General features: G+C 41.2%; 1 protein-coding gene across 10 annotated transcripts; it reads left to right on the plus strand.

Annotated features, from left to right (window-relative positions):
- Positions 1–7,057: 7,057 nt before the first annotated feature.
- Positions 7,058–222,567, plus strand: PIK3CB (phosphatidylinositol-4,5-bisphosphate 3-kinase catalytic subunit beta). 10 transcript variants are annotated; one of them, XM_043491820.1, is made up of 24 exons: positions 7,058–7,451; positions 69,686–69,803; positions 118,495–118,678; positions 131,013–131,238; positions 139,147–139,370; positions 145,570–145,749; positions 148,141–148,311; positions 149,238–149,327; positions 153,217–153,468; positions 154,354–154,450; positions 158,086–158,216; positions 164,149–164,202; positions 166,619–166,807; positions 185,440–185,561; positions 191,767–191,910; positions 193,064–193,163; positions 198,276–198,454; positions 199,121–199,230; positions 199,699–199,777; positions 211,563–211,730; positions 213,605–213,728; positions 215,277–215,422; positions 218,918–219,050; positions 221,052–222,567. In XM_043491820.1, exons 3-24 carry the CDS (start codon positions 118,526–118,528, stop codon positions 221,187–221,189), a joined length of 3,210 nt encoding a protein of 1,069 aa, XP_043347755.1. In that variant the 5' UTR covers positions 7,058–7,451; positions 69,686–69,803; positions 118,495–118,525; the 3' UTR covers positions 221,190–222,567. The 10 variants fall into 10 exon arrangements, with proteins under 10 accessions (XP_043347755.1, XP_038272205.1, XP_043347760.1 ...); XM_038416277.2 differs by lacking the exon at positions 7,058–7,451 and adding an exon at positions 44,504–44,738; XM_043491817.1 differs by lacking the exon at positions 7,058–7,451 and adding an exon at positions 63,634–63,907.
- Positions 222,568–226,715: the final 4,148 nt, after the last annotated feature.

Consider the following 226,715-nt stretch of genomic DNA (forward strand, 5'->3'; position numbering starts at 1 on the left):
AGACCTCAGAGCCCAACGACTAACAGAGGGAGTTTGCCTGGGAGTTCGCCTGGGGAGAGCCCACTGAGGCTTACATCTTGCAGACTTCTCTGTGTAGTTACTACAACTCCTGAGGAAGCTCATAGAAGGAAGGTAATATGGATGGGGAGCATTCAGCTGTTGTGACCTGCACTGGATGTGCCATGTTTGTCTTCCTTCCACAGGATAGAAGCGACTTTGTCTGTACAAAGTGCAAGCTGGTCTCCATATTGGAAGAGAAGGTTCAAGGTCTGGAGAAACAAGTATCGACCCTGCGTTGCATAAGAGAAACTGAAGATTTCCTGGACAGATGTCAGGATATGCTTCTACGGACACAACATTCTGAAGATTCAGAGCAGGCTGCACAATGGGGACAGAAGGACGGTGAAGAAATTTGGCAGCATGTGACCTCCAGAAGAAGAAAGGGGAGCATCCATGTACCAGCAATGCAGATACAGGTAAGCAACCCTTTTCAGGTTCTCTCCACAGGTACTACTGCGAAGAGTGGACTAGATACTTCTGAGGGAAGGGAACAGAAGGAGACTCTGCCGACTGGAAGGCATGAGATGCACTGTCCTAGAGATGGGGGTTCCACGACCACCGCTCCCAAGAGAAGGAGGCCGATGGTGGTGGTTGGGGACTCTCTCCTCAGGGGGATTGAGTCATCTATCTGCCACCCCGACCGGGAAAACCAAGAAGTCTGCTGCTTGCCAGGAGCTAGGATTCATGATGTGACGGAGAGATTGCCGAGACTCATCAAGCCCTTGGATCGCTACCCCTTCCTGCTTTTCCACGTGGGCACCAATGATCTTGAGTGGATCACTGCAGACTACGTGGCTCTGGGAAGAAGGATAAAGGAGTTTGAGATGCAAGTGGTGTTCTCATCCATCCTACCTGTGGAAGGAAAAGGCCCGGGTAGAGACCGTTAAATCATGGAAGTCAACAAATGGCTACGCAGGTGGTATCAGAGAGAAGGCTTTGGATTCTTTGACCATGGGATGGTGTTCCAAGAAGGAGGAGTGCTAGGCAGAGATGGGCTCCACCTAACGAAGAGAAGGAAGAGCATCTTCGCAAGCAGGCTGGCTAATCTAGTGAGGAGGGATTTAAACTAGGTTCATCGGGGGAAGGAGACCAAATCCCTGAGGTAAATGGGGACATGGGATACCAGGAGGAAACACAAGAAGGAGAATGTGAGAGGTGAGGGCTCCTGCCTCATACTGAGAAAAAGGGACGATCAGCGAGTTATTTCATGTGCCTATACACAAATGCAAGAAGCCTGGGAAACAAGCAGGGAGAACTGGAAGTCCTGGCACAGTCAAGGAATTATGATGTGATTGGAATAACAGAGACTTGGTGGGATAACTCATGTGACTGGAGTACTGTCATGGATGGATATAAACTGTTCAGGAAGGACAGGCAGGGCAGAAAAGTGGGGGGAGTTGCATTGTATGTAAGAGAGCAGTATGACTGCTCAGAGCTCTGGTATGAAACTGCAGAAAAGCCTGAGAGTCTCTGGATTAAGTTTAGAAGTGTGAGCAACAAGGATGATGTCGTAGTGGGTGTGTGCTATAGACCACTGGATCGGGGGATGAGGTGGACGAGGCTTTCTTCCGGCAACTAACGGAAGTTACTAGATTGCAGGCCCTGGTTTTCATGGGAGACTTCAATCACCCTAATATCTGCTGGGAGAGTAAAACAGTGGTGCACAGACAATCCAGGAAGTTTTTGGAAAGTGTAGGGGACAATTTCCTGGTGCACGTGCTGGAGGAACCAACTAGGGGCAGAGCTCTTCTTGATCTGCTGCTCACAAACGGGAAGAATTATTATGGGAAGCAAAAGTGGATGGGAACCTGGGAGGCAGTGACCATGAGAGGGTCAAGTTCAGGATCCTGACACAAGGAAGAAAGGAGAGCACCAGAATACGGACCCTGGACTTCAGAAAAGCAGACTCCCTCAGGGAACTGATGGGCAGGATCCCCTGGGAGAATAACATGAGGGGGGAAAAGAGTTCAGGAGAGCTGGCTGTATTTTAAAGAATCCTTATTGAGGTTACAGGGACAAACCATCCCGATGTGCAGAAAGAATAGTAAATATGGCAGGCGACCAGCTTGGCTTAACAGTGAAATTCTTGCTGATCTTAAACACAAAAAAGAAGATCCGGGGAACTAGAGGCCAGTCAGCCTCACCTTAGTACCTGGAAAAATCATGGAGCAGGTCCTCAAGGAATCAATTCTGAAGCACTTTGAGGAGAGGAAAGTGATCAGGAACAGTCAGCATGGATCACCAAGGGCAAGTCATGCCTGACTAATCTAATTGCCTTCTATGATGAGATAACTGGCTCTGTGGATGAGGGGAAAGCAGTGGATGTGTTATTCCTTGACTTTAGCAAAGCTTTTGATATGGTCTCCCACAGTATTCTTGCCAGTAAGTTAAAGAAGTAGGGACTGGATGAATGGACTATAAGGTGGATAGAAAGCTGGCTAGATTGTTGGGCTTAATGGGTAGTGATCAATGGCTCCATGTCTAGTTGGCAGCCGGTACCAAGTGGAGTGCCCCAAGGGTTGATCCTCGGGCCAGTTTTGTTCAATATCTTCATTAATGATCTGGAAGATGGCGTGGGTTTCACCCTCAGCAAGTTTGCAGATGATACTAAACTGGGAGGAGAGGTAAATTGCTGGAGGGTAGGGATAGGATACAGAGGGCCCTAGAGAAATTAGAGGATTGGGCCAAAAGAAATCTGATGAGGTTTAACAAGGACAAGTGCAGAGTCCTGCACTTAGGACGGAAGAATCCCATGCACTGCTACAGACTAGGGACCGAATGGCTAGGCAGCAGTTCTGCAGAAAAGGACCTAGGGGTTACAGTGGACGAGAGCTGGATATGAGTCAACAGTGTGCCCTTGTTGCCGAGAAGGCCAATGGCATTTTGGGCTGTATAAGTAGGGGCTTTGCCAGCAGATCGAGGGACGTGATCATTCCCCTCTATTAGACATTGGTGAGGCCTCATCTGGAATACTGTGTCCAGTTTTGGGTCCCACACTACAAGAAGGATGTGGAAAAATTGGAAGACGTTGAGCGGAGGGCAACAAAATGATTAGGGGACTGGAACACCTGACTTATGAGGAGAAGCGGAGGGAACTGGGATTGTTAATCTGTGGAAGAGAAGAATGAGGGGGGATTTGATAGCTGCTTTCAACTACCTGAAAGGGGGTTCCAAAGAGGATGGATCTAGATTGTTCTCAGTGGTAGCAGATGACAGATCAAGGAGTAATGGTCTCAAGTTGCAGTGGGGGAGGTTTAGGTTGAATATTAGGAAAAACTTTTTCACTAGGAGGATGGTGAAGCACTGGAATGCATTACCTAGGAAGGTGGTAGAATCTCCTTCCTTAGAAGTTTTTAAGGTCAGGCTTGAGAAAACCTTGGCAGGGATGATTTAGTGGGGGATTGGTCCTGCTTTGAGCAGGGGGTTGGACTAGATGACCTCCTGAGGTCCCTTCCAACCCTGATATGCTATGATTCTATGATCTTCAGACCAGAGTTAAACCGGTGGAGCAGAGTTATTTACAGTCAGCATACAGGAACATGGAAGAGCAGGTCCACCTTCGACCTGGCTGCCCTGAACCTCCATTTGAGGAAACTGGTCTCGTGATGGGAGAGGACCAATGTGAAACAGAGTGGGAATTCCCACTGATATAATAACCAGTTCACTGAAAACAGTGGGAACCTTAATGTAACACAAGACTCAAGCAGCTTCAGCATTGTCTTCATGCCCCTTGCATACTTATCCAATACTCTGCATCTATGTAAAGCGGTATCAGAATCTTGCCCTCAGATGTCATCAGAGGAAGTTTGCTTGAATATGACCTGGTAAAAATTGAGTCAGGAGCTTGGGATTTGGCCCATAGGCCGCTTCAGTTAATACAGCGACAGAAGTAGCAACTAATGAGATTGTCATGAACTTTCCTGAGAGTGAATAATAATTTCTTCGCTTTCCTGACAGCCATGTCATAATGTAGTCCTGGGATCTTCATACTTCCCAGCTGTAGATCAAAAAAAACCTCACAGTTCCTGGGTACTCATAAATACCAAGTCAGTTCACAAGAGAGTCAAAGGTTTGGAAATAATGTAGCATGCCTGCCTCTGTCGGCACTCGGGCATGTTTTATAGATGGAAGTAGCTGACTATCAGTATGGACTGTGACCTTAGAAAGCAGACATGGGCCCAGACTCTCTGCTGCTGTGGGAGTAGCAGTGGGGGCCATCAGATTACATGTCTCATTCTCTTCTTGTCCCTCTCCTCCCCTGTGCTCAGCTTAGGGCAGACTGGCTACACCTGCTGCTATGGTCCCCAATGGATATTATCTGATAATTGACCTGATACTTTATAGAACAGCCTGTTCTGGCTGCCATCTCAACCTCAATCAGTGGCCAAAGCTGTGATTAGGCACAGAGTGCAAACACCAGGTCCAGAGAAGTATGAACTCCCCACGGTGTTACCAACCCTTGCAATTTTATCCTGAGTCATGTGATAGTCGGTGCTTGTCCTAAAGCCTCAGCTCCTGAAGTCATGTGAATATGTGAGAGTCTCTGCTTTCATTTAAAAAATATCATTTCTAGCCCTCGCGGTTGCAGACAAGATCTTGAAAATGCATCTCAAGTATGGCCTAAAGGCTCAGAAACCAGGAAGAAAATTTTTATATACAAAAACGTTATGATTTTTAAGCCAGTTTTATGATTTTTGAAAGGGTGGGTTTGGTAACATCAACTCTGTAGTTACTATGTTCTATGTATGGTCTAACTTTTTTTAAAATTAGCATTATAACAATATTTAATATTTAATATTAATATCTTATATATATATATAATTAATATCTCTTTAATATCATTACATGATAACAGCCAGGCAAGTGTAGATAAGCACATATATGGAATTACAACATGAACACAATAAAGTATGGAATTCAGATATGACCCTGGGAACTCTGCTTTCCCCTTTCTTCCAGAAAATATGCATATAGTTTCTTCACTCTTTCAGGTAATGAGGCAAGACCCACCTCTTCACTAAGCCTTCCTCCAATGAAATCACCAGGGTCAGCCTTCAGAGGGGCTGGTGAAAGATAAAGAGAGGAAGAAGGAAAAAAGAGAAGAATTTAAAAAAGGCAATGTTAGGTACAAGGAAGGATACAAAAGAAACTTTGAAATGGTGAGAGACCAGAGTTAAGATTGTCAGGATTTTCTGAATGCCAAGTAAATTGATATGAATGATGCCAAAGTACAATGATAAAAATATGAAAGATATGACAGACAGCAGACAGGCTGTCTGTAGTCTGAAAAACAACATTGCCATTGGGTCACACTCAGAAGGTTTTCTTCACAAGCATAAAGACAAGAAGCTTAATAGATCTGATTCTCCTTTCCTTTACACCACTTTATTAATCGTAATTATTATTTGTATTACAACAATGGCACCTCTACTGGCCCCAGTCAGAATTGGGGCCCCATTATACGAGGTTCTGTACATGAAGATAAATAATATATTTGGTGTTCCTATTACTTGCTTTCTGGTTTCTGTGTCTTTAGGAATTATTAGGCATTTCTCCACAACCACAAGGAGTAGAAACTTACTTTTTAAAAAAGAAAAAGAAAGGCGAGAGTCTCGCGTGATCCCATGATTCCAGAAACTGGAGATTTACTGAAAATATTAAATATCACAAACTTACCAAAAAAATTGTGAGTTGACAATACTGGTTGCAGTTCATCGAGCTGGCCCGATAATGACAATATAAGGACAGTGGCGTAGGTTGGTTTTCAAATTACCGGAGATACTTTAGCAAATGCTATTCCAATAACTTCTTCATTCCTGGCAGGAAAACAAAATGTGTCATATCATGATGTAGTACTGTGGACACCACCAGCCTTGTAGAGCTCTTTGGGAATAAACCAATGGAATATAATGTAACCCTCTGCACTAGAGGATGTCCATATAGTGCTGTGCTATTCTAGTCCCTTTTGGGTATTTGGTAGCATGCTGTATGTATCATGAACTCTGCTGCAAGAGCTGGAATGACTCTTGTCCTTTTTCTCCCATGAAATATATACTTCTGCTAAGTACAGATTTGAGTGCTGGCAGAAAAAGAACAGTAACCTACCTTGACCTCCCCCTGTCCCCCACAGCAGCCAAGGAGAGGAGAGGTGAAAGGGACATGTTGCCCTGTGAGGCTTCCCAAGCTTGCAACTCAGGGGTTCCTTTAGTCCAGGGCTCTCTTAGGAGGCAATTCAGCATTTGCCTGTAGATCCCACTGACAGAGGTCATTCCCTTCATTGGTCTCGTTGAGGGGCAGCTCTCTGTTGTCCTCTTATCATCCAGCTTTAGAACTTGGGTGGTGTTTAATATAATTTTATGTTAAAAACTTTAATAATGGCGTATTACGATTGAAAATGTAATCACAATAAACTCAGGAAAGGTTATGATTTCCCATGGCAACTGTAACAGGCTCCTGGCAGGTATGCGGCAATTTGTACTATGGTATATGCTATTAAACTTCCTAAAGAGTTTACCTTTGTACTGTAAATAACTGTACGCACACAGCTAAAGACACACAATCAGACTGAGGGTAAAGTTCTGAAAAGCTGTAAGGGCCTGAAAATTAAAAGTTGAAATGAAAGGGCCTTGCCTCCTCAACCATAACTTTAGCACCACTACCAGGTTGCTTTGTCCACAGAAGCTCTGGAGTGAAGGAGAATCTTGTAATCACACAAACTGCAACTGTTATCCTATATGTTTTAATCAGATTTTAATTTGAAGCCCATAGTAGTTACTTAAGTGATTTAAAGAAAGTTTTTGTTCAAAATATCACTGCATTTTGGCTCTTGTGTACTTGGAGCAGCCTTTGTTTTAAGAGTCTGAGTATGTGCATGGTTGTTTGTTTACAACACTATTGAAAATATTAATTCAGCACAGCAGTTCCACCTTAGTATTCATCCAAGCAGGAAGTCAGTCTGTTCACAGTCACTCTATCTTTCCAACACCCTTCCCCAGCCAGCCAAGAGGAGGAGTTTATTCATTACATACCAGTCACTGGCAGATCCCATCTTTTATTTAGGCTTTCTGAAGGCTGACAAAAGCATTCTGTTTCAACAGGAGCTCAGACCTTTACCAGCTTTTATTTGTTCACTTGGCAGAAATCTGAGAGGGAAAAGGTTCAGCCTGTACCTTGGATTGATACACGGTGGGAGACTGAAGGACTAAAACTTCAAAGGAAATTGGGTGTGCTGCAGGAACATGACAGAAGAATGAAACGCCAGCTGTGCTGATAAGTGGAGCTTCTGTGTAATTTACGTGTGTGTTTGTGGAAACCTGGCCAAAGAACACACACAAACGAGGACAGCTACGTCCCACCTTCCTAGAGGATCTGATCCAGAAACCTGAACAAGGGTAGGAAAGCAGGTTCTTTCCCCCCCCCCTCCCTTCTTTACAAGAAAAACAGGCTTTCAGAGTGATTGTTCATCTATTTATAAAGTGTTACATCATCTAGCCGGGAAATTCTGTCTCCTCACCTCTTGTAGCCTTGTTTTCAAAAGTTACAGCCTGACCTGCTTTTCGCTGTGGTTTATATGCTTAAATTTACAGGAGATTCTCTGCTATGAGTTAAGTAGGTGGTGAGGAGCTAGGACTATAATAATCTGGCAATGAATTGATTTTTGCCAGCTGAGTTTGTGTGTACAGAAGTAAAATGTTTTAGATGAGGAGAGAGGAGATGAATGTTGTTAACACTTCTAGAAAGAAAATCATTGGTAGTGCACTGTTTTGCTGAATATTGATTGAAAAATACTTAAATTATTTGTTAAAGGCAGAAAGAATTCAATTTCTTTACTCTATCTGGATGGGGTATTAAGTACTTAATAGCTAAGAGATTTGAGAGTCTTTTATTTAAAAGACTTCCTGACCTTTTTCATTTTTTAAGGTCTGTTAATAATACGTTCTGGGAACCACCTTCTGGCCAAAAGTATGATTATTCTGACTAGTGCAGAAATGAAGGAGATGTCACTGACTTTCCATAGTTGTTTTAATTCATATGAAAGCCCTGGGATTTCCCACGCATTACAGGCACCACCCAAGGCAGAGTGCAGAAGCAGAACTGCCATATGGCCAGATCCTGTTCCCATATCATCAACAAGCTACCATTGATTTCAATGGGAGGAGAATTGGGCCCCCTCTTGTAGCCTGCCTCTCCTCCCACCCCCATGTGTGGTCTTCCTACTTGATAGCCCTACATCCACGGATGGCTTTTCTCATCTTGTTAGCAATCTGCTCACTCAGTTTCCATTCAGTGGATGTCAATTGTATGAGTTCCTGATTCACACCCTCGGGGATGTAAATCCACTGCATGCGCCTCTATGGTTCTTGGGCAGGTGGGGGGCACAAGTCCAAGGGGCCCCACCAGAGCTGTTGCCCCCACAAGGGAAGAGTCAACAGTTTCAAGAAATGTCCTGTAAGGCAGTGGTGGCGGAGAAACAAGACAAGAGAGGGGCAACCTGGGGGAAAGCTGCCAAATTGCCATATTTACAGCAGGAAGCCCCCTCCCTGTCTGGGCGTGTGGAACAGTGACTGGCAGCACCTTCAAAGTTCCACCCATCTATCAGCTTGCTGCTCCTCCAGTTCTTGTGTGAGGAGCCAATGTGGGTTAGGGCCTTTGGGGCAAGTATGGGGAGGGGAAGAATGTTCTGCTCACTCCCTTCGTCAGTTAAACTATGTCCTAATTTTCCCTAGTGTTATCTGTTTCCTTAAACATTTTCCATATTTATTGTCCAAAGCTATAATCCGTAGTTCTTTAGTAAGAGAAAGCATTTAATGTTGCTTGCTTGTCTTCTTTAGCATACCCAGGTTTTCTTTGGATACCATCAATTTCCATATTTCCTTCCCAGCTAAACTTTTCACGGGGCCTAGCCCAACTCTCACATTGTCTCAGGATGTGACTCCTCATGAAAGCATCCAATCAATAACCTGTGACTCAGTTTACCCAGCAGACCAGACTCCCTCTCAAATAGACCTCTGACTCCTAACAGGCCAGAAGAGGTTCTTGCTGTAATGCGTCCCTTTCAAACCACTACATTGTGTTGAGAGGTGTAGCATGCTGCAGATTATTTTAGTTGAAGAGCTGTTAAAGCATGAAGCAGATTGCTGCGAGTCTGCTATATATATATAGTTTACTTCTTGTCACCATTACATCCTGCAAGAGAGCTCATAAAACTTCAGTGGCACTACATTTTGGATATGCATTTCCATGTGATTGGGGCCTGTATTAAAATGATGCTTTGTAGGTGATATATCAGTAGCTGGGTTTATACCTAAACCTAAAAAACAATGTGCCAGTGTTTGGTGATGTCAGGAGAGTTTATCATGTTCCCTGTTAACTTTGGTCCCATGTGGAGAATAAGAGTAGGCAAGCTCTGAAACTAAGCTGTAAGACAGCAAGGGTCAGGTCCACAGGCTGAAGAAATGCCCAGGGAAAAAGAAGTTGAGGTGCAGCAACTAAGCTCCTTGCAATCCTTCATCTTACCTTCTCACAAGCACCAGTTTTTTGGGGGGAAGCTCACACTTAATATCCCCATTGCTGAGCCCCCTATCTCTTTCTAATGCAGTTGGCTTCAGAGTTGGCAGCAGTAGTCTCCGGGACTCCTTCAGAGGGCAGGAGTGGTCAGGAGTGGAGGTTGTTGTTGTTTTTTTTTAAATTTAGAAAATAAAACTTTTTTTGCCTGAATTTTTTATGAAAATTCAAACCCTTTGATTCATAATACTTCCAAAGTGCCTCCTGGGAATTGAGTTTGGGTGCATCATTGCCCCCATTCTCTTCTATGGGGCAGGCTCCCTAACCAGACTACATCTCCCAGGCTGTACTGTGGTCTCCCATCCTGGTAAATCACTCCAGTGTCTCATGGGAGTCCCTGACCATGGTGCATCATAGGAAGTGTAGTCCAAGTGGGGTTCTGACTCAGAGGAGCATGAGCACTCCCATGAGGAACCATAGCAGCATTTCCCAGAGTGAAACGTGTTGGTTTTCAGCATGATATTTTGGTTTTGGTTGAAAAAAGAAAATGTCTCAGTATTGGGTTGTTTGTTCTTCAACATAAAGTCAAAATTTTCTGCCATAAGTAGAAACTTTTCATGAAAAACATTGTTTTATCGTGCTCAATTTCCCATTCAAAAAACCATTTCAATGGATTTTTTTTTTTGGACTAGCCCTAGTAAAGAGCCATAGAGAAGCCAATGCTGTAGGGGGATAGAAAGACCCACCAGTGAAATACTCCTTGCCATAAGAAAAGGAGTACTTGTGGCACCTTAGAGACTAACAAATTTATTAGAGCATAAGCTTTCGTGAGCTACAGCTCACTTCATCGAAGTGAGCTGTAGCTCACGAAAGCTTATGTTCTAATAAATTTGTTAGTCTCTAAGGTGCCACAAGTACTCCTTTTCTTTTTGCGAATACAGACTAACACGGCTGCTACTCTGAAACTCCTTGCCATGTTATCCTAACACAGAACTTCCTTCCACAGGACTAGAAAGCTTCCATGGGCCTTAAGATTTCACCCTACAAGACTCTGCTATGAGAAAGTGGCCCCTTTCTTACACTGCTAGTATTAGCACCTGTGCAGTCCAGTTGACAAGCCAACAAGTTGATTTTGCACACTTATGACACAAGTTCAAATGAAACATTTTGAGAACCAGGAGAAAGATAAGCCGTGACATTGTACATTATATCAAGTTTCATCCTTGGCTCCATCTGTCACAAATAATTGTATGCTCTATCATTTCAGATTCCCTACTTCTAGTGTAGATTTTCCTTCTCTTTCATACAGTGCTGCTTTAACAAAAAGGAAAATTTGCGGTGGATAGTAGTAACACAAAGCTTTTTAGATTGGACCTAAGAGAATTTCAAGTTAGGCTTGCCAGATATTAATGTGGATGTCTCTAACATCTGGCACCGAGAGAGGTTAGAGATAGGATACTGGATAGATTACCTCAGATATACTCCAGTATGGTCATTCCTATCTTCCTGTGTGCTGAAAGGTTTGCTCTGCCACCTGTTTCTCCATAGGGTGGAACTTTATTTTAAAGATATTGTAAAAATATAAATAACCTTCTGACCCTCCTCACCTTTTCCTCTACCTTATTCGCCATTTCCTCTTCCTCCTGCTCATACTGCTTTGTTCATAAACACTGATTGAGATATGCTACCTACTGTCCACTATTTCCATACTAATGTATCTGAGAGGAGAAGAAAAGAATTTGCTGAACACTGCTGCTAGTTCTTCCCAACACCCTGTATCTTGCAGCCGTTAAGCCCTGATTTTTCACAGGTGCTGAGCTCCCACAGCTCCCATAGACATCATTGGAGTGATGGGTGCTCAGCATACTGAAAATCAGAACCATAATGTGGCTAAGGAGTCACCGTCAACCAGGAGCTTCAGTTATAAGCAGCTGACTTTAATTGTGTAGTCTTAGGCATCAAGAGAGTGATTTTCAAACTGCAGGTGTGGGCCACGAAGTACGTTGCATGTGTCAAGAGAGCCCTTAAGATAAAGGGATAAGATTTGTATTTAGGATCCACAAATAAATAGAGTGAGTCTGTATATTTTCTAAAAAAGAAAAGGAGTACTTGTGGCACTTTAGAGACTAACAAATTTATTAGAGCATAAGCTTTCGTGAGCTACAGCTCACTTCATTGGATGCATTTGGTGAAATCTCCCCTCTGTTTTTTCCACCAAATGCATCCGATGAAGTGAGCTGTAGCTCACGAAAGCTTATGTTCTAATAAATTTGTTAATCTCTAAGGTGCCACAAGTACTCCTTTTCTTTTTGCGAATACAGACTAACACGGCTGCTACTCTGAAACCTGTATATTTTCTGTATATGTGACCTCAGTTTTACTTCTTGGGGAATTTTTTTAAAAATGTATCTTTGTGTAATCAAGAGAAACACTGTGGGCATTGAAACAGCTCTGGGAAAGTTGTTTATGACTATTAATTATTTTCAGGTAGCTTGGAATATGTAGTATGCTCGGCATACATTGTATGATTACCATAACCAGCCTCCAGGGGATGATAAGACAAACAGCCATCGCTTCCTACTTTTGAAGTATTGTTGGGAGTTTTTTATTTTAATTTTTTCATGTGAAAGGCTTCCTCACTGAGATGAAAAGATTTCCCCTCCACAAAACAGTGACCTAAGGCTTACATTATTACATCATCATTTTGGGGGTGACTTTTGTCTTATATAATTCCATTTTTTTCCATTTTAAACTCAGCCACCAAGATCACTGCTCTCACCCTGCATTCTAGAAGGCAAGGTACCATAAAAAGACACTAGAAAGTTAGCATATGTTATCACTACCCCTTAAGACTGAGAGCACCACTTCTGTTAAACCACAGGAATTAAGAATTTTTTTTTGTCTTGTGCTTCACATAAACATCATCTTTCAGAGCTGTGACCAGGAGGAAAACTATTTCATCTTGGTTCTGTATTGTCTTTGAATATGTAGAGAAGCAGTTTGTAGCAAGGACGTATATTTCTGAGTGGTGGTAATCTTTTAAGGTCTGATCTGCATATTTATGAGCAGGTTGCCCCTCTGATCTGCCTACAACCTCCTCTGTTCAGTTATGCATGGCTGTGACACAACTTTGTTGGCAAGACCATGGTCAGCTGGCATATGTGTGTTTGTTACACAGATTTTGCAGCACTGATGGACACTTATTTGGGGAGAAATGATGCTGGGCTCTGGCCTGGAACCAGAATCTAGCCTAAAATGAAAGATCTAACAGATAACCTAACTCATCCCACTGCCTCCTTGGAGATTCAGCAGGTCACACCCAACTGTGAGCCGCCTTCTGCATAACACTGTGTAAAATTACCTACTTAGGGCATCCCAGTGGACTTACATTTTGTAAAAATGGACAAATAAATAGGAAAATAGCACAGAAAAGTAAACATCATGACAGTTCAACAATCTACAGCATCAGTTTAAAAAATCCAGGAGGAAAGGGATTCTTCTAAAAGAGTACAAGTAAAAGATTACTAGCTCTCACAAAACAAAAAATTCAGAGATTTGTGGAATTGTGACACCAGAAGACTGCTCTTCAGCATCTATCCCTCCTTTCCCATTTTTCTTCTTTTTTAGATGGCTTATTAGCATATGGGGGTGTTAAAATTGTGAGACCCTCTCTTTTTTTCCCCTCTCCTTTTTTCTCCATGAGAGAGTGGTGGTGGTGGCAATGGGATTGTGAGATCAAAGGAAATTAATGTCTCCTCAGTTACTTTACTGTCATCTCATTTGTTGACGTCAAGTAAGGCAGAGAGGCTAGACACAGACAAACGTACTGGCTTTGGCTGTTGAATATTAGGAATAGAAGTAACCTCTATAGAGCAGGGTGAAATGCACCTTCCTTTATAACACCATCTTTGCTCTTTTTCAGTCACTTAGAGCTCTCTCAGAACAAATTATTTGTGGGAGGGGACTAAAATTTTTTTACTTGGTCTCACTGTGGAGATGGATTTTATTTTTGGTTCCAGCAAACTCTATTCAGCCTTTTTAAAATTTGAGTAAAGATAGATTTGTTTAGCTTGATATATATTCAGATGAAAAACACAGCTTATCCCAAATCAAATTTAAACATAGCTTCAGTGCTTAAAATGGAGCAGGTCAGTAGCATGGCCTATGCAAAGTGATGATATAGTTCAGCTCCACGTGCTCCTGCTACCACCCCCCCCATCATTTTTTTAACCAGCTACACAGAAAAATGAGCTATGGAAATAACCACCTGTATTCACTTACTTTCATATGCACCCACCATTGGAATATTGCATAGATTTAAATATACAAAAGGTATCTTGGTCAGCTTGACTTTTTTAGTCTAAGGAAGACTTGATTTGCAAATAAATTTCTGAAACTTTAGTACCCGTTCATTGTGTACCCTCTTTGTGACCTCTGTAGTCTCAGCAAATAATACTGCATGTAGCTTTTAATTAAAAATACCAATTAAGCAGAATAAGGAGATTACAGAGGACAACTTGATGATGTCAGTCTATTACTGGCTTCCTCCTGGAGCATAACAAATGTGAGGAATCATAGAAACCTAGGGCTAGAAGGGACCTCATGAAGTCAAGTCCAGCCCCCTGTGCCGTGGCAGGATGAAGTAAGCCTAGGCCATCCCTGAGAGGGCTTTGTCCAACTTGTTTTTAAAAGCTTACCATGATGGGGACTCCACGACCTCCCTTGGAAGCCTAGGCTAGAGCTTAGCACCCTTATAGTTAGGTTAGATATTATAAAAAACTTTCTAACTTTCCCTTGCTGCAGATTGAACCCAATACTTCTTGTCTGACCTTCAGTGGACATGGAGAACAATTGATCACTGTTCTCTTTATAACAGCCCATAACATATGGAAGACAAATTATCAGGTTCCCCTTCAGTCTTCTTTTCTCAAGATTAAACATGCCCTGTTTTTTTAACATTTCCTCATAGATCAGCTTTTCTAAACCTTTTATCATTTTTGTTGCTCTCCCCTTGACTTTTTCCAATTTGTCCACATCCTTCCTAAATTGTGGTGCCCAGAATTGGACACAGTACTCAAGCTGACGCCTCACTAGTGCTGAATAGAGCGGGACAATTACTTCCTTTGTTTTACATACAACACTCCTGCTAATACACCCCAGAATCATATTAGCCTCTTTTGCAGCTGCTTCACATTGATGACTCGTATTCAGTTTGTGGTCCATTATAACCCCCAGATCCTTTTCAGCAGACCTGCCACCTAGCCAGTTATTCCCCATTTTGTAGTTGTGCATTTGATTTTTCCTTCCTAAGTAAAGAACTATGCACTTGTCTTTATTGAATTTCATCTTGTTGATTTCAGACCAATTCTCCAAGTTGTCGAGGTCATTTTGAATTTTAAACCTATCCTCCAAAGTGCTTGGAACCCCTCCCAGCTTGGTGTCATCTGCAAATTTTATAAGCGTACTCTGTACTCCATTATCCAAGTCATTAATGAAAATATCAAATAGTACCAGACCCAGGACTGACTCCTGCGGGATTTCACTAGAAAAACCCTCCCAGTCTGACAGCAAACCATTGATAACTACTCTTTGAGTGTGGTCTTTCAAGCAGTTGTGCACCCACCTTATAGTAAATTTATCTCAACCACATAGTTTGCTTATGAGAGTGCCATGCAGAAGTTTGCCAAAAGCCATACTAAAATCAACTTGTATCACATTACTGCTTTCCCCCACCCATCCGCTAGATCACTAATCTTATCAAAGAAGGACATTAAGTTGGTTTGGCATGATTTGTTCTTGACATAACCATGCTGACTATTCCTTATAACTCTATTATACGCCAGGTACTTACAAATTGATTGTTTAACAATTTGCTCCAGTATCTTTCCAGCTCCTGAAGTTAGGCTTACTGGTCTACAATTCCCTGTGTCCTTCTTGTTCCCCTTTTTAAAGATAGGTGCTATGTTTGCCCTTCTCCAATCTTCTGGAGCCTCTCCCATCCTCCAGGCATTCTCAAAGATCATTGCTAACCACTTTGAGATTGCTTTGGCTACTTCTTTAAGGACCCTAGGATGAATTTCATCAGGCCCAGCTAACTTAAATACATCTAACTTATGTAAATATTCTTCAACCTCTTCTTTCCCTATTTTGGCTTGCATTCCTTCTCCCGGTTGTCAGTATTAATTGCGTTGAGGATCTGGTCATCATTAACCTTTTTAGTGGAGACTGAAGCAAAATAGAAAAGGAGTACCTTGTGGCACCTTAGAGACTAATAAGTTTATTTGAGCATAAGCTTTTGTGAACTACAGCTCACTTCATTGGATGCACAATAGGCATTAAACATCTCTACATTCTTAATGTCATCAGTTATTAGCTCTCCTTCCCTGCTAAGTAAAGGACCTACACTTTTTTTCATCTTTTTCTTGCTTCTAATGTAATTAAAGAACCTCTTCTAATTGTGTTTTATGTCCCTTGCCAGGTGTAACTCATTTTGTGCCTTAGTTTTTCTGATTTTGTCCCTACATGCTTGTGCTGTTTTTCTCTAATCCTTCTTATCAGTTAATCCATTTTTCCACTTTTCGTAGGATTTCTTTTTGATTTTCAGGTCATTAAAGAGATCCTGATGGAGCCATATTGGTATCTTACTATTCTTCCTATCTTTCTTTTGGATCGGAATTGGTTGAATTCAGTTGTGAATTTAATATTGTCTACTTGAGGAACTGCCAGCTCTCCTGAATTCCTGTTTCCCTTAGATTTTTTTCTCATGGAACCTTACCTACCAGTTCTCTGTGTAAAAGTCTGCTTTTTTGAAGTCTATAGAAATGATCAAGATATCCTCTAAACTTTGTCTATTTTATAGAATACGTAAGGAATTGACAAAAAGAAAAGGAGTACCGGTGGCACCTTAGAGACTAACAAATTTATTAGAGCATAAGCTTTCGTGAGCTACAGCTCACTTCATCGGATGCATTTGGTGGAAAAAACAGAGGAGAGATTTATATACACACACACAGAGAACATGAAACAATGGGTTTATCATACACACTGTAAGGAGAGTGATCACTTAAGATAAGCCATCACCAGCAGCAGGGGGTGGAAAGGAGGAAAACCTTTCATGGTGACAAGCAAGGTAGGCTAATTCCAGCAGTTAACAAGAATATCAGAGGAACAGTGGGGGGTGGGGTGGGAGGGAGAAATACCATGGGGAAATAGTTTTACTTTGTGTAATGACTCATCCATTCCCAGTCTCTATTCAAGCCTAAGTTAATTGTATCCAGTTTGCAAATTAATTCCAATTCAGCAGTCTCTCGTTGGAGTCTGTTTTTGAAGCTTTTTTGTTGAAGTATAGCCACTCTAAGATCTGTGATCGAGTGACCAGAGAGATTGAAGTGTTCTCCAACTGGTTTTTGAATGTTATAATTCTTTACGTCTGATTTATGTCCATTCATTCTTTTACGTAGAGACTGTCCAGTTTGGCCAATGTACATGGCAGAGGGGCATTGCTGGCACATGATGGCATATATCACATTGGTAGATGCGCAGGTGAACGAGCCTCTGATAGTGTGGCTGATGTGATTAGGCCCTATGATGGTATCCCCTGAATAGATATGTGGACAGAGTTGGCAACGGGCTTTGTTGCAAGGATAGGTTCCTGGGTTAGTGGTTCTGTTGTGTGGTGTGTGGTTGCTGGTGAGTATTTGCTTCAGATTGGGGGGCTGTCTGTAAGCAAGGACTGGTCTGTCTCCCAAGATCTGTGAGAATGATGGCTCGTCCTTCAGGATAGGTTGTAGATCCTTGATGATGCGTTGGAGAGGTTTTAGTTGGGGGCTGAAGGTGATGGCTAGTGGCGTTCTGTTCTTTTCTTTGTTGGGCCTGTCCTGTAGTAGGTGACTTCTGGGTACTCTTCTGGCTCTGTCAATCTGTTTCTTCACTTCAGCAGGTGGGTATTGTAGTTGTAGGAATGCATGATAGAGATCTTGTAGGTGTTTGTCTCTGTCTGAGGGGTTGGAGCAAATGCGGTTATATCGTAGCACTTGGCTGTAGACAATGGATCGAGTGGTATGATCTGGATGAAAGCTAGAGGCATGTAGGTAGGAATAGCGGTCAGTAGGTTTCCGATATAGGGTGGTGTTTATGTGACCATCACTTATTAGCACCGTAGTGTCCAGGAAGTGGATCTCTTGTGTGGACTGGTCCAGGCTGAGGTTGATGGTGGGATGGAAATTGTTGAAATCATGGTGGAATTCCTCAAGAGCTTCTTTTCCATGGGTCCAGATGATGAAGATGTCATCAATGTAGCGCAAGTAGAGAAGGGGCATTAGGGGACGAGAGCTGAGGAAGCGTTGTTCTAAGTCAGCCATAAAAATGTTGGCATACTGTGGGGCCATGCGGGTACCCATCGCAGTGCCGCAGATTTGAAGGTATACATTGTCACCAAATGTGAAATAGTTATGGGTCAGGACAAAGTCACAAAGTTCAGCCACCAGGTTAGCCGTGACAGTATCGGGGATACTGTTCCTGACGGCTCGTAGTCCATCTTTGTGTGGAATGTTGGTGTAGAGGGCTTCTACATCCATAGTGGCTAGGATGGTGTTTTTAGGAAGATCACCAATGGACTGTAGTTTCCTCAGGAAATCGGTGGTGTCTCGAAGATAGCTGGGAGTGCTGGTAACGAAGGGCCTGAGGAGGGAGTCTACATAGCCAGACAATCCTGCTGTCAGGGTGCCAATGCCTGAGATGATGGGGCGTCCAGGATTTCCAGGTTTATGGATCTTGGGTATCAGATAGAATACCCCAGGTTGGGGCTCCAGGGGTGTGTCTGTGCGGATTTGTTCTTGTGCTTTTTCAGGGAGTTTCTTGAGCAAATGCTGTAGTAAGGAATTGAATTTCCTTCAAGCTGCTGCTCAAGTCTCAAAATGATAGAGACTTCCTACTGAGACTTTTGGGCTCTGATCCTTAGTTGATTCCATGATGAACATTTCTATACCTACCATAAGTGATGTTTACAGTGCTTCTTTTCTTTTAGTGTCAAATATCCAATTACCAGAAACCTTAATTAAAGCAACCACACAGAATAGGTCAGATGCTAACTTGGTATTAAACTCTAGTTCATAGTTCATTCTACTGTGCCAGTTTATATATACCAACTAAAGATCTGGACCATAGACTGCTCTTTAAAATGGTAAAGATCAATTTCATCCTGACAACACTTTGTATTTTCAAAGCACTGAATAAATATTAGGTCAACTGTTAGTTAATTATTGTAATATTCATTAAAGGAATTTGTACTTGTTTGTTTTTGTGATGGGAAAATAAGAGCCTCCTAAACATGCCATATATTTTCCTGTTAGAATTACTGGACAGTTATTCTAGTTTGTGTGAGGAATGTGTGAATTATGACCTAAACATTAACAGAACTTTTGAGGTTGGAATAACTTTTCCCTACGTGATCACAAGTTTTCATTTTGGTGCACCTCTGCACTTTCTGCTTCAAATAGATGCTGGGAACACCAAAAATCTCAGAGAGAGCTAGTTTTCATAAGATTTCTGGCATAATTATGCAGACTCTGAATGTGTTTCACTAAATATTCCCTTTTCTGTGTGCTTTCTTTGCTTATAGGAACCGAGCATCCAGATTTCTTAAGGTTCACTTGTCACCTGTTTGTGCCCATGTAGTGTGATCATTTTATAAACCAGAATGAAAGTTCCTTATTTTTTCTGACAATCAAAGGTACAGTACAGTAGATGTCATTTAAAAAAAGACTGCTTGGTCATAGCTACAAGTTGAAAACAACTATTTCAATTACAAACATGGGTTAGAGTCTTAGTTACACAATTTTAAAAATCCACCAAATTCCAGGGCTGCAATTGATGCAGTTTTGTGTACTGGGGTTGTAAAGGAGGTTTATAATATCTTCCCATTTTGTTATCATTCTGCAGCCAGTTCAGAACACAGCATGATTTAAAGCAGTCTAAGGACTGCAGTAAATTGTGCTGGTTGGTAATGACTCCTGGGGTGGAGGGTGGGAGACCTTTCACAGCTGGAAATTGCCAGAGCTCAATAGCACTTTGGCCACACCCCCTTGCTTGGCCATATCTCCTATGCCATGGCCTGCTTTTCTGCTTTTTATTCTTCCTTTTTATTGTGGGCATAAATAAATGGTAAAATTAAGATTACATAAAGTGCAAAAAAAGGAATGTAATTGGTGGCGGAAGCAGTCACATGGGTCACAGCTGGATAAAGAATACAGTGTAAGCAACATACAAAACAAATGGAATTGCAAGAGATCTTAATGAGAGAAGTTCTGGAGGGCATTTGATTTTTTAATGCAGTTCCCAATTTAAACATAAACTTTAAAAGGTAGCTATGGGCTCATATATCTGTCATCTGAATCGTTCATAAGACTAGTCATCTTTTTCCATGAGTAAGACTCTTTGTTCCTCTTCCTAGTCACAGCCAATATTTCTAAGTAATTATGATTTAGCAGCAACTGTAAGAAAGGCTTTGAACCAGTCTACTGATTCCATTGCAGTCTCCAGAACTCAGAGCTGGCTGTTCCAGAGGCAGCATACCACTCAGTGATTAATAAAAACTTGTGGGAACTGGACATAGCAATCACAGCCTCATGTGCTATTGGCGATATTGATTTACTACAACTGTTGGACCAGCAGAATGATACAGGATCATGCAGCACTTCTGGACAGCGCACCAGGTCCATAGCTAATGATGTAGCTTTCAGAAAATAATGTAATTAAGAAAGAAATTAGTACCTGACAAGTGGTCTGGAATGCTGGTCTGAGTATCTGCTCTTTTCCACAGCACCAGGGAGTAATGGCAGTTTGGCTGTTAACCAGAAACCCTAGTGTGGTTTTCAAATTTGTACTTAGTTCATCTAATATCTTTTTTGGGGGGGGGAATTAGTGGGGGCTTTTCTTTATACTAAAGAACTTCAGCTCAATGTAAGAGATTCTTTTTACTGATGTAACAAAAATCATTCGATACCAGTTTTAAAACTTACACCGACAAAAAAATGGAAAAATAACTTGACAAATGATGAACCTCTGCCAAAGACCTTTCAAAAGTTCATAGCTAGCTGGCCAGTATGGATAGAAGCACTGGAAAGAAATTAAGTTAGTACTTTAATAAAAGTCCTTTTAACATCATTACAATATATATCAGATAGGAAAAACGGGGTGTGGGGGGGGGAAGGGTGAACACGAAACCTTGGAAAAGTGTAACTGACCTAGATAGCAAAGTTAGTTTAAAAGATGGAATGAACTGGAACACAGTAAGATTCACAGTATCTGACATGAACAGAGCACATACTCTGGTTTGGAAAGACCATTAGAACCAGTGGGATTAATGTATGAAGTTATTCATGTGTTTGCAGTTCTGAGGCCTAAATGTTCAGAATTTGAGACATTTATCTGATATTTTTCTATGCTGTAATAATGCAGATTACTATTCAGGATACTCATTATACAGAAGGTTTATCCATCATAGAAAAATTCAATGAATCACACTATCTGGAATCTTTTTATTTGGACTATAAGGGCTTCGTAACTAAGAACAATAATGATAAAGTTGCCACAGAGGCATTCATTCTGATTTTAGTAGACTTAAATTATCAGCCTTATTGTAATTATGTAATGTGGTGTTAAAGTAGAGTTTTTTGCACTTAGCAAATATGAATTGGTCATTTGCTGCTGAATGATGCAATGAACCAGTAATGTTTATTCAGTTAGACAGGGTGCTGCTTCTGTCTGTAGTAAACATAAGTAGAAGAAAGAATTAGAAGTTCATCTTTGGGATAAAGGTTGGGAGGACAATGTTATGAACATTTTTATGAACAATGTTATGACAGCTGCTATATCTAACAGTCTGTAAGAAACTCCACAGGTGCAACTCAAAATGTCATAACACTTGTACACATACATGTATAATTGAATGTCAGTGCCATGAATTAACATTCTGGAAGTGGGATTTATTCATACTTTGTCCAGAAGAATTCCTTTCCAAAAGCTTTTATTTCAAACTAGATGTTTACAGTATGGCAGGAGTTTATTCTTTAGAACCACAAAATAAAAGTTTCTTTCCGGTGTATTTTATCAATGCCAAGAAAAATATATTACAATTATGAAAGTATCCTGATAGTTAAAATGCTGCAGAGGGATTGGCACACTGTAGAGAAATGCATACATGTCATAATGAAAAGCACAAAACATATTTTCTTGTGTTCTTCTGTATTACTATTGTAATTTAACTTTTTACACAGTATGATAGCCCTGCCTCTTTATTAGACAGTAAGTACTTTCCATATAGATTTTTTTGTTATCCTTTGAGGAAGGATCTCACCTGTTCTTTAGTGACAATAAGATCAGTGTGGCAAGCCTACTACAGAACCATGAACTGAGGAGGGGGAAAAACAGCACTGAAGGTTAATTTTGCAATCTATATTTATGGAAACTAAGAAAAGAGAGCATCAGAGCAACAGAGCATCCTTAGAGCCCTGCAAGTTTGCAGATATCTGCTTTATATCTGCAGATATCCATGGAATATGTTTGAGGATTGCGGATCAGATGTGGATAAAAATTTTGTATCCATGCAGGGCTCTAAGCATCATTTAGCACGGGGGACACACAAACAAGATGATTAACACAGCAATGGTATGGCAAGGAACAAGTAATGGTATGGCAAGTAATAGTATAGCAATATGTGTTGTAGCAGTGTTAACCCCTGAAGTGCTTTGGTATTTACTATGACATGAACTCTTACATTATCTGCCTTCAAGGTACACAGGATACAATTCACATGGAAGTCATTCACAGAATTGTGACTTATGGAATCTAAGTCCTGAATTGGGCCCAGTGGCTCTATTTATTTATTTGCTTATCTATGATGCGTCAGAACGAGTTCACTTTAAAAGGTTACCCTGACTGCTGTTGGGGAATAAGAAAGGGTCTTAATTTGGGATGTCAGAAAAATCCAGTTCAAGAACCAGTTAAGTTTTCATATTTGAGTAGATTTTGTTGGACCCTAAGTTACGGGAGCTATGTAGAATGCTTTTTGAGTCAGTCTGACAAAATCTAAAGCATTTTTCTTCTTTAGGGACTTATTTACAATGAAAAATTCTCTGAGAATTTGATAATTCAACTATCACTCCATCTCTTGCCTTCTAAACAAAGGTTAAGTAAGTTTGTGTGATATGTTTAAGTACAAACACACATACCCTTGAGTCCAAATACTAAATGGTTTAGCTTAAAAGCAGTTTTAGGGACCTATTCTAAGCAGGAAATGTCATGTTTATATTTTAAATTTGTATCCAGATCACATACATTTGAACTGATATGTTAACAGACCTTTTCGTGGCATCTCTCCCAAGCAGCTGATACCCAGGATGGACTACTCTATTCACACAGTCTGATTAAAACTCTGATATAGATTTAAGTTAATGAGGGAACATTTAAAGTGGAATAACCTTCCAAGTAACGTGGTAGAATCAAGTAAAACTATTGTATTTAAGCAAAAGCTGGAGGACTATGTGGAAATTGAGCTTAAAAGGTACCAGGTCTCAATGCAACTGCCACTGAAATATGAGTCTTTCCAGTGGCTTAAAAGAGAATTTGAACAGGCTAAGTTTTGTGTTTGCAAGTAGCCAAACTCCCATTCTAGGGTAAGCAGGGGCTCTCCCTGATTCTTGTTTTGTTTCTTCCTTCATCCTAGGCTGAGTGTTGGTTGGATAAGTCAAGTTGGTTGGGCAGCAGGGTGGTGTATGTGCATTATTTTTATTTGTTTAGTCTTCCAATTGCACAAACATGAATACAATTTTAAAGGTGAAAATGTACATTTGAAAGGTAAGTTCCAAAATTATATAGGATAGAAGGGACAGTGTTGTCATCAAGTCATCCAGACCTACTTCTGCTTCTGTACAAATACTCAATTATGAATACATGCTTAACCTGTCAGGCACAAATCTGACTCTCCCCTCCCTTACAGCGTTGGAGGAGACATACCAATGAGGTTACATCAATGGGACACTGGTATAAGAGACTTGGACTGCTACAACCTGCTCCTATGATTGAAGTAAATAATGAAATTTCCATTAACTTTCATGGTCTCAGGTCTGGGACTGAATTGCCTGAATAATTCAATATTTTTAAAACTCTGTGGAAAACAGACCTGTGTTTTGGTTTACCTTGACCTTTCCTAGAGTTTCTAACAGAGATCATGACATAACAAAGTTATCAATAGATGTGAAACTAGTGTAAAATGTTATAGATGGAATATGAAAGTGAGAAGTTCTTTCTCAGCTGAAATGCTGGTTTACTAGAAAATGGTATATACTTTTCATAGTAAAGCTGACCTACAGGAATGCCCTACTTTTTTGTTTAATCATAAATTTATATTTCTTTTGCAAGCACAAAAAGATTTGAATGGAAATATACATTGATATTTATCTGAAATTAAAATAGGTTTAATAATAAATATAATTTATATAATTTAATAAATATATATGCATAGATTCTTCTTATCTTTTAAAACCTATTTTAATTTTAAATAAAAAATACTGGAAATAAATTGAATACCTTTTGTTTGTTTTTTAAATTTCTGGAATAGTTTTCCACAAATATTTTTCTCCTAGTAATTTCACACAAGTCTAAAAATTTAAAGACTTCATGAGTGTGAGTTTTATTCAAGCTAAGTGCTATATGAAAACATTACTAACGTAGAATTAGAAGAGATATTGTTGTTCCCCTCTCTATAGCAGTGGTGAGGCCTCAGTTGGAGTACTGGGTCCAATTTTGGGCATCACACTTCAAGAAAGATATTAAAACATTGGAGATGGTTCAGAGGAGAGCAACAAAATTGACAAGAGGTTTAGAAAGCCTGACCTGTGAGGAAAGGTTGAAAGAATTGGATATGTTTAATCTAAAGAAAAGAAGGATGAGGGAGGACATAAGTCTTCAAATATGGGAAAAGATTGTTATAAAGAGGATGGTGATCGATGTTCTCCATGTCCACTGAGGGTAGGACAAGTAGTAATAGTCTCATAGGCTTAGTGTTTAGGCAGCAAAGGAGATTTAATTTAAATATTACTAAAAGCTTTCCAACTATAAGGATAATTGAGCACTAGAACAAGGGAGGTTGTGAAATCCCCATCATTGGAGGTTTATAAGAATAGGTTAGAAAACATCTGTCAGGGTTAGTCTAGGTAAATTAATCCTGCCTCAGCATATGGGGATGGACTAGATGACCCCTTGAAGTCCCTTCCAGCCTTGCATTTCTATGATTCCATGATTCTGAATAGGAATAATCTGATGATGATTTATATTGAAGTCTATAGGAAATATTTTGAAAACTGAAGTATGTTTTGCATTAGTGTAATTTTTTTTAATAAATCATGGCTGTTCTCTGTAAATGGTGCCAGCGGGTTAGAGTGTCATTTTCAGGTGTCTAACACCCTTTGCCACTTGAAAATATCACTCCTCTCCATATCCATATTAGAATTTCATTGACTGTTGTCTGAAAATTAGTTGTAGAGCTTTTTGATGTCATTAAAAGTGGTGTGAATGTCCTTTTTACTTGGTTCAAGGATAAAGTTAGTGTGTGTTAAAAATTAAAGTTTTAACTTAAAGTTAAAATATAACATATTTGTACCAATTGTCTGCTGGCATTAGTAAAAGTGTTATATTCCGATGGAGTAGTTAGAGGCAGTTTGTGTTCTGTTTTAATGGGATTACGTCAATGTTTTGCTTCAGCAACTCAGTGTAGCTTTATGGTGAGGACCACTGCAGTTGGAACAGGCTCAGCTGACAGCACTGTGATATATATACACACTATAGTATATTGATATAAAGCTATAGACAGCTATAGAACACCCCATATATTGGTTGGTATAAAAATAATCACCTCATGTCAGCCTTCTATGTTCTTCTTTCCCTAGCAGATGCTCTCAGAGAATACAAAATGCTAAGAGACTACATTGTTGTTTAGGGAATCCTGTGTGCCATTGTTGACAGGCAACTAAACCACCATGATAAAGTTATAATTGCCTTTGAAACTGAATTTGCTTCAGAAAGAAATGCAGGAAATAGCTGAATCAGAGGTATGACCCTGATCAAACCATCTATCTCTCTCTCTCACTCACACTAACCACCTGTAGGACGGCTTCCATAGCAGTGGTTTTCAACCTTTCCAGAGTACTGTATCCCTTTTGGGAGTCTGATTTGTATTCTGTACCCCAAGTTTCACCTCACTTAAAAACTACTTGCTTACAATATCAGACATAGAAATACAAACGTGTCACAAACTAGGCAAATATCGAGATGAGTTGATGTACTACCTGGAAGACCTTTGTGTACCCCTGGTTGAGAACCACTGTTCTATAGTACTGGGAATAAAGGGAGTTGCTGCAGAGGTAGCACTCCCTTCGTACGCACCGGGAGGGATTGGTTGAAGAAGCATGGGAAGGGGACATGAAGAAATTTCTGATTGGCAGACATGGAGGGGGTGCATGTGGACTAAACACTTTCTCTTACCATTATCACCTTCCTGTGTCCAAAGCCCACCTCCAAACTCAGATGAACAAAATACTGACTAACAGTATTGCTATTGCGTACAGCTTCCTAAATTAAAAAAATAAGATTGCTAGCTGAAGTAGAATTTCTCAACTAGCCTGGAAGCTGGTGAGTTTTTCTGCTACCCCAGTCAAGACTGACCTAGAGCCCTGGTATTTTAATTTAAAAAAATTGAAGGTTTAGTAACTCCTTAACCAGACAAGGAAAATTATGGGTGCAGTAACTTCCTCATTCCTGTGGAAAACTCCAGAAAACTCCACTCACCAAACCATAAAGCTCTGCACAGACAGCTGCAGCTAGCCAAAGGCACACCCAAAAGCTGCTTGTAGGCAGTTCACTCTGTCCCATAGGACGATATGTGCACTTTCCCCACCAGGAGGAACCAAGAGGCATCTGAAAAGTAGCACTCCTGCACATATCTTCATTGAAGCAATCTTTACAGCTCCAAACAGGGAGGAGGGGATTGATATTCTCATGACAATCCGAGTGCAAATGTCAAACTCCCACCCACCAGCTGCTGGAGAAGCACTGCCCTGAGCAGGGTAGGCTCATTCTGAAAAGGTGTTTACTTTGTTTCTATGTTGATGCCATTCACATATGAAGAGCCAGCATCTGTTACTGAAATAGGTACAATAACCACTGTGTGGTCTAGTTTTGCCCCCTCACCCTCATCATTGACTTTTGCTGAGTTTCTTTCTCTTCCCACTGCCAGCCACCAGCTCCCTTCCTGCCTTCCTCTGCTTTTTGTATTCTGGAGAAGACAATTAGCATCTCTTGAGCAAGTCCTGTCAGGGATGCCACAAACACCATCAAGATAGACACTTTAACACGCTCAAAACTGCCTTCACCAAACAAGGACATTCCACCAGAGAAGTAGATCGTATCATGGAATGGGCCACCCAGATATTCCAAGACAACCTGCTTCATTATAGAAATAACCCCCTCTGACCAGTTGTCACCTACCACCCCACACTGGAACCCATAAAGGGTATAATCAAACAACTATAACCTATATTCAATTGGGACCCCATTCTGAAGGAAATCTTTCCTGAACCTCCTCTTCTGGCTTTCAGACAACCCCCCAACCTCATCATCAGAAGAAAGCTCCTCACAGACCAGGACACCTACTGAAAGTGGCTCCAGACCCTGTTAGAACAACAGATGCAAAACCACAGACATATCTCCACAGCTACAATGATCAACACCCTTCACAACACACGTTTCAAGATCCAGGGATCCTCCAAATGCCTAACACAACATATGGTGTACCTCATTCAGTGCACCAAATGCCCCACTAGCAACTATGTGAGTGAAACCAGACAATCACTATGCTCTTGAATGAACTCACACAGGAAAATGATAAATGACAAAAACATATCACCTGTAAGTGAAAACTTTTCATAAAGTGATCACTCTCTCTCAGTCCTTATCCTCAAACGAAACCTGCACAATACTTTCAAAAGATGAGCCTGGGAACTTAAATTCATTACTTTGCTAGGCACTAAAATCATGGACTGAATAGAGACAGTGGATTTATGACATATTACAACAATCTGTAACTCACTAAGAACCTCACCGATGCACCCTCTTCCTTTCCTCCCTATGACTGGAGAAGTGTTAACAGGTCACTACACCTTGAATGGTCCCTTGAAATATTTGTTAACTACTTATGCTTAACAATCTGGTCAAATCTTTGTTGCCTCTGCAAGACTAGTGGGAATAAGTTGCTTTTGCCACTAAAAGGAACAGATACTACTCTAAACAGGTATGCTGAGTAGGACAGTATCATGTTTACATGCACTTCTCAGAGCAGAACTGTAGGTACAATCCAGTAGAAATTCATCAGGAAAGTTGGCACTACAGGAGAAATTCATGGGAGAGAACAAATTCCACTTGAAATCCCTGAGTTTTCTCTTGTAAAGTTTCCTCTGCATTCTCCCTTGAAGGTGATGGATTTTCGATCTTTAAGAAGGGGTGTGGCTTGAAAACCCAATGGAATTCAGGCTCTTTGGGGCACCCAATCTTCATCCCTGGGATTCTTCAAGGAAGGGGAATTAATGCTACATAGAGTACACACAATTAATTTGCATGCTTGACACAGCATTACTTCTCAAGGGGATTTCCACTAGGGCAGGCATCAATCTAAAGAGACTAGCTCTATGATTTCACATCCCAGAATAACCCCACTGGAAGTGCAGAGCCTTAGAATTCAAGAAGCAGCCTCTGGACAGTTCATGATGAGAAATTAAATTATTATGTGAAAAAGCCTCAGTAGTGTGAAAAGAAACCTTACGCTTTTCATGATGGGACTTAAATTGCCCCTGCCCTCTCTCTTGGCATCAAAATTGTAACACTGTGAGAATGGCAAAAAAAAAACCGAGGAGTACTTGTGGCACCTTAGAGACTAACAAATGTATTTGGGCATAAGCTTTCATTGGCTAAAACCCACTTCATCGGATGCATGCAGTGGAAAATACAGGAGGAAAATTTATATACACAGAGAACATGAAAAAATGGGTGTTGCCATACCAACTGTAACGAGACCAATTAATTAAGGTGGGCTATTATCAGCAGGAAAAAAAACCTTTTGTAGTGATAATCAGGATGGTCCATTTCAAACAGTTGACAAGAAGGTGTGAATAACAGTAGGGGAAAAAATTAGCATGGGGAAATAGTTTTTACTTTGCATAATGACCCATCCACTCCCAGCCTTTATTCAAGCCTAATTTAATGGTGTCTAGTTTGCAAATTAATTCCAATTCTGCAGTTTCTCGCTGGAGTCAGTTTTTGAAGCTTTTTTGTTGGAGAATTGCGACTTTTAGGTCTGAAATTGAGTGACCAGCGAGGCTGAAGTGTTCTCAGACTGATTTTTGAATGTTATAATTCTTGACGTCTGATTTGTGTTCATTTATTCTTTTGTGTAGAGATTGTCCGGTTTGGCCAATGTACATGGTAGAGGGGCATTGTTGGCACATGATGGCATATATCACATTGGTAGATATGCAGGTGAATGAGCCTCTTATGGTGTGGCTGATGTGATTAGTCCTATGATGGTGTGCCTGAATAGATATGTGGACAGAGTTGGCAATGGGCTTTGTTGCAAGGATAGGTTCTGGGTTAGTGTTTTTGTTGTGTGGTGTTGTTGCTGGTGAGTATTTGCTTCAAGTTGCGGGGATGTCTGGTAGCGAGGACTGGCCTATCTCACAAGATCTGTGAGAGTGAGGGATCATCCTTCAGGATAGGTTGTAGATCCTTGATGATGCGCTGGAGAGGTTTAAGTTGGGGGCTGAAGGTAACCCTCCAACATCCACAACAAAGCCCATCAGAGGTCTTAGAAAAGAGCATTTTTTTTGATATATTTGAGAGAGAGGTTTTAAAACTTGTGAAAACAAATACAGTATAGGGAAATATCGAGAAGGAGTTCAAGCAGTGATCGATAAAAATTACTTTCTTAGGTTAAACCTTATGTATCAGGGACTCATGTTCTTGAAGGGAGAGGAACTAGGGAATGTAGTTTTCCCATTTAACAAGAACTCTCTCATAACCAAGGAGAGAGGCAATGTGATTTTGCAAACAAGGCTTATTATATGTACTTACTGAATGTTTAGACATTGCTTAACATATTGACATATATAACGTCTTAGTCAACTTGTATAATTTCAGTTGGGGTGGAGTTGGGGGTGGAAGATTTCATATTCTCCACCAGGACCATTTTGAATGTTGAACATTCCTTTCATTTAATGCAATCTGGTTTATACCAAAAGCAGAAAAGTCATCCTTCCAAAGTATTGTTATGAGCCACAGTGATGGCATCTCTGGCAAAGGTGATTAACAATATCCAGAAAAGGTGTGAACTCCATCAGAGACAGGGAACCATCCCAACCTCGCCTCCAGCCTGTTGTAGAATTTTAACAAAAGGCTTCTATGAACTTCCTCCAATACATCCGTGTGTTCAAGCAGGAGGGAGATACATTGCAAATTTAAATTGATCCAGTTTTCTTTCTGTAATATAAGTAGGGTATTATTCTCAAAAGCTCTTTCAGCAAACCATCCCTATTCAGCAAAACACTTATGTGCTTAAAGCCCATTGATCTTAATGGGATTTAAGCACCTGCTTAATGTTTTGCTGAATTGAGACCAAAGTAAACAGCTATGTTGTAAGAAAGACAAATGCAACTCCACTGCTGGTGTGAAGGATGTCACAGCAATACATGAAAGATGTCAGGGGAATAGATTGAAAAGTGTGAAGCTAAAATGGCACTGATCCATTTGCATTCTGTATCCACTCTCAGAATCCAGACTGTAATTGTGTGATTCACCCATCATATGATTTGTTGAGCTGGCAAAGCCACTATAAAAATAGAACCAGCAGCATTTGTGTGGTTGGTCAATTTTAAAAGGGGGATGATTCACATAAATAAGACTTTCAAATTTGTTATGATAGATTGCTCGGGAGAGTGGGTGAGAGAAATAGTTTAATGAATAATTGGGAACACAGGAAGATCTAAAAGTAGATGCAACAGAAAGCTTGAAACAATTGAGACTGATGTATTTTTTTCCTGACAAAAACTTTTTTTCTCTTTAAACTGTTAAATTAATTTTTTTGATGTCCCTCAACCAGACTTCAAAATTAACAATGTTGGGAATTTAGCTCTAAAAGTCAAGATGATGCAGATATATTTCAAAGAGCCAGTTTAAAACAGAATTCTTGGAAGTAATGCATGTCTCTGTGATACAGTGTGACTAACAATGTCTAATGACAAATGACACATGTACCGACAATTTAGGAATAGGACCAGAACATCTATTGCATTGTTTACCATGAGCAGTGACTATAATTTTGTAGATGCTGCTCAAAAATGTATTTGAACACTATCTTTTTGACATTAGGGTTTGGAAGAAATGATGTTAATTCCAAATAACCCCATTATGTCCTGACCTGAAAGTAGTATTTTTTGGTGGTGTGCCAGAGTTATTGACAAATGAAATTTTAAGAAAAAATATTTAAACACTCAGTTTTATCTACAGGTGCCTTCTAATGCTGAGTGTACTCCCACTTCCACAGAAGTCAGTGCCGTGGACCAGGGGCTGGGGGGTTCGAGCACCCACCGGCTAGAGGGGAAGTTGGCGCCTTCAGTGGGACTTGGTTTGTTGGATCAGGTCCCATGGGCATGAGACCAATTCTGTTGTAAATGTTTCTATGATTAAGAATAGATACTCATAAGTCCTAAGAAGCTTGTGTACACCCTATACCTTTTCTGTCAAAAATATAAATACTTTTAAAACTGCCTAAATGCAAGTTTTATCACTTTCCATGATTTTTTCTTTAAAAAAAAACTCTCATTATAATTGTGACACTCACAAAAGCCAAGAAATTCAAAATTCAGATTCTAATGAACTAATAGCCCTTTTGTACTTAAGAATTAGTATTGTTAGTGAAATTATACAGTATATTTCCATTTGTTATACTTTTGTGTTTCTTGTTAACTACATAGATGAAGATTTCATGTAATTAAGGCCCCTTGTTTATGGTTTTTATTTCATTTAGAATTTCTTAAGTATTAATCAGTGTTTATTATAAAAATTGAAAAGCAGGTGAAAATTAGTGGAAAAAAAGTATCTAAGTTTTCCGGGTAATTATGCAGAATGTTGCAGGATGGGAGGACAGAAAAAAACAACAAATAGCCTTAGTTTTCTCTATGTCTACACTACGAAATTAGGTCAATTTTATAGAAGTTGATCTTTAGAAAACGATTTTATACAGTCGATTGTGTATGTCCTCACTAAGCATATTAAGTCGGTGGAGTGCATCCTCAATACCATGGCTAGCATCGACTCATGGAGCAGTGCACTGTGGGTAGTCTCCCGCAGTCTCCACTGCCCATTGGAATTCTGGGTTAAGCGCCGAATGCCTGATGGGGCAAAAACATTGTCGCGGGTGGTTTTGGGTTCATGTCATCAGTCTCCACTCCCTCCCTTCTTCCCTCCATGAAAGCAACTGCACACAATCGTTTAGCGCCTTTTTACTGGGATACCCATGCAGACGCCATAGCACGGCAAGCATTGAGCCCGCTCAGCTCAGCTCACCGCTGCTGTTGTGAGCATTGTAAACACCTCACGCATTATCCTGCAGTATGTGCAGAACCTGGCTAGGAGACGCCAGCACGAGGACGATTGTGAGGAGGACATGGACATAGACATTCCTGAAAGCATGGGATGTGGCAATTGGGACATCATGGTGGCATTGGGGCAGGCTGCTACAGTGGAATGCTGATTCTGGGCCCGGCAAACAAGCACAGACTGGGGGGACCGCATAGTGTTGCAGTTATGGGATGATTTCCAATGGCTGCAAAACTTTTGCAATGGGGTTCCCTATCTGTGGTGGGGTGATAGATGGAATGCATATCCCTATCTTGGCACCAGACCACCTTGGCAGTCAATGCATAAACCGCAAGGGGTACTTCTCAATGGTGCTGCAAGCACTGGTGGATCACAAAGGATATTTCACCGACATCAACGTGGGATGGCTGGGAAAGGTGCATGACACTCCCATCTTTAGGAACTCTGGGCTGTTTGAACAGCTGCAAGAAGGGACTTACTTCCCAGACCAGAAAATTACTGTTGGGGATGTTGAAATGCCAATAGTTATCCTTGGGGGCCCAGCCTACCCCTTGCTCCCATTGCTCATGAAGCTGTACACAGGCAGCCTGGACAGTAGTAAGGAGAAGTTCAACTAAAGGCTGAGCAAGTGCAGAATGGTGGTAGAATATGCCTTTGGATGTTTAAAGATCGCTGGCGCTGTTTGCTGACTAGGTTAGACCTCAGCGCGACCAATATTCCCATTGTTATTGCTGCTTGCTGTGTGCTCCATAATATCTGTGAGAGCAAGGGGGAGAAGTTTATGGTGGGATGGGAGGTTGAAGCAAATCGCCTGGCAGCTGATTTTGAGCAGCCAGACAACAGGGCGATTAGAAAACCACAGCTAGGTGCGCTGCGCATCAGAGGGGTTTTGAAAACCAGTTTCATGACTGGCTAGGCTATGGTGTGACAGTTGTATATGTTTCTCCTTGATGCAACCTCCCCCCCTTTGTTGATTTTAATTCCCTGTAAGCCAACCACCCTCCCCCCTTTGATCACAGCTGGCAAAGGAAATAAAGTCACTATTGTTTTGAAACCATGAATTCTTTCTTTATTAATTTAAAAAAAAAGTGAGATAACTGACAAGGTTGCCCAGGCAGGGTGGGGGAGGAAGGGATGGGAGGAGGGAAAGACAAGACCACATTGCTTATTGTAGCCATACTACAAATCAAAGCTGTTTGAATGACAGCCTTCTGTTGCTTAGGCCATCCTCTGGAGTGAAGTGGCTGAGTGCCTGGAGCCTCTCCCCCGACCTGCGTTCTTGGGCATCTGGGTGAGGAGGATATGGAACTTGGGGAGAAGGGCAGGCGGTTATACTGTGGATGCAGCGGCGGTCTGTGCTCTTGTTGCCTTTCCTGCAGCTCCACCAGACGGCTGAGCATGTCCGTTTGCTCCCCTATTAGCCTCAGCATCGCCACCTGCCGCTTCTCATCGCACTCACCTACTGCTTTCCTGGCCTCCGACACTGAATGCCTCCATGCTGTGCCCTATCAGTGTGGGAGGACTGCATAAGCTTGGAAAACATGTCATCGCAAGTGCGTTTTTTTCACCTTCTAATCTGCGATAACTTCACGGATGGAGATGATGCGGAGCACAGAAACATTTGCACCTGCGGGGGGATAAAAAGGGAGAGTAAAATTTAAGATGATACATTTCTGAGAACAAAAGGGAGACTCTTTCACAGTGAATCAAGCAATTCACAGCAAACAGCACATGTGCTTTAGGTACAAGGTCACATTTTGCCTTTTACATTGAGCGCCTTCCAGAATGGTGACACATCACACACGGCTGGGCAACAGAATTAGGTTTCCAAGCAGCCATGGTAAGTCAAAGGGTATGTATTGTCAAACTGAATGGTAACAGGAGTGGAGGATACTCGGCAACTTGCAGGATCAGGTCCTTAATTTGCTTATTTTACAAGTAAATATATATTATTTTTCTAACAACAAGCTTGGTTTCAGCTTGAGGTGAAATTGTGTTTTCTCTAGTTTGTGCATCATCACTTGTAGTAATAATTCTGCATCTTAGTTAGCAATTCCGTACATGGTGCTTGAATCCAAAAATAATCTAGTGCAATCTTTCTTGGCTGTATTGGCTCTGCAAGGCTAACCAAATAAATTAAAAAAAAAGGCAGTAAACACTTATTTTTATCATTAAAATAAATTTCAAATGTACCCAGGTAGCAAATCTTTTGAGGAAGTGTCACTTTTGTTTCTGACCATAAATAACCACACTGTAAGGCTGCTCAGTTGAAGTAACTGAAAGTCAGGAATGCAAGAATTTGGATTCCACTAGCAATGCTACCCCAGCTGTGTTGAACTTCTTGTATATATTATGATATACATTTACTGACATAAACAGTAACACATTAACATATACATTTAACAAAAACCGCAAACCGAAAATGCTCTATAGTATATACACAGTACATGTAACATAACTGAGTTAGCATAGTGATTGGCACCTTTAACTTTGCATTATCAAATTTTTGATTAGTTTAACTGTACAACCTTAACATTTCATACTTTTTTTTTGCATTTAATTCGCTAGGAGTTAAAAAATAATCTTTAAGTTGTCATAAACATTTAAATCACAGCATATACTGAAAATGACACCCTTAAAAGTGCTTTAAATATTTACAGCAACATAAAAATATTTACATGACTGGAAATCTTTCAGATGACAGCATATCTTTAAATTTTTGGGGCAGTTTAAGGGCTCATGCCCTATAAGATAAAATCTTTTTATCAATTTTGAGTTCTGCAATGGTGAAAAATATACACATTCTCCTTTAGAAGAAAAATTTCCACCACTTTCATTACACAGAGACTTAAGTTATAGCTAAACTTTGAAATATGGTAAGTCAAAAGCCACTGAAGTGTATGTTCACAACCAAGACTGAAAAAAGCGTGTGATAAAGTTATGAGCAATTGAAAGTTGGCTTCTGCACATGTGTGATAGTAAAGAACCCACAAAAAGAAAAGGAGTACTTGTGGCACCTTAGAGACTAACAAATTTATTAGAGCATAAGCTTTCGTGAGCTGTACAGCTCACGAAAGCTTATGCTCTAATAAATTTGTTAGTGAGCTGTACAGCTCACAAAAGCTTATGCTCTAATAAATTTGTTAGTCTCTAAGGTGCCACAAGTACTCCTTTTCTTTTTGCAAATACAGACTAACACGGCTGCTACTCTGAAACCTGTCATCAAAGAACCCACAGAAACTGAGATCAAGGTATATCTTATTATTTGTATTATTGAAGCCCCTAGGAGCCCTAATCATGGTCCAGGATCCCACTGCACTAGGTGCTGTACAAACACAGAACAGTATCTGTTCTCCCCTTCAAAATAGGGTGTCAATCAGCTCACTCTAACAGCTGCTATCAGTTGTTAGCAGGAGCTTTCAGCTTCCTGGCCTCTTACTGCACCTTGGTTGTGTCTGGTGTTTGGAGACCACCAAGTTTTAAAAGTAATCCCCAGGAGCTGAAATGGCTGGTGTGTAGATGGGACGGGATTTAACAGAGGAGCATTTGGAGTTGAAAAGAAACGTACAAAAAAGCTGTGACTGAGGCCAAAAAACATTACTTGTCCTCAGCCATTTGGAGTCTTTGTCCTTTGCACATTCTGATTATTCTGGTCTGCCTGTTTGTAATTTCTTCAAATGACTTCTGTGAGGAGATGTTTTAAGTAGATTACTAATTATTATTATTTGTAAATATTTATATTATGATGGCACCCAAAGGCTGTTCAGTTCTAGGGTGGTCTCTGGCATTTCTGTTTGAGAGACATTTGCTTTCATAATTAAACATAAATTTAGTTTCTGATGGAGGCATCTGTTGTCTTCTCGGTTTCTTGAGGGCCATCACTTGTGGTCCTGATCCCTATTCACATTGGTGTCTCAGAGCAAGTGTCATCCCCCGGTAGCCATGGTATCAGTATTGAGAGGCATTGCTAAGACCTCACTAAGCAAGGAGCGGGTGCTGACAATTCTTAAACACACTAAGGTCTAACCCCTCTTCAAGATACTTTCCTTTGATGTGGCAGTACTTACTATTCAATCCTGCATGATCTTAAACTTCACCACCTTTGGAGAGGTGGTTGAGAATGCAAAGCTTGTCAACTCCATGTGCATCTGGACACCACCACCCTGGCAGATTCCATTCTGGGTTCCAGCATTCCATTGGGATGACACTTGTCATGGCCATGAATTATCTTTTGTTAATTTGAGGTCAACTGGCATTTATTCTCATGCTGGACCTCTCAGCAGATTTTGATTCCATTGATCATGGGTTGCTGCTTCAGTTGACTAGTGATACTGATGTTTTGCCAGGAACTGCCCTGCAATTGTTCCTTTCATACCTAGAAAACTGACCTCAGTGTTCCCCTCCATCTTTCCTGTATTTCTCTCCCTTTTCCTCCCTTCCTTCCTTTTCCTACTATTTGTGTGCTTCTGTTACATCATCTCCTTTCCCCCTCACCCTATTCCCAAATTTATATTTTAAAAAACAAAAAAATACTGTTTTTAAAAAACATATATAGTTAACATCACATAGCCTCTTATCACTGACTACAGCTTGTGTGCTCGATTCCTTTTTCTTTTGCTCTTCATCTGATTTGTCTATTGTTTGTAAAATCTTCAGGGAAACCTCAATCTTTTAATATGCTTGTAGGGTGCCTACCCCTGATCTGATTGGGGCTACTGGAATATAAAAATAATAATAATCAGTGCTTGGCAATTGTTTGATTTCACCAAAAGATTTGAATTGGCATCTCTGTCAAATGATAGCTGTAGGCCTCAGTCCAGGATGGCAGCATTCAGGAGGAATCTACTCTCTGCCTTAATTGCAGATTAGAAATTTAGATGCTTTACGCTGTTTTAAAAGCTTTAGGAGCTATTGGTTGACAGTCTGATATTTCTGCTGGATTGCAGCTGGCATGAGAGGTCAAGGACTCAGGGGGAGAGGCAATCTCTCAAGTTGCTTGGGCTGATTCCACTGAGAGCTTGAATATGAAGCTGGAGACCTTAAAGTGGACTCTTTATGGCAAGCCAGCTGAGTGACTGGAGCACCAGAATGACGTACACATAGCGACCTGAGCTGCTGAGCATTTTGTTACAGGTAAAGCTGTAGTAGTTTGAATTTCCTGTCTCCTTTGCAGATACTGTAAATTCTCAACAATGATGTTGCATTAACAGTAAATATTTGCAGTGAATTTTGTAAATGTTAAATAACTTGATATTGCAAAGCACTATTGACAACTTCTTGCTGCAGGCTCTGGCTTCATTAGCCAAGCTGTATAACCATTTTGTCTGACATCTGCATTTTCAGTCTGTTGGCACTCAGCCCATTATTTGCCATTGCCCCCCCCCCATTGTATTAGCTGTGAGAAACAAAGAGAAGCTTATAATAGGGACACATGGTAGTGCAAGGATAAGACGAGACCAGCACATAACTGTACAGTATACTTTCTAAATTACATTTTGGTTTAAAAAAAAAATCTGTGTTCTATTGGTTGCCAAGTTTCCTTTTCCATATTCATTAGCATTTTAACTGTACACTCAAACTCATAATGGCCATGGCCAGTGCTGATATCATATTGTTTTAAAATTATCATACAGAGGGAAATAATCTGGTATGATCTCTTTTGTTTATAGGCTGTGTTTTGTATTGAATTTGGTGTTTTAGCCTCTTACCCATATCCAGCTGCTTCTTTATCACATCACTTACAAACTGTTGCAATATTTTGACCTCATACACAGAATTCTTCTGTAGTTTCATGAATATCCTCTCTTCACATACTGAAGTCACTAGGAGCTGAAGTACATATCACCACTTTTATTTTAGGAGCCTAAATATGGTTTTTGGCACCAAACTTCAGGTACCCATGTTTAGAAAACGTAGGCCAAGATTGAAATAACATTTAAACAAATAACAGGAAATATGTCTGATGACTGTTTAATTCTTTTTTGTTATTAACACCTTTTTAACTTGAATCACTAACAATATTCTTTCTCCAAAACAGTAAAGATTCACCGTCTTCCATCCATTAAGATAAGGTGTTAGAGTTAACAATGTACATTCTTTGAGATATCAAGTGGATCTTACAGCAAAAGTAGGGAAGAGTAGAGTTGACATTGCTGGCATTTAAGATAATGAGCAGAACAATCTTTAATAAAGGAAAAAGTTTTCTAAGTTCTTTATGTATCATAAGAAGTAAAAAAGGGAACAAGTTCAGTTAAAAAAAAAATCACTTGCAGAGCACCTTTGAAGGGGAAAACCTTTGTTTCAATCTCCTCTTTAATTAGTTCACCCCTTGTTTCCAGCAATGCCGTTTCTGCAGACTGATGTTTTCCTTTAGGTGTTTCCTTTATATGCTGTTGTCTTTTGCATTCTGTTCTGAGAGTGAGAAAGAAAGGATAGAAACAAATAAAAAGTAGCGCTGGCCACCACAGAACATATTTAACAAGGTGGGACATGAATGTATGACAGAAAGATGGCTAAAACCCTTACTCAAAAGGGGAAGTCATACCAGCCCTATGGGTAAAGTAGCCATTTCAAAGGCTGTAAAGTATACTCATCTGAAACCAATGCCCATACCTGTTCCAGCTCTCCTTAATGGATCAACCTGAAAGAACTCAAATCCTAAATTCTCTTTCCACCTACATTACTGTTAAGGATAGGTGAACTCATTTTATCTAACTTTGAACACACTCATACATAAAACTTATCTGTTTTCTGTTCTATGGAGTGGGACGGGTAGGAAGAGGGAAAGGGTTGAGAAAAAAATTAATGAAAATCTATGGGTAAAATAGAATTGAGGGGAAGCAGTGACAGACAGAAACTGAGAGGGGGAGGGAGTGAGGAGTACAGAGGGGAAAAGAGGCAAATTGAACAACACCACAAATAATAATACAGGATCTATATAATTGCATATACTTTAGGGCACAACTTGTCTCAGCTTAGCTTTTACAGATGGTTTTCCTTTTCTTTTCCAAATATCACGTAGGCTCACAATCTTTTCTTTAATACAGCTAAGGAAAAAAGTTTAAAATACAGGGAAAAGGGCTGCAAATTCAAACTAGTTTTGTACACCTCATTTTGACAGATTCCTAAAATCCAAAATTGTGCGGAATTGGGTAGCCCCTCACTACTATATTAGGAGTCTGTCACATTACTTTTCATACACAAGGAGTTCTAAAGCTCGTTACATGTATTACAGTAGATGCCATACTGATAAAGGAATGACTGTGTGGCAAACAGAATAGCCATTATACTCTCAAAATTGTACTCTCGCAGCTTTGGATAGAACATATTTTTTCAGGAGGAAAAAAAAATATTCACCGGAGCTCTGAAGTTATCTGATACTTTTCAAAAAAAAATGCCTGTGTATAAATTACCCCATGAAGATTGTTTTCTGTGATATGGCGGTAACAATAAAGTAAGATAATATCTTGTTTGCCACTCACAATTACATTTTAGTTTTGCTTGGCCCCAATTATTTTCCAAGGATTTCCATCCTACTATGTAGCTGTTGTTTTGAATACTTCTCTCAGGACATTAGGTTGATTTGCCCCCCCCCCCCATCTGTTTTTGCTTACTATCAACTGTCCTGCATCCTCTATTTTTTGTGTTTTTTCTTCTTTTCTTGTAGGTGTTTGCATCTATTCCTACAGTACTTTTGTACTATCTGCAAACTTACCTTGTGTGTTGTGCCTTTTCCTGGTAAAGCAGTTCCTTTTCCCTTCTCAGTTGTCTTGGTAAAGTAGTGGCTAAAGTAATGTGAGTACAAAGCATGTATTCTATCACCCATCACCTGAAAGTATGACATGTTCTCAGTGTCCAAAAATGTGCCCTAGGTGGACATTATTTTACATGGAGACATGATTCAGATACAAAATTCCCAGACAAAACTTTCAGGTTTCAGAGTAGCAGCCGTGTTAGTCTGTATTCGCAAAAAGAAAAGGAGTACTTGTGGCACCTTAGAGACTAACAAATTTATTATAAACTTTGTTACATTGTTGTTCTATGTAAGAATAGCTGGAGATGGGGGGAAACATTAATAGACTGAAAATTAAGAAATTGAAAGTTAAGGTTACATTTAAAACCTCCCCTTTTTCTCTCTCCCAAGTAGTGGAGAATATAAAAATGCAGATTTAAAATACTCCAAACAACTTTAATTCTGTCCCAGGCCCTTGCCACTCTGTGCACCATTTGTGATAGATAGGAATTTATGACAAGTATCACAATAGCACAGGAAGGTGACCTGTTATAACTCCAAGTATCTTCATGTCTTGATCAAAGGCCTAGTGATTGAGACCTCTTCAATACTCTTATTATTTATTTAAGAGCTGACACTGTGTTTGGAGCTGTATAGACATAAAATTAAAACAGGTTTCAGAGTAGCAGCCGAGTTAGTCTGTATTTGCAAAAAGAAAAGGAGTACTTGTGGCACCTTAGAGACTAACAAATTTATTAGAGCATAAGCTTTTGTGAGCTACTGCTTATGCTCAAATAAATTCGTTAGTCTCTAAAATTAAAACAGTCTTTACTCCAAAGAGCTTACCATCTAAAACCTCAATCATGGATGATCTCCATGGGGATGTAACCCCACTAAAGTTGATTCACATGTGTAAAATAAGTATAATGGTAACTGCCTCCCCAGTATTAGTTTTTTTGTAATGTACTTTGAGTTCTGTGGACAACAGATACTGTTCAACTCCAAAATATCATTATTAAAGTCAGAGGATGGCAGAGTGAAGACTACAGAGTTCAAGAATCCCAGCCCCCTTGGTCAGTCCACTAAAGATTCAGGAAAACCACAGCTGGGTTGCACCTTATAAAAACTGCATTGGTACATGCAGAACAGACTAAAATTTGCAAAAGCCAGAATAAATAAGTGTTTTCTAAATAATTTCCACCTAGCATTTCCAAAAACAGTCAAAGTACTACAAAGTATCACTAATGCCAACTAACAACCCAAACATTGAGTTTCTAAACCTAGATGTTTGAGATTTAATATTTCAAATAATAAAGTACAACAGTTCTCAAAGAGTCAAATATTGCTAACTTTTCACGCTTCTGGAAACAAATCTCCTTTGGTAGAGAAACACAAAAAAACTTAGATGGATTGGTTTGATTTGGATGAAATAGGGTGGTGAGCAAAAGTGCATGTGTTAGCTGTGACAACTTGACCCATGGAGAGACAAGTATCTGTATGATCAAAACTCTTACCTGATTATGAGATTTTTCATTTAAAATATATAGCAGATATATTTTTTTCTATACAGAAGCATCTATCATATTCCTACATATTCTTTAAGATCATGATATTCAGAAAGAATGGTTACATTTTATCCATGATAAAGGAACTGAAAATAAGCACTCACAGGAACTATTAATTCATACAAACAATGAAGAGTAAGGTTGTGCAAAAATCTGACACATGGTAGGCAAGCTCTATTATTGACTCATGTATAACTTGACATTTTGCCTAAATATTGCATCATCTGCTGATCTCCCATGCAATACCTAGGTTAACTGGAGAGAGTTGGGATTGAAGTTTCTCGTTCTTCCCAAAATCTTGGAGTGGGAAAACCATTCTGCTACAATTTTGCCAACCCTAACATTATGCGTTGTTAGTGCATGAGTATCTGAAAGTGAAATTGAATAGAAGCAAAGGTGAAATTGACTTTTTATTTTCAGAGCTGAAAAATGAAAAAAAATCATATAAAGTGTGATTACTACATTAAGGAAGTGTTTTTAATATGCTTACCATGACTGTATTCCATTTTAAATATGAAAAGTAATGTACTAAAGCTTCATTCTGCTTTTATTGAAGTCAATAGGAATTTTGGCATTGACCTCAGTGGGAACAGGCTCACTGTGTGCAAAATTCATTTTATTGGAGTTATAGGTACACAGGAACAGCATGTGTATTTCATGAGTTATAGGTACACAAAAACAACATTCAAATTTCCTTTTCTTTGATTGTCTTTAAAAAAGTTTGCATATTTTAAGTCCTTTCAGTGGCATTTATTCGTTTCAGCATAATTTTCTGTAACAGTTCCGTTATAAGAAAAGGAGTACTTGTGGCACCTTAGAGACTAACAAATTTATTAGAGCATAAGCTTTCGTGAGCTACAGCTCACTTCATTGGATGCATCTGTTTTTTCTACCAAATGCATCCGATGAAGTGAGCTGTAGCTCATGAAAGCTTATGCTCTAATAAATTTGTTAGTCTCTAAGGTGCCACAAGTACTCCTTTTCTTTTTGCGAATACAGACTAACACGGCTGCTACTCTGAGTTCCGTTATAAGATTCTTAAAATGAGAATTTAGTATGGAAATGATCAGCTGCTGAAGGGAAAGAAGCTACTGTAATAAAACCTTCCCTGCTATTTTCCAAAGCCATTTCAAAGTGCTCTTCTTTTAAGATCCTTTCCCAACTGTGTGTGAACATAGAAGATGACCTCTTTCAATCTTTTAAAATATGGCCCTAATTTGTAAGAATCCTCACTGCAAAGTTTCAAGCATGGGAGGCTGGCACCCTTTAAATAATATATTATGTAACTTGCAGTTTTCCAGAGATGCCCTCAGGGAGGATACTAACTTAAGATGAGTTGTACAGTAGTAGCAATAACAGAATGTATTTATAATGTGAAGTTTTGCTACAATGACTAAGTAATGGAAGCAGTCTCACTACATCAAAAAAACTGTCAGCACAAAAAACAATAATACTATTCTACAATCAAGGCTGCTCCTTAAGTAGAGCCACCCATAGCAGCTGATCTATTTTTGATAAGACTTGCCACCAGTATGTAACCAGGACTTTAGGACCCTGTGTTTCTATGGGCCTCTGCACCTGCGCTGTCCACAGGCCCGTGCTGCTTCTAGGGTCAGTTTTGAATTACCAAGATTGGGGGGTGAGGGAACATAGGGACACTGCAAGTCGGAGGGCCCCTGAGTACAGTTCCTCTTGTGGAAGAGAACTGGGGGCAACTCTTTAAGTTACTTCACAGAGGACCCTGCAAAACCTAGGGCCAACTTCACGCATAGTATGCTAAAAATAAGGAACAGTAAGATCTTTTTACTCTCTGGTTTTGTGTTCAGGAAACAAATTGCAGGTGTTAAGAGAATGGCTGTAAGCCTATTACTCAAAGTTGGACTGGGCACTTATTCAGCCATTTCCAGGAAAGCTGTTAAAATGAAAACAAACTCATTAGTTTTCTATCACGCAGCAAGCAAGCAGCTCAAATCCCAGTCCACTCCTCCATGGGTGCATGGCCAAGTCCTAGGCTGGGGGCTCGGGGAAGGAGTACTGTAACTGCTGGGTAGCTGCCCCTCGGTGCCTACCTTGGGGCATCCCTTGCCCTACACCTGCAGTGTACCCGCCGTCTAGCGCAGCCTGATCGGGGTACAAGCCTTCACAGGGGGGTGCCGAAGGGAGGCTGGCCCCTGGGCACCCATGCCCCTGCCCTAATGCTGGGGGGTGCCGAAGGGAGGCTGGCCCCTTGTGCCCCTGGGCACCCATGCCCCTGCCCTAATGCTGGGGGGTGCCGAAGGGAGGCTGGCCCCTTGTGCCCCTGGGCACCCATGCCCCTGCCCTAATGCTGGGGGGTGCCGAAGGGAGGCTGGCCCCTTGTGCCCCTGGGCACCCATGCCCCTGCCCTAATGCTGGGGGGTGCCGAAGGGAGGCTGGCCCCTTGTGCCCCTGGGCACCCATGCCCCTGCCCTAATGCTGGGGGGTGCCGAAGGGAGGCTGGCCCCTTGTGCCCCTGGGCACCCATGCCCCTGCCCTAATGCTGGGGTTTGCTGACGGGCGTGGCAGGCTGAAGCAGGACGAGCGCGTTACGGGTCGTTGCCATCTCCCCCCGTTTTCCAGCGACGCAGGTGCCCACATACTGGGCATCTGCCCGAATGGAGCCGTCCACATTGTGAGAGCCGAGCTCAGCAAGGGCTGTCATAGCCTCTCGCCCCTCCCTGCCCTCTGCCGCCCAGGGGCCACCTTCCCTGCCAGGGCTCCTTCGCCCAGCGCACCCTGCCCGGGCCCCTCGCCTCGGCCTCACACGCCCACCCATGGCGCGAGCCGCCTCCCTTCCCCCACTTTGCGTCGCCCTTCGGGGGCAACCTCCCCTCCGGGGCCTGCTCCCCCGCCCCTGCACCTCTAACCTGCGCGGCCAGCGTGAGCGAGCGGGAAGCCAAGCGAGGCTGATGTTGCAAGCCGCAATCGGATTGGCTGGGCTGGGGGGGGGCGTGGCGGAGTTAGGGGGCCGCTATTGCCTAGGAAACCGCCCGCCCTCTCACCTCAGCTCTCGGGGCGTACGTATCCCGAGGCCTGGCGGTTCCATGTGAGTTACTGGTAACGAGCTACTCCGTTGCTGCCGCGCTGGCTGGGGGGCGGCGGCGGCTCCGGCTCCGGCTCCGAGGCAGCCGCTGCTGCTGCCGCCGCCTCTGCCTGGGCAGGTGAGTGACTGCGTGAGGCGGGCGGAAAAGACCTTGCGCGTGTCCGTGTGAGAGCGGGAGCTGCGTGTGAGTGCAACGCCCCCCCCTCCCCCTCCCGCCCGGGACCGCGCTTGGGCTGCGGCTGGCGATGCCGGCCCGGAGGGGAGCGACCGCCGCGGCGCGGCGTGTGGACGGTTCCTACCCGAGCGGGGGCTTTGCCGAGGGCCGGGGCGCGGAGCTGGGGCGGTGTGAACGAGAGAAGCGGCTGCTGCAGTGTCTCGCTGCGATACGGAGACAAACAGGGGGGAGTGGGGCGAGGCCCCCCCTCCCTTCCCCGGGGGAGAGATCACAAGTGACACAATGAAGCCTCCCTCCTCTCGTCCCTGCCCCCCCCCCCCCTTTGGCAGATCTAGGGCTGGTTTTCAGTCCCTTCTCCAGCTGGTGCTCAGATCCTTTCTGCAGGGTAGTGGCTGCTCCCTTCCCTGTTTTCCCGGTGGTGGCAGCGAGCGAGTGTGCAGGGGCCGGGGAGAGGAAAAGGGCATTTTCAGCTTCTTTAAAAAAAAATTGCAACACTGGAGTTGCTCAACAGAAACGGTAGTCAGATATCTGCCCTCTTCCTGGCACTGGCGAATTTTAGTCACATCTTGGTCTTTATCAGGGGGAGAGGAGGTGGTGCATAGGACTAAACCTTCAGCTGGCTTTGAATTATTCATTAAAATAGGTGGGAGTAGTTTGATCTGTGAGAGAGAGGGGGAAGATAAGATTACTTAAGAGTTAACAGAAAAGGAGGACTTGTGGCACCTTAGAGACTAACAAATTTATTAGAGCATAAGCTTTCGTGAGCTACAGCTCACTTATGCTCTAATAAATTTGTTAGTCTCTAAGGTGCCACAAGTCCTCCTTTTCTTTTTGCGAATACAGACTAACGCGGCTGCTACTCTGAAACCTGTCATTAAGAGTTAACGTGATCTGAAAGGTCTTTTGTAGCGTGTCGATCTGTTTAAAACTTCACGAGTATCATTTACTTTTAAAGTTCAAAAATTAAGTGGACCCAAGTCCCCGTGAAGACTCTTGTAGATTGATGGAAAAGCTATCACCTCTTGGGGTGTGTGTATTTACTGTAGTGATCAGGGAAAAAACTCGTCCGTCACTGTGGCAACATCTACACTACAGCAGCATAGCTACAGCCCCACAGCTGTGCTGCTGTCACATTTGTAGTGTAGATGTACCCTTTGAAATGACAGGGGGAAATGGTGCTGTTCCTTCAAAACCTCTGAAACCTTAAAGGCAACTTCAACTGTGGGATGGCTATTTAAAAGGGCCCTTTTATGATTTGTTGTTATTTATAAGTACAGCCTAATATTATCTTTTATGCTTCAAAAAAAAATTCTATGATGTCGCTTCTGCACAGTCCTACTTCCTCCCTCTAGTGCTTCTGAACTTCAGGAACCTTCAAGAAAAACAGAGTCTGCTGGGACCACGTGAGTGACCCGTCCTCTGCAGCACCAGATGTTCTAAGCCAAATTTATAAGTGGTCATGCAGTCTCCAACTCCATGTTGCAGTTCTTTCTGTTTTATGGCCTTTTACAGGCATAGGGGTCTTTTCTTCATCCCCAGAGAATTTTTTTCCAATCAAGAATCTCTTGTTATGGCTTCCCTCCAGGCAGGCATATGGCTTTATGTGGTGTGGGGAACCATAGTTTTAGAAAGTTGGTAGGTAGTAGTTTCTGTGGCATTTAGATTCTTGGACTGTCTCTAGCTTGACTCCAGGACACCATGTCCTATCCAGATCCTAAGGATCTGAAGGAAGAGAAACAGGTTTAACAAAATGTTTATTTTATGCCCTTCTTTTTTCTGGAGTCAGATGCACATTGTGACGGAATGCACCCCGTGTTCACACCCTACACGCTATTGTAATAATCTTTGTACAAAGTATGCCTTGTGAGGTATCATTTGAAAACTCATAACTTGCTGATCAGTAGTATCATGGTTAGGGCCCTACCAAATTCACAGTCCATTTTTGTCAATTTCATGGTCAGAGGATTTTCAAAATCATAAATGTCATGATTTCAGCTATTTAAACTTTAAATTTCACAGTGTTGTAATTCTGGGTTCCTGACCCAAAAAAGAGTTGTCTGCCTTCAGTGCTGGGCAGTTGGAGAGTGGCGGCTGCTGGCTGGGAGCTGAGCTCTGAAGGAAGGGCCGCCACCAGCAGCAGCAGAGAAGTAAGGATGGCATGGTGTGGTATTGCCATCCTTACTTCTGTGCTGCTACCTGCAGAGCTGGGCCCTCAGTCAGCAGCCACCACTCTTCAGCCACCCAGCTGTGAAGGCAGCAATGCAGAAGTAAGGGTGGCATGATATGGTATTGCCACTTTTACTTCTGCGCTGTTGCTAGAAGGGTGCCACCTTCAGAGCTGGGCACCCGGCCAATAGCCGCGACTCTCCGGCCACCCAGCTCTGAAGGCAGCACAGTAGTGAGGATGGCAATACTGCAACCTCCCTAAAATAACCTTGCGACCCCCCCCAACCCCCGCAACTCCCTTTTGGGTCAGGACCCCCAATTTGAGAAACGCTGGTCTCCCCTGTGAAATCTATATAGCATAGGGTAAAAGCAGACAAAAAACCAGATTTCATGGTCTGTGACCCGTTTTTCATGGCCGTGAATTTGGTAGGCCCTAATCATGGTAAAATGTGCATAGCAGCTTTATGCGTAAAGTTGTAAATTTCCCTTAAAAATACATGTTCAGACTCACATAGCACCAAACTGGTCAAACAAACCTGTCTTGAACAAAGGAGTATATGCTTGTCTTAACTTGCATTTAAGTAGTAAACAGAGTAATCAAACAGAAAAGGGGAAGGGAGAAAACAGCTCATGCAGGTGAAAAAAACCCAGCAGGGAACATCCTTCTATACAAACTCTTTGTCTCCTGGTTCTCAGCTGGAAAAGTTTTTCAAGGAGCGGGAGGAGGGGGGGGGAACTAAAACTATAAAAAGGAGGGGCAAACACGTCAAGAAACCCCTGTCTCTCTGCCCATCTCGTTCTTTGCAGCTAAGTAGACAAAACAGCCAGTGGACTCTGGGGGAAGGGATCCTGACCTGAAGATTTTGGTCAGTAATGCTGTTGGAAGTATGTGGCGAGAAACTTTGCTTTGAATCTAATATAATTTAAGCTAGGTAGTGGAAATCATTTTTATTTTTATTTTCTTGCAGCAATTTCTGATTTTTATGCCCCATTGGTTGTACTCACTTAAAATCTGTCTCTGTGTAGTTTAATAAATTTGTTTAATCTAATCCACTATGTTTAAGTTAAAGTGTCTGGGTAACTTTTTTTTAAGGTAACAAGCTAGTGTATGTTATTCCCTTAAAGGAATAATAGACTGAATATATTTGAACTGTCCAGAAAAGTGCTGGGCAGTACATAACATACATTTCTGGGAGGACTGGGAGTCACCTTGCATAAGTAACCAAGGCTGGTAAAAGCCAGAATGTAACCCAAGGGTTACTGGCACTTACAGTTACACATATACTCTCAGGATGTAGCTTGCATGCTGGAAGGTTGTTTGAGCTGCTCAGAAGGAAGCTATTTCAGCAAGGCATTGTAAGGCACCCCAGGTTGCAGGGCAAGGGTGATAAAGCATCCCACTGGTCTGGACTGCACCCCAGGTGTCACACACAGTACCTGCTGTCTGTTACATCTCAGGGGGAGCCTATTCTCAGAAAAGTTCCTTGACATACTGTGCCTTTATGGCACCTTGGCACCAGGCATTCCTCTTGACTAGGGGTTTGCAAACTGGAGGTCGGGACCCCTCAGGAGGTCATGAGATTATTACATAGGGGATTGCAAGCTGTCAGCCTCCACCCCTGCTTTGCCTCCAGCATTTATAATGGTGTTAAATATATTAAAAAGTGTTTTTAATTTATAAGGGGGAGGGTCACACTCAGAGACTTGCTATGTGAAAGGAGTCACCAGTACAGAAGTTTGAGATCCACTGCTCTTGACTGCCCTGCGTTTCAGACCTTTGACTCCATCCTCAAGTTGGGATCCTGTTTCTGTGCAAGGATGGCAGGGACTGAACAATCCATTCAATGGGGAAGTAGAAACCCTTGGTTTCAATGTTCAGTGTTCAATGCCTGGATCAATGTTGTTATCTAGCTCTAACTCACCTGAGCACTTAGGTATGGTTCTAGGGTTGCTCCAGCACCAAAGAAGCTGGCTTCATTGCCAAAGTTAATCAGTGCTGGGAAGTCTTCATTGTTAGGGACTTCAGTGTTGTCTTTTCAGCTGACCAGTGTTGTTTACCTTAGAATAATGGACTCTCTGAGTTCTTGGCTAACTGGACTTTTGTTGGTGCTGAGCTCCCCTTACCTCCAGGGTTTCACTAGGGCCCAGTGTTTAAGGAAACTTTGCATCTACCTAAGGATAAAAAGAACTTGAGCTTAGAGGTGACTCTGTACCTCTAAGGGGTACAGGGGGGACCTGGTGCCATCACAGAAGTTGAAGAGACATTATTATAGATTCAAGGAGCACATGAGCAGATCAGTGTTGTCTGATTCAGTTTCCTCGGTTCTGAGGGCATCTCTGGTTCCTTTTCAGTATTTCCAATTGAGCTCCCCCTTCTTCTGGGGTTATTGCTGGATCTTCAGTGCCAGAATGCTTCCATCTTCTGCATGGTGCCATCCTAGGATGGAGGAGTCTATTCGAGATCTTTCTGGTCTGGAGGACATACTAGAGCCTCTGCTCTGAGTACTTCCTGGGTTGACTTTGCTATCATCCATGTTGGGCTTGGAGGTTCACGTATGTAGCTCCCAGCATAAAGGTACTTTGGCTTCCAGGAGTTCACTTTCTCTCTTGGTCTCCACTAGGAGTTGCTTCTCTAGAGCTTTTCATGTCTCTTGGTAACTTGATGCAGGCTTGGAGAATCTTGGTGCTCACTCCACCAGAACAGTGAAATTGATCAAAATGGACCCTGATCTTGGTATGGCCCTAGTTATGTTGAAGAAGAAAGGCAGGTTACTTACCAATAAATGTAGTTCTTTCAGAATTTTATCTCTACATATTCTTTCTGGAGTGCTACTCTCATAGGACTCTGGAGTTTAGCAGGGTGATCTAAGGTCAGTGGGAACCATGTGGCCTTTTGTAACTTAGCTCCAAAATTTTGTGTGGCGCTTGTGAACTCATGGAAGCCAAGGTACCTTTTTCAGAAGGATTCTAAAGCTCCGTGGTTCTGGTTAGTGCTTCTTACAAGTATGGCAATATAGAACATTCTTGAACTAAAATGACTCTTAAGTCTTATTTGTTCTACTTCTTTTTACCTAAGATATGTCAAGTCCTGTCTTCCTGTTTGCTGTGGGATGACTTTTTGGGACCTTTTTCACCCCATAATTGAAGAGGTGGAAGTGTATGAATTCTTTAAAAACAGAGTTTCCTTCCCCAAATACTTGGAACAGCAAACTGTGGCAACTGGGAGCTGCGGGCGGCCATGCAAATGTAAACAAACGGTCTGGCGGTCCGCCAGCGGATTACCCTGACAGGCTGCAGGTTGCCCACCCCTTGTGTAGACTGACTGACTTACTGTGGACTAACTGTGTAGACAAGCTAGATGATATTGCATGTTAGCGTTCAGTTGTTCCGCTACAAAACTTGGGTTTACATCATAGTTAGAAATGAATATGAGTTTAGTGATTGTTGTAGTCACTAGTGACACAACTAATGTGTTCATGACAAAATTTAACACTAGCAGCGACTTCATGCATCTCAGAAACAATTTTGTTGCTTTTTATAGAGGGTGTGTTTAAAGAGAATGGTTTTGTTTTTTTTTGTATGATTTTAACTCAAGTAAAAAAAGCACTACTTCAGAAACTAAAAAGTGATATAATTCGTAACTAAAAGGTACAGATTATATTTATTAATAAAGGGATGACAGTATTGGTGGTAGCGGAACATACCTGATAACAAATGTTTCTTGCATTTGTTTAAATGTATATTTGCAAAAAATCTTTGAGTATATTCCAATGCAAAGAACAATTTTCCTGTTGTATGACAAGACTATAATAAAGAGCAATCCATTCAATGGGGAAGTAGATTATAAAGATTATAATAAAACTTTATTTGGTATTGCATCTTTTGTTTAAACTGTGTTCTAAAATGCTGTGTATAGCTAAATAAATTACAGGGGAAAAACAGGTCAGTTAAGAGGGAAGTTTATCATCAGCAAAGTCTGGAAATAAAATGCAGAATTAACGAGGCAGAAAGATACAGAAAAGTGTTGGGTTCCCCCCTACAGTTTTGACTGACCATTTTCTCCCCTGTGCTGATTGGCTGTTTGCTTCAACACTCGCCCCCCCCCCCCAGTCTTTTCATCTCAGCCTCACTGCACACTCTGCATCAAACCCACCTATTCCCCCGCCCCTACACTTCTCCTGTAACTTATCCTTTTCTGACTTAACGCCCCCCAAAAACCCACAAACAAACTGTGGAACTTGCATGATGTTTACTGTTATTACATGGTTTGCTCTGCTTGTGTATTCTGCTACTTTCCCCTACCCTTTGTTTGTCCTGTCTGTTTAGACCAGGGGTCTCAAAGATGCGGCGACCCTTGAAGTTATTTGCTGTGTCCCGCCAAGCTCCCCTCACCCACCACCCCCTCTCCCTCCCAGAATGCTGTGTCCCTGCTCCTCTGCCTACCTCCAAGCGCTTCCTGCTGCCAAACAGCTGTTTGGCGGTGCTTAGCGCTTTCCAGGAGGGAGGAGGAGGATGGGGGAGCCATGTGCTAAAGGGAGGAGGCGGAGAAGCGGCGTGGCCAGGGCAGGGATTTGGGGAAGGGGTTGGAATAGGGGCAGGGAGGGGGCGGAGTTGAGATGGGGATTTTGGGGAAGGGGTTGGAATGGGGGTGGTGCAGGGACAGGGCTCATGGAAGGGGTGGAGTGGGGGTGGGTTGGGAGCGGGGGGGCTTTTGTATCTTTATATGAAAAGGTGTCAGTGATGCGGCCCTCAGGCCAATGTACTAGTTCTCATGTGGCCCTCATGATGATTTGAGTTTGAGATCCCTGAGTTAGACAGGAACCACGATGCCTAGCATGGTGGGGCTCAATTCTTGCTTGCTCCCTAGGCAGTACCATAATAAACGTGATTAATAATAGTCCTGTATTACAGCCTCTAAAGAGGAGAAGGAGGCTTCTGAGAAAGTCAGGGAGGAAACTAATATCAGATGGGGAGGGAGCAGAGACAGATGAGCTCCATGAAGTAGGCTGTAGCTAATCCCTAGAGGACTTTAAAGAACAGTGAGGGCAATTTGGAACTAAATCCTGAAATGAATGGGATTCAGTGGAATTGCTGGAAAATAGGAATGATATTATGTATCTGAGTGAAGCTTTATCAGCAGCATGCTGCGGAGGATGGGTGAGCTGGGCTGGGCATTAGTTGTAGGCTACGTCTACACAGCAAAAAAAAAAAAAAAAAAAGACCTGCAGCAGCAAGTCTCAGAGCCTGAGTCAACTGCTTGAGCTTGTGCTGAGGGGCTGAAAATAGCAGTGTAGATGTTGGCCTCAGATTGGAGACCAGTTCTGAAACCTAGTGAGGAGGATATCTGTGCCTGTTGATCCAGGTTCTGAGACTTGCTTCCAGGGGTGTGTGGTTGATGGTGTTTTTTTGTTGTTTGTGGTTTTTTGTCATTTGTTTACTGTGTAGATGTATCTATAAAGAAGGAAGTAAATATAACAAGATGGTAAGAAATAAAGGTTGTGATGGTGATTTCAGCAGAGGTGGAGTCAAACCAGTGGCATACATAGGGAAATATTGGAGAGGTGGTTTTAGTTTGAATCACTTCTGTCTTTGAGAGGAACTACAACTTTATTTAGTCAGAAAAGGCAAGAGTGGATAGGGAAGCTTTGTCATGGAAGCCAGAACTTCAAGAAAACATGCAGTAAATTTGTCTGCCTCAGCTTTTGGATGCTTGAGGCATCTTGTTTCTGATTTTCAGATAAGCTGAGGACCCACAGCTTGAGTTGATTAAAGTGTAAAATTGGCTGTGTAGGTTTTGAAAGTTTTTTGTTTTCAATTGGTAACCATTGGAATAAAGTGGTAATTCAGGCAAATAGTAAGGATAATACATTCAACAAGAAAAGGGGTAGGTAGTTTGGCTCCAGTGTTGGAACATAACCAAGGATTCCAAAGAGGAAGAGCGTAGAGGAAGACTACCATCTGAAAAAGAGTAGATAGGAAGCATCCAGAGATTCTTGCATATGTGTATAGAGCTGATCTAGGAGTCTGAAGTAGTCAGTTTCAAAGACTCAACAAACAGTATTAAAAAGAGATAAGGCTTTTACTTGTGGAGGTTTGAAATGTCTTTGCTGCTATCTTACTGGACTTCACTTTGTGGGATTAAGTAAATAACTTGGAGGGAGTGGTGTGTGTGCGCGTGTATGTGGGGGAAGGGGAAGAAGATAAGTAATGTGAGAGGTTGAAGTTTGATTCTCTTGGGCTGTGATCATCTTGAGTTCTGCACTGGTAGTACAATACATTACTATAAAATTTTGCTTTTTGTAATGACTGAGGGTATGGCGTGGAGGGAAAGGAGTGAAGAGAAGAGGGGCTATTTTGTTTTTTTGCATGTGAAGAAAGGGCTTATGACTCTAAACTGTTTATAGTGGGGTGATTAGTGTTCATTGTGTTCACATAAAGTAGTAAATAAATTCCATGAATTCCTAACCCTTTGAGCTAGGGAGAGGAATGGTCTGTGAGTTTTGAGAAGATTTTCAACTAGCAGCTGAAGCATAAATCTTTTGCCTAACACACGAACAAGCAAAAAGTTTTACCTGCCAACATTAGTAATTAAAATAGGAAAAATTTGATTTATCAACCTGTTGAGAGTTGGTCAGGAAGTACATAAAAGAAATAACCTCTTGACTACTTTTTGATGATCTCCCTCTTTTTAATAAAACTTCTGAAAATACTCCCTTATTAAAAAAGCTACAGTCTGTTTATTCCTACACAACTGTTTTTATCCTAATAATAATCCTTTGGATTCCTATAGTTCCCACAATTCATGGATTATAAAATACTTCAGATACTCAATGATTAAGCTTTGCCCTGGGAGGTAAGTGGTCATACCCATTTTATAGATCAAGAAAATGGGGTATTGAGAGGTTTATTTGATTTATGTAATGTCAACTAACTGTTATGATTCTCAGTCCTATGGGTTCAACAGAAGCAATGGTGCCTCCGAGGCACTACTGAAGCATTAATGTTTTTTTAATATTTAAATAATGTTTACGCTGGCCATAGTGGTGATAGTAGAATTGTGTGTTTTATGCAAAGTAGGTGATAGATACAATAATGAAAATGTGTTAGTTTAGATCTGGTTTCAGTAAAACACTTAAGCATGTGAGTAGTCTCATTGACCTCAAGAAAAGCACAAGCTTAAGTTCTTTGCTGAATTGGGGCTTTAATGCTTAAATCAAGGAAGAAAATGCTTTTACATGTAACTTTTAACCAAATTTTTGATCAAATTAAATATATCTAGGTGGTCAAGTCATGGAACTGTATCAGATCATATCTTTTTCATAGTTGATGTATGTAATGGTCTTTGTTTTTCAGTTTTCCATTAACTTTGTAATTGGCATAGTACATTACGTGTTTTTTATATCTTATTTATGAGCCAAGGTGCTGGGGAAGGATAACAGTAGGATATAATATTAAAAGGAAAAAAGTCAACAGTAAAAACTAATAAATCAGCAAGTGGTTCTTGGTGAGAACAAGCTGTTGGGTTTACACGAACAGGAAGAAAAATTAAATAATTCCAAGTTATATTAAGCAGAAAGGTAGTGAGACTTTTGTACTTGTCATTTAAGCCTAAGGAGAAAGTGCAGGCTAGAGAATATAGAAGAGAAAAAACAAAATATTTGTAAATTAATGGAACAAATAGAAAAGTAAATGAAGGATTAATTCAGCTGCTAAAGTTAAATGTTGCAATGAGAACTTCAAAGCAAGTAAGTATCATGGTACCTGCTTTACAGCAATAATTACCCATTTGCCTGATTTACTGTCTGATTCTACAAAGGATTAAGGAGGAGTCCCATTGGTTACAAATTTTTCTGCTCAATTGTATTGGTCTGGCCATGCAGATTCCTTTGCAGAGTTGGCACCTTACTATGTACCTGACTTATGGCTTGGTCCTTAGGTTTGCTGAGTACCTGGACTTCTCATTGGCTTCAACAAAAGTTTCAGGTGCTTTTCATCTTTTGGAATCAGTTCTGTAAAATGTGTTCTCCCAGGGCTTTTCCCACATCAAATTGGAATTCTTTATCTCTTCATATTCTATCTTCTTCTGTTTCCTCAAAATAATGTTTGTGATATGATGCAAGCCTTCATCTCTTCTCATTTTATAATTACAGATTTATATTTAAGATGCTTAGTAAGATTTTTCCAAGCTCTTTTAGATGAATTGAAACTCTCCTCTACTTCTACTTCTTTCAAAATTAATTTTATTGGTGGGAAAGTTTGTGGTAAGACACTGAGTTGGGACTCAGAATATCTGGATTCAATTCCCAGCTGTGCCACAGACCTCTTATATGATCCTGGGAAAGTAATTTCATTTCTCTGTGCCTTAGTTTACCATCTGTAATAATGGGAATAATAGTACTTTTAGTCTACTTATATCTTAAGATAGTCCGTCCAGGGGCTTTGGTTTATGTTTATGTGTAGTGCCTACCACAACAGGGTCCTAGTCTGAATTAGGACCTCTAGGTTCTACTATAATACAAATAATATTATTATTAATAATATATTAAATTATTTAGCTATGGAAACTTTCAGTTGCAGCAGCTGATATATCAGACATTAATAGCTGGTAAGTATTTGTATGCACTACAGTATTAGATTAGGAATATTGTTTCTCATCCTCATTTGAAATGTGAACTGTAAATTCTCAATTTAATGCATTTTTATATGGCACTTTTAAAAACACATCTGGTAAAATATGTAATAGCTGGAATGCTTTTGCTTTGACTAGGAGCTTTTACTGAGGAGATGTCCTTTTAGGGAATGAAAACCTACTCTTTTATGAAGCACTACAAATTAGCCATAAAAAGGAAGAGGAAAAAATCCTTTACCATTGCATTTAAAATGTTTGGATTTTTGAATGTTAGTGTATTAAATGGGATGTCTTTTTAGTGTAAATAGTTTAATTGGGAATACAAATATAAATGATTAACCCTCTCTATTTAGAATTATTTTCCATGAGTTGATCTTCCTGTTTTAGATAAGTTAGGTAAATTTTGTGAGAGGTTAGGGACATTCTTGTCTTAGTCTCTCCACTAGAACTGATAGTATCAAATATTTTAACATGTACTCTTTCTCAAGTGACATGTTTGTTTGTCGCATAAAGCAAATTAAAATGTAAGCAGATGTATCCTAACTTTATTTCTACTTTGATTGGAATGAACATTGGTTGTGATCAGTCACAAGATTCAAAGAGGTCTTTATTTCCAAGTGCCTTTGGTTTCCCACCGTCTGTTTGATCATTTGAAATATCAGTTTTAGTGTTTAAAACTGCTCTTTGGGGACTGACATGCTTGGGGGGATGGAACGGAACATGGTCTCTCAAATCTCTGGGTGACCAGTTCAAATCAACCCCAACCTGGTAATGACCAAAAGTCAGGGCCACTTTATTAACTGTGAGAATGAAAAATAGGTGCTGATCTTAAATCAGTTTGTAGTAGGTATGTATCTAATATCAAAATTCACACCTTTCTGTCAGGTCAGCAGAGTGGTCAAAGATTGAACGGCAAGGAGATGGATCTACCTGTGGAGGGCCTGGTCAGGAAACTTAGTTGTCTTAACAAATCAGAGCTCAGATTTTCTGGGTAATCTGCTGCAAATTGATATTAAAATAATCTAGTGTCCCTAAATGAAGAAAGGACATAAAACCTATTTCTTTTTTCCTTTGCAGATCATCTTTTAAAACACAGACTTTGGTTGAAATTTCTCAGAGAACAGCCTTGCAGAGTAAACTAATTGTATTCTGTATTTGTATGACTTTATAGACTTCCTTGAAAGATTAGAGGTGTGTAGGTATTTAGACACTTATTTAGAAAGGAATCTTCAGACCAGGCTGCATTTATGGAACACTTTCTATCCAAATTACTGGATTTCAGTAAAGGGATCTAATTGGCAGGGAGAAGTTACTAGATTCCTTTTGGGATGCAGAGTGCCAAAGGAAATAATAGTGGCACTATTATTGTTTCATTTCTGGTATGTTGAACTCAGACTGGGTTCTGGCAGCTGTCAGAAATAAAACATAGTTAAGTTTTGATGGGAGCAGAATTTGTTTGATCTTGGCCCTGTGACTTGCTGGTTAACCTTTAGTGAATAACTAAAGTTCTGTGTTCCAGTTTAACAGGTGCAAAATTCCTTGATACTTGCTACCGCATAGTGGTGTTGAGTGCTAATGTTTGACATGAACAGTCTGTCATATAATGTAAGACTATTATTAATTGAAGAATTATTGCAGAAGTGCACTTTGAGTTCATGCCTTTTAGGTTATATAATATCGGGAGGTCATTGAGATTTTGTGTCTTTGAGTAGGTTTAAAAGCAAATATATAAAGAACAATTGGATGATTAGGGCCTTGTTGGTTTTTTGCTTTTGTTGAGCTATTCTGTTTCTCCTTTTGATGTTTGTAATTTTTATTATTATTTTTCAAAGGGAAACTCATTCAAATTTTTAGTTTCCAAATATTGGGATTTAGTGAAAAAATACAGTGTCTTTTTAGGTTGATGGTGGAAATGATTTGTCTATAATTTTAACTCTGAGAAGGTTAAATATGTAATAGATTTCCAATCACATTCTGTTAACTGGAGCTCTTTTTTTATTTAGCTAACTGTCACAGAATGTTGACAGCTTTGGGAAAGAGACTTGATGTTGCTTTGTGTGTGTGAGAAATGGTGAACAGCGTATAGGTAGTCTATGGAAAAGGATCTGAGAAGAGCCTGACCTTGACCATGAGAGAGCAGAAGGTTCCTCCATAAGGAGTGCCCCTTCAGCTGCTATGGCTCTGAAGCCGGTTTTGGGTGAGAAATGTAGATAGTTTTTCTCACCTGTGGCCTCCTCAAAACATTCAAAACCATCTGAGATTGATCAGCCACACTCTTCATTCCACAAAAAGGTGATTAAAAAGGTCTTCCATTGCCAAATAGAGGTCTGGTCATAAGCAGCAGTACTCACTAACACTGTATGAGGCAGTACTATGGACTTGGTAGGACCATTGAAACCAGTACCTTCTCTTTTACCAGGGAGATCTTTGACCATGGCACCTTCAGATCTTGTACAAGTTCCAGCAGCTGTATGCTTAATTGTGCTGTTGGTGCTGTCGATGATGCAAGCCATTCTTGTGGCAAATGACAGTTTCCTCCCGGGATGGTTCTTGGAGTATCCAGGACTGGGAGTCACCTTGTTAGCCTCTGCCTGCAGCAAGAGGGAGTCTTTCTTGTGGTAGCTGGATGTGAATTCCTGCATACCACCAGCCTTTTCGCTACTCAAGCACTCCTCTGTGGCTATGCCACCCTTACTTTGTCTTTCAGGTTGACAAAAGGTACACCCTAGTCATAAGTTTCTTTGAGTCATTCCCCTGTGATATCCGGCCCCTGACATTGGTTAGTCACAGAAATTCCAGATCCTTTGCACTGAGAGGTACAGCATACCCCACTTTTGCCTTAAACTACCACTTCTGCAAACCACACAGCACTTGTGAGCACTTAAAACAAAAACAGATTTATTTAAGAAAGAGAATAAATATTTAACGAGAAACGAGAGTGGTGAAAACAAATGGTGCAATACAAAATTTTAAAACATGAACCTGGATCTACACTCAGTTTTGTGTTCAGTGGTGATTGCCATCTTGATGAGGCATTGTTTTTTGGTTTCAGGCTTCTGGTATATCAGGAACTACAAAATACAGTAGTCGACTTGCCATTTGAGGGCACTGAGCTTTTTTTTCAGAAGATAGGTGATGCCATGTGCACGTTAAAAGATTCTTGGGCAGTTCTTCACTCACTGGAGGTCTACATCCTAGTGATGAAGAGGAAACACATGCTCAGTACAGACCTTACTACACTCAGGATGTTTCTAGATCAGAGATCTAAGCATCCTAGGTGTCACCCGTCAGCCTCATCCATAGCAGGCCTTTCTCACTGGCTTCAAAATAATCATTTTTACATCACAGTCGAGGACAGCATATAGACTATAAATCATCTCCAATTTTAGACATCCACCCCCTATTTGGAGAATCTATCTTCCTTTTACGTTCCACGGACAGAAATTTTTTCAGGCAGATGAGTTCTTAGCAGTGTGAAGGAGGGATATATTTTCCAATTAATGTCCCTCCCCTTCACCATCCTTTTTCAGGGACTCGTCTCATGAGGCTATATTAATATACAATGTGTACAGGCTCTCTTGGATCTGAGAGCAGTTGAGGAGGTTTCTTACCAACACAGAGCAAGAGGGGCTTCTCTTGCCTCTACTTCCTGGTTACCCTAGCATCTGTTATCCCTTCCTTGGAGATGGGAGATTGATATGCTCTCAGTCTGCAGGATGAAGGAGTACTTGTGGCACCTTAGAGACTAACAAATTTATTAGAGCATAAGCTTTTGTGAGCTATAGCTCACGAAAGCTTATGCTCTAATAAATTTGTTAGTCTCTAAGGTGCCACAAGTACTCCTTTTCTTTTTGCGAATACAGACTAACACGGCTGCTACTCTGAAATCTGCAGTATGTGTACTTTTAATGTGGCAATCTATCCTGGCCAGAGAAAGAAAGCATTTTCGATTCACGATAGGCAATGTGTACTAATAGTACATAGTACTGCCTTTCAGACTATCCACTGCCCCAGAGGTGTTCAACAAATATATGGCAATAATGGCAGCTCCTCTATGCCATTCAGAGATTCAAATACTTCCTTATCTGGACAATTGGCTAGTTTGGAAAAGATCAGGTTCCCACGTCCAAAACAGCATCTTGCTCATAGGATATCTTTTTTCTCGTCTTGGTCTAAAATCAAATATAGATAAATAGACGTTACAACCAACCCAAATAATAAATATCATAGGGAGAGATCTAAACTGTACAACCAGTGTGATTCATCTTCCGATGGACAGATTCCAGTCCATAGTCTCTGTCCAAAATCCTCCAGTCACAACAATACTGATGTCCTTGGGTTTGTGTGCAGCTGTTAGGTCACATGGCCTCATCCAAGTATGTGAGTTAGCATACCAGATTTCACCACAGGTGTCCTGTTCAGACCTGGATCCACATGGTATGTTGTTTAAACAGGCATTTTGTGTACATGCTGATTTGTGTGCCTGCTTGCGTGCTTCAGTCTCTGAATTGGTGGATGGACCCTCAAAATGTACGCAAGGGTATTCCCTTCCTGCCAACAGAACCAATTCTGACTCTGGTAATGGATGCCTCCATCAAAGGTTGGGGAGCCCACCTGGGTCAGCTTAAGGTTAGGCCCTTTAGAGCAAAACCTCCTGGGCCTTGCATATAAATATACTGGACCTTTGAATCATTCAGAGAGCTTTTGAGATGTTAGTTTCCACAATCAGAAACCTGGGGGGAGGGGTTCAGGTGTTTGACAACACCACTCTTTTATTTGAACAAACAGAGAGATCTGAGATCTAATCAGTTATGCCAAGAAATGATCCATGTAGGGAACTTGTGCATAAAGAACAATGTCTTGCTAAAGGGAGTGATGAATACTATTGCAGTTTTCTTCAGTAGGAACTTCCTAAACCGTCTTGAGGCATCAGTACACAGACTTTCCACATCGTCTCTTTCAAGTAATAGACATCTTTGCAACCAACCTGAAGAGCAAATGCAGGAAATTCTGCTCCAGAGCAGGTTGTAGCCCAGATTCTTTGACAGATATCTTCCTTCTCCGTTGGTCAGGTCTTCCGATGTATGTGTTTCCTTCTGTCCCTCTAATTCTGAGTGTGATCAGGAAGCTAAAGAGACAAAACAAGGTTAATCCTCATAGCACCAGCCTGGACAAGGCAGTACTGACCTTGTGTGTCATAACCAAGGTGATATACTGCACCTTACCCTACAATCTCTTTACCTCACAGTGTGGATGATCTCTGGTTGAGCAGTGAGGGAAGAGTACTCACAGAATGTCCAAGCCATTTTGGTGTGCAGCAGAAAGGACACAAACAGAGCCAATTATGCAGCAAAATGGTTCTTAGCATGTGCTGAGTCTCACAAGTTGTCACCGTGCAATATGGAAACTAGGCATATAATGGCATCCGATGAAGTGAGCTGTAGCTCACGAAAGCTTATGCTCAAATAAATTTGTTAGTCTCTAAGGTGCCACAAGTACTCCTTTTCTTTTTGCGAATACAGATTAACACAGCTGCTACTCTGAAACTAGGCATATAATAGAGACTTTGCTGCATTTAAATTGTCTGGCCTCTCCATCGGTTCAGTGAAGGTGCATTTAGTCTCCATTTCTGTGATACATCTACCAGTAGATAGATTTTCTGTCTTTTTTTGCATCTCTTGGTATCTAGGTTTTTTTTTTTTTTTTTTTTTTTTTTTTTTTTTTTTTTTTTAAAGCATTGTTCATATGTACCTTCCTGTGTCTGATTCAGTACCCTCACGGGACCTGAATTTGGTTTTGTACAGTTTAATGGGTTCCCCATTGAACCTTTAGCAACAACTTACTTATCTTTGCTATCAAATGAAAACTGCATTTCTGGTAGCAGTTAGTTACTTCTGCATGACGGGTGTTGGAGCTCCAGGCATTGTTAACTGTGACCCCTCTGTTTCATGCCATTTCACAAAGACCAGGTTTCTCTTAGGTGATCCTATGTCTATGCCTAAGATTAGGCATAACATTTCACCTCATTCGGATCATTCATCTCCCAGTGTTTTTTCGGGAACCTCATTCCAGCAAACCCAAGAGAAGCTTCTTTCTTTGTACGTTTGGAGGGTTCTCTGTCTTTCTATCTGGACAACACAAAATCTTCTCAGATCATCTGCTAGACTTTTTTAGGCTTCGGTGAAAGGAGTAAAGGGCAACTGGTTACAACCAGTGTATATCTCCCTGGATATCTTACTGTAACCAACTCTGCTATAATCTAGCAAAGGTTTCTCCTCTGAGAGTAAATAGCACATTCCGTTTGGTCAGCTATCTTGAGTAATATAGTGGTGATGGACATTTGTGTGGTCATTGGTACTTACCTTTTCTAGACAATATGCTGTCACTGAATCTTCCCAGGACAATGCCAACTTCAGAAGTCAGCCCTGCTGTTTCCCTTCAAGTAATCTGAAATCCCACCACCTGCAAGGAAACTGCTGGTGAGTGAAATGTATGTGTGCACAATCACTTGAAGGAGAAAAAAGTTATCTCTCTGTTCAGTAACTGTTGTTCTATGAGATGTGTTGTGCAATCCTCCTCCTTCCCCTGCTACTTCAGGTGTTAGTAAGCAGTGAGAAGGAATGGAGAATGAGGTGATGGCCACAACTTTTTTTATACCCTCAGCTCTGTGTGCAGGAGGATGGCAGGGGAACATGCATTGCCTAGTGGTACTTCTGGAGAAAGTCCTTTCCTCACACACTCAGTAGATTATAAGCTTTGTAATGATACCTTACAGGAGACCTTTTGCATAAAGAATATTCCAGTTACGTTATATTTACACTCATAAGCATATTTCCATAAAACATATGAGTGCAATGTCATAGTAGGTAATAATTTATTTTCTTCAGCACCATTGTGTGACATACTAGAGGCTCTATGACATAGAAAAAACCTGGGGGCAGTAGAAGAGAAGAAAGAAGCTGAAGGTTTTGATACTTGATGCATTTAGCACCCAGCTATAAAAGGTTTTGTTTTTTGGCATTTGGGAGGTAGTCCTAAGAAGACTTTACACTTGTTAGTGAGTGCTAGAATTCTTCATTCCCAATAACAGCAACCAAGGTCAGTGACTAGCTGCCCTATTACACTTCACATTTATATCCAAAGCTATGTCAAACAATGATGGGGTTAGCCATTTATGCTTCTGGTGAAGTATCAGCAGCGGAATAGTTGATTTTTGGAATTTAATTGTACTTGTCAGAGATAAAACCACGCTGCAGCATAGTTCAGGATAGCAGCAGTTCACATTTTTCTGAAGTATTTCATGCTGTTAATCTGATGTATAGCTGAATCTACCTTTAGTACACATTTTGAAAGTTATTTCAACAACCGTAATGGTTACAGATGATTTTTTACATGAAAACTTGATTACTAGAGTCAGTTATTAGCAACTTCACAGGAAGGGATAATTATAGTAACGTGATTATTTGGACCCAAAAATTATTTGGTTTTTCTGTTTGGCTCTTCTAATTTGTTTTTATGCACATCAAACCCGCACAACAAAAAGAAAATTAGGGAACTAAACATACAGTATGTTAACTGAAACATGGTGAGGAAGTGAAAATCAGTGCGTTAGTCTATATTACTCAGTTTTTCCTATCTGGAAGAGATTTCAGGGAACAGAAAGTAGGAATAGCTTCATTTTGAAAAAGGTTAGCATGTAACGGGTAAAATATTTGCAGAACTACAGATGAAGCAAGTAAACTGGGTCAGAGTCTCTGATGTAGCATAGGACCTAATCCAAAACCCACTGACATAATACAGAGAAACTCCTGATAACTGCTGTGGGCTTTTGGATTGGGCCCCACGTGAGGAGACTGCAACAGAAAGTTAACCCTCTTCTCCCTCTCCCCCCCCAATAAGTTTGCAAAATAGTAGTGATAAGAGATATATTGGAGGTATATTAAGCAATAAGTATGTTCACGTGGTTAAAAGTACTTCCTTTAAACATATGAAAGAGGGAACTACAGGAAAAAAAGAGCAATTCTTGCCTGATTTCAGTGTGTGGTTATGATCAGAAAAGTGAGTGATAAAATGGTGTTTTTACTCGCCTGATTTGATCCATGTGTATTCAGTCATACTTTTTGTTTGCTTTAACAACACATTTGAAGTTTTAGAACTGCAGAACCAAAGCTCTGAGAGAGTGAGTAGGATTCTTCTATGACTCAGGTCAAGACATAGAATTGGCTAGTGTTGTTTCGTTTGTACCATCTTTATTACTGATGGTGATACATAGGCCAGAAAGCAACAACAACAACACCGCTTGATTTTCAGTTTACAGGTACATTTTGTTAGGCTGGCTGTTTAAAATCTTTTCCTTCCTTCCTTCCTCTTAAAATTGTGGATTTCTATTTTAAATAGATTGGGAGTTCTAGGTATTCTTGAAATAGTGATTTTATAAACATCTACTTTTCAGTTGTGGTGCAATTAATATCTTTTCCTTACATCTGTGATAGAACTTTTAGCATACTTTAGTATTTAAGGAGCTGAACTTTAATACATGGAATTGAATTAGCTGCCAAAAATTATATTATTTCCTGAGACTTGAACACTTTTTAGAACTTTTCTTTTTGGCTCCGGAGTAGTTTTAACTTCCCCCCTTAGATTTCTTTTGCTTAACTTTCACAGTGGCTTAATGGGGGGAGAAGGGACTGCAGTGTGGCTACTACTGCTCTTGCTCTTCTGGCAAAAGTGCTGGTTGTGAATTCATACAATCGGTTGGATTGCAGCAGAACCTGTTTGAAAGCTCTGCACTAGTCTGATAAAGGGCCTTTGTGGTTTGAAAGCTTGTTGATGCAATAAAAGGTAGTGTGTGATAAAAACTTATCTGCTGGTCTTCAACAGCACTTGCATTTAGTCTTGTAGTGTAATTAATAGCATGCCCATGTCTTCAAGACTTGAGACCAGAGGAATTTATCTGTGTTTTTGTTTTATTTTTTGTTTTGTTTTATTTGGAAAGGCATCTGGAAATTCCAAAAAACATAGAACAGTAGGTGTGTTCACCTGATACTTACTTGAAAATGTTAACTAAGTAGTCCAGATCAGTTTGGTGTCACAAATTAACTTGTGTACGCAGAGGAAAGTTGTTTCGGAGTTTTGGCTGCCTTCTTCAAGCAAGAGCATGAATGTAGTAGTGTGCTCACAAAAGAGCAATCAGAATGAAGAATTGTGGAAAGTCATCAGCTATAGTCAATCGCGTAGACTTGTGAACTAGACTTCTTCAAACATATCAAAGGCATTTGCTCTTATGGAACATTAAGGTCATTTAGGAATTCTCTGGTTATATTATGCTTTTTATTTTTAATTGAGTTTGTTCTTCTGACTGTTGTAATTGTGCCTAGTAATGATAGGTGCAAATGTAATTATGAATAAATAAAAAGCAAATCAAGAGAAACCTTGATCTATCAGACCTCAAAAAAGCTATTAATTTTGTAAAATGGACATATACATCATGAAGCTTCTTTATGGGTAAATTTAAATGGCTCCACAGTCTTTCTCAGGCCTAGGACATCTATCCCAAATCTTCAATAGTGAGTTGTCTTTAGGGTGGATAATTTTTTTTAATTTAAAAAAATCAGATTATTTTACTTAAATCACTTTTTAAATTTAAATTAAAAACCTATTTTAAATTGACAACTTATGATAAAGCCTAATTGTATTGTAATCAATTATAATAATTTAAATACAAAAAAATATTAAGCCATACATGTTTGCTGCCAATTTTTGAAGAACATCGAATCGCTGAAGTGTTAGAAGTCTCTGGCTAAATAGCTGGAACCAGCATTTGCTGAAGCTAAATCAGCTTTAAACAGCAGTGTACTCTTCTGCAGGTGCAGAGGAGTAGTTTATTCACCTAATTTAACCCAATGACTAGTTAGTTTTAAAGTTAAGAAACCAACTGAGAATTGAAAATGCAGAAAAGCTTTTTTTCCTCTTGCCATCTGTGAATAAAAACTAAGTGTGAGAGGATGAGATCTACTAGTTCTAATTACACAGCGACCAGAAATAATCAGTTAAATGTACTAACTAGAGATACTTCCTTGGTTTGTTAAATCAGTTATCTTTAAATGCAAAACATGTTTTGATAAAACTTTTTTCTTATGCATCAAGCACATTTAAGGCAGGTTTATTTAATAAAAATATTAAATAGTGCTTTATGCATTTTTAATTGAATCGCCAGATAAATAGTTTGACACAAATTGCAAGTAAAAATTAATCACGTAGTAAATAAGAAATGCATCGTTCACCATTTTCTAACATTAAAAAAATGTGAAATTTAACACTCTATATAAATGTGAGTTTAAGCTGGATAATGGCTTAAATAAATGTGTATAGACACACTGTCTCACTGGTTAGCAAACAGAAGCACCAAATTTAGTGAAAAGGCTATATTTAGTTGCAACTCATGTTTTTATGATTACTAGCCGATGAGTCAACTTTTCTTTAGGAAAATAACTAAAGTACAAATGCAATACAATTAAAATTGATGATTTAAATCAAGGTTTCTTTCCTATTGATTTAAATCATGATTAAAGTAAGTGATTGATTTTAAATTGCTTTGGTTTAAATCAATCCACCCTGCTTATTTTCCTCTCCTAGAATGCTCCTGGATATCAGGATGGCAGTCCTCCTTACAACAGAGCATACCTGAAGTCTCTGCCTTTATCTCACTACTTCTCCGGGATCATGATAACCTTGGCTTCACCCACACACCTCTCCACTCTTCAAAATGACAGGCAGGCTGAGAGAAACAGAAGAAGAGCAAAAAAAAAAAAAAAAAGCTTATTAGATACTACATTCTTCTGTCTTTCTCTGCTTATAGCTATCTCCACTCACACTGAAGGGAGTACTCAGTTACTTTCATTGAACCTTCCCCTTTACCCTCATTCTCCCCCTCTCACTGCCTCAGAAGATGCTGAATAGAGTTGAAGTCTGCACTGGAGGACAAGGGGAGGGGGAAGGCAGGAGATGACTAGACTGGCTGAAGGATAGGGGTCTGGAGGGCTGTGCTGGAGGTAGAGTCTTCAAAGCAAGAGTTGTGGTGGAGCTACAGGACCTCTGTGTACATATAGCTCTGGTCTCCTAATCAGGATTGCTGCAGAGATTATCTTTCTGTGAGCCCCTCTTGGGGTTTTATGATGGGAGAGTATTATATGGCTTCATATTATAATACACTTTTTTAAAAAAAAAAATTGTGTTAAATGTGGATTAGTCACCTACTCAGAAAAGTGTTTCCTAAATGTTCTCTTAATTTATTTATTTTAGCATGCTGGTGCAGTTATGCAGCCTGGTGTGTTGGGGTTGGAGCCAAGGCTCTGTCCGGATCACACAACATTCCACCCACTTATGGGAGGTGATGCTTCTTTACAGTCTTGTGCGTCCATCTGGGGAGGGTGGGAGGAAATGGAAAATTATAGTACAGTCATAGGAACCACAAGAGGGAAAATAGTAGGGGAAATCTGTTCAACATCTTGGATGTCTGTACGCAAATACAGGGAATATAGAGAATAAAGGACTGGAAATATTAGTACATAAACTAAATTATGACTTATGGAATAAATCTCATGACTGGAATTTTGGTGTAGTGGGGTATATTGTTCAGGAAAGACAGGTGGGGGGTGAAAAAGGGTGTTGCATTAAACATCAAGAATATGTGCATTTGTTCTGAGGTCTAGAAGGTGGTAAGAGACCAACCAGTTGAAAGTGTCTGGGTAAATGTAAATGCGGGGGGAGGGGAGGGGTAAAGAGAAACCGGGGTGATGTCATAGTAGACATGTGTTGTGGATCACCAAATCAAGAGAACACAAATATCCAAAACACAAGACCTGGTAGTAATGGGGGATTTTAACTACCCAGACATGTATTAGTAAAGTAGTACAGCAAACATATAAAATATCCAGTGACTTTCTAGAATGTACTGGGAACAACTTCTTGTTTCAGAAGGTGGAGGAAGTAACCAGAGGAACAGCTATTTTAGACTTGATTCTGACTAACAGGAAGGAATTGGTAGTGAATCTGAAACCCAATTATAATTAGGGTGAAAGTGATCATGAAATGATAGATTTCATGATTCTAAGGAAAGGACGGAGTGAAAGCTGCCGAATAAGGAAAATGGAATTTAAAAAAAAAAACACACTTCAACAAACTCTGAGAACTGTTAGGTAAGGTCCCCATGGGAAGAAAATCTAAGAGAAAAGGGAGTTTGGAGAGCTGGCATTTTCTCATGATAATATTAAAGGCACAGCAGCAACCCATCACCATACGAATGAAAGATAGGCAGAATAGTAAGAGACCTATATGACTCCATAAGGAACTCTTTAATGATCTGAAAATCAAAATGGAATCGTACAAGAAGTGGAAATGTGGACTAATTGCTAAGGATGAATGCAAAAGAATAGCACAAGCATATAGGGACAAAATCAGAAAGGCTAAGGTGCAAAATGAGTTACACTTAGCCAGGGACATAAAGGGCAACAAGAAGAGTATATTGGAGTAAGAGAGACAAAGGAAAGTGTAGGTCCTCTACTTAGCATGGAGAAGAAGAACTGATAATGGATGACACCAAAAAAGCTGAGGTGTTTAATGTGTATTTTGCTTCAGTCTTCACTAAAAAGGTTAATGGTGACCAGATGCTTAACACAATATTAACAACAAGGGTAAAGGAACACAAGTCGGAATAGGGAAAGAACAGCTTAAAGAATATTCAGATAAGTTAGATGTATTCAGGTCAGCATGGCCTGATGAAATTAATCTTAGGGTATTTAAGGAACTAGCTGAAGCCACCTCAGAGCCATGTGTGATTATCTTTGAGAGTTCATGGAGGAGGGGTGAAGTCCCAGAGAACTGGAAAAGACAAACATGATTCCTGCACTGAAAAAGGAGAACAGTCAGCCTAATTTCGGTATCTGAACAATACAGGAACAAATTATTAAGAGTTAGCAAGAACCTAGAGGATATTAGAATTTTAAGTAATAGCCAACATGAATTTGTCAAGAACAAATGATGCCAAACCAATCTAATTTCCTTTGACTGTTACTGACCCAGTGGATTTGGGGAAACAATAAGATGCAGTGTATCATGATTTTAGTAAGGCTTTTGACATGGTTCCACATGACATTTTCATAAACAAACTAGGGAAATGTGGTCTTGATGAAATTACTATAAGGTGGGTAGGCAACTGGTTAAAAAGACACACTCAAAGAGTAGTTATCAATGGTTTGCTGTCAAACTGAGGATTTGTCTAGTGGGGTCCCATGGGATCTATCCTGATTCCTGTATTTGATCAATGAGTTGGATAATGGCATGAAATATTTGCTTATAAAATCTGCAAATGGTACCAAACTGGGAGGGGTCATTTGCACTTTGGAGGATTACATTAGAATTCAAAAGGGCATTTGTTGATAAATTGGAGAATTGGTCTGAATTCAACAAGATGAAAATCAATAAAGACAATTGCAAAGCACTGCACTGAGGAAGGAAAAATCAAACACACAACTACAAAATGGGAAATAACTGGCTAGTCAGTAGTACTGCTGAACCTCCAGATCCTTTTATAGTGGATCACAAATTGAATGTGAGCCCATCCCAGGGCTGAAGCCCAAAGCCTGAGCCTCACTGCCTTTGGGAAGGTGGGAACTCATTGCCTGCCTGCTGCTCTCGCATTGTGCCCCAGGTGTCTCCAGAGGAGGGCAGGATCCAACTCTGCTGGTGGCCCCAGCAGCCAAGACCAAGGCTGTGCATCCAGGAGCAACAGGGAGAGGGAAGGGCTGCTATTTTGCCCCCTTCCTGCCAATCGCAACCCAGGAGGCTGTGTCTGCAAGGCCTTGTGGCCTCATGCAGCCATGGTGGCCACCTTTGAGAAATGCTGTACTAGACTGTGTGACGTGAATAGTCTCGTATGGTAAGTGAAAAGAAGGGAAATGTGCTGGTTAATTTGTGGCATTTCTTCATTGAGAATTTATGGAACACACAAAATGACAAATAGTTTAGATTTTAATTTGTTTAATTACATTCTGTCAAGATTTACTCAGCTTTTTTTGTTTTGGCTTTGGTTTTTAAGGTCACTTTTGGATCATCGCACAAAGTCTTCAGAGAAAACAGTAGTGATTACAAGGAAACTATGCTTACAAAAATAAGTTCATTGTCAAGTGACACTCAAACAGGAGCACATCTCTAAAGTAAGTATCACTGTGAAGCCTTTCTTTAATTGTTTATTATTTTTTTAAAAATCTTGACTATGACAGTTTAGTATGTCATTATTGCATTAGTGTGGAGTGATGTTCTACAAAATACTACAGAGGTCAAATGATCTACATGTCAGAGTGCAAAAGCACCAGTGAAATCTTTTTATAACATCATTGGAGAGGACATTGCTATCTCATTGGTAATTGCTGTCCTGTGGACTGAGATAGCTGCTGCTTCTGTCTAAGCTCCCAGGCATTCTTTGTGTGTGTGGTTGTGAACAGGTAGTGGTCTGGAGAAGACATGATAGCTATATGCCTAAAACCTGTTGGTCATTTTAATAACTCTGTCTGCATCTGATATTGAATTTGAAGCTGTAATACTTACATCATAAACTAGTTTTCCCTAATTATACATATGTTCCACTTCTTGGCAACATGCGAAATAAAATAGTATTAAAGAAAACTGGATAGTAAAGTATGAATTGTAAATCCTGGGTGGTTTGCTTATAGAACTGGCAACATACCAGCCTCTGCATGTTCATTTAGAGATTCATTTTTTTTTACTTTTTGTTTTTCAAACCTGACCTGAGGTTCATAAATTATATTAGAACCCAAACCCATCCTGATATCCAGCTGGTTCTGGATTGTATGTGGATATTTCAGAACCATAGTCACCAGCATAGTCTAAGATAAAGTGACCCAATTTGTATTTATAGCTGTCATTTGTAACCACCCTGTTTGGTATTTCATTAAGTATTGTTCCATTTGAGAGACCCTTTGGATTGCTGACACTTTATGTACGGATCATTAATGCTTTCCATGCTTTGGTAACGATTTTTCTTCAAGTGTTTTCTCATATCAATTCGAGTCAGAGACAAGTTTGACCGCTTGGGCGTCATTCTCAATGTCAACAAGTATAGAGTTTATTGGGGCTGTCCTGGATGCGAACCAAGCGAGAGCATTCCTCCCAGAGGCCTGACGTCTAATCCTTGCACACACAATGGCCGGTCTCTGCAGTTTTCCCACTACCACAGTGAGGCAGTGTCTCAAGCTGCTGGGTCACATGGCAACCTGCACTTACATGGTGCAGCATGCAAGGTTGAGGCTCAGGCCCCTACAGGTGTGGCTGGCATCCATATAACCCAGGCCACGACAGTCTGGACATGGTGCTCACCGTCCAGAGGCATACCCTTGATTCCCTGTGTTGGTGGCTGGATCCCCACATGGTGGGCGCCGGAGTCCATTCCGCCTTCCCCAGCCTGCTCTGACCCTGGTAACAGACGCATCTGCGCTGGGCTGGGGAGCGCATCTCGGAAGCCTGATGACTCAGTGTCTATGGCAGGTAGAGGAACTGGCCCTGCATATTAATATCAGAGAACTCAGGGCTATCCGCCTGGCGTGCCAAGTGTTCCTGTCCCACTTGCAGGGCCATCGTGTAGCGGTGCTGACGGACAACACCATGGCCATGTTTTATTTAAACAAACAAGGTGGAGCCCGGTTGTCTCCTCTGTCAGGAAGCCCTTCTACCTGCTGGGGGTTCAGAACTGGCAGACAGCTTGAGCAGACATTTCCTTATACACAAATGGTCAATTCGTCCAGACATTATCCACTCCACTTTCCGCAGCTGGGGGTTTCCCTGAATCGATCTGTTCGCCTCGCGAACCAACAGGAAGTGCCCAACCTTCTGCTCCTTCCGGGGTCACAGCCCGGGCTCGATCGCAGATGCCTTCCCGATTCCATGGTCCGGTCAGTTACTATACGCCTTCCTGCTATTTCCCCTGGTCCACAAGATGCTTCTCAAGGTCCGCAGGGACAAGGTGGATGTCATACTGGTGGCCCCAGCTTGGCCTCGCCAGTGCTGGTACCCCACTCTCTTGGTTCTGTCAATCCGGGCCCTGCTGCGTCTACCTCTTGCCCCCGACCTCATCTCACAGAATCACGGTAGTCTCCTTCACCTAGACCTTCAGTCTCTCCATCTCATGGTCTGGAGGATCTGTGGTTGAACCAGGCTGAGCTTGCCTGTTCGGACTTGGTGAGACAGGTGCTCCTGGAAAGCCACAAACCTTCTACCAGCATTGCGTACGAAGCAAAGTGGAAAAGGTTTTCCATTTCATGTGCTCAATGGCAGGTGTTCCCACTCCAGGCTTCAATTCCGTGCATCCTGGACTATCTAGTGCACTTGAAAGACCTGCATCTGGCATTCGGCTCTCTTAAAGTCCGTCTCACGGCTATCTCGGCATTCTCCCCGGGCATTGCCCGGTGTTCCGTGTTTGCATACCCCATCGTGGGATGTTTCCTGAAAGGTCTGGAAAAAGTCCGTCCCCCAATGAAGCCCCTGTGCCAGCCTGGGACCTTAACTTAGTGCTTTTCCATCTCATGTGTCCTAACTACTAGCTTCCTGCTCACTCCTCTATCTCTCCTGGAAGGTTGCTTTCCTAGTGGCCATTACTTCAGGACAACGTGTTTCTGAGCTATGGGCTCTCACATGTGAGCCACCATATACATTCTCCATAAGGACAAAGTTCAGCTTAGGCCTCATCCAGCTTCTCTACAAAAAGTTGTATTCCGTTTCCATGTCAGCCAGGATATTTTCCTGCCGGTTTTCTACCCAAAACCACATGCTAATCTTTGAGAGCAGCAGCAGCTGCGTTCACTGGATGTCAGAAGGGCGCTCGCCTTCCGCATAGATCAAACAAAGCCATTCCGCAAGACAACCCAGTTGTTCATTGCTATAGCGGAATGAATGAAAGGTGCGCCTGTTTGTTTCTTCCCAATGGATATCTTCATGAATCACTGCATGTATTCGCCCTTGTTATAACTTGGCAAATGTCCCTCCGCCTGCTGTTACGGCTCACTGCACGAGAACTCAAGCCTCCTCTGCAGCCTTCCTGGCACATGTACCCCTCCAGGAAATCTGCAGGGCTGCCACATGGGCCTCTGTGCATACCTTCACGTCCCACTACGCCATTGTCCATCAATCTCATGATGATGTGGCCTTTAGTAGGGTGATTCTTCAGTCTGCAATACCTTGACTCCAACCCCACCTCTGAGGAAAGGCTTGGGAGTCACCTAACTGGACTTGATATGAGCAAACACCCGAAGAACAGAAAGGGTGAGTAACCATTTTTTCTAACTGTTGTTGTTCGAGATGTGTTGCTCATATCTATTCCATTCCCCCCCACCTTTCCCTCTGTCGGAGTTGCCGGCAAAAAAGGAACTGAAGGGGGGTCGGGCCGGCAGGGTCATATGTAGAGCACTATACCGGCACTGCTCCAGGGGGCTCCACAGCCAGCCCGACGAGTAGCTGCTAGGGAATAGTTTTCAACTTCTGTGCACATCGTGTGCACACACACACCTAACTGGAATAGATATGAGCAACACATCTTGAAGAACAACAGTTACAAAAAGGGTGAGTAACCGTTTTTTATGAGGGATGCACAATATTACTGCATCATCTTTCTACATTTGCATGGTGTTTTATGAAGTCACTTTTTGTATTATATGTTGTTCCTAGTCAGTGTTCATTGCTGTACAAAACTCTAGCTACTAATAGTCTAGGTATAACAAAATTACTATTCTATTGTACTAAAAGGCAAGGAGGACTTCCTGTAAAGTAAGTCAAGGTTAATCTAGAGAAAATAGTGTTGGCTGACCCCTAAAAATTGCCACAGTGGTTTCCTAAGGTTCAGGAAAAAAATTGTGGACAGATCAAATTGCTCAGTACATCTTAATGAATGATCCATAGTTTTGGAATTGGACTGCATTTTTCTTAATGAAGAGGTATTGATAGGCTATTAACGTTTTTCTTACATACAAATAACTGCTAGGTTTGCAAAGTCAAACGCTCAAAGTTAGGAAATGTCAGAATTAAGATTGCTTGGGGACACTTAATTTTGTCCCCCTTGCACATATGCATTAGGATAGTCTTGCTCAATATTACATATAAAGTATATACCAGATATAGAGCCCATGTCTTGGTTCCTAGTCCAGTGCCTTGAACATGAGAGCATATTTTCTCTTTTTGCACTCCTTTATTTCATTCACAATCCATACTGTGCAATAAAAGATGCAGGGGTCCTGTAGATCTTTCAGACATCTGTTAATTGGTACTGGGGGATCAATTCCTTGCTCCACCATAAACTTCCTTTGTAACCTTGGGCAAGTCACTTAGGCACCTAAATATCTTTGTGGTTCTAGCCCTAACTTCCATGGATTTCAGTGGAAGTTAGGAGCCTGTGTGCCTTTCAGGATGTGGGCCTTACTTCTTCTTTGCCTCAGTTCCTTATCAGTAAAATGGGAAAGCATATTACTTCCCTAGCTCACAAGGGTGTTGAGATTATATTAAAGATTGGAGTGCTCAGGTACTATGGTGTGAAAGAGGCCATATTAAGATATAATAAATGTGATCATGTATTTAAAAATGGTATAATCTATACTGTAAAATAGAAATATAGAAGAATTTATATAATGCTTGATTGTGATCTCATTGTTGAACACATGAAATTACTCCTGAGTTACTCGGGTGTAAGCAAGAGGAGAATCTGGCCATTAAAATTTAAGGAAAAAACCTTGGTTTTAGTTTGTGGCAAAGAGCATTTTGGAATGTCTGTTAATTGCCAAAGGGAAAATTGCTCCTCTCTTTTAACTACTTCATATAAAGGAAGTATGTAGACAGTCATAATTTGGGCATAAAAATGTCTATGCAGATTACTGTCAGACAAGACTAAACTTTTCTTACTTGGTATTTTTTTTTCTAATCAAAACCAGAGAAAAATACATTGAGCTGCTGGAGTAACATTCTTCATTTTCATTCTAACATTTTATTCATTTTGTTTTCTTTCTGTGGGCAAAAAGTAAGTGATTTGAATCCTAAATTTTAATACAGTCAAGAGAATTGGAGAAAACCAAAATGCATTTAAAAATATTTAAACAAACTTGGGGCCATATCGTCAGCCATTGTAAATCAGTATGCTGAGGTTTACACCAGTTACTGATCTGGCCCATTATGTTAACTGAACAGTACAGATTTAAAAGGACTTAAAAAAGTCATGTATTCTGATCATCAGTTCATTCAACCTCGGAAACAAGGTCTAGTAACACAGATGATAATAGGGAGGCTAAAGTTAGATATTATTTCTCATTAAAGTCTTTTATTAGTTTCATGTTGGGTAACATAAGAGGAAAACATCTAGCAAATTAGCAATTTAATGAAATATTGCCTGTTTCCCACTTACAGCCTAGTTTTGGCAAGCTAGTTCTGATTCCAGAAATAATTGATTTTTCTGTTTAGTGAGTTCAGAATTCAGTCATTCCTAGCAGTAAGATAATATTGGAACAATTTACCAGAAGAAGTGTTGAACTCACCATTGCTTGGAGTCTTCAAGACGAGATTCGATCTTTATAAAAGACATTCTTTAATCTTCAATCCAGGCTTTGTTCTGCAATAGCGCTGCTCCTACTCAGAGTGGGTGCCGTCAGTAGAGTTGAAATTGCAGACCAGTTTTCCCCTTCCTGCAGCCTTTCACTGCCATATTCTCTCTTTCCTCTGCCAGAGTGGAATTGTGTCTTGAATCCTGCACATGCTTCTTGCCATTTAGCATATGGAATACTGTAATATAGAATATATTATTATATATAATATATAAACACAATTATAGTTAATTGTATCCATTTATTTACAAAATTGTTTCAAAATTACAGCTTGAAATGAGAAAAGGAGTACTTGTGGCACCTTAGAGACTAACACATTTATTTGAGCATAAGCTTTCGTGAGCTACAGCTCACTTCATCGGATGCATTTGGTGGAAAATACAGTGGGGAGATTGATATACACACACAGAGAACATGAAACAATGGGTTTTATCATACACACTGTAAGGAGAGTGATCACTTAAGATGAGCCATCACCAGCAGCAGGTGGGAAGGGAGGAAAACCTTTCATGGTGACAAGCAAGGTAGGCTATTTCCAGCAGTTAACAAGAACATCTGAGGAACAGTGGGGGGTGGGGTGGGGTGGGGGGGAGAAATAACATGGGGAAATAGTTTTACTTTGTGTAATGACTCATCCATTCCCAGTCTCTATTCAAGCCTAAATTAATTGTATCCAGTTTGCAAATTAATTCCAATTCAGCAGTCTCTCGTTGGAGTCTGTTTTTGAAGCTTTTTTGTTGAAGGATAGCCACTCTTAGGTCTGTAATCGAGTGACCAGAGAGATTGAAATGTTCTCCAACTGGTTTTTGAATGATATAATTCTTGACGTCTGATTTGTGTCCATTCATTCTTTTACGTAGAGACTGTCCAGTTTGACCAATGTACGTGGCAGAGGGGCATTGCTGGCACAAGATGGCATATATCACATTGGTAGATGCGCAGGTGAACGAGCCTCTGATAGTGTGGCTGATGTGATTAGGCCCTATGATGATGTCCCCTGAATAGATATGTGGACAGAGTTGGCAACGGGCTTTGTTGCAAGGATAGGTTCCTGGGTTAGTGGTTCTGTTGTGTGGTGTGTGGTTGCTGGTGAGTATTTGCTTCAGATTGGGGGGCTGTCTGTAAGCAAGGACTGGTCTGTCTCCCAAGATGTGTGGGAGTGATGGGTCGTCCTTCAGGATGGGTTGTAGATCCTTGATGATGCGTTGGAGAGGTTTTAGTTGGGGGCTGAAGGTGCTGGCTAGTGGCGTTCTGTTATTTTCTTTGTTGGGCCTGTCCTGTAGTAGGTGACTTCTGGGTACTCTTCTGGCTCTGTCAATCTGTTTCTTCACTTCAGCAGGTGGGTATTGTAGTTGTAGGAATGCATGATAGAGATCTTGTAGGTGTTTGTCTCTGTCTGAGGGGTTGGAGCAAATGCGATTATATCGTAGAGCTTGGCTGTAGACAATGGATCATGTGGTATGATCTGGATGAAAGCTAGAGGCATGTAGGTAGGAATAGCGGTCAGTAGGTTTCCGATATAGGGTCAAATAAATTTTTCTCAAATTTGTTAGTCTCTAAGGTGCCACAAGTACTCTTCTTTTTGCGAATACAGACTAACCCGGCTGCTACTCCGAAGCTTGAAATGAATGACCTTGTATGCCTCCAAACATATTAAATTATTGAGCCAATATTATATAATTTTCTCATTTTTAAAGAGTTGCCCAGATGGTCAGGCAATGAGTTCCATGTAAAAAATGATGATTAAATACCCTTGGGGTATGAGGCACATACTTATCCTCTTTAGCTACATAATCTATGGTTAATAGGTGGAGTTTCACCTTGCTAACCCGGTAACATGAGAGCATTCATAGAGTTTCCTGAATATAGACAAGGCTTTCAAAGAAAAAAAACGAACACATTTAATGTCTAATTAAATGCAAATTTCTAAAAGGGGCTAAACAAAATTATTTCCCTAACAAGAAAATAAGTACTGAAAAGCAGTTCAAAAACACAAGTGCAAATTGTTATTACCCTACAAAAATAATACAGCACACCTATATATAGCAAAATAATATTACTCAGCTGCTACCTCAGCCCAAGGCCCACTGATGTGACCTCACTGAGGGAAAGATTCTTGAAAAGTAGGATTTCCCCTGCTCTAGCTCCCTGTTTACCTGTTGCTGACAGTGTTTTACTACCATTGCTTATTGATACAACTTTTGTGTGTGGGAGGGAGCAAGAAACAATACACCTAGGAGTTAGTTATTTAGATCATTAAACACGACTGGTAGTGCTGACTCTTGCATGGGCATAGATCTAAATTGTAGTATGATCTCTTTCTTTCTTTTTGGAAGAGGTACTCTAACATCATCTAGTGGAGAGAAGGTGCAGTTGCTGGAGTGGTTTTTTAACATGCTCAAGAATTCTGCCTGGCAGAGTTATCATACAGTTCTTTCTAAGCAAGCACATTTTATTCTTGAAGTGAAAGCATTCAGGAAAAAACATATTAAAAACATCTCTTCTGTTGTACATGATAATTTGATTATCTGAAGGATTGATTCAGGAGTGTATGGTATTTCACACACAAGTGGTGTGATCAGTCTATCCTCTAAGACCCATCCATGCCCAATTGGGGAGGATGATTTTGGATGCGCTGTGTCATCCTGGAGTTAAGTCCAAAGCTGATTGTGAAGAGTTACAAAGGGATCTCACAAAGTTTGGGTGACTAGGCAACAACATGGCAGATGAAATTCAGTGTTGATAAATGCAAAATAATGGATGTTGGAAAACATAATCCCCACTAAACATACAGAATGATGGGGATCTCAATTAGTTGTTACCACTCAAGAAGTCATTGTGGATAGTTCTCTGAAAACAGCTATAGAGTGACATTCAAAAAAGCTACCAGAATGTTAGGAACCATTAAGAAAGGGGTAGATAATAAGAAAGAAAATATCCTATTGCCTCTCTATAAATTAATGGTGTGCCCACACCTTGATTATGGGGTGCAGTTTTCATTGTCCCATCTCAAATAAGATACATTAGAATCAGAAAAAGTAGAGAGAAGGGCAAAAAAAAATTAGTGATATGGAACACCTTCCATTTGAAGAGAGATTAAAAAGACTGGGACTGTTCATCTTAGAAAAGAGAATATGAATAGAAGTCTATGAAATCATGAATGGTGTGGAGAAAATGAACAGGGAAATGTTGTTTACCCCTTCACATAACACAAGAAGCAGGGGTCACCCAATGCAATTAATAGGCAGCTGGTGTAAAATCAACAGAAGGAAGTACTTCACACAAGGCACAGTCAAACTGTGGAACACTTTGCGAGCTGTGGCAGCTTCATGGACAGATCTTATGTCTCATACAAGAAAATCTGTAAAGCAGCACCTGGTTATCGGTTCGTACCACCTTCAAAATTCTACAAGCTGGGCATCCAGTCATCATCTGATGCAGCCTTCAGTAGAAAAATGCTCCTCACTGTAGTATCAAAGTAACTGTTAAGAAAGGGTTTTTGCATCAGTACATAACTCTACATAGTGCCCCACCAGTCTCCTCCCCACCCCAAGTGAACACTGATATAAATATCTCAGTGTCGTGGATCTCATTACGAATAAGAATAGGAAAATTTATCCATGTCTTACCTGAAAATTTCTTTATTTGGAGTATTGAAGTCCACAGATCCATCCCGCCCTGAATGGGCTGTTAATTTGGGAAAATATGCTGAATTATTTATTGGCACTCTAAGTTTGTTGTTCATTGAATTCCTTGCTTTACAGAAGGATTGTTCTATTTAATGCTTAATTTTCCTTATTGATATAGAGTTCTTAGTTTTTCTAGGCTATGAAAGTGTCTCAGCTGGTAGCTTCTCAGCGGTGGAGACGCACCTCTTGCACATTTTTCTTTCTCCTCCCTCCCCCCCCCCCATGTGAGGATTCTCGTTAAAGTAAAAGTTAAGCAAATGCATAAGTGTTTGCAGGATTGGGACCTATGGCTCTGATTCAGAAAAGCATGTAAGCACATGTTTAGTTTCAAGCTAATTAAGTTTCAAGTTATTATCTGTACTTCAGTGTAACTATTTGTGCTTCTCATTAAACACAAGCCTAAATGATTTGCTGGTCCTAATGGAATAGATTTGGGAGTGTGGGAATGGTGAAAATGGCTATACACAAAGGATGTCAAATTATGCAAAAATAAACTAAAACAGAGAGAGAATATACTGGAAATCTCCTAATTACTCTTAAGCATTTCTTGTAACTAAGCTTTTTATTTAAAAAAAAATAATAGAACTGGGATTTTCAGTTGACAATGTCTAAGGAGCCTGCTGCTATTAGATCTGAGTCAGGCACGGTATTTCTGCTCCACCAGTGATGGTCATGCTGACTCCTGCCCATGTAGAAGGGTGGTTGAATCCAGACACTCGTCGCTTGCCCAGGCCGAGCTGTGAGCTGCACCTCCCTTCGACACTGGAGGATTTGAAGCAGCCCAAGAACTGCTTCACCTCACGGCACCGTTCTGTCCTCCTAGACGGGACAGGTTGCAGGCACCGGTTGTTCCCCAGGCTCCTTCAAGAGGAAAGCCAGTTATGATGGCTGGCTGATCTACAACCCCGGAGTGCTACTCCCCAGCAGCGGAGCACACCCAGCAGCCACGCTGATCCTCAAGCCCTCAGCACGAAAGCACGGTGCCTAGAAGTACTGCTCCCCCATGGTCATCATTTTCAGACACCTTGGAGTTGGACTCCTATCAGTCCCAGAGGTGTAGGAGCAGACTGTCCATGTCAACCTGGGAACAGCACTCTTACCCAGCAAAGTGGGCTGCTCAATGGCAGCCCCCAGCACAATGGCCCTTTTGGATTCCATGGGCTTTTCATCAGAGCCAAGGTCACAGCCAAGGGTCTCATTCCAGGGCGACGACAGTGACCTTGGCTTCGTTTGTCCCCCTGCCAGCACTGCCGGCACTGGCAGTGTCGGGTAGGCCCATTATCACCTGCGCTACCATCTCGATGTCTCCAGCGCAGTTGGCACCGGGTCCAGCGGCCCTGGCACCAGCGGGGACTCCGGTGGCGACGTAGACTCCTGCACTGGCAGTGATGGCGATTCCGGCATTGAGAATGACATCAGCACCAATGATACTTTCAGCACTGGTGGTGCCCGAGTTGGTGTATGCAGCCCCTACACTGAGGGGCACAACACCATGTGCGTCAGCACTGGCCCAAGAAACCCAGGTGGTACGGCACCCCTTGGGTGCTGAAGAAAGTGAGCAGCCCCCCTCATGGGGGTCCCTTCCTTGTCCTCGTCAGATGAGGCATTGGCAGGCACAGTGACAGCCCCAGCCTTGGAGGACAATAGAGTTCTGCAGCAATTATTGCGGAGGGTTGCCCAGGGCCTGGGCATTCTGGGGGAGGAGGTAGTGGAGGATGCAGATCCAGTGGTGGACATGTTCGCCCCCTCTGGACCGGCACGTATTGCCCTGCCCCTCATAAAGACCATCTCCAATACCACGAAAACTCTGTGGCAGACCCCAGCCTCATTGTCCCCTTCGGCTAAGCTCAATGAAAGACGCTACTTTGTGCCATCCAAGGGTTACGAACATGCATACGTGCATCCCACACCTGACTCTCTCATGGTCGATGCTGCCAACCAACGCAAGGGTCAGGGCTTCCAGGGACACCCTCTCCACTCCCAAAGAATCAGGATATGGGAGAAAGGTCTACTCCACTGGAGACTTGCAGCTCCGCATATCCAGTCATCAAACCATCATCAGCAGGTACTCCTATAACAACTGCTTGGCGATGGCTAAATTCATGGAATTGCTCCCCTCAGACTCAGATGCCAAGTTTTCGCCATTGGTTCAGTAAGGGAGACTCTTCTCAAGGGCATCCCTTCAAGTAGCACTTGACGGGACTATGGCCACAGGAGTCTATGAGAAGGGGCTCATGGCTCCAGGTTTCTGGTGTCCCCTACAAGGCACAGCAGACCATTCAGGACCTGCCTTTTGAGGGTGAGACTCTTCTCAAAAAAAAAAAACTGACAAAAGGATAAACAGCCTTAAAGACACCAGAGCCACCCTCAGGTCCCTGGGCCTCTATATGGCTTCAACGCAGCAGAGACACTTCTATCCGCAGCCTCCTCAGTGATTTGGTCATCAGACCCGCCAAGATGGCTCCAGAAGGAGAAATTGGAACAGCAGGAGAAGGCAGTGTCAACCCTCTGGCCAGGGCTCAGGACAATCCAAGCCATCTTCAGGAGCCAGACCGGTCTTTTGAAGGTGTGGTCAAGGACCGGCGCACCAGAGAGAGGTCTGGTTCCACCCCGCCTTGTCTTTTCACCCCGACTATCCCCTTTCTACTGTGCATGGTCCTGTATTACTTCGGACCACTGGGTGCTCCACACAGTAGAGAGGGGATACTCCACCCAATTCTGTGCCCTCCTGCTCTTCCACCTCCTTTCCCCATCCCTCTTCAGGGACCCCTCTCATTAGCATTCCTTATACAGGACATGCACTCCCTCCTATCGCTAGGGGAAGTGGAAGAGGTTCCTCAAGTGCAGAAGGGCAAGGGCTTCTATTCCCAGTATTTCCTAATACTGAAAGCCAAGGGTGGCCTCGGTCCCATCTTGGACCTGCGAGAACTCAACAAGTTCGTGAAGAAACTCAAGTTCCGCACGGTCTGTTTGGCCTCCATCATCCCCTCGCTGGATCCAGCAAACTGGTATGCTGCCCTTGACTTGAAGGACGTGTATTTTCATATTGCAATTACTCAGCCCCTCAGAAAGTACCTCAGGTTTTTGGTGACTAATACCCACTACCAATTCAGTCCTTCCGTTTGGCCTGTCAGCAGCATCTCGATTCTTCACCAAGTGCATGGCAGTTGTTGCAGTGTTCCTGCGCGGGCAACAGGTACAGGTGTTTCTGTACTTTGACGGCTGGCTGATCAAGGGCCGTTCCAGTACCCAAGTGGAAGTTCAGGTCAGATTCATCAGAGCCACTTTTGACAGCCTGGGTCTAAACGAAGCAAAATGGACTCTGTCCCCTGTCCAGAGGATAGAGTTTATAGGGGCAGTACTGGACTCGACCCAAGCCAGGGCCATTCCTGCCGGAAGCAAGGTTTAAGGCCCCAGCAGATATCATTTGAGGCATCAGACAGTTTCCCACCTCCACAGCAAAGAACTGCCTGAAGCTTCTCGGTCACATGGCTGCCTGTTCCTATGTAGTGTAGCATGCCAGACTTCAGACTTCGATCTCTTCAGTCGTGGCTCACGTCAGTGTATTGCCCAGCCTGGGACAGGTTGGACAGGATCATGACCCTGCCTCTCCCAGTCCTTAACTCCCTCCTGTGGTGGCTTGACCTCAGGAGGTGTACCGAGGGGTCCCATTCACCAGTCCACAGCCGTGTCTCTCGCTAGTGATGGACGCATCAGACTTGGGCTGGGGAGCTCATCTGGGAGACCACAGGACCTAAGGTCTCTGGTCTCATGCAGACCTGGCTCTCCACATCAAAGTCAGAGAGCAGTGCGCCGAATATTCCAGACCTTCTGTGCACACTTAACGAGACATTGTGTATCTGTTATGATGGACAATATAATAGCAATGTTCTATATCAGCAAATGGGGGCGCAGGCTCGTCTCCCATGTACCAAGAAGCCCTTATGCTGTGGGACTTCTGTGCGGAACATTCAATAAACTTGCAAGCGTCATACCATCCCGGGGTATAGAATGAGTTGGCAGACCACCTCAGTGGGTCATTTCACAGCCACGATTAGTCCCTTCGCCCGGACGTCACGTTTTCAATCTTCCAGAGGTGGGGCTTTCTCCAAATAGACCTATTTACCATGCAACATAACAGGAAATGCCAGCAGTTCTGCTCCTTCCAGAATCACAGCCTGGGCTCCAGAGCAGATGTGTTCCTTCTTCCATGGGAGGCCATCTCCTTTCCACCCATACCGCTCATTCACAAGGTACTGCTCAAGATCCAGAGGGAATGAGCTCAGGTCATATTGATAGCACCAGCCTGGCCCTGTCAGCACTCCTAGACATGTCTCTGGAAGCCCCAGTCGCTCTTCCAGACCTTCTGATGCAAGATCATGGTCATCTTCAACATCCAAACTGCGTGTCGCTTCACCTCATGGCGTGGAAGCTCCGTGATTGAACCCAATGGAGCTTTCCTGTTCAAACCAGGTTAGACTAGTCCTTGGCAGCAGGAAACCCTCTACGATAGCCACCTACCTTGCCAAGTGGAAGAGATTTTCAATGTAGTCGGCGCAGCGCCTTTCATTCCCAACACTAGCCTCAGTGCTGCTCATTCTGGACTACCTCCTCCATCTGAAGCAGCAGGAGCTTTTGTTTTCTTCAATAAGAACAGACTTAGCCACCATATTGGCCTTTCATCCGGGCGCAGGGAGGCCGCTTAATGTTTGCTAACTCTATGGTCCGCTGATTTTTAAAAGGACTCGATACGTCCTCGCGTCCGTCAGCCTGTCCCCACCTTGGACCCCACTCTGGTCCTCTAGGCTCATAGGACCACCCTTAGAACCATTGGTGACATGCTCCATGCTCTATCTGTCTTACAAGGTGGCATTCATGGTAGTGATAACCTCGGCCAGGAGGGTGTCTGAGCTCAAGGCTCTAACACCAGAGCCTCCTTACACGTGTTCTATAAGAACAGGGTTTCCTCCTGAAGGTTGTGTCACAGTTTCACATCAACCAGGACATCTTTCTCCCGGTATTCTACCCTAAGCTGCACTCGACTGGCAGGGAGCAGAGACTTCACTTACTGGATGTCCGCAGGGCACTAGCCTTTTACATTGAGAGAATGAAGCCATTCAGAAAATTGGACCAGTTATTCGTGGTAGTGGCGGACAGAATGAAAGGTCTGCCTGTGTCGTCACAATGCATTTCATCATGGATCGTGTCCTGCATTTGTGAGTGCTACATCCTAGCAGGGGTTCCCGCACCCCCAGTCACTGCGCTCTCTACCCAGGGCGCAGGCTTCGGCAACAGCATTCCTGATGTGGTCCTCCATCCATACTTTCATCACGCACTATGCGATTACCCAGTAGGCCAGAGACTCTGCAGCCTTCAGACGAGCAGTGCTCCAATTAGTAGAAGACTCCAACCCTGCCTCCTGAACTTAGGCTTGTGGGTCACCTGATTGGAATTGACAGGAACAAGCACTTGAAGGAAAAATGTTACTCACCTTCTTGTAACTGTTCTTCGAGGTGTGTTTGTTCATGTCCATTCCAATACCCACCCTCCTACCCCTCTGTCGGAGTAGCCGGCAAGAAGGAACTGAAGCAGTAGCGGGTCGGCTGGGGTCTATATTGAGCACCATTATGGAGCGACTCCAGGGGGCACCCAGGCCGACCTGACAGATGCTGCTGGGGAAAAATCTTCTTGCTACTGTGCATGTGCACACGAACATATTTGATTAGAATGGACATGAACAACGCATCTCGAAGAACAACAGATACGAGAAGGTAAGTAACCATTTTATATGGTTTTGCATGACCTTCTTATAAGCAAACTAGGGAAATACATCCTAGATGGGGCTACCTATAAGGTGTGTGCATAACTGTTTGGAAAATTATTATCAGAAGTAGTTATCAGTGGTTCACAGTCAAGCTGGAAGGGCATATCAAGTGGGGTCCTGCAGGGATCAGTTCTTGGTCCAGTTCTGTTCAATACCTTCATCAGTGATTTTAGATAATGGCATAGAGAGTACATTTATAAAGTTTGCGGATGATACCAAGCTGCCAGGGATTGAAAGTGCTTTGGAGGATAGGATTAAAATTCAAAATGGTCTGGACAAACTGAAGAAATGGTCTGAAGCAAATAAGGACAAATGCAAAGTACTACATCTAGGAAAGAACAATCGATTGCATACGTACAAAATGGGAAATGACTACCTAGAATGGAGTACTGCAAAAAGGGATCTGGATCACAAGCTAAATATGAGTCAGCAGTGTAACACCATTGCAAAAAAAAAAACAAAAACAAAAACAAGCATCATTCTGGAATTCATTATCAGGCGTGTTGTAAGCAAGACACAAGAAGTAATTCTGCTCTACTCTGTGCTGATTAGGCCTGTATCCAGTTATGGGTGCCACATATCAGGAAAGAAGTGAACAAATTGAAGAAAGTCCAGAGGAGAGAAACAAAAATCATTAAAGGTCTAGAAAATACGACCTATGAGGGAAGATTGAAAAAAATGGCTAAATTTGTTTAGTCTGGAGAAGTGAAGATTAGTATGGGGGGGTGGGGGGTAGGAAGGACACATAACCATTTTCAAGTACTGAAAAGGTTGTTATAAGGAAGAGGGAGAAAAATTGTTCTTGTTAACCTCTGAGGATGGGATAAGAAGCAATGGGTTTAAATTGCAACAAAGGTGATTTTTAGGTTGACGTTAGGGAAAACTTTCTGTTAGGGTAGTTAAGCACTGGAATAAATTGCCTAGAGAGGTTGTGGAATCTCTGTAATTGGAGATTTTTAAGAGCAGGTTAGACAAACACCTGTCAGAGATGGTCTAGATAATACTTAATCTTGCCTTGAATGCAGGGAACTGTATTAGAAGACCTCTCAAGGTCCCTTCTAATCCTATGATTCTGTGATTTAGCATCTGGATGTAACTTGCATGTTGTGGTGATGAAGGAAGAATAGTTAAAACCAGAAGAACAAAGGTTATTTTTACTTATGCACTGGTTTTCCGGGCTAGTCTAGTATATCCTAGAAAGGTCATGGCCAAAAGTAACAACATGAAAGGACCTTGTGGTCTTCAAATGCATTACATTTTTATAACAAACTCAAAAGGAATTAAGGCAAAATTCGTACATATGAAAAAGAATTTCATTTGTAATGCTTGTTCTTTAACAGGCTTTCAGTACAATGATTTTTAGTGGGGACCATTTTTATTCTAAAATATTGCCAGTTTGGGGGGGGGGGAGTTTTTGTCTGATTATACTCCACAGACACTTCTCATGTGTTACAGCAACTCCAAACAAAGGAATAAAAATTAAAGTAACCATACACATCGAAACAACGATGAGCTGCCAATTGTATTCACTATTAGCAGGGAAGGAGAAATCAAGTGTTTCTATCGAAAGTCCAGAAGGACCTTGTGACGGGTTGGATCACAGAAAACCCCTTGGGAACTGTCAACTGATGTGCTGGGACTATCTCTAAGCCTGTTTTCCTTGGCAGCTTCGGACTTCAGAACCCTGCTTGGTTGTGCCAGACACACTTGCCTGCTACAAACACAGACCTAGATCTAAACCACATCCCACACAAGCTGCAGGCTTAACTGAAAACAGCTTAAGAAGTGTTCCTGTCTCCAACACTGAGATGCTCAGCTCCCAATGGGGTCCAAACCCCAAATAAATCGGTTTTACCTTGTATAAAGCTTATACAAGGTAAACTTATAAATTGTTTGCCCTCTATAACACGGATAGAGAGAGATGCACAGCTGTTTCCCCCCCGCCCCCCAAGGTATTAATGCATACTCTGGGTTAATTAATAAGTAAAAAGTGATTTTATTAAATACAAAAAGTAGGATTTAAGTGGTTCCAAGTAATAACAGACAGAACGAAGTGAATTACCAAGCAAAATAAAATAAAACATGGAAGTCTAAGCCTGATACAGTAAGAAAGTGATTATAGATGAAATCTCACTCTCAGAAATATTCCAATAAGTTTCTTTTACAAACTAGCCTCCTTTTTGTCTAGGGCCAGCAATCACTGACACCCCTGTGATTACTGTCCTTTGTTCCAGTTTCTTTCAGGTAGCCTCTCAACCCCCAAAGGATATCTTATGAGCCCGTTTAAGACAGAATGGAGGGGTCTCCCAGGGGCTTAAATAGACTTTCTCTTGTGGGTGGAGACCCCCTCCTCTCTCTCCTATCCAAAGTCCAGCTCCAAGATGGAGATTTGGAGTCACATGGGCAAGTCACATGTCTGTGCATGACTGAGTTCCTTACCAGCCAGGCCACATTCCCGGAATGGTCAGATGTGGATTGGCATCTCCAAGTTCATTGTTAGCTTAAGTGTTTCTTGATTGGGCACTTACTCAGAATAGTCTTTTTTCAGGAAGCTGACTAACTCCTTCACTGAGGCTAGTTAAAATTAAACAAGTACATGGCCAATATTCATAACTTTGAATACAAAAGTGATACTCATACAAATAAGATGAATATATCCAGTAGATCATAACCTTTGCAGAGATGTTACATGGCATATCTAGCATAAAACATATTCCAGTTATGACATATTTACTTTCATAAGCATATTTCCATAAATCATTATGGGGTGCAATGTCACAGACTTGTGAACTATATTTTTCATAACTAAGGAAAGCGAATACTCCCTTCTTGACTGCAGTATGTTAGTTAATATTGAACATTTAAGTGTCTTCATTTAAGCAGTACTGAAACTTACTGCAAACCCGAATACAAGCCTGTTGTTTTGAGCAGCTGCTTAAATTCCTAAAAAATACTACAAATTAAAATACTTCATAAAAATGGTCAAATCCTTCAGATTAAATATCCATATCGTTATCTCTTCATTTCAATGTTTTGTCCATACTTGGCATAAAATCAAGAGGTTCTCAAATACTTTGAAATTTAAACAGAACTCAATCAGAACGTTTGAAAGTTTCAAACAGCACTCTACAATAAATCATCTGTGTAGTGTGTGCATTATTCCTGTTTGTATTATAGTAGTGCCTAGTGTCCACAGTGGAGATGGAAACCCATTCTGAGAACAGCAGTAAGAAAGTTCAGATGGAGTTTGTGTACAGCAGCTGCGTCCCTGACCCCTTTTTAATCCCCCTTGCTTCTTGACCAATCAAAACTGATTTTTACTGTAGTGCAGTAAGAAAAGTCAGCTGTATAGTGTGGGGTAGTGCTATCACATACATGCCTCAACTTCTCCGTGAACCCTATGACCAAATCATTCTGTACACCAATGGTGCATCCCCTCCTACACAGAGCCCAGCTACAGGGGCCCCCCCTTGCCCAGATACCCTCCTTCCCCCCTCAGAGCCCAGCTGTGGCCCCCACACACCAGACACTTGTCTTCCCCCGCCCCCGAGCCCAGGGATCCACAGGGAGAAACAGCCGGATGCTTGGTCCCAGGCTTGCATGGAGTTTCCTGCTCGCCGCTGTCTCCTTCCCTTAGGGTGTGCTGGGAACTGCAGCTGCTAGGAACCCTCTAGCTCCCTCCCCCTCCCACTGGCAGTGTCTTCTATGTGCAAACTGGGCTCTTCCGGGTTCAGCAGCCACTAGTGGTGGCCAGCAGCACTGCAGCCCATTTCTGTGGAGGAAAGGAAATTCTGCGCACACAACGTTCCTTTCTGCATAATTCTGCATTGCACACTGACGTAGAATCTCCCCAAGAGTAATGTTAATTAAATTCAAGACAGACTTTTCAAACTGGGATGCCTAAAATTAAGCTTGTGACTTTAGTAACAGAGGCCTGATTTGTTTTGAGAACCTACAAATGTACTTGAAGTCATTGGGAGGTTTAACTGCCCAATACCTTTTGATGATCACTGTTTTTATTAACTATATAAATATGGAAGTAGACGCTCAGCTGTAGGTACTCACATTTGAAAATCTTATCCTCAACTTTTATTGTTTAATGCAGATTAAAATATGAGGGAGGTGGCAGAATAATGTTAAAATGAAATAAGGCTACAAAAATTAACTGAACAAAACAATATAAAAAGCCCAACAATTCTTAATTTTTGATGCTGGAAATGCTTACTTGTATATTTAGTTTAAAAAGAAAAGGAAGAAATCTATCTTGATTGCTTAAATTCATACACATCTTTTTCATACCAGTCTAAATATTACCCAACAATTAAAATACGCTTAAAATATATGCCATATATGTGGCATATATGTGTCTACATTTTTCTCAGAAAGATAAATGCTGTTTATTTTTTTAAAATCTAATTTCATCAACAGTTCTCACTAAAAGGGGCTATCTAATCTCCTATTGCATATAGTCAGTTCATGCCAGTTTAAACAGACTCCTGGGAAATAGATGCAATATTTATAGTAATTTATGGTTTAGAAAAACCTCTTCATGGCAACGTTTTAGATGTTTTGAATTCTTATAAGCTTTGCCATAATTTTGGAATGCCAATTGTGTATGAAAGTACTTGGGTGAAAACATCTTCTGGCTTCACTGACTTCAGTGTTTTTAATCATGCTATTTATATTATATTTTTTAATTGTTAAACCATTTAAGTTGAAATTGACCTGTACAGCTGCAGATGGCCAAAATGTAGCAAGGCTGCAGTGCTTCCACTCTGTTCAGGAAATGCAATTGACCCAAGAAAAATCCACAGACTTGCAGTGTGAATTTGGGCTAAGCACTTAATCTGTCTGTACGTTAGTTCTTATTTGTAAAATGGAAATACTAATGCTTTTTCTTCCATCGTTTGTCTCGTATAGACTTGAGATCTTGGGGTTAGGGACTTCTTTTACACTGACTTTCAGTTTTAAGTGAAGAAAAGTTTTCAGTTCCATATATCACCCAATGTGTGCATCAGTTCCCTTGGACACATCCCATTCACAAGCTCTGCATGAGAGATGTGAATTTCTCCCTTGAGTAAGGAAGAAGAGTTTTTTTTTGTTGACGTTTTATTTTGAAAATGTCATAAAGTATAACAAACCACACTTCATATTCTAACTTACTTATCCAGCTTTGTCACCAGATACCCTTCTTTCCTTCATTCTCAAATGTTTCCTTTCATGGTTCTTTATTCATTTTTAGAGTATTGAATGTTTGTATTCAATATGTATGTTTGTATGTTTATGTATTTAGAAAAATGATTACAAAAATGATGTTGTCAATGCCTGGTGTTTCTTGTCCTTAGACTATGTGTTATGCTGCTGCTGTTTCCTAGTATATTACTGTGGTTAGATTGTCCTCTAGTCTGCCAGGGACAGTGAGATATTGTTGTGGCCTTTTCTAACTGTTTTCATTGCTGCAAGAATCTTACTTAGTCTCCTGACTGCCACATGACAGAACAAGTAGTAAATAAAGACTGTATTGATGGCAATGGTGTTCATCTTGAAATGTGGTGTTTAACAGTTGCAACAAGTCATTACAACACACAAAGTTAAATACTGGGCAAGTAGAACTTTAACTTTATAAAGTTAACAGGAACAAATTAGTTTTTCATGTTATTCTTACCTTCTACTTAAAACTTCATATTCAGCGAAAACTAGAATAGAAAAGGCTTTTCTGTATTTAAAAGCTTTACTCAGTTGATCAAATACAAATCATTTAAGCTAGTCCCTTGTAGATAATTAAATTTTAAAGGAATTCTGACCACATGTCTTGGCTGGTGATGGGGTACCCAATATGCTTTCAGATGTACAAATTACTACCGACTTCTAAAGTATATGAAGAATTCATATAGGATTAGATTTATCCTTGCCTTATGGGCTGTTCAGGAGAGTAAGTGCTACTGGACATAAGTAAGGGTGTCATAATCAGGCCTTTAGTATTTTGTTATATTGCTGATGCATTTGTTTTTTCTTTCCAGCGCCCCACACACTTTCATTCTGTTCTGGTGAATAATTTGTAATTCTTCATATTAGCAGATGAGGTACTGCATTATGGTTTTGTTTTGTTAATTTAAAATAATGGAACACCACACTCTGCCAAGTCCGTATTTAAACATTTAATCTTTGGAGTGTGGAGTTGAGGAGAAAAAGAAAATTTCCAATATAAACATACAAGACAAGATCCAACATGTTTATTTTAAAAGGACTGAGCTAACTTGGATTAATTTTGGATGTCAATAACTTGATGATATATGCCAGTATATGATTAAAATGGATGCTGATGGAGGTGCAAGATGTTTCTCATTGACTATAGTCTTTTGCTGATGATTACTTTACTTTTAAAGAAAAATATGTAGGAATATTAGACTCCTGAAAGGGAAAGTGTTTAATAAAAATTATAAATTAAATTCTTTAACTCATTTCTGTTTCTCGATCCCATGCTTCTCTCACACTCCTTATCCGTAAAGGTCAACAAAGTTCTTGTCCCCAGAATAGCTATCCAGTATTTGTGTTTAAACTGGATGAATGGCAACACTTTCCGAATTCAATTTTCAAACGAACTATAACAATATATAGACATTACTCTGAGACAAAGCCTCTCTGAACTTAAGGATGTGCTGGAATGGGAATTTTTTAATAATTTTTAGCGTAGTAATATGATGCTTCTTATTAAACATGTAAGAATCATACCCTGATTTATAATAAACTCAGAGTTCAGCTTTGGCCTCAGAGTACCATACAGTCCAAGATAATTCACGATGAATTATAATTATTATTATGAATTTATTATTCTGGAAGCCATTAGCATTCTAATATTTAGGATTAGTTAATATTGATATTTTTCAAGGAAATTTTTCTCTTAATGCTTCATAAAAAGGTCTCTACATGTGTTAAGGTTAGTGAGAACAATAATTTTGTGTACGTTTACCATGATATTTTGATGTACATAATCTTGCTACATCACAAAGCTCACTGAGATTGATTATATACAAGATAGGAGACTTGCATTTCTCCTTTGCAATATTGGACCTGCTTCCTGCAAAGATTTAAACACTTTGTCCCAGGAGTAACCCTGCTGACCTTAATATGACTAATTTAAATATTTTTAGTAATTAAAGTTAAGCATGTGTATAATTTTGGCAGAATTGAGACCTTGAATTGAATTGCTTTATTCTTCATTATGCCATTCCATAGGGGGTAGATTTTTCTGGTTGTAGCTAAACCCAGTTGTTATCCAAAACTTTCACAACACAACTTGAAAGCTTTGCAGTTATTCATTCATTGGCATAAAATTTTATTACTTGTTTTTTTTTAAATTTGTTTAATCTTATCTGTGTTTTAGACTCTGGTCTTGTTCTATGGCACATGTGCGGAAGTAGAATTCTTAACTTTCTTAATGAAAATAAATGCAGCCTTCCTTCCCTTTTGGAGTTTAAAAAACAAAAAAAAATTTCCCCTGAAAAAGCTCTAAAGCAGGGGTAGGCAACCTATGGCACGTGTGCCAAAGACGGCACACGAGCCAATTTTTAATGGCACGCTGCTGTCTGCCTACCGTGGCAGACAGCAGTGTGCCATTAAAATTCTGCCCTGCCCAGCCTGCTCTTCTCCACCCCCCACCCACCGCTCTCTCCTTGCAGGCAGTCAAGCTTCCCCCTTCTCCCCGTCTCTTCCCCCAGCATGCTGGGTTCCTGCCCCTCTCCCTCCCTGTGGCTGATCAGCTGACGGCCCTTAATACGGAGGGGAGAGGGAAAAGCCACTGCCCTGACCCCTGAACCTTCCCACAACCCCAGCCCTGACTCCGGCACCCCCCCACACATACCCAGTCCCCCCACACCCCATGCCCTGACTCTTGCACCCCACACATTCCGACCCCCACCACCAAATGGGAACTCCTGCACACACATACCCCTCCCACATTCCCACCTGCACTCCTTGCATCATATGGGAGCTGCCCAAGTAAGTGCTCCATGCCCAAACCTCCTGCCCCAACCCTGAGCCCCCTCGCTCATTCTAGCTCCTGGCCAGACCCTGCACCCCAACCCCCAGCCTGCTTCTTCATCCCCAGCCCTGTTCTCAGCGCACTCCCACCCTCATCTCAGTGTAGAGAGAGGAAGAGAATGGCTAGAACCAGGGAGAAGGTAGGTACCTACTCTATGTGGACAGGGCCGGGACCCCAGACCAGCAGCGGTCTGAGCGGGGCCAGCAGCCAGGACCCTGGCTGGCAGGAGCCCGCAGACAGAACCCCAGACTGGCAGAGGGCTGGTCATCCCACTGCCAGTCTGGGGTCCCGGCCGCCGGCCCTGGTCAGCCCACTGCTGGTCTGGGATTCCAGCTGCCTGCCCCTTGCGAGCCGGGTCCTGGCCACAGGCCCTGCTTCGCCACTGCTGGCCTAGGTGAACGGAACCCCAAGCCGGCGGCAGGCTGAGCAAGCCAGCGGTGTAAGATCAGCATTTTAATTTAATTTTTTTAAACGAAGCTCCTTAAACATTTTGAAAACCTTGTTTACATACGACAACAGTTTAGTTATATAATATATAGACTTATAGAGAGAGAGACCTTCTAAAAAATGTTAAAATGTATTATTGGCACTCGAAACCTTAAATTAAAGTGAATAAATGAAGACTCGGCACGCCACTTCTAAAAGGTTGCCGACCCCTGCTCTAAAGATTGCCGAAAGCAAAGGTATAAATTTTTTTTTATTTTTAAAAGATTACTGTTTTCATAAGGAAATGCAAGTAATTACTTTGGGGAAATCATATATTTTGTGTCAATTTTTACTTTTGGAATCAAGTTTTAACTTTAGTTTTAAAACCATCTACAGTTACGTTTGATAGAAAACTTTAAATATTGAAAATCAATTAAACACAATCATACTGTACTAAAAGCATGTTTTTAGTATATTATGGTGTGTGAGGGGGCAAGGCCAGCTAGTTATAGAAAAGTAGTCTTACTGGGATCCGGGAAGTGGGCGGGCAAAGCCCGTCCACCACTAAAGGATTTCCCCCCAAGCCTAAAAGGGGGATCCACAGGACCTAGATGCCCAAAAAATTGCGGGGGACGACTAATGAAATAACAGGGACAGCAGTGCGGTCAAAGGGTCAAACGAAGGGAACCGGACGGGGACACCGAGCAGAGAACCCCGGACAGTGCCCACCGCTCCTCAAAGGCGTCAAGGGAGTCAGAGGACGCCGCCCAGAGGAACTCTGCCCGGATACGTGAACGGACCGAGGATCGGAAATAGGCCGCACAGTCACAGGAGACTCCATCGGCCAACCTCCTCACTCTGGTTTTGTAGATGGCCATTTTAGCTAGGGCCAGGAGGAGGTTGACCAGGAGATCCCGTGACTTTGTGGGGCCACGGATAGGGAGTGCATAAATGAGAAGGTGAGGGGAGAAGTGCAACCAAAAACGTAATAAGATATTGGTGAGGAGCCGGAATAGGGGCTGCAGCCTGGCACACTCCAGGTAGACATGTGCCAGGGTATCCCTCACGCCGCAAAAGGGGCAGGTGTCTGGGATTGAAGTGAACCGCGCCAAGTACACGCTTGTGCTCACGGCTCCGTGAAGGAGCCGCCAACTGACATCCCTGGCGGGCTTTGGGACTAAGGTGGAATATAGGCTGGCCCACCGGAGCTCCTCACCCTCCAAAGGTGGCAGGAGATCTTGCCATTTTGTATCGGGGCGGGACACGAGGGTGCGGGCGTGAAGGATGTGGAGCACGAGCGTGTAGCGATGTTTTCTTGGCGCGGTTTGAAAGCAGACCAGCTGAATCTTGTGCAGCCGGCTTCCAGTGAAGGGGTGAAGGGATGGGTTGGGTCCACGCGGCAGGGGTCCAATTAAAAGGCCTAGCGGGCCTGGGGTAACGGGTGGGCGGGGCGTACCCTCGTGCAGGACCCGGTCAAGATGAACCCGAGCAGCGGGCGGCAAAGAGGCCTTCACTTCCTGAAGTATGCGCCGGGGAGTACAAGGTCTGGAAAGCACCATGCGCTGAGCGAGCATCGGGATCCAGCCAGTCTCCCCGGTCATAGTCCAGGAGGTCTCCGACTCTTGTGACCTCTGCCAGGACCAACCTCTGGCGCACCGAGCGGGACTCCGCCACCTGCAAACGGAGCTGGGGGTTGTGTAGCAGGGGCTCTGCGAGGAGATCTACCCCCTCGGTGGCCGACACGGACCTAGTCGTTGAAAAGAGTTTCCAGGTCCGGAGAAGGTCCTGGTAGAAGACCGGCAGCCTGGAGAGGTCTCGCGGAAGACCTCTCGGATGGAGATAAAGGAGCTGCCCGTTGTATCGGAGCCCTCGGAAGCGGCGCAGGAAGGCGTGCGCCAGTATGCTCCACGCCAGACTACCTGCACCATAAAGGAGCCTCTGCAGAGTCTGGAGGCGGAAGACATAGACCTGAGTGAGCAGACATTTTAGGCCCTGTCCTCCCTCTTCCAGAGGTAGATGGAGAACCCCTGCAGGGACCCAGTGCAGTCCTGACCAAAAGAACTCCAGAATCGATGTCCGGAGGTTGGCCAGGAAAGCTGGGGCCGGGACCAGCGTGTTGAGCCGGTACCAGAGCACGGACAGGACTAGTTGATTAAGCACTAGCGCTCTCCCTCGAAGGGAGAGGCACCGGAGTAGTCCTCTCCATTTCCGGAGCCGCTCTATCACCCCACCCTCTAAATTCTGCCAGTTCTCCGGCAGAGAGGGATGCGTGGCAGAAAGGTAAACGCCCAGATAGAGCAGCGGACCCGTGCTCCACTGGATGGCCTGAAGCGCGGGTGGGAGGGAGCTCGCCTGCCACTAGTCCCCTACCACCAAGCCAAAGCTCTTGACCCAGTTGACCCGCGCGGAGGAGGCTGCCGAATAGATGGCCTGGCAAGCCTCCACCAGCGCCAAGTCGCCCGGGTCCTGGACCACGAGGAGCATGTCATCAGCGTACGCCGACAGGACCAGCCGCAGCTCTGGCTCCCGCAGCACCAACCCTGTCAACCTCCTTCGGAGGAGACAGAGGAAGGACACAATCGCCAGAGCGTACAGCTGGCCCGAGAGGGGGCACCCCGCAATACTCCTCGCCCGAAGGTGACCGCTTCGGTCAGGGTCCAGTTGAGCCTGACCAAACACTCTGCGGAGGCGTACAGCACCCGGAGAAAACTCACAAACCTGGGTCCAAAGCCAAACGCCTGCAGCGTGCTCAGGAGATACCCGTGATCCACCCTGTCAAACGCCTTCTCCTGATCTAAGGACAGGAGGGCGAACGACAGACCATCCCTACACCCAAGTTCCAATAGGTCCCGGACCAGATACAGGTTGTCGAAGATGCTGCGGCCTGGGACGGTGTAGGTCTGGTCTGGGTGGACCACGTCTGCCAGCACGGACCCTAGCTGCAGCGAGATGGCTTTTGCCACGACTTTGTAATCCGTGCTGAGGAGCGAGACGGGATGCCAATTTCGTAAATCGCGGAGGTCCCCCTTCTTCTGCAATAAGGCCAGCACGGCTCGCCTGCACGAAAGAGGGAGGACCCTGCTCTGCAAAGACTCGGCCCAGACGGTGACTAGGTCTGGGCCCAGGACGTCCCAGAGCACGCGGTAGAACTCCACGGTCAGCCCGTCCATGCCCGGAGATTTATTGGTGGACATGCGACGGAGGGCTTCCGAGAACTTGGCCAGAGTGAGAGGCAGCTCCAGCCGGTCTCGGTCGCCCGTGCTGACCGTCGGGAGCTCCTCCCAAAGCCCTCTGCAAGCGTTAGGATCGGTCGGATCCGGGGAGAAAAGGCGTGCAGGAGGGCGAGAGCCTTCTATGCAAATCTCCATCGGATCCGTGAGGGGGGTGCCATCTTCTGCCAGTAGGCAGATGATTTGTTTCTTAGCCCCCCTCTTTTTCTCCAAGGTGTAGAAGAAGCGGGAGCCGCGATCCATCTGCCGAAGGAGACGGATGCGGGATCGAACAAAGGTACCCCGGGCCCGATGGTCCTCGAGGGCCCGGAGCTCCTCCCGCTTCTCCCGGCACGCTCCGCAGAGGGGTGGATCCTCGGGGCTGGCGGCCAGATGCCTCTCCAGCTCTAAGACCTCCCGTTCCAACTGCTCTATCGCCGCATCCCTCCGTCGGCTGGCGCCCCGGGTGTAGTCACAGCAGAAGATCTGGGCACGCACTTTCCCTAGGTCCCACCACTGCTGCGCCGAGTGAAAGGCACGCCGCTGCCCTCACCAGGCCAGCCAGAACTCCCGGAAGGACGCCACGAAGCCCGCATCCTCCAGCAAGCTGTTGTTAAATTGCCAATAGGCCGGCCCCCGCCTCTCCGCACAGAGGGAGGCTGTCACGGTGGCTATGTGATGGTCAGAAAATGGGGCCAGCCGGATGCTGGAGGAGTGGGCTCGTGAAAGATGGAAGCGTGATAAATAAATGCGTTCCAACCGGGAGTGGCGCGACCGATGGGCCTCCACCCGGACAAAGGAGAACGTGGAAGTGTCATCTGGGGGGGTGGTCACGCCAGACGTCCACCAGGGAGTGGCGTTCGACTATCTCCTGGAGGACAGTGACGGCGGCCGGGCTCTGCTCAGTCCCCGAGTGGTCGCGCTCCTCAAGGGTGATGTTAAAGTCTCCTCCCAGGACCAGGCACTCCTGAGGATCCAAGGTGCCGAGGAAGGCAGACGCCTGCTGATAGAATTGCAGCCGCTCCGGGCTCGCTGCCGGGGCACAGATGTTGACGAGGTTGACTACGAGCTCCTCCATGTGGACCCGGAGGTGCAGCAGGCGACCCGGCACAGTCTCAGCGACCCCCAACACCTCAGGCCGTAGGTGGGGGGAGAACAGGGTTGCCACTCCAGCCGTACGAACTGTGAGGTGGCTAAAGTAGACCTTGTCCCCCCAATCCATCTGCCAGCTGTCTTCGGCGGTCAGATCCGTATGGGTTTCCTGCAGGAAAACCACAGCGTACCTCCCCTCCCGAAGGAAGGGGGACCTGCGGCGACTCATCCTACAGCCGCTGGTGTTCAATGTTGCGATGGTAAAGGGTGCCATGAGGAGGGCTGGGGGGGGATCCTCGCCGGCAGGGATGCTCATGGCTCCCGGCGGGCCGCGCAGCAGTCCGTGACCCACCCCGTAGGTGAGTAAGGAGTCACAGAAGAGGCGGACCCGCTGGTAGGCTGTGGCGCCTTGTGGCCCGGAGGATTTGATTAAAGTCTCCCCATCGCTGGAGCGCAAGCTGGACTTTGTTGCGGGAGCCACGGATGTCTTCTAGAAACTCCCGCAACTCCTCTTGCAGCGCATGGGGCGCTGGGGCTATGGTCTGGTTACTCCCCGACGGGGCCCTTGGTACAGCCCCGTGGCCCACTGAGATGGGAAGACAGGGTGCGGACCCCCGACGGGGCTCCTGATAAGTTGGCTTAAATGCTGGGGTGATAGGGGAAGGCAGAGGGAAGATAGCAACCCCTGGTCGGTCGGGACGGGGAAACACAGAGGCCGCTCCCTGGGGGTCATCTGTTGGCAAGGGGAAGGAGACAGCCCCAGGGGTGGCAATAACATCTCGGGATGTGGACGGGATAGGGACAGGGGCAAGGGCAAGGTTAAAGGTGAGATTCTGGGCGGGTAGAGGGCTTTCAGTGAGGCCAGGCGCAAGCTCTATGGTGGATTTGGCAGCCACGGCATCAGGGGGTCGACTCTCTCCTGTAGGGCCCTCTCCCGTGAAGGAGGTCGAATGTTCCTCACCAACGACGGTGGCTGGTGATCTGGTGGCTTAGATCCTGGCCGCGTGGCACTGGCTGTTGCCTCAACAGGTTCGGCGGCCCTCAGTGGGGTGCTAGCTGCAGCCAGGTTGATGGAGGAGTCCAGGGGCCCCTCGGAGGTGGGAGCGGAAGCAATGGTTAGGGGAGGGAGCGTGGGGAAAGGGGGGCTGGAGTGAAGTCGCCTATAGCGAGGCCCGCTGGCATAGAGTCGTCCTCCTGCTGGGTGACCGGGGTCAGACCCAGGGCCTCGATCTCCTCGTATATTGATGGGAGATCAGTTTCCGCCACCCCGGGATTCTCCCCGCTGCCACCTGACGTGACTGTTGCCTCGGGGCACACTGAGGTTTCAGATGGAGCCTCGGGGGCCTTGGAGGAGAGGGACTCCCGCGGAGGGGAGATACCGCCTTCCATTGCTGCCACGTCTTCCCCAACCGGCACCGGTGGATGGAACACAGCCGTGGGTAAAGTGGAAGGCTCGGCATCGGTGCCCCCCTTCCTGGTCTTCCGGGGGGCCTCCGCATCAGATGGGAGGAGCGGAGCTCGAGCCTTCCGCTTGCCCCGCTTCCCCTGGACGAGGGCCCAGCCCTCCATGGCATCATCTGGGGGCTGGTTAGCAGGGGTTGTGTCAGGGGCCAGAAGCGATGGCTCAGGTACTCGAGGGTGTAACAGTGGGGCAGCACAAGGGAGGGAAGATTCCCCTTGGGGCGGGCCCTCTCCCATGCTTGGCGGTGTCCCTGCCGCACCCTCCTCCACAGGCCCCGCCAGATTGCAAACAGCGGGGGCGGCGTTCTCCCGCTCGTCTGGGCATAGTTGGGGAGGTGCCCCTTGGGCCCGAGCGGGAGCAATGGTGGACTGGGAAGGAGGAGGGGTGGTTTCAGGCGTCGGGCAGCCAGGGGCGCCGGCAAGGACGGGGCCGGTGCCCTGCCGGGGCTTGGGGGTCCCGGATGTCCCTCCTTGCCGGGCTAAGGGGCAGTCCCTCCAGACGTGCCCCATCGCCCGGCAGAGTTAGCACCGGGCCTCCCCCGTGGAATAATGCACCCGGTAATGGGTCCCCGGGTAGGGGACTAGGAATGACCCCTCCAGCGCCTCTCCGTCACGCGCCACCGGCGGCAGTTGAAGCTGCACTTGCCGGCGGAACGAGAGGATGTGACTGATGGCGGGGTCTTTGCAGTCCAACGGGAGCGGGCTGATGACAGAGATGGGCTTCCCCAGGGTAGAGAGAGCAGGTAACAGGGCGGCATTGGGAAGAAAGGGAGGTACAGAGGTCAGGACCAGGCAGACGCCCAGGTTCTCTAGTGGCTCTAAGGGAACAAAAACGCCCCCCACCGCCAGGCCCTTCTCCACCGCCTCCTGGGCGGCGGCCTCTGATGTTAAGAAGAAGACTACCTTGCCATACATTTTGGAGGCCGCCACAATGGCCGTGGGCCCCACCACCCTCGCCAACGCCCGCACATAGGACTCCACATGGGGTGAGGCGGGCACCAGGAGGCAACGAACGCCATGCTTCCTGGTCATGGTGGGAAAAGTGCTCCAGCCTCTATACATGGTAGCGTGAGGCGGTGGGCTGGAGAAATGAGGTAGTGGCAGGTGGGGGGGCTGCCGCCACCTGGGCGTATGCTCTGGGGGCCGCGGGAGGGACACCTGTAGAGCTGGTGGAGGGAACAGCGGGGAGGGGCGCCCCAGCCGGAGATGGGGCCGGGGAATTGGGGACAGCCCCTGCCATGAAGGGCCTGGTCTTTTTAGCGGGGCCCTTCCTTTTCTTCTTCCCCTGGCCCTTCTCGCCGGCTGGGGGGACTCCCCCCGAATCTGAGGGGGTGAGAGATGTGGCAGCAGTGGAGGTCACCCCCGTGCCCGTGGCTGCTGGTGCGCCAGCGGGGGCAATAGCAGATGGTTCGGCAGCGGAGGTAGAGGCTTGGGGGGGTGACAGAGGGGCAGGTGGGGGAGAGGTAGCTGGGGCTGCTGGAGGAGCCCCACCCGTCTCATTCCCCTCCATCATGAGCAGGGAGGGAAGGAGAGACACCAGAAGGAGGAGGGGAGAGGGGAAGCAGGTTGACCACTCCTCCCCGCTAGGCTGCAGGCAGGGGAGGAGGGCGCCAAAAGGGGTGGGCTGGACGGGGGGCAATCAGGGGTTAGGGTCAGTCACTGACACAAGGTGGAATTCCGGCTCCTCTTGGTGCACTAGGGTAGGGGGGATACAACAACATTCGGGGTGCAGTGAAAGAGGTTGAAACTAAAATGGGGAGTTGCACAAGCACATGGGAGGGGGCATGGGCACACGGAGCAAGGGGCTAAGTGGTCTGGAGGTAGGACAGGGAAACCAAGGGGCTAGCTTCAGAGGCTGGAGCGGGGCAAACAAACAAAGGCTGCAGAAGGAAATGGGCGGGGCAGGAAAACAAACTGAAGCTAGTAAGGGGGGCTGGGGCAAAAGAGGGGGCAAAGCTACAAGTGGCAAATGGGGCAGGTAGTAAAGGGCAAAGCTGGGTGGTAGGCAGTCCGGGGGGGGGGGGGGCACATGTGCCCACGTGCACTTGCACAAGTCTTTTTTAAGCTGGCTGCTGCTTCTGGCCCAAATGGTGGAAATAGGGCGTGGTAAGCCAAGCAAGCAGCTGAGTCCAGAGGCAGGAGCTGAGGCAGATGGTATACAGCCAGTGGGGGTGGTGGAGGGGGCAGCGGTGGTGGTAGTAGTGGTGGGGGTTGGGGGGGACACACAGATTTATCGGGAGGTAGGTCCACGCCACATCCCTTGTGTCCCTACAAACACAGTCAAAACCCCCACCACAAGAGCACAATTTGAAAATTACTCAGTCTTAGGGCCCCCTCCACCGTGGTCTGCAAAGTCTAGGTGCTGCCCCACTGGCAGATGGTCCTCTTCTCCTCCTCAGGGCTTCAGCAGCTCCAGGCAACAGACTCCACAGCAGCAGCAGCTCCAGGAACTCCAGGTGGTGGTCCAGGGAGGCAGAAAGGACCCCTCTCAGGTGGTGGTGATGTCTACAACAGCAGTGGTTGGGGTCCCTCACTCCTTCTCTCTGGGGAGTGGGCTAGCAGCCCCCCCCCACCTCGGGGCTGCAGTTGCAGCAGTAACAGCACCCGAGAGTGGGGGGGTCTAGCAACCAGGTATCAGAGAACGTGGGGGCGGGTGTCTGGCCCAGCCAGGGGAGCAGCTGGAGCAGCAGGGAGAGCTTAGGGCCTAGCAAGCAGCAGGAGTAGCAGCTTCCCACCTCCCTCCAAGCTAGAAGGCTATGGGAGAGGGGGGGAGAGAGAGAGAGAGAGATTCACTCCATGCTAAACAAATCCCTGGTACCAGGATAAGTGAAATGGCAGCTGCTCTAGGTCAATTAAGACACCTGGGGCCAATTAAGAACTTTCCAGAAGGCAGGGAGAAGGCTATGTTGATTGGGACACCTGAAGCCAAGCAGGGGCTGGCTGAAACTAGTTAAACGCCTCCCAGTCAGTCAGGTGGGTGTGCATGTAAGGAGCTGTGGGAGGAAGTTGTGCTGCTGGAGAGGCTGAGTAGTACACACCATATCAGGCACAAGGAGGCAGGCCCTGAGGTAAGGGTGAAGTGGAGCTTGAGGAAGTGAGGGCTGCTGTGGGTAAATAGCCCAGGGAATTGTATATGTCATGTTTCTAAAAGGTCAGCTACCATAGCTGATACTATTAGGGTCCCTGAGCTGGAGCCTGGAGTAGAGGGTGAGCCCGGGCTCCCACCCCCCACCTTTGCCCCCTGTTTAATCACTGAGACTGGGAGACAACAGAGACTGTGCAAGGAAGAATAACTTCTCCTCACCTGCCTCGCTGGTTTATGATGAAAATGGCTCAGTAGACTGTGACCCTTGTCTCTAGAGAAAGAAGGGTTACGTGGAGGGTCACAGTGAGCCTTTGAGGCTAGCGAAATCCGCCAGGAAACGCGGGACCCACGGAGGCAAGGACAGAGCTTTGTCACAACTGGTGTCAGGAGTGGGACTTCATTCACAGCGTGGCGGAAAAAAGGTTTTAAAAAAAAGTGCACTGGGGTTTTGGATTTTTTGTTTGTTTGTTTTGGTTTTTGTTTGTTTGCTTTATAACACAATGGAGGAGGTGGTAAGAGCTCTGGTACAAGCCATGGCAGCCCAGCAGAAGGCCACCTGGGTTCAGGCAATGGCACAACAGGAGTCTATGCGGCTACAGCAGGAAACCAATCAATTTTTGATGAGCCAGGTGACCCAAGATCGTGCCCTCTTGAGAGAGGTGGTGGACCAGCTGGAGATCCTCACCACCCAGGCCCGGGGGTCCGACGGGATGTGAACCCTGAGGGCCACTGGTTGTCTACCAAAAATGAAGTAAGGAGATGACGTAGAGGCATATCTCCTCTCATTCGAAAGGACTGCTCAGCGTGAGGCTTGGCCCCAGGAGCAGTGGGCCAGCATTCTTGCCCCTTTTTTGTGTGGAGAGGCCTACTTTTACTTGCCAGCCACGGATGCCACTGACTATACCCGTCTGAAGGCAGAGATCCTAGCACGATCAGGGGTAATGGCAGCGGTAAGGGCCCAAAGGTTCTATGAGTGGCAATACTAGAAGAACGAACCCCCGAGGCCCCAGCTATTCGACCTCATACACCTCACACGGAAGTGGTTACAGCCCGAGGTGTGCAGGCTGGAGGTGATTTTGGAGACCCTGGTCATAGACCATTACTTGCGGGGACTGCCGCCAGATCTCAGCAAATGGGTAGGCCAGAACTATCCGTCCACATGTGACAAGATGATCACACTGGTAGAAAGACGGATGAGAGCCAGGGAACTGACCCGACTACCCAAGGAAGGCCCCTTTCGAAGCAAGCACCCGACCCCAGCCCTGGAAGTTTGGGCAGCCAAACCCCTGGGGAGTCCTAGGTGGAAGAAGGGGGGGGGTCCGAAAACCAGCGGGGACCCTAGAAGGAAGGGATTGGCCAGAGTGGGGGGAACCCTGGCACTAAACCCCCTAATCCCCAGGATAGGGGAGTGATTAAAAGCAATTATAGATGTTATGCGAGTGGGGACGCATAGCAGCACAGTGTCCCAGCACTGAGTAGGCTATGCAATGTAACTTGTGGGATTGGGAGGTCCCATGCTCCCTTATCCACCTCGCGGGGGTCGCATTAACCCCACATAATTACACCAGGCCAGTGAGGATAAATGGAGCAGAGACTACAGCGCTTGTGGACGCTGGGAGTGCTATCACCCTCATATCGAGTAAGCTGGTAGAAAGTAGTCAGCTGCTACAAGCCAAACGTGTAGCAGTGACGTGCATGCATGGGGCCGTGAGCCATTATCCCACCATCCCAGTGGAGATAGAGGTTTATGGAAACCCCATTGAGGTGACCGTGGGCGTAGTTCCTAAACTCCCATATCCTGTGGTTATTGGGAGGGACTATCCAGGGTTTGATAATTTACTCCCCCCGGAGAGGCTGGAGGGAGGTGGAGACCCTGAGGACAGCGACTCGTCATCGGGGGAATGTCAACCCCCAATGTTCGCTGAGATTTCTCAGGATCTGTTCTCAGCCCCCCAAAAGAACCGGAAGACAAAAAAAGAGAGGAAGGCCGTGAAGGCCTTGGGAACCCGGATCCTGACCCAGGATTAGAAGACCTCCCTCGTAGGTAAATGGACGCGAGCAGCCAACAGAGAAACTTCCACCACAGAAGGTGAGCCAGAAGCTGCTCCCAGCCATGACGGCGGCGAGCCATTGGAAGAAGCAGAAGCCGGCCCCTGGGAGCGTGGGCAGGTTAGTCCCGGGAGAGAGACTTTGGGCGGGACCAGGCGGAGGACCCCAGATATGATAACGCTAGGAAAGAGGTGGCCGAGATTGATGGGATACCCATGGATGGGAAAGTCCAGGGTCCTGGACCTTACTTTATAGTGAAGAAAGATCTTCTGTACCACGTGGTGCAAATGCAGGAGCAAGAGATGCAACAATTCTGGTGCCACGAAAACCTCAAAAACCCCTATTGAGTTTCGCCCACAGTCACCTGTTTGGAGGACACCTAGGGGTAGAGAAAACCCAGGCACGGATCCTGCGGAGGTTCTTCTGACCAGGAATACATGAAGAGGTCCGGCGATAGTGCACCTTTTGTCCGGAGTGTCAGTTACATAGCCCTCGCCCCCACTTTCGGGCTCCTTTGATACCTCTTCCAGTAATAGAGGTTTCTTTTGAATGGATAGCCATGGATCTGGTAGGGCCCCTAGAGAAGACAGCTCGGGACCACCAACATATGCATGTTGTACTGGACTGTGCAACCCGGAAGCTGTTCTCCTGCGCAACACAGCTTCCAAGACAATAGCTAAAGAGCTAGTACAGATCTTTGCCCGGGTTGGTCAACCCAAGGAGATATTGACTGATCAAGGGACACCTTTTATGTCCAAGTTGATGAAAGATCTCTGTTCATTGCTCCATGTACAATCCCTACGGACCTCTGTATACCACCCGCAAACAGATGGCCTTGTGGAAAGGTTCAATAGGACCCTCAAGGCCATGATCAGGAAAGTGGTGAGCCGGGATGGGAAAGATTGGGATACCCTATTGCCTTACCTGATGTTCACCATCCGGGAGGTTCCGCAAGCCTCCACAGGTTTCTCTCCATTCGAACTACTATATGGGTGCCACCCTCGGGGCATATTGGATATAGCTAGAGAAGCCTGGGAAAAGGAGCCAAATCCCAGAAGGAAAATAGTTGAGCATGTACTGCAGATGAGAGATCGGACAACCCGACTTACGCCCATTGTCCAGGAACACTTGGAGTGAGCACAGGAGATCCAACGAACCCATTATAACCACCAAGCGAAGCTTCGACGGTTCCAACCAGGGGATTGGGTGATGGTACCGGTACCCACAGCAGAAAGTAAACTGTTGGCCCAGTGGCAGAGACTCTACGAAATAATCGAAGCCATGGGACAGGTGAACTATAAGATGCGGCAGCCAGGCCGCTGGAAATTGGAGCAAATTTACCACATCAATCTTCTAAAACCTTGGCACGATCGAGAGGCATGCTTAGTCATGCAGGAGACCCTTCCCCAGGAGGATAACTTACACGAGCAAGTGAGGATATCATCTGACTTGACGCTGATCCAAAAGATCGAGGCAGCCGACATGGTTAATTGCAACAGAGATGTGTTCTCTACAAAACCAGGGCGGATGACTGAGACCTATCACCATATCCGCACGATCCCCGGAGCCAAGGTAACATTGAGATCCTACCGAATCCCAGCAGCCAAAAGAGAGGAAATCAAGGCCCAAGTAAAGAAAATGTTAGAATTAGGGGTTATTGAAGAATCTTACAGTCAGTGGTCCAGTCCAATTGTTCTAGTGCCTAAACCTGACGGTACCATGAGATTCTGTAATGACTTTCGCCGAATGAATGAAATATCCCAGTTTGATGCATACCCCATACCACACATTGACGAACTGGTTGACCGACTGGGTAATGCCCGATTCTTGAGTACACTGGATCTGACAAAAGGGTACTGCCAGATTCCTCTGATCAAAGAAGCTAAAGAAAAGACAGTATTCTCCACCCCGGATGGGCTATTCCAGTACATCCTTCTCCCTTTTGGGCTACATGGGGCCCCAGCCACATTCCAGCGCCTCATGGATAAGCTGTTGCGCCCTCATACTGGTTATGCAGCTGTATACCGAGATGATGTCATCATCCATACGCCAGACTGGGGAACCCATTTGGAGAAAGTTGAGGCAGTACTGAGCACCTTGAGGCGGGCTGGCCTCACTGCTAATCCTGCTAAATGTGCTATAGGGCTAGCAGAGGCTAGGTACCTGGGATATATTGTGGGAAGGGGCATAGTGAAGCCCCAAATGAATAAGATAGAGGCAATTCAAAACTGGCCCCGGCCGACCCGAAAGAAGCAGGTCCGTGCGTTCCTAGGCGTGGTAGGCTACTACAGTTTATTCCCCACTTCGCCACTAGGGAAAGTCCCCAGTGGACCTGGTGAAGGCCCAAGGTCCAGACATGGTAAAGTGGACCGACGCAGCAGAGGGGGCATTCACAGACCTTCAGATGGCCCTCTTTAATGACCCCATACTCATTGCCCCAGACTTTAACAGGGAATTTATTTTACAAACAAACGCTTCTGAGGTGGGGTTGGGGAGCAGTTGTGTCGCAAATGGTGGGAGAAGAGGAACACCTGATCCCCTACCTAAGCAGAAAGCTTCTCCCAAGAGAACAGAAATATGCAGTAGATGAGAAAGAATGCCTTGCTGTCAAATGGGCTATGGAGACACTGTGATATTACCTCTTAGGCTGGCGATTTACTCTTGTGACGGACCATGCTCCCCTCCAGTGGATGCAGGAGAATAAGGAAAAGAATGCAAGGGTCACCAGGTGGTTCTTATCCCTCCAACCATTCCAGTTCCACATACCGCATAGGGGTGGATGCAACTATGGCAACGCTGATGGTCTGTCACGAGCATACTGCCTGGCGTCCCAAGTTGCCCAACTCTGTGGTGTTGAGCAGAGGGGGCGGGGGGATATGTGATGGGGAAAGGCCAGCTAGCTATAGAAAAGTAGTGGGAGATAGATGTATTATCTCCAGGCTAAACAAATCCCTGGTTCCAGGATAAGTGAAATGGCAGCTGCTCCAGGTCAATTAAGACACCTGGGGCCAATTAAGAACTTTCCAGAAGGCAGGGAGAATGCTATGTTGATTGGGATACCTGTAGCCACTCGGGCTGGCTGAAACTAGTTAAACGCCTCCCAGTCAGTCAGGTGGGTGTGCATGTCAGGAGCTGTGGGAAGAAGTTGTGCTGTTGGAGAGGCTGAGTAGTACACACCATATCAGGCTCAAGGAAGGAGGCCCTGAGGTAAGGGTGAAGTGGAGCTTGAGGAAGTGAGGGCTGCTGTGGGGGAAGTAGCCCAGGGAATTGTACATGTCATGTTTCTAAAAGGTCAGCTACCATAGCTGATACTATTAGGGTCCTTGGGCTGGAGCCCGGAGTAGAGGGTGGGCCTGGGCTTCCTCCCCCCCACCTTTGCCCCCTGTTTAATCACTGAGACTGGGAGACAACAGAGACTGTGCAAGGAAGGATAACTTCTCCTCGCCTCCCTCGCTGGTTTATGATGAAAATGGCTCAGTAGACTGTGACCCTTGTCTCTAGAGAAAGAAGGGTTACGTGGAGGGTCACAGTGAGCCTTTGAGGCTAGCGAAATCCGCCAGGAAACGCGGGACCCACGGAGGCAAGGACAGAGCTTAGTCACAGGTGCTGTATAGCATTTAGCTTACTAGATGGTTTCATAAAGATAAGACGCTGCATTTGGTGTTGATTAGGATAATATAAAAACCACCATATGTTTTGTGAGGTTCACTTTTTGGTGGCTATATAAATAATGGAAGATGAAATAGCTTAAACAAAAAGTAGACTCCAGTCTTTGCTTCTTTTTTCCATGGTCAGTGCCCTAATTTGTTCCAGAATTAACTTTTTGAATATGGTCTCTCCATCTAAAAACAGAGTTATTCCTTCCTTTACCTATGTTGGCAACTGAAACATTGCTGAGGGAAACAGTGGAAGGGGTGATAAATGGCAGGCTGGGCTAGATTACTTTGACATATACAAACACACAGAGAGAGTTGAAAGGGGATACAGATTCAGCACCCAGGATTTGCAGGCTACTCTAACAGGAAATTTTGTACCACGCTGTCCTTAACCATTTTTGGACTTTGCTGTTGCATCTGTTTCTCTCCTTCTGCAGCCAAACGAAACCACCACTTTTGGTGCGTTGTAATTGCTCTCTCCTCCTGGGGACTGGTTTACTATCAAAACAGTTGAATTTTAAACTTAGAAATTTCCAGCCTCCTACAGGTTCACCGATTCATTACTCCCATCTTAAACGTTTTTTGTTCCTGTCCCTCCCTGCAGGTAGCTCCTGCCAAGCCTTTCCTGTGGTTGGTGGGGACAGCCTCTCCCCTGGCCTCTCCATGACCCTCGATTCTTTGCTGGACTATCTGCCTGTCCCTAACTGAATTTAGGTTGCCTTTTATATTTTCCCGAAAGGCTTGGTTAGTGAGCCACAGATTCCCATTGTGTTACCCCTGTATTAATTTCCTTCACCTGGGGAAGCCGGCTACACCTAGCACAGATGTGAGGCTGAGCCGCACCCACAGCAGGGGGGGGGAAAGGAGGAAAACCTTCCATGGTGACAAGCAGGTAGGCTAATTCCAGCAGTTAACAAGAATATAAGAGGAACAGTGGGGGGTGGGGTGGGGGGGAGAAATACCATGGGGAAATAGTTTTACTTTGTGTAATGACTCATCCATTCCCAGTCTCTATTCAAGCCTAAGTTAATTGTATCCAGTTTGCAAATTAATTCCAATTCAGCAGTCTCTCGTTGGAGTCTGTTTTTGAAGCTTTTTTGTTGAAGTATAGCCACTCTTAGGTCTGTGATCGAGTGACCAGAGAGATTGAAGTGTTCTCCGACTGGTTTTTGAATGTTATAATTCTTGACGTCTGATTTGTGTCCATTCATTCTTTTACGTAGAGACTGTCCAGTTTGGCCAATGTACATGGCAGAGGGGCATTGCTGGCACATGATGGCATATATCACATTGGTAGATGCGCAGGTGAACGAGCCTCTGATAGTGTGGCTGATGTGATTAGGCCCTATGATGGTATCCCCTGAATAGATATGTGGACAGAGTTGGCAACGGGCTTTGTTGCAAGGATAGGTTCCTGGGTTAGTGGTTCTGTTGTGTGGTGTGTGGTTGCTGGTGAGTATTTGCTTCAGATTGGGGGGCTGTCTGTAAGCAAGGACTGGTCTGTCTCCCAAGATCTGTGAGAGTGATGGCTCGTCCTTCAGGATAGGTTGTAGATCCTTGATGATGCGTTGGAGAGGTTTTAGTTGGGGGCTGAAGGTGATGGCTAGTGGCGTTCTGTTGTTTTCTTTGTTGGGCCTGTCCTGTAGTAGGTGACTTCTGGGTACTCTTCTGGCTCTGTCAATCTGTTTCTTCACTTCAGCAGGTGGGTATTGTAGTTGTAGGAATGCATGATAGAGATCTTGTAGGTGTTTGTCTCTGTCTGAGGGTTGGAGCAAATGCGGTTATATCGTAGAGCTTGGCTGTAGACAATGGATCGAGTGGTATGATCTGGATGAAAGCTAGAGGCATGTAGGTAGGAATAGCGGTCAGTAGGTTTCCGATATAGGGTGGTGTTTATGTGACCATCGCTTATTAGCACCGTAGTGTCCAGGAAGTGGATCTCTTGTGTGGACTGGTCCAGGCTGAGGTTGATGGTGGGATGGAAATTGTTGAAATCATGGTGGAATTCCTCAAGAGCTTCTTTTCCATGGGTCCAGATGATGAAGATGTCATCAATGTAGCGCAAGTAGAGTAGGGGCATTAGGGGACGAGAGCTGAGGAAGCGTTGTTCTAAGTCAGCCATAAAAATGTTGGCATACTGTGGGGCCATGCGGGTACCCATCGCAGTGCCGCTGATTTGAAGGTATACATTGTCACCAAATGTGAAATAGTTATGGGTCAGGACAAAGTCACAAAGTTCTGCCACCAGGTTAGCCGTGACAGTATCGGGGATACTGTTCCTGACGGCTTGTAGTCCATCTTTGTGTGGAATGTTGGTGTAGAGGGCTTCTACATCCATAGTGGCTAGGATGGTGTTTTTAGGAAGATCACCAATGGACTGTAGTTTCCTCAGGAAATCGGTGGTGTCTCGAGTCCAGGAGCAAGGAAATGTAATAACGAAGCCAAAACTATTCCTGTTGTAGTGGAAAGAGCAGATCTAATCCAGGAGCAGCATCCACATCAGTGGATGTCCGTGAAAGAGATTTGATCCTCTGTCACTTGGAACTATATATGTAGCCCTGCTCGTGGACAAAATATTCCTTACCTTTAATACTTCTTCTCTGAAGATCTATATTTCAGTGCTTTACCTTTTTTGTATACACTTCTATTTTAATCAGCTTCTATTTAGGAGTTTCCGCCTGCTTTTCAAAGGAACTGGCTGTGGTAGGAATAAGGGCAACGTGGAGCACCAACTGAAAGGGTGCTCAAAATGACTTTACAAGGTTCCTCAGAGACTGAAAACTTTGAAACTGTTGGTGTTCCAACCTGGTCTCATGCTTGAAACACAGACCGAAATGTGCAAATCTACTGAGAAGTGTATTTTTAGAGAACAAAAATTTCAAGAAAATAGCTGTCTTGTTTAATACAACACATTAGCTGTTATGCTATTGCTTGACTTACTGTAGAGTCCCATGTTTGTGTTTAAATGATTATAGTTCAAATTTGCTCAGTTAACAAGTTAATTTTTTTTTCTAGCTGATACTGCTATAAATCTCAGCGTGGTATCCGAAACTCAAGATGGGTTCATTACAACTGGTCCATCAACAAAAATAAGGATTCTGCAGGTCAAATTATGCCTTCCAGGTACAACCTTCCAGTGCAACCCCAATGTAAATGGGAGCATAATATGGTTATACAGATGTAACAAAGACATAATTTGACTGTCAGCATTTTTATTACTGGTGGTGATCTGCTAACAGGAATTAACCTGGTTCAATTTTTAGATCCTTGGATGAGTCTCTAGGATTGGTAGTATTTAATACAAACGAACCTTGTCAACGGAGCGAATTTGATTTACAATTACTGATACACACAAATATGAAACACCAAAATACTTCTTTTTTTAAAAAACTCACATTTCAGAGAACTGCACTTTACATAGGAAAATATTTGTGTAATCTAGCAAAATCACAACTTAAAATACTTGTAACTTCAAATGGTATATAAGGAGATATGCTGCTGGTAAACTAAAATAATCTTTAACTAGATACTGGACACACCAAGATTAAGTGCTGCCTTAATTACTTCCTCCTTTTGTATGATAAATTGTTTTTACAATGACAGTAGACACAAATAGTTTTGAGCTTAGGAGCCTGAAATAGCACTTTTTCCCTTTAGCTGAAATCTCTTAAATGCTTCTCATCGTTCCCTTTACTATCCAGATGTCTTGGCACAATTTCAGTTACTTGATGTGAGGGTTGTTAGTCAGTCACCACATGTTACACAGTTTGGCCCATGACTCATTCTCGCAGCAGTCCCATGTTTGTGACCAGTCCTGTTTTCAGTATAAATACATGCTCTCCGTTGACCTTTATGATGTCAGCTAGTGGCAGAACTAGAATCTTGATTGGATATTGTTTCTAAAAGACACTAATCTGTTTCACTAATGAACAGAATGTTAAATAAACATGTCATGAAATAAGTGTTTAGTTGTGTTAAAGTTTACATCCTGGCTTCTTGCAGTGTTCTAAACTGCAGGTTAACATAGGTAATTTCTAGTTCTAACCAAAAATACGAATGGAACCTGAAAGGTTTCTGATAAATTACATTGTATGTCAGAAATCAGAAAAAGATTCCAAATAAATACCTTAGGACTTTTTGCTGTTTGTTTTTTCTTGGTTACAAAATATTTCGTAAAATTCAATCAGTCCTATATCTTTATTGAATATCACTATTTGAATAGTGTTCACAGATCGGAATGAGTTCTGTAATTACAAACTAATCTATTTCATCTTTAACAAAAAGAGGAGGGTGGAACAAAATGTTTGTTTTTTAAATTTCATGTTTCAAATTGAAATGGAGTGACACCCCTTTCACCTCGATCCCTAATGTGGCAAATTAAATTAATTTGTTTTGCTGCAGTACATATAGCAGAACCAATGCCTTACAATAGAGATTTCACTTCCCTTAATTCCCCCAGCAGACTTAGGGTGTGTGTGTGGATGTAGAACAAAAATAACTCTGTTAAATTAGAGATAAGGTTGCTAAAGTGAATTTCCTATCACTAAAAATCATGGCAATTGCCAGTTACAGCAATAATGTGCCAGAGACAGTAGCGGTGAGAGTGATTGCATGGGGAGACACAAATACTAGACAATTCACAATATTGAAAAAAAATCATTTTAAAACTTAATGCTTAAGTATTCATTTCCCTTGATTTTTCAGAACTGATATTATATTAACATTGAAAATTCTGTCTTTGCAACCAGATGTTCTTGAAATGTAATTTTCTTTAATAAAAAAAAAAAAGCTTAAAATCTCAGTTGCCAGGGCAAACTTTCCACTTGACATAGGTAAGTGGATCTGATTAATGTTAAATATGTTCATGCTGGCACCAATTCTGTTCTTGGGAAGTATTTAGTTTTTCTATATGTTTTTAATTTAACATGATCTCAATCAACATGGATTTGCTTTGAGGACCAGCTGATTGGAAACCATATACAAGAAATGAAAGAAAAATTCCAGAATGGGAGTTTCCAGGTTTTTTGCTGGTTTTGAGTCGAGAAAAAAAAATTTGCTTTGTAAGCATTTGTAAGTTCCTAAAACTTATAAACAATGGCTATTTGTTTTTAAGGTGAACCCTGCTACTCCATCTCAGTGACCACAAGCAAAATGTTACTAGGTCTGAATCTTTAGTTTGATGCAGGCTGTCTCTAACAATTAGATTTTTGTGGTTCCATATAGAAGATGCAGAGGTGAACAGAAGCCTTCTGAAATGGCTCAAGTCCTTTTCTTTCAGACTGAACTTAGCAGGTCATAATGTTTCTTCATTCCCAAAGCCCCTCACCTGCTGATGCCTACAAGTTTCTTCTCTTGTATTATTTATCATTTACTGGTAGATGAAGCCATTGGAAGATCTCCTTAGGCCACACAAACTGAAGTGCAACATCCAGCTCTATATCTCTGTTAGATTAAACAGGCACAGCACCATCCTCCAGCTTTCTCCATGCTTAGCCAAAATCAGAATATGGTTGATGCTGGTAAGAGAGCAGCTTATAAAACGTGCATTTTTGTAACATATTTTATTTATCAAAGGGCTTCTGCATTCAAGTTAAATAGCCTTCAGCTTTAGGGTCCTTTAAAGTGAACACTGCTACTCCATTCAAGTTAAATAGCCTTCTGGACTCCTCAGTGACATTGGATACCCAAATAGCCATAGTGCCAAAAAATGCCCACTAGCATCTGTGATGGGCCGGAAGATTGTGTTCAATGCTGTCCTACATGGACATAGCCATGATGATAGATCAACTTCTGACACACAGGCTTGACTGTTGTAACTCGCATATATTTAGGAATGAAGCCACACCTCTTGAAACACTCCAGTTTGTACAAAATACAGTAGTGCATCTTCTCAGTAGAACAGGTTGCCATGAGCGTAACCATCAGTGCTCCACTGTCTGCAGGGATTCCTGTTAAATAGAATACAGTTTAAAGTCTCTGCATGTTAGCCAAAGTCCTCCATAAGTTAGGCCCTAGCTACCCGAGAGAGCTCTTCTCCTTTTACAACCATTACCTCCCATGGCAGCTTCGTTGCCTTGGAACATAACTATCAACTGATAGGGGGAGACTCATGATTGTAGAAGACAGAACTTTCACAGGATCAGAACCTAGACTGTTGCAAGAGCTAAGTGTGACTGCAGCACTAACAACTCTGCAATCCCTCTGTGCCATCTCCTAGCTTTGAATGTTCTTTTTAGAAAATGTAGTAACAACCTAACCTGATGGGCTCCACCTAATCCAAAATGGAACCAGATTGCTGGCACTTAAAATTAAAAAGATTGTAGAACAGTTTTTAAACTAAGGGCTGGGGGAAACCCGACAAGTGTGAAGGAGCATGTAGTTTGGACAAACACATCCCTTAGGGGAGGATCTATTCATGGAGATTCTCTGTGTCCTAGTAAGGAGGAGAGGATGGAAGATGATAAAGTATGGGTAGGATCTGATGAGAAACAGTCAAATGAAAAAGAGGCTCATTCAATTATATCATGCAATGGCAGACTGCTAAAAAGTGACAGGTTTTTAAAATGGTTATATACAAATGCCAGAAGTCTAAATAATAAGATGGGTGAACTACAGTGCCTTGTATTAAATGAGGATATTGATGTAATAGGCACCACAGAAAATTAGTGGAGTGAGGATAATCAATGGGACACAGTAATATCAGGGTACGAAATATATTGAAAGGACAGAACAGGTCATGTTGGTGGGGGAATGACACTTACGTGAAAGAAAGCATAGACTCAAAGTAAAAATCTTAAATGAACCAAACTATACCATAGAATCTCTATAGATAGTAATTCCAATCTATAATAATAAGATATATGATGTAGTAGTAGGGATATATTACCGACCACCTGACCACGATGGTGGTAGTGACTGTGAAATACTCAGGGAGATTAGAGAGGCTATAAGAATTTTAAAAACTCAACAATAATGGGGGATGTCAGCTATTCTCGTATTGACTGGATATGTGTCACCTCAGGATAGGATGCAGAAGTAAAGTTTCCTGACACCTTAAATGACTGCTTCTTGGAGCAGCTAATCCTGGAACCCCCAAGAGGAGAGGCAATTCTTGATTTAGTCCTAAATGGAGCACCGGATCTGGTCCAAGAAGTGAATATAGCTGGATCGCTTGCAGAAACTATTCCCTATACAGCATGCTCTGTCCATGCAACGTCCAATGTATTTTATCTATTGTAAATGTTTCCCTGACTACTCCCCCTTATTTTAGCTAGTTCAGACATTTTTGTTTTTATCCTGCTGATCCATTTACCTTCCTAATCCTGTCTACCAAGAAATGAGACCTCAGCCATGTCCAATTACTCATGTCAAGCCAGGCTTGCAGTACTTCAGTTGCTGTTTAAGCTGACTCCAGGCCCCACCTCCTTCCATTAGTGCCTGTGAGTCACCTGTGTGGAATAAAGTCCTGCAGCCACTTGAAGAAAAATCAGTTAATTACTTGTACTGTAACTAACTTGTTTTTTGAGATGTGGGTGCAGATGTGTATTCCATGATCCACCCTCCATTCCCTCTGTATTGGAAGGTGGATCATGGATTCTCATGTGAAAGAACTGAGGAGAGTTGTGGCAGCACCACCCTTAAATAGCCTCTGGAGGAGCCTGGGGGCAGGGGGGAACCCATAAGGGACTGAGCAAAGTTTTCTGGCTTCAGCGTCCTAGATATGTGCACACTTGAGTGGAATAGATATCTGCTTCTTGAAGATGTTTTTCTGTTTTTTGTACTTATGTGAGACTGTTGCTATGAAGTGGACTGTCAGCCATTTAACTATTTAATACATTCTTCAAGAGTCAGTCAAGTACTTAGATAGCACAGTGATTGGGCTTCATAGTTGATTTATAGATTTTTTTCTAAAACTAATTTGCAATAGGATTAGAATCTAAGGGTGTAAACCCATATGCCTCCCAATAAATGAGATGGGGGGCACTTTCCTATAGTTTTAATGTGTGTTTGACTATAACATCTCATAAAGATATTCCCTAATGCTATACTTAGACAAAGAGGCTGTCAATGAATTGCACAAACTATACCCCCTGCATATAAAGCTATAATTACAAATCGTATATAGCCCGTGGGTGCTTATGAAGTCTGACACACAGCATAACTATTATTTATCTGTAATTTTATTACACGACTGACAAAAAATAATTGGCAAACTATAATACACTGCTTCTGGATGTACCCACATGTATAGGTACCTTTTACTTCCAGGTAAGGATGTAAATATTTAAAAAGTTAACTGTTTAACCGTTTAAATATTTTAATCATTTAACCAATTAAAGGGCTGGGGCTGCTTTGACCGGCGTGGGGGTTAACGGCTAAGGCAGGTTCATCGGTAAGACTATTACCGATTAACATTTTACATCCCTGTGTCCAGGAGGGACTTTTTTTTTTTGTTAATAGGATTACAACAAAATGTGAATACCATGTTAGCAAGACACTACATCAAAGATAGATTTGTTAGCACTGCAATAGTCAGCATTTTGATTTCATCCCAGTTGCTACATTTTGTATTTCCCTGTACATAAGGTGTATCAGAAGAGGATCACAATTGAGTCTGTTGCTCTTGCACATAGCGTTTCTGTGGCTCCAGAAGGCGCAGCAGATGAGTAAAATCGATATTCTTAAAGTTGAAATCCCACTTCTCCTGCTGATGTTGTAGTAGAAGTGCTTAGTGGTGAAATAATACAGGTGTGATCCCACAGTACAGAGCAGAAACAAGGAGAAAGGAAAGAAGGATAAAAGCAGAAGAGATGTACTAGCAATCTAGTCACCAGATTAAATAAAATCTTGGACAGACTGTGATTCCGTCATCTCATATTGTTGGATAAAAAGGTTTGGAGTACTACAAAGGCAGCTTGTTTTGTCTATGAAGGAGTGCTTTGCTGCAGTCTTGTGATCCTACCCACCTTATAGTAAATGGAGCAGTGTTGGCTGTGTCTGGAGGGCGCAATGTGCAGCCTTTCTCAACTGGAGGGTAATGTTGAATGCAGTGGTGCTTTTGAGGAAGATAGAAGGAGTAATGTGTGGGTGGAGGTGGGGTGATGGAAAGATAGAACTTGGGGAAGAGAAGAACTGGCGGGACTGTTGGGAGGATGAGAAAGAGACTCAGAATACAAAGCTGGGGAAGACAAGCGGAAAGAACGAACTGAACTGATTCATATTGGTGTTGATTGTGCATGAGTTTCTTTTGTTGTCTAGTCAATGCAATTAGATGTGGTAATTAGCTGGATTCATAGCAAATGAGAATTCTTGTCACCCTCTCAAAGAAATAGAGTAGGAGATTCCTGCCCCAAGACAAAAACGACATTAAACCTCAATAAGGGGTTTTATAGACTTGTTGCTTTTATAATCCTTAATCAGTCCATTTGTGAGTAGTAGCAGCCAGTGTAAGCTTGTTAAATATAAAAAGTATTTGAAGGAGAGAGGTGCTTTGTTTTTATATTGCTGAACTTTGTATGTACAGCGTGCATTTTACCTGCATCAAAAATATTGTTTTAAGAAATGTTGAAAGTGGATGTGTTTGGGGGGATTTCATTTTATCTAACTCGGTATTTGTCATTTTATTATGTTTAAGATATCTGAAAATGACAACTTAAACTTTGATTTTAAATGTCACACATTTTATCACCAGCTTGGAATATAGTTTAAATCAAGTCTGTTAGAAAATATTTTCAATTTACATGTTTCTTTATATGCAACGCAAAAGCACTGTTGTTTTTTACCCCAATAATGTTGCAGTTCCTCATATTCATATTTTTAATTAGTTCAATAGGAAAAAATTAAATATTCCACTCTTGTGCTTTAATTCAATATCACACATGATGCTATGATACTATGAATGTAATTGATTTCTTAATCTGTACATTTTTAATTTATATACATGTGAACACCACATTTAATGAAATATGTTAATTTTTATAATCGGTGAGCTATCAAATCTGAAATATTCCCAGGAATATTTAGGGGCTTATTTTAGCACAAATATTTACTTTATTATTACTATGGTTGTGAACACCTACCTAGAATAGATTGGAATTAGTTAAGATTTTAAATGTTGCAGATACATGTAAAAAAAAAAAAAAAAAGATCATTCCTGATAACATAATAGAAAGCAGTAGAACATACCGTTTGTTAAAATATACATGCTACCATATATTCAGATATATGAACAGATTTGATGTATCCATTTTCCTATTAATTTGGTATTTTAACCACTATCTAGTATGTACAAGTTTTTGACCACTATTTTAAACAGAGATTGGTAGGTAGGTAAATTAGTGAAAAATTTGTATATATAATTAAACAAAGTTAGTAGTTTAGGCCTTGATCCTGCAACCACACAGAAGTACCTTTAGTCACTTGTGTAGTCTCTGAGATGTTGATTACTTGCATATATTTGCAGTATCAGGCATCTCAGGCTCCAGTAGGATTGTCAACCCTCCAGGATTGTCCTGGAGTCTCCAAGAATTAAAGATTAATGTTTAATTAAAGGTTATGTTATGTGATGAAACCTCCAGGTATACATGCAGCCAAACTTGGTAACCCCTAGGCTCCAGTCTTACAAGCTGATTTGTGCAAGCAGACCTATACAAAATCTCAGAAGAATTTAAAATGTGTCTGACTATAAAATGCTGAGTTTTACTGAATTTTAATTTTTTCCTAGGTCCATGTGGTTATGATATTCAGGTTCTATAATGCCTCCTGCCATGACAGACATCCTTGACATCTGGGCAGTGGATTCACAGATAGGAGCTGATGGCTTAATCTCTGTGGACTTCCTCCTCCCAACTGGAACCTATATCAATCTGGATGTTCCTCGAGATGCCACCATATGCCATATTAAACAGGTAAATTAGTGGTTGGCTTGCTATTTTAAATGAGCTCCATCGCTGATTTTGTTGAGAAGTACTTTATATATTAAATGTTATTTAAAAGTCTTCTAACAGGCTTTTAGATGCTTGTTCCTGTCGATGAAACCAAGATGCAACTTTAAAAAGTGAATAAAATGTAAACTGGTACAATGTCTCACTTAGACTGTAGACTGCATGAAACAATAGTTCCAAGGAATGTGAACTGCTCCCATTCTTCTGATCCAGTGTTACTTCTGAAACTAATGATGATGATTTAAATGTCAGCATTATCTATTTCACTGCTGATTATTTTAGCTCAGAATCTAGCTGTGCCCATCTCACAACCCCAAAATTCTTCCCGTGCCTTCTCAGGAACTAAAGCCCCCAACCACCCCTTAATCATCAGCCAGAACCTTAGCTTCTCTGTGACAAATCTATGATGAAATTATACATTGTCTCCCCCCCACCCCCAAATCTATGATGAAGACTGAAAGGGTGAGAACATTGCAAAATGAATTGAATAAAGTATTCAAATAAATAACACAAGGGCTATTACACTGAATATATTATTTTAGTATTTAACTCAAAATGGAGTGTTTTTTTAAATTTAGAAATCCTGCAAGTTGCATGTAGTCTGCTATAGAAGCATGGGGGCCAATCTATTCCCAGTTATATCTCCATACATTTGGAATTACACCATTGACTTCAGTGGAGTAACTCAAGATCTACATTGGTGTGACTGAGAACAGAATTTGTTTCCTGGAGCCTTGCACAGATTTTAGTTCTAGTTCTCTGTGGCATACACCATGTTTTGAAAATGGAACAATGCATTTAGGTGCGTGTAGCTGTTGGCTCAGCAAAGAGTGTGTATTGTGAATATAACTTCCTTTAAGGGATACAGCTAAATTTTAAAAAAAACACACAAGATTTTTTTTAACTGTTGTTAAAAGATACAGCTAAGATTACTGTAAGCAAAATAGGTTAAAGAAAATGTTTTCCATTTTTCTCAGTTTGTTTCAGGCATCAACAACACTTTATGTATACCCATATTCAGTTTCCTCTGTAATAACTCCATTTCTTGTTTTTGTGTCACACACAAATAGCAGAGACATCCATTTTAAACATAGGTAAATATGATTGTAAAACCCCAACTTTCTGGAGGACTCAAAGGCAGGTGTAATGTCTGATAGTATTTTAACTGTTTTTTTAAAATTGACCATATTTCCGTTTAGAGAGACAAGGTGGGTGAGGTAATACCTTTCATTGGACCAACTCTGTAAGCTCAAAACTCTCTTTTTCACCAACAGAAGTTGGTCCAATGAAAGATATTACTTCATTCACCTTGTCTCTCTAATATCCTGGGACAAACATAGCTACAACAACATCGCATACAATATTTCCATTTGACAGTGTTCTTTTCATCTAAGGTCCTGGGCTGAGGAGAGAGGTGATTGCTTTCTATAAATAAATCAGAGGGATAAATATCAAGGAGGGAGAGGATTTATTTAAGTTAAGTACAAATGTGGACACAAGAACAAATGGATATAAACTGACCATCAACAAGTTTAGGCTTCAAATTAGAAGGTTTCTAACCATCAGAGGAGTGAAGTTCTGGAACAGCCTTCCAAGGGGAGCAGTGAGGGCAAAAAATCTAACTGGTTTTAAGACTGAGCTTGGTAAGTTTATGGAGGGGACGATATGATGTGACTGCCTACAATGGCATGTAGGCATTCGGTGAATGCTAGCAGCAGATACCTCCTTTGTCTGAGTCATGGGACACTAGATGGAGAGGGCTTTGACTGAGTTACTACAGAGAATTTTTTCCGAGATATCTGGCTGGTGGGTCTTGCTGACACGCTCAGTGTCTAACTGATCTCCATATTTAGGGTCAGGAAGGAGTTTTCCCCTGGATCAGAGATCCTGCGTTTTTGTTTTTGTTTTGCCTTCCTCTGCAGCTGGGGCATGAGCCACATGCAGGTTTAAACTAGTGTAAATGGTGGAGTCTCTGTAACTTGAAGTGTTTAAACCATGATTTGAGGACTCCAGTAACTCAGTCAGAGGTTAGGGGTCTATTACAAGAGTGGGCGAGGTTCTGTGGCCTACAATGTTCAGGAGGTCAGACTAGACGATCATGATGGTCCCTTCACTTTTAGAGAAGAGATAATTGAGCCCCAGAGCCTTTAATTCTCTGCTGCCCTGCATCTTGTGTAGTCATTTACACATGTACAGATCAGAATGGAGGCATCATAAATCCACATTGCACTGATGTACATGACTACACAAAATACAGGACAGTCAAGAATTGGGGCTATAGAGATTGTGACTTGCCCAGACAATCTGTGGCATTGCTGGGAAATGAATCAAATCTATGGAATTCCAGTCTGCTGCCCAATCTGGACGATGTGCAAGATAGATTGTAAACAAAATTATGCAAGAAGGTAGTGTTTTTTAACTGTAATACATGAAAAAAGACGCACAACTGCAGATTTGTGAATCCAAGGATCAGTGACCCTACAATAGTCTGACTTTTGAAATTATGTGGGAATTTTTTTGCCAGGAGAACTTTAAGAAAATTCTGAAGTAGTTCATCTGACAGTTGGAAACTGGATATGTATTGAGGTTTTATTTTCACTCAGGCCCTGTTTAATTTTCATATATATTAGTAAAATCATGAATGGATATTTTTGTTTTGTTTCTAAATTTTTAATGACATTTTTCTTAAATTTCTTTTAGTTTTAATATACTGTCTCCAACCCCCGCCCCCGCACCTCCCATTGACCCTTTCGGCTGCTAGTTCTATGCTGTCCTTTCCTCTCATATTTTAAGTACATAACTCAAGGTTCCTCCTTCATAAATCAAGCCCCGGCTATTTAATGTAGGTCCAATGAGACTATATATATAGTCAAATATATTCATTTAAGGCTTAATTTTGTTAAGTATCTCTCTCCTATCTTGCCCTTTGAATAAAGCATTAATTATATAGTATTAAATGCCTCTTTTAATTCAATTTTGAGAGAGGATAAAGTCTTTGTAATAAGTAATTATGAAGCCAACTGAAAGAGGCCTGCTGTTAATATTTGATGTGCAAAAAATATACATTTTGAAGTCTTTTTGTAATTGGATTTATTTTTTGTCTGTCCATGCTTAACAAATATGAAGAACATTTACAAATTTATACTGATTAAACAGCTGTGGCATTATATGTGCCAACAGCACTCATGTTTTGTTCCATATAAACCTGAAGTGTTTCATAAAACGCACTGAAAATAACATTTTTGTGGCTTTTCTTAAAGTATAAAAAGTTGAATCATTTCGCTGCTGTTTTCCATATGAAGAACTCAGCCTCTAGGGCTGATAAACATAAAGATGGAAATTCAGTATTGGAAGATCAAGAGCAATTTCCATATAGCCAAAAGAATCATGCAAGGATTTTACAGTGGAAACTTCAGTGGAGATTCTTAATTCAAGTCTCAAAGAGTGTTAGTGGAATATAAGCAAACATTGCAGAGCATAACAGTTGAAAACTTGACAAACATACCTTTTTGTTTCTAGCAACACAGAAGTGGATGACTTTCAAACCCAGCTTTCTTTACTGTAAATAAACAATAGCCCTATTTTCATAGAATCATATTATATCAGGATTGGAAGGGACTTCAGGAGGTCGTCTGGTTTAACCCCCTGCTCAAAACAGGACCAATCCCCAACTAAATCATCCCAGCCAGAGCTTTGTCAAGCCTGACCTTAAAAACTTCTAAGGAAGGAGATTCCACCACCTCCCTAGGTAACGCATTTCAGTGTTTCACCACCCTCCTACTGAAAAAGTTTTTCCTAATATCCAACCTAAACCTCCCTCACTGCAACCTGAGACCATTACTCCTTGTTCTGTCATCTGCTACCGCTGAGAACAGTCTAGATCCATCCTCTTTGGAACCCCCTTTCAGGTAGTTGAAAGCAGCTATCAAATCCCCCCTCATTCTTCTCTTCCGTGGACTAAACAATACCAGTTCCCTCAGCCTCTCCTCATAAGTCATGTGTTCCAGTCCCCTAATCATTTTTGTTGCCCTCCGCTGGACGTTTTCCAATTTTTCCACATCCTTCTTGTAGTGTGGGGCCCAAAATTGGACACTGTACTCCAGATGAGGCCTCACCAATGCCGAATAGAGGGGAACAATCACGTCCCTCGATCTGCTGGCAATACCCCTACTTATACATCCCAAAATGCCATTGGCCTTCTTGGCAACAACGGCACATTCTTGACTCATATCTAGCTTCTCATCCAATGTAACCCCTAGGTCCTTTTCTGCAGAACTGCTGCCTAGCCATTCGGTCCCTAGTCTGTAGCAGTGCATGGGATTCTTCCGTCCTAAGTGCAGGACTCTGCACTTGTCCTTGTTGAACCTCATCAGATTTCCACAATCCTCTAATTTGTCTAGGTCTCTCTGTATCCTGTCCCTACCCTCCAGCGTATCTACATCTCCTCCCAGTTTAGTGTCATCTGCAAACTTGCTGAAGGTTCAATCTACACCATCCTCCAGATCATTAATGAAGATATTGAACAAAACCGGCCCGAGGACCGACCCTTGGGGCACTCCACTTGATACCGGCTGCCAACTAGACATGGAGCCATTGATCACTACCCGTTGAGCCCGACAATCTAGCCAGCTTTCTATCCACCTTATAGTCTATTCATCCAGCCCATACTTCTTTAACTTGCTGGAAAGAATACTGTGGGAGACCGTGTCAAAAGCTTTGCTGAAGTCAAGGAACAACAAATTCAATGCATGGACTGACTCCGTCATCTAGTGGGACAGCTAAATTGATATTGATTTAAAGTACGTTTCTCCAAGGCTGGAACGGGGACCCAGAGAATGACCAGCAAAATGATTATTTGAAGCAACACCTCTCTCCTATCTATGGCCTTATTTGGTCTCAAGCACCATTTCAAGGGGCTAGAGGGGCATGTATCACCTGTTAAAAATAACCTAAAAATAAATTAAATTAAATATAAATTAAATTTAAAAAAGTTAAAATCTGTATGAAAAACTTTCTACCTGAATGTTTTATTTATATTGTGAAGGCTATCCACAATGAGAGGGCTAGAAATATCCTTTACTACAGAAGGAAACTAGCTGAGATTAGTACTGATATCTTACAGGTCTCAAAAATCAAGGGAATCCCAGTTACAAACTTCATCACTCCAAACATCATCCTTTTATTTTCCCTCAAGCTGATAGAGTTGTGGAAATGGTATGTTCAGCTTCCACTGGAGATCCTTGTATTGCTGTACAAAAAATCACCCGCTAAGTAAATTAGGATTTTTAATTTGCAGAGGGAGACTTTGACCAGAGAGATGACCAGATATGTAGGCAAAGTAGGGTCAGGATAAAAGGGGAAGATTTTCAAGACTTTGGCAGAGAAGTAAAGGAGCCTAAGTCCCCCTAAAAAAGAGGGAAAAAACCCCCCATGCCTATAGCCTAAATAGGCTAGGTGGGTCAGAGGAGTGCTAATGAAATAATGAAGCCTTTTTACTTCTAATTCAGTGGTTTAAATAGAGCATATGTGAGCAGTGATTTGTGGGCTCCTAAACTTCCATTGAATGGTTGTGACTATGTGAAACAGGGTGGTTTTCTCAAACCATTCCTTAGTGAACTAGTGACCACAGCACAGACAGCACCCTTGTTGGCTTTCATCAGCATGTCAGAGGCCAATAACTGAATAACCATGAAGACTGAACTATTTTTTGATCTGCAGAGGTAGTCCTTCCAGACCATGGCTGTGGCACATAGAAAAGGTGATATAGAGACATCTGCAGTGCAGTACCTTGCTTTTGAGAGGGAAATCTGATGGCTCTTTGAACAGAGGTGTAGTACATTTAAGGGTTTGCAGTATGAGGTATTTTAGTTTCCAGTGAGCTAATTATGAGAAGTATATTGACACCGTGGTGGCTTAATGTTTTTGTCTTCATAAAATAAGACATTCTGTACATTATTAAAATTATTTCATATGCAGTTGTTCTCTTGTATTTTAGGGTAAATGGGTGTGGCATCTTCGATAATAATTGAATACTTAAATGAAAAGGGGAATAAATTTTACGTTGCAGTCAAATAAATGTATGGTGGGAACCCTAGCAGATAGGAAGAGTGCTAACATTGGGCCAATATTCAAAAAGGGCAGGTGTGATGACCCAGGTAACTATGAACTGATTAGCCTGACATTATTTCTGAGTGAAATAATGGAAAAATCCATATATCATTAAGCTGATAAAGAATTAAAGGATAGGAATATAATGTCAACGTGGTTTTATGGAAAATAGTTCTCGTCAAACATATTTTGTTCTTTGAGATTACAGGTTGGGTTTACAAAATATGACTGTGTAGATGTAATATATTTAGACTTTTTTGTAAAGTGTTTAACTTAGTACCTCACAACATTTTGATTAAAAAATTAGCATGAAAAATGATATCAATAAAGCATATATTAAATGGGTTAAGTAGTTAAGTGACAGATCTCAAAAAGTAGTCATCCGTGGGGGTGTCATCATCGAATGGGGGTGTTCTGAAGAAGGTGCCATAGGGAGCTGTATGAGGCCCAGTGCTATTAAACAGTTTTATCAATGATCTAGAAGTAAATATTGCTGATAAAATGTGCAGATGACACAAAAATTGGTGGAGTGATAAATAATGATGGGGCCAGGACAATCATACAGAGTGATCTGGGTCACTTGGTTACAATGCATTTTAATACAGCCAAATGCAAAATTATATATTTAGGAACAAGGAATGCAGGCCATATCTGTAGAATGGGGGAACTGTTCCTTGGAAAGCACTGACTCTGAAAAGAATGAGATCATTTGAATGTATAAACAAGAGTAGTGAGTTAGGAGTAGGGAGTTCGTTTTACCTCTTTATATGGCATTGGTGAGACCTATTCTGGAATACCATATTTGCTTCCTATTTTTAAAAGGATGTAGAAAAATTGGAAAAGGTGGAGAAAAGGTCTAAAAATGACTTGAGGATGTGAGAAAATGCCAGTGAGATACTTAAAGCTTAATCTGGTTAATTAATCAAAATAGATTGATATGTGATTTGATTAGTGTATAAGTACCTTCACGACAAGAAAATGTGGATAACAAAAGTGTTCTTTAGTTTAGTGGAGAAAAGCATCACAAGAACCAATGGCTGGAAGCTGAAGCCAGACAATATAAAATTAGAAATAAGGCACAGATTTTTAACAGTGAGGGTGCTTATGCATTTGAACAAACTACCAAGGGAATTGTTGGGATTCTGTATCTCTTGATGTTTTCTTATCAAGACTGGATGCCTTTCTGGAAGATATGCTTTAGCCAGATGCAAGTTATTAAGGCTCAATACAAAGATGATATTGGATGAAATTTTAAAGTCCTGTGATATACAGGGGGTTAAACTAGATGATTTAATGGTCCTTCAGGCCTTAAAGTCTATGAAGAAACTGGTTCTACTCAACAGAAGCACTTTAAAGGATTCTTTGTTTATCCGAAGATTTAAAATACCTTTGAGATCACACTATTGATTATTTAGTTCTTGTTCCAAAAAAAGCTTTAGGAAAGCTAGGGTAAAAAACTGTATATACAAGACTTGAACAGTAGCTGAAGAGACAGAACTCCTTTTCTGTCAGTGATTTCAGCTTACCTGTTATGATGCTAATATTAATGCAATTTAGGCAAAGAGTAAAAATGAAAGTTGCTTTGAAAAAAATCTTAATTAAAGAAGGTCAGTGAAATATTAACTAGATTTCCATGTTGAAATGAATAGGTGCAGTGTAACTCAATGTCAGGGGCCTGATTCTGAAGTTATGTGCACTTGTGTAAATTAACAGTAACTCCAGTGATATTCAGCTGGAGAAAAAAACAAAGGAAGATTAGAATTGGGCTTATCTTCCATGCTGACCCTTAGGAATAGTGGGTTACCTGTAAAAGGCTATTACATTGTCCTTCTCTACATTTTTCTTTGAAACCCACTTGTGTCATGGGGCCTACAAACATAAAAGTGGTTAGGCAGCTGTCATCCTGTGACCACTGCTTATCCTACTGATTCTAATAGTCTCATTGCTCCCCACCAGTTTGTCATATCAATCTCCATTAGAACCTCAGAGTTACGAACACCTCAGGAATGGAGGTTGTTCATAACTCCGAAATGTTCATAGTTCTGAACAAAAGATTCTGGTTGCTTTTTCAAAAGTTTACAGCTGAACATTGACTTAATACAGTTTTGGAATGTTATCCTTGTGACGGGTTCGGTCACAGAGACCCCCTTGGGACTGTCACCTGATGTGCTGAAACTACCTCTGAGCCCATTTTTCCCTGCCAGCTTGGGACTCCAGAACCCTGTCTTTTGAGCCAGACACGCTAGCCTTCTGCAACACAGACCCAGGGTCTGAACCATGCCCCCAAATTGCAGACTTAACTGAAAACAGCTCAGCAAGTACTCCTGTCTCCAGCACCCAGACACCCAGCTCCCAATGGGATCCAAACCCCAAATAAATCCGTTTTACTCTGTATAAAGCTTATACAGGGTAAACTCATAAATTGTCTGCCCTCTGTAATGCTGATAGAGAGAGATGCACAGCTGTTTGCTCTCCCAGATATTAATCATTTACTCTGGGTTAATTACTAAACAAAAGTGTATTAAGTATAAAAAGTAGGATCGAAGTGGTTTCAAGTAATAACAGACAGAACAAAGTAAGTTACCAAGCAAAATAAAACAAAACATGCAAGTCTAAGCTTAATACATTAAGAAACTGAATACAGGTAAATCTTAACCTCAGAGATATACCAATAAGCTTCTTTCACAGACTAGACTCCTTCCTAATCTGGGCCCAGTCCTTCTCCCTGTTACAGACCTTGTTAGTTCCAGCAGGCATCTTAGGTGAAAAGCAGGGGATTTCACATGACTGGGACCCTTCTGTTCTGATCCACCCCCTTTTATATCTCTGGCACAAGGTTGGAAACTTTTGTCTCTCTGGGTTCCCACCCCTCCTCCTAAATGGAAAAGCACCAGGTTTAAGATGGATTCCAGTACCAAGTGACATGGTCACATGTCCTGTGAGACCCCAAGCCTCCATTCTTCCTGGGATGACTGACAGGAACACAGGAAGGCTTGCAAGTTAACGGAGCCATTTACAACCAATTATCCTAGTCAATGGGAGCCATCAAGATTCCAAGCCACCATTAATGGCCCACACATTGCAAAATTACAGTAGGACTTCAGAGTTATACTTCATATTTCTAGTTACAGATACAAGAATGATATATGCATACAAATAGGATGAACACACTCAGTAGATTATAAGCTTTGCAGTGCTACCTTACAAGAGATCTTTTTCATAAAGCATATTCTAGTTGCATTATATTCACAACTTATAAACATATTTTTGTAAAACATATGGAGTGGTTCACAACCATGCAAACAAAAAATGCTGCTTTCCCTTTATTTTTTCAGTAGTTTACGTTTAACACAGTACTGTAATGTTTGCCGCCTATTTTTTTTTTTTTTTTTTTTGTCGCTGCTGCTGCTGCCTGATTGCATACATATGGTTCCAAGTGAGGGGTGTGGGTGACTGTTCAGTTCATAATTCTGGTGTTCGTAACTCAGGTTCTACTGTACTGTGTTAGATGAAACTTAAATTGTAAGCTCCTTTGGGCAGGGATATAATTTATATTTTTGTACCTAGTACAGTGAGGCTCTGGCTTTTAGTGTATCTGTCTCTTGTTTATTACGTAACAACAAAAAATGAAGACATATGGACACAGTTGTATCACCCTTAATCATGTTTACTAAATATACACGAACATGCAAGGCCTAGCTACATACATACTGCTGATATGGTTTCTGGTGGCTTCTAAAACATTGAACGTATTGGAGGGGTCACAAACTATTTAAAGGGTAGCTACCCTATCCCTATAACACTACAGTATCTCAAACATAAGATGAAAATACTGAAAGTTCATTTTTTGGTTTGATATACTGGTAATTTTAATGTAATAGATACATGGTATGAAAATTGGTCGAAAGACTTGGTCTGAATTTTTATGGGAAGAAATTGTTGATGGGGAATGTTTGCCAAAGTGTAAAGAATTTTTTTTAAACTCAGTTTAGTGATAAAATGCAGAGCTTTTTGGAATTACTGAAAAAAAGCATAAAACCTCTATAGGTTTCAGAGTAGCAGCCGTGTTAGTCTGTATTCGCAAAAAGAAAAGGAGTACTTGTGGCACCTTAGAGACTAACAAATTTATTAGAGCATAAGCTTTCGTGAGCTACAGCTCACTTCATGCATCCGATGAAGTGAGCTGTAGCTCACGAAAGCTTATGCTCTAATAAATTTGTTAGTCTCTAAGGTGCCACAAGTTCTCCTTTTCTTTTTGCGAAAACCTCTATAGTATCAGTTGTTTAGGCCAATCACTTTATGTACATATCTGATTTTTAGAACTGTGGAAAGAATTAATATTAAATGGATAGAATTATTTATCAGTCTTATTTTTTTAAATTCTCAACATGTATCCCCTTGCTCATACTCTGTCCCCTCCCCCTACTATCTTCTAGATTTTTCACTGTGAATGAGAATAGGAGAAAAAATGATCTGCAAAAAATTTTGGGAAAGGAGAAGGTTGTGATTAGGAGAGGCACCAGAGTGGATGGAAGAGAGTGACAGCTTGCTGACCAGCACAAAGGAGCTTTGGTTCTAGGATCTATCTCTGCTCTGTTATTATTTTAAATTAAAGCCTCATCTTCACTGCTTTAAAAAAAAAAAGTTAATTTTAACTCAGGGTAACTTAATACATGTGAGCTTGCATGAGAATGCAGTGAAGATAAGGCATGTTAGTTTTACCACCAGGTAAACTAGGAGAAGTCAGCATTATACATGGCATGGGGGCTGACCTCTCCTAGTTTGCCTCACATAAAATTACTGTGCCTTGACTTCACTATGATTTTATTTGGAGGTAGCTCACATGCCTTAGTTATCCTGAGGTAAAAAAATACCTTTTTAGCAGTAAAGACAAGGCCTAACAAATACACCATTACGTAGCTATAAGAATTAAGTAAGCTGGCAAACAGTTCAGCCAGTTTTTCACTGTATGTTGATTTTCTAGTACTATACTTCAGGAGCACATTCTAGTGATCAATTTACCATCTCTATCTATCTGTGGTGTCATAAAAATAAAGGGAAGGGTAACCACCTTTCTGTATACAGTGCTATAAAATCTCTCCTGGCCAGAGGCAACATCCTGTTACCTGTAAACGGTTAAGAAGCTCGGCTGGCTGGCACCTGACCCACAGGACCAATAAGGGAACAAGATGCTTTCAAATCTTGGGGGGGGGAGGGGAGGGGAGGGGAGGGTAAGACTTTTGTTTGTGCTCTTCGTTTACCTGTTGGTTCTCTCTTGGGTCTGAGAGAGGCCAGACAGAAATGCATCTTCTCCAACCCATCCTAATCCAAGTCTCCAATATTGCAACCAGTATAGGTAAGCCAGGCAAGGCGGATTAGTTTATCTTTTGTTTTATGTGAATTTTCCCTGTGTTAAGAGGGAGGTTTATTCCTGTTTTCTGTAATTTTAAGGTTTTGCCTGGGGGAGGGGGGGCGGATCCTCTGTGTTTTGAATCTAAATACTCTGTAAAGTATTTTCCATCCTGATTTTACAGAGGTGATTATTTTGCCTTTTCTTTAATTAAAATTCTTCTTTTAAGAACCTGATTGATTTTTTCATTGTTCTTAAGATCCAGGGGTTTGGGTCTGTGTTTACCTGTACAAGGATTATCATCAAGCCTTCCCCAGGAAAGGGGGCGTAGGGCTTGGGGGGATATTTTGGGGAAAGACGTCTCCAAGTGGTCTTTTTCCCTGTTCTGTGTTTAAAACGATTGGTGGTGGCAGCATACTGTTCAAGGACAAGGCAAAGTTTGTACCTTGGGGAGATTTTAACCTAAGCTGGTAAGAAAAAGCTTAGGGGGTCTTTCATGTGGGTCCCCACATCTGTACCCTAGAGTTCAGAATGGGGAAGGAACCCTGACATGTGGTATTGATCCTCGTCAATGTAGTATCTGACAGTCTCACAATGGCCTGATCCTGAAATCAATGGGACCTTGCCGTTAGGATAAAGCCCTAACACTGTGAAGAATTTTGCATCCGATGAAGTGAGCTGTAGCTCACGAAAGCTTAAGCTCAAATAAATTTGTTAGTCTCGAAGGTGTCACAAGTACTCCTTTTCTTTTTACTGTGAAGAATATCAGCTTTCCGAAAATAAATTTAAAGTTTAACCCTTTTAGACCTAAATAGATGTCTATGTATTTCTTATTTGCAGCTACTATGGAAGCAGGCACACAGCTACCCTCTATTTCATCTCCTTATGGAGATTGACTCTTACATGTTTTCATGTGTGAACCAGACGGCTGTACGTGAGGAACTAGAGGATGAAACGCGAAGGCTGTGCGATGTTCGACCCTTTCTTCCTGTCCTCAAACTAGTGACAAGGAACTGTGACCCAGGGGAAAAATTGGATTCCAAAATAGGTGTCCTTATAGGAAAAGGTAATTTTTTGAATTTTTTCTGTTTTGTTTTATTTGGAAAAAGGAGGGAGAATTTATTTTGTGTATCACAGAGGCCAGGATATCTCTGCCTCATCCCTTATCTTCTAGAATCTAGAACTACCCATTCTAAAGGAGATACAAATCTAACTTTAAAAAATTTCTAAACACCATTGTAACACTAACACCGGAAATTTCAAAAATTGTAGTGAGGTTATTTTTGTAACCAGAATAAATAGAATTAACAAAAACAAATGATACAGTGTATTTCGGAGCAATTATCGCACATATCTGATGAAGTCATAATGCACAAGAATGAAGTTCAAGTGGCTGGAACCATCTAAAAAGTGGAAAAGACATGAAGTGGATAAAGTGCCTTACTGCTAGTTTGAAGTGTAATTTAATAAAAATCCAAGTCACTTCTGATTAGTGATGACAGTGGCATGACATTTACAGCCACTTAGATCAATTTTCTGAAGATATGATCTTTAATGGGTTCTCAGTGTTTGGCCTCCAGCTCCCAGCATGAGACTTAGCAAAACTCAAAGAAGTTTGATTTTTGAGACAGAAGAAGCACTCAGCACAGACCTCCCTGTTTTGCACTGTTCGTGCTCCTCCAACAGCAGCTACTTCAGCCTTAGCCAGTCCCTGATTGACCACAATCAGGCAAGGAGTTTCCTGCAGAGAACCAAAAAGAACAGAGATGAAAGAGCTGATATGATAATGATGATTGTTGTAGCTCCTACCTAATAATAATCAAAAAGCATATGGCTTGAAGTTTCTAAGGGTACTGGTAGGGGCCTTTGCTACTCAAGTATTAGTAGAACAGGACTCATTTTGAACTATTGCTGCCTCAGGGGACCAAAAAGCTTTGGGCTAGGGGAAATTCTGCCAGTTTCACACGGGGATCATGAGACACATAAGTGAGGATCCCATGAGATATTTCCAAAGAAGAATTACAGACACACATTTTCCTGCTCTCCCATCCCATAAGTGTGTGTGTGAGTGAGGGGAGGGGGTTGTTTTTTATTTTCCTTATGATACACCTTGCCAGAGAGGAGGCCCATTGAAACTCACAGTACAGACTATATTACGTTAACATCTTTCTGAAAGAGAAGATCAAGGGCCTACATCCAAAGATATTCCTAACACCTGAGTTGATTTTAAAGACCTGTTTAATTGTTGTATCCTTCTTTCTCCCTCAAACCTAACTGGAAAGGCTAGATAAAACTCCTTTTGGAGCCTGTTGGGGTTGGTCCTTAGTCAAAGTAAGAATCTCTTTTAGGGGAATTTTAAACTTCAGTCTGTCATACATCAGTACATGACACTATGGCTATTGGAATTCTAAGGCCAGTGTTTTCAAGTTAATGGTAGAATGTAATGGATAATTAGTGATCAGAAAAAAGTATTCTACAGTGAAGGGTGTTACAATAAGGATCCTAATATGTGTAAGAAGGTAGAAACTAGGTCTGTCAAGCAATTAAAAAAAATAATTGTGATTAATCGTGCGATTAAACAATAATAGAATACCATTTATTTAAATATTTTTGGATGTTTTCTACATTTTCAAATATATTGACTTGAATTACAACACAGAATAGAAAGTGTACAGTGCTCACTTTGTTTATTTTTGATTAAAAATATTTGCACTGTAAAAAAACAAAAGAAACAGTATTTTTCAGTTTACCAATACAAGCACTGTAGTGCAATCTCTTTGTCATGAAAGTTGAACTTAAAAATGTAGAATTTTATGTACAAAAAAAAATAACAGCATTCAAAAATGAAACAATGTAAAACTTTAGAGCTGACTAGTCCACTCAGTTACTCCAGCCAATCGCTCAGACAAACAAATTTGGTTACAGTTTGCAGGAGATAAAGCTGTCCGCTTCTCGTTTACATGTCACCTGAAAATGAGAACAGATGTTAACATGGTACTGTTGTAGCTGGTGTCGCAAGATACTTACGTGCCAGATGTACTAAAGAGTCATATGTCCCTTCGTGCTTCAACCACCATTCCAGTCGTACAGGGCCGTCCCAAGGGGAGTGCAGGGTCTGGGGCGGAAATGACGGATTCATCTCTTCTGGGACCGACCGTGCTGGTCAATCACACCAGCCCGTGGGGCACTGCAAAGTGCAGGGTTCAGAGCGGTCGCACCAATTCACCCTACCCAGGGGACGGCTCTGCCAGAGGACATGCATCCATGCTGATGATGGGTTCTGCTCGATAATGTTATAAAGTAGAGTGGACCCACGCATGTTCATTTTCATCATCTAAGTCAGATGCCACCAGCAGCAAATTGATTCTCTTTTTTGGTGGTTCGAGTTCTGTAGTTTCCGCATTTGAGTGTTGCTCTTTTAAGACTTCTGAAAGTGTGCTCCACACCTTGTTCCTCTCAGATTTTGGACAGCACTTCAGATTCTTAAACCTTGGGTCGAGTGCTATAGCTGTTTTTAGAAATCTCACATTAATACCTTCTTTGTGTTTTGTCAAATCTGCTGTGAAAGTGTTCTTAAAACGAACATGTGCTGGGTCATCATCCGAGACTGCTATAACATGAAATATATGGCAGATTGTGGTTAAAACAGAGCAGGGGACATAAAATTCTCCCCAAAGGAGTTCAATCACAAATGTAATTAACACATTTTTTTTAATGAGCATCATCAGCCTGGAAGCATGTCCTCTGGAATGGTGACCGAAGCATGAAGGGGCATATGAATGTTTATCATGTCTGGCACGTAAATACTTTGCAGTGCCAATTACAAATGTGCCATGCAAATGCCTGTTTTCACTTTCAGGTGACACTGTAAATTAGAAGCAGGCAGCAGTATCTCCTGTAAATGTAAGCAAACTCGTTTGTCTTACCGATTGGCTGAACAAGATGTAGGACTCAGTGGACTTGTAGGCTCTAAAGTTTTACATTGTTTTGGTTTTGAATGTAGTTATGTAACGAAAAAAATCTACATTTGTAAGTTACACTTTCATGATAGAGATTGCAGTACACTACTTGCAAAAAGAAAAGGATGTGGCACCTTAGAGACTAACAAATTTATCTGAGCATAAGCTTTCGTGAGCTACAGCCCACTTCATCGGATGAATACAGTGGGGAGATTTATATACACAGAGAACGTGAAACAATGGGTGTTACCATACACACTGTAAGGAGAGTGATCACTTAAGATGAGCTATTACCAGCAGGAGAGTGGGGGGGTGGGAGGGGAAGGAAGAAAATGTTTTGTAGTGATAATCAAGGTGGGCCATTTCCAGCAGTTGACAATCTGCTACCGAAGATCCATAAACCTGGAAATCCTGGATGCCCCATCATCTCAGGCATTGGCACCCTGACAGCAGGATTGCCTGGCTATGTAGACTCCCTCCTCAGGCCCCACGCTACCAGCACTCCCAGCTATCTTTGAGACGCCACTGACTTCCTGAGGAATCTACAATCCATCAGTGGTCTTCCTGAAAACACTATCCTGGCTACTATGAATGTAGAAGCCCTCTACACCAACATTCCACATAGATGGACTAGAAGCCATCAGGAACAGTATCCCTGATAATGTCACGGTTAACCTGGTGGCTGAACTTTGTGACTTTGTCCTCATCCTCACATTTGGGGACAATGTATACCTTCAAATCAGTGGCACTGCGATGAGTACCCGCATGGCCCCACAGTATGCCAACGTTTTTATAGCTGACTTAGAACAAAACTTCCTCAGCTCTCATCCCCTAATACCCCTGCTCTACTTGCGCTACATTGATGACATCTTCATCATCTGGACCCATGGAAAAGAAGCCCTTGAGGAATTCCACCATGATTTCAACAATTTCCATCCCACCATCAACCTCAGCCTGGAGCAGGCCACACAAGAGATCCACTTCCTGGACACTACGGTGCTAATAAGTGATGGTCACAAAAACACCACCCTATATCGGAAACCTACTGACCGCTATTCCTACCTACATGCTTCCAGCTTTCACCCAGATCACACCACATGATCCATTGTCTACAGCCAAGCTCTACGATACAACCGCATTTGCTCCAATCCCTCAGACAGAGACAAACACCTACAAGATCTCTATCGAGCATTCTTACAAATACAATACCCACCTGCTGAAGTGAAGAAACAGATTGACAGAGCCAGAAGAGTACCCAGAAGTCACCTACTACAGGACAGGCCCAACAAAGAAAATAACAGAACGCCACTAGCTATCACTTTCAGCCCCCAACTAAAACCTCTCCAACGCATCATCAAGGATCTACAACCTATCCTGAAGGACGAGCCATCACTCTCACAGATCTTGGGAGACAGGCCAGTCCTTGCTTACAGACAGCCCCCCAACCTGAAGCAAATACTCACCAGCAACCACACAACAGAACCACTAACCCAGGAACCTATCCTTGCAACAAAGCCCGTTGCCAACTCTGTCCACATATCTATTCAGGGGACACCATCATAGGGCCTAATCACATCAGCCACACTATCAGAGGCTCGTTCACCTGCGCATCTACCAGTGTGATATATACCATCATGTGCCAGCAATGCCCCTCTGCCATGTACATTGGTCAAACTGGACAGTCTCTACGTAAAAGAATAAATGGACGCAAATCAGACGTCAAGAATTATAACATTCAAAAACCAGTTGGAGAACACTTCAATCTCTCTGGTCACTCAATTACAGACCTAAGAGTGGCTATTCAACAAAAAAACTTCAAAAAGAGACTCCAACGAGAGACTGCTGAATTGGAATTAATTTGCAAACCTGATGCAATTAATTTAGGCTTGAATAGAGACTGGGAGTGGATAGGTCATTACATAAAGTTAAAACTATTTCTCCATGTTGTTTCCGCCCCCCCCACCCCCACCCCCCACTGTTCCTCAGACGTTCTTGTCAACTGCTGGAAATGGACCACCTTGATTATCACTACAAAAGGTTTTCTTCCCCTCTGCCCCCCCCCCCGGCTCTCCTGCTGATAATAGCTCATCTTAAGTGATCACTCTCCTTACAGTGTATATGGTAATGCCCATTGTTTCATGTTCTCTGTGTATATAAAATCTCCCCACTGTATTTTCCAGTGAATGCATCCGATGAAGTGAGCTGTAGCTCACGAAAGCTTATGTTCAAATAAATTTGTTAGTCTCTAAGGTGCCACAAGTACTCCTTTTCTTTTTGCGAATACAGACTAACACGGCTGCTGCTCTGAAACCTGTCACTACCGTACTTGTATGAGTTGAAATACTATTTCTTTTATCATTTTTACAGTGTGAATATTTGTAATAAAAATAATATAAAGTGGGCACTGTACACTTTGTATTCTGTGTTTTAATAGAAATCAATATATTTGAAAATGTAGAAAAACATCCAAAAATATTTAATAAATTTCAATTGGTATTCTACTCTTTAACAGTGTGATTAATCACAATTTCTTTTTAATTAATCAAGTGAGTTAACTGCCATTAATCAACAGCCCTATTAGAAACCTCTTCTTGCTTTGCGTAGTTGGTGGCTTTTTGGTTCAGCTAGCTTGGTATGATTCATGGTTTCTTAATAGTTGCACTGTAGACATCTTTCAACATACAATGAAAAGCTGTTAAGCTGTTTTGTAGGGGCTTAACATTGCTTTATGACCTTTATTAGTACAGAATTTTCATCTTTAAATACATGGTTAAATTATTCACTTGCAGATACAAATGAAGATAAATAGGGACTAGTGAGGTCATACATTGCGTAGCAGAACAATGGAGAATTGTTAGTCCTTTTATACAGACTACAAGTTTTGTTTAGGTTTCAGCAGCAAACTGTCTGCTTGTTTGTTCAAACTGACAATGGAGCCATTACTGACATAGCCTGTTTAAACACTCCAAAAATAGTATTCTGAAAGATTCTTTGATTAATTATTTCAGTTTTTATGACTCTGCAAGATATTTATGTACAGAGCTAGCTTTGGGTTCCTATTTTGTGCTTTGGAAAAATGATGCCTTCCACTATGAACTTGTAAGGTTAAACTCTTCCTGGTTCTCAAAAGGTGCTTTAGCACAATTTTGGAGAATTATTTTTCAAAGTGTAAGAGAAATGTGATGTTTGTATATGCCCTTGCTTCATTAGATATTGAAGAAGTAGACCTGAGATCTTTCTGCTTTTGATTTACATAGGTTTAGCAAAGCTAAACCAGTGAATTTGGTTTGTGCAAATTTTTAATCTTTTGGTTTTGACTGGAGTATCAGATTTGTACTAATTCAAAAATCACCAAGAGAAATGCCAGGGTAAACTTGTCTGTTTGCTACACCATTAGCTTCTCGTAAGCCACCCAGACCATCTTCCCATCTTCTCCTTCCATCTCCTCCTAATTATTTGTGGGAGGGAGAACTGATGGCTTGCAAACCCTTTCTCTTTGATGTCTTCAAGCTTTGTCTGGCCCCACTGCTTTACCTACTGTCTGCTGTCTTGCAGGATGAGAGGGAACAGGGAGTTTAATTTTGCGATCTTCTGGGGTCAGGGATTAGGAATGCTCTCTTATTTAGCAGTGACATGGAGAGGCTTTTGTTCCTGCTGTGAACTGAGTCCTTACCACAGACTGCATTAACATTTCTGCTTTCAAAACTTAATTAAAAATTGTGTGGAATGCTCAACCCAGAATAGCCAGTTCATTCTTCAGCAGCTCTTCTGGTTCTGCAGGATGAACAGGAATAAAGTAAAGTTAAAACTTATTTAGTAAGCAAAATAAGCATAGAATCATAGGATTGGAAGGGACCTCAAGAGATAATCTAGTCCAGTCCCCTGCACTAATGACTAAGTATTATCTAGACCATCCTTGACAGGTGTTTGTCCAACCTGCTCCTAAAATTCTCCAATGATGGAGATTCCACAACCTCCCTAGGCAATTTATTCCAGTGCTTAACCACCCTGACAGTTAGGAAGCTTTTCCTAATGTCATATATGGAACTGAACAAAAAAATCTTTGTCCAGGAGATTTGCAAAGCAGCCAAATTCTCTGCTATATGTTTAAGAAGTACGGTTGCTTGGATTTGGTTTCAAGGGGAGGAATCTCAGTTTGGATTATTCGTTTTCTATATGATTTCTGAGGTAGAAGAGGCCAAGCTCTTCTATCTTCTAGAAGTTTTTATTCAGAATGTCTCTTTTAAAGTTATTTATCTAAATCTTATTAAAAATGGTATAGTCTCCAAGTAAGATCCAAGGACCGCACTCTGGCAAGAAACTAAGGAATCCTCCCCTTTTTGGTAGCTAGGCTGGAGAGCAGGGCTTCTTGCCAATATGTTGGCCCTGGAACTAATTGGCCTCTGGCTAATAGGTGTCATTAAAACATTTCAAGCCCTGACTTGATATAGTTTTAATAAGTCTCTTCATAATCAAGTAAAAATGTTATGAGATGAAGAGGAACACAAATGTAGTGTTTTAACTGCTTTATTTTCAAAATGGGGTGTGTTTTTCTCCCCAGTTTTATGCATGACTTTTTGTTCTAGGGCATATAAATTCTATAGAAAAATGCTGTAAGCAAAATATTAAGTATCTTGTAACGTCTTATATAGGTTGTGGTAGTGACTCAGTGGTTAACATTGCATTGTGATTTTCTTTTAGAACAGGACTAAAGTTCTTTGCACTACTGATTGAATTCCGCTTCTGGTACAGAAACTGTCCAGGAGAGATTAGAATTGTCAGTGCTATTTTGGAAGTAAAAAATGTTCAGTGGGAAGGCATGTGAACTGAGGCTAATGACATGTTCATTTAGCCTTAACTGGTGATTTTCTTTGTTTTTAGTGATTGTTTATTTTAAAAAAAAAGCACATAAGCAATCTTAAATCTGTTAAAAAAGGTTTTGAGGGTGAGTGGGTGGGAATAGCTATACGATATTTATGCAACTAAATACTCCTTGTTTGATTGAATCTTTTTAGGCCTCCATGAGTTTGATGCCTTACAGGACCCTGAAGTGAAAGAATTCCGTAGTAAAATGCGGCGAATCAGTGAAGAGAAACTCCTGTCGCTTGTGGGCCTGTCTTGGATTGACTGGCTAAAGCACAGTTATCCACCAGAACAAGAACCCTCAATCCCAGAAAACTTTCAAGATAAACTCTATGGTGGAAATCTTGTAGTGGCCATTCATTTTGATAAGTGCCAGGTAGAGTTACTAGATGCCAGAATAGGAGTCTTTTTACATACATGTACTTTTTGATTTGGGATCACAGTTCATATGTGAGCTACACTTCATGTTGGCTTGACATGAGACAAACAATCTGCTCTTCAAGATAGGTCACCAAGGTATAGGAAGATGGTACCCTGATCAAATACGTGATGAACTGAATAAGGTTTAAAATACTGTAGTGTTTACTTCAGAACACAGATTCTGCCTCGGAAGTTCTTCACTTTTGTTGGGGGGGTGAGAAGAGGAAACCATCATTTGAAGTTGAGATTACTAGAGTAGAATACATTAATTGATAAAATGACATGCAATGAGCATTCATTTATTAAGCAAATGTTGCTCTATAAGAGGAATGCAATATGAATTACCTAATGTAAATTAATGGTAGAAACAATATCTGTCTGCAAACATATTATATCTTTTTGTCTGATAGACACTGATTATGTTTTTGGCTGCATCTTAATGATTCTTTGTATTCTTTCATGTTTAATCAAAGTATAAAATGTAGTTCATTGTTGGCAGAACTTCTCTGGCCAATTCCTATTTCACTACTTTGCTAGTGATTGATTTTAGGTCAAGGAAACGCTAAGAATATTAAAAAAACAGACTAGTAAACTGGCAGGTCCTGGAATACTCTTTCTCATGTTTTTGTGCTGTGATTCACTGTTGAACATCTTTGGGCTTAATTTAGTAGCAATCAAGTTGTGAATTACAGTGTATAACTACCCTCAGAAATTCTTAAGGCACACAGGCTCACTAGATTTCTCTTTATTTGACTTGTAAATAATAGTGCTCATGCACAAACAAAAAACTTTATTTAAAAAATAGTTAATGTTGGAACTTTAGTGTAGTCCAGCTAACAACCCAGAAAATTGCCCTTCCTGTCCAGAAGGGGGGAAAAGCATTAGTTTCAAGCCAGTTTTATTTTAATTGTGTTTGGATTATTGCTTTCACAAGCATGAAGAATTATTTTTAGGGGTCCAGCACAAAGAGGCCTTATCTCATGCTTCTCACTGTTCTCCCTTTGCTTTTTTTAATACTATTTTTTATTTAATTAATAAATATTAACAGGTTAACAAATCTTTCCATTTAAATATTAGAAACAAAACGAGAATAATTATAACAGTGAGTTATGATTTAAAGAAACATACAGGAATAATCTGCCTGTTTAACAGGGTGTTACCTTTTTACAGAATGAGCATAATTACATCACCTATATTATGTCATTTCTACTGATTTTCTAAAATTTAATAAAATCTCTGATTATACAGTTAACAGACCAGGCTTGTCTATCAAATATTAATATTAAAAAATAAACCCTGGGCAGATGTGCTATTTTTTTGTAGGTGAATGTACTTTGAGTAATGAATACAAGGTACCCCATTATCTAAGTATCTATTTGTCCTCCATCTATTTTGCTAGGTATGTAATTGGTAGTTAACTTTTCCATAACCACAACCTCCTATATTTTTCTGAACTGTACCTCTGCTGTTGGAATATTTTTCCTTTTCCGGTGACATGCTATGAATGTCCAAGCAGCTACCAGAAGATGAGATTAATTCTTCTTTTTGCGCTACCATTTCTGCTAGGAAGTCCATGGGGGATTAGTAATAAATATCCATCAACTTGTGGTATTTGATTACAGATTGCATCTCAATACTCTCTCATGACAGGACATATCTACCATATATGCACAAAGTGTCCTTTTTTAGAAAATTTCTCCAATTATCCCCATTCAATCTCTCTATATTTTTTAACAAGACTGCTGTGAGGAACCACTGAAACAGTACCCTAAAGACATTTTCTTCTATTGTGCTACAGACTGAGGTCACTGGTCCTTTTTTCTAGATCAAATTCTATTCCTCTGGGGTAATTTGTCTATCCTGGTCCTTTCATATGTGGATTTTTTGTTTGGTTAGGAAATTTGTCTGCCAAGATTGATTATAAATTAGTTCAAAAATTTTGTTTCTCAATCATGGTTGATACTATTACTTGTATTAAAGTTAGCTTTCGGTATAAAAGTTTTTCTAGAAAGCTGAGAAACATAATGCCTAACTTTGAAAGTATTCATACCCAGGGAAAATGGGCAAGTTTAAAGCTAGGTTTGAGTTCTAAACAAGTTAGAAAAGTTTCTTTACTGAATAGTTGACCAACTATTTGTATTCCATCTCTCTCAATCTTTCAAGTTCTTTGGTTTGTGATTAAGTTAAGATCTGGGTTTTTTGAAATGGGTGTCATTGGTAAGGGGAAAGCACTTATCTCTAGTTCTATCCCAAACCCATAGAGCAGCCTTTGCTAAAGGATGTGTATAAATTTCTGCAAAAAGAAAAAGAGTACTTGTGGTACCTCAGAGACTAACAAATTTATTTGAGCATAAGCTTTCGTGAGCTACAGCTCACTTCATCAGATGCATTCACTGGAAAATATAGTGGAGAGATTTTATGTACACAGATAACATGAAACAATGGGTGTTACCATACACACTGTAACAAGAGTGATCAGATAAGGTGAGCTATTCCAGCGGGGGATACACAAAGTAAAACTATTTCCCCATGTTTATTTTCCTCCTCACTGTTCCTCAAACATTCTTGTCAAAAGCTGGAAATGGCCCACCTTGATTATCACTACAAAAGGTTCCCCCCTCCCCCGTCCCTCCCCTGCTGGTAATAGCTCACCTTACCTGATCACTCTTGTTACAGTGTGTATGGTAACACCCATTGTTTCATGTTCTCTGTATACATAAAATCTCCCCACTGTATTTTCCACTGCATGCATCCGATGAAGTGAGCTGCAGCTCACAAAAGCTTATGCTCAAATAAATTTGTCTCTAAGGTGCCACAAGTCCTCCTTTTCTTTTTGCGAATACAGACTAACACGGCTGCTACTCTGAAACCTATAAATTTCTGGAGCGCATGATATTTTATTAATCCATGGTAGCCTAGCAGTGTTTACATTGCCACAGTTGTTCTATGACCCAGTGTTTGGCCGGGTTAGAGCTCTCCCAATCCACTACCCCTTTGATTTGTTTTAATAATACTATAGAATATTTGGATTAGCTAGTCCCCATTCTGTTTGAGTAGTTCTGTTCAAAGTATCTGCACTCACTTGTAGTCTTTTCTTATTCCATATTAATTCTAACAACCTCCTCTGTTTTCCTGCTAGGGTTTTATCTGGGATGATCACTAGAAAGATTTTGAAACAAGAAAGATAACAATGGCAAAATATTCATTTTGACTGAGACTGTTCTTCCCAGCCAAGAAATTGCATACTTCCTTCAGAACTCCAGATCTTTTTGTTGAAGTAGTGACATTTAAATTGTCGCTTGTCTGAGATTTGAATCCCCAGGCATTTGAAAGAATTTGTTTCCCATTTGTACCCAAATGTTCTCTGGAGGAATGACTTCTTAGAGTCTGGCTCCCTTTGGTTTTACGGCACTAGAATGAATCAGGATGTCTGATTTTAAAAGAGACTTCTCAGAACCATTGAGTACATGTGGTGCAAATTCTGACCCAGTTCTTAACTCTTCATACTCTTAAATCAACTGTTCTGATTTTAAACTTGATACTAATAAAATCTCTGATTGAAAAGTTATTGATTGGAAATAATAAAGAAGAACTTTGCTGATCTGGTGGAAAAAGAATGAGCCTGTTTACATAGTTGGATAATCAGTGACAAAACAACAATAACAACCTTCTTACATGTCCAGCTTAATAGGAAACTTCTCTCGTACCTTCCAACGAGGGCCTGGCTCCAGAGGCTCATGTATTTGTCACTTCCAGACTAATTTACTGTAATTCTTTGAATCTGAAGCTGATACAAAAACACCATGAAAATTGTAGATAGTGCAGAATGTGGCTGCCTGCCTTCTCCATGGCTTAGTATGCTGTGAACACATCAAATCTGTCTTGTGGTCCCTCCATTGCTTCCCAGTCCATTTCTGATGCCAGTTGGTTCCAATAGCCATTAATAGTCTAAGTCCCACTTTGTTACATTAGCGCTATCTGGGTGTTTCTGTTTGTGGTTTGTTAGTTTTATAAAAGCAATAATCAGAAGAGAATTAAAAAAATAAAGGAGAATAGCATCTCCTTTCAACCAGAGAGAGCAAACTGAGGAATTACAAAAAGGGTTATCCCCAAGATAATTAATAATCCCCAAGATTAGCTGCCTAGAATACATCAACAAACTCTGACATTAATCAAACTGGCTCCTTGATCTAGAGAGAAACCACCTCTCTCTCACATTTAAATACATGTAAAGATACCCCCCCAAATAAGAGCCTGTAGTACAGCATCAGAAATTGTGGGGAGAGACTGCTTCGCTCCCTGGCTCCCTCACATTAGTTATGGTGTGGGTGAGGGGACAAAAGAGGCCCCTGGGGTCTGGCAACAGCTGTAGGAAGGGAGGCTGATGTGGACCATACCATTTTGAAATTGAGAAAGTGTTGAATTGATTTTGACTTAGTTTATTATGGTTATAATTTTCCATTTGAGAGGCGTGGCTCTTTACCAAGAAGTCTGTATATAAATAAGACAAAAGACAAAATAATGCAAGCTAGACCACACTACGTTTGTAAATTGCTTTTAGAATGATTACATCTTTCTAGATTATTTTTTAAATGAAAACTCTGTGTGAATTGTTACTATCAACTTGTGTATAACATATGCTGAGAAGGGAGAGAGAGAAGGTTTCTATGGAAGAAATATATTTCTCCTTTTTGAAATATTGGTATCTATTTGAAATCCTTGGTAGTCTCAAAAAACTAATTTTAGGTACAGTAACTATATAACTTTAGATTTTAGAGCAAAAAATACTTTAGAGCAGCATGGGGAAAATGCAGATAATCTCTTAAATCAATCTAAAATGAAAATTCACTGAAAATTCAGGTTCTTCCATAATTCTGTACATAATTGCATCGTGTCTGCTTCCCCCCCCACACCCCAATAATCAAATATCTTTTTTTGAAATATAATTCTGCTAGCATAGCCTAAATTTTTTAATTGCCTGCCTGTTTTTTTTTTCATGCAAGATTTTACTTACAGGACAATTTGATAAAATTTCTCTGTGTTAGGTTGCATCTGTTTCGCCCACTTGTTGCATCTTGTATTTAGGCCATAATCCTGAAACTGACTTCATGGGTAATCTCCTGAGCTCATGCAGAGGCAGTTGCAAGTTTGAGTCCTTGTGTCCCAATTCTGCAAAGATTTATGTACGTGCTTAACTTTGTTCACTGTGACCAGTTCCATTCAGAATGTGCAGGATTGGGTCTTAGATTATAACCTTTTTGGGCAGGGTTTGTCACTTGCTATTTGTCTTGACCTGGTTGAACCCACTAGGCACTGCTGCATGGCAAATAATAAATAATCAGTAGTTTTTACAGGCAAGTAACTTTATGATTTAAAGCATTCAAACTCACAAGCTTAAAACAGATAGATATGATTACAAACATAGACTTTATTTTATATTTTCCTTATTTGAGCTTGGCTGCAAGTCAAGAGCTCCCAAAAACACTGTGTTCTCATGTTATTGATCCGTTTGTGGTAAAATTTAAAAATAAAAATCATAAATAGAAAACACTAAAATGTTGATTTGTGTATTCAGTTTTGGTATACTAATATTTCTACTTAAGCTTTTGTGCTCTTAAAAGTTGTCTTGATCACAGCCAGGATTAGGAGATAACCATCTTATAGCTTCTAGGAGGATTACTGTTTCACTTGCAATAGTTTTATACAGATTAACCATAGTTGCCTTTAATTATAAAATTAAAAATAGATTTTCATAATTTTTTTCATTTTTGTTGAGAGTGCAAATATGAAATCTAGATACATGCCAAAATGAGGTTATCTGTATATCTGAAGTAACCTTCCCTTGAGAAAATATATTCACACAAATAAAAGATCTTTAATATAGTAATAATAAAACTTATACACAAGCCTTGTATCAGGTTATGAATCCAACTATGACAGATACTTTCGCAACATTTATCAATACAATTAATATCCACTCCACTTGAAATATATTGAGCAACGTTTTCAAAAGCACCAAAGTGATTTAGGTTCCTAATTCACTGAGGTGCTTCTGAAAACTCTCACTTGTATGTACAGCAAGGTATATATTTATATACTTTTAATGCATTTCTATAAAAAGTTGTGTTAAATAGTCTCTCTTTTTATGTTGTTAGGATGTATTTAGTTTTCAAGTGTCTCCTAACATAAATCCTGTCAAGCTGAATGAATTGGCAATCCGAAAACGTTTGACTATCCATGGAAAGGAAGACGAAGTTGATCCTTATGACTATGTGTTGCAAATTAGTGGAAGACTGGAATATATTTTTGGTGACCATCCATTAATTCAGTTCCAGGTATTGAAATTTTTTTGAATTTTAAATTTAAGACAAAAGTGGGTTTTGCCTGGAAACCAGGAAAATTAATTCATAATTATGCTGGAGTAACTTCTGGCTGAGGAATTAACTTTTTCGGAACAGCTGGATTATTTATTTTAGAAGTGTTGTTGACCACAGAAATAAATTGTTTCAAAGAAAATTTCACAAGGATTATCATGCTGAGAAGTAGAATGTATTTCCTACATAAAGCTATTTTATCTTGCTTATTAGAACCAATTTAGTATTATATCATGATTCAGAAAATAAGGACAACATTACAGTATTAAAAATAAGGCCAACTGCTTTTTTTTTCTTTTCCTTCCATAATCACACTAATTCAGATTGAAGTGTTGTCATGAACTTAGACATTTTTTGTCAGTTTGTCTCAACTTTAAATTGTAGACATAATGAGCCAAATTTTCAGCTTGTGTTAATCAGAAAAGCTCCACTGACTTTAATGGAGCTATGCAAGTTTACATCAGTTGAGAATCTGGCCCATTATTTTTAATATATATAATTATAAAATCTGTTTTATTTGGATGGTTATTTTGTTTGTCAGGTGACAATACCTCTCAAATTTATAATAATAATTCATGCCAAAGGCTCTTTTTCTTCCTATTTAAACAATAGTGTATCTGCACTGCTGCTGGCTCATTACTTAAACTTCAGGTGCATTCTCTGTGACTCTCATGGTAATGAGATAAGTTTCACATTGGTGCTTAAACTAATACCCTTTTTCTGTGAAGTTTCCTTCCAAATGCAATAAATTTGAGGAGATAATTACTCCAAATTTGGTTTTGACATAGCTTGTGACACCACGTAATATTTAGAAATCACAGAGGTGTCAGGTTTATCAGGAGAGAAAGTATAACATTTTATTAATTGCATGGGCACGCGACTCCATCTGTATCTTCTCCGACTTCTGGAACATCTTGTTCATACAAGGCATGTTCATGTATTAGTATATGAGTTAGTTCCTTCTATAATAATTAAATACTGCATTTGTGTGTAAAAATCAAGATAGAAATATATGGAGGTTAAGCATATAGAGGCTTAGCTTAGGGGACTTAAATTTCCCGTCTGAAACAGGCACCCTGAAAATCATCCTGAAGTGGTGTGACATGGTCAAATCTTGGCTATCATGTCATTTATTGGGTGTAGTTCTTTTGGATGACACCTTAAAAAACAAAGTTCTGCCTGCCCTGTGCGGACATTAATGATTCCTTGGCACTCACCTTAATGGTTAAACTCTCTGTCCTTGGCCATATTTTCCACTTCTCATTTCATCCACTATTATCTGGTGTTGTCCGCGTGTACCAGTGTGTTGTCTCCTTGCATTTGAGAGGTAGAAAACTTTTCCTAATATCTTAAATCTCCCTTGCTGCAGATTAAGCCGAATACTTTAACCTATCTTCAGTGGACATGGAGACCAATAGATCACCATCCTCTTTATAACAGCTCTTAACATACATATCAGGTCTGGACTCAGTCATCTTTTCTGAAGACTAAACATATCCAGTTTTTTTAACCTTTTCTCATAGATCCTATTTTCAAAATCTTTTAGTATTTTTGTTGCTCTCCTCTGGACTCTCCAATTTGTCCACATCTTTCTTGAAGTGTAGTGCCCACAACTGCACACAGGACTCCAGCTGATGCCTCAGCAGTGCCAAATAGTGCAGAACAAAAACCTCCTGTGTCTTACATACGACATTCCTGTTAATACACCCCAGAATTTTTGAAACTGCATCAAATGATGGCTCATAATCAATTTGTGATCCACTGTAACCCAGATCCTTTTCTGCAGTATTCCAGTTATTCCCCATTTTGTATTTGTACACTTGATTTTTTCCTTCCCAAGTGAAGTGCTGTGGAGTTGTCTGCATTGAATTTCATCTTGTTGATTTTAGACCAACTCTCCAGTTTATTAAGGGCCTTTTGAATTCTAATCCTGTCCTCCAAAGTGCTTGCAAAGCCTCCCTGTTTGGTGTCATCCACAAATTATATAAGCATACTCTGGGCTATTATCTGTTGTTAATAAAATATTGAACAGACCAAGGACAAATCTCAGCTTGACCCCAGTAAATATGTTCTCTATTTGGCCACAAACCACTGATAACTACTCTTTGAGAATGTTTTTTCTACAAGCTGTGCACCCCCCTTATAGTAATTTCATCTAGACCACGTTTCCCTAGTTTTGTTTATGGGAATGTCACGTGGAGCTATGTCAAAAGCTTTCCTAAAATCATCTTAATTTAACTTTCTTAATTATCTGAAGTTCATGAGTCAAATTTAGCATGAGCTAAAATGGTTTTAAACAACAAGAACGGAATTATTATCAGCTTGTAACAACTATTTTCTGTCTGACTTCAGTATATCCGTAAGTGTGTGATGAACAGGACTCTTCCTCACCTGACACTGGTTGAGTGTTGTAGCATAAAGAAAATGTGTGAACAGGAAATGATTGCCATAGAAGCTGCCATAAACCAAAAATCATCCAACCTTCCTCTTCCTCTGCCACCAAAAAAAACACGAACAGTTACTGTAAGTTGATATGGAGAACATTTACTAACAAAAATAACATGACACACCACTGATGACTTTTTTTCCTTTATGTATGTTTTTCCTCTCATACTACTTTCCCAAGAGTCTCCTATTGTTGCTCAAGATGTTACATCAAGGATAAGAGGTCTTGTAGTCTTTACCCTGTCCTTTCCATTTTGATTCTTTTACCCTCTTCCAAATTTAAGCCCCTTTTCCACTACTACTGACACTACTTTTTACTACAAGCCAGAGGAGCAGGTGATTACCTATAACTAATCAGTGGAGAAGTTACACGAGGGAACCATTGATTCCCTAGCTTCAACTGCATGCCTACTCTCCATCAGCTGCAGTCTTGTGTTTGCTTCTTAACCCAGATTTGCTGCACAGTGATGCCACTTCAATAAACTCTGAAATATTTTTACTAATTCTTAATATCATGTCTGACAATTGGATTTTTAAAATTTTTATCAGTCTGTTAATTAAACTGCTATCCTCAGAATGTGATCGCTATTTCTATAGTGTGAATCCTGGGAACAAGGAGAGACTTTGTTCAGTGATACAGTAGTTACTGCAAAGTTTTGTTTTTAAACGGCTTGTATGTATGCGAGATGAATAGGTTTGAAACTTACAGGAGGTAACATTTATTATTCTGATTTGTCAGCCATCACAGCAGGCATATTTTAGTCCCAAGATTTGGTTTACATGGGTTATTTTCTCTCCTGCTCTCTCAGGGCATCTGAAATGGTCTTGTGGCTATGATAGCTGAATTTTTCTTCATTCATTTCTTTAAAAAATAATTAGTTTTAATATTTACTCATGCATTTTTAGCCTTATCCATGAATATTGCAAAAATATTTAATATATAAAATACTAGATCACTAAATTGCATTTTAAAAAAGACTTCCACCTTTCTGTTTTCCTTTCAGCAGCTGACCCAGAGTGTGTGGGATATTAGCTACCCTTTCAAGATTATGCTGTTAAAGGGTAGTAAGTTGAACACAGAAGAAACTGCCAAAGTAAGTAATGTAGAGCCTAGCATCAGGAGATGTTCTTCTGTCTGATCATTTTAATTTGCCAAGTGTTTACTGAATGTCAGCTAATAAAGGCTCCAGTTCAGCAAGGGCCTTAAGCAATATGCACATGAATAGTCCCAGTTGCACTACGCACCTGCCTACAACAAGACACATGCTTTAGTGCCTTGTCTAATTTGTTCCTGATTTTCAGCAAATGTTTTTCTGATGATTGGTGTGATCTTGGCACAAAAGGTATGCATGCAGATCAAGCTATTTTGATATAGACAGGTATGCCTTATACACGCGCACAGATTAAATATGAATGCACTACGGATTCAACTAGATGCGTAGTGTTTTATGTAGCTCTGATTAAACTTTATCTTATATAAAGCTAAGGGTCTAGATCATATGCTTCTGTGTAATCTGTTCTGTTTTTAATTTTCTAAACCTGCTGAACATAGCAAAAATTGCAACAGCACTTCCGGTAAAAATGTAGATGGCTACATCACAGACCACAAGTTGTTAACGCATGGGAATTTATTGCACAGTCCCACACAATTTACATAAAGACCTTACAAACTCTTTGCCTCTGAAATAGAACAGCATTAATTTTCCTAATTTGTTTGGCTGACAATTAAATAAAGAATAGTCAGACTGAGACCTGGTCTACACTATAGAGTTAGGTTAATGTAAGTTGCCTTAAGTATCTGAGCACCTTGCATGTACAATGAATATCGATAGTAAATTCCCTTGTCAACATCATGTAGTCTCTGGCTCTTCTTCCATTTTTAGATTTAAATATAGATTTATTTTTTAGAGCTAAATATAAGAGAGTTTCTGTTAAAAACTAATTACAACTATTCATTGTCCAACTTCTCAATCTTATTTTAGTTTCATTCATGTACTCGGGAGTACTTAGATACACACCACAGTGCCTCGTAAAGTATCATAGACCTCATAATTGGCTGAAAACTTCAGAAAACCACTTTCATCATTTTAATTATGGAGCTTTAAGCAAAACCAATTTCTCATCTCTTCATTCTTAAAATGAGTCTTTAGTAAATCTCAAAAGATTTGATGATATGATGCTAATAAAATCCTCAAAGCTTCTATGCTTGTCTGAACCTTTGGGGCTTGGACAGGAAACCTTCAGAGGTAAGAATCTCTCTTGAAATTTCTGGCATTTCTTCATTTTGGCATGAACACACATACTATGACAACAGCTTCTAAGTTGCTTTGAAATAGGTCCATGTTCCTGGTTCTTTGCTTCTAATGAATGACGAAATATACTCTTATCTTGAAATTTGATCTTTTGTTACAATGGAATGCACCCTGAACTTTCTGATGATTCCATAGTGATCCTCTTATCACACATGAAGGAGGAGAAGTTCACTAGTGTTGCTGTTCCAGTAGCTCAGCTGTTGCTGATTCATGCATGTATGCACAGTGTTTTATTACATTGCTTTTTCATGACCTACTTTACTACAAAGTTTAGATTAAATGATTCTGCACATGCTAAAAATACATTTGACTCATGGCAAGCAGGCAGAACAGAATTCTAGATTTTAAAAATAGAAAAGAGTCTGACTTCTGTAATTTTGGATTATTTGTTTTTTCACAACTTTGATATAACAAATTGTGACAGACTCTTCCACAAATACAGAATTGGGGTACAATTCTATATCTTCAATTTAAATGCTAGAAAATAAGGAAGACACATAGGTGTGGTTTCTTTTGACCAAATGTCAGTATCTTCTTCGTCTTCTAGGCTCTAACCTCTGTTTGGTGTCAACCATGTTAAGTAATACAAAATTTTTCCAGTTTTAAAATTTCAATTTTGTCTTTGAAGTTCCAGTTCTTTAATTAGATTAGGCCAGATTTGCACTGAAATTTTGACACAAGTTTCACAACCCCACTCTGATCTATAGATTCTTATATAACTCTTATCATTGTAGAATCTGAATGCTTTCCAATAGTGCACTATCATCAGTCGCGTGGTTTGTTCCCTTTCTCCCTAGAGGGAAAATAGTGTGTGCTGTGCAGGGTTTGGGTTTTGGTAAGGTTTTGTTTGAGGGTTTTGTTTTTTTTTAAATGTACACAAATGTGTTGAGAGAAAGTGAGATTGAAGGCTTGCAATTGGAATAGAAGGTGATGTGGGTTGTAAAGGTCCTTAATTCATGTGGGAGTTCACTCCACAATCTCCAGCCAGCCCCTGAGAAAGCAGTTTCCTGCACAGATGAGCTGTGCCTTTATAGTACAAAGTTCCATAGTGGCTGAGGAGCTGAGTTGTTGACCATGGTTCTCATCTCAGAACTTTAGGTACTCTTTTTAGGTACACAAGCCCAAGCTATTGAGCACCTTGAAGATGAAGCCGAAAGTCTTCTCAGCAATGAGAAAGCCCCATGACCTGAGGCCTGCATGCCCAAGTCAGGCCAGATACAGGTTTTTCTTTGCTGTGTAGACATACACAGAGGAACAGGGACATAATCATGAGCCTCTACCTCGACAATGATAGCCTGTAGAGCAGACTCGTTTTATCTGTGGTATTTCTTTCTGGACCAGAAATAAGGAATTGTCAGAAATCTCACCAGAGAGCCTTTAAGATTTCCTTCACAGTTTTACAGACCTGAATAATTTGGATAAGCATCTGAACTTTTTGAAGTTCATCCAAGTCATCACTACCCTTACCAATGCATTTAATTTTGTCCAGAACTGAATTGTAAATGCACATACATATTTTTGCTTTTTTCTAATGGGTTTTCAAGGCAACAGTTTCAATGGGAATATATAAAATTTTTAGAATAAAAAGGGGAAAAACACCCCACCATGAGTTTACATTTTTGTATCCAGATTTTGTAGTTGTTTTGCTTTAGCATGTGGACTTTGTATAGAACAAAACGCTTACCTTGAATTCAAGTAGAAAATAGAAAACAAGGTTAGTATTTTGGACCTGACGCCTTTTCCAGGAAATATTTTAAAGGGAAGAATTGAAGTCAATCCTCTTACTCATTATTAGCTCAAAAAAGAAGCAACTATAAAATACTGTCAGCACTTTTCTTCACATAGCTAAATACATATAATTTTAACACTACAAGTTCAGTTAGTACTTATTCTGCCAACACAAGCTATGCGTGAGCACCAGCAGTAATAGACACCAAAAGTGAAGTAATTTTTTTCAAGATTTGATTTAGTTTCCTGTACAGTGTATGTTTTTAGATTAATAAATACTCTACTCTGTTTTTAATAGACCTGGGCAGGATATGGAAATCACTTCCTGCAAAAAAATCTGGGTTTTTGAAATAAAAATTTAATTCTATATCAGGACAAAATATCAAAATGCAAAATTTCTCATGGGTATGGTTTTTGGCTTCCTGGCTGCCTGCCTAGAAGGCCCATTTCACTTATGAAATTGACAAGAGCCTGCCAGCGAGACAGAGAGCCCCAGTGCTCAGCCTCCCTTCCCCTCCCCCATCTCCAGGGACGGATAAGCTAAGCAGCGAACTCTCTGCCTCTGTGGTGTCAGAGCTGGGAGGGCGGCAGGGAAGATGAGTGCCCAGGCTCTCAGGTTTTCCAACCCTGGAGCTGAGGGGAAGCTGTGATGCGAAGAGCCATGGTGCTTGGCCTCCGCAGCCCTCTGGGAAAGCTTTTTTCAGTTTCACTGTCAGAAAATGAAATGACAAGAGCCATCTAGGAGAACAACATGGGAGCTGTCAATTTGATTTTCCTGACAAAAAGGAACTTTTCCCATGGAAAATTTTGGTTTTGTGAAAAGGACTTTTTTCATCAGAAAATCATTTCAAAGAAAAACTTTCAACCAGCTCTTATGTTTTTAAGTAAATATTCCTGGCTTCGTGGAATGTTTTTGGATACTTTTGTCACACCTCTATTACAGATTCATGTCAGGGCTGGTCTTTTCCACGGAACTGAGCTCCTTTGTAAGCCGATTGTAAGTGCAGAAATATCTGGGAGAAGTGAACATGTTTGGAATGAATCACTGGAATTTGAAATCAATGTCTGTGACTTGCCAAGAATGGCTAGGCTGTGCTTTGCAGTTTATGCTGTGATGGATAAAATGAAAACTAAAAAGTCAACCAAGACAATTAATCCCTCCAAATACCAGACCATCAGGAAAGCTGGAAAAGTGGTAATGCTTTCATTTGTTTTCCTGTAATGTACCTCTTAATTGTACTGAGCAGTGTCTTTATAGGCATTTTATTTTCTCACCTTGGAAATATGAAACACAAATGAAAAAAGTGGGTGACATTTATTGAAGTAGTGCTTAGTTTAAAAAGCAACTTATTTATGAACTGTCTGGTCTCAGGGAGCCTATTTAAAACAAAAAGGATAATTTTTCCTCCTTTTGTTAGTTACTAGAGTTTGTTTTTTCTTTATCCTTTCTATTCTAGCAAATAAAAGTTTTTAAATAAAGGGGTATTGTGAAAATCACATTTTAAAATCCTCATGTGTATTATTAACATCTTATATTAAAAGTAAAAGATTTTTTTTTAAAAACTAATTTATTTCACATCATTTTTGTTTACTTTTTTGCATTTTACTATTCAATTTTTGATTTCCATGTACTCAGATCAAAGCTGTTTATGTTTCCCAACACAGGAGAATATTCTGTTCTTATAGGGTTTTGTAAAAGCTTTTGGCCCTCCCCACTCAGAGAAAAAGGCCATAAACTTAAAGTAGTTGGCAATGCCTCTTTAATGAGCTGAAGCTTTAAAAACTATTAGTATTTGTGAAATTGTATTCACATCTTTTGAGCCCCGAACAGGATAGGGTTTTTTCCCTAGACCGATCCAGAAAATCACACATTTAACTTTCAGTATCGAACTAAAGACAATGGGACTTAGGTACATGCGGAAAGTTGAGCATGTCCTGAATTGCTTTCCTGAATCAGGGTCGTAGTCTAGAACAATTTTTTTTACTCTTTTTATTTTTCTGGTTTTGTGTCATTTACCATTTTAAAGTTTCAAATTTATTGTTAGGTTCCATTTAAACAATAAAGTCTTTCCTTCAACAGCACTATCCTGTAGCCTGGGTAAATACCATGGTATTTGATTTTAAAGGACAGTTGAAGAGTGGAGACCTCTTACTGCACAGTTGGACATCATTTCCTGGTAAGGTTTGTAATCCTGGGATTTGTTGTATACCTTAGAGTACTCATGAGACTAAAGAACAACATTAATTTAGGATAATGGAATATTTAATTGTTTTTGCCTGCCATTATCACTGTTCCGAACAGGGAAAGAGAGAGCAAACGTTATTATTGCATAAAATATGACTGTGTCCCCTCAGTAGTTAGCTCTATTTTCCTTCCGATATTCTATGCATTCTCCTTAGTCTGGTGTGTGTTAAACTTCTGTACAGTTTTCTTCAATCCTTCTCTCAAAAAATACCAAATTTTGTGGGGATGGTTCTTGCTTAGTATGGAAATCCGTTATAATCTTGAAGTGTTATCCATTACTGAATAAGGACCCTTGAAAAATGGTAATGACTATTATTTCTAGCAATGTATACCATCTTTAAGATTCCATTATATTTTCATTGCTTGTGTTGGTTTAGATTCTTATGCCATAAAAAGCAGATGATTGTTTTGGTTAGAATGAAGAGTGGCACCTAGATTTCATATTGTTTTATTAAGCAACCTGTATATTTCAGTGGAGGAAACTTTATAATAATAAATTTCAAACCATGTGGTTTTTATTGACTCAAAGTTAATTGCATTGTCATGTCATATATATTACAGAGAATCTGTCCGGCAAATTAGAGAGCTTAATCTACATTAATTTTTATTTATACATTTTTTTCTTTAATTAAATAAGAGCAGATTTTAAATATTTATTTTAAAAATCATTATAAAGATAACCCTTCTGGATCAGATCCACAGCTGGTGTAAATCAGCTTGGCTTGATTGAGGATCAGTGGCGCTATGCCAGTTAATAGCTGCTGTGGATTTGGCCGTCTATTTTGTTTAATTCAGTAACCTTTTCTGTGGAAAATGGGAATTATAATGTGATGGTTTATGCTGAACATGTGAAGTGCATAGAATAGCCTCTGTCAATAAATCCCAACTACTTGTAACTGCCTCTGAAGTTTTGGGGAGCCTTTTTATTCCAGGGATCTGTGTTTATAAGAAGCTAATTAAACCTCACAACCCACCTGTGAGGTAACAAGGAGTCTGGTGGCACTGTAAAGACTAACGGTTTATTTGGGCATAAGCTTTCGTGGGCTAGAACCCACTTCATCGGATGCATGGAGTGAAAATTACAGATGCAGGCATTATTATACTGACACATGAAGAGAAGAGAGTTATCTCACAAGTGGAGAACCAGTGTTGACAGGGTCAATTCAATCAGGGTGGATGTAGTCCACTCCCAATAATAGATGAGGAGTTGTCAATTCCAAGAGAAGCAAAGCTGCTTTTGTAATGAGCCAGCCACTCCTCAGTATCCCTGATGGCCTCATCAGGGATACTGTTTTTGACAGCTTGTAGTCCATCCTCATGTGGAATATTGGTGTTCTGGTGTAAAAAGAGATTCTGGTGTAAAAAGAGATTCTACATCCATCATGGCCAAGATGGTGTTTTCAGGAAGATCATCAATGCATGGTAGTTTCCTCAGGAAGTCGGTGGTGCCTCGAAGATAGCTAGGAGTGCTGGCAGTGTAGAATTTGAGGAGAAAGTCCAAATAGTCAGATAATCCTGCTGTAAGAGTGCCAATGCCTGAGATGATGGGGCATCCAGGGTTTCCAGGTTTATGGATCTTGGGTAGTAGATAGAATACCCCTGGTCGGGGCTCTGGGGGTGTGTCCGTGTGGATTTGTTCCTGTGCTGTAGCAGGGAGTTTCTTGAGCAGCTGGTGTAGTTTCTTTTGGTACTCCTCAGTGGGCTCAGAGGATAGTGGCCTGTAGAATGTGGTGTTGGAGAGTTGCCTGGCAGCCTCCTGTTCATAATCCGACCTGTTCATTATGACTACAGCACCTCCTTTGTCAGCCTCTTTGATTATAATGTCAGAGTTGTTTCTGAGGCTGTGGATGACGTTGCGTTCTGTACGGCTGAGGTTATGGGGCAAGTGATGCTGTTCGTTCACAATTTAAGCCTGTGCACGTCTGCGGAAGCACTCTATGTAGAAGTTCAGTCAGTCATTTCGACCATCAAGAGGAGTCCACGCAGAATTCTTCTTCTTGTAGTGTTGGTAGGAGAGTTCCTGTGGGTCAGTACACTGTTCGGTGGTGTGTTGAAAATATTCCTTGAGTTGGAGATGATGAAAGTAGGCTTCCAGATCACCACAGAACTGTATCATGTTCATGGGGATGGTGGGGCAGAAAGAGTCCTTGAGATAGGACAGATTCTTCCGCCAGGCTAAGTGCATGGTTGCATAGATTAACAATATTGTTAGGTGAGTTGAGAGTACCACTGTTGTAGCCCCCTGTGGCATGTAGGAGTTTAGATAGTTTGCTGTCCTTTTCCCTTTGTAGAGAAGTGAAGTGTGCATTGTAAATGGCTTGTCTCATTTTTGTAAAGTCCAGCCACGTGGAAGTTTGTGTGGAAGATTGGTTTTGTATAAGAGTCTCCAGTTTTGAGAGCTCATTCTTGATGTTCTCCTGTCTGCTGTACAGGATGCTGATCAGGTGGTTCCTCAGTTTCTTTGAGTGTGTGTGGCACAGTTTCTCACCATAGTCAGTGTAGTATGTCGATTGCAATGGATTTTTTACCTTCGGTCCATTTGGTATGATGCCCATCTGTTTGCACTTGGAAAGGAAGATGATGTCTGTCTGTATCTTTGTGAGTTTTTTGTTGAGTTTGATGGATTTCCACTCCATATGGCTAAATTCAGTGCCTTGCATGGTGTCAAGTATCAAGGGGGTAGCCATGTTAGTCAGTGTCAGTATAATAATGCCTGAATCTGTAATTTTCACTCCATGCATCCGATGAAGTGGATTCTAGCCCACGAAAGCTTATGCTCAAATAAATCTGTTAGTCTATAAAGTGCCACCAGACTCCTTGTTGTTTTTGTGGATACAGACTAACACGGCTACCCCCTGATACTTGACACCTGTGAGGTAGGAAACTATTATGCCTATTTTGTCAATGGGGAAAATGAGGTACAGAAAAGTGAATTGCTCAAAGGCTTGCATTAAATAAGTGACAGAACCAGAAATAGAACTTCCAAAGTCCTGAGGATATCCTTGTGCTTTCCTGTCTTGTGCTGCTCTGTCCCATAAAGCCCCTCATCGTAGTCACCTTCCATCTGCACGAGGAAAACTGGACAAAATGACCTTTCGAGCTTATTTATCTTGCTCTTTCATTAGAGAAGCAATTCAGCAACACTCTTGTCTTAAGTGGCTTAGAACTCCTGTTAGATGCTGGGTCAGTCCCCCTTGGACAAAGTTATGGTAACCTAATCTATCCATGGGGCTGAAACTGCAGCTAGGGATTGGCATGTGATAGGAACATTCTTTTACTGCCAACCTTCCATTTTCTTTGCTATGAAACAGTAACAAGGAGAAGTGTTATAAGAGCCAACCTGGTTCTGTAACCTGTCTTCCTTTCGATGGATGATCCTCTTGAGCTTCAGACATGTTGACGTTAGGAACAGATTGTGCCAGAGATCCATTGCAAAGTAGGAGAGAATCTGGCCCTCTGTGAACAGCAATGTATATTTTTACAATCAACACAGGAAGCAGTTTCTCATGGCATTGCTGCCTTTTCCAAAGACACTGTACTATAACATAAATTGTTCTGATATTTTAGATGAACTTGAAGAAATGTTGAATCCAATGGGAACTGTACAAACTAATCCTTACACTGAAAATGCAACGGCTTTGCACATTAAATTTGAAGAATATTCAAAACTGCCTATTTATTACCCTCCCTTTGATAAGGTAAGATATACTAAATAAAGAGAAGCCATGAATGCTAGTATATAAATGGCTATCTGGTATTTACTTTTTTCCCCTTTAACACTGGCATTTGATTATATCCACCCTTCCTGCCTTTTAGCTTACATATTGTAGTTAATAAAACTTGGAACATAAGTAAACCTCGGTATTTTGGCTTCAGTATATTTAGAGAACATGTTGAACAGATTTTTTTTAAACATTCTGCACTTCTAGTGTATGTTATTTTGAGTGTCAGAAAAAACACTGTCTATTTTTAATATTACAACTGCCTTTGACAATAATATACCACAGTTGCATTTCTGGAAACCTCCGTATAAACACAGTCAGTGATATCAAACTGTACTTTACCAGGACTGAAAAGGATCTGACATTTCACTTTTAAGATTATATTTTATCTGCTTTCTGTTCCCTTCAACAGTTAAAATCGTTTTCTGGAGAAATACACTTTTTATGTCTGTTTCTACACTGAAACATTCTTTAGTTTGCTCTTCAACAAAACTACCTTTAGTTGTACTATACAATGTCACAGATACAAGTAAGAATATCTGCCTAGGGACAGGAAGTTTGTGTTCAAAATATAGCGGATGAATCTACAGTGTAAATACTAAAACAGCTAGTCTATTCACAAACCAGCAAATAGAGCTGAACCCAGGTGAGAATAATAAAATAAGTATTAAAAGCAGCCAGTTCTTGATGTGCTGAAAGTAAGGTTTTAAGCCCTATATGTCTGTTACTCTGGGTTTCTTTGGCAGAGGGTTAGTATCAACTCTGCTAAACTTTCATTTTCTGATGAATAATCTGCACCTTTGGTGGCTAAAGAAAATTCACATTTTTAAAAAGTTTTACTGTCTTGAACAGTGTCATTCTGAGAGACAGGTCACCAAAATAAGGCAAAAAAATCTGTGAAGTCCAGTAGTGGCTTCTTCTGTGTAATACGCACAGATTTCCACTAGTAGGACATATGGAATCAGGAGTGCTCCCAAAGGTAAAACAGATTTTATGTATAGCAGTTTCGCAGCACTAAGCAGTTGATACCATTTTCCTAACAGTAGTGTGACATCTTATTACCAATTCCTGAAGAAGTTATTTCTCTTATTTAAAAATATTTTGGCAATTTTATCACCTTTTAATTGTAATTCTTGTTCTTTTTCTGATAATTATCTTGCGTACGTTTATTTCTACAAATATTTAAAATCATATGTATTTGTGTTCCTGAGATAATTTAGAATATATTCTACCTTTACTAGTTAATATTTTTGTTTTGGTGTTCAGTTTTTCTTTTGTGCTTTTAATTACTTACAATTGAAAATTCAAATATGCAAGCATGTTCAAACATTGCCATAAATGTGGTCAGGATTTTATTGAGTGTAGTTCATTATATAGTCGCAGTGATTTAGTGTGATAATCTGACTGATAATATTCCTTTGTGTGTCATAACTCTTGTTTGGGAACTTTATCCTCTTCTTCAACTGTACCTGAGCAATTCTGTACATCAAACTCGGGGAAATTCTAGTGTTTTATGTAAAGTGATTTCACAGCTGGTAGAAGAAATGATTGCTGGAAGCACTCGATATTGGAGAACTTGGATAGCTCAAAACATTCTGCTGCTTTTAATTCTCTTGAGTTGAACAATCTTTTATAACCTCAGTGGGAAACTGAAAGCATCAAAATATTTTGCCTCAGGTATTTAGTTCCAATATTGTGAATGAACTGAGGTCAGAGCTGCTGAGGATGAATTGCTGAGATCAGGATGGTATAGTAATTAATCTTTGGGAAGGGATAAAGCTCCCCTGTTTGGATGAAGGTCCTTTTGGACCAAAGTGATAGAGACGATGGGCCACATTCTCAGCTGGCATAAGTTGTATTTGTAGCTACCTGTCTTATACCAGCTGAGGATTTGGACCCTCAGTATTTGTTTAAATTTGCAAGTAAAATTTAGAAAATACATAATTTGTTCCAGTTTTCAGGGTTTGTTGAGGGCATTAGACAGAATACCCTTAATTAGATGTGTGATCTTGGTTTGAGAGTCACAGAGCCTGAAGATGAAACAAAATATTTATTTATTTATTGTGACAAAGTTCCTCCTCTACCTTGGTGGGTCTTGCGCTTATTGGCAGATTTGCTTGCCTCGGAGATTCATGGCAACCCTCAGTATGGCCGTTTTCGTGAACCCACAGTCCAGGTCAACTCTTCCTGTGTCTGACCAGGAGTTGGGAGGATTTGGGGGGAACCTGGGCCCACCCTCTACTCCAGGTTCCAGCCCAAGGCCCTGTGGAATGCAGCTGTCTAGAGTGCCTCCTGGAACAGCTGTGCGACAGCTACAACTCCCTGGGCTACTTCCCCATGGCTTCCTCCCAACACCTTCTTTATCCTCACCATAGGACCTTCCTCCTGGTGTCTGATAATGCTTATACTCCTTAGTCCTCCAACAGTCCACGTTCTCACTCTCAGCTCCTAGTGCCTCTTGCTCCCAGCTCCTCACACACAAGCCAGAAACTGAAGTGAGGTCCTTTTTAAACTGAGGTGCCCTGATTAGCCAGCCTTAATTGATTCTAGCAGCTTCTTGATTGGCTGCAGATGTTCTAATCAGCCTGTCTGTCTTAAATGTTTTCAGAAAGTTCTTGATTGTTGATTGTTGCCTTACCCAGGGAAAAGGGACCTACTCAACCTGGGGCAAATATATATGCCTTCTATCACTCTCCTGTAGCCATCTGGCCCAACCCTGTCACTTTATATATATGATCATAGCATCAGTCCACCTGTTAGTAGAATACACAAAGACCCTCATTATAGATGCAAATTGATACTTTAGCCATCTTTGCTGAAGCAGCAGCTAATTATTTAATGTTGTTAATCATGTGTCTGCTGTAAATGTTAGACTGTATTTAAGTAGAATTAATTCAGAATTCCACTGGAACCTAATCCTGAGTCACAACACTAATCCAGATTTGCCTTCTCTGCTCTTTAGGATCTATTTCTGGGCTGGGAAGTCAAGCTCTCATCACTTTACTTAAGATAACTGTATCTTGTGTTTTATTTATTGTGTTGTGGTGGAGTTTATAGCTGAATTGCACATTGCATTAAAAGAATGTTACGGTTGCAAAGTCAAGCGCTCAAAAGATAGGAAATGCTAGAATTAAGAAGGTTGGCTGTGCTGCTTGAATTCAGCCCTGTTATGCGTACATATTGATACAGTCTTTAATTCCATTATCACATACTACTGTTTCCACAGGAACCCGCCCTTATTCAGTTCACAGAATGGATGGTGGTCAATGAATGACAATCTGATATTTCTTTTATCCTCATTGTTCAAATGTGGCCTCATGCCTTATTTATTGCACACTGTTCAAATCCTGCTATGAGGACAAAATTATTAATTTCCTCATAGGCTCTTCTATAGCACTCATCACTGTATTATGAGTGCTTCACAAAAACTGATGGATTTCTTTTCACAGCGCTCCTATGAGGTGAGGCGGTAGTAGTATCCACATTTTACAGATGGGGAACTAAGCACGGAGAGACAGTAAGGTCAAAAGTGTGCTCTAATTTTGACTGCCCAATTTTTGATGCCTAAGACCTGATTTTCCAGAGTACTTGGCATTTTATGGCACTTTATATATTCAGAACAGAGCCCCCATTGAAGATAGTTGCCATTGTATGTATTTATCACTTCTGCAAATTAGACCCCAAATGTCCAGAAAAAAGAGGGAACACAGTGGCCACCTGTGAAAGCTTTGTAGTATGTGACTGGTTGAGCATCACATAAGAACTCAATGGCAGAGGTAGGGATAGAATCCAGTTCTCCAGGGCAGCATTCAGCAGCCTTAACCATAAGACCATGCTTTTTCTCTTCCTGCAAACCTCTGCCTCCTTCACTATACACCTTCCAATTTCTGCAATAAATTTCCTTCACTAAATGGCACTGGATCATCCATTGTTCCCCCCTCTCCCGCCCCTTCCCCCAGCTCCTTGTATGATCTCAATCTTCCTCTTCTTTTCCCTTTCTCATACTGGTTTCCACTCCGCCCCCATCAGCTTCTATTCAGTTTTATCCCCTCTCCCAACTCTTTCTTCCAAACTTTCTCTCTCTCTCTCTCTCTCTGCTATTGCCAGCCCCTGTCTGGCTCCTGTCCTCTCTGCATTTGAATCAGAGTGGCCTTGTGAGTGTCAGGAGCAACAATTATAGGGAATGTCCTGCCACTGCAGCACTAGACCAGAGTTTGCTCAGTGTAGATAAAACCTTTGGAGACGTTAGCTACCAAACTCTAACAAGGCTCTACTGAGCATGTGCAAACTGAGATTTTTTTTTTCCAAAAGTTTATAATTTGAGTGGGAAGTTTTTTCCATAGAAGCAACAAAAGGCCATGCCTGCTAAATTCAAAGACCACCCAAAAGCATGAAGGTGCAAGAGCTTATCAATAAAACGATACAAATATTTTTAACATGGCCAAAGATGTATTTTTTCCTTAATTTCACTCTGGGAAATAGCTGAACTTTTTGCTGAAACTTTCAAAACAAAAAACTCAATGTCAGGCAGAGACCCAGTATAGAAAATGTCAACCCAACCAGTTTGGAAAAATTGTATGCAACTGAAAACATAATCTTATAATAGAAAGCATCAGGCAGCCTTAACTATAGGCAGTGCTACTGGCTCCACCTGTAATAATTGTACAGTGGATGTTGATCATACTTTTAAAAAAGACTGTGTATTTGATTGCTTCTATATTACTTATTTGATGTATCTTTAGATATTCTTAAACATGAAAAACATCTGGTTTGAATACATAACTTTCTTATACTGAACACTGTCTATGAAGGAGAACTATTAAATAACGTAGAGAGGATAAGTTACCTGCTTATAGTTATGTGCATTTTTCCACTGAGATGTGTCAACCAAAGCTTTTGTGGATTTAAGTTTAAAATATATATATATATTGGGCAGGACATGATCCACTATCTCCTTCCCCTTGCTGAGGGCTGCCACCTTCATGGTGTCATTTCTAGATATGAACTTTCAAAGTACTGTTCATGCTTGGGTGCAGAATGACTCAGGATATTTGTAAAGGAATAAGTGCTGTTGATTCAAATCCAGCCCAGGTCAGTAAAAACCAAATGTTGTTACTGTATGTTCAGCAAGCTATGCAAAATAAGTTGGAGGTCTCAATCTAAATTGCAGTGGGATAGGTATCTAATCACAGAACATCTCATACAATGGACACTACTTGACAATAATATTGGAGGTGTTGAGCACTGAGCACAGCCACCAAAAATTGGATGGACGTGGAAATTGAAGTACCCATTGTATTACTGAAGGGACAGTGTAGGGAAGCTGACATTATAGAAGATGTGTTTGGTGGATAGGTAGAGGGCATCAGTCTCCAAGAATGTTAACTTGCAGCTTTTCACAGATTTAATTCACATGTATAATTGTAAAGAAGAGGAGAAAATATTGTACTTCCATGCCCTGAAGTGGAACCAAAGAACATGGATTTATGCAAGGATGCCATCTTTAGAGAGCATCAATTGCCTGAGAAATCCCTTTGCTTTAGGTGCATTCCACTAGTATTTACATTCTTCAAATGGGTAGCTGTTATGTAGCACTTGTGCATACTATACTGAGTTTTCTAGACCAGAATCTGTTTTTTATTAACTTAGCTATCTATATTCATAAAAAGACATTTTATGGAAGAGTAATAATAAACATAAGGTTGTGATGTAACATCATACATAAACACATTTGTATGCCACGCTTACAGTTAACAAATTAACAAATATGAGTAAATAATCAGTTCTCTAACTAAAGAGAGAACTTTTGATGTGTCATTTCACCACTTGACCTTTATAACATTTTTCCTTCAAAATGTAGTCCAATTCTTTATTTCAATCCAATGCTTAATCTATTATCCTTTTGCAGATACTTGAAAAGGCAGCTGAGATCGCAAAAAGCAGTGAGAATGCTGGTATGGCAGTAAGTATCCAACCTGAAAATAGCATCTTCAAGATTAGAAAATCCCAATATCCTATTTCTCTGACACTTTATGCTTGTATTATTCTAATAGAAAATAAGTATATGTATTCAGGTAACATTAAAACCCTCCAGGTTTTTTTTTGTTTGTTTGTTTGTTTGTTTTTTTTAAATAACCACCCACTTTTGTGGGGCTTACCCTTTTCTTCAAATCAAGCACATACTTTCTGTATTGGACACTAGTCAGGCTACAGAGTGGACAAGGGATTCTGTAGCTGAATATATTTCATGGATTATACCTCATCCATGTCTGAAATTTGGTTTCATACAGCATACAAATTTAATTAATAGTTAGTTGTAGCAAGATAATCTGTCTGGTTGTCAGAAGCTTCCCAATAATGACCATATTTGAGCTGGATTGATCTTTGACAACAATAAACTCCTTAATTTTGTGTATACCCATGGAGTGGAGATATTTGATCTTCTAAAGGAGGTGAACAGTTCTGGAACACTGTTAGTACTTTTAATATGAAGTCTTTAACTTGAAATTGCTTTCTTAATACATACCCACCTAATGTTGAGGGGCAAAAATAAAATTAAAAAATACAGAAAACTACAACTCTGCTAGTCCTCAAGACTGCTACTGGAAAGTACCTGTTCTAAAACATCATACAGTTCTCAGTAAGCAGAATACAGAAGTTAGTCAACAAGTACATCAAGTGTAAATATCATTTAATAGAGCACGTTAAACATTATGCAGTGTTCAGAAACACTGAAAACTCATAACTTATTCTGTTACAAGCAGCTGAATATGTAAATGAGATTCCCACTTACACAGCAGAATGTCAACTTGACATTATTTGTAATCAAGACCTTTTATTTATTATCTTTTAGAAGCATGAAAACTGCTTTTTTGAATAAAGCTTTGTTACAAAATCACTTTGTTTTTCAAGACTTTTTGTTTACTATATATTCTGACATAAGAACAAAGCACATACTTTTCTTAGTTCACTGAACAAACATTTTCAATTACTCCAGCTATTTTAAGTCTATTCTCATAAACAGTTTGTTCTTAAATGATATTTTTGCTTGAACATATTTACTTAAAACGTTTCAGCACAATGCAAAGTTCAGGCACTCATCCTTTCTAGTAAGAGCTAAATTTGAAAGCAGTAATGTATGTAGCATTTGAATTATTTTGTCAACTAGGAACTCTCTATGGAATGTTACTATGAAGTGAAACTGTTTACGATACATAAACAATATTGTCTTCAATTTGGCCTATAATTTTAACTGAACTTTTACAAGGAAGGAAAAAGGTTTTCATGCAAAAAGAATACCACTTGAAAAAAAAAATCTAAATCCACTCTAATTTCACAAGATCCAAGAAAGTTTCCATACTAATTGCTTAAACAACTCAAGTTTTCAGGTTAATAAAATAGATTATTAATGTATCTGCATAGAGTACATCTTTGTCTAGAAGCAGCAGCTTCTATCACATTTAATTATGTGTCTCTGTGGCTTTCAAATGATGGTGGTCAGCTTCATTTCTTTCCTTGAAGTTTGTATAGTAAGGATGCATCCTCTGTCCCATGTGTCTTTCAAATCAAGATACATTCTTAGTAAACCTAATTTTTAAAAGTAATGTTAATTTCCAAGTTCTAGTAATCAAAGTTATGTTAACTGTTAACCTATGATAATAATTGACATGGGATAGTTAAGCACTGGAACAAGTTAAGTAGGGAGGTTGTGGAATCCCTGTCATTAGAGCATTAGAACAGGTTTGAAAAACACCTCTCAGGGATAGTCTGTATATACTTAATTCTGCCTCACTGCTGAGGGATAGTGGAGGACTTTTAAAGGCTTCCCACCTACGTTTCTTTTGATTCTGCGTTAAAATGAGAATTGTGAGAATAAGACAAATCTGTATTAGAAAACATAATGTGTGTTAGTATTTACATATAAAAGCAGTCTTTTTTTGTTATAGTTGGAAGTGCATCCTTAACATTTGATTTTAATTTGACTTTTACCCTGAATGCCATGCACTATTTATCTGACAAATAAATGGGAAAAATACTTGCTGTCAAAACAAGAATTCCTCCATTTAAATGGGAAAACAGCAATATCGCCATCTAGTGTTGTTTATGCAGAAGTATAATTTTTTTTCAAATATTTTTGTAAATTGAATTTAGAGTCTGCTGTATAAATATGTTCTGCCATCACCAGACATTTAAGGTCTGAAGTAAAAGCCTGATAATCCTCCCCCTGTGATCAAAGAAATGAATCCAATTCACTTAATACTACTGTTCTCCTAATGTAGCTTTATCATACACTGATTAGCTTGCTCTAATAGTCTGAGTCCTGTGTAACGCAAGTTTGGTGATTCTTGAACTTACTTTGCTAACTTTAATTTACCTAGGGTCGAGGCGGCAAGAAGTTCTATATTGAACTAAAAGAAATCATGGAAAGGGACCCCTTGACCCAACTCTGCGAAAATGAAATGGATCTTATTTGGACTTTGCGGTACGACTGTCGTGAGAATTTCCCACAATCACTGCCAAAACTGCTGCTGTCTATAAAATGGAACAAACTTGAAGATGTTGCTCAGGTAAGGCAAATGGCAAAGGCAATGTAAAAATATGGCTGGCAAATCACAAGCAAAATTTTTCTTGTACACAGAAACATTGAAGTGTTGTGCTAAACTTTGGTTTATAAAACTAGGCATTTAGGCTATTGATTTCAGTGGAGGTTGGGAGCCTAATGCGAGACAAATGGCAAAGGCAATTTAAAATTATGGGATGGAGATAGCTGTAAACTGGGTCTTAACTCTTTTGCTTTCAAAGAACCTATGTCTCGAGCCAGATTTGAATACTAATTTAAAAGTTAAACATAAAAAACCAGTTCCCGAGCACTTTTTTTCTCAAAAAACATCAGGCAGACTGTGTGCTTGAATCCCCTCTGAGTTGACAAAGATTTCAGATTACTTCTAGGGGACGTTTCCATAATCCACCAACAATTGGAAAGGAGAGTGGTAGATAAGCCCAAGGATGCAAAAGAGAAATAAGATTGACACAGTTAAATTGTTTTATTCCCCTCCACAGTTTCTTTAGTTCTCTCCATTTCCCAAATTTAGGCTGTGATCCTAAAAACACACATCTGGTCAACTTTGAGCATGTGCCTAAGCATTTCCAGGATCAGGGCCTTGATTAAAACTTTAAGTCCAAAAACTTAGATTCAGGTTGACTGTACTTTTTCAGATGGTAAAACCTTTAGAACTTTGTGAAAAACTGATTATTCAAACCAGCTGATATATAGTTATTGAGGAGAACAATTCATTTTCAATTAAATATCTTGCTACAAAGTACAGTGTCACTCACTTCACTGAGACTACTTGCTTGAATAAGTTCTTCCTAAAGCTGCTATAGAGATAATTAGGGGCTTCAGGTTTTGATGTTAATATCAAACTAAGATTTGCCAAACACATTGTGTCATTCTCATCGTATTTTCAATCTATTAGATATATAGGTATACGAGTCTGTTTTATTACTGTAAATGGTATGTCTACATTTTTCACATCATCCCAAATAGAATCCTAGTCCTGTAATGCTTGTTGAAAATAGGTAGAAACATGTGTGAAACTCAATTTGCATAGCAATGCACAATTGGATTCATGACTAAAAAACTATACTTTGCCAGTGTTTAGTATTAGTGGAGTATATAATTGCCCTGAATTCTGTTGCTATGTCCTCTGAGTTATTGAGATGAACTGATATTTGTGGAATTCTGGTTTCTGAGTCAATTTTTTTTTCCTGAGGTGATTATAATGTGAGATCCTCTGTTATGGAGCTATCTAGTAACAGAGGTCATTTAAATTTTTAAGTTGTGGAACAATGTTGTTTGTAACTTTGTGTAGGAAAAGGTATATGGATTTCATAGTCATCATAATGTTTCTGTATCTCAGACTGATTTAAAAGTGTAAATGTAGCAAAAATAATGGATTTCTATATTTTTACTGGAATTTTGCCTAGACCTTCTGTGTACTCAAAAAGCTTACTATTGCAGTGAGCAGGGCAAAACTATACAGACCCAGAGAGCTTTAACAGATCCAACACAGAATGTAACAGAGAACCAGATACTTGCGGCAGTATGTCTGCTTGCTTTAATTTAAAATTTACTGTTACTGGAACCATGCATTGAATGGCACTGTGATTTTAGAGACCATCACACTAAGATTATATCTGTCATCTGTGGATATATTTGGCAGTATTATAGTAAGCTATCTTACTAACCTACCATACTAATAATTTGAAAGAGAAACTATTTACTTTTAAAATGTTTGAGCTAAAAATCAACTATTTTTTATTGAGCATAATGATCACAGTATAAACATGTGTTCCAATTAGTATCTGAATCTAATCGGCTACTCCTCCACTTACTAAGTATAAAACTTTTAGCCTTTTTTAGGAGACTGGGAAACCCATTCATCCACTGTGTGGAAACACTCTCACCCCCAACACCATCACCACCAACAACTTTTATCAACTTTACTCATCATGTGGTCCTTTTGATTGGACAGTCCAGTTAAAAACTTAATGTTACCCCAGGGTCTAGGTAGCAAAGAGCCTAAGGAGAACTTATGCATTATTCTGAAAGATCTGTTTTCTTCCATTATATCCTTCTTTCCAATATGCCTTAAGTTACTCTTGGAGCTATTAAAGTAATTTGATTTTCCCTCTAAACTTGCAGTTGAATGGCTTACAGCAGTGAACTTCAAATTAGTCATATGCATCACCCACTGATTCTTCACCCACTTGCATTCTTTTGTACACATGAATTCTCTCACATTGTTTGTTCATTCCATTATGGTCTTGCACACCTACTGTTCACTTAAGCTTTTGATTTGTTTTTACTTAGTATGTTAAGAATATTTAAACATATGAGAATGTGAGAATGTAGGGAAGGGGCTTTGGGGTCTACTCACCACAAGTCAATGCCTAAACAATTATAGGAAATGAATTGACAGGTCCGCATTACTTAGAATTTTTTTTAATTTGGAAATAAAGATTAGAGAAAAATAGATTAAACGACATTATGGCACTTCATTTTAAAAATATTTTAAAATAAAATGCCTAAGATAATATAGATAACCTTGTGTATTTTAGCCATTTATCATGTATCTTAATGTGCACTTTCTGGAAGGAATGTGGTATTTCTCTTTGCTAATGTAGAGAAGGGGATGATTTGATGGTTGAGTAATGTATTTTGGCAACCTTAGTAAACTATATTTGTGAGGAATACAAAATTCTTCTTCTAGTGCTTGCTCCTGTCCATTCCATTGTAGGTATGCGTGCGCCCACGTGCACAGTGGTCGGAGATTTAGCCTTAGCAGTATCTGTAGGTGCAGCTGTGGTGCACCCTTGAGTGCTGCGCTCATGCATTGGTATATGAGGCGCCGCCAGCCCTACGCCCTCTCAGTTCCTTCTTATCTCCCATGATGGTTAGTTGGAGCTCCTTTCCTTGCATAGCAAGGGCTAGCAGTTTTGTCTCTTCTGAGTTTGAGCCTTAGGGCTTTGTAAATAGTGGTTTATAGTAGTTAGTGTTAAGTGTAGTTAGGAGTCAGAAGTTAAGAGTCGCAGCGAGGACTTTGCCCTAGGTGGGACATGCCCTGGTCTCCACGGTTTAAGCCCTATGTGGACTGTAACAGGCCTGTAAGTGACTCCCACAGCAGCTGCCTCAAGTGTGTGAGGGAATCACATGTGAAGGACAAGTGTCGTATTTATAAAAAATTTTGACCCAGTATTCAGAAACAGCGGGATATTTGTTTGTGGGTTCTCCTCATGGAGGCTGCCCTTTGTACGGCTTTCAAGCCATCCCACCAAGACTCGTCTAGTACCTTGGCTTCGGTGCACAGCACAACCCGTTGCACCGGGCTCCGCCCTGCACCGCTCCCCATTGTTGGTTCCCAGAAAGAAAACTAAGAACCATGGCTCCCTGGCACTGGGCAAGAAAGGCCACAGGGCATCAGGCAAAGGACCCAGTTTGGGCCTCTTAGCACACCGGAGCCATGTGGATGTGCCTCCCTGGTCGGAGCCATTAGCCCCTTAAAGGATCAACCACTGACTCCCAGGAATAGTAGGGGACCCAAACTTCTACTTCAACACCTTCCCAAGCTCCCCTGGTGCTGAGAGAGCAGAGGCCTCTGCCTGAACCACCGGCACCGCACATGCTGCAGGAAGCAGCAAAGGCTCCCTACCAGGGCAAGCCAGCCGCTTAGACCCCTGAGGGGACCATGGAGCGCCACCAATCTCCCAAAACAAGGCAGTGCGCTCCATCTCTGTGACACAGATTTCCAGCGTCGCAGCCCAGATCCTCTGGGGCTCACCCTCAGTCATTGGCATCATGATTGTGGTCCCCACCATCTCAACACGGATTGCCTGGGGGAGGCACCAGTCTTCATTCCATTGGCATCGTTTGCCCTCCTGCTGGTTATCCTCCTGGCACAGATCTCAGTCACATGCCCCATGGGAGCACTCCCCGTCGCAATTCCAGTCTCCCCAGGTCTGGCAGTGGTCCCCTCGATCCTCCCACTCCAAACACCTGTCTCCAGCAGCGACAGTCAGCAGGCAGACACAGGCATCGATGGCCCCACCGTGGTCATCGGAAGGGGATTCTTCTGGCATGGAAAGGCAGTTCAGCCCTCTGCCAAGACTCCACCGGTGCGAATGGGCACCTGAGGTGGCGTTGATGTCTACGGCGCCACCTTGGCAGCATGGCCTTACTGGAGTGCATGGGACATGCCAGTGATGACCATGCCCCTTTTACACCACTTATCTGCCACTACCTAGGAGCAACAGCTGGCGGCACTGGGCTCCGTGCATGAGACCTGCTCAGAGGTCGGGCTAGAGGAGACAGTGACCCGAAGCTTACCCCAGCGGTACAGTCGTTCTCATCCCTGGACGAGGCAGTCATGGGACCCTTGAGGGCCAGCCCACTGGACGATTTTTAAGAAACACCAGGCCCTGCTTCAACGGGTGGCCCGAGAACTTGGGCCTAGAGGTGGAGGGGATGGCCGAGCAGGCAGACACCTTGTTCAATGTCCTCTCAGCCTCTACCCCGCCGCGGGTTACACTATCAGTGCATGACGAGGTCCTAAAAATTGCCATGGTCCTCTGGTAAACCCCATCGTCCATCCCTCCCATCTCCAAAAGAGCCGAAAAGAAGTATTTCATCCTGACCAAAGGGTTCAAGTACCTTTATATCCACCCACCTCCGGGCTCGCTGGTTGTCTCTGCGGCCAATGAAAAGGACAAGTAGGGGCACACTAGTTCAACTTCCAGTCTTTTGGCCTCTTTATTTCTGGACCTTTTTGGGGATAAAAATTTATTCAACAATGATAGAGACACGAGCTTTAGTTGTGGCCACTCTTCCTCCTCCTGCTCACCCGCGCAGCCCAGCCCAGTGAAGCATTCCGGAGTCCAGAAGCGCTCATTTTGAAGGTCTGCTTGAGAGCAGCATCCCAGTCAATTCCCCAGATGCACCTTGTTCTTTCCTCGACCACCTTCATCCCTACTGTTCAGCCTAGTCACGGGTTACCTCGGACCGCAGGGTACTGGACATAGTATCTTGGGGCTCCTGCAATTTTCAGCCGTGCCCCCCTCCCCCGAGTCCCTTTTAAGGGACCCTTCTAACGGGCAACTCATCGTCCAAGAGGTCGAAAACCTCCCACACTTGGGGATGTTGGAGGAAGTCCCTCAGGACATGAAGGGAAAAGGGTTCTGTTCCCGCTGCTTCCTAATCTCAAAAGCAAAAGGACACCTACATCGCTGCAACAAGTCTCTCAGAAAGTTGAAGTTTTGCATGGTCTCCCTGGCCTCCATCTCCTCCCTGGATCCGGGAGACTGGTATGCTGCCCTCAACTTGAAGGATGCTTATTTCTGTATTCCAATGTCACAGACATTTCCCCTGTTTCATAGTGGGTGGATGCCATTTTCAATTCATGGTGCTGCCCTTTGGCCTTTCATCAGCTCTGAGGTTATTTACAGAATGTATGGCTCCAGTAACTGCTTACCTGAGAAGCTGAGGGGTCCAGGTCTTCCTGTATCTCAATGACTGGCTTATCAAAGGCAGGTCTTGGGTGGAAGTGCAGAGGAGCCACAATCTGGAGTGTTCCACCTACCGCAACCTGGGCCTGTTAATAAATAAGAAAAAATCCACCTTAACGCCTGTCCAGCAAATAGAGTTCATTAGGGCGATTCTTGACTCCATGCGAGCCAGAGTCTTCCTTCCTGAAGTGCGTTTTCAGGCCATGTCAGACCTAAAGAATCACCCCTTTACCACAGCTCACACCTGCCTGCAGCTGTTGGGCCATATGGCCGCGTGTACGTACGTGGTCAGCCATGCTCATCTCCATCTCTGGCTTCTGTAACAATGGCTGGCATTAGTCTATGTCTGCAAGAGGCACCACCTAGACCAGGTAGTCAGGGTGCCAGACCACATCAGGTCGTCCCTGGATTGGTGGTTGGACCTCGGCTTGGTGTTGGAGAGAGTCCTCTTTGTGATTCCATCCCTGTCACTGACCCTGGTCTCCGAAGCTTCGGACCTGGGCTGGGGAACCCACCTGGGTGAGAGGAGCACCTAGGGCCTCTGGTTGCGGGATGATCTGGCCCTCCACATCAAAATCAGGGAGCTCAGAGCGGTTCACCTGGCCTGCCAGGCTTTCTTGCCCCACCTGAAGGCCAAGGTGGTGCAGTTCCTGACAGACAATACCGCCATGATGTGTATTACACAAAGACAGGTCTTCGGCCCTGTGTCAAGAAGCTCTCCGCCTTTTGGGATTTTTACGTGCTGCATGCCATTCATCTGATAGCCGCGCACCTGCCTGGAACCAGGAACGTCTTGGTGGATCACCTCAGCAGGACTTGCTCATCTCTCCATGAGTTGTTCCTCCATCCAGAGGTCAACATAATTTTCCAGAGGTGGGGGACTCCCCAGGTGGACCTGTTTGCATCCGGGCAGACCAGGTGTACTGTTTAATTCAGGGGATGGACACGGTTTTCCTGTCATACGTCTTTCTCATTCCTTGGTCAGGGCCACTGATGTATGCCTTTCCTCCAGTGCCAATGATTCATAGGATCCTAGTGAAGATCAAGCAAGACAGGGCAAGAATTATCCTAATAGCCCCTATATGGCCTTGCCAGCACTGGTTTGGAATGTTGCTGAGCCTTTCAGTAGCTGCCCCGCTGCAGCTGCCCCTCTGGCCAGATCTGCTGTCCCAGAACTCAGCCTTTTGCACCTGAACCTGGCGGCGCTGCACTTGACAGCTTGGCTACCGCATGGCTAAGCGCGGACAACAGTCATGCTCAGCCCATGTTCATCAGGTCTTGCTGGGTAGCACAAAACCCTCCACCAGAGTGACTTACCTGGCCAAATGGAAAAAGTTCACATGCTGGGCCTTGGAATGTTGTATTCGGGCCGAGCAGGCCCTGCTGCAGGAGATCCTAGATTATCTGCTGCACTTCAAACTCCAAGGTTGTCCCTGTCATCGATCAAGGTCCACCTGATCACTATCTCGGCTTTCCATCCTCTGTTCCAAGGCAGGTCAATCTTCACTCACGGCATGATGGCATGGTTTTTGAAAGGTCTGGAGTGTCTCTGCCTGCACATCTGGGATCCTGCCCCCCGGACCTGAATCTCATGCTGTCGAGGCTCATGGGGCCTCCCTTTGAGCCTCTGGCTTCCTGCCTTCTCCTGGAAGGTTTTGTTCCTGGTAGCAACAATGTCAGCCTGCAGAGTATCCAAGATCAGGGCACTTACTTTGGAGCTGGCCTATACAATCTTCTATAAGGATATGGTCCAGCTGTGACCGCACCCAGCGTTTTGCCCAAGGTAGTTTCCAGTTTCCTACTGGCAGGGACATATACTTACCCATCTTCTTTCCAAAGCTTCATGTGTCAGATGAGGGGCACAGGCTACATACCCTAGATATCAGGAGAGCACTGGCCTTCTACTTAGATAGAATAAAGCCGTTCCATAAGTCAACACACTAGTTTGCTGAGGTGGCAGACAGAATGAAAGGTCACCCAGTGTCTGCTCAGAGGATTTCGTCCTGGATCACGGCCTGCATCTGCTACTGCTATGAGCTGGCGAAGGTGTCTCCGCCAGCGATCCTGTCGGCACACTCAACTAGGACACAAGCGTTGTCAGCTGCCTTCCTGGCACAGCTACCCATCCAAGAGATCTGTAGGGTTGCTACCTGGTCGTCTGTCCATGCATTCACGTCTCATTATTTACTTACCCAGCAAGCTCGAGGTGACGCCGGCTTCGGCAGAGCAGTGCTGCAAGACCGTGAACTCTGAGCCCACCTCCATTGATACTGCTTGTGAGTCACCTAGAATGGAATCAACATGAGCAAGCACTTGAAGAAAAAATGAGTACCTGTGGCACCTTGGAGACTAACAGATTTGTTAGTCTCCAAGGTGCCACAAGTACTCCTTTTCTTTTTGCGAATACAGACCAACACGGCTGCTACTCTGAAACCTGAAGAAAAAACGGTTACCTACGTTTCATAACTGTTCTTTGAGATGTGTAACTCATATCCATTACATTACCCGCACTCCTACCTCTCTGTCAGAGTTGCCGGCAAGAAGGAACTGAGAGAGCGTAGGGTCGGCGGCACCTGATATACTGACACATGAGTGCGGCACTCAAGGGGGTGCCACAGTTGGCCCTACAGATACCGCTAAGGCAAAAATCTCAGACGACTGCATATGTGGGTGCGCGCACACCTAGAATGGAATGGGTGTGAGCAACATATCTCAAAGAACAGCAGTTACAAATGGTAGGTAACTGTTTTTTCTATTCTAAAATGTTTAAGATGTTATTTCCTGCAGGCACACATCCACATGAATAGTTCCACTGAATTCAATGGGAGTTCTCATGTGCCTAAAGTTACTCACTGAGCAAGTGAAGCAGGGGCGTACTTCACTGCGAAATATGTATATTTTTATTGCTTTTTTACGTATTTATATTAAGAATAAGAAATAAAGAACAGATTCTGTCCCCCATGCCTCTCTTAAATCAGGCGTGGCTCAGTGGAGTCCCCTGGAGTGAGAGGAAGAAATCCTCCAGGCCATACTCTGTGGCTGCAATAGTATCCACAGCGCTTGAACCATACTTCCATGAAGAGGAATGGCTCTGAAATCCACAGAGCTGTGTGTCTACTAGTATTTCTCTCACTCCCATGCCTTCCTTTTATGCTGGGTCAGTGATAAAGAGCTGAGCTTCTTGGCATTCAGAAGTCAAGGGCTCCCCTGCATGTAGTCCCAGAATCCTGTCACCCTATGCCCAATGCAGCAGAATCATATTGATCTGCTTTGGATAGGGCCTTCTAGTGGTAGATAGGTGGGAGAGTTAGCCCCGTGGCAGTGTCTAAATAAGTTTTAAAAATTATAAATCACATTTGGCCCATAAAGAAATATTGTGTGGCGTTCATGAACATTTATTACATGTTTGTACATACCTTGTACGCTGCCTCAGACATGTAGTGGGGACCTTGTGCTGAATGGAAAAATAGAAAAATAATTATTAAAAACCTCTTTTTTCAGGATAATATAACTTCATTTTGGATTAAAAATGAAACAGTTGTTTAAACAGGACCCTTACTTGATTAGGTTGTAATAGATCCCATACAGGGGAACTATGCAAGGTCTCAGGCACCACATAAGATATTCATTAAAGGTTTGTCACACTTATGTGTGATATACAGGACCTTGTGTGGTCCCTCTGCACTCGGATCAGTTTCACTCAAACTGCATACACCATGTATTTTAAGAAGGTTTCTTTATCTAAAGAACATTTTGTGCACATAAGACTTCCAGAGCTATACACACTAAATATATTAGTACAAAATAAAGATAGGAAAAATTGTAGGTTACAAATACTATCAAGGTGGATTGATAAGCCACTTACCCTCTCTTTGTGAAGCACATTTTAAAAAAATTCTGAAGCATTTTGGATGAACATCTGAATTTCCAATTTTTTGATTGATATTAAAAGGACATTATCAAATTATTTAGTTTCCTGAATTGAGTTCTGGAAAATAATTGAAATAATAAAGCACGAGTAATGCATCCCAAAATGTATTTAGCTTATTTAATTTCACAGCTGTAGTTTAGTAGTATTGATTATAATAATTCATGTCTTAATAAATTTACTGTAGTATATTTTACAAAAGTAATAAAGTATTATTTATGATTCCTCATTACAGGCCTATATTATTAAACCAGTTTAGAGGGGAGAGACTGCCACTTTTGTATGAATTATGAATTCCAAAAATTTGAGTTACGGTAGAACCTCTAAAGTTGTATCTTATAGTAGTTAATGTTTTCCAATTTTAAAATAAATGTTAAAATAAATAAATATTATGGCCAAGGACCATCACAACAGCATCAACTAATTCCCTCTGTATAAAATACAGTAATTTCTTGGCATTAGAGGTTTAAATAATGTCTTTTACTGGCAACAGACATTACACTGAGTCTGACATGTGGTGCAAAAAGACAGCTGTTGTCACTAAATGTGATCAAAACTACTTTTCTGGGTGTTTTTAAATTTTGCTATTTGCAGTCAGAATCTAGTCTCAAGAAATAGTGTAATATTTTTAACAGCAGACCATCTTACTGTCATAAATTTTAGTTGTTCTGAAAATAGCAAATAAAATACTATAGACCAACAGAAATTCTCAGAAAATAATGTAATTTAATTTACTGACTATTTCTTTTACATACTACATTCTTGTAACTGTTACAGCAGAACAGTTATCCAGAATTAATTTGTCTTAATTATTGTTGCTGAAATGCCTCCTCAATATCAAGGGCTCTTACCTTGGCCCAGCAGCAGGATGGGAGAACTTGGTTAAGAGGGATTCATAGAGAATGTGTACCGAAAACAGATGCCAGATCATCCAAGTTAACCAATCCACTCTCAGTAGGATTACAGGTTTCAGAGTAGCAGCCATTTTAGTCTGTATCCACAAAAAGAAAAGGAGTACTTGTGGCACCTTAGAGACTAACAAATTTATTTGAGCATAAGTTTTCGTGAGCTACTGTTCACTTCATCGGATGCATGCAGTAGAAATACAGTGGGGAGATTTTATATACACAAAGAACATGAAACAATGGGTGTTACCATACACAGTGTAACGAGAGTGATCAGGTACAGTGAGCTATTATCAGCAGGAGAGGGAGGAAGAAAACCCAAAACCTTTTGTAGTGATAATCAAGGTGGGCCATTTCCAGCAGTTGACAAGAACGTGTGAGGAACAGTGTGTGTCGGGAGGGAATAAACATGGGGAAATAGTTTTACTTTGTATAATGACACATCCACTCCCAGTCTTTATTCAAGCCTAATGTCACCCTCTGGGAGGAGAGAAAGAAAAGACAACTCAATTGGGTATTTTGAAACATGAAACAATTTTAAATAAAAATATTGAGTTTTTAATTCAGCTGTTTTTCTTAATGTGGTAAAGCAGTCTCATTTGGGATGCATGTGTTCATTGAAAAGCAAGAGTTTCAAACCTTTATAAAGACCAATCGGATTTCAGGTGTCATTCAATCCTTTTTTTTATCTCTTCTAGAACCTTAGCAGCACAGAGAGTTAAGAATCCTCACTTCTTGGTGTCATGCTCCTGGTATTGTCTTCATGTATGTGAGATTCTAAGGCATGTCTATAATTCAGCAGGGAGATGTGATTCCCAGCAAGGGGTAGACAGACTCCGACTGGCTCGAGTTGAGCTATTGTGCCTGTATGGATGTTGCGGAATGGCAGTTGGCTCAGGCTAGCTGCGTCGTCCACGTACAACGAGATGATCACACCGGTAGAAAGATGGAAGACAGCCAGGGAACTGACCCGACTACCCAAGGAAGGCCCCTTTCGAAGCAGCACCCGACCCCAACCCTGGAAGGTTGGGCAGCCAAACCCTCAGAGAGTCCTAGGTGGAAGAAGGGGGGGGGGGGGGCGAAAACCAGCGGGGACCCCAGAAGGAAGGGATTGGCCTGAGTGGGGGGAACCCCGGGACTAAACCCTCTAACCCCCAGGATAAGGGAGTGATTAAAAGCAATTACAGATGTTATGCATGTGGGGAGTATATATATACCATGCGGTACAGGAGACACATAGCAGCATAGTGTCCCAGCACCGAGGAGCCTATGCAATGTAACTTGGGGGATTGGGAGGTCCCATGCTCCCTTATCCACCTCGCGGGGGTTGCATTAGCCCCGCATAATAACCAGGCCAGTGAGGATAAATGGAGCAGAGACTACAGCGCTTGTGGACTCTGGGAGTGCTATCAGCCTCATATCGAGTAAGCTGGTAAAAAATAGTCAGCTGCTACAAGCCAAACATGTAGCAGTGACGTGTGTGCATGGGGCCGTGAGCCATTACCCCACCATCCCAGAGGAGATAGAGGTTCAGGGAAACCCCATTGAGGTGACCGTGGGCATAGTTCCTAAACTCCCATATCCTGTAGTCATTGGGAGGGACTATCCAGGGTTTGATAATTTACTCCCCCTGGAGAGGCTGGAGGGAGATGGGGACCCTGAGGACAGCAACTCGTAACTGGGGGAATGTCAACCCCCGATGTTCACTGAGATTTCTCAGGATCTGTTCTCAGCCCCCCCAAAAGACCTGGAAGACAAAAAAGGAGAGGAAGGCCTCAAAGGCCTTGGGAACCTGGATCCTGACCCAGGGCCAGAAGACCTCCCAGGCAGGCAGATGGACGTGAGCAGCCAACAGAGAAACTTCCACCACAGAAGGTGAGCCAGAAGCTGCCCCCAGCCATGACGGCGGTGAGCCATTGGAAGAAGCAGAAGCTGGCCCCTGGGAGCTTGGGCAGGTTAGTCCCGGGAGAGAGACTTTTGGGCAGGACCAGGCGGAGGACCCCAGATATGATAACGCCAGGAAAGAGGTGGCTGAGATCGATGGGATACCCGTGGATGGGAAGGTCCGAGGTCCCGGACCTTACTTTATAGTGAAGAAAGATCTCCTGTACCGCATGGTGCAAATGCAGAAGCAAGAGATGCAACAACTTCTGGTGCCACGAAAACATCAAAAAGCCATATTGAATCTCACCCACAGTCACCTGTTTGGAGGACACCTGGAGTAGAGAAAACCCAGGCACGGATCCTGCAGAGGTTCTTCAGGCCAGGAGTACATGAAGATGTCTGGCGATACTGCACCTCTTGTCCGGAGTGTCAGTTACATAGCCCTCGCCCGTGCTTGCGGGCTCCTTTGATACCTCTTCCAATAATAGAGGTTCTTTTCAAATGGATAGCCATGGATCTGGTAGGAAGATTCCTGATCTGATTCCTAGAGAAGTCAGCTTGGGGCCACCAACATGTGCTTGTTATACTGGACTATGCAACCCGGTACCAGGAAGCTGTTTCCCTGCGCAACACAGCTTCCAAGACAATAGCTAAGGAGCTAGTACAGATCTTTTCCCGGGTTGGGCTACCCAAGGAGATATTGACTGATCAAGGGACACCTTTCATGTCCAAGTTGATGAAAGATCTCTGTTCATTGCTCCATGTACAATCCCTACGGACCTCTGTATACCACCCGCAAACAGATGGCCTTGTGGAAAGGTTCAATAGGACTCTCAAGGCCATGATCAGGAAAATGGTGAGCCGGGATGGGAAAGATTGGGATACCCTATTGCCTTACCTCATGTTCGCCATCCGGGAGGTTCCACAAGCCTCCACGGGTTTCTTCCATTCGAACTACTATATGGGCGCCACCTTCGGGGCATATTGGATATAGCTAGAGAAGCCTGGGAAGAGGAGCCAAATCCTGGAAGGAACATAGTTGAGCATGTACTGCAGATGAGAGATCGGATAGCCCGAGTTACGCCCATTGTCCGGGAACACTTGGAGAGAGCACAGGAGACCCAACGAACCCATTATAACCACCAAGCAAAGCTTCGACGGTTCCAACCAGGGGATCAGGTGATGGTACTGGTGCCCACAGCAGAAAGTAAACTGTTGGCCCAGTGGCAGGGGCCCTACGAAATAATCAAAGCCATGGGAGAGGTGAACTATAAGGTGCGGCAGCCAGGCCACCGGAAATTGGAGCAAATTTACGAGATCAATCTTCTAAAACCTTGGCACGATCAAGAGGCATGCTTACTCACGAGCAAGTGAGGATATCATCCGACTTGACGCCAATCCAAAAGATCGAGGCGGCTGACATGATTAATCGCAACAGAGATGTGTTCTCTACAAAACCAGGGCGGACGACTGAGACCGATCACCATATCCGCACAATCCCCGGAGCCAAGGTAACATTGAGACCCTACCGAATCCCAGCAGCCAAAAGAGAGGAAATCAAGGCCCAAGTAAAGAAAATGTTAGAATTAGGGGTTATTGAAGAATCTTACAGTCAGTCGTCCAGTCCAGTTGTTCTAGTGCCTAAATCTGACGGTACCATGAGATTCTGTAATGACTTTCACCGACTGAATGAAATATCCCACGTTGATGCATACCCCATACCACGCATCGATGAACTGGTTGACCGACTGGGTAGTGCCCAATTCTTGACTACACTGGATCTGACAAAAGGGTACTGGCAGATAACTCTGACAAAAGAAGCTAAAGAAAAGATAGCATTCTCCACCCCGGATGGGCTATTCCAGTACACTGTCCTCCCTTTTGGGCTACATGGGGCCCCAGCCACATTCCAGCGCCTCATGGATAAGCTGTTGCGCCCCCATACTAGTTATGCAGCTGCATACCTAGATGATGTCATCATCCATACACCAGACTGGGGAACCCATTTGGAGAAAGTTGAGGCAGTAGTGCACACCTTAAGGTGGGCTGGCCTCACTGCTAATCCCGCTGAATGCGCCATAGGGCTAGCAGAGGCTAGGTACCTGGGATATATTGTGGGAAGGGACATAGTGAAGCCCCAAATGAATAAGCTAGAGGCAATTCAAAACTGTCCCCGACCGACTTGAAAGAAGCAGGTCATGCTTTCCTAGACGTGGTAGGCTGCCATCGACAGTTTATTCCCCACTTCGCCACTAGGGCAAGTCCCCTAACAGACCTGGTGAAGGCCCGAGGTCTAGACATGGTAAAGTGGACCGACGCAGCAGAGGGGGCATTTACAGACCTTCGGATGGCATCTGATGAAGTGAGCTGTAGCTCACGAAAGCTTATGCTCAAATAAATTTGTTAGTCGCTAAGGTGCCACAAGTACTCCTTTTTCTTTTTATAGAAAAGTAGTGGGAGATAGATATATATTAGCTCCAGGCTAAACAAATCCCTGGTACCAGGTTAAGTGAAATGGAAGCTGCTCCAGGACAATTAAGACACCTGGGGCCAACTAAGAACTTTCCAGAATGCAGGGAAAATGCTTTGTTGATTGGGACACCAGAAGCCAATCAGGGGCTGGCTGAAACTAGTTAAAAGCCTCCCAGTCAGTCAGGTGGGTGTGCATGTCAGGAGCTGTGGGAAGATGTTGCGCGGTTGGAGAGGCTGAGTAGTACACACCATATCAGGCACAAGGAAGGAGGCCCTGAGGTAAGGGTGAAGTGGAGCTTGAGGAAGTGAGGGCTGCTGTGGGGAAAGTAGCCCAGGAAATTGTACGTGTTTCTATAAGGTCAGCTACCATAGCAGCTATAGATACTATAAGGGTCCTTGGGCTGGAGTCTGGAGTAGAGGGTGGGCCCGGCTTCCCCCCCCACCCTTTTGCCCCCTATTTAATCACTGAGACTGGGAGACAACAGAGACTGTGCAAGGAAGGATAACTTCTCCTCACCTCCCTCGCTGGCTTATGATGAAAATGGCTCAGTAGACTGTGCCCCTTGTCTCTAGAGAAAGAAGGGTTACGGGGAGAGTCACAGTGAGCCTCTGAGACTAGCGAAATCCACCAGGAAACGCGGGACCCACGGAGGCAAGGACAGAGTTTTGTCACACATGGTTGATATTGAAAAGAGCACAATTAAATAAAAATACAGTATTTTAGATTTAAGGATGATTAAATGTTTGGAAAACCTCCAAATAAACTTCCCCGTTGTCCTAATTATTCTCCAGATGTGCTTTTAAAAAATAAATTTAAGAAAGGAAAAATTATCCAGATGTGACTAGTACGTCTGATGTACTTTGACCTTCACATTTTGATCAGCAGCTGCTCACCTGGGACATTGAGCTAGTTGGCCTACACTTCCCTCCTAATGCAGATTCAGAGGAGGAATGTAAACAAGAGCAGGCTGTACTTTTGGAATTTTCTTGGCTCTTTCACAAGTCATCTCTAGCTCTTGCTTCCTCTAAGGTCACATCAGTTAACATTTCCTGCTTTAATAACTATTGTCTTTAATTTTAACAATTTAATGCAGACATAGTCTAAGTTGTAGGAAATTAATATTTTAAATTATTACTTAAGCTCAGATTTGGTTAGTAAAGGGCTGTAATTTTCGAACTTAATTGCTTAAAATTGAGCACCTAAAACCAAATTTATACATTTTAATAAGTGTCCTGATTTTCAGAGGTACCATTGAGATCAATATTCAGCCATGACATATCGGCATCTGGGATTTTTATCTGCCTCAACATGTAGGTCCCTGTGCTTTTGATGGTTCAGCGCCTGCATTGGTGCTCTGGCATATTTGTTTTGGTGTTTAAGCGTTGAGGTGCCTATGCTGTCAGTGCTTCAGGACCTGTGTTTGTTGGTGCTCAGCACCTGCTTTGGTGAATCAGCATCAGTATATTTGTAGAGTTCCAGCAAAAGTGGTTGTGGTACTTCAGCTCCTATGTCATGGTGCTCCCTGACAGAGGGAAACAGTATGATTGGATATTCCCATCTCTGGGCTGAATGTCTGGTACATCAGGTAGTTTAAATATACATTTCTGTGGTGAAGCAGTATTTATATTCCAGATAATCTTTATACTATCTTTCAATCTTTCTGAAGTCTACAAATATCAATTCTTCTCATCAGTCTGTGTTACTGAAAATAACCTCACTGACTGAAACATTGATTTTCTTCTCAGGGATTGTAACATGGGCGTTTGAGCTATTTTTTTTTAATTGATTCTGCATCCCGGACAATCCTGTCAATGAGATTGCACAGAATATAAATCAGCATGGAATGTGGCCCCTTACATTTTCAATGATGACCTTGGATAGTAATTAACATTACAAAATAAATGCACATTTGGCATATTTTGAGTGAAGCCATTCAGCTCTGATCTGACATGCTGTGGAAAGTGGAAATATCACTTTGTGGATAAAAGCATTCGCTAATCAGAGCGAGAACATGTAAATTATTTTCATCATTCAGCTTTTACTGAATAAGTGGTCTTATTATGAAATATTTGTATTATCCTACTAACAGGAAGGGTTTTTTAGTATAGATGCTGCTTACCACTAAAGAAAAAATTAAAGAAAAAAAATGTAGTGTTGATATCCCATTTACATTCCCACTGGGTTGCTGATTTAACACTGACAAGACCTACTGTCTCACTACCACATGGATATATGCATTAGAAAAAGGTATTTTCAGACAGCCGATTAATTTTTAAAAGTGCCTATATTTTAATTTAATAAAAGCAAAACAGTATTCTGATAATATGATCACTTCTTTTCAGAGATTTTTATAGATCTATTTCCTCAATTATTCGAATATGTGCTCCAGTGTTTCTTGTACTAACAGATCTTTATTCATTTATACTTGCTCAGGGCTAGATCTACCATAAGGGATAAAAATAGCAAGGGCAGTAAAACATCACTACTTTTACTAACCACTCATAGGTGACACTGAGCTAGAAGTGGGTCAATTTTTGCTATTTTAATAAATATTCCATATTTTCAAATTATAGAAATACATGTCCCTTAACCAGTTTGAGAAATAATGCTTCTGTTTGCAGGCATGTGGCAGTTTAGATCAATACTGCAGCTGTAGCATGAATTAAGGAAGGAGGATAGTCTTGTGATTAAGGCAACTGGAATCAACTCCCAGTTATGTCACAGGTTTCTTATGTGACTTTGGGCAAATTGCTTAATCTATCTGTTCCTCAGCTTTGCATCTCTAAAATGGGGATCTACATTCCCTTTCTCCCACCCTTTGTTAGTCTTGTATATTTTCACTGTTATTTGTGGAGCAGTGCACTTTTTTACTGTGTATATATACAGTGCCTAGCACAGTGGGGTCCCATTTGGGACTTCTAAACACTACTATGAAGCTTATAAAGATGAAATGTATATTTTTAACAAAAGTAGCACTCAGGAAAATTGTGCACCTTACTGGATGACTAATTTAAACTTGTAGGGTCAGATCCCAGAGTACAGCTAAAATGTACAGAACCGAAATAAAGGGGTGCTGTTTTGAGTTGGGTTAAAGCTTTCATTTGTACTGCCCTGATCTTTGTGGTGGTGTGCATATTTTTTCTTTCTTGTGGTCTGTTAGACTGAAGGCTACTCTGATCGTTTTCGGGGGGGTGAAAATCTAACCCAGGATCTGCATAGCAAAGGGGATCCAGACCATGTCCCCTTTTCATTAACCATGTTCTATAGCTTTAGCTCAATGGGCTATAGCTTCCTTTTCCCACTATGCTGGTAGCAGGGATTGTGTATGGAATTTGAGTACCAAGGTCTGCACACCGTTATAGGATCATCCTTCATTGTGGTGTTCTTCCCTGGGTCACTAACACTTGCAGCCAAAGTGACATTAGTACAGAGCAGTCACATTACATCCAAAGATGTGCTGCATAATTTGAATGGGCAAAAATGTATAATATGAAAAGCTTTTTTGTCTGTTCCCCTAAAAAAAAATAAAAATAAACAAAAATCGTTTAAAAAAAAAACTTTTTGTGAAAAATTTTTTCGTCAAAATTTTCATGTTTTCATGAAATTTTCCACAAAACTTTACAATTTCTTTTACTGAAATCATTTAGAACATTTATCTTATTTTTAGTTATCTGAATTTTTGTTTGCTAAAACCACTGTTTACTTACTGAAAACCAGGTTTTCAGAAAACAAAACTCCACCAAAAGAACCCCAGAAGAACAGCTGAAAAATGGGAACGTTTTCATAAAATTGTTTTCCTAGTTTTACAACCAGCTAGCCCCATAATCATCTTCTCCTTTTGTTAACATTACTATTCCAAATAATTATCATCAGGAAAATCTGCCCATCTAATTTCTCAACTATATATTGAACAGGTGTTGACTATAGATATTCTTGTTTTTAAAACAGCTTCAGGCTCTTCTTCAAATATGGTCAAAACTGCCTCCTAGAGAAGCATTAGAGTTGCTGGATTTCAATTATCCAGACCAGTATGTGAGAGAATATGCAGTGGGCTGTTTAAAGCAAATGAGGTAAGTTATGGTAATTGTTCAGCTGTAAAAGTATAATTGCATTCTACTTTTTTTACAAGGGAAAAAAGGACTCAATCAAAAATGGTCTAAGAACACATTCTTTCCCACACAAGGATCCCCAAGTAAAACAATACATACAAACAATTAGATAAACTCTTTTAGAATGGCCCAGTTATAGTCTAGTCTGGCAGCCCATTAACACCTCAGTATACTGCCATGGGGGGAACAAAGTTTATGTCCTTCCCTTCCAAGAAGAGACTGGCAGTGTCCTAATCCCACAGAAAGGGAATATCTTTCCTCCCCACTTAAGGCATCTACACTTACTGGGGATCAGTGCTGCAGTGATCGATGCAACGGGGGTCGATATAGCAGGTTTAGTGAAGACCAGCTAAATCGACCATAGATCATTCTCCCATCGACTCCGGTACTCCACCAGAATGAGAAAAGTAAGGGAAGTCAACGGGAGAGCATCTCCCTTCAGTGCAGCTTGGTGTAGACACCGCAGTAAGTCAACCTAAGCTATATCGACTCCAGCTATGTTATTCACGTAGTGTAGACAAGGCCTTAGTCAGTGGGAGAATCACTATAATGTGGGGCCTTTGATAAGGAGAAGTACATGGAGAGTGAAATACTGTGAGGATCACAAACCAGCTACTCTGTGCCTGAAAATAGTGGCCCAATTACTCGCTGTACCATTTAATAAAAAGCTAAGATTTGATAGAGTTGTTCATTTCAGTTTCTTCTTAGAGGTAGGTTTCAGAGTAGCAGCCATGTTAGTCTGTATCCACAAAAAGAAAAGGAGGACTAGTGGCACCTTAGAGACTAACAAATTTATTTGAGCATAAGCTTTCGTGAGCTACAGCTCACTTCATCGGATGCATCCAAAGCTTATGCTCAAATAAATTTGTTAGTCTCTAAGGTGCCACTAGTCCTCCTTTTCTTTTTTCTCAGAGGTAGTTTCCCCTGCTTGCAGTTCTTTCTTCATAGTGTATATTTCTGCTGTTGTATAAATTTAGCCCCAGAACAAGTTGAACTTTATCATTTGCAGAATTACTGCACGTCTCCTGTCCTTGACTCCTGAACTTTGTAAGTGATGAACAGCTTTTTATTGTCAAGGCTAGGTTATTGACAAAATATTTTGACTTCTTTCAAATGTAAACAAGTAATTGCTCTGTTAACCCTGGCTCACCAAATAATGCTGAATTGGTTCATCCGGAATGATTATTCTTAGCAATGTTTCCAAAGCAAAATTCCCTTCAACAGAATATAAGAACTCAGTTTCAGACATTTTTATATGCCTGATAGAATACCAAAAGTAAAAATGTAAAGAAAATGTAATCTAAATGGTGATGAATAATAGAATGGATGGAAGGGACCGTGTGAGGTCATCTAGTCAATCACCCCCATGCTGAAGCAGAGCCAAGTGTATCCAGACCATCCCTAACAAGTGTTCGTCTAACCTGTTCTTAAAAGCCTCCAATGATGGGGGTTCCAAAACCTTTTTTAGTAACTTATTCTCGTTAGAAAGTTTTTCCTAATATCTAACATAAATCTCCCTTACTGCTGATTAACCTGATTACTGCTTGTCCTACCTTCAGTGGGTATGAACAGCAACTGATCACCATCCTCTTTATAACAACCCTTAACATATTTGAAGACTGTTGGCAGGTCACCTCTTAGTTGTCTTTGCTGAAAGCTAAACATATCCAGATTTTTTTCTAAACCTTTCTTCATAGGTCCTGTTTGCTAACCCATTGAGCATTGTTGCTCTCCTCTGGACTCTCTAGACACATCTTTCTTAGAATGTGGCACCCAAAACTCCAGCTGAGACCTCACCAGTGCTAAGTAAAGTAGAACAATGATCTCCCATATCTTCTATATGACATTCCTGTTAATACACCCCAGAAAGATATTAGCCTTTTTCGCAACTGTGTTGCATTGTTGGCTCATAATCAGTTTGTGATCTACTATAACTAAGTCTTTTTTAGCAGTACTACTGCCTAGCCAGTTATTCCACATTTTGTAGTTCTGCATTTGATTTTTTTTCCCTTCTTAAATTTAGTACCTTTCACTTGTCTTTATTGAATGTCATTGTGTTGATTTCAGACCTATTCTCTAATTTGTTAAGGTCTTTTTGAATTCTAATCTTCTCCTCTGAAGTGCTTGCAACCCCTCCCAGTTTGGTGTCATCCACAAACTTTGTAAGTGTACTCTCCATGCCATTATCCAAATCATTAATGAAAGTATTGAATAGTACTAGACTCAGGACAGACCCCTGCAGGACTCCACTAGGTAAATCCTTCGAACTTGATAGTGAACCATTGATAACAGAGTATGTTTTTTCAACCAGTTGTGCACCCACCCTATTGTAATTTCATCTAGCCCACATTTCTCTAGTTTGCTTATGAGAATGTAATGTGGCACTGTGTCAAAAGCCTTACTAAACTCAAAATATATAATGTCTACTGTTTCCCACACAGTCTAGTTGGCCAGTAACCTTGTTAAAGAAGGAAAATATGTTTGTTTGGCATGATTTATTCTTGACAAATACATGTTGGTTATTACTTTTTACCCTATTGTCTTCTAGATGAGGGGTGGACAAACCTTTTGGTCTGAGGGCCACATTGGGATTGCAAAACGGTATGGAGGGCCGGGTAGGGAAGGCTGTGCCTCTGCAAACAGCCTGGCTCCCGTCCCCTTCCCACCCCCTGACTGACCCCCTCAGAACTCCCGACCCATCCACCCCCCCGCTCTTTGTCCCCTGACCACCCCCTCTCAGGAACCCACCCTCTATCCAACCCCCCCTGCTTCCTGTCCCGCCACCTCCTGGGACCCCCTGATACCCCAGGAACCCACTCCCTATCCAACCCCCCACCCCGAACCTCCGCTACATCCAACTGCCCTCTGTCTGCCCCCCCAGGACCTCCTACCCCTTACCCAACTCTCCCCACCCACCCCCTTACCTTGCCACTCAGAGCGGCAGGATAGGCTTGTTGGAAAGCCTGGGAGGTGGGCAGGTGCAAGCCGTGCTGCCCGCATGGCGGCATACCTGCGGGGGAGGAGAGGGGCCGGAGGCAAGCCTCCCCAGCCGTGGGCTCAGGGGCCGGGCAGGACGCTCCCGCGGGCTGTAGTTTGCCCACCTCTGTTCTAGATAGTTGCAAATTGATTGTTTAACAATTTGTTCCAGGGTTTTTCCAGGTATCGAAGTTAGACTGACTGGTCTGTAATTCTCTGGGTGCTCTTTGTTCCTCTTTTTATGTTGGCCCTTCTCCAGTGCCCTGGGATCTCACCGATCCTCCAGGAGTTCTCAAAGATAATCACTAACATTCCAAGATTAATGACAGGTTTCAGAGTAGCAGCCGTGTTAGTCTGTATTCGCAAAAAGAAAAGGAGTACTTGTGGCACCTTAGAGACTAACAAATTTATTAGAGCATAAGCTTTCGTGAGCTACAGCTCACTTATGCATCCGATGAAGTGAGCTGTAGCTCACGAAAGCTTATGCTCTAATAAATTTGTTAGTCTCTAAGGTGCCACAAGTACTCCTTTTCTTATTCCAAGATTGCTTCAGCTAGTTTAGGTAGAAGTATTCTTGAGTGCATATCTTCAGGCCCTGCCAACTTGAATACACCGACCGTAGTTATCTAAATATCTTTAAACTGTTCTTTCTCTTGTCTGGCTTGTGTTCCTTCCCTCTTTTTGTTAATATTGATTGTGTAAGCATCTGATCACCATTAACCTTTTTAGTGAAGACTGAAGTAAAATAGTCATTAAACTTCTCAGACTTCTTGGTGTCATCAGTTATTAGTTCTCTTCCATTGCGAAGTCACAGACCCGCGTTTTCCGTCATCTTTCTCTTGCTCCTAATATACTTTAGAACCTCTGCCTGTTGCCTTTTATATCCCTTGCTAGGAGTAACTCATTTTTGCACTTTAGCCATTCTGAATTAATGCCTACGTTTGTGCTATTCTTTACTACTGATCCTTAGTAGTTTGTCCATGTTTCCACTTTTTATAGGATTCCATTTTGATTGTCAGGCCATTAAAGAGCTCCTGATGGAGCCAGGTTGACCCCTTGCTATTCCTCCTGCCTTTCTTTCACATTGGGATAGTTTGCTGCTGTGCCTTTAATATTGCTTCTTTGAGAAACTTCCAGGTCTCTGAACTTCTTTTTCTCTTAGATTTCTTCCCATGGAATTCTACCTACCGGTTCTTTGAGGTTGTAAAAGACTATTTTTTGAGTCCATTGCCCTTATTCTTCTGCTTTCAGTCCTTAATGTACCACCACACAGCAGAAAAATACTTGTATTCTAGGCTTTCTTAAAAATTCTAAAACAGATTCTTACAAATAAATAATAGTTATAAATGAAGTATTATCTTTGTTGGAATTTATGCTACAACAGATTTCAAACTTCTATCCAAATTAAACTTTTTCAGAATGCCACTTTAAACATGCTACCAACTATCATGATTGAGTTTTTAGAAACTTTTAAAGTTTTTAATTTTTACTTTTGTGTCTGTTTTCGGTAAAGAGTTCTATAGGTAATTCAGAAGTGTAAAATCTAGAAAGTTCAGGGGGGAAGTTCAGATATGTCCTGACATTGCTAAAGCAACAAAGTCAGTACATAAAAAATAGAGAATGCAAGTGTTTATTTCTCTTGGAAATAGATGGTTTCCTGGAAAGATGTATGTTATGTTTGAGAAGGAATACATTTTTTTTCAATTATACAGAACAATTAAGTAATAAAAAGGGGTGCTTGAAAAGTTATTTGGGTGGCTTTTTTTGGATGAATTATTGAATACTACTTTAGTTATGGAGTTTTTTGGTTTATTTACTTGTTTGTTTTAAATTTTGGCTGCTCTTGACATCTTTTTATGATAGCCATTCTAAACCAACATGCCATATTTTCATTTTTTAGAGCTACCTGATTGCAAAATTATTCAGGTGAAATTGGTGCTGAACCTCAAACAGTTATAGGCTGAAATTTTAATTCAGATCTTGGGTGCTGTGGTTGCATAGATATAGAGCTACCCATTTAACTTCAGATGCAGCTGGAACCTCACAGAGGGGCTGACAGAATTGTAAGGCCACACAGACATCTTGTAGCTCACCTTGACTGTCTCATTAGAGCCATAGAATGACCTCAACATTTGGATAAGCTTGAAGATTTCTTATCTGTAAAATGGATTAAAGATCAAATCCTTGGAAATGGCAGAACTGTACTTAGTGCACTCCCTTCGACCTGGGGCCACTAAGAATCTGTTTTTCCCCCTAAAGACAAAGATTGGCCATTTATTCACCTTTACTCTTACCTAGCATCCCTGAGTAAGTTTACTGAGTTTCACTGACCTGGATTGGGAGTTGCTGGAGTTTATTTTTTTAGGTGATTAGGTGTCCATTCCAGTCATGCCTCTTGCACCACGTGAGGGGGTTGGGGTGAGCCTGAGCTGTTGCCAGAGATCCATCTCCGCAGTCAGGGTAATTGAAAGAGGAGACAAGAATCTGTTTCATAGATTCATAGATACTAAGGTCAGAAGGGACCATTCTGATCATCTAGTCTGACCTCCTGCACAATGCAGGGCACAGAATCTCACCCACCCACTCCTATGAAAAACCGCACCTATGTCTGAGCTATTGAAGTCCTCAAATCATGGTTTAAAGACTTCAAGGAGCAGAGACTCCTCCCTCAAGTGACCCATGCCCCATGCTACAGAGGAAGGTGAGAAACCTCCAGGGTCTCTTCCAATCTGCCCTGGAGGAAAATTCCTTCCCGACCCCAGATATGGTTATCAGCTAAACTCTGAGCATATGGACAAGATTCACCAGCCAGATACTACAGAAAATTCTACAGAAAATGCTGTTATGAAGCGTTGAAGGCAGTTAATCTGACCACACACAGAGGAAAAAATTCCTGTTGATTTCAGTAGATTTCACCCAAAGCATTTTATGCCTCTTGATTTCCATCTGAAGTTTCTGCTCTAAACATAATGGTGTCTCTCCTTATCATTCAAGGTCTTCTAGAACCTCTTTGGCAGTTTCACACTCAGCCTACATGCATTATTTTTTCTTCCTCATTTGCCCGAAAGGTGGAAACTTTTCCTATTAGATGTGGACTTTACCATTGTTACAGACTGTGTGTGTGTGTGTTGTTTTTCAAGAATCGATTAATCCAGTTACCTGCTGTTTACAAGATTTTATCTCCTTCCAGTGATGAAGAGCTCTCTCAGTATCTTCTCCAGCTTGTGCAAGTTCTGAAATATGAACCTTTTCTCGATTGTGCCCTCTCCAGATTCCTGGTAGAGAGAGCACTTGCTAATAGGAGGATAGGGCAGATGCTATTTTGGCATCTAAGGTAAGAATTTCCCCTTTTTACTAGTGTGGGTGGTGTGCATCCTCAGCAGGCAGAATGAACTCTTTCATACCAAATACATGTTCTTGAGGATTTTTCATCGTAGCTATTCCCCAATATTGTATATTTCTTGATCTTGTGATTCCTTAACTTTGATGTTGATAACATGAAATTCTTCATAAAAAGGGTTAAAAATCAGAAAATGTAATAACAGTAGCGCAATTTCCAAAACAAAAGCTACATTTAAAAAAAATTAAATTGCTCCATTTTGGAATTAATATTGTCATACATTTGGAAGTCTTATTTCTATAATTTGTTCAGCATATAAATTTAAATGTTTTATTTGCATTGGAAATGCAACATTTATACCTCACAAGTTTGAATGAATTTCACTTTTATTTGAATTCTTGTTGAGACATTACATTTCTTTGATTCTTAGTTGCCACTTTTTAAAGGCAAGAATAGAAAGGCCTTTCTGTGAATGACAAATATCTTGTAAGAAGGGCTTTCGTTTGTCTTAAGCTTAGAAATGCAACTTGCTGTTGTTGTTTTTACCTAAAAAGAAAGTAAATACAGTACTACATTTTTAATTTTTTTGTGGAGGATAATTAGCTTTTGTCCTAATACCTTTAAAATGGTTTGTTTTGGAGGAAGGGGGACTCCTCTGGAAAATTTCCGCATTCCTCATGAACCCTTGAGACTGCCTCCATTTTTCCTCACAATACCCCTGCTACTCTAGCATAACTGAAGCCTAGCCAGCATCATTCCCTCCATAGTTTATCAACACCATTTCTGGCCAAAGAGGTATTGAAGACTGATATAAAAGCATTCCTTCCTTCCTAGTGATTTAAAATGCCTCTGAAATATTCCTAGGCCAAAGAATAAGGAAACTGTAATAGAAACCGACTCTTCTGCTTCAAAGTCTAGCACCCAGCTATTGAACTATGCTGCTGTCCTTTGGGAAAGTGGCCCTGCATTAGGATTTTGTTTTTTCAAAAGTAGTTTTGCATTTTAGTTAAATCAGAGTTTTGTGTTTAATTGCAGTAGTAATAAGTTCCTATTGTAAGAGCTTGAAGATTTCTTATCTGTAAAATGGATACAATCTATCTTTGCAACTCAGTGTTTTTTTTCTGTTTTCACATCATGCTTCCTGTAGGTCAGAGGTGCACATACCTGCTGTCTCCGTACTGTTTGGTGTAATACTTGAAGCTTACTGCCGTGGAAGTATTGCTCACATGAAAGTGCTTTCCAAACAGGTATTGGTTATTTAAATATTTGTTTTCACTTATTCCTGACTTGCAAGTGAAATCGATGATATGGGGTTCAGCTGCTAGCTCCTTTCATAAGAACAACATCTGTGTGTGAAAAGGGAAGGGAGGTAAAGAGAAGAAACGGCTAGTGAGAGAGACGGAGGAATGGGGAGCCCGTGCCCCAGGCCACTGACACAGGAAGTAGCAAGCGGTGGGGGAGCACCAGAGGAGGAAAGCTCTCCTGCATGGCAGCCATTTAACTATTCCTGATACTTGTAAATAGGGTGCATGCATCCCAGGGAGAACAATGGATTTAGAAGATTACTCTAAAGGGTCACTTCCTGCAGCTTTGGCTTTTGTTAAAGGTAATTCAAACTGTTGCTTTAATAAGGAGGCTGAAATAATGCCTTAACAAGTTTAATGGAGTCTACATAGCTCACTGTAATGAGAATGACAAAAGACATAATATTTGCTATCACTGTGGAGGTACCAGTCAAGAGCAGAGTTGAGGTTCATTTCTAAACATATATGTGCTGCTGTTAATGATCTGCCAATGTTTATATTGCCGAGCTCATTCTGAAGAGTTTAATGTGTCAAAATTGCATTGGCTTAAAACCTGGGCTGCTACAGTGATACATATTTCTGAAAAACAGAGGTAATATCTCTGTCCGATGTATTTAATGGTCAGCAAATATATAAACTGAGAGGAGGCAACAAAAAGCAACCCAATTAGAAATTGTATGATCAAAATTTTCTTTTAGTTCTGATCACATCTGAGTTACAACTGTATCTCAAGAAGTAAATGAAATCGGAATGTACCATTGTTCTTCTCTCTTACTGCTGTTCAAAAAGCATTAAAAAGCCATCTCTTACACAAATGTGCTTGTTAGTATTGTTAAAAATCATGAAAAGACTAGGTGATGAAATGCTGTCAGTAATAGACTTAAGGTCAGTGAAGTTTTTTGTACACTTCTCAGGAAACAAATGTCAACACAATCAAAGAAGGGGCAAAAAAATTCCCAACTGTGCAAACACGGAAGAAATTCAAAGTAGAAATACTTCAAAAAGTTCCTGTTTGTTCAGCACAGGTTCCATTTTGTCCCCTTGTCACTGGTGTTTGTACAGCTCCTGGAATTGTGGAAAAGCAGAGTGCTTTTGGTTTTGACAGATGGCTGACCTGGCAGGTCCTCCACTGCCTCAGTTTTATAATCAAACTGCATACAGCTTCCACAGCATCCTGCCTGACAGCTTATCTATAGAAACGTTGAGCTTTAACTCAACACCTTATAGATTAGGCTGAAGTTTCCTTGTATAGAAACTAACTGTTGCAAATCTGAAAGTAGAATATCCTTGAGTGAATAATAATCAGCGTTAGATTATTGATCAGTTAGCTTTGGTTTAAAGAGGATTTTATGTATACAGTTATAATAAAGATCCATTTTATAACCACTAATCGCTAGTTGAGATTAAAATATAGCATGCACATGTTAATATGTTAATCAGTAGCAAGCCTAGACAGAATGTACAAAGGGCTTTGCTATATTGACATTCGGTGCTGTAATGTCACTGCATTTTCTTCAGTGTCTTTTCTCAAAAAGATTGCCACAAAGGAATAAATAGTTCAGTGAACATCACAAAGTATAATACGATATTGGTTACAGATAATTGTCCAGTTACAAGCAACAAAATTTAAAGTTGTTTGTTAAATAATAATAATCTCTTATAGACCCCATTAATCAAGGTATTTAAGTATGTGCCTAACTTCCTCACATGAGCAATGTCAGTGAAGTCAGTTGAAGGTAATGGGACTACTCAAATGCTTAAAGGTTAGGGACATGCTTAAGTACAGTTGATTGTGGGCCATATAGCACTTTTCATCCATAGTTCTCAAAGCACTTTTAACTCATTCTTGGTAACATTAAAGTTTCACTGCAATGTGGATTTAATAAAATAAAAAACATACTTGCTTTTATTGAATTTCCCACAGATATACAATATGTCTTACCTGTGTGGCTAAGGTCAAACAATTGTGATCAGAGAAACATTCCCCCCCCCAATAATTTAATTAGGGAGCAGTAACAGTTTTACAGCTCTTTGCCATATAAATATAGGAAACAGAATCATTACAACAGTGAACTTTTGCTTAGAGACATTATACAGAAATATAGTCATCAGATCTCTCTGCTAACAGAGTGCTACCATATTAACAGAGTGAACATTACACCACCAATGACATGTCATTTCTAGTGATTTTAATAAATTGAGTGATAACACACATTTAACAGACCAGGCATGTTTATCAAATGTTAATATTCCAAAAACATTGGACAGGTGTGCTGGGTTTTTTGCAGGTGAATGTTCTTTGAGTATTGAATAAAATTAAGCCAATTATCTAAGTACTTGTTTATCCTCTGTTTTTTCTGGGTTTGTGATTGCTATGGAAAAATTAGTATAACCACAACTTCCCATATGTTTTTTTTTTTTGAACCATTCCTCTAGAATTGGACTATTTTTCTTTTTCCAGTTAGATGCTTTCAGTAGGTGAGCAGCTACTACTAGATGAGAGAATAATTCTTCATTTCCTTTTGGGTGACCATTTCTGGAAGCCCCAGGAGATTACCAAAAGATAATTTAGTAATATCCATCAATTTGTGATATTTGATTACTGATTGCATTCCAGTACTTTCTGGGGTTGCAACTTTCCAAACCCCACCCTGCCTCACCCCTTCTCCGAGGCCCTGGACCTGCTCACTCCATCTCCCCTCCCTCCATCATTCGCTCTCCCCCAGCCTCACTATTTTCAGTGGGCAGGTGGTTGGGATGTGGGACGGGGGGTGAGGGCTCCTGGGTGGAGCCAAAAATGAGGCGTTCAGGGTGCTGGAGGGAGCGCCAGGCTGAGGCGGGTGTTGAGGTATGGGAGGGGGTAAGAGCTCTGGTGTGGGGCTGGGGCTGAGGGGTTCAGAGTGTGGGAGGGGGTGCAGGCTCTGGGGGGGAGTTTGGGTGTGGGAGGGGGCTCAAGGCTGGGACAGGATTTGGGTGCGGGGAGGGGGCGGGTTCTGGGAGGGAGTTAGGGTGAGAGAGGGGGTTCTAAGCTGGGTCAGAGGGTTGGGGTGTGGGAGCGGGTTTGGAGTGCAAGCTCCGGGCGACACTTACCTCAGGCAGCTCCTGGAAGCAGACGGCATTTCTCTCCAGTTCCTTGGCAGAGGTGCGGCCAGGCAGCTCTGCATGCTGCCCATGTCCTAAGGTGCCACTCCCACAGTTCTCATTGGCAGTGGTTCCTGGCCAATGGGAGCTGTGGAGTCAGTGCTAAGGGCAGAGACAGCACATGGAGCCCCTGTGACCATGCTTCCACGTAGGAGCCAGAGAGAAATCTTGGCCGCTTCCAGGACTCATGCCTTAGCCCCGCTGTTCTGCCGATGGGACTTTTAATGGCCTGGCCAACAGCACTGACCGGAGCCGCCAGAATCCCTTTTCTACTGGGCATTCCAGGAAAACTGGACTCCTGGCAATCCTAGTACTCTCTAATGACTGGACATGTCCACCATGTATGCATAGTTTCCTTTTCCATCACAATTTCTCCAGTTTATCCCCCATTCAGTCTATCTATATTTTTTAACCTGTCTGGTGTGAGCTACCATTAAATAGTGTCTTAAAAAGAAATTTTCTTTTATTGTGCTACAGAGTGAGATTACTGGTCCTCTTTTCCTGATCAAACCCTATTCCTCTGGGGTTATTTGTCTATCCAGATCCTTTTCCCAGCATGTCATATATGGACTTTTTTGGTTAGGAAAGTTGTCTACAAAGACTGATACAAACTAGTTAATTTTTGTTTGTTTGTTTCCTAATTGACCGGACACCATTGCTTCTATTACAGTTAGCTTTCTGTATGAAAGAGTTTTTCTAGAAAGCTGAGAAACGTAATGTCTGATTTGAAAGTTCTGGTATTATGGGAGAGTAGGCTAGTTAGTTTTGATCTCTAAATAAGTTAGCAAACTTTCTTTACTAAATAGCTGGCAAACTGTATATATTCCATAGCCTTCCCAGTCTTTAAAGCTTTCTGGTTAATGATTTGGATTATAATGTGGATTATTTGCAATGGGTATCATTGGCAAGGGAAAAAAACTTACCTCAGACAAACCATTTCTAACTTAGTAGTTTTTTTGTCCTCCCCTCAGTTCATTTAAAAGTGAATCAACGGTAGTGAATAACTAACAAAAATATTTAGAGTGAATTTCTGGTCCCATTTAAATCAATGACAAACTCCCATTAACTTCTATGGAGCCAGGATTTCACTTTTTAATTGTCAGTGAAGATAGGAAAATCAAACGGATAAGTCCCATTTTAATGTTATAATAGGGTAGTTTCCAAGTGTTTGTTATAATGGTGGGTGAAATGGAGGGGTTTAGCACAATTTTATTAAACCCGTGTTCGCCTATGGCCCTAGTCCGGCAAAAACTTAAACTTAAGCATGTGCTTAATTTTTTGTGGGATCAGTGGCATGATTATACTGAGCTGATATAAGCCAGTTAAAGCAAGGTGCCTGAATCCATATTTAGATTCTTAAATAATTGTTTTTTTCAGAGGTGATGAATGCCCACTGCTCCCACTGACTTCAATATGAATGTAGGTGCCAAATTTTAGGCATCTAGTTTGAAATTTGGCCAGAGTTCTTAGAAGTATGTTGTATATGGAAGAGATAATGTATGTATATAGACAATACACTAAAATAAGTTTTATGGGGAAAATTTTCAAAAACACCTACGTTTTATTCTCCAAAATGATTTAGGAGCCTGTCTCATTGAAAGTATGTGGGACTTAGACTCCTGAGTGCCTTTGTCACTTTTGAAAATGCGACTTCGAAGTCTAAGGCACTTAAGTGCTCTTGAAAGTTTTACTCTCTTTTCAGAAATGGCATCTTCATTACAATCCACTCTTACTATATTGAAAGAAACCTGTTACTATTGCTGGCTTTAATATTTTAGCCAAATCTTTAATTGGCCTTTTATTTTGAAAATGAGACTTTGCATTTGTAGTTGTATAATATGGATTTCAAATTATCCTTGTATTTAGAATTTCATAAATGATTCAGAAATTAATACTTCAAAAAATCTGTTTCAGGTTGAAGCCCTCAATAAATTGAAGACCTTAAATAGTCTAATAAAACTGAATGCCATGAAGCAAAGCAAAGCAAAAGGAAAAGATGCAATGCACACGTGTTTAAAACAAAATGCATACAGAGAAGCACTTTCTAACCTCCAGTCTCCTTTGAATCCCTCTGTTATACTATCAGAACTATAGTAAGTTATATATGATTGTCTGTTTACATTTTCACCATAACTTTAATATGGAAACACTTTGATGTCTGTGAAGCTCAGCAGGAGCTCTGACACAGTACATTTTCAAGGGTGGGAGAAGGTCTGTCTGTCTGTCTGATATCATCCTAACTGTGTAAGCAAATTTCTTCTTTCTTAAGGGTAAGATGTCAGTTTTAGTTTGGGGTTGAAGATTTTTGCTATCCACCTTAAAACTTAATGCTCTTTCTGATCTTGTAGTTATATATATAAACCTAAAAGTGAATCAGAGTACAGTCTTGGCTTCTGTTCAGAACAATAAACACGTTAGCCATTAGAATACTATGCTCAGCAGTTAAATACAAACAGAAAACTGTAAAATTTGAATGGGTTGGATTTAAAGAAGGTCATGTATTTTCTTAGAAAATACAGACAGCTATTTCAGGCATTAGGTTTAGTAATTTCCAGATATAAATTTATATAGATATAGATAAATGTAAATTTGCAAAGTATAACTCGCATGAGAGTGCTGAAATCAAAGTTTTGAATGGCATTCAACCAAAGTATAAAACAATTCCACACTAGAACTCTAAAACTTTTTATTGCACTTCATTCTTACAAATAAAAAGTGTTTACTTAATTGAGTAAAATAGTTGTTGTATTTCCCTCCAGTGTTGAGAAGTGTAAATATATGGATTCTAAAATGAAGCCTTTATGGATAGTATACAACAATAAGATGTTTGGAGGGGATCTTTTTGGGATCATCTTTAAAAATGGCGATGGTAAGTGACGTTAAGAATTTATATTTTTTGCTTCTCCTTTTTTCTTTTCATTTAGACTGTATAGCTTTTTTATTGCCATAAGTTACCCATGCCTTCCCATAACTCGAAAAGCAGATACTATTAAGCCTAACCCATTAGAAACCCATCCATATGTCATTTTATCTGTTAGGGCTCCATATTTTTTACTAGCTCCATTTAACCTTTGGGACTGATGTAGTATTTGATTGGGCAGTATTCTTTGAATAAAATGTAATAATGTTTTCTTGGTACTTGGTCCTGCTAGTGAAGGCAGGGGACTGGACTCAATGACCTTTCAAGGCCCCTTCCAGTTCTATGAGTTAGGTATATCTCCATATATTTCCTATGTATGTTTTGATGTAATAGACTACTGACTTTTTATTGCCTTTAATACAAACAACAGAAAATTATTTAATTAAAGTAGCATTTTTTTTAATCTTTATCTTGCAGATCTACGACAAGACATGTTGACACTCCAGATTTTGCGTTTGATGGACTTACTTTGGAAAGAAGCCGGTCTCGATCTCCGGTAAGAATTTTTTCTGAATCCAATACAAAGAGAATCCAGTTTCCCTGAGTAGATAAGGTAGTCTCTAATTGGTACAGTTTCACTTCTCATATCAGCAGTTATGTGGCTAATGCAATTACAGAATTTTTTCCCAAGTTTTCAGGCCTTCTGGTTAACAAATGTGCCTGCAGTTATCATGGTTTCACATGTAGTAGTTCTAAATGTATTCACAAGTTACATTCATATTCAAGCAATTATTTGATTATTGTCTGAAGACCACTATAAAGGTCTGAGGTGTTGTTCTGCAGTGCACGCTCTTTAACCTTAACTCTTACTTTGTTTTCCTGAATTCTCTTGCTTAGTTTTCCTGCAGTTCAGTGTGTTGATAAAGACTGATAAAGTGGACAAGGCTTTGGGAAAAATATATTAGTGCTGCCTTTGTGGCAAGGTCGTACAATCCAATCTGACTGAGTCTGTCTCTCTCCTGTGCCAGAAATCTTAACTGTTAACCCAGGGTCTTCAGCATAGCCTCTACACCACATAGTGAGGAATAGTCTTCAACAAGGCTGGAATCTGGGAGCCAGGTACCTATAGCTTTAGCAAAGGGAATTGACTGTTGAGGATGTGACTGTTTTCCTTGTCCCAAACTTATCTTCTCCACTGGACAAGACCTTTTGGGTGACAAGAATCCATCTGACTTAAACAGCCTCAATGCCCATTGAGCACTTAAAAGATAGAGGTTCATTATTAAAAGCGCACCTGCTGTGCCAGCTAGGATTGTCTTCGCTTCCTCAGTCTTTTTCTGATGAGCTTTCACTTGCCAGTGATTAAAATTCAGATTACCTTTTTGCTGCTCATTGTCCCAGCCTCGGACAATATGGACTCACAGTAAATGAGCCTGACTTTTCAATTAAGGGAGGAGTCCAAGAAAGCATCCCCAACTATTCCCTGCATTTTCTCCTCAAAGACTGTTCAGTGTTACAAAGGAACACCTCAAAATTACTAACACTGGCTTTCACAGCTCTCCTCAAAGGCCCTCCACATAGGTTTATCCTTCTTGAAACCTAGCAATGCTGCACCCCTCAACCCAGCTTATCCAAAAAATTGATTCATAATAGTCAAACAGTGCCAGGTTTCCACTTTTCACTCACAATTAACTCCTCCAAACTTTAGATTGCTGGTGGACAGGTGCAAATTTAAGGATTGACACCTATATAAAAGTGAATTCTGCAATAGCCAAAAGTTTTGGTAATTCCATTTTTGCCAGAGAAGTCAATACTACCTAACCCAGTGGTTCTCAGCATTTTTTGGTTTCTGACTCAAAATGGTCCAAATTATTGTGAGAAAGAAAGTAGTGAAGTGAATGGAAAATAATGTGCTTTTTTGTTGTGTACCAAGCAAATATGCTGTTACCTTTGTCATGGTGAAGTCGTCTTGTCATGTTATTTACACACATTTTTTCTCGCATTGAGTGACTGCTTTCATGCCATCAGTTGCTTTGTCTGTTTGGCTTTCTTTTGGAACTTAGGTCCAGATTTTTAAAGGCAATTAGGAATTGCTGCGTTCAGTGTTAAAATGCATAACTAATTTAGGAGCCTAAATCCCATCAACTGTCAATGGGAGTTAGGCTCCTAAGTGCCCAAATGAGTATTACAGATGAGATTTAGACTCCTAAATCATCTAGACGTTGCAGCATTGAACACAGCAAGGCCTAAATACTTTTAAAAATCTGGGCCTTAGTCTTTTGGTGACAGGAAACACTTGAATAAGGGTGTACCAGACAATTTTTATGATTCTTTGGTATATGTCAGGAATATATAGTTCTGGAAAACATTGTGATATTTTGTCATGTAATGATTTTGTAGATTAACTGTTAACTTGGTCTTTCAGAACTAATATAAATGTGCTTCATGTTGTGGTCCAGGAAGTGGTAGTCCTAGTTAGCATTCAATGCTGTGTATGTCCAAGGTAAAAACTTAGAAGGCAAATCTGTTTGCCAACCAGCGTAGAGAATTTTGACCAAAGAGCATAGTTATGTTTGGTTACAGCTAGGGGGACTAGCCATTGGCTGAGCCATGAATTATCGAGGGGGCTAGCCACTGGTTGAGCTGTGAACTAGCTAGGGGTGGGGCTAGCTACTGTGTTGAATTCTGGGAGTGTGTGGATCTGGAATGCAACTTTGCAGTTCTTTAATAACCAGACCTAAGTGGCAGGTAGAAAAGGATTGGAAATTAGACACGTTAAGCTATTCATGAGTAGATATCCATATGGATCCCTTACAGGAGGATTTCAATATCCAATTGAGAAGTATTAGATCTGTGTGAGATCCAAAGGCCATGGAAGGAAATAAAAGATTCTTCCCCTGAGCTTTTTTTTTAAAAAATTCTCAAGGCAGCATGAATTGTCATTTTGATGTACTCAGAGTTATTGTATCACTGACCTACCAACTCCGGTTAAGCACATTAATCTCCTACAGTCCTTGTGCAGCTCTCAAACTAAGAATGCATTTCAGTGGCAAGTATATAGCATGGATGTGTTGAGCACCTTTGAGGTCATTTGTTTGCTTTGCTACCCTTAATTGCCCTTAATGGTCATTCTGGGGCAATGTTGAATGGGCTAGAATGTTTGAATACCAAATTCAGCTGACATGTATTTTTTGGAGATACAGAGAAAAGACAAAAGTATGAGGCCACTGTCTCTGTAAATACATCTTCCCCTGGTATGAATCTTCATTCACATCTTCAAGACAGGTTTCTATTAGTAGGGTGGCTTTTCCCAGAATGTCCAATACATATCAGTTAACTATTACTTTTCAAGGACTCATGACATCACCTTGAACAGAACTTCATTACCTTCTGGAAGGAGGTGGGCTCTTTACATAGAGTTTAAATCGGGATATGGACATCATGTCTCAAATATAAATGTGTCACACAAATTATTAAAATCATCCAAATTTATAGACTGATGAAATCAGGCTAGATATAGCCATCACAGCATGTCATTTTAGTATTTTTTCATAATTCAAGTATTTTTACTGGGTTGGACTCCCCTTTGATTTGTTGTTTTACTGACATTCATGTCTATTAGTTGATATTACTGGAAGTAGGTTTCGTACTACTACTTCGTGCCAAAAAGATGGCTTATGATCATCCCCTGCATATATTTATAACCCGTGTAGCTACTTCCATTAATAGCAGAGTCTCAACATTTCTGTAGAGTGCAAAAATGGCCACAAAGGAAACTTGCACAAAGTTCTTTGGGAGCAAATTATGTTCTTGTATATGCACTTGTAGTTTCATTATTGAAATCACTCTCTGAAGAACAGAATTTTTTTTTATTGCACAGCATATTAGTGTACCACTGTCTTTAAATGTTAATATTTGTCTTTTTTAACCCAAACTGAAACTGAATTCTGTATTTTATTTTGTTTGGTAATTTGTATTAAATTGGATTCTTACTTAAAATTTAAACTGGCAAGTGTTACAGTAGAGGGAAAGAAGAATGTAGACTAAGGTTCAAGACAGGACTAGGAAAAATTACTATCCCCCATCCACCCGCACCTCTCCCTCCCTTGGAGTAAGCATTTCAGTTCATTTGTTTGGAAACAGTTTGCACAAGTGCAAACTATCCTATTTCTGCAGAATTCTGGGATGTTTTTCACAGTGAAAAGTCTCTAGCATAGGAACCAAATACATTTTAAGTCCTTATTTATAATGACCCAAAAATAGACACAGGTAATCTAAAGATCTAAAAGGAGTAATCCAAAAATAGTTAATACTGTAATTTTTAATTTAAATAAAACCAAGGAATTTTGCAATGTTGAGGAGGGAATGGAGTTTGCCAAATCTCCCAGTGTCGTTTTAGCTGTTAAGAGAATACTGCCTATCACCGCAGGAAGAAAAGGAGTACTTGTGGCACCTTAGCGACTAATCACAAGGCTCCTTTTCTTTTTGCAGATACAGACTAACACGGCTGCTACTCTGAAACCTATCACTGCAGGAAATTGCCCTTGTGAATTTCTGTGCTGAAATTGAAACATCTTCTTAAGGGCATTTAGGCAAAAATTTTCTCTCAGCTTTCTATGGTGTATTTAAATAAGTGTCTGACTTAAGTTGGGTAACTAAAGGAATATTAGAGTTAAGATAATCAATGTGATCTCTCTTCAACCTTTTATACAGGGATCTCAGTTGTGTATGATGATTCATGCTATGTGAGGTGCAATACTTAGACTGATCATTTTCACTATGCCTAATTTTATCAGTTTAAGTCAGAACTTTAACTTTTTAATGTAGTTTTGTATTAATTTTAGTCAAATTTGAAGCATATTTAGCACAGTCTAATATAGCCCGAAGGCAAAGTGAACAGAGGCAGCAACATGTGGGACTGTTGCAAATAAGCCTAGTTTCTGTTTCATGTAAGGTAATGCATGCCTGGTGAAAGTAACTTTCTTTCTTTAGTTTTTTCTACTTCCGTGCTATGTTTAAATAAACCTCCAGTGAGTTAACTCTTAAATGCTCTTTTTTACTAGAGGTGTTAGCATAATTTAAAAAAAATGACATTTCCTTAACTGTTATGTTGCCTTTGTTTTCTAATGGCAGTTTTTCAAGTTAAACAGTTTATATATGCAAAAAAATTGAGGAGTACTTGTGGCTCACCTTAAAGACTAACAAATTTATTTGGGCATAAGCTTTCATGGACTAAAACCCACTTCAGTTCTTCTGACCTGGAACACCCCTCCAATGTGAATAATTACTACATCTCATAGATTATGTATATAATGTCATTGAGGTTTAGTTCCTGCACTGAAAAAGTACACTTTCATTTATTCTTATAATTGGATTATAATTGATTCTCATGAAAATCTTCAGAAAATGCTTTAGACTTCTGAGCAGTCAAACTACAATAAAAAAAAAAGAGAACAAACAAATTTTATATTAAAGACAAGAAGGACTAGTTAAGTATGATATCCCTGTAATAATTGGTTTCTTACCACTTGTTCTCTGTTACTATAGGGAACAAAGGTGAGAGGGAGAAACATGATGTATTAACTCTGTAAAGCAGTTTATCTGTTTCACTTCTTGGTATCCATTAGGGGGTATATATATGTGTACATTTACCTTACCATGCCATAAATCCTTTGTTGCTGTATTATATTCAAAGTATAGGAAAATGCCACAGTTTATCCTAGTAAAGTTAATATTGAAATAAGATACTGTAAATGTTTTAAAGTAGCTCAATGTACTGCAATGAAAACATATGTGATTTTCAATAATTTAGGGATTGGAGACTTACATTAATAGTGCAGATATCACTCATTTTGAAATGCAGTTTTGAAATGCTGTTTCTGAATGCCAGTGAAACAGAATATAGTGCCGATCTAGCTATTATCATGGGTTTACGCTAAGGAAGGAATAAACATAATTTCCTGCACCTAAAGAGAGGTAATGAGGGTTGCTTAACTGTGGTAGACTTCTGACACATGATTTACCATAATGTACTTAATGAAGAGGGCAAACTTTTTAATCATTGATGTAAACAGTCATGAATTTGACACTTTTTTCCTTCCTAAGGTTCATCTTTAGTACCCATCTTAAAGCTTAAGAGTTGCTTCTATTATTACCATCTTTAATATACATCCCCAGATCGTAGTCACCCTCCTTCTACTCATTGACGACTGAACTGGAGAGCACAGAACTCCTTTCAGAGCTAGTAGGCCCTGCTCTTATATCTTCCAGTCTTTGTTACAGAGCAACATAAAGAACTCACCTCCTTCCACCCACTCACTACAGCACTCAACATGACATTTTTGCACTAGTACCAGTTCCAAAAATTGAAATGACAAGATAAGGAATATAGCATTATAGTGCAGGACACTAGCTGTTAGGCAGCTGCCTCTGCCACTTCACCCACTGCTGAGGATACATATACAAGCACACAAATGTTAGTTTTAGTTGACTATCCTCCCCCTTCAAAAAAAAACTGATTTCTAAGAACATCTTCGGAACTAATGTTTCTAACAATACGTTGATTTTTTTAACAGTCTTGCAATTTAGCATTCCATGCTGTCATTGTCCATAACTTGAAATCATGTGAGGTGCAGAGTTGTAATCTTTACAGTTTGTGATTTTAATTGCTAAACTATATACATCTTTGCAGTAAGCTAGAAGTCAGCATATTTTTAAATAATATTCAGGCTACACCAGCTGGAGAATTTGATCTCATCACTTAAACATTTGTCGTTGAAGACTCATAGTATGATTTTACAGGCACATCGCATCAAACCACACAGATATGGAAAATTATAAACAAGTTACCCATCAGGAAAATATGCTATTTATGAGAAGATTCCTTTTAGTAAAGTCTAAGATAGAAGAAGAATTTAAATAGACAAATTACTTCAGGAAGAGTATGTTTGCTTTAGGGTAATTGAATGTTTGCATAGTTGCTGTAAAGTTGAACATTTGATTAATTTTTTCTTTGAAAAGAGAGAAATATATTTGCAGTTAATTTATACTATTATGAATAGCCTACAGGAGGATGCTCTAATATTTGGGGGCAAGGACTGCCTTCCTAGCAGCTGGAGAGCACCAGATCAGGCATTCCTCAGTTACTCCCTTCTCCAGGGGTAGACTCTATGACTCCAGCCCAACCCCACATACGGCGTCTGGCAATTGGGAATTAATTTGATGGGTCATTAGATGTGTTTTCTCTGACTGACCTACTTTCTAAGGTCGTCAAAGGGAGATGAAGAGAGATGCCATGCACTCCAAAGATTGCCCCCATAAACTCTCAGAAAGAGTCATAATGGGAACCCCCAGAGAGAGCTGCACAATAATGGAGCATTGGGCTGGTTCAGACACACTCAGGGTTCCCTGTGGATCTGTTTGATTGGGAGCCCCCCTCTCATCCATCCTTTATAATTTATGCTTACAAACAAAATTCTGAGGGGGTGTAGAGGCTGCAAAAATAATTAAGAAGTATTCAGGCAGCAGTATCCGGATGGTGATCCGGGCACACTAAAATAGCCTTAGTTATGACAGCAACAGTAGCATATGCTGGAAGTAGGGGAGAGAACCATAAGTCACCCCTACCACAAAATCAAATGTAAATAACCCCATTTCTACAGCACATGTGTCTCATCAGAAAATATAAAAATAACCAGACTGAGCTCTTGTGAGGGTCAAGTGTTGGGTGTGTCTGCTGTTCACGAGGCATAGAGCCTGAAGAAAGGATTGAATAGCAGACTTTGAAAAATATGTCCTCAATTTATTTGCTTGAGGACTAAAGCTATTAACACAGGGGAAAAATACTGGTACTGCCACAAAACTGAAGTCTAACCATATTTAATTTCCACTGACACAGCTTCAATTCGCCAAACAAAACAATTCAATCTGGCTGAAAAAATCACCCCTGCCCCTCCAATCCAGTCAGTTTTGCTCCTTTCTCCTCCAATCTTCCTGCCCCCCATTTCTTTGAACAATAGGTCTCCCTTCCGCTGCTGCCCCTGTGCTCTCCTGGGTGCACAGAAGGCCCTAAGCTTCCCAGCTTCTCCTACTTCACCTGGGATCTCTGGATCCTTATCCACCAACCACACTCCTTTGAAAACAGCCAGGCTCCAGTTGTTCTATTGCTTTTTTTCTCCATCTTTCCTTTTAAAAGAGCAGGAACACTTGCTTACTGCCTCAAGCAATCTTCTCATGGGAGCCTCATCCAGTCTGGGGCCCTCTGCCACCACAGATTTTGCAGCTTCAGTGAACTGGCCCTGGTGCAGAAAGCACTATGCAGCAGATGAGCAATCTGGGATGGGGGCCAGAATTCTCTTATAACCACCACAAGCCAGAATGTTTATTTTATAGCAGTTCTAAAAGGAGGCTCAGTCCAGTTCTTCTCTTCTTCTTGGGATCTACGCAAGGACAGAAACCCCAGCAGATCATCCTGTCCTGGAAGGGAGACAGAGTATTCAGATATTTGGGAGCATGTGTCGGTCTTCTGTGCTGTAAAGCTTAGATTTAGAGACCAACCTTTCACCTGGATATATTGATTTGCTTTACAGTCAGCTTATCTCATAACTTCAGGTTTGTCTACACTGGGAAAATGAGTGGTATTTTAAAATATGTTATCCAACACATTTTTAAACACCATTTTGCCACAGGATTTTAGGTAAAGATAGCATGTTTTTTAAACGCAACTATCTGGTCATGGTTAACTCTTAGAGGGGAGTGTCAACACAACTTTAAAATACCACCCATTTTCCCAATGTAGACAAATGTTTTCAAAGGCTGTATATTTTTTCCCCAGGACTCAACTGAATTTTTACATATAAATCAAGATGCTTTAATCCATAACCTACATATTACGATGGTTGGTGTGCTTAGTTACTACATTGATAGGCAAAGAGGGTTATATACTTATATTTACCTTTATTGTCAAGAAGCCCACAGTGGATTTTCATTTTTACCTGTATTGATAAGTGTGAGGTCTGGCATTGGCACTGTGGGTACTACAAGTAAATTAAGGGAAAGTTTATTTTAAAAAATACCCAAAGAAAACCTTTCTTTGTCTGTAGGATTTCAGTCATTAGTAAACTGAATGCTATACCTGAAAATAGAAGAACATGCTGATGTAATGAAGTACCAATACTCTCCCATTTATTTGGAAGAGATCCCTTTTGAAGAATTAAACTTTTGAAATAGTTAGGGATTGAAAGATACTAGAGAAAATACAGTGTAGAAAGAACATTATATTTATTGCCAAAGATTGCTTATAGATCTGTCAGTGGTCTTTACATGGTCTTCAAAAAGGAGGAAGGTATCCCACTGACAGATGTTGAAGGCAAAAAGGCTAGAAGGAGATGGACAGAGCCCTGAGGATTTGTCCCCAATTTGACTCCTGTCAAACTGTCTCTCTGACAAGAATGTTTTTTCCTCCAGTTGTAAGCACACTGTCCTCCAGGGGCTGAATAGCTTTCATCATTGCTTGCTTTTGAAGGGGAAGTTGTTGGATATGTGCCAAGTTAAGCTACAAGTAGGGTAGGTTGAAATGCCATGGAAGAGTGCCAGCTTGCACTTTAACCTGGCAATACTTGGCTTACATTTTCATGTCGTGATAAGGATGGGCAGTGTTTCCTTGCACCATGAACCCTGGTGTTATGCAGTTGTTATATGTATTCTTTAATTCCAGTGTGAAAACTCTGTCTTGGATGTTGTTGTTTTTTTAATTGGGAAAGAGACTGTAATAAAAAAGAAAAGGTTACAAATCTGATTTTTTTTAGTTTGTTTATTTTAAAAAACAGATTTCTGAAATACTGAGCAATAATCTGGATATATCTTATAACCAAATCATCCACATTTAGGCTTTATTTTATGAGTCTCAGACAGATTGTATTACATATATATGATTCTGTTATTCCGCTGAATGATAGAGTTGGAAAAAGAAGTAGCTCTTCTCACTGCCAATGGAAGATTACTTCTTACAGTATGTTTTTTTGTTGAATTTTATATGTCTCAAAAACACAATCAGTTTCCTGAACTGTGTCGGGGCTGCTAAGAGATGTTTACTAGAGAGGAGGGAGGGGGAGATAGCTGTTGCCAGGCCAGGGTTGGGATTCTCAATCCATGTATTCTCTTCAGTCTGCCTTCTAGCTTTGCCCCGACTTGTCCTTCTGCTGGTCCTATCCCTGCCCTAGACTAGGAAACCATAAAAGGGGTTGGTGGCTTTCAACGGTGAATTCTTGACACAGATTCTGAAATGGTCCTGCATGAAGAAATAATATGGGTGATTGGCAGAAGGAGGCATTCTACTTGCTCATAGCAACCCAGAATTGAAACATTTACATAGTGAGAGAGGGCTAGGGAAATTGTGAGAGAAGAGACTCTGTTCTGTAGCTAGGAGTGAGGAGAAGGGAAAGGTGTGGTGGGAAAGTAGAAGAGACTGGCAGGAGCAGGGTTAATTCAGCTTCTGCCCCCATCCTAATGGACAAGAAGGTCAGTTCACTTTTCAAGACCAGTGGGTAGTAATTTTAACTATATACTTTTCAGCTCATGTCCACTATATTTGGTGCCATATTTTGTTCTAATTAAACGAATCCTAAAATCAGTAACCAGCTTTTTAACATTTATGAATATTTTCTAATTTCTGTTATGTTAATATAGTCAATTTCAGTTTTAGAATCAGTTACTTTAATGAAGATGTATAAAATAGCAGTCTTCTTAGGGTTAGTGGTGGGAATAGTGTACAACTAGAACTCCAGATTTGATGAAACTGCTTCATATTTATTTGAATTGTAAATATTGCTAACATCTATATGTGACCCTATTCTCCATACCTGTAAATACCTCAGTTAAATTACTTCTGCATTAAATAACCCTAATCCTGTTTTTTGTATCCCTGTCTACACCTCCTCACCATATTTCTTGCATTTGTCTGGTCCAGTTCAATCTGAGCTCTAATTTACTTCAATATGAATTACCAAAACTGAAAACCGAATGGATTACCATTGTTGAGTGTAACATAATGATGTGTTGCCAACATGCTTGTCTCTAGATGGACTTGGCTATCAACATCAGTGCATGTGGTGTGCACTTGCTTGCCTTTGACAATTTTCTTGATTTTAAATTAGTGTGATGGTAGATGGTAGAATGATAACCTTTTGGTGTTTATAAAAGAAATTCCAGATTTGGGTTTTTGTCTGTAATAAGAAAAGGAGTACAGCTCACTTCGTTTATGCTCAAATAAAGTTGTTAGTCTCTAAGGTGCCACAAGTACTCCTTTTCTTTTTGCGGATACAGACTAACATGGCTGCTACTTTGAAACCTGTCTGTAATCAGCAGTCCAGAATGAAGGAGTGTACCAACTTTCAGAATTTTCTCTTACCTATGGCACAGATTGTAAAAGCATATATATTCTGTTAGATATGTTCTGTATTATTTTCTGTCTCTCTGTAATGCACCCCAGCATCCTACGGTGGTCATTCTTAAACACTTTGGGGGAGATACTGTGCTACCTCTTTATTAATTTCTTGAAACTTTTTAATTGAACTAGGAAGAATGAAAATCCGATAGATATTGTGCTAAAACATAAAGGGGCTGGATTTTCATTTAAACTAAGGCACCTTTAAACCACTCTTAAACCACACCATTCATTAAACCACACTATAAAGGAATCTTAAAGTGAGTGTGAATGTAATTTACTTGTTCTTTACAGCCCGTTTACACTGTAAACTAGCAACTGACATGAAATGGCTCCCTCTATTGTTTTTCTAACAGAATTACACTTTAGTAAAAAGCAAGAGGAGTTCGTAAAGTGGAAAAGGTCTTAAATTAAGCACTCAGAATTACAGTAGGTACAGTGTATAAATTGTAGTATTGTGCACTGCATCATTTTCTTCTTGTCCTTCCAAGTATTGCAAAGCAATTTCCAATACACTGAGGGCATCAAAATGTGAAAGGAAGTTGACTTGTTCTTCATCTACATGATTTTTGTTATGTGATATCTGCCTTCCCTGCCCTTCTTCACCCCCTCCCTACCCCCCAAAAAATTCAGGAAATTGTTTCATATAAGTGGCCATTTGTAAGATTGGGATTTGTAAAAGTGAACTTCTACAGCAGTTTCTGTATTTATGTAGTAGAGGGAAAATACTATTTTCCCTTAAAGAAAAGTGTTGATATTTTTGCTCTGGAAACATGTCCATTTATTAACTTCTGAGAGTTTAGCCTTAAAATTAGCATGGACATTCCGCCCAAGGATGTTTGTGTTGAAAGAAACAATCTTCCTAATTTTTTTTAATAGTGTCTCTGTTTTGTTTCAGGATGTTGCCATATGGTTGTTTAGCAACAGGAGACCATTCTGGCCTTATTGAGGCTGTTTCTGCTTCAGAAACCATTGCAGATATTCAGTTAAATAGTAGCAATGTTGCTGCCGCTGCTGCGTTCAACAAAGATGCTCTCTTAAATTGGCTAAAGGAATACAATTTAGGGTAAATTTTCATGTGTATTTCTTGCTTATAACTTGTTATAAAATTTCTTACAAAGTGAAAATCTGTTTTGAGGATTAAGAAAAAATCCTATTTTAGGGTTCAATACTGCAAAGTGATTCAGAGCACCCCTTTTTCATGTAAATTGTCCAAAAATGTATTCTGTTCTCAGAATTAGTAGAGGATACACTGTATTATTCACACATAATAAATAGGTTTGACCTCCTCTTTAAATTCAAAGCAACCTTAATTCTGGAGCCATTATAGCATCACCATAATGCATATCCAAAAGGATTGGGTGAGATTCTGCACTGCACCTCTAAGAGGCTCAGCAGAAAACTCACATCTCAGGGACTGGGAGAGGCTAAGGTGGCTGTAAGCTCTGCAGTCTCGCACATAATTTAGACAGCCCTCAGGACTTGAATGGGACCTATTGGGCCATAGTGCTGTCTGGAATCTCCAAGCACTGTGTGCTGTATCTCTGCCTCCAGCACTCCCTGTATGCCAGGGCTTGCCAGGGAGTCCTCAGACGGCAGTCTCATTACTGTCTTTCACTGTTCCTGTGCCTTGAGAGTCTTCCCCTGGCTGGATCAAGGGCTTTTAGTTGCCTTTTACATTGCTCTGTCCCTTTTACCCAATGTAAAAGGGCTGAGCAGAGTGAGGATCTCGCCCATTGTATGCATGCATGTATGTGCAAGTACATACATATATAGCTGTCTTTGCAAGTTTGTTGCCTTTCTCTTTTTAGATTTCAGATTCAGGTTGCTCTTGGAATTCAAACAGCAATCCAAACACTGAATTCCAACACTGGCAGCAATCTGTGCTGTACATCGTTGGATAAGCCATGAAACATAATTTAAAGAAAATAATAATTACACATACCTAATGGCTCAATGCCATTGCCTATGGTAATAGTTTAATTTCTGCATTTCTACTGTGACAGGGTCAGGCCAGATGGCTACAGGAGAGTAACAGAAGGTAGATATATTAGCCCCAGATTAAGCAGGTCCCTTTTTCCTGAGTAAGATAATGGGCTGTTCCAGAACAATCAGGAAGCTGCTGGAACCAAGGCAGGCTAATTAAGAAGCTAAGAATCAATTAGGACAGGCAGGCTAATCAGGGCACCTGGTTTTAAAAAGGACTTCACTTCAGTTAGTGAGGTGTGTGTGTGTGAGGAGCTGGGAGCAAGAGACGCGCAAGAAGCTGAGAATGAGTAGGCGTACTGCTGGAGGACTGAGAAGTACAAGCGTTATCAGACATCAGGAGGAAAGTCCTGTGGTGAGGACAAAGTAGGTGTTGGGAGGAGGCCATGGGGAAGTACCCAGAGAGTTGTAGCTGTCACGCAGCTGTTACAGGAGACACTGTAGATAGCTGCAATCCAGAGGGCCCTGGGCTGGAATCCGGAGTAGAGGGTGGGCCTGGGTTCCCCCATTCCCACAACTCCCTATTTGATATAAGAGGAGCTGACCTGAAGTGTGGGTCCCACCAGCAGGGAAGGTCTCTGGCCTGTTTCCCCGACCCATTATGTCAGCCAGCAGAGACTGTGGGGATTGTTCACCTCCTTTTCCCCATGCTGGGCAGTGATGAGGTTAGCTGAGTGAACGGCAGGTTTGTGCCACTAACAAAAGGAGCCAAACTGAGGACTGCTGTGAACCTCTGAGGCGAGCAAATCCGCCAAAAAGCACACAACCCACCAAGGCAGAGGAGAAACTTTGTCACGCTACATAGTGAAATGGTTTAATAATCCTGCAATTGGGCTGTTTTAAAATGTCCACATCTGATCCTAGTTGAAGCAAAATTGTGTGTTTTCTTAATGTGAAAATAGAAGGTGAATTATTGCTAATGTGCAGAATTATTGTTTGCCTTTGTATTTTTAGAGATGACCTGGATCGAGCCATCGAGGAGTTCACTCTGTCTTGTGCTGGCTACTGTGTAGCTACTTACGTACTGGGCATTGGTGACAGACATAGTGATAATATCATGGTCAGGAAGAATGGTCAGGTAAGAACCCTGTTAGCAGTTAGATTAACTCTATTTTAAAAAAAAGTCTTTGCCATTGTAGTTCTTGTACAAAACTTATTTTGAGAGTTTTTTTCAGTTATATTTGTCTTATTCTAGTTTTAGTGTCTTATTAGAATAAAACATATAAATATGGAACTAAATATGTAAATGGTAGTCATTATGGTTGACTCTGATCCGGTAGATTGGGGGAGATATTGTAAATAATTATTTGTCAAGTAAGATTGTCCTGAATAATTCATCATTTCCCCAAAACCTAGTAAGTCTCCTTATTAGAGCTACGCAAATGTTTTTCATGCCAATCATTTTTTTCACTGAAAAATGCTGATTCAGGTTAACCGAAACACACACTCAAGTCTATTTCAGAAAAAAAAATTGGTCAAATAAATATATTGTTAAATGTACAAACAGTTTGTTTTCAGCATTTCTACAATGTAAAATTTTAACTTCTTATTTCAGTAAGACATTTTGTTTCAGAATTTCACTGTTTTGTTTTTAAAATTTTTTTGAAAAGTTAATCTTGAAAACAAAGCACTTCAATTTCAGGTTGAGCAAAATGTTTTGTTCAACCTAAAATAGATTTTTTTTCATCTTCTTTGTTTCTCCAGAAAAACTGAAACACATATGTTTTAGGCCATCCCAAACAGAATTTTTTTACATTACTTTTTGATTTGGCCACCAAAGCAGAAAAATTAATTATTTACATGATGCTACTCCTTATGGCCCTAGATGACTATAGCTATGGTTAAATCTTAATGTATCTTGCAAATGACCAACCTAGAAAATCAAGGTATAGAGTTTTGAACTGTATGGTTACATCTGGGTTAGACATGAAGAATACTCTCAATAAAAACTGTTGTTCATAATGAGTTTTTTTTTATTTCTAGTGTAGCTTTATCCAGATTTCAGTGAAATCACTCCTCCATCTACAAAACATTATCTCATTTTTAGAACAATGCTGTCAGTATTTTATTAATTTGTAGAATAATTTTTCCTCTAATATTCCTGACACTGCCCCATCAACCAAAAACATGAAATAAATTAAATCTTAATAATAATTAATTAATTTTAAAAAATACAAACCTTACCCTGACATAGTTTCGACCTTGGAAAGGTAGAATGCCAGAGACTCCTTGAAGTCTATAGGGGACTTCACTATTGCTATGGATTTCACTTGGAAGACACTCAGATACTATGATGTTGGGCATCAGATAAATAATGTTTGTTGCTCTATTTTGGAAGCTTGAAACTGAAATTTCCTTCCTGACTGACAATATTTCCTCCTGCGTGGACGTTGCTGGCACTGATTTTTGTATTCAGTTTTGAAACACTGAGAATAAAATCCTAAACAAGAAATTACATCTCTTCAGAGATACACAAAAGATGGGGTGTTAGGACAGGATGGGGGATTACTGAGAGTCTCATTTTTAGCTAACCATTCCTGACAAGCTCCCCTTTAAGTTTTTTAAACAAATTAGGAAACAGAATATTTTTCTGGAGAAATAAATTTTTATTTCTATTTTTGTTTAGCTCTTTCACATAGATTTTGGGCATATTCTTGGGAACTTCAAATCCAAATTTGGAATTAAAAGGGAACGAGTGCCTTTCATTCTTACCTATGATTTCATTCATGTCATTCAACAAGGCAAAACGGGGAACACTGAGAAATTTGGCCGGTAAGTATTGTTTTGTTGTCTAAGATAAAGTCATAACTTCTCTCCTCACCGTATAGCTGGAGCAAAGTATGTTAATCAGTTCCAGCACACAGTCCTTTGCATAATCAGCATATAGTAAAATAATGCAAAGTGATCATCCATGCAAGTGGACCTAGACTAAGGAAAAATACACCTTAGCAAACTTGAAACATTTTTGCTTTTTAAGAGAGAAGTAATTTTAACTCATTTAATTTGAAAACAGAGTATTAAGAAAATACTGTACCCCCTGCATATATAGGTGAACTGAACTACTCATTATGGTACATAACCTATCGCTTAAGTCAGCATCTGTACCAGATGACGGGCAAATAGCTAATGTAACAGTGATTTTTTATTTATTTTTTTAAAAGGCTCCATGGGCTATCCTGGCAAGTACAGGCTAGTAAACCTACCTTCAATACCAGCAAATTGGTATTTGCTGGGAAGAATGGAATTATCAGACATCTAGATTAACATGATATGTTGAAAAGAAAGAACATGGCCTTTGTAAAGGGAAATCACACCTCACCAATCTATTAGAATTCTCTGAACGTGTCAACAAACGTGGACAAAGGTGGTCCAATGCATATAGTGTACTTGGACTTTCAGAAAGCATTCATAAGGTCCCCTACGAAAGGCTCTTGAGCAAAGTAGGTACTGATGGGATAAGAGGGAAGTTCCTCTCATGGGTCAGTAACTGATTAAAAGACAGGAAACAAAGGGTAGGAATAAATGGTCAGTTTTCACAGTGGAGAGAATTAAATAATGAGGGTCATATAACGGCAATATCTGCACATCACTCTCTTTATCCAGGGCCACACAATATTTTCTCATGCTACAGTAGCTAGACTCCTTAAGAGCCTTATTCATGTTTTCCCCCCAATTTGAGAGCCCTGTCCCTCTTGGAACTTCAATATAGTATTACGTGTTGATGGCTCCCTTTTTGAGCCCTTAGCAAGCTGTACCCTATACCATGCATCACAGAAGACTGATTTTTTAGTAGCCATTGCATCAGCTCAAAGGGTAGGGAAAACAGGCCCTTCCATTGAGTCTGTCTTGTACAGTTTTTCATACGGTACTCTCAGGCTTCAACACAAGTTCCTGACCAAAGTTCTTTCAGAGTTCCATATGAACCGGTTTATTCATCTCCCAGTTTTCTTTCCTAAGCCTCAGTCAAACCCAGGGAAAGCTAAACTTCATACTTCTGATGTAGTAAGGGCATTGTCTAGCTAGAAATGCATTAGATTTCCTTTTGTTTAAATGGCTGGTAAATAAGCTGTGCTGAATGGAATGGATATTCCTGTTTTTGTGCCTTTTTGTAACTTAAGGTTTTGCCTAGAGGGATTCTCTATGTTTTGAATCTGATTACCCTGTAAGGTATTTACCATCCTGATTTTACAGAGGTGATTCTTTTACTTTTTCTTTAATTAAAATCCTTCTTTTAAGATCCTGATTGCTTTTTCATTGTTCTTAAGATACAAGGGTTTGGGTCTGTGTTCACCTATGCAAATTGGTGAGGATTTTTATCAAGCCTTCCCCAGGAAAGGGGTCTCCAAGTGGTCTCTTTCCCAGTTCTTTGTTTAACACGCTTGGTGGTGGCAGCATAGGGTTCAAGGACATGGCAAAGTTTGTACCTTGAGGAAGTTTTTAACCTAAGCTAGTAAGAATAAACTTAGGGGGTCTTTCATGCAGGTCTCCACATCTGTATCCTAGAGTTCAGAGTGGGGAAGGAACTTTGACAGTTAACAAAAGCGGAATACATGTGGACAATCACTTGAACAAGAAAGAATGGAGATTCTTTAAGATTTGTTACTCACATGGATTCCAAGGCCAATCCTCCTTCCCTGCAACTACAGAGTCCTGCTCCTCTGGGATTCTGGATTGTCAAAGGAGCTGAGGGATGGTTGGGCCCGTTCCACCCTTTATACCTCTGGGCAGGCATACACAAAGACATATAAGGTGTAGGCACAGCTTCAGCTGACACTGCTGGATGCTGCATGGGGTGTGTGTGCCCCAAGAGGGGAATCCACTTGGACAACACCTCTGAAAGAACCATAGTTACTATCAGATAAGTAACGGTACTTTCTCAGCTCTTCCGTTTCTTTTCTAATGTCTTCCAACTCATCTACATAAAGAGAAGAGAAAAAGGAAGAAAAAATCTAGTTACAGGAGAATGAAGAGGGAGGGAACATCTGTACGGATACCTCCAAGCCAGCTCACAGCTAAAAGGCTCTGTAGCTGGTAGGCAAGAATTACAGGGAGCCAGCAGGAATAAACCATCCTCCACACCAAACCTTCCACTCAGGGGCTCTGAACCATCTCATTGGCAGGGACACAGTAATGTCCCTGAGGCTCGACTTCATCTCTCTGACTTCTATACCTACCTGAGAGCGCGTCACTCAAGCAGGCTCTCTGAAATCTGTAGTCCACATCCTGGCTAATTCCATAGCCCTCCTGGCTGTCAGTGTTGTGGAGACCTTCTATCTTTGGGCCTCTGCAGTTTTGGCCTCTGCAGATTGGCTGCCAGTCCTTTGACCCATTGCTTACAACAGCCACTGACTGTGTTTACTGTCATTGGCTAGTATGAAAGGCAACGTACATGCGACAAGGGAAAATTGCCCACCAGTAATTCTATTTGTCAAAGTCCTTTTTTCTCCCTTTCTACATCGTTCCTGACTCCTACCCACTCTGACTTGTCCCCCTTCTATCCACACACAAATGAGTCAGACTCGGGTCAGCAAGCACTCAGGACCTAGAATCCTGCTCGGGGGTAGGGGAGAAGCAGTCAAAGACAATGTCCTGCTGTCACTTGGGTTCAGGCCCTGTCATTTTGAAATGTGGATGCAGCTCAAGCCACTGACCCAAGTCAGAAGGTCTGTGTAGTGCAGTATTGATGCTTTAGCAAGGTCCAGCAATTGTAAACCCAGGCTTACAATGCAGTGTGGACTGTCAAGCGTGGGCTTGGAAACACCAAGTGTGCAGTGGAGATGTACTCTTAGGAGGAGTCTCTCAGAGATTTTACTTCGATGTGAGTCTCCACTTTGCTACGGAAGCCCATATCGGCAAAGAAGTGGGCATACTGATGCTCAGACATTCAGTTTGACTGACCTTTTGCTTCCTTGCTTCTGGTAGGTCAAGCCATAATGCTGCCTGTAGTTGGTGCTGCTGGATAAATGGAAAACAAACTGAATGTCAATGAGCTATTTTTCTACTGTAGAATAAGCAGTTAACCCACAGTTCCATTTGATACTCTCTGATTTACTGTATGTATTTTGGCAAACAAATGCAGGGCTGGAAGTGGAACAGCTGGAGGGTTAAATAAAAGTTCATAAGTGCCATTTCAGACAGTAATTGTATACTAAGCTTAATTTCATTTGAAAAAATATGTATTGGGCCAGATGACCTGTGAAGAGCTATCTCACTGTATCTTTTCCTGCTTCATGTCCATTGCATATATGTTTTGTGATGGATGTTCAGGTTCCGCCAGTGTTGTGAAGACGCATATTTGATTCTGCGAAGACATGGAAATCTATTTATCACACTCTTTGCACTGATGTTAACTGCAGGGCTTCCAGAGCTAACCTCTGTCAAGGATATCCAATATCTCAAGGTAAAAACCAGAACTACAGCTCAGTATGACTTAGCATTTCTTTTGTACATGAATTTATGATCACACAGCAAATGCATTTCCTTACTTTTGTAAGCCTTTTCCCTAGGATTCCATTCCATATAATAGAGCTTTCTTCAAGTGGTATCTAGTACAGAGGCACAGACCCATTTCCCTCAACTATTTTGGATGTAAGATACTGGAATGACTAGTTACTGTTTTTCAAGGGATCTGTGATGCTTCCTGGGGGTACCATGGAACCTCATTACCACCAGGCCTTAGCATGAAGAACGCTTGTGTATGCCTGCTGTGGGTCAGTTCCCCAACTCCACCAGTCTCTGGCAACACAAGCACTGCCTTCTAGGCCTCCATTAACCCCACTCTCCTTTACTGGTTAATGATAGGTATACTCCAACCCCTGAGTCCTCCGAGCAGCCCCATGGAGTTCACAGCCCAGGATCCACTAGACACTCACAGAACTCCCAAATTCTCTGCTCCCAAAGGAACAGTACAACCAGCTTATCAGTTACATCTTAGACCATGGCTCTGCTTACCACATAATACTTAGATATTTTTATAGTAAAAACAAGAAGTTTATTTAAAAAAGAATACATTCAAGAAGCTAGTAGAATATATAAAATATACAAACATATATAATGAAATAATAATATACTTTCTAGAGCCTAAACTTAACTAACAGGACATTCCGATGCCTCTCAAAGGTTAGTTTACCCAAAGTTTCTCTCCCAGTGTCAAACAGCCAGACAGGCTGTGATCCTCCATTCAAAAGACAAGTGTGCTGGCAGCGTGTCCTCTCGGCAAAGGATAAGTAGGTGCATCTCTGCACCTCCAGATACAGTTCCAATGATTCATTGTCTTCACTTGTAAAGTGGGTAACCTCCACTGCTTGTTTTTTCCTATCTAGAATCTCCCCAGGAGACATTAGTATCATTTGATTTGCATTTTTCTCAGACTGTACATAGGTGTTCATTATGAAGCACACAGTACACAATTTACGTATAGTCAGACAGGTAGATAAGCATCTCCTACCTGAAAGTAACTTGTTTAAAACATTCAGGTGACCAGTCCCAAGGCACAGATCTTAAGAACATAATTTGCAGTATACATACATAACTGCTTACATATTGTTCATACATACATTTTGCGTTGATTATGGAGACCAGTGTGATGCAGGCTTTCAATAGAGACCTTACATGACACTCTTTGGCAAATTAGTATGTGGATACCAGACTTGGGGGATCTCTGTGACTCTCATGAACCCCTGTGTCCTCTGCCAGTTGGCACCAAGGGGTCAGATTCTGACCCTCCAGGGTGCTGATCTCATTAAGATCAGTGAGAATTGAAGGTGCTTGAATACCCTAAGTTTTTTTTATGACCTCACAGATTGGTTGAGGAGCACAGTGCTGTAAAGAAAAAGGTTTTTATTAATTTCTGAGTCAAAATAAAGAAATTGTTTTAAAAGTATCTTATCATCTAGGTAGGTAGTTCACGTTCGTATGAGAGGGCTAGTGGAATGTTTTTCAAAACAGAACAGTACAGCGTGTTGCAAATTGCAAAACTCGGGTAAAAGTACATTTTTTACCAGCTTTTCCTGGCTGTCACTTTTTTATATTCTCTGACAGTTCATTTCTTTTTTGCCAACATTGAGTTTCCATCTGCCTGTATGTCACTCATAACTTTTAGTTACTGAACTGCAAATTAGTACCATGTTCTTCTTTAGCCGTTGTTTTGTTGCTTTAACAGCAAACACTGGCCAAAGTTAGTTAGTTTCTCAAAAATACCTGTGATTTCCTCTTTTTTTTCTTTCTAATTTTATCATTAAGTCCAGAAAATATCACTGAATATTGATAAATGAATAATAGATTTTAAAGGTTTATAGTAGAAAAGGAAGAATGTGATTTAAAAAATTAAAAATGCTGGGGGCGGGACATAACTGGATTTTAAATTCCCAACAGTACCTTTTTGTTTCCTTTTTGTTTTTAGGACTCTCTTGCCTTAGGGAAGAGTGAGGAAGAAGCGCTAAAACAATTTAAGCAAAAATTTGATGAAGCGCTCCGAGAAAGTTGGACTACTAAAGTGAACTGGATGGCTCACACTGTTCGAAAAGATTACAGATCCTAGGTGGTTTTTAGATTTGCACTGAACTGAATATTACTCTGACAATAAGTGTTTAAAAAGGGAACTGTAGGCTTGACCAACAAAATGTATTTCAAAACAGAAAAAAGGAAGTGGTCTGAATAATTGCTGATTCTTTTGCACTCTGCTTCTGAATGCTTGATCCCAAGACTTTCTGAACAAATAGTAAATATCCTGGATAATCAGTTCCTGCTGACTTTGCACGCTGAGAGCTACTAGATACTTTCTTTCTTTCTTTCTTTCTTTCTTTTTTTTAATTATTTGGTACTTTAAGAAAGTATAAATATTTGTTTTTGTATGTTGGGCTAATGTACTCTACACACTCGGGATGCTTGGAGACCTTTTATGAAACTGCTCATTGTTTTAAAATTGGGGCTTAAAAGAAGGGTGAAAGTTTTTGATATCTTAATTCTAAACATACTGTATATATTTTTTTCATATGAAATTTGCCATACTTGCATAAATGCATTAATTAATTCTACTGTAAAGAGTAGCCACAGTTATTGTACTACAGGGAGGTGCTTAAAGTCTTGTACTGCTGCTGAAAGAACAGTATCTAGATATTTGTAAGATTTCTAATGGGAGTTCTTCAAAAGCACTTAGTGTTGGCCTAACTTTGCTCCCACTGACTTCACTGGGAGCAATTAGGCCAATGCTGAATGCTTTTGAAAATCCCTCCAAAAAGGTGTATGGTCTTCAATTCAATCTGTTTTTTAACTCTGCAAAAAGTAGATTATTTCATCTGTCTGCAAAGAGTTGCTTGACTCAGTCTTCCATTTAAGTTCATAACACTGATGCACACACAAACACACTGTGTAAAGTATGTACAGTATATGGAAAATTTTACTTAAAATAATACAAATACTGATTAAAAGAGCATATGTACCAAAATAATAAGGAAATTATACCACCAGGTCGGTACTTAAGATTTTATAAAAAATAAAGTCCATACTTAAAAATTCAACATGTTATAAAACACCAGTGAGGAGTCATAAATCTGTTCTTACTGTATTTATATTAAAAACCTGCAGTACTAATACTTTTCCAGGATATTTGTGTTCAGTTTAAGATGGTTGCTAAAGAAACTGGATTTGTTTTAATTTATTTAGTGAGGTATCAGTTTTTTAGGTGCCTACATGGAGAGCAATTGTGGTATGTGCAATAGAAACTGCTGTTTTAAAGGTGTAAAATATACTGTTTCTGAACATTAGCAAGATGGAACTTAACTATTGTTTGTTCTCCAAAGACCACTGGTAGCTCTCAATTTGTGTTGACATTTGAAAGAGAATTAAATATATATTTACCTTTTGGACTAAACAATTGTTTTACACAGGAATTTCATTAAAGATTATTTTACTTTGTTCATAGAGTGAATTATTTTGTCCTCTTTAAAAACCAAACACCAAATCTAAGCCAGTTAGAAGTACAGCATTTTGTACTTGGTTTGTTCTTCTCTTTTGGCGGGTATGAAAGGACTGAAATGTTGTTTTGCCCCTACTGTTGGGTATGTTTCATGTTCTTTGCTGCTACTGATGTTTCTGGTAAAGCCTGTTGTGTTAATATGCTATCAATTGTTTTAATTTCCTGTCTACTTTTGGTAACCATGTACCATATCATCCCTCTGCTTTTAGGAGCAGACAGGAAGAAGGGAGAAGAAAAACTACTCCAATGGCCACAAATCTGTCTTCACTGTAAAGGGAGACATATCATCAGCCTCTACCAATTCACTGCCTAAAAATTAACATCTATAACCATTGCTCAGTTGAGTCAGCAGAACCATTGCTGGACATGTTTAGTTTTGCTATACAACAAGGCAAATTAACCAGATTACTCAGGGCTAATGTAGGTCTGATAGGTAGAGGCCTGCATTAGAGGTCATGTGGAGTCATACTGCAGTACCTCTGGGAGGGACTGAGCTTCAGGGAAGTGCAGTCTTTCCGAAAACTCCTGAGAGCACAGTGGGGAATACATATATTGCATTATTCCTATCCGGTGCAAAAGGATTGCAGGACCATGACAGGAAAAATGATAGCCCAATGGTTAGGGCACTAGCCTAGGATTTGGGAAGCCATTGAATTTCCTGGTCCACCATAGACTTCTTGAGTGACCTTGCGCAAATAACTAATTCTCTCTCTTCCTCAATTCCCCATCTGTAAAATGTGGATAACACTTCCCTCCCTCACGGGGGTTTGTGAGCATATGTACATTAAAGATTGTGAGGCACTCATATACCCTCCAGTAGTAGTATCTAAGTACCTGAGATAGATAAATGGCCCCATCTGTTCCCTGCTTCCTTTTGGTGCAACTAGCATCCCAGGGAACGCTAGACCTTGTACTGGCGCTTGTATTGGAGCATCCTTGCACCTCCCTGCCTTCACGATTATCGTTTATTTTCCCCATATTTGTTGTTGGCAATGAATTAGCCAGAAAACTCTAGAATCTGAGAGGCAAACTGGAGTTGTTTTCACGGCTAATGGTTAGAAAAATCATCTCTTTCAATTTGTAAACTGAGCCATCTTTTTCAGAAAATTATTGAGATGCAACTATGAAATTTTGGGGTACTGGTTTTCCAGAGTCAGAGAAGAACCACACTTCAAGTAGTATGTATTTGAGTGACTGAGGTAAACTTTTCACACCATACAAGGTCCCTTCTTTAAAATAAATAAATAAATAAAGACCCAATACACTGTGCAGTGAACTGGAGCCAAAGGCTGCAGCAAGGTTCCTGAATTCCTCAGCAGCCTGGAGACTTCTGTGACAGCTTCATTTAAATTTAAAAAATGGAGTGTCTTAATTAACTAAGTAAGAATGTTAACGTTAAGTAAATTAGTTTCTCCTATTTATGTTCATAAATTGAATTTTAGGCTGTCCTTCAAGTTTCAGTTTGTAATGCGCTGCACATTTTTTGCTGAGAAAACACACCTGCTTTGGAGAAGGTGGCAAGAGAGACAGAAAGGCTGGAGATTTCGTCATCTAGGTAGGAACTCTTGGGTCCTTGACATAGGTGAGGCTAATGGGATCAGTAGCTGGATAGTTCCGCTAAAATCATCAGCAGAGAAGTAATTAACTACATTGACATTTTAAATAGTCGTTTGTTAGGTATTGGTGTAAACATACCATTGAGGTAAATGGCCATTCACTCCACTGACAGCTGTTGTTTTAGGCTGATTGCAGCCTCCAGTAGGCATCACGGCATCAGATTACACTTGTTTGACAGTTTCAAGATTTTCCTCAATGATGAGGACTAAGAATATAAGAAAGATCATATTGGGTCAGATGTGGGTCCATCTAGCCCAGTATCATGTCTTCTGACAGTGGTCAGATGCTTCAGAAGGAATGAACAGAACAGGGCTGTTTTCGAGTGATCCATCCCCTGTCCTCCAGTCCTAGTTTCTGGCAGTCAAAGGCTAGGGACACCCAGAACATAGGGTTGCATCCCTGACCATCTTAGCTAATAGCAATAGATGGACCTCTCTTCCATGAATTCATCTAATTCTTTTTTGAACACAGTTATACTTTTGGTCTTCACAGCATCCCCAGCAATGAGTTCTACAAGTTGATTGTGCATTGTGTGAAGTGCTTTCTTATGCTTGTTTTAAACCTGCTGCCTTTTAATTTCATTGGGTGACCCCTGTTTCTTGTGTTAAGTGAAGGAGTAAACACTTTCTTATTCACCTTCTCTGCACCATTCATGATTTTATAAATCTCTATCATATCCCCCGTAGTAGTCTCTTTTCCAAGCTGAACCGTCTGTCCTATTAATCTCTTGTCATATGGAAGCTATTCCATACCTCTACTCATTTTTCTTGCCTTTCTCTGTACTTTTTCCAATTCTAATAATTTTTTTGAGGTGACCAGAACCAAATGCAGTATTCAACATGTGGATGTACCCTGGATTTATATAGTTGCATTATGATATTTTTTGTCTTATCTATCCCTTTCCTAATAGTTCCTAACATGCTTTCTTGACTGCTGAAGCACACTGAGCAGCTGTTTTCAGAGGACTATCCAGAATGACTCCAAGAGCACTTTGGGTGGTAATGGCTAATTTAGATCCCCATAATTTTGTATGTAGAGTTGGGATTATGTTTTCCACTGTGCATTAGTTTTCATTTATCAACATTGAATTTCATTTGCCTTTTTGTTGCCCAGCTTTGGAAGATCCATTTGTACTCTTCAGTTGTGTACTTAACTATCTTGAGTAATTTTGTATCATCTGCCAACTTTGCCACCTCACTGTTTACCCCATTTTCCAGATCATTTATGAATATGTTGAACAGCACTGGTCCCAGTGCAGATCCTTGGGGGACCCTGCTATTTATCTTTCTCCACTGTGTAAACTGATAATTTATTCCTACCCTTTGTTCCCTACCTTTTAAGCAGTTACTGATCCATGAGAAGACCTTCCCTCTTACTTAAAGACTTAAGAGCCTTTTCTGGGGAACCTTGTCAAAGGCTTTCTGAAAGTGCAAGTACACTGTATCACCCTGGTGCACATGTCTGTTGACACCCTCAAATAATTATTATAGATAGGTGACTAGACATAGTTATCAGGTGAATAAAGAGCTTAAATTGTATAGTTTAAATCTACAGCAAGACTTAAATTCCACTGCTGTCAAATACATGGAATCCTGACTACAAATTATGAGACTGAAACATCTTCCAATTCATGAAGTTTCATGTTATTTTAAATAGATGTTGAAGAGGGTAATTGTAATAAGTTACCTTGTTTGCACTCTTTGCTGTTTAAAAAAAAATACTCCCCTTCATTAAAGCAGCCCCTTTAGCTGCAGTCTCTCATTGTGTTTGTAGAAGAGAAGATACACCTAGACATCCAGACCTAACATAAATAAGCTGTAATAGCACCCTTTTCCAGAGCATACATTGTAAATTCTTTTGTCATCTCCTCTCTTGTTTGACTTCATAATTGTGTGGTAGGTATGCTGCTCCCTAAAGGTGCTTCATCTTTTGTATATTCCTTCCCTCTCTTTCTGCACTATCATTGCTTGATGATGGCAGATGTTCACAACTGTCCATCTAGGTATTTGCTTGTTAAGTGCTAACTCATATTTGTGTTCCAAGGGAGGCAGCTTCCCTTTCACTTCGTTACAGCTGTGTATATTTATGTTGATTTCATAACTCTTACCGTATATCATTTTTAAACAGTCGGAATTGATTCAGATCATCTAATCTGACTATTCATAATATAAGATGATCCTATTATTTAGTTTGTTAGAACTATTGAAATCAGATAATTAACTAGTAGACACTCTCTTAGTTATTATAGTATCAGACTATGATCATTTTATTCCTTTTGAGTAAAACAAAGATGAGATTTCAAATGTCATTCTTAATGTGTGCAATCAGTATTCCTATTATCAATCTTTTGTAATATACTGTATTAATCTAACACTATCACCTGTCATTAATACTAAAGATGGAATTATATGTTCATAAATGTCAACCTTTTTTGTAATCTTTAAAACAATTCACCTTGAGTAGTGGTGCTGG

This window comes from Dermochelys coriacea, chromosome 9, assembly GCF_009764565.3.
Source record: "Dermochelys coriacea isolate rDerCor1 chromosome 9, rDerCor1.pri.v4, whole genome shotgun sequence".
NCBI lineage: Eukaryota > Metazoa > Chordata > Testudines > Dermochelyidae > Dermochelys > Dermochelys coriacea.

Coding starts and splice junctions, on each gene's coding strand:
- PIK3CB (XM_043491820.1), top strand. CDS start 118,526: ATGCCTCCTGCCATGACAGACATCCTTGACATCTGGGCAGTGGATTCA. Junction 145,750..148,140: donor ATCCATTAATTCAGTTCCAG/GTATTGAAATTT, acceptor GTCTGACTTCAG/TATATCCGTAAGTGTGTGAT. Junction 153,469..154,353: donor TCAGGAAAGCTGGAAAAGTG/GTAATGCTTTCA, acceptor TTCCTTCAACAG/CACTATCCTGTAGCCTGGGT.